Here is a 235,642-nt window from a genome sequence, read left to right as displayed (position 1 = left end):
GTTGCACACCGGCTCGCCTCTCCCGGGAGGTACTGCATCTCGGCCCCGCAAACCTCGCACCGAATGTCCCAGCGGGGCGCTGGAAGCTGGTTACCCACCCGGAAATGCTTTCTGCCCTCCAGGGCCAAAACAAGCGGCAATGGACTTAAAATCCAGCCCAGTGTATTTACACAACCTGAGGGATTTTTGGTTTGGAATGTGCTTAATTTATTTTACTCAACACCCTGCCCCCCCCACCCCCACACATCTCAATCAGATGGATTAAGAAAATATATCGGTCCCATCCAAACGTACAGTAAATGCAGTTAGCCAGTTGCATCTTAAAGTGCAAATTTGCGTAAAAGAAAGACTAGCATTCTGATGTAAATTGTTAACTCTGTTTCTCTTCACAGATGCTGCCTGACTTGCTGAGTATTTCCAGCATTTCCTGTTTTTATTTCAGATTTCCAGCATCCACAGGACTTGCATTTATATAGCGCCTTTCACAACCACTAGACGTCCCAAAGTGCTGTACAGCCAATTAAGTACTTTGAAACCATGGCTACATTTTTTTTTAATGTAAAAAACACAACAGCCAATTGCGCACAGCAAGCTTCCACAAACAGCAATGTAATATAATGATTGGACAATCTGTTTTTGTGATGATGATTGAGGGATAAATATTGGCTAGGATACCGGGGTTAACTCCCCTGCTCCTCTTCGAAATAGTGCTGTGGGATCTTTTATAGCCACCTGAGAGAGCAGACGGGGCCTCAGTTTAACGTCTCATCTGAAAGATAGCAACTCCGACAGTGCAGCACTCCCTCAGCACTGCACTGGGAGTGGAGTGTCAGTCTAGCTTTATGTGCTCAAACTTCAGGAGTGGGACTTGAACCAACGACCTTCTGACTCAGAGGTGAGAGTGCTGCCCACTAAGCCACAGGCTGACATTATAAAAAGCTGTTTGTCTCTCAGGTACATTTCTGTATTTTCAGCTGGTTAGAATATTTTGGAGTATAACTAGCTCGAACATGTCTCAGTCTGGTATTTGACCTCCTCTCCCAGAGGAAAGACTTGCTCCCAATCGACCAGGAGTGACTTTATGATTTATTCAGGCCTTTGAGAACCTCAGGCTAGTGCATGCAAGATTAGAAAGCACATTCTGGGCTACCCCATGTCACCGTGGTGCTTGCCTATGTGATTTCTTCTTTCCTAAAGCACACAGACTCAAGATGGCTCCAACCATTAACTTGCTTTATTGTGTAAACAGCGGTGGCTGCATTACCACAGTAGCCCACTAGGTGGAGCAGTAGTCCACTAGGTGGCGCTATATTACACCCTACAGGGGGCAGGGGGAGCTGTGAGCTCTGGGTGAGAAATAACACCAACCGGAATAACATCTAAAAGTGTCAAACATGAGAATAATGCAGCGGGGAGGGGACAGAGCAACAAGGCCTTCAAAGGGAGAGCAAGGACTGATATGAGAGGTCCTGTGGGGAGGAGGAAGGAAGGGGGACAGTAGGAGTATGTTTGAGTTTGTGTGTATGTATTGGCTCATGCGGCGGAGCCTGGTCTCCAGTCGTCCTGGTTAACCCTTGCCACTGGACCAAGACCGAGCTCCGTTAAGCCCGTGGGGCGGCTGGTGTGCAACGGTCACCCCACGTTAAAAAAATTCACGCTCAGTCATCTTCCACCGTTTAGTGTGGAAGCAAGTCATCCTCGACCCCGAGGGACTGCCTATGATGATGATGACGATGATGATGATAGCCTCTGTGACCTAGGATAAATTTTCAGCATCAGTCATTCCCAAGAAACAGGAAGTAAAGAAGTGCATTTCAAGAACTGAGATAAGAAGTTTCTAGTTTCTAGTCTGTGATCACGCTAGAGAGGCTAGAGAGGGTATTTATGAGGACGTTGCCTGGGCTGGAGAAATTTAGCGATGAGGAAAGATTGGAGAGGCTGATGTTTTCTTTGGAACTGAGGAGGCTGAGGGGAGACCTGATTGAGGTGTATAAAATTATGAGGGGCCTTGATAGAGTGGATAGGATGGACCTGTTTCCCTTAGCAGAGGGGTCAATAACCAGGGGGGCATAGATTTAAAGTAATTGGTAGAAGGATTGGAGGGGAGTTCAGGAGAGCTTTTTTTGCCCAGAGGGTGGTGGGGGTCTGGAACTCACTGCCTGAAAGGGTGGTAGAGGCAGAAACCCTCCCACATTTAAAAAGTACTTGGATACGCACTTGAAGTGCCGTAACCTGCAGGGCTACGGACCGAGAGCTGGAAAGTGGGATTAGGCTGGTTGGCTCTTTGTCGGCCGGCACGGACACAATGGGCCAAATGACCTCCCTCTGTCTCATAAATGTCTGTAGTTCTAAGTTGAATCATTCCTTCGCTCCCTGTTGGGGAACCCTATTCATTTTTTTTCCACTCAAGACTACAGTGCAACTCCCTGACTCCTAGCTCGGTAAATTCACTGCCCAGGTATGGCACTGATCCGTGCATCTCAGGTTTCATTCTAGGACAGAGCTGATTCACTCAGTTTTGTTGGGGCCTTTGGTTGGCCTTGGTCTAACCTCTTCTCTCCCTGACCTGGGAGCCAGGGAGGGGGGAAAACTGCCCAGGGTTCCGAACTCCCTTTTGCTGGCTGAGTGACCCGCCCCGCCCCCTCCTGTAAGGTGCTTATGTCTGGAGGTCAGGTGAGGATAGGATCTGGGCTGGCTGTAACACTGCTATCTCCTTGCCACTGGTCTGCTAACATACCGAAAGGGTAAGTACAGCAGCACTATCTCTGCCAGCACGATCCTGCCCAGTAGGAGTTCGCAATTTCAGGAGAGGAAGGGAGAAAAAAAGAGGGAAGGAAAAGATGGACAGAAGAGAATGAGAGGTAAAAGCATTTAGTCAGTAGAGTGCGAAGGGCTTGCTAATCTAGGGTGACCATACATCCCTACATGTTGCCGACCTACATTGGCTCCCGGTTAAGCAACGCCTCGATTTCAAAATTCTCATCCTTGTTTACAAATCCCTCCATGGCCCTCGCCCCCTCCCTATCTCTGTAATCTCCTCCAGCCCCACAACCCCCCCGAGATGTCTGCGCTCCTCTAATTCTGCCCTCCTGAGCATCCCTGATTATAATCGCTCAACCATTGGTGGCCGTGCCTTCTGTTGCCTGGGCCCCAAGCTCTGGAACACCCTCCCTAAACCCCTCCGCCTCTCTACCTTCTCTTTCCTCCTTCAAGACACTCCTTAAAACCTACCTCACTTGCGCTAATTTCTACTTTGCGGCTCGGAGTCAAATGTTTATCCTGTGAAGCGCCTTGGGACATTTCATGACGTTAAAGGCGCTATATAAATACAAGTTGTCGTTGTTTTCCGGGGGCAGTCTCTGGATGATCTATTGTGTCCATGGACAACCCATCGGAAGAGACCCTCGGTTCACGAAACCCGTCCCCGAATAGACTAGAGCCATATTCATTGGAACATATGTGTATCATACCATTAGACAGAATCACAGGTTCAGGTCAACATACTGAACAGTGTTATTTATAAACAGTGTCTGAAATCGCTTCAATAATGTAACGTCACATCCATGGTAATTATACGCAGATATTTTTGCATTTGTGGTGTATATGTGCAACTGTTAAAATAGAGACAGCTGAAGGATTTTGCCTTGCTACGCTGTGCATCCTACAATTTTCCGCAACCCAAAAGCAAAATGCTGCGGATGCTGTCAATCTGAAATATAAACAGACCATGCTGGAAATGCTCAGCGGGTCAGGCAGCATCTGTGGGCGAGGGAAACAGGGTTAACGTTTCAGGTCGGTGCCCTTTCAGAGTTCTGATGAAGGGCCATCGAACTGAAACGTGTTATGTATGCATCTCAGTGATGTACTGTAGCACTCGACCTGAATGTACCTTCGCCCTGTATATACCGTACCTGTACACCAGAGGGTGCTGCTGCTGGAGACCTAAGGGTCACCCCGTACACTGCAAGTAACTCAGTATAAAAGGGAGCTCACCTCTTGGTGGCCTCACTCCAGGAGCTGCAATAAAGGACTGCAGTCTGTACAGTTCAAGTGCCATATCCCTGCCTCGTGGAGTCTTTAACAGAGTGCCTACATACACAACAAAACGTTAACTCTGTTTCTCTCGCCACAGATGCTGCCTGACCTGCTGAGTGTTTCTGTTTATATAGCTACAATTTTCTGTCCCGGCTACTTTGCTGTTCTCCAACCCTGTGTGTCCCCGGATTCGATTTAATAAATATGATCACCCTGTGTTAATCACTGGTGAAGCTATTTTATTAACCTTCTTATTTCTGCATGTAACAGAAAGCCAGAATAATGCAAAGAACTGTTGGTAAAAGAAATAGGTTCATTGATAGGAAGGAAAAACGTCTCAAGCAAAATAAAATTGCAGGGCTACGGGGAAAGAACATAACATAAGAACTTAAGAATTAGGAGCAGGAGTAGGCTATTCAGTTCCTCGAGCCTGCACTTCAAAAGTACTTCCTTGGCTGTAAAGAGCTTTGGGCCCTGCAGTGGTCGTGAAAGGCGCTATATAAATGCAAGTCTTTCCTTTCCTTTTCTTGGAGATCACAAGTGAACTAGCATCAGCAGAAGCGGGTATATGTTCACCCACCTGCCCCCTCTGCTCTGAAATAATGTGTGGTGTGGTCTTCCTGCCTCCTTCCTAAAAGCACCGACTACTCCTAAGGGCATGTTCCAAGTGGCCATTCTGCAACTTGGAACCTAAACAGTAGGCGTGCAGAAATCAAGCGCAGGCAGCGGAAAGAGCGTGCGGCAAACCAGTCCCACCCTCCCCTTCCCTCAACGACTATCTGCCTCCCCTGTGGCAGGGACGGTGGTTCTCGTATTGGACTGTTCAGCCACCTAAGGACTCGTTAAGAGTGGAAGCAAGTCTTCCTCGATTCCGAGGGACTGCCTACAATGATGATTTCCCGGAGACTGCAACAGGGCCAAGCTCGAGCTTGTCCGCACAAAAGTACTTTCCCGTAAAGTCACTGAATAGCAGTCAGGAGCAGGAAGCTGAAGCCAATTGTAGCACCACAGCTGCTGCCCTGACTCTGTACAGATGAGGGACCTGCTAATCTGGACATCTCAATGTCACAGTGGTGACTTACTGTTCAAGGGCAACTTGTAGGAACCGTGCTGTTAGAAGGACATTAGAATTAGGAGCAGGAGTAGACCATTCAGTCCCTCGATCCTGCTCCGTCATTGAATGAGATCATGGCTGATCTTCTACCTCACCTCCACCTTCCTGCACTGTCCCCATATTCCTTGAGTCTCTTAATATCCAAAAATTTATCGATCTCTGTCTTGATTATTCTCAAAGACTGAGCCTCCACAGCCCTCTGGGGCAGAGAATTCCAAAGATTCACCACCCTCTGAGTGAAGAAATTCTCCTCATCTCAGTCCTAGATGGCCGACCCCTTATCCTGAGACTGTGACCCCTGTTTCTAGACTCCCGAGTCAGGGGAAACATTCTCCCTGCATCTACCCTGTCAAGCCCTGTAAGAATTTTGTACGTTTCAGGGGCAGGGGAGGGGGACTAGCCGAGAGTTGGCATGGGCTCGATGGGCCGAATGGCCTTCTTCCGTGCTGTAACCATTCCATGATTCCATGATATTGTGTAGGTCTGTGAATTAACGAGGGTTGAAGCAGCATTTACCCTTGAGAGTTGAACTGCATGTGACCCTGACCGATCTTTGAGCCTGACCAATATACAGGTTAACACAGAATTACCTTTACAAGGAATTAGCACAGTCATGCGATCAGTGTGTCATAGCTTTTTATTTTGATTTCATTGACATGAGAGATTTTAATTCTGGGAATAGGTTACTTCTCATTACATGCTCCTCCAGAATAGATACAGAGTAAAGCTCTCTCTACACTGTCCCATCAAACACTCCCAGGGTAGGTACAGCATGGGTTCGATACAGAGTAAAGCTCTCTCTACACTGTCCCATCAAACACTCCCAGGGTAGGTACAGCATGGGTTCGATACAGAGTAAAGCTCTCTCTACACTGTCCCATCAAACACTCCCAGGGCAGGTACCGCACGGGTTAGATACAGTGTAAAGCTCCCTCTACATTGTCCCATCAAACACTCCCAGGGCAGGTACAGCACGGGGTTAGATACAAAGTAAAGCTCCCTCTACACTGTCCCATCAAACACTCCCAGGGCAGGTACAGCACGGGTTAGATACAGAGTAAAGCTCCCTCTACACTGTCTCATCAAACACTCCCAGGGCAGGTACAGCACGGGGTTAGATACAGAGTAAAGCTCCCTCTACACTGTCCCATCAAACACTCCCAGGGCAGGTACAGCACGGGGTTAGATACAGAGTAAAGCTCCCTCTACACTGTCCCATCAAACACTCCCAGGGCAGGTACAGCACGGGGTTAGATACAGAGTAAAGCTCCCTCTACACTGTCCCATCAAACACTCACAGGGCAGTTAGATACAGAGTAAAGAAAGACACAGTTATATAGTGCCTTTCACAACCTCAGGACGTTTCAAAGTGCTTTACAGCCAGTGTAGAGGAGTTTTGGAGTGTAGTCACTGTTGTAATGTGGGAAATGCGGCAGCCAATTTGTGCACAGCAAGCTCCCACAAACAGCAATGTGATAATGACCAGATAATTTGTTTTTGTTATGTTGATTTAGGGATAAATATTGGCCCCAGGACACCGGGTATAACTCCCCTGCTCTCCTTCAAAATAGTGCCCTGGGATCTTTTGCCTCCAACTGGGAGGGCAGACGGGGCCTCGATTTAACGTCTCATCCGAAAAACGGCACCTCCGCCAGTGCAGCACTCCCTGAGTCTCAGCCTAAATTTTTGTACTTAAGTTGCTGGAGCGGGACTTGACTCCATAAACTACTGACCCAGAGACATGAGCGCTACCCGCTGAGCCACAGCTGATGTGGCTCCCTCTGTGCTGTGACAACAATGTTTCTGAGCTTCAACCTCCGGAGAGCATCGCTCACTGCAGCAATGGGACATTTTCTCATTTCCCACACCAGTGCCCTCTCTGAATGAGATTAAAAATGTGTGACAAATTAGATGTAGCTTTGTGCTGAGGTCCCATGGCCACTTAAATACTGGACTGAGACTGTCCAAACTCATTCCATGTGGGGCCCTTACTGCCCACGGACAGAGGGCTGGATTTTTGGCTTTTATGTTTTCGGGGCGGTAATGACGGTGGGTGGTCCTGATACCGCCCGGGAACAGTTTGCGCCTCAGTCGGCAAAATTGTTCAGCTGAGCCCTGAGTGTGGGGTGGAGCGCTAAGGGAGGCGTTGTACACCTCTCTCAGGGCGCTCGGCCGGCTGAGCATGGAAAGATCCCAAGCTAAAAAGCCGGCCTGGGAGCGCACTGAGAGAGAGGCCTGGGGGTGGGGGTGTGGGGGGGGGAACACCAAAAACATTCCCAATACACAGCCCACACCACCACTACGTAAATCGCAAAGGAAATAAAAGAAAACCCAATCACACTTACCTGAGGTGGACATTACTGGCCTCACTGTGGCCGCTGCACTACGGATCGGGCGGGAGTCACAAATCGAGCCGGTGTCGTACCCAGGGGGGCGTCGCACACCGGCTCGCCTCTCCCGGGCGGTAATGCTCCGCGCCCCCGCCGACACCGGCCCCGAAAACCCCGGCGGGGCGCTGGGAGCTGGCCGCCCGCCAGGAAGAGCTCACTGCCGCCCCTCCTGGGCGAAAACAGAGGGGGAAAATCCAGCCCTTTCATCCTATCAGGTGGGTTCTAAAGATTAATGGTTACGTGTAAGTAAGACCACTGCAACACTCAGCCCATCGTTAAAGATCTAAAAATTGGATTAATATATTCCTTTGACAAATTAAGAATCTTTATTAAAGGTGCCCCGTGATTTTGAGGAGAAATTCAATGCCATACCTTTTTAGTTACTTATCGTTGTGATGTGACTTGCACTGACACCAGAAGCAGCATAACATTGACACGATCTTTGACTCACCTATTTTCCCACCAAATGTGCTGCTCCAACAGTTTTCCTGCATTTCTTAGTCCCTGACGGAATCATCGCCTCTGCTTCCGAAGGTTGTGTGTTCATGTCCTGCTGCAGAGACTTGAGCACAAAATCCAGGCTGACGCTCCCAGTGCAGTGCTGCACTGTCGGAGGTGCCATCTTTCGAGGCCCCGTCTGCTCTCTCAGGTGGTCGTAAGAGATCCCATGGCATTTAACAGAGGAGCAGAGGAGTTCTCCCTGGTGTCCTGGGGCCACTATCTATCCCTCAATTAACATAACAAAAAACAAATTATCGATTACTTTGCTGTTTGTGGGAGCTTGCTGTGCGCAAATTGGCTGCTGCGTTTCCCACATTACAACAGTGATGGGGAAAATTGCCCACCTATCCTGCTGCCCTAGACTGGCCTGATCAGCCCTCAGTGGACATTGCAATTGTGTAACACAAAATAAAAACGTGAAAAAACTTGGAAGACTGATGAAAGCGACATTCACCGAGATCCAAAGAGAAAATTCAGTCTGGAAGCATTGGGCATAATTGACATTCCAGTGGGCGATAATTGATACACTGGCTCCATCTGCTGGAGATGGTGGGTCAGTGCAGGCGGGGGAGCAGGACTTCTGTTTGACACGGTATTAGTCCACATATTGTAGGGTCAGCTGCCTGGTGTGGTACTATGCCAGACAAACAGAAAAGTTTCAGCAGGTTCAGTCGCTGATCTATAAAGAGTTAGCTAATCTTAATTGTCACTGTGTTCCTGGGCTATTGTGCAAAAAGAAAGACTTGCATTTCTATAGCGCCTTTCACAACCACCGGACGTCGCAAAGCGCTTTACAGCCGATTAAGTCCTTTTTTGAAGTGTAGTCACTGTTGTAATGTGGGAAACACGGCAGCCAATTTGCGCACAGCAAGCTCCCACAAACAGCAATGTGATAATGACCAGATAATCTGTTTTTTTTATTGAGGGATAAATATTGGCCAGGAAACCAGCATTAACTCCCCTGCTCTTTGAAATAGTGCCATGGGATCTTTTACATTTGAGAAAGCAGACAGGGCCTCAGTTTAGCATCTCACCCAAATGAAGATGGCACCTCCAAAAGTACAGCACTCACCCTGCACTGGTGTGTCAGCCTAGATTTATGTGCTCAAGTCTCTGGAGTGGGTCTTGTACCCATAACTTTCTGGCTCAGAGGTGAGGGAGCTGCCCCCATCATCATCATCAAAAGCAGTCCCTCGGAATCGAGGAAGACTTGCTTCCACTCTTAGAATGAATCCTTAGGTGGCTGAACAGTCCAATACGAGAGCCACAGTCCCTGTCACAGGTGGGACAGATAGTCGTTGAGGGAAAGGGAGGGTGGGACAGGTTTCCAACGCACTCCTTCCGCTGCCTGCGCTTGGTTTCTGCACGCTCTCGGCGATGAGACTCGAGGTGCTCAGCGCCCTCCCGGATGCACTTCCTCCACTTAGGGCGGTCTTTGGCCAGGGACTCCCAGGTGTCGGTGGAGATGTTGCACTTTATCAGGAAGGCTTTGAGGGTGTCCTTGTAATGTTTCCTCTGCCCACCTTTGGCTCGTTTAACGTGAAGGAGTTCCGAGTAGAGCGCTTGCTTTAGGAGTCTCGTGTCTGGCATGCGGACAATGTGGCCTGCCCAGCGGAGCTGGTCGAGTGTGGTCAGTGCTTCAATGCTGAGTATGTTGGCCTGGTCGAGGACGCTAACGTTGGTGCGTCTGTCCTCTCAGGGGATTTGTAGGATTTTGCGAAGGCATCGTTGGTGGTATTTCTCCAGCAACTTGTGGTGTCTACTGTACATGGTCCATGTCTCTGAGCCATACAGGAGGGCGGGTATTACTTCAGCCTGCTCCACGATGACATGCAGGCCGTGATCCTTACAGACCCAATCCACGTCCAGACTGGGGTCAAATAGGGCTGCGTCATAGCTCCAACCCTCTTCTCAATCTTCCTCGCTGCCATGCTCCACCTCAGTCAACAAACTCCCTGCTGGAGTGGAACTAAACTACAGAACCAGTGGGAAGCTGTTTAACCTTCACTGCCTCCAGGCCATGTCCAAGATCACCCCAACCTCTGATGTCGAGGGTGCTGTCCACTGAACCATTGGCTGATACAAATATGTGCATCTGCACAGATGTGATTGTATACACTAATACAATGTGTGAGATCATGAGAGAGTGTGCATAAGTGTTTATTCGTCCGTGTGTGTGTGTGTGTATGCCTGTGTGCAAATGTATGTTTGTTCATGTATGAAAATGCATTGTTGTGTTAACGAGTTTGTAGTATGCTCACAGATTTGTAGAGCTGTTGAGTTGGGAGTGGCTTAGCCAGTCACGTGATGTTCACAAGACTCAATAAAACCCCGGCCAGTTGGGTTCAGAGGATCCACGATGGGGCAGGTGGTTGTGAGCCTGGTGGATGAACTGGTAATGTGTAATGTGTAATGTGTAATGTGTAATGTGTAATGTGTAATGTGTAATGTGTAATGTGTAATGTGATTGTTAAACCTTTTGCTAATAAACCAACTAGTTCTTAACAGCAATGTGTTGCTATGAATTCTAAAGCAAAGGACCATGAAACAAATAAATTACAGAGACCAGGGGAAAGCGAGGGACATAGAAAGAGAGTGAGGGAAACAGTCCACAGACAAACATAGATGACAAAATGAGAAAGTATGAGAGTGTGAGTGCCATACAGAGAGAGGGAGAAAAAGAGATGTAGAAAATTGCGAGACAATAGACAGAAATAATTAGAAAGTGTGATGCAAGTAGAGACATGAGAGAGTTATACTTCTTTGTCTATTACACTCGATCAACTAGTACATAGATTGCAGAAATGATACATTTGTGAGTGTCGCACGCCACAGACAGCAGGCTGTGTGAGCTGTGACAATAGATGGCGCCATCTCCCACTCGTTTGTCTGGTCTCATCCATGCCTTTGTTACCTCGAGACCTGGCTATTCCAACGCACTCCTGACCGGCCTCCCACATTCTAACCTCCGCATACTTGAGGTCATCCAAACCTCAGCGCCCGTGTTCTATCTCGCACCAAGTCCCACTCATCCATCACCCCTGTACTCACTACCTCATTGGCTCCCGCCTCGATTTTAAAATTCTCATCCTTGTTTTCAAATCCCTCCGTGGCCTCTCCCCTCCGTATCTCTATAATCTCCTCCAGCCCCACAACACCCCGAGATGTCTGTGCTCCTCTAACTCTGCCCTCTTGAACATCCCTGAAAATAATCGCTCCACCATCGGTGGCCGTGCCTTCTGTTGTCTGGGCCCCAAGCTCTAGAACTCCCTCCCTAAACCTCTCCGCCTCTCTACCTCTCTTTCCTCCTTTAAGACACTCCTTAAAACCTACCTTCTTGACCAAGCTTTTGTTCATCTGCCCTAATATCTCCTTATGTGGCTCAGTGTCAAATTTTGTTTTATAACGCTCCTGTGAGTCGACTTGGGATGTTTTACTATGTTAAAGACGTTATGTAAAAAAGAAACGAAAGGCTTGCATTTATATAGCACCTTTCACGACCACCAGATGTCCCAAAGTGCTTTATAGCCAATGGAGTACTTTCTGAAGTGTAATCACTGTTGTAATGTGGAAAACGTGGCAGCCAATTTGCACACAGCAAGCTCCCACAAACAGCAGTGTGATAATGATCAAATAATCTGTTTTAGCGATGTTGATTGAGGGATAAGTATTGGCCAGGACACTGGATAACTCCCCCGCTCTTCTTCGAAATAGCGCCGTGGGATCTTTTACGTCCACCTGAGAGAGCAGACGGGGCCTCGGTTTAACGTCTCATCCAAAAGATGGCATCTCTGACAGTGCAGCACTCCCTCAGTACTGCCCCTCCGACAGTGCAGCACTCCCTCAGTACTGCCCCTCCGACAGTGCAGCGCTCCCTCAGTACTGCCCCTCCGACAGTGCAGCGCTCCCTCAGTACTGCCCCTCCGACAGTGCAGCGCTCCCTCAGTACTGCCCCTCCGACAGTGCAGCGCTCCCTCAGTACTGCCCCTCCGACAGTGCAGCGCTCCCTCAGTACTGCCCCTCCGACAGTGCAGCGCTCCCTCAGTACTGCCCCTCCAACAGTGCAGCGCTCCCTCAGTACTGCCCCTCCGACAGTGCAGCACTCCCTCAGAACCGCACTGGGAATGTCAGCCTATGTGCTCAGGTTCCTGGAGTGGGATGTGAACCCACAGCCTTCTAACTCAGAGGCAAGGGTAAGCCATAGCTGACATAACTGACACAATATAAATACTCGCTGGTGTTGATATCTGCAATTCGGGTTCAGTGATGTCAGGGTTATAAATGCAGGCACTCAGTAATCTGGGCCACGACCAGTAAATGTGGGCAAAGCAGCCTTCATTGGACACACATTGACCATTACAATTATTCAGCAAATACAAATGAATTCAACTCATGTCAAGAGTTAGCTGTGGATTTCAAACTCATCTTAAATGGTTAGCAGTTGGCTACTCAGTAAGTGAATTTGACTGGAGTCTGCTGTTCTGAGAGTTAATCTCATTCTTCGACAGATTGTGATCATTCATGATTGGACCATTTCCTACCTAAAGGGTAGGGGCTTTAATATGTAAACCATCAGGTAAATGACTTAAAATAAATGAGCAGATTTGAAAGCCCGAGGGAACTAGCCGGTGAGAATTAGCAGACGATGAAAGCAGAAATTTGCAAGCTCGTTCCAAGATAAGGAGAACACAGAAATACGCAGCTCCATCTCATTCACAGGGACTGGGACACCAACTGTGATCAATCCAGTGACTGTGGCATATCAGCTGTGTAGCACATTCACCTCTGAGTCACAAAGATCCCGCGGCACTATTTCAAAGAAGAGCAGGGGAGTTATCCCCGGTGACCTGGCCAATATCCCTCAATCACCATAATAAAAAAACAGATTATCTGGTCATTATCACATTGCTGCGTGTGGGAGCTTGCTGTGCGGAAATTGGCTGCCGCGTTTCCCACATTGCAACAGTGACTGCACTCCAAAAACTACTTTATTGGCTGTAAAGCACGTCCGGTGGTCGTGGAAAATGCTTTATAAATGCAAGTCTTTCTTTCTTTTACCCAGAGACCATGCCAGAATTGATTACTCTTATGTGAAGCGCTTCCTGACATCGGTCCTGAACTTGCCTATTATCCGTTTGCCTGTGTGTCCTTCACCAGCGAACAATAGTGGGTCCATCCAGGTCTCTATGGTTCAGTTCTACACTGGGTAGTGTCGTCATTACTTGATTATTTGTTATTGATTAGCCAACTATCTGTCTTTACATTCATAGAATTGATAGATACCATCAGGAAATTTCCAATCCAATAGGTTAGGGAGGATTAGGGATCACAATGTTAAGTTGTACAAGGCCAGATCTAGGTTAGACGTCAGGAGGTGTTACCTTTCCCAGAGAATAGTGGACCTCTGAAACAGGCTGCCGTCTCGTGTGGTGGACGCTGATTCGCTGAATTCCTTCAGTGAGAACTGGACCTGTTTCTGGCTGGGGAGGAGATCACCTCTTACGGAAAGGTAGGCACTGCAGGGAATTCAGGGCCAGAGTGATCTCCTGGATTCGTTTCCATCGCCTCGATGGGTCGGAGAGGAATTCCCCAGATTTTTCCCCCCAAATTGCCCCAGGCTTTTTCATCTGTTTTTTTGCCTCTCCCAGGAGATCACATGGTTTGGGGTGGGATGGAGTGTGTATTTTGTGACACACAAGGCATCACTTGTGTGGGACGGCTCGATCGACCATGTAATATATTTGCTTCATGGGTAGTTTGCTTAAGAATTTACAGTAACACATTGCTATTAAGAACTAGTTGGTTTATTAGCAGCGGTTTAACAATCACACTACACATTACCAGTTCATCCACCAGGCTCACAGCCACCTGCCTCATCGTGGATTCCCCCGAACCCAACTGGCTGGGGTTTTATTGAGTCTTGTGAACATCACGTGACTGCCTAAGCCACTCCCAATCAACAGCTCTACAACTATTTGAGTAGAAACTTTAAAACAAGTGCCTGGAACAGCTCCACAACTATTTTTGTGAACCTATCAATCAAGTACCCCCTTGTTAAAGGGGCATCAAAACCAGCAAATTAAACAAATTAAACTTTAAACGATCAAATTAAAATTCGGTTGCCGGGGGTGATAATACACTCCAGTCCCTCCAGCGCCCACCTCTCGCGGAAGGCCGCGAGCGTACCAGTGGACACTGCGTGCTCCATCTCCAGGGACACCCTGGCTCAGATGTAACCGCGGAAGAGAGGCAGGCAGTCGGGCTGAATGACCCCCTCGACCGCCCGCTGCCTGGACCAGTTAATGGCCACCTTGGCCATGCCCAGGAGCAGGCCTACGAGGAGGCCTTCCGACCTGCCCGCTCCCCTCCACACAGGGTGCTCAAAGATCAGGGGTGTGGGATTGAAGTGCAGCCAGAATTTGAGGAGCAGCCCCTTCAAATAATGGAACAGGGGCTGCAACCTCGCGCACTCTCAACAGCCCTACAAACCTACATTACATTACATTACCTGTCCGTCATTGTTCGTATGAAACCATCAAGAGGTTGATCTGTCATGGGATGGAGAGATTCGGTTGCTGTTTGTAACTTGTTCCTTCTGGCCGTTAGAGCTCAGCTAAGATTTTGGATGGTGCGATTGTGAGTAGTGTGAAAAAGTGAGATATTGAGTAGATTTGTGAGTTGAGATCTTAGATTGTAACGGAGATGAACTTATGAGTAGATTAAGAAGATGAGATTTTGGATGGTAAGAGCGGTTAGATTCAGATAGATTTGAGAGGGGTGAGATTTCAACTTAGAATTGAAAGGTAAGTTTTGGATAGATTTCAGAGAGCAGGTAGTGTGAGGTTTCAGGTCGATTTGCAAGGTGTCAGGGATGGTCCCAGGATCTGTAACAATGATAGTGAGAGTGATGATATGTGGCTATTGTCTCCAAGGAAATCTGTGGCTATGTGATTGACAGATATAACAGGGCCAAATCACAGACTGACAGCCAATGGACGATGGACCCGAGTGTGAAAACAGGCCTTAGTCCCACCCCCAGGAGTCGGAACAAACATCCCTCCCAACTCCAGTTCAGGGGGGAAACTACCGAGTAAAGCATGTGCATAGTCATCAGGCCCATACCCAGAGACTGAGAGAGAGAGAGAGAGACAGGCAGAGCGAAGTGGAGAAACAGAGAGTGCGATTGAGAAAAGAAAAGAGAGAAAGATAGAGAGAGGCTGAGTGAAGGAGAGAGAGAATGTGAGAGAGACAGTGAAAGAGAGAAAAAAGAAGAGAAGTGAAGGGGAGAGAATGTAAGAGAGAGTGTGAAAGAAAAAGAGAAAAGATAAGAGAGAAAGTCAGAGAGACTGCGAGTGAAAGAGAGAGTGAGAGAGCGAAAGATTGAAAGAGAGAGAGGGAGACAGGATATTAAAGAGAGAGAGAGAGACAGTGAAAGAGAGAGAGAAAGGAAGAGAGAGAGACGAGAGACTAGAGAGAGAGAGAGAGAGAGAGACAGAGTGAAAGAGAGAGAGAGAGAGAGAGAGAGAGAGTGAAAGAGAGAGAGAGACAGGAAGATAAGGAGTGAGAGAAACAGTGAAAGAAAGGAAAAGAGAGAAAGCGAAAGAAGGAAATTTGGAAAGGGAGAAAGCAAAGAGGGCGAGTGGGACGTGAGACAGAAAGTGAGAACGTGAGAGAGAAAGCAAGGGAGAGAGAGAGAGAGAGAGTGAGTTTAAGGATTGCCAAACCAGAAAAGGAACAACTAAAATCCAAAGCTGTGGAAGGATTAAGCACGGGAGTCAGAGACTCGGAGAAAGGTAAGCAGACTATTTCCTGCACTTGCTGAAGTGCCCACCGAAGGGGAGAAGGTCGGTTGAACAGACACACCACACAAAGGGGGTTCTCAGAGAGCACTGTTCTGTTGAGGTGAGGCGGGGATCCAGTTGTTCTGGGTCAATGCTGGTGCTGCCTGCTCTCATTGTGCTTCAGCTCCCTCTCTGCAGGGTCTCAGCAGCACAACTTAGTGACAGATTAGTCAGAATATAACCCATTGGACTTCGCCTTGTGACAGGAGACTGAAGGTAAAGTGGCTTTGTTTCTGTTATTAGATTTTTGTGTTTGGCAATAATCAAAGTCGTGCAAGATCTGATACCAGGCAGGCAGCTCTGTGTAAGCTGGGCTACAACCGGAGTATTGTGAAGAGAAAGTGTCCACTGACTGGGGAATTCAATCTAAATGATCCCATTAATGAGGGAAAGGGGAAGATTCATCTCTACACTACTTATAATAAAATCCTAAACATGATCATGTTGATAGAGGGAATGTGAGGGAGATGGAGAGTGAAAGAAAAACAGAGAGAAAGAGAGTGAAAGAGACATAGAGTAAGAGACAGAGAGAAAAGAGAGGGTGAAAGAGAGAGAGAGACATAGAGTGAGCGACCGAGAGAAAAGAGAGAGTGTGAAAGAGAGAGACAGTGAGAGAGACAGAGAGAAGCGAGAGAGTGAAAGAGAGAGAGACATAGAGTGAGAGAGATCAAGAGAAAAGAGAGTGAAAGAGAGAGAGATAGTGAGAGAGAGAGAAAGTAAGAGAGAGACAGGAGAATATATAGAGAGAGACGGAGTGAAAGTGAGAAAGGAAAAGAGAGAAATCAAAAGAAGGAAATCCGGAAAGGGAGAAAGCAAAGCGGGTGAGTGAGATTAATATCAAACAGAGGAAATTTCTCCTCCCTTAGTGAATGTGATTATTGTTGATAATGGTTAGTTTAAAAGGTTCCATTTATGCTCACTGATAGTGAAAGTGCTGGACTATAGACGATTGTTATATTCACAGCAGACGGTTGTGAGATCCACTGCCCGTCACAGATGCAAGGCAGTGCTGGCACTGGGGTCTCAGTACAATGTAGCGTTGGGTGTGTGAGAACCTTCATTCTGTTTCCAGTTGAACTGTGAGAAACATCGAGAGGTAGAATTCGATTCCATCCTGTCCAACCTGGACTGAGTCCAGAAGGAACATTCTGAGCTGGATAACACTGGGATGAAGAACTGGTGTACTGGGATGGTTAATGTCTGTAACTGGTGGTGCGAGCACCTTGAAGGGATTAACTAGGAGTAAGACCCAAGTGTAATATAGAGTTGCAACTCCTGATGTATAATAAAGGGGTCATGTGATATAGCTACATGATAACTGTTGGAGCCATCTTGTAGACTGTATGTTTGTGATGTGGTAAGGAATATATCATACCAAGTGATTTGGTGCGACATTCATTTAAGTGAGATTATGTCTATTGTCCAATACACTAAGAAACCCAGTGACAACACTGTGGGGTATAAACAGTAAATCCTGATATTCCTGCAATCAGATAGACTCAGAAAACACCCAGGAACCTTGAAATAAATCCTAAATCCCTAAAGATAGCACATAGGAACAGGATCAGGCCATTGAGCCCCTGTTCCACCATTCAATGAGATAATGGCTGATCTGTGTTCTGTGACCTAACTCCATATACCCGAGTTCTGGAGTCACATATAGGCCAGACCCAGTAAGTACAGCAGATTTCTCCTTAAAGGATGTTCATGAACCAGATGTTTTTTTTTTATGACAATCCCATGGTCACTAGCTTTTTATTCCAGATTTATTTCAATTAACTGAATTAAAATTTCCACCAGCCACAGTGGGATTTGAACCCGCGTCTCTGGATTATTAGTCCAGGCCTCTGGATTACTGGTCCAGTAACAGAACCACAATGCTACCATATGCCAATGTAGATAACAATATAGACCACAGGTGTTCAATGTATACAACAGACCTCCTCTGCATATACAACAAACATACAGTATTCCTAAGTGAGGTGGAACTCCAGAAAAAACATTAAATGTCCAAACTGGGAGAAAACTGGGAAATAAATAATTCCATCGTTCTCTCAATGGACACAGATACTTGAAGGCCTTAGAGAGGGTGCAGAAAAGATTGACAAGAGTGGTTCCAGGGATGAGAGACTTCAGTTACGTGGATGGACTGAGAAGCTGGGATTGTTCTCAGAGTGGAGAAGGTTGAGAGGAGGTTTAATAGAGGTGTTCAAAATCATGAGGGGTCTAGACAGAGTAGAGAGAGAGAAACTGTTCCCATTGGTGGAAGGGTTGGGAACCAGAGGACACAGATTTAAGGCGATTGGCAGAAGAACCAAAGGCGACACGAGGGAAAACGTTTCCCCGCAGCGAGTGGTTAGGATCTGGAATGCGCTGCCTGAGAGGGTGGTGGAGGCAGACTCAATCGTGGCTTTCAAAAGGGAGTTGGATAAGTGCCTGAAGGACAAAGAATGTTCGGGGTTACGGGGAAAGGGCGGAGGGAGTGGGACTGGCTGAGGTGCTCTTACAGAGAGCCGGCACGGGCTCGACGGGCCGAATGGCCTCCTCCCGCGCTGGAACCGTTCCGTGATTCTATGAAAAATATAATGAGATGCATTTATAAGAGAAACAGGAACTATTAACTATTAACTCTGGATTCTCATTCCTAGGCAATTCCGCACGTTAGGAGTTAAAGATGGAGAATTCCGCTGGGCTACTGAATTCCTTGGCACCCCCAGCGCTGATGGTGTTGACATCTACGGCTGAAAGCACCAGAGGTACCGCCACCCTCTGCCAGCAGGCCCCAACCTTCGCGGTGCCAGTCACCATGGACAAAGCCCAGGTTCCTTTTCTAGGCCCTTCCTACACGCTGGCGCCCATGTATCACCAGCCTGACCGGTCCAGTGTAGAGTACCCAGCCCAGCTCCTGCACCTGCACCCGCAGTTCGGCATGCTGGGATACGGCGCCATCCGGTCCTTCCCGCCATTTCAGGAGGTGGAGCGTTTCCGCCCGGCATATCTAGCTTCCAAGAGACTGAAGCACCTTCCGAGCGTGGAGCCTCCTCAGATCAGGTACCTCGCCTCGGACCGGGACTTCAAGAAATACAGGGCTCACATTTCCCCTGGCTCCTCGGCGGCGGGGAAACGCGACACAGCAGGAGGGCAGGGAGCCACGGCCAACTCCGACGTCCTGTGGAAAAACTCTCAGCAGCACAGGAGTAAAAGTAAGGAACAAATATTCATTGTTTTATTTGTGATTCAGTTTTAAGAGAAGTGCGCGCTTAGTTCGGTTGAAGGTGTTTCAGGGGCTAGCGCGGAGAGGTGCCGCGTCCCGTTTGCAATGGGGCTCCGGGGAACTCAGCAGTGAGCAGGGAAATGTTCCATTCAGTACCTCCCAGGGTCCATTTGCGGCCTACCTCTCCATCGCCCTGACGATCCCCACCTCCATTCAAGGCCTTGCCCAACTGTGGCATGTTGACTGAGCTGAGTCTCATGGGCACTCTCTCACTTTTTCGTGCTTTCTAGTGTCAGCTGTGGCTCAGTGGGCAGCACTCTCTCGCCTCTGAGTCAGAAGGTTGTGGGTTCAAGTCTCACTCCAGGGGCTTGAGCACAAAATAAATCCAGGCTGACACTCCCAGTGCAGTGCTGAGGGAGTGCTGCACCATCGGAGGTGCCGTCTTTCAGATAAAGACGTTAAACTGAGGCCCCGTCTGCTCTCTCAGGTGAGCGTAAAAGATCCCATGCCACTATTTCGAAGAAAAGCAGTGGAGCTATCCCTGATGTTCTGGCCAAAATTTATCCCTCAATCAAAAAAAAAAAATTATCTGGTCATTATCACATTGCTGTGTGTGGGAGCTTGCTGTGCGCACATTGGCTGCTGCATTTCCCACATTACAACAGTGACTACACTCCAAAAGTACTTCATTGGCTGTAAACCGTTTTGAGACATAAAGTAACTATATCAATCCAAGTCTTTCTTTCTTATATATATTTACAATGCATTTATATCAATTTATAGCTTTTGTAAAAGGAAATAGTGGGCGTTTTTGGACAGTTTTGTGTTGGTATACGGTCAATCTAGATTTCATATTCAGTTTTCCACATAATCTCAAAGTTTTGAACGGAATACCTAGGACCTTGCGACCATAAACAGGGTTAAGAAATGCGTGCGGAAGTGTCAGAGCCTAGTCCCTGTGTCAGACCCCCAGGCGAGATCCCCATCATTGAAATTCTTTTGTCCGCCCAGATCGGACACAGATTGTGTTAAGTGTGAAATGAGGCCCATTTGTTGTGGGATTTTTCTCATGTAAGCCTGTTGTGTTGTTAATTGGTTGTGAGAGGGGTGACTGGCTGGGTTCCTGTCGCTCAGTGGGCAGCCTCTGTATCTAAGGGCTGCACCCACACACATGATTGGTGTCAGGGGCGGATCTTCCACTGCTAAATGTGACTTGTCTAATTTTCAGACCTCAAAACACCGCCCACCCCCCACCCCCCACTCTGCCACCCATCCACTTTTATTTCTGAAACTCTTCAGTGTGAAGCTAACTTTGCATTTGCAGGCCTCCTGTTTGAAGTCCATGACAATAGAAGGATTAGTGGGATGGTTTAATAAAACCAAGGCATCACTTTTGTATTCAGTTGCAGTATCAGCTTGTCAGTTTGCTTACAGTTATAAGCCTCACAGGAAAGCACTGTTTTATAGTTATTTGAATAACATAAGAACATAATAACAAGGGACAGGAGTAGGCCATACGGCCCATTGAGCCTGTTCCGCCATTCAATAAGATCATGGCTGATCTGATCATGGACTCAGCTCCCCCGCCCCCATAACCCCTTATCTCCTTATCATTTAAGAAATTGTCTATTTCTGTCTTAAATTTATTCAATGTCCCAGCTTCCACAGCTCTCTGAGGCAGCGAATTCTACAGATTTACAACCCTCTGAGAGAAGAAATTTCTCCTCATCTCAGTTTTAAATGGGCGGCCCCTTATTCAAGATCATGCCCTCTAGTTCTAGTCTCCCCTATCGGTGGAAACATCCTCTCTGCATCCACCTCGTCAAGCCCCCTCATAATCTGATACGTTTCGATAAGATCACCTCTCATTCTTCTGAATTCCAATGAGTAGAGTCCCAATCTACTCAACCTTTCCTCATAAATCAATCCCCTCATCCCTGGAATCAACCGAGTGAACCTTCTCTGAACTACCTCCAAAGCAAGTATATCCTTTCGTAAATATGGAAACCAAAACTGTATGCAGTAATCCAGGTGAGGCCTCACCAATACCTTATATAGCTGTAGCAAGACTTCACTGCTTTTATACTCCATCCCTTTGCAATAAAGGCCAAGATACCATTGGCCTTCCTGATCACTTGCTGTACCTGCATACTATCCTTTTGTGTTTCATGCACAAGTACCCCCAGGTCCCGCTGTACTGTGGCACTTTGCAATCTCTCCATTTAAATAATAACTTGCTCTTTGATTTTTTTCTGCCAAAGTGCATGACCTCACACTTTCCAACATTATACTCCATCTGCCAAATTTTTGCCCACTCACTTAGCCTGTCTATGTCCTTTTGCAGATTTTTTGTGTCCTCCTCACACATTGCTTTTCCTCCCATCTTTGTATCGTCAGTAAACTTGGCCACGTTACACTCAGTCCCTTCTTCCAAGTCGGTAATATAGATTGCAAATAGTTGGGGTCCCAGCACTGATCCCTGCGGCACTCCACTCGTTACTGGTTGCCAACCAGAGAATGAACCATTTATCCTGACTCTCTGTTCTCTGTTAGTTAGCCAATCCTCTATCCATGCTAATATATTACTCCCAACCCTGTGAACTTTTATCTTGTGCAGTAACCTTTTATGTGGCACCTTGTCAAATGCCTTCTGAAAGTCCAAATACACCACATCCACTGGTTCCCCTTTATCTACCCTGTTTGTTACATCCTCAAAGAACTCCAGCAAATTTGTCAAACATGACTTCCTCTTCATAAATCCACGGTGACTCTGCCTGACCGAATTTTGCTTTTCCAAATATCCTGCTGCTGCTTCTTTAATAATGGACTCCAACATTTTCCCAACGACAGATGTTAGGCTAACTGGTCTATAGTTTCCTGCTTTTTGTCTGCCTCCTTTTTTAAATAGAATAAGTTGCCTGTTAATGGCAACATTGGGTTTTAAATGGACAATTCAGGTAGTTGCAGGAGCTTAATGGCTTTAGCTCCCTGTTGTTACAGGGGTGGGTGGGCGGGTCTTGAGCCCAAAACTCCAGACTGACATTCCCAGTACAGTGCTGAGGAAGTGCAGCACTGTTGGAGGTGCTGTCTTTCGGATGAGACATTAAACTGAGGCCCCGTCTGCTCTCTCAGGTGGATATAAAAGATCCCTTGGCACTATTTCGAAGAAGAGCAGTGGAGTTATCCCCGGTGTCCTGGGGCCAATTTTTATCCCTCAATCAACATAACAAAAACAGATTATCCAATCCTTATCACATTGCTGTTTGCAGGAGCTTGCAGTGTGCAAATTGGCTGCCGCGTTTCCCACATTACATAGAAACATAGAAACATAGAAAATAGGTGCAGGAGTAGGCCATTCGGCCCTTCGAGCCTGCACCACCATTCAATAAGATCATGGCTGATCATTCACCTCAGTACACCTTTCCTGCTTTCTCTCCATACTCCTTGATCCCTTTAGCCATAGGCCAGATCTAACTCCCTCTTGAATATATCCAACAAACTGGCATCAACAACTCTCACCGGTAGAGAATTCCACAGGTTAACAACTCTCTGAGTGAAGAAGTTTCTCCTCATCTCAGTCTTAAATGGCTTACCCCTTATCCTAAGACTGTAGTTACAACAATGACTACACTCCAAAAATACTTCACCGGCTGTAAAGTTCTTTGAGACGTCCGGTGGCCGTGAAAGGCGCTATATGAATCCAAGTCTTTCTTTACTAATGGTGTTTGCTGTATTGTATATTGATTGAGATCAGATGAAGAACAAGAATCTAACTGGGGTAGAGGAACAAAGGGATCTGGGAGTATAAATACATAAATCACTAAAGGTTGCGATATAGGTCAATAAGGTCATAACAAAAACAAACCAAACACTCGGGTTTATTTCTAGAGGGATAGAATTGAAAAGTAAAGAAGCTATGTTAAAATTGTATCCCCTTGATTAGACCACTTGTTTCCACTTGTGGGGACGAGCTTAACTAGAGGCGATCAATATAAGATAGTCACCCAGAAATCCAATCGGGAATTGTGAAGAAACTTCTTTGCCCAGAGAGGGGTGAGAATGTGGAACTCGCTGCCACAGGGAGTGGTTGAGGTGAATAGTATCGATGTATTTAAGGGGAATTAGATAAACACATGCGGGAGAAGGGAATAGAGGATTATGCTGATAGTTAGATCAGCAGGCCGGTGACACTGCAGGGAGCAGTGCGTGTTGCTGCAGGAGGGCGACGGCTGCGAAGTCAGGTCGCTGACTGCAGTGCGGGCAGGCACAGCAGGAGGGGCAAAGGAGCAAGAGTTTGTAGAGGGAAGTGACCAGGGCCCAGGATAGGCATGAATACGGGGCCCAGAAGAGGCGAGGGCCCAGGGGCAGCACGGGCCCAGCCCACACTGCGATATGTGCGCGCACTAGGTCCGTGAAGCAGAGCTGGTCTCCAGTTGTCCTGGTTAACCCTTGCCACTGGACCAAGACCCAGCTCTGTCAAGCCCGTGTGGTGGCTGGTGTGCAACGGCCACCCCACGTTAAAAAAATCCACCCACAGGCATCTTCCACCCTTCAGGATGTAGTTCGGGATCTGGAATATTAGGTCCTTCGTTGAAACACCTGTGAACTCATCCCTTTTTGGCGTGGAAGCAAGTCATCCTTGCTTCGAGGGACTGCCTATGATGATGAGATGAGGAAGGACAGGAGGAGGCTCGAGTGGAGTATTATCGCCGACATGGACTGGTTGGCCTGAATGGCGTTTTGGTGTTGTATATTCTCTGTAATTCTATGCAGTTTAGAACTGATGCAGTTTGTGTATATTGATGGAGCTTGGTGTATATTTATTGAAATCAGCTCACACTGATGGAGTTTGGCGCATGTTGATGAGGTTCAGTTCACAAAAATGTGGGAGACACATATAAATATCTTGTCATCCCACCTGTAGATCTGGCCTCTAACTCACTGCACTTCTAAACACGCAATGCCATTGAATGTTCCGGCCAGTCAGTCTCACTTGGCCTCATTGCTAGAATCACCTCCCTTAGCGCTCCGCCCCGCACTCAGGGTCCAGCTGATGAATTTTGCTGAGGCGCAAACTGTTCCCGGGCGCAAACTTTACTGCCCCGCTGCCAATACCGTTCCGAAATGAGCAAAGGCGAAAATCAAGCCCAACTTTACTCTTATACTCACTCCTATGTATTTGTGCACAGACTCGAGGGGCAGGGGGGAGGTGGGTGGGGGGGGCGGGGGGAAGGTAGAACGCGACCACCCAGATCTGGTACCTCGGGAGGAGTGATTGCGCCTACAATGAAAGAATTGCACGAGGGGGGGAAAGACACACAATTTGACCTGCCGGAGGTCAGCGTGAGCAGTGGGATTTCTCAGAGCGCCCCTCTGGCCCTCTGGCCACTTTCACATCCTCTTTGTTCTCTCGTTTGTGACTCTTCCTTTTCTCATGGAAATAAAGGGTGAGAGTGAGAGGAGGGGGTGAACCGCAGCAGGGGGGGGTGAGGCGAGCGCATTGTAATGGCCACCTGGTAGCAGGGTGCGCCGGATGATGGGGAGGAGATGAGCTGCTAAAAGTTAAAATGCATGTTGATTATTTTAATGCTCCTGATTGATGTTCTGTGGGCAGCCTCTCTTAAAGCAACAGGGGCCCTTTTGTTCCGAGTTCACAGGCTTCTTTTTAATTTACTCGATACACACAGACTTCCAATCCTTGCACCATTTGTACTGCCAGTTCCCCCAGCACAAAGCAGTTTTAGGATAAATTTGGCTCAATCCTGAGCAGCGAGAAAGAAATCCCCTGTTTAAATCCCGCCTTCACGTCGAAAGGAACTGAAATTCTGGTCATAAAATCAAACAGGAGAATCCCTAATCGACGAAACTACACTCTCAGAAACTGCCCGCTCAAAGCCGTGATATTTTGAGTTGCTCACTAACTATGGAGATCAGGCTTAATATTATTGCTGAAAAGGGAATTTCGTACCTGAAATTCATCTGATTCTTAATTGTCTTACACTATTTAGGGAACAGCAGCAAAGGTTAAAAGTCACAAGCATGCTGTTAGCAAAACCTGTAAGGTATACATTGTCCGCATGCCTGACACAAGACTCCAAAGCAAGTGCTCTACTCGGAACTCCTTTATGGTAACCGAGCCAAAGGTGGGCAGAGGAAACATTTCAACGACACTTTCGAAGTCTCCCTGATAAAGTGCAACATCCCCACTGACACCTGGGAGTCCCTGGCTGGAGACCACCCTAAGTGGAGGAAGAGCATCCGGGAGGGTGTTGAGCACCTCGAGTCTCGTCGCCGAGAGCGTGCAGAAACCAAGCGCAGGCAGCGGAAAGAGCGAGCGGCAAACCAGTCCCACCCTCCCCTTCCCTCGACAACTATCTGTCCCACCTGTGACAGGGACTGTGGTTCTCGTATTGGACTGTTCAGCCACCAAAGAACTCACTTCAGGAGTGGAAACAAATCTTCCTCAATTCCAAGGGACTGCCTATGATGATGATACTTGCATTGGAGGCAGTTCGGAAAAGGTTCACGAGGTTGATTCCTGAACGGAAGGGGTTGTCTTATGAGGAAAGGTTGAGCATGTTGGGCCTATACGCATTGGAGTTTAGAAGAATGAGAGGTGATCTTATTGAAACGTATAAGATTGTGAGGGGGCTGGACAGGGGGGAAGCAGAGAGGCTGTTTCCCGTCGTGGGGGAATCTAGAACTAGGGGGCATAGTCTCAGAATAAGGAGTCGCCCATTTAAGACAGAGATGAGGAGGAATTTCTTCTCTCTGAGGGTGGTGAATCTGTGGAATTCTCCACCTCAGAGAGCTGTGGAGGCTGGGTCATTGAATATATTTAAGGTGGAGATAGACAGATTTTTGAATGATAAGGGAGTCAAGGGTTATGGGGAGCGGGCGGGGAAGTGGAGTTGAGGCCATGATCTTATTGAATGGCGGAGCAGGCTCGAGGGGCAGAATGGCCGACTCCTGCTCCTATTTCTTATGTTCTCTGCGCTCATTTTAATACCCGCACCAACTGATGCAACACATTTCAATGAAAAAAAAGCCATTAGTCCTTATTCCAGAGAAAATCTGACTCTTTCTGCCACTTTAACAGCGCAAAGTATTGCATTTTAAAGGCAGAGTCAATAATTTGCACTAAATCGTTGTTTAATTTTAGTCCCTTGTCTTTCTGGCTCGAATCTTGCTGGTTTGAGATTTCATTTGATAATTCCAAAAAAAAAAGTTTAAATATTTTTCACCCTCCTCTCCTGAAGCGCAATCTCTTGCTCAGGGGGACGGTCCAAAGATACCAACAGCCCTCTCGTATCCCATCCACAGGCCGTACGAACCTCAGACAGTGAGTGCCAGCAGGCTATTCCACAGAGGGGGGGCATCACCACCAAGCTGGATCATGTCTTGACCTGATATCCCTGTACACTGTCCAGCAGAGTCACTGGTAGTACAGCTGATTTCTCAGGACACGGAGATCCATTGGACTAACCCATCTACTGCCTGGCTGAGATCAGATTCCTCAGTTTTGGATGGTGTGGTTTTATGCTCGACCAGACAGCGTCCTTACTACCTGAAATATTGGCACGTATGTACACAAAGGACCACTATCAGAGGCACCGTCTTTCAGATGAGACGATGAACCGAGGCCCCGTCTGCCCTCTCAGGTGGATGTAAAAGATCCCATGGCACTATTCCGAAGAAGAGCAGGGGAGTTATCCCCGGTGTCCTGGGGCCAATATTTATCCCTCCATCAACATCACGAAAAAACAGATTATCTGGTCATTATCACATTGATGTTTGTGGGAGCTTGCTGTGCGCAAAATTGGCTGCCGCGTTTCCCTACATTACAACAGTGACTACACCCCAAAAAGTACTTCGTTGGCTGCAAAATGCTTTGAAATGGCCGGTGGTTGTGAAAGGCGCTATATAAATGCAAGTCTTTTACTTTGTATTCCTTCATTGTGAGAGCTGGTGAGGGCCAACAGGTGAGGGCCAACAGGTGAGGGCCAACAGGTGAGGATGGGCAATCACAACAGAGGATGCTGGAAAGACTCAGCGGGTCAGGCAGCAGCTGTGGAGAGAGAAACAGGGTTAGGGTTTCAGGTCGATGACCCTTTCGTCAGAACTGGTGAGGGTGGGCATGTTGGTGGAGATTTAATGTCTTTGCTGGGAGACCAACACGGCCAGCGGGACTAAGGAGAAAGTGGGAAGAGTAAGGGCTGTACTGGTGGCTGGCCATGTGCTGCCTGGTTTATGGAGAACGTTAATTGAAGGCCAATAGGGCAGGACAGTTGGATAGTAGGAGAGCCCCTCCCTATCTCTGTAATCTCCTCCAGCCCCACAACCCCCCGAGATGTCTGCGCTCCTCTAATTCTGCCCTCTTGAGCATCCCTGATTATAATCGCTCCACCATCGGTGGCCGTGCCTTCTGCTGCCTGGGCCCCAAGCTCTGGAACTCCCTCCCTAAACCTCTGCCACTCTTTTAAAACGCTCCTTAAAATCTCCCTCTTTGACCAAGCTTTTGGTCACCTGCCGTAATTCTTCTTATGTAGCTCGGTGTCAAATTTATTTGTTTTGTCTTAAAACACTCCTGTGAAGCGCCTTGGAACGTTTGACTACGTTAAAGACGCTGTATAACTACAAATTGTTGTTCTGGCTCAGTGATGGCAATTGGGCTTGATCACTTTAAAGATTGAAGGACGGCAGTGGAATGGTTAATCCGTGTGTGGGGTAGGACACATCACGATGTGATTAATCCCAGGGCATATATAGTACAGGTTTAACATGTCTCTAAGCAGAAGTCAATGATCTGTGACTAATTAAGACCATTCAAAAGCAAACATACAATTGAAAAAGGTTCTGGTGGCCTATTGAAGGCAATCCTTTCAAATGGTGGTTATTGTGATGCAAGCAGCTGTCCTTCTGAAGCCCTTCGAAATCCCTTTCTCTTCTGTGGAGATTCCAGTGGCTGACACCAGATGGGTTGATCGATTTCACAAACGCACAGTCACACACATCCAATGAAACAGATATTTGTGGTGTGGGGGAGTGTAGAAGTTTTGGGATTTGTGTCTTTTTACACCAGGTCCAGCTGTTGTCAAATCAATCCTTTGTGAACATTATTTCAAATTTGACTTCAGCGAAATTTAACAAGTGCAGACAATAAACGGCATTGCCACGGAAACAGCCAAAGACAGTGGGCTAGAAATTCGCCTTCGTCGGCAGCGCAAAGCTGGGCGGTATCGGACAGGCCGCTCATTATACGCACAGCGCTGCCCGTTATACTCACGGCGAGGGACGTTCTACTCACGGCGAGGGACGTTCTACTCACGGCGAGGGACGTTATACTCACAGCGCTGCCCGTTATACGCACAGCGCTGCCCGTTATACTCACAGCGAGGGACGTTATACTCACGGCGAGGGACGTTATACTCACGGCGAGGGACATTATACTCACGGCAAGGGACGTTATACTCACGGCGAGGGACGTTATACTCACGGCGAGGGACGTTATACTCACGGTGAGGGTGGTTATACTCACGGCGAGGGACCTTATACTCATGGTGAGGGTGGTTATACTCACGCCGATGGAGTTATACTCACGGCGAGGGACGTTATACTCACGGCGAGGGACGTTATACTCACGGCGAGGGACGTTATACTCACGGCGAGGGACATTATACTCACGGCGAGGGACGTTATACTCACGGCGAGGGACGTTATACTCACGGCGAGGGACGTTATACTCACGGCGATGGATGTTATACTCACGGCGAGGGACGTTATACTCACGGCGAGGGACGTTATACTCACGGCGAGGGACATTATACTCACGGAGAGGGACGTTATACTCACGGCGAGGGACGTTATACTCACGGCGAGGGTCTTTATACTCACGGCGAGGGACGTTATACTCACGGCGAGGGACGTTATACTCACGGCGAGGGACGCTATACTCACGGCGAGGGACGTTATACTCACGGCGAGGGACGTTATACTCACGGCGAGGGACGTTATACTCACGGCGAGGGACGTTATACTCACGGCGAGGGACGCTATACTCACGGCGAGGGACGTTATACTCACGGCGAGGGACGTTATACTCACGGCGAGGGACGTTATATTCACGGCGAGGGACGCTATACTCACGGCGAGGGACGTTATACTCACGGCGAGGGACGCTATACTCACGGCGAGGGACGCTATACTCACGGCGATGGACATTATATTCACAGCGATGGACGTTATACTCACGGCGAGGGACGCTATACTCACGGCGATGGACGTTATACTCACGGCGAGGGACGTTACATTCACAGCGATGGACGTTATACTCACGGCGATGGACGTTATACTCACGGCGAGGGACGTTATATTCACGGCGATGGACGTTATACTCACGGCGAGGGACATTATACTCACGGCGATGGACGTTATACTCACGGCGAGGGACGTTATACTCACGGCGATGGACGTTATACTCACGGCGATGGACATTATACTCACGGCGAGGGACGTTATACTCACGGCGAGGGACGTTATACTCACGGCGAGGGACGTTATACTCACGGCGAGGGACGTTATACTCACGGCGAGGGACGTTATACTCACGGCGAGGGACGTTGTACTCACGGCGAGGGACGTTGTACTCACGGCGAGGGACGTTATACTCACGGCGAGGGATGTTATACTCACGGCGAGGGATGTTATACTCACGGCGAGGGACGTTATACTCACGGCGAGGGATGTTATACTCACGGCGAGGGAAGTTATACTCACGGCGAGGGATGTTATACTCACGGCGAGGGACACTCACGGCGAGGGACGTTATACTCACGGCGAGGGACGTTATACTCACGGCGAGGGACGTTATACTCACGGCGAGGGACACTCACGGCGAGGGACGTTATACTCACGGCGAGGGACGTTATACTCACGGCGAGGGATGTTATACTCACGGCGAGGGATGTTATACTCACGGCGAGGGACGTTGTACTCACGGCGAGGGACGTTATACTCACGGCGAGGGACGTTATACTCACGGCGAGGGACGTTATACTCACGGCGAGGGACGTTATACTCACGGTGAGGGACGTTATACTCACGGCGAGGGACGTTATACTCACGGCGATGGACGTTATACTCACGGCGAGGGACGTTATACTCACGGCGAGGGATGTTATACTCACGGCGAGGGACGTTATACTCACGGCGAGGGACGTTATATTCACGGCGAGGGACGCTATACTCACGGCGAGGGACGTTATACTCACGGCGAGGGACGTTATACTCACGGTGAGGGTGGTTATACTCACGGCGAGGGACCTTATACTCATGGTGAGGGTGGTTATACTCACGCCGATGGAGTTATACTCACGGCGAGGGACGTTATACTCACGGCGAGGGACGTTATACTCACGGCGAGGGACATTATACTCACGGCGAGGGACGTTATACTCACGGCGAGGGACGCTATACTCACGGCGAGGGACGTTATACTCACGGCGATGGATGTTATACTCACGGCGAGGGACGTTATACTCACGGCGAGGGACGTTATACTCACGGCGAGGGACGTTATACTCACGGCGAGGGACGCTATACTCACGGCGATGGATGTTATACTCACGGCGAGGGACGTTATACTCACGGCGAGGGACGCTATACTCACGGCGAGGGACGTTATACTCACGGCGAGGGACGTTATACTCACGGCGAGGGACGTTATACTCACGGCGAGGGACGTTATATTCACGGCGAGGGACGCTATACTCACGGCGAGGGACGTTATACTCACGGCGAGGGACGTTATACTCACGGCGAGGGACGTTATATTCACGGCGAGGGACGCTATACTCACGGCGAGGGACGTTATACTCACGGCGAGGGACGTTATACTCACGGCGAGGGACGTTATACTCACGGCGAGGGACGTTATATTCACGGCGAGGGACGCTATACTCACGGCGAGGGACGTTATACTCACGGCGAGGGACGTTATACTCACGGCGAGGGACGTTATATTCACGGCGAGGGACGCTATACTCACGGCGAGGGACGCTATACTCACGGCGATGGACATTATATTCACAGCGATGGACGTTATACTCACGGCGAGGGACGCTATACTCACGGCGAGGGACGTTATATTCACGGCGATGGACGTTATACTCACGGCGAGGGACATTATACTCACGGCGATGGACGTTATACTCACGGCGAGGGACGTTATATTCACGGCGATGGACGTTATACTCACGGCGAGGGACGTTATACTCACGGCGAGGGACGTTATACTCACGGCGAGGGACGTTGTACTCACGGCGAGGGACGTTATACTCACGGCGAGGGATGTTATACTCACGGCGAGGGATGTTATACTCACGGCGAGGGATGTTATACTCACGGCGAGGGACGTTATACTCACGGCGAGGGATGTTATACTCACGGCGAGGGAAGTTATACTCACGGCGAGGGATGTTATACTCACGGCGAGGGACACTCACGGCGAGGGACGTTATACTCACGGCGAGGGACGTTATACTCACGGCGAGGGACGTTATACTCACGGCGAGGGACACTCACGGCGAGGGACGTTATACTCACGGCGAGGGACGTTATACTCACGGCGAGGGACGTTATACTCACGGCGAGGGATGTTATACTCACGGCGAGGGATGTTATACTCACGGCGAGGGACGTTGTACTCACGGCGAGGGACGTTGTACTCACGGCGAGGGACGTTATACTCACGGCGAGGGACGTTATACTCACGGCGAGGGACGTTATATTCACGGCGAGGGACGCTATACTCACGGTGAGGGACGTTATACTCACGGCGAGGGACGTTATACTCACGGCGAGGGACGTTATATTCACGGCGAGGGATGTTATACTCACGGCGAGGGACGTTATACTCACGGCGAGGGACGTTATACTCACGGCGAGGGACGTTATACTCACGGCGAGGGACGTTATACTCACGGCGAGGGAAGTTATACTCACGGCGAGGGTTGTTATACTCACGGCGAGGGACGTTATACTCACGGCGATGGACGTTATACTCACGGCGATGGACGTTATACTCACGGCGAGGGACGTTATACTCACGGCGAGGGACGTTATACTCACGGCGAGGGACGTTATACTCACGGCGAGGGACGTTATACTCACGGCGAGGGACGTTATACTCACGGCGAGGGACGTTATACTCACGGCGAGGGACGTTATACTCACGGCGAGGGACGTTATACTCACGGCGAGGGACGTTATACTCACGGCGAGGGACGTTATACTCACGGCGAGGGATGTTATACTCACGGCGAGGGACGTTATACTCACGGCGAGGGATGTTATACTCACGGCGAGGGAAGTTATACTCACGGCGAGGGACGTTATACTCACGGCGATGGACGTTATACTCACGGCGAGGGACGTTATACTCACGGCGAGGGATGTTATACTCACGGCGAGGGATGTTATACTCACGGCGAGGGACGTTATACTCACGGCGAGGGATGTTATACTCACGGCGAGGGAAGTTATACTCACGGCGAGGGATGTTATACTCACGGCGAGGGACGTTATACTCACGGCGAGGGACACTCACGGCGAGGGACGTTATACTCACGGCGAGGGACGTTATACTCACGGCGAGGGACGTTGTACTCACGGCGAGGGACGTTGTACTCACGGCGAGGGACGTTATACTCACGGCGAGGGAAGTTATACTCACGGCGAGGGACGTTATACTCACGGCGAGGGACGTTATACTCACGGCGAGGGACACTCACGGCGAGGGACGTTATACTCACGGCGAGGGACGTTATACTCACGGCGAGGGACGTTATACTCACGGCGAGGGACGTTATACTCACGGCGAGGGACGTTGTACTCACGGCGAGGGACGTTGTACTCACGGCGAGGGACGTTGTACTCACGGCGAGGGAAGTTATACTCACGGCGAGGGACGTTATACTCACGGCGAGGGAAGTTATACTCACGGCGAGGGAAGTTATACTCACGGCGAGGGACACGGCGAGGGACGTTCTACTCACGGCAAGGGACGTTATACTCACGGCGAGGGAAGTTATACTCACGGCGAGGGACGTTATACTCACGGCGAGGGACGTTATACTCACGGCGAGGGAAGTTATACTCACGGCGAGGGACGTTATACTCACGGCGAGGGAAGTTATACTCACGGCGAGGGACGTTATACTCACGGCGAGGGACGTTATACTCACGGCGATGGACGTTATACTCACGGCGATGGACATTATACTCACGGCGAGGGACGTTATACTCACGGCGAGGGACGTTCTACTCACGGCGAGGGACGTTATACTCACGGCGAGGGACGTTATACTCACGGCGAGGGACGTTATACTCACGGCGATGGACATTATACTCACAGCGAGGGACGTTATACTCACGGCGATGGACATTATACTCACAGCGAGGGACGTTATACTCACGGCGAGGGACGTTATACTCACGGCGAGGGACATTATACTCACGGCGAGGGACGTTATACTCACGGCGAGGGACGTTATACTCACGGCGAGGGACGTTATACTCACGGCGAGGGACGTTATACTCACGGCGAGGGACGTTATACTCACGGCGAGGGAAGTTATACTCACGGCGAGGGACGTTATACTCACGGCGAGGGACGTTATACCCACGGCGAGGGACGTTATACTCACGGCGAGGGACGTTATACTCACGGCGAGGGACACTCACGGCGAGGGACGTTATACTCACGGCGAGGGACGTTATACTCACGGCGAGGGACGTTATACTCACGGCGAGGGACACTCACGGCGAGGGACGTTATACTCACGGCGAGGGACGTTCTACTCACGGCGAGGGACGTTCTACTCACGGCGAGGGACGTTATACTCACGGCGAGGGACGTTATACTCACGGCGAGGGACGTTATACTCACGGCGAGGGACGTTATACTCACGGCGAGGGACGTTATACTCACGGCGAGGGACGTTGTACTCACGGCGAGGGACGTTGTACTCACGGCGAGGGACGTTATACTCACGGCGAGGGACGTTATACTCACGGCGAGGGACGTTATACTCACAGCGAGGGACGTTCTACTCACGGCGATGGACATTATACTCACGGCGAGGGACGTTATACTCACGGCGAGGGAAGTTATACTCACGGCGATGGACATTATACTCACGGCGAGGGACGTTATACTCACGGCGAGGGACGTTATACTCACAGCGAGGGACGTTATACTCACGGCGAGGGACGTTATACTCACGGCGAGGGACGTTATACTCACGGCGAGGGAAGTTATACTCACGGCGAGGGACGTTATACTCACGGCGAGGGACGTTATACCCACGGCGAGGGACGTTATACTCACGGCGAGGGACGTTATACTCACGGCGAGGGACGTTATACTCACGGCGAGGGACACTCACGGCGAGGGACGTTATACTCACGGCGAGGGACGTTATACTCACGGCGAGGGACACTCACGGCGAGGGACGTTATACTCACGGCGATGGACGTTATACTCACGGCGAGGGACGTTCTACTCACGGCGAGGGACGTTATACTCACGGCGAGGGACGTTATACTCACGGCGAGGGACGTTATACTCACGGCGAGGGACGTTATACTCACGGCGAGGGACGTTATACTCACGGCGATGGACGTTATATTCACGGCGAGGGACGTTATACAAACGGCGAGGGACGTTATACTCACGGCGATGGACGTTATATTCACGGCGAGGGAAGTTATACTCACGGCGAGGGACACTCACGGCGAGGGACGTTATACTCACGGCGAGGGACGTTATATTCACGGCGAGGGACGTTATACTCACGGCGAGGGACGTTATACTCACGGCGAGGGACGTTATACTCACGGCGATGGACGTTATACTCACGGCGAGGGATCTTATACTCACGGCGAGGGACGTTATACTCACGGCGAGGGACGTTATACTCACGGCGAGGGACGTTATACTCACGGCGATGGACGTTATATTCACGGCGAGGGACGTTATACTCACGGCGATGGACGTTATATTCACGGCGAGGGAAGTTATACTCACGGCGAGGGACACTCACGGCGAGGGACGTTATACTCACGGCGAGGGACGTTATATTCACGGCGAGGGACGTTATACTCACGGCGAGGGACGTTATACTCACGGCGAGGGACGTTATACTCACGGCGAGGGACGTTATACTCACGGCGAGGGATGTTATACTCACGGCGATGGACGTTATACTCACGGCGAGGGACGTTATACTCACGGCGAGGGACGTTATACTCACGGCGATGGACGTTATATTCACGGCGAGGGACGTTATACTCACGGCGATGGACGTTATATTCACGGCGAGGGACGTTATACTCACGGCGAGGGACGTTATACTCACGGCGAGGGACCTTATACTCACAGCGAGGGACGTTATACTCACGGCGAGGGACATTATACTCACGGCGAGGGACGTTATACTCACGGCGATGGACGTTATATTCACGGCGAGGGACGTTATACTCACGGCGAGGGACGTTATACTCATGGCGAGGGACACTCACGGCGAGGGACGTTATATTCACGGCGAGGGACGTTATACTCACAGCGAGGGACGTTATACTCACGGCGAGGGACGTTATATTCACGGCGATGGACGTTATACTCACGGCGAGGGACGTTATACTCACGGCGATGGACGTTATACTCACGGCGAGGGACGTTATACTCACGGTGAGGGACGTTATACTCACGGCGAGGGTTGTTATACTCACGGCGAGGGACGTTATACTCACGGCGATGGACGTTATACTCACGGCGAGGGACGTTATACTCACGGCGAGGGAAGTTATACTCACGGCGAGGGACGTTATACTCACGGCGAGGGACGTTATACTCACGGCGAGGGACGTTATACTCACGGCGAGGGAAGTTATACTCACAGCGAGGGACGTTATACTCACGGCGAGGGACGTTATACTCACGGCGAGGGAAGTTATACTCACGGCGAGGGACGTTATACTCACGGCGAGGGACGTTATAATCACGGCGAGGGACGTTATACTCACGGCGAGGGACGTTATACTCACGGCGATGGACGTTATACTCACGGCGAGGGACGTTATACTCACGGCGAGGGACGTTATACTCACGGCGAGGGACGTTATACTCACGGCGAGGGACGTTATACTCACGGCGAGGGACGTTATACTCACGGCGATGGACGTTATACTCACGGCGAGGGACGTTATACTCACGGCGAGGGAAGTTATACTCACGGCGAGGGAAGTTATATTCACGGCGAGGGAAGTTATACTCACGGCGAGGGACGTTATACTCACGGCGAGGGACGTTATACTCACAGCGAGGGAAGTTATACTCACGGCGAGGGAAGTTATACTCACGGCGAGGGACGTTATACTCACGGCGATGGACGTTATACTCACGGCGAGGGACGTTATACTCACGGCGATGGACGTTATACTCACGGCGATGGACGTTATACTCACGGCGAGGGACGTTATACTCACGGCGAGGGACGTTATACTCACAGCGATGGACGTTATACTCACGGCGAGGGACGTTATACTCACGGAGAGGGACGTTATACTCACGGCGATGGACGTTATACTCACGGCGAGGGACGTTATACTCACGGCGAGGGACGTTATACTCACGGCGAGGGATGTTATACTCACGGCGAGGGACGGTATACTCACGGCGAGGGACGTTATACTCACGGAGAGGGACGTTATACTCACGGCGATGGACGTTATACTCACGGCGAGGGACGTTATACTCACGGCGAGGGACGTTATACTCACGGCGAGGGACGTTATACTCACGGCGAGGGTGGTTATACTCACGGCGAGGGACGTTATACTCACGGCGAGGGACGTTATACTCACGGCGAGGGACGTTATACTCACAGCGATGGACGTTATACTCACGGCGAGGGACGTTATACTCACAGCGATGGACGTTATACTCACGGAGAGGGACGTTATACTCACGGCGATGGACGTTATACTCACGGCGAGGGACGTTATACTCACGGCGAGGGACGTTATACTCACGGCGAGGGATGTTATACTCACGGTGAGGGACGTTATACTCACGGCGAGGGACGTTATACTCACGGCGAGGGACGTTATACTCACGGCGAGGGACGTTATACTCACGGCGAGGGATGTTATACTCACGGCAAGGGACGTTATACTCACGGCGAGGGATGTTATACTCACGGCGAGGGACGTTATACTCACGGCGAGGGACGTTATACTCACGGCGAGGGACGTTATACTCACGGCGAGGGACGTTATACTCACGGCGAGGGATGTTATACTCACGGCGAGGGTTGTTATACTCACGGCGAGGGACATACTCACGGTGAGGGACATTATACTCACGGCAAGGGACGTTATACTCACGGCAAGGGACGTTATACTCACGGCGAGGGACGTTATACTCACGGCGAGGGACATACTCACGGTGAGGGACATTATACTCACGGCGAGGGACGTTATACTCACAGTGAGGGACGTTATACTCACGGCGAGGGACATTATACTCACGGCGAGGGACATTGAGGGACGTTATACTCACAGCGAGGGACGTTATACTCACGGCGAGGGACATTATACTCACGGCGATGGACGTTATACTCACGGCGAGGGACGTTATACTCACGGCGAGGGACGTTATACTCACGGCGAGGGACATTGAGGGACGTTATACTCACAGCGAGGGACGTTATACTCACGGCGAGGGACATTATACTCACGGCGAGGGACGTTATACTCACGGCGAGGGACGTTATACTCACGGCGAGGGACGTTATATTCACGGCGAGGGACATTGAGGGACGTTATACTCACGGCGATGGACGTTATACTCACGGCGAGGGACGTTATACTCACGGCGAGGGACGTTATACTCACGGCGAGGGACGTTATATTCACGGCGAGGGACGTTATACTCACGGCGAGGGACGTTATACTCACGGCGAGGGACTTTATACTCACAGCGAGGGACGTTATACTCACGGCGAGGGACGTTATACTCACGGCGAGGGACGTTATACTCACGGCGAGGGACGTTATACTCACGGCGAGGGAAGTTATACTCACGGCGAGGGACATTATACTCACGGCGAGGGACATTATACTCACGGCGAGGGACATTATACTCACAGCGAGGGACGTTATACTCACGGCGAGGGACGTTATACTCACGGCGAGGGACATACTCACGGTGAGGGACGTTATACTCACGGCGAGGGACATTGAGGGACGTTATACTCACAGCGAGGGACGTTATACTCACGGCGAGGGACGTTATACTCACGGCGAGGGACGTTATATTCACGGCGATGGACGTTATATTCACAGTGCGGGACGTTAGACGTTTCAATAAGATCTCCTCTCATTTTTCTAAACTCCAATGAGTATAGGCCCAACCTGCTCAACCTTTCTGCCGGCATGTGGGCACTGATTGCAGCATGGATGTTACTTCTGTACAGGGAGGGATGGAAAAGCAGAGCTGTGTCACCCCTGACGGCCCTCTCACACCTCCTAGTGCTTGATTGTCGAGCAGCAATGCTAATGCCCTCAGAGTATGTTGCCTATTGTATCTACCCCCTCTGCCCAGGAAGGTTTACAGTGTAAGGGGAGGCAAAAGAGGAATCCAAAAAAAATAGAAAACACCTGTGAAAATGGACACCCTGATGCACAGCTGATAAAGACACTGTGTGGTGAACAACAAGGAAGCTAACTGAATCAGCTGGGGCTCGTGGGCAGCACTCTCACCTCTGCGTCAGAAGGTTGTGGGTTCAACTCCCACTCCAGAGACCTGAAGACATAAATCCAGGCTGACACTTCAGTGCAGTGCTGAGGTAGTGCTCCACTGTCAGAGGTGTTGTCTTTTGGATGAGACATTAAACCAAGGCCCCGTCTGCTCTCACAGGTGGTTGTAAAAGATCCCATTTCACTATTTTGACGAAGAGCAGGGGAGTTCTCCCCGGTGTCCTGGGGCCAATATTTAACCCTCAATTAACATAACAAAAAAACAGATTGTCAGGTCTTTATCACATTGCTGTGTGTGGGAGTTTGCTGTGCACAAATTGGCTGCCACATTTCCCACATTACAACAGTGACCACACTCCAAAAGCACTTCATTGGCTGTAAAGTGCTTTGAGACGTCCGGTGGTCGTGAAAGGCGCTATATAAATGCAAGTCCTGTCTTTAATATCTCCTTATGTGGCTCGGTGTCAAATTTTATTTTATAATGTTCCTATGAAATGCCTTGGCTGTTTTACTATGTTAAAGGCGCTATACAAATATAGGTTGTTGTTGTTCTGGTATGTAAAGATGTAGCAGCAAAGGGACAAAGAGTCAACACTGGATGAAAAGTTGAGTGACTGCGATAAGAGGGTAAAATCAGTCATGGTCACCCAGACATGCACTAATGCTCCAAACACGGATATCCGCTGCTGGGCCATCCTGCTCGGCCTGGGGTAACCTAGGGCTGATTTATCCAATCCCAGGAGTGGACCCACAGGCAGATACTCGGGCTCGCTTGCCCCGTGCCACAGTGGCTGGGAGCGAACATCATTGGCGCACGTTGCGGAGCGGACCGGACAAGTGGTCAAACAGGAATTGCAATCTTTAGAACACAAGAAAATACCAAATAGGAGCAGAAGTAGGCAATTCGGTCCTTCAATAAGATCAACTCCACCTTCCTGCACTATCCTCATATCCCTTAAATACCTAAGCATCATAGAAACATAGAAACATAGAAAATAGATGCAGGAGTAGGCCATTCGGCCCTTCGAGCCTGCACCGCCATTCAATAAGATCATGGCTGATCATTCCCTCAGTACCCCATTTGTCTTATAATACTCTGTGAAATTCCTTGGGACGCTTTACACATCAAAGGCGTTCTATAAATACAAGTTTTTGTTGTTGCCGATTCCCTTGATTTGACCTTTCATGGTATTACATATAATATACAGCACAGAAACAGGCCATTCGGCCCAAGTGACCCTTGTCGGGGTTTAAACTTCACACGACACTCCTCCCATCCTATCAACATATCCTCCTATTCCTCTACAGTGAGGAGTTCCACAGTCACTGGTTGCCTTCTAGTGCCCGTCCAAAGGTGTGAGGGTATGGAGTAATTGTTGGCAGCCTATTCAACCATGGGGGCATCACAGTTGAAGAAATGTCCCTTTGCAGAATTGGTCTTAGCTGCTGGGGTGAGTGGACAGTGATCATTAGCAGGAGCCAAGAGCACTGAGGTTAACTGCAGTCTCCCCAACTACAGCCAGGCTGGGATCAGCTGACAACCCCCACAGTAAGCAGCTGGAATGTGCAACCATCCAAAACTCTATCTATCAGTCTTGAATATACTCAATGACTGAGCCTCCACAGCCCTCTGGGGTAGAGAATTCCAAAGATTCATCACCCTCTGAGTGAAGAAATTTCTCCTCATCTCAGTCCTAAATGGCCGACCCCTTATTCTGAGACTGTGATCCCTGGTTCTAGATTCTCCAGCCCGGGGGAAAACATCCTCCCTGCATCTACTCTGTTAATCCTTTAATAATTTTACATGTTTCGATGAAATCACCTCTCATTCTTCTAAATGCTAGAGAATATAGGTATATAAAAAGAAAAAGAGTGGCTAAAGTAAATGTTGGTCCCTTAGAGGACGAGACCGGGGAATTAGTAATGGGGAACATGGAGATGGCAGAAACTCTAAACAAGTATTTTGTATCAGTTTTTACGGTAGAGGACACTAACAATATTCCAACAGTGGATAGTCAAGGGGCTATAGGGGGGAGGAACTTAACACAATCACAATCACTAAGGAGGTGGTGCTCAGTAAGATAATGGGACTAAAGGCAGATAAATCCCCTGGACCTGATGGCTTGCGTCCTAGGGTCTTAAGAAAAGTAGCGGCAGGGATTGTGGGTGCACTGGCTGTAATTTACCAAAATTCCCTGGATTCTGGGGAGGTCTCAGCAGATTGGAAAACTGCAAATGTAACGCACCTATTCAAAAAAGGAGGCAGACAAAAAGCAGGAAACTATAGACCAGTTAGCCTAACATCTGTCGTTGGGAAAATGTTGGAGTCCATTATTAAAGACGCAGTAACAGAACATTTGGAAAAGCAAAATTCGGTCAGACAGAGTCAGCATGGATTTATGAAGGGGAAGTCATGTTTGACAAATTTGCTGGAATTCTTTGAGGATGTAACGAACAGGGTAGATAAAGGGGAACCAGTGGATGTGGTGTATTTGGTCTTCCAGAAGGCATTTGTCAAGGTGCCACACAAAAGGTTACTGCACAAGTTAAAAGTTCACGGGGTTGGGGGTATTATATTAGCATGGCTAGGAGATTGGCTGACAAACAGCAAACAGAGAGTCGGGATAAATGGTTCATTCTCTGGTTGGCAATCAGTAACGAGTGGAGTGCCGCAGGGATCAGTGCTGGGACCCCAACTATTTACAATCTACATTAACGACTTAGGAGAGGGGACTGGGGGAACATAGCCAAGTATACTGACGATACAAAGATGGGAGGAAGGGTAATGTGTGAGGAGGACATAAAGAGGCTGCAGGAGGATATAGACAGGCTAAGTGAGTGGGCAAGAATTTGGCAGATGGAGTATAATGTTGGAAAGTGTGAGGTCATGCACTTTGGCAGAAAAAAATCAAAGAGCAAGTTATTATTTAAATGGAGAAAGATTGCAAAGTGCTGCAGTACAGCGGGATCTGGGGGTACTTGTGCATGAAACACAAAAGGATAGTATGCAGGTACAGCAAGTGATCAGGAAGGCCAATGGAAACTTGGCCTTTATTTCAAAGGGGATGGAGTATAAAAGCAAGGTCGTCTTGCTACAGTTATACAGGGTATTCCACACCTGGAATACTGCGTGCAGTTTTGGTTTCCATATTTACGAAAGGATATACTTGCCGTGGAGGCAGTTCAGAGAAGGTTCACTCGGTTGATCCCGGGGATGAGGGGGTTGACTTATGAGGAAAGGTTGAGTAGGTTGGGCCTCTACTCATTGGAATTGAGAAGAATGAGAGGTGATCTTATAGAAACGTATAAGATTATGAGGGAGCTTGACAATGTGGATGCAGAGAGGATGTTTCCACTGATGGGGGAGACTAGAACTAGGGGGCATGGTCTTAGAATAAGGGGCCGCCCATTTAGAATTGAGATGAGGAGAAATGTCTTCTCATCAGAGGGTTGTGGATCTGTGGAATTCACTGCCTCAGAGAGCTGTGGAAGCTGGGACATTGAATAAATTTAAGACAGAAATAGACAGTTTCTTAAACGATAAGGGGATAAGGTTATGGGGAGTGGGCGGGGAAGTGGACCTGAGTCCATGATCAGATCAGCCATGATCTTATTAAATGGCGGAGCAGGCTCGAGGGGCCTTATGGCCTACTCCTGCTCCTATTTCTTATGTTCTTATGTTCTTATAATATAGGCCTAGTCTACTCACAGGGAAACAAGCATGTTGTGAGGATGATGGTAACACCATGTGATGGTAGCGTAAGGGTTAAAAAGAAGCTTTGTGCAGATGGGGAAGTTAATAGCAAATAAATATTCAGTACTGATTCCCGAGCCACAATGTTAGCGGAACTGTTTGCGGTTTCTGACACCCCCTGATGTTTAATGGTGTGACCGCCCCCCCACTTTTCCCACTCTCCCGGTCTGTGTGGGTCATCATGTGGATCATGACCTGTTAATCACTCAGGATTCTCTTTTCCCAGGAGTTTTGGGGGAGGAGGGGGTGCTGGCGACTGAGCTGAATGACAGTTTATAACAGGACTGTTTGTGTGAACAGATGCCCCCTCCCACCTCCCAATAGGCTAACAGACAGTCACAGGCCGCAGATTTCCCAGCTCTCAATGGCCCCTGCCTCCAAATAATAATTGGATTGTGGATCCGGTGGGGTCATAAGCAATGTTTGCAGAAGCAAATGAAAATAAATCAGACTGCAGAGCACAGTGTCGACACAGGAGTAATGCACAGGCATAACACTGTGTGCACTGATCTGTCACAGCACGAACTGGCACTGCACAGCTCAAGGAACTTGTAGCAAGCAGGCAACATCTCAGAGGCGTCTTTTTTTTGATTCCTTGTCATTTTCCAAACATTGTATAAATCATTATCGAAGAAAGACTTGAATTTATATAGCGCCTTTCACGACCACCGGACGTCTCAAAGCGCTTTACAGCCGAAGAAGTACTTTTTTGGAGTGTAGTCACTGTTGTAATGTGGGTAACGCGGCAGCCAATCTGTGCACAGCATGTTCCCTCAAACAGCAATGTGATAATGATCAGATAATCTGTTTTTTTGTTATGTTATTTGAGGGATAACTATTGGCCGGGGACACCGGGGATAACTGCCCTGCTCCTCTTCGAAATAGTGCCATCGGATCTTTTACATCCACCTGAGGGAGCAGACGGGGCCTCGGTTTAACGTTTCATCTGAAAGACGGCCCCTCCGACAGTGCAGCACTCCCTCAGCACTGCACGGGGAGTGTCAGCCTAGATTTGTGTGCTCAAGTTCCTGGAGTGGGACTTGAACCCACAACCTTCTGACTCAGGGACAAGGGTGCTACCCACACAAAGTGAGAGATGTCAGTGAGGGGGAACGGATGTGCTGACTTTGGCCCGCCACAGCTCGAGTTATAGCTCGAGTTAGATTCATGCTCCCTCTCCTCTGCTTGGAGAAGTACCACCCCCACCTAGCATGGTGCCCTTTCCATTTCCCACAGCAGCTGGCCTTGTGATGTTACAGAATGTGCGTTTAGATGACCAGGGGTGGGCAGCCTCTTCGGGACACTCTCAAATCATTCAGCCATCATCCACAACCTGCTACTTACGGTGACACTGGGGAGATACGATAAATGGAACTGGGGTTGTGACGTGCCAGACACAAGGCGCTCATGCCTCTCCTGAAAGGACAGGTTGGCCTGCACTCAGGATGAGCTGAACTGGGAAAACACAGTGTAATGTATGCCCCAGTGAGTATGCTCACAGGTTGGTGGAGCTGTTGAGTTGGGAGTGGCTTAGCCAGTCGCGTGATGTTCACAAGACTCAATAAAACCCCAGCCAGTTGAGTTCGGGAGATCCACGATGAGGCAGGTGGTTGTGAGCCTGGTGGATGAACCGGTAATGTGTAGTGTGATTGTTAAACCTTTGCGAATAAACTAACTAGTTCTTAATAGCAATGTGTTGCTATGAATTCTTAAGCAAAGAACCCATGAAGCAAATACATTGCACCCGGGAAACGGGCCAGTTAAAGGCAGTGGGTGGCACAGTGCGTCTCCGGAACTTGGGTTTGAATCCTGCCAGACTGTGGCATAAGAGTCCCTCTTGTATTCCCGTGAGTTTCGATGGTTGAGGGGTGGTCCAATCAAGGTGTTTGAAATGATAACGCGATTCGACACAGAGAAACTATTTCCTTTGCTGAGAGAATCCAGAACAAGAGGGCATAACCTTAACATTAGAGCTAGGCCTTTTAGGAATGAAATCAGGAAGCACATTTTTATTCAAAGGGTAGTGGAAATCTGGAACTCCCCCCCCCCCTCCCCCCAGCTCCCCCCCCCAGCTCCCCTCCCCCACCCACTCTCACTCCCTGTGTATGCTGAGGAACAATTAACATTTTCAAGACTGAGATCGAAAGATTTTTCTGGGGTAAGGGTATTAAGGGATAGGGAACAAAGGCTGATAAATGGATTTGAGGTACAGATCAGTCATGATCTGATGGAATGGCAGAACAGGCTCAAAGGGCTGGCTGGCTGCTTCCTGCTTCTATTTTGCAGTGTTCCTCTCCCAGGGTGGTGGTTTCTGTTGGGCACTGCTGTGTAATACCCGTGGAACGGTAGTTCTGACACAGTGGCACAAAAGATTGCTCTTTGGGTCGGTCTTCTTCCACTTATCCTGTTTCTCTACGGTCACTGCATGTGAGGACGATAGATAATAGATGGTGGGCAGTGAGTGATGGGTAGTGGGTGATGAATCGTGGATGATTGATGATGGATAGGGGGTGATGGGTGATGGATGCTGGGTGCTGATACAAAAGAAAGATTTGCATTTATATAGCACCTTTCAGAAGAACATAATCACATAAAAGATAGGAGCAGGAGTAGGCCATACGGCCCCTCGAGCCTGCTCCGCCATTCAGTAACATCATGATCTGATCATGGACTCGACTCCACTTCCCTGGCTGTTCCCCATAACCCTTGACTCCCCTATAGTTCAAGAATCTGTCTATCTCAGCCTTGATTATATTCAATGACTCAGCTTCCACAGCTCTCTGGGGTAGAGAATTCCAAAGATTCACCACCCTCTGAGAGAAGAAATTCCTCCTCATCTCCATTTTAAATGGGCGACCCCTTATTCTCAAACTATGCCCCCTTGTTCTAGATTCCCCCATGAGGGGAAACATCCTCTCAGCATCTACCCTGTCAAGCTCCCTCAGAATCAATGTTCCAATAAGACCACCTCATTCATCTAAACTCCAATGAGTACAGGCCCAGCCTGCTCAACCTTTCCTCGTAAGACAACCCCTTCATCTCAGGAATCAACCTCGTGAACTTTCTCTGAATTGCCTCCAATGTAAGTGTATCCCTCCCTAAATACGGAGACCAAAACTGTACACAGTACTCCAGATGTGGTCTCACCAATACCCTGTACAGTTGTAGCAGGACTTCTCTGCTTTTATACTCTGTCCCCCTTGCAATAAAGGCCAACATTCCATTTGCCTTCCTAATTACTTGCTGTACCCGCATACTAACTTTTTGTGTTTCATGTACAAGGACACCCAGATCTCTTTGTACAGCAGCATTCTGTAGTCTTTCTCCATTTAAAATCATATTTTGCTTTTCTATTCTTCCTACCAACCTCATAACCTCAGGACGTCCCAAAGCGCTTTACAGCCAATCAACTACTTTTGAAATGTAGTCACTGTTGTAATGGGTGGTGATGATGGATGGTAGCTGGCAGGTGGCAGTGGTAAATTGGCAGCAGATAATAGGCAATGGGTGGCGGCAATGGCAATGGGTGACAGTTGGTGGGCAGTGGGTGATGGGTGGCAGGCATTTCGTGTTGGTGTGTGGCTGGAGCCATAGTGATGAAGGTAGGTGGCTCTGTTTCAGCTAGTTTTTTCTAGTGCTTGCCTGATCTATTGGAAAGGCATCCAATTTGTGGCAGTATTATAGAAGCAGGAACAGGGATAGGGGCAGGAGTGGAAGTAGGGACAGAGGTAGAGGTAGGGACAGAAGGAGTCACATGGACAGTGGCATTTAACCCCTGATAATCTGGCACTATAGAATGTGCCAAAAAGGCCTGACGAAGGAAGTATCTTTCACTGCCCTCTGGGGGTTGTGGAGATGAGTATACCAGGATTGGGTACAGCTGTGCCTGTCTTGGGTGAATAGCCTGGACTCAAACATGGTCAGTTGGGTCAGGGTACTGGAGGGCAGTCAGTGCCTGTGGAACTGCACCTCAACAAGATTCAGGAAAAGCGATGAGGAGAATTGGAGTGAAAGAGGAAAGAGTTGGCTATCCAGTCAATTGTTTGGTTCAACTGATGAAGGGCTTATTTTTAAATTCATTCATGCGATAAAGGACATTAGTGAACTAGCTGGGTTTATGCCAACAATCCAGTAGTTTTCATGGTCACCATTACTGGCACTAGCTTTTTATTCCAGATTTATTTAATTAACTAAATTTAAATTCCCCAGCTCCCCTGGATCATTAGTTCAGGCTTCGGTATGGCTAGTCCAGTACCATAACCATTATGCTACCATACCCACTTCTGACCCATTGAGATCTCACCTTTCCAGATTCACAAACTTCATTCTTCAATTACAACAACAACTTGCATTTATATAGCGCCTTTAATGTAGTAAAACGCCCCAAGCCACTTACAGCTTTAACATGGAACAGGCAGATGGGGCCTCAGTCTAGCATCTCATTCAAAGGAACGTGCAGCACTCCCTCAGCACTGCACTGGAGGGTCAGCATGGGTTATACACTCAACCTTCTGACTTAGCTGAGCCAAACAGACACTTTCCAAAGTAGATGATGTGATTAGTGTAATATATTTAGCTCCACCCAGTGGACTACTGCGGCATTGCAGCCAGTGCTGTTTACTAGAATAAACCTGACAGGCTTCCTGAAGTTGGGCAGGGTTTGTAGGCCTGCATTTGATGGCTGTGTGTGTGTTTGTCTTGTAGATGTTAAGGTCATACACGACTGTTCTATGTTTCTGCGATGCCCACTGTGTCAGGAGGAGTTAAAACGAGGAGACCTTCACCAACACCTGCAGCAGGAATTGGAGCGATTATCTGTACTCAACACCAGGTCTGTGTCAGTGGGTATTTTTATTCTGCTGCTCTGTCCGTTCCTTCTTTCCCTTCTGCCTCTCACAGCTCCGGAAACCCAAACCCAAGAATCCTCAGTCCCACCTAGCCACCTTCTCACCGTTCCCCTCAGTCCCACCTGGCCACCTTTTCACCGTTCCCCTCAATCCCACCTACCCACCTTCTCACCATATCCTCAGTCCCACCTAGCCACCTTCTCACCGTTCCCCTCAGTCCCACCTAGCCACCTTCTCACCATAACCCCTCAGTCCCACCTAGCCACCTTCTCACCGTTCCCCTCAGTCGCACCTACCCACCTTCTCACCATAACCCCTCAGTCCCACCTACCCACCTTCTCACCATATCCTCAGTCCCACCTACCCACCTTCTCACCATAACCCCTCAGCCCCACATACCCACCTTCTCACCATAACCCCTCAGTCCCACCTACCCACATTAACAACAGACGAGCATAAGTATTACGAGCAGGAGTCGGCCATTCGGCCCCTCGAGCCTGCTCCGCCATTCAATAAGATCATGGCTGATCATCGACCTCAACTCCACTTTCCCACCCGACCCTCAAATCCCTTGACTCTGCTAGACTCCAAAAGTCTACCTATCTCAGCCTTGAATATATTCAGAGACTCAGCATCCACAGCCCTCTGGGGCAGAGAATTCCAAAAAATTCACAACCTTCTGAGTGAAGAAATTCCTCCTCATCTCTGTCGTAAATGGCCGACCCCTTATCCTGAGACTGTGACCCCTGGTTCTAGACACTCCAGCCCGGGGGGGGAAACAACCTCTCAGCATCTACCCTGTCAATGCCCCTCAGAATCTTGTATGTTTCAATAAGATCACCTCCCATTCTTCTAAACTCCAGAGAGTATCGGCCCAATCTACACAATCTCTCATCATAAGCCAACCCTCTCATCCCAGGGAATCAATCTGGTGAACCTCCGTGGCACCACCTCCAAGGCAAAGATATCCTTCCTTAAGTACGGAGTGTGGTCTGACCAAAGCCCTGTACAGCGGCAGCAAGACATCATTACTCTTGTACTCTGGTATTTATGTGGTTTATCAGACAACTCATCCCTTGGAGGGGGGGGGGGGGGGGCTAATTCTCCAATTTATCCCTGAAATCCAGTGTATTATATATCCTTACCTCACTCACACTTCGAATATTGATAACTTGGGGCTTGTTTCTTTCAGCTGTGAGGAGGACAGTGCATCACTGCAACCAGCGCAGGTAATATTCAGCTCACCTCTCCCTCTCTCTGTTCCCTTCCTGAAATAATGGAGCCCACAGTATTAATTATGATATCACTGAGCTCCACTTTATACTGTTGGCATCAATGCCAACGTCAAAAGTCCCAGGCCAGGGACAGTATAGTAACAACAACAACAACTTGCATTTATATAGTGCCTTTAACGTAGTGAAACGTCCCACGGCGCTTCGCAGGAGTATTATGAGACAAAAAATTGACACCGAGCCGCATAAAGAGAAATTCGGGCAGGAAAGAGGGAGGTTTTAAGGAGCGTCTTAAAGGAGAAAAGATAGGTAGAGAGGTTAAGGGAGGGAGTTCCAGAGCTTGGGGCCTAGGCAACAGAAGGCACGGCCACCGATGGTGGAACGATGATATCATGGATGCTCAAGAGGGCAGAAATAGAGGAGTGCAGGTATCTTGTGGTAGGAGGGGGATGTTGTGGGGCTGGAGGAGATTACAGGGATAGGGAGGGATTTGAAAAGAAGGATGAGAATTTTGAAATTGAGGCGTTGCTTAACCGGGAGCCAATGTAGGTCAGCGAGCACAGGGGGTGATGGGTGAGTGGGACTTGGTGCGAGTTAGGACACGAGCAACCGAGTTAGAGGCAGGATAAAGTTCATCTGTATTCTGACTCTTGCTCTGCTCATGGTCGAGAGCAGCAAGCTTCTGTGCAGGGAACAGCGGGCACAGTCCCCTGAACTACTGCTCCGCCTACCAGCATCTACTGTCATTCCAGGGACTGACAGTCCTGCCCTAAATGGGCCTGAAGTGGTACCGAGTTTTGCACTGATCATGTGGACCAGGCACCAGATTACAGGCCAACGGCAAACTACTGTGGATGCTGTGAATCTGAAATAAAAACAGATGATGCTGAAATCACACAGCAAGTCCGGCAGCATCTGTGGACAGAGCTAACGTTTCAGGTCGGTGACCTTTCATCAGAACTGGAAGAAGTTGGGGATGCAACAGGTTTTAAACAAGTACAGAGGCAAGGAAAGGAAAGCACAAAAGGGAAGGTCTGAGATAGGGTGGATAGACCTCATTATAGGTCGCCTGGAATGAGGCCGGCCAGAGTTTGGTAGCATAGTGGTTATGTTACTGGACTAATGATCCAGAGACTTGAGCGCAAATCCCACATTGACAGCTGGGGAATATAAATTCAATTAAATAAATAAATCTGGAATAAAAAGCTAGAATGAAACTATCGGATTGTCGTAAAAACCCATCGGGTTCACTAATGTCCTTCAAGGAAGGAAATCTGCAGCCCTTACCCGGTCTGGCCGGTATGTGACTCCAGACCCACAGCAATGTGGTTCCCTCTGAAATGGCCCAGCAAATCAAGGGCAATTAAGGATGGGCAATAAATGCTGGTCTTGCCAATGACGCCCACATCCCCTGAATGAACAAATTTTTAAAAAAATTCACTGGAGTAACAAACTAAAGAGACGAAAAAATTTAACCCTCTGGTAATGTCAGGATTATTTAGTTCCAGGGGAACATTTCGAGGTCAACCTCCTTGTCCCCCCCAACCATAAGCTCCATATATTTATCCCTGGGGTTGGCGTCTTTTCCCAAGTACAAAATTGGACAGAGGGATAAGGTTGCGGCAGGAGGTTTAGACAGAGCCGAGAACATTAGATAGGGACAGGCGAGGGTAGATCGGCACTGGGTTATTCTAATGTCTGGCCATCCCGCAGGGAATGACATTGGAAGGGAGAGCATCTCCGAACCTGTGGCTGTGCAGTCTGTGAGTGTCCATCAGTTCAAATTAATGTACGGAAAGACCAGGTACCACCCAGCGCACCGATTTCTCAAATGAAAAAAAGGGACTTGCATTTCTATAGCGCCTTTCATGATGACCGGACGTCTCAAAGCGTTTCACAGCCAATGAAGTACCTTTTGGAGTGTAGTCAATGTTGTAATGTGGGAAACGCAGCAGCCAATTTGCGCACAGCAAGCTCCCACAAACAGCAATGTAATAATAACCAGATAATCTGTTTTTGTTATGTTGGTTGAGGGATAAATATTAGCCAGGACACCGGGGATAACTCCCCTGCTCGTCTTCGAAATAGTGCCGTGGGATCTTTTATACATCCACCTGAGAGCAGACGGGGGCCTCGGTTTAACGTCTCATCCGAAAGACGGCACCTCCGGCAGTGCAGCGCTCCCTCAGTACTGCACTGGGAGCGGCAGCCTAGATTTATATGCTGAAGTCTCTGGAGGCAGTCCCTTTGAGTGCTCTCCCCACTGGGAGCACTTGATGGTGGAAACACCTTTTCTGATTCCAAAACTGGGGCAGTCTGAGCTCTCTGATTATCCTACACACGACGTCGCTGGGTCAAAATCCTGGCACTCCCTACCTAACGGCACTGTGGGAGTACCTTCACCACATGTACTGCAGCGGTTCAAGCGGTCCATCCAGGACAAAGCAGCCCGCTTAATTGGCACCCCATCCACCACCTTAAACACTCACTCCCTCCACCACCGGCGCACCGTGGCTGCAGTGTGTACCATCTACAAATTGCATTGTAGCAACTCGCCAAGGCTTCTTCGGCAGCACCTCCTAAACCCGCGACCTCTACCACCTAGAAGGACAAGGGCAGCAGGGGCATGGGAGCACCACCACCTCCAAGTTCCCCTCCGAGTTACACACCATCCTGACTTGGAAATATATTGCCGTTCCTTCATCGTCACTGTGTCAAAATCCTTCCCTAACACCACACGGACTGCAGCGGTTCAAGAAGGCGGCTCACCACCACCTTCTCAAGGGCAGTTAAGGATTGGCAATAAATGCCGGCCTTGCCAGCAATGTCTACATCCCGTGACTAAATTAAAAATAAAACACTGAAATGTTGAGGCCAAAGCCAAGAACCCCATTGAGTGTCTCCATTGTTTGGCTGTATTAATGCATCTTATCTTTCTTCAGTCTCCTTCCATTAAGGAAGAAATGGAATCTCCCAGTGGGTCCCCACTGTCCACGGACGATGGCCATCATTCTGAAAGACAACAGGTGAGGCCTGCTGGGAAATGGAGCTGTGATAAAGGAGAGGGCACATTGTCCAATGGCTATTGATGTAAGCTTGCGCCTATACTCCCTGGAGTTTAGAAGAATGAGAGGTGATCTCATTGAAACATACAAGATTCTGAGGGGGATTGGCAGGGTAGATGCTGAGGGGATGTTTCCCCTGGTTGGGGATTCGAGAACTAGGGGCCATAGTCTCAGGATAAGGGGTTGGCCAGGACTGAGATGAGAAGGAATTTCTTCATTCGGAGGGTGATGAATTTTTGGAATTTTCTGCCCCATATGGCTGTGAATGCTGAATTGTTGAGTTTTTCAAGGCTGAAATTGATAGATTTTTGGACGCTAAGAGAATCAAGGGATATGGGGATAGTGCAGGAAAGTGGAGTTGAGGTAGAAGATCAGCCATGATCTCATTGAATGGCAGAGCAGGCTCGAGGGGCCATATGGCCTACTCCTGCTTTATTTCTTATGTTTTTATGACCCTCTCTGTCTTACTGCAGAATGCCAACTCCATATTGTTAATGACGCCCCAAGAAACAAACTGACAACAATGGTTGGTACATTTCACCCTAATAAAGACAGGGTTTTCACCACACAGCTTTCAAAGGCAGCGCTTAAGGTAATGTCAGTCACCTCAGAGCCCTTGGTACAGGGAAGGGAAAAAATAAACAATGTTTAACACCTTTCTATCAAAAACCTTTATTTAAAATAGTGTTGCCCATATAACTGTTGTATCTCCAGGTTACAGCAAGGTAAGTTAGAGGGGTGGGTATAGAACTGCCACTCAGAATAACCAATCACCATTCCAATTTCTGTTTCTCCGCAGACTTTCCAGCAAATTAAAGTCAACAGAGAGGGTCGTCTGAATGGTGAGTCTTTAAACTGAGGAACAAGGTTAAAGGTCAAAACCCGGGCAGCAGGCATGTGTATATGTTTGTGTGTCAATATGTATACGTGGGTGTGGTTGCGTCTATGTGTGCAGGCATGTGTGTGTATGTATGTTTCCATGTGTATGCTTGCATGTGTGTATGTGTGCGTGTGTGTATGCATGTTTGCATGGGGGTACGTATGTGTGCGTGTGTGTATGCGAGTATGTATGTTTGTGTGTGTGCCTATGCGTTTTTGTGTGTGTATACGTGGTTGCACGTGTGTATGCATGCTTGCGTGTGTGTATGTTTGTTTGTGTGTGTATGTATGTTTGCGTGCGTATGTATGTTTGCATGTGTATGTATGTTTGCGTGTGTGTATGTGTTTGTGTGTGTATGCATGTTTGTGTGTGTATGTGTGTTTGCGTGTGTGTATGTATGTTTGCGTGTATATGTATGTTTGCGTGTGTGTTTGTGTGTGTGTATGTGTGTTTGCGCGTGTGTATATGTATGTTTGCGTGTGTGTATGTATGTTAGCGTGTATGTATGTGTTTGCGTGTGTGTATAGAAACGTAGAAACATAGAAAATAGGTGCAGGAGTAGGCCATTCGGCCCTTCGAGCCTGCACCGCCATTCAATGAGTTCATGGCTGAACATGCAACTTCAGTACCCCATTCCTGCTTTCTCGCCATACCCCCTTGATCTCCCTAGTAGTAAGGACTACATCTAACTCCTTTTTGAATATATTTAGTGAATTGGCCTCAACAGCTTTCTGTGGTAGAGAATTCCACAGGTTCATCACTCTCTGGGTGAAGAAGTTTCTCCTCATTTCGGTCCTAAATGGGTTACCCCTTATCCTTAGACTGTGACCCCTGGTTCTGGACTTCCCCAACATTGGGAACATTCTTCCTGCATCTAACCTTTCTAAACCCATCAGAATTTTAAACATTTCTATGAGATCCCCTCTCATTCTTCTGAACTCCAGTGAATACAAGCCCAGTTGATCCAGTCTTTCTTGATATGTCAGTCCAGCCATCCCGGGAATCAGTCTGGTGAACCTTCGCTGCACTCCCTCAATAGCAAGAATGTCCTTCCTCAAGTTAGGAGACCAAAACTGTGCACAATACTCCAGGTGTGGCCTCACCAAGGCCCTGTACAACTGTAGTAACACCTCCCTGCCCCTGTACTCAAATCCCCTTGCTATGAAGGCCAACATGCCATTTGCTTTCTTAACCACCTGCTGTACCTGCATGCCAATCTTCAATGACTGATGTACCATGACACCCAGGTCTCGTTGCACCTCCCCTTTTCCTAATCTGTCACCATTCAGATAATAGTCTGTCTCTCTGTTTTTACCACCAAAGTGGATAACCTCACATTTATTCACATTATACTTCATGTGCCATGCATTTGCCCACTCACCTAACCTATCCAAGTCGCTCTGCAGCCTCATAGCATCCTCCTCGCAGCTCACACTGCCACCCAACTTAGTGTCATCCGCAAATTTGAAGATACTGCATTTAATCCCCTCGTCTAAATCATTAATGTACAATGTAAACAGCACATTAATGTATGTTTGCGTGTGTGTATGTATGTTTGCGTGTGTGTATGTGTGTTTGCGTGTGTGTATGTATGTTTGCGTGTGAGTATGTGTGTTTGCGTGTGTGTATGTATGTTTGCACGGGTGTATTTGTGCCATACTTCCACCTTCCAGGTAGAGGAGGGTTGTCTCCCCCGAAAGGGTGCAGGACTCTCATGAAAAAAGGATAATACAGCACTGTGGAACCATTCCCGATTACCATATGAATATTCTGCCCCTACTCCCGGCTGAACCACTGAGCCCAGCACCTAACCACTGGGCGGGTACAGAGGCGGAGTGTGTCACTCAAACCTCTGCCGCTCCACACTCCACTCCTGACTGTTAATGTTCCCCCATCAGCCTGCCGATTGACAGTTTTAATACAGCTTAGCCTGTTACATCATAATGTGAAACAACTACAGGAACTGCACCTCGCAGAAAAAGCATTGACAATGTGGTTCGTGAAGTCGACTCCAAAATATACGAAACCAGATGGTCGGCTAGTCAAGAGTCAGGTTTCGCTGTCATTACACCCACTCTGTGCCTAATCCTGACAGCAAAGGGTGAGTTTGTGTTTGATAGCATTAAATGATACGGTGCTGTGCAATTACTGGCGTGCTTTATAATAGATGGATGCAGTGTTATCCAACATCCAGTCTTGTCAGTGTCAGGAGGCAAGACCAAATCCCACTACCGCTGACCCATCACTGACAGCTCTCCCACACACCCGACTGCCAAATCATTAGGGCCCCTGAGCTTTCAATGGCTAAATTTAAATAATTTCAGCACTGGAACCCTATTAAATCCAGGTCCAGATGCACAGGGGACCAGGTGTTCTAGCACAAATTCATCCTGAAATTGGAACTGGCTGCTGTCAAACTGACAGCAATGGCTGTGGGATAACATCCTAGGTCAGTCTATTATAAAGAAAGAAAGACTTACATTATACAGCGCCTTTCGTGACCTCAGGACGTCCCAAAGCGCTTTACAGCCAATGAAGTACTTTTGAAGTTAAGAAACGCAGCAGCCAATTTGCACACAGCAAGCTCCCACAAACAGCAATGTGATAATGACCAGATAATCTGTTTTAGTGATAAATATTGGCCAGGATATCAGGGAAAACTCTGCTGCTCTTTTATTGAAATAGTGCTATGGGATCTTTTACATCCACTTGAGACAGTGGACAGGACCTCAGGTGAATGTCTCATCCGAAAGGCGGCACCTCCGACAGTGTGGCGCTCCCTCAGTACCGCACTGGGAATGTCAGCCTAGGTTTTTGTGCTCAAGTCCCTGGAGTGGGACTTGAACCCACAACCTTCTGACTCAGAGGCAAGAGTGCTGCCCACTGAGCCACAGCATAAGGCCTGCCCTGTGTCTTTAAGGATTATCCAGCACTCACAAAGAGGCAAGCTGGATCACTTCTTATTGCTTTCGAAAACTCCATCTCTCTGACCTCTGCAAAACGATGGAATCTAATTAGCTGCCACCTAAATTTGTTTTTCAACATTCAGCGTAAAGGCTTTGTAGAACCAGAGTGACTCCAGCTTGCCTTCCAATTTCAGAAGAAATATTGGGCCATTAGTTTCAAATAACAGAATGGAAATTGGTGCTGTCCTTGTTCTGACCCAGACTCAAGTTATCAGATTATTGTAATGAATGTCTGGGAGGTAAAAGTCATGCAAAACAATCCAGGAATCTTCACACTGACAAGTAGTATTGTTGGATAACACTATCTACTATAAAACATGCCAGCACTAATTTGCAAAGCACCGTATCATTTAAACAATATCACATGATGCCTGGATATGTTGTAAGGGGAGATGTACACTCTTTTGCATCTATGGTTTCAGCCATGGTTCAGTGGGCAGCTCTCTCGCTTCTGGGTTCAAAGGTTGTGGGTTCAAATCTCACTCCAGGGACTTGAGTGCAAAATCTAGGCTGACACTCCCAGGGCAGTACTGAGGGAGCGCCGCACTGTCGGAGGTGTCGTCTTTTGGATGAGACATTAAACCGAGGCTCCGTCTGCTCTCTCAGGTGGATGTAAAAGATCCCATGGCACTATTCACCGAAGAGCAGGGGAGTTCTCCCCGGTGTCCTGGGGCCAATATTTATCCCTCAATCAACATAACAAAAACAGATTATCTGGTCATTATCACATTGCTGTTTGTGGGAGCTTGCTGTGCGCAAGTCGGTTGCCGCGCTTCCTACATTACAACAGTGACTACACGCCAAAAGTACTTCATTGGCTGTAAAGTGCTTTGGAACATCATGACGTCACGAAAGCTGCTGTATAAATGAAACTTTCTTTTTATGACTGGACAGATTTAAAGGGGAATTGTAAATGGACCCATAAAACTAAAACTTATAAATAGAAGGACCTACATTCACTGGCATCTCTCAGTTTCCCTAGGACCCTGTGTTTACAATCCCTTGAAGCAACTGGTCAGAAGCAGATATTTGAGTCAGCCTCGCCCTCTCCAGTGATGTCATGAACGAGGGACGGAAGGGGTGGGCTCCCACTCAAGATGGCTGTTCTGACCAACGGTTTTAGAATCCAGAGAAATGTCCTCCCTGGTGCATTGAATTCAAAATCCTCACTTTCATTTGCCAGTCACCTCATGGCTGGACCCCACCCTACCTCTGCATCCTCCTCCAGCCCGACATCCCAACTTGCTTCCTTTACCTCACTCACTGTCGCCTCCTCCCTCTGAGCCGCCATGAATGACAGAGCGTGTAGCCCCTGCTCTCTGGATTCTCTCGTTAAACGTGTGTGCCTTACTGCTACTTTTTCCACAGTTAAAAACCTCCTCCAACAAAGCTGCCCCTTCGTCCATGCCTCTGCTCACCTCCATCTTCCTCCTCTCGACTCTGGCTGGGTGTTCCTCCTCCCCCCTAGATGATATAACTGCGAGCTGCTGTTGACAGAGAGACATCAGTAAATATAACGGCGTGTTCAATGGCTGGGATTATGTTGTAGTTCAGGCCAGGGCATGGGCCCATTAACCTCTACTGCCATTGTCTCGCGCTATCATCTGATATCGTGTATTCTTTATCTTCCAGCCAGGGCAAAGAGGTGTAAGCGGATCAGACCTACAGATGAAGACCAGGTACCAGATTGACCTTCTGGAGGGAGGAAGGAGGGCAGAGGATACTTTTAGCACGCACAGAAACATGAGGCCCAATTTTAACCTCTTGCGCCTGAGGAGAACGAGGTGTGAGGTGGGGAGTTAAAATCAAAGCAGTGCCCTGCTCACTGGACCCATGTCCTCTTCGTGGCATGCACCATTTTAACAGGCGTGTTTTGGCCAGCACGCAAGGCCCTCACACCAGGCAGGCAGGGGCCCTCATTAAAATGTAGCGCCTGTGGTCCGATAATGTAATTCGGGTTGCAGCTTGATTTTAACCCCGGGCTGCATGGGCAGGTACAGTGCCAGCCATGCCCGGGGAAGATGCCCCAAACGGACCCAGGGCCAGAAGAGTAAAAGAAAGACATGCATTTATATAGCGCCTTTCACGACCACCGGACATCTCAAAGTGCTTTACAGCCAATGAAGTACTTTTTTTGGAGTGTAGTCACTGCTGTAATGTGGGAAAGGCAGCAGCCAATTTGTGCACAGCAAGCTCCCACAAACAGCAATGTGATAATGATCCAGATAATCTATTGGATGAGGGATAAATATTGGCTCCAGGACACCGGGGATAACTCCCCTGCTCTTCTTCAAAATAGGGCCATGGGATCTTTTACATCCACCTGAGAGAGCAGACAGGGCCTCGGTTTAACATCTCATCTGAAGGATGGCACCTCCGACAGTGCAACACTCCCTCAGTTCTGCACTGGGAGTGTCAGCCTAGATTTTAGTGTTTAGGTCTCTGGAGTGGGAATTGAACTCACAACCTTCTGACTCAGAAGCAAGAGTGCTACCCACTGAGCCACAGCTGACACTTTGAAGAAAATGAGCTTCAACATTTTTTCTTATGGTTTCCTCGAACTAGGAGCAGGATTAGGCCATATGGCCCTTCGAGCCTGCTCCGCATTCAATTAAGATCATGGCTGATCTTTCAATCTCAACTCCACTTTCCTGCCCGATCCCCATATCCCTTGATTCTCCTAGAGTCCAAAAATCTATCGATCTCAGAGAGGCAGGAATGCTCCTCGCGGCCCCACAAGGGGACCGTGGGCCATTCTGGCCCTGGCTTTCCACTTCCTCCTCCCACCGTGTTCGAGTTCAGAGCACCCGTGTCACTCTTACCTGATCGCTCGGGTCCTCACTGTATAGTAATGGTGTGATATAATACTCTCACATTAAAGTAATCAGATAATAATAATCTTATGTTAAAGTAACCACATTCTCTTTTGCAATCACTTCAAGTACAATTAAATAATTTATCTTGCTAATCTGCACAACACAGGATTATCCCACATATCTCCCGTTGCCAGATGTTGGGCTGCGTGATTTCATGATTCCTGCTTCTTTTCCATTAGCCTTTCCATTTCTTTCCACCTGGCTAGCTTGTTTACTTGGAGAGCAATGAGCCCTGCCACAGCTCAGCGTGACTTCACTCTCGTTCTCTCCTGTCATGCAGATTGATGGCCCCTTTTCTAAGGACCCCAGGTTCCCGGATAGGGAGGAAGAAAGCCCGAGTGCAAATCACTATGTGGAATATGCGTGGCACAGTCTGGGCAGAAGCAACACACAGCAGTTACTTGGACTGAGAGGTAGGTGGCAGTACCGAGCTCAGGTTAAGTTGCCTGGTGGGGAAATGCATCACGTGCTTTAGTAAGAAAGAATTGCATTCATATAGCGCCTTGCACACCCACAAGTGCTTTACAGCCAATGAAGTACTTTTCAAAGTGCAGTCACTGTTGTAATGTAGGAAACGCATGAGCCAATTTGTGCACAGTAAGCTCCCACAAACAGCAGTGTGATAATGACCAGATAATCTGGTTTTCTTATGTTGATTGTGGGATAAATATTGGCCCCAGGACACCGGGGAGAACTCCCCTGCTCTTCTTCAAAATAGTGCCGTGGGATCTTTTACCTCCGCCTGAGAGAGCAGACGTCTCATCCGAAAGATGGCACCTCCGACAGTGCAGCACTCCCCCAGCACTGCACTGGAGTGTCAGCCTGGATTTTTGTGCTCAAGTCTCTGGAGTGGGACTTGAACCTAGAATCCAGGTGGGGAGGTTTAGAGAAGGAATTCCAGAGCTTAGGGTTCGGGCAGCTGAAGGCACAGCCACCAATGTTGGAGTGATGAAAATAGGAGATGCACAAAAGTCCAGAATTAGAGGAGCACTGATATCTTGGAGATTGTAGGGCTGGAGGAGGTTACAGAGATAGGAAGGGGCAAGGCCATGGAGGGATTTGAAAATGAGGATGACAATGTACCCAGGTCATGTCCAATGTACCCAGGTCATGTCCAATGTACTCAGGCCATGCCCAATGTACTCAGGTCATGTCCAATGTACTCAGGTCATGTCCAATGTACCCAGGTCATGTCCAATGTACCCAGGTCATGTCCAATGTACTCAGGCCATGCCCAATGTACTCAGGTCATGTCCAATGTACTCAGGTCATGTCCAATGTACCCAGGTCATGTCCAATGTACCCAGGTCATGTCCAATGTACTCAGGTCATGTCCAATGTACCCAGGTCATGTCCAATGTACCCAGGTCATGTCCAATGTACTCAGGCCATGTCCAATGTACTCAGGTCATGTCCAATGTACCCAGGTCATGCCCAATGTACTCAGGTCATGTCCAATGTACCCAGGTTATGTCCAATATATCCAGGTTATGTCCAATGTACTCAGGTCATGTCCAATGTACTCAGGCCATGCCCAATGTACTCAGGCCATGCCCAATGTACTCAGGTCATGCCCAATGTACTCAGGTCATGTCCAATGTACTCAGGTCATGTCCAATGTACCCAGGTCATGCCCAATGTACCCAGGTCATGCCCAATGTACTCAGGTCATGCCCAATGCACCCAGGTCATTCCCAATGTACTCAGGTTATGTCCAATGTACCCAGGTCATGCCCAATGTACTCAGGTCATGTCCAATGTACCCAGGTCATGCCCAATGTACCTAGATCATGTCCAATGTAACCAGGTTATGCCCAATGTACCCAGGTCATGTCAAATGTACCCAGGCCATGCCCAATGTACCCAGGCCATGCCCAATGTACCCAGGTCATGCCCAATGTAACCAGGTTATGCCCAATGTACCCAGGTCATGTCCAATGTACCCAGGTCATGCCCAATGTACCCAGGTCATGCCCAATGTACTCAGGTCATGTCCAATATACCCAGGTCGTGTCCAATGTACCCAGGTCATGCCCAATATACCTAGATCATCTCCAATGTACCCAGATCATGCCCAATGTACCCAGGTCATGTCCAATGTACCCAGGGCATGTCCAATGTACCCAGGTTATGTCCAATGTACTCAGGTCATGTTCAATGTACCCAGGTCATGCCCAATGTACCCAGGTCATACCCAATATACTCAGGTTATGTTCAATGTACCCAGGTCATGCCCAACGTACTCAGGTTATGTCCAATGTACCCAGGTCATGCCCAATGTACTCAGGTCATGTCCAATATACCCAGGTCATGTTCAATGTACCCAGGTCATGCCCAATATACCTAGATCATCTCCAATGTACCCAGATCATGCCCAATGTACCCAGGTCATGTCCAATGTACCCAGGGCATGTCCAATGTACCCAGGTTATGTCCAATGTACTCAGGTCATGTTCAATGTACCCAGGTCATGCCCAATGTACCCAGGTCATACCCAATATACTCAGGTTATGTTCAATGTACCCAGGTCATGCCCAATGTACCCAGGTCATGTCCAATGTACCCAGGGCATGTCCAATGTACCCAGGTTATGTCCAATGTACTCAGGTCATGTTCAATGTACCCAGGTCATGCCCAATGTACCCAGGTCATACCCAATATACTCAGGTTATGTTCAATGTACCCAGGTCATGCCCAACGTACTCAAGTTATGTCCAATGTACCCAGGTCATGCCCAATGTACTCAGGTCATGTCCAATATACCCAGGTCATGTTCAATGTACCCAGGTCATGCCCAATGTGCCTAGATCATCTCCAATGTACCCAGATTATGCCCAATGTATCCAGGTCATGTCCAATGTACCCAGGGCATGCCCAATGTACCTAGATCATGTCCAATGTACCTAGATCATGTCCAATGTACCCAGGTCATGTCCAATGTACCCAGGTCATGCCCAATGTACCTAGATCATGCCAAATGTACCTAGATCATGCCCAATGTACCCAGATCATGTCCAATGTACCCAGGTCATGCCCAATGTACCCAGATCATGCCCAATTTACCCAGATCATGCCCAATGTACCCAGGTCATGTCCAATGTACCTAGATCATGTCTAATGTACCCAGATCATGCCCAATGTACCCAGATCATGCCCAATGTACCCAGGTCATGCCCAATGCACCCAGGTCATGCCCAATGTACCCAGGTCATGTCCAATGTACCAGGTCATGCCCAATGTACCTAGTTCATGCTAAATGTACCCAGATCATGCCCAATGTACCTAGGTCATGTCCAATGTACCTAGGTCATGTCCAATGTACCCAGGTCATGCCCAATGTACACAGGTCATGTCCAATGTACACAGGTCATGTCCAATGTACCCAGGTTATGTCCAATGTACAAAGGTCATGCCCAATGTACCCAGGTCATGCCCAATGTACCTAGATCATGCCCAATGTACCCAGGTCATGTCCAATGTACCCAGGTCATGTCCAATGTACCCAGGTCATACCCAATGTACCCAGGTCATGCCCAATGTACCTAGATCATGCCCAATGTACACAGATCATGTCCAATGTACCCAGATGATGCCCAATGTCCCAGATGATGCCCAATGTACCCAGGTCATGTCCAATGTACCCAGGTCATGCCCAATGTACACAGGTCATGGCCAATGTACCCAGGCCATGCCCAATGTACCTAGATCATGCCCAATGTACCCAGGTTATGCCCAATATACCTAGATCATGCCCAATGTAACCAGGTTATGCCCAATGTACCCATATCATGCCCAATTTACCTAGATCATGCCCAATGTACCCCGGTCATGTCCAATGTACCCAGGTCATGCCCAATGTACCTAGATCATGCCCAATGTACCCAGATCATGCCCAATGTACCCAGGTCATGCCCAATGTACCCAGGTCATGTCCAATGTACCAGGTCATGTCCAATGTACCCAGGTCATGTCCAATGTACCCAGGTCATGCCCAATGTACCTAGATCATGCCAAATGTACCTAGATCATGCCCAATGTACCCAGATCATGTCCAATGTACCTAGGTCATGTCCAATGTACCCAGGTCATGCCCAATGTACCCAGGTCATGCCCAATGTACACAGGTCATGTCCAATGTACACAGGTCATGTCCAATGTATCCAGGTTATGTCCAATGTACCCAGATCATGTCCAATGTACACAGGTTATGTCCAATGTACCCAGGTCATGCCCAATGTACCAAGTTCATGCCCAATGTACCTAGATCATGCCCAATGTACCCAGGTCATGTCCAATGTACCCAGGTCATACCCAAGGACCCAGGTCATGCCCAATGTACCTAGATCATGCCCAATGTACCTAGATCATGCCCAATGTACCTAGATCATGCCCAATGTACCCAGATCATGCCCAATGTACCCAGATCATGTCCAATGTACCCAGATGATGCCCAATGTCCCCAGATGATGCCCAATGTACCTAGGTCATGTCCAATGTACCCAGGTCATGCCCAATGTACACAGATTATGCCCAATGTACCCAGGTCATGTACAATGTACCCAGGTCATGCCCAATGTACCCAAGTCATGTCCAGTGTACCCAGGTCATGTCCAATGTACCCAGGTTATGCCCAATGTACCCAGGTCATGCCCAATGTACCCAGGTCATGTCCAATGTACCCAGGTCATGTCCAATGTACCCAGGTCATGTCCAATGTACCCAGGTCATGCCCAATATACTCAGGTTATGTGCAATGTACCCAGGTCATGCCCAATGTACTCAGGTTATGTCCAATGTACCCAGGTCATGCCCAATGTACTCAGGTCATGTCCAATATACCCAGGTCATGTCCAATGTACCCAGGTCATGCCCAATGTACCCAGGTCATGCCCAATGTACCTAGATCATCTCCAATGTACCCAGATCATGCCCAATGTACCCAGGTCATGTCCAATGTACCCAGGGCATGCCCAATGTACCTAGATCATGTCCAATGTACCCAGGTCATGTCCAATGTACCCAGGTCATGTCCAATGTACCCAGGTCATGCCCAATTTACCCAGATCATGCCCAATGTACCCAGGTCATGTCTAATGTACCCAGATCATGCCCAATGTACCCAGATCATGCACAATGTACCCAGGTCATGCCCAATGTACCCAGGTCATGTCCAATGTACCAGGTCATGTCCAATGTACCCAGGTCATGTCCAATGTACCCAGGTCATGCCCAATGTACCTAGAGCATGCCAAATGTACCTAGATCATGCCCAATGTACCCAGATCATGTCCAATGTACCCAGGTCATGCCCAATGTACCCAGGTCATGCCCAATGTACCTAGAGCATGCCAAATGTACCTAGATCATGCCCAATGTACCCAGATCATGTCCAATGTACCCAGGTCATGCCCAATGTACCCAGATCATGCCCAATTTACCCAGATCATGCCCAATGTACCCAGGTCATGTCCAATGTACCTAGATCATGCCCAATGTACCCAGATCATGCCCAATGTACCCAGGTCTTGCCCAATGTACCCAGGTCTTGCCCAATGTACCCAGGTCATGCCCAATGTATCCAGGTCATGTCCAATGTACCAGGTCATGACCAATGTACCCAGGTCATGCCCAATGTACCTAGATCATGCCAAATGTACCTAGATCATGCCCAATGTACCCAGATCATGTCCAATGTACCTAGGTCATGTCCAATGTACCCAGGTCATGTCCAATGTACCCAGGTCATGCCCAGTGTACCCAGGTCATGTCCAATGTACCCAGGTTATGTCCAATGTACCCAGGTTATGTCCAATGTACCCAGGTCATGCCCAATGTACCTAGATCATGCCAAATGTACCTAGATCATGCCCAATGTACCCAGATCATGTCCAATGTACCCAGGTCATGCCCAATGTACCCAGATCATGCCCAATTTACCCAGATCATGCCCAATGTACCCAGGTCATGTCCAATGTACCTAGATCATGTCTAATGTACCCAGATCATGTCCAGTGTACCCAGGTCATGTCCAATGTACCCAGGTTATGCCCAATGTACCCAGGTCATGTCCAATGTACCCAGGTCATGCCCAATGTACCCAGGTCATGTCCAATGTACCCAGGTCATGTCCAATGTACCCAGGTCATGCCCAATGTACCCAGGTCATACCCAATATACTCAGGTTATGTGCAATGTACCCAGGTCATGCCCAATGTACTCAGGTTATGTCCAATGTACCCAGGTCATGCCCAATGTACTCAGGTCATGTCCAATATACCCAGGTCATGTCCAATGTACCCAGGTCATGCCCAATGTACCCAGGTCATGCCCAATGTACCTAGATCATCTCCAATGTACCCAGATCATGCCCAATGTACCCAGGTCATGTCCAATGTACCCAGGGCATGCCCAATGTACCTAGATCATGTCCAATGTACCCAGGTCATGTCCAATGTACCCAGGTCATGTCCAATGTACCCAGGTCATGCCCAATTTACCCAGATCATGCCCAATGTACCCAGGTCATGTCTAATGTACCCAGATCATGCCCAATGTACCCAGATCATGCCCAATGTACCCAGGTCATGCCCAATGTACCCAGGTCATGTCCAATGTACCCAGGTCATGTCCAATGTACCCAGGTCATGCCCAATGTACCTAGAGCATGCCAAATGTACCTAGATCATGCCCAATGTACCCAGATCATGTCCAATGTACCCAGGTCATGCCCAATGTACCCAGGTCATGCCCAATGTACCTAGAGCATGCCAAATGTACCTAGATCATGCCCAATGTACCCAGATCATGTCCAATGTACCCAGGTCATGCCCAATGTACCCAGATCATGCCCAATTTACCCAGATCATGCCCAATGTACCCAGGTCATGTCCAATGTACCTAGATCATGCCCAATGTACCCAGATCATGCCCAATGTACCCAGGTCTTGCCCAATGTACCCAGGTCATGCCCAATGTATCCAGGTCATGTCCAATGTACCAGGTCATGACCAATGTACCCAGGTCATGCCCAATGTACCTAGATCATGCCAAATGTACCTAGATCATGTCCAATGTACCCAGATCATGTCCAATGTACCTAGGTCATGTCCAATGTACCCAGGTCATGTCCAATGTACCCAGGTCATGCCCAATGTACCCAGGTCATGCCCAATGTACCCAGGTCATGTCCAATGTACCCAGGTTATGTCCAATGTACCCAGGTTATGTCCAATGTACTCAGGTCATGTCCAATGTACCCAGGTCATGCCCAATGTACCTAGATCATGCCAAATGTACCTAGATCATGTCCAATGTACCCAGATCATGTCCAATGTACCCAGGTCATGCCCAATGTACCCAGATCATGCCCAATTTACCCAGATCATGCCCAATGTACCCAGGTCATGTCCAATGTACCTAGATCATGTCTAATGTACCCAGATCATGCCCAATGTACCCAGATCATGCCCAATGTACCCAGGTCATGCCCAATGTACCCAGGTCATGCCCAATGTACCCAGGTCATGTCCAATGTACCAGGTCATGCCCAATGTACCTAGTTCATGCTAAATGTACCCAGATCATGCCCAATGTACCCAGATCATGTCCAATGTACCCAGGTCATGTCCAATGTACCCAGGTCATGCCCAATGTACACAGGTCATGTCCAATGTACACAGGTCATGTCCAATGTACCCAGGTTATGTCCAATGTACAAAGGTCATGCCCAATGTACCCAGGTCATGCCCAATGTACCTAGATCATGCCCAATGTACCCAGGTCATGTCCAATGTACCCAGGTCATACCCAATGTACCCAGGTCATGCCCAATGTACCCAGATCATGTCCAATGTACCCAGGTCATGTCCAATGTACCCAGGTTATGCCCAATGTACCCAGGTCATGCCCAATGTATCCAGGTCATGTCCAATGTACCAGGTCATGACCAATGTACCCAGGTCATGCCCAATGTACCTAGATCATGCCAAATGTACCTAGATCATGTCCAATATACCCAGATCATGTCCAATGTACCTAGGTCATGTCCAATGTACCCAGGTCATGCCCAATGTACCCAGGTCATGTCCAATGTACCCAGGTCATGTCCAATGTACCCAGGTTATGCCCAATGTACCCAGGTTATGCCCAATGTACCCAGGTCATGTCCAATGTACCCAGGTCATGTCCAATGTACCCAGGTTATGCCCAATGTACCCAGGTCATGTCCAATGTACCCAGGTCATGTCCAATGTACTCAAATTATGCCCAATGTACCCAAGTTACGTCCAACGTATGTATTGACTTTCCTGGTATAGGTTCTCCTCCAAGTCACACACCGTTCTGTCTTGGACACATATTGCTGTGCCCTCGTTGTTGCTGGGTCAGTGACTTTTAATTCTCTCCGTTGCCTGTTCTCATTGCTACAAGCTTGTTGTTGACCATTGGCTGGGCTCTGTTTGACCTTTCACGTTTGTCTAACTCGCTCTGTCCTGCTCAGAGGGACAATGGCACTCGTGATGTATTATCACATGGTTTGTCATATGGTTTAGTGTGAGCATGCTCAGTTCGCTTTGGCCTAGTAAAGCGGGCACATGGACTAGCAACTCGTGTGTCTGTCCTTCAGTTCTTCTGCCCACCAATATTACATTTTTGCCGACGAGGATGGGATCCCCAAAGCCATTTTAGGGATCATGGAAGGACTCAGAGTGCAACCTTCGAGTGGGAAAGTTTACGGTGAATATATGGCACCGGAACTGAATTTTTTGGATGCTTTACTGTTGCTGCTGCTGCAGAATCGTCTGTACTTTGCCTTCGCTTGCCTGTGTCCATAGCAACAGCGGAGTTGATTCTCACAAGTACATGGATAGCGTGCTGAGTCACTGTTTGACGGGATCGGGACAATCATGGCCGCGCCTACAGGCTTCATCGGACACCTGGGCTTGTATGATCTGTGATGGCTCCGAACAAGAACTGTGATCACATGACCTTGCCACATGACCTTTTATTGTTAATACGCCAGTAGTTGTTATTACATATGTAGTCCACCAGGTGGCGCTCTATTACATGACCCTGCTCATGAACCAATCAGTTCTTATATTGAGTGGAAGGAAATGTTTTTAAGGACATTATTGAGACCGAAGGTGCTTTTGAGAAGGTTCAAGCTCAAAATAAAATAACTTGTGAACGGAAGAAAGCAATTTTTCTAACGGAGGCCGGGCCACATGTCTACGGAACATTGACCAATCATGTGATAATATATTACAGTGCTTACCATCCTTTTATCAACATGATTAACCCTGCATCATCACGGCACTATTCAAACTGCCATAAGTTCTGTCAAAATATGCAAACTTTGCAATGTTGCTGACGCTCCAATAAATAACCAGTTCTCACATTTGCTGTATTAATCACAGGATCCAGTTCTTGCACCACTCAGAGTCTGACAAGTAGAGATAGCGATGGTGATCTGGATACTGATGGGGACGAGCAGCCAGCTTTCACGAAATTTAAGTATCCTTCACACTGGTTCTTCGAGCCAATTCTGGGCCTAATGGCATATCATACAGCAAGGCAGTAATAGTCCAGGCTGGTGTCGTCTCTCAGTCTTGGCCGGGCAGCAGATCGCAGTGTCTCTGTCGCAGACCGTTGAGAGTAATTCTGCAAAGATTGTAGTATCAAGTTAAATTCAAAGATGCATTAGTATTAGACTCAGTTTAAGAAGTTCTATGTAAGAATAAATCTGCGGAGAATTCGGAGAGACTTGACTGGTGATGCAAGTATCTTCAATTATCTACAGATGACAGTCTAGGAAACGCTTCGAAGAAGCTGACGTCTCTCCCCAGAAAGCTGAGTGCTGAAGAGTGCCCCTGATTAGAAGCATGTGAAAACAAGCAGTTGCGCAGGCTTTGAAACGTCATTTGAAGCAACAGAGAGCATTCACTGCAGGTTCATTCAGCGGCTGCCTGGAGTGGGGAAATACAAACATGTAGAAGGGCTGAAGAAATTGGGGCAGTATTCATGAGGACTGAGGAGATTAAAAGGTGAGCAGATAGAGGTGATTAAAGTTATGAAGGCGAGGGTAGGTGTGGGGGTCGGCAGCGTAGGTAGGAACAGTTTCTTTCCAATGATTGTTGGGTCTAGAACGAGGGGGGCATGGATATAAGATTAACGCGATTTAGGGCAGGAAACTCAGGAGTTTCTGACGCAGAGGCTGTGGAATGTACTACCAGAGTCAGTGAGTGAAGCGGAGATCATGTCAACATTTTAAGAATAGGTCCGATAAGCGCTTTAAGGAAAAGAGAATAAAGGGACATGGGAGCAGGGTGGGCATATGGGATTAGGACTAAAACACAAGAAAATAAGAATTAGGAGCAGGAGCAGGCCATATGGCCCCTCGAGCCTGCTCCGCCATTCAATGAGATTGTGGCTGACCTTTGACTTCAACTCCAGGACAACTTCTCCTGTGGAGGATGAACACCAACATGGACTGGTTGGGCTGAACAGCCCATTTCCATGTTGTAATTTCTATAAGAACGTAAGAATAAGGAACTGAAGTGGGCCATTTGGCCCCTCGAGCCTGCTCCGTCATTTAATAAGATCATGGCTGATCTTCTACCTCAACCCCACTTTCCTGCACTATCCCTATATCCCTTGGTTCCTTTAGTAGCCAAAAATTTATCGATCTCAGCCTTGAATATGCTCAATGACACAGCCTCCACAGCCCTCTGGGGCAGAGAATTCCAATGATTCACCACCCTCTGAGTGAAGAAGTTTCTCCTCATCTCAGTCCTAAATGGCCGACCCCTTATTCTGAGACTGTGACCCCTGGTTCTAGACTCCCCAGCCAGGGGGAAACATCCTCCCTGCATCTACCCTGTCAAGCCCTGGAAGAATTTTATAAGTTTCAATGAGATTACCTCTGATTCTTCTCAATGCGAGAGAATATAGGCCTAGTCTACTCAATCTCTCCTCATAGGACAATCTATACAATTCTATGTAACTTCTCCCTTTTCATTCCCACCCATTCTCCCCCTGCCCTCAGCCCCACTCCTGCCAGCCCGATGCTGCTGGGCGATGTAATCCGGCTCCTGCATACTGTTGTCGGCAACGCCTAGAACGGTTCCAACACGGGAGGAGGCCATTCGGCCCGTCGAGCCCGTGCCGGCTCTCTGCAAGAACACTTCAGCCAGTCCCACTCCCCTGCCCTTTCCCCGTAACCCTGCACATTCTTTGTCCTTCAGTCACTTATCTAACTCCCTTTTGAAAGCCACGATTGAGTCTGCCTCCACCACCCTCTCAGGCAGCGCATTCCAGATCCTAACCACTCGCTGCGGGAAAAACGTTTTCCTTCATGTCGCCTTTGGATCTTTTGCCAATCGCCTTAAATCTGTGTGTCCTCTGGTTCTCCACCCTTCCGCCAATGGGATCAGTTTCTCTCTATCTACTCTGTCCAGACCCCTCATGATCTTGAACACCTCTATCAAATCTCCTCTCAACCTTCTCTGCTCCAAGGAGAACAACCCCGGCCTCTCCAGTCTATCGGCCTTTTCTCACCAGAGTTCCGATGCACAATGTGCAGTGGTTGAGATTCCTTTCATTAGCAGCAGCACTTTGGTAGGGGCAGCACTGATGGCTGGCATGAGCGATCACGTCCAATGCTTTACCTAATACTAGTTGTATCAACACCTCGTGTGTTCTGGAATTGGTAGAATCCAACACACGGCACAAAGCAACACATCCATATTCAGCCATTGTAAGAGCCCCACGTTTTTGAGCAGAATATGTTGTGAGATCTTGTGTTGTAGTCACCAAGTCTTCAACACAAAAGCAAAATACTGCGGATGCTGGAATCTGAAATAAAAACAGAAAATGCTGGAAATCTCAGCGGGTCAGGCTGCATCTGCGGAGAGAGAAACACAGAATTAATGTTTCGGGTCTGTGACCCTTCGTCAGAACTGGAAAAGTTTGAGATGTAACAGATTCTTAAGGAAGTGCAGGGGCAGTGAAAGGGGGGAGGGGAGGGAAGAACAAAAGGGAAGGTCTGTGATAGGGTGGAAGGCAGGAGAGATTTGAGAGACAAAAGGGATGATGGACAAAAATGAGATGGTAAATATTGTGTATGTAGGCACTCTGTTAATGACTCCACGAGGCAGGGGTATGGTATTTGAACTGTACAGACTGCAGTCCTTTATTGCAGCTCCTAGAGTGAGGACACCAAGAGGTGAGCTCCCTTTTATACTGGGTTACCTGCAGTGTACAGGTGACCCTTAGGTCTCCAGCAGCAGCACCCTCTGTTGTACAGGGAAGGTGTGTACAGGGTGAAGGTACATTCAGTGTTACAGTACATCATAACATTATAAGCATGCATACATAACAGTAATGGCACAAGTTAGGAAACAAAAGATGAGTCTAGATAGGGTGTGAATGGAGTGTGTCTTCAATCTGTTTAATTGCAGCCAGGTTCCCAGGTAGGTCCCAGACGTTTCCTTGACCAGACCATTGTGCAGGTGCTCAACACTCGAGAGCCTGGATGGCCAACCACAGCAGCCGATGGGAACACCGGAGAAACAGTTGGACAGTGTGGTGATGAGGCAAGTTCAACTCATGTAGGGATAGAAATAAACTGCGTAAAGATAGTGAATTCGTTAGTGTGGTGACCTCTGGTCTTTTGCAACGGAATTTGAATCCAGTTAACTGATAGTAAAGTATTCTGGTGGCTCCCGCAAGTGTCTGTGCTGTGGGCTGTGGATGGTTTCTCTAAAAGGTCTGATGGACTTCTCTCTTGCTCATGCGGTATTTCTCAGATGGACCGTTTTTTAATGTTGGGTTGAGGGCTAGTCAACCAACAGGAGAAATCCTATCAGCAGGAAAGAGGTTCCATTACCCGCGGCTGGATTTTCATGTTGGAGGTATTTTCAGGCGGCTGGGCGATACATTTTGCATCAGGAAACAGTTTGCGTCTGCAGCCACAAATTTCAGCAGGTGGGCCCCGAGAGTGGGGCGGAGCGCTATGGGAGGCGTTCCACACTTCTCTCAGGGCGCTAGGCCGGGTGGCCAACTGAAAATCCTGAGCTAAACAGTCGGCCTCGGAGCGCCCGAAGAGAGGCCCCTCTGCAAAAAAGAAAATCGGCACAGAAAACATTCCCAATATTTTACTGACCCCAAGTAAAGATAAGTAGCAAAAAGCAAAGCAAAAAAAAACTAATTGCGCTTACCTCGCGCAGTCATTCATTCCCTCACCCCGGCCAGGAACAGCCCTGCATGCCAGCTTTCCCTCGCAGTCTCAACAGGGGGCGCTATGGGTCCCGCTCCAACCGGAAATCACACCGCTGTCGTAACCGGGGCATTGCACACCAGCGCGACACGCAAAGCCTCCACAAAACCAGCAGCAAATTTCCCAGCAGGGCGCTGGAGGCTGGCCGCCCTGGCGGGACATATTACCGGCCCTCTGGGGCGCTAACAGTCGAAACCAAAACCTACTTCCAGCCCCGAGAGATGCAGCTAACAAAATACAACCCACCTTTGTCTGGTGCACTTAGTGACTGCGACTCACAGCAGTCAGTGCTGGAGGTCCCCGATCCCACTGGCCATAAAGGAATTCACGTAAAGAAGTTAAAATATTAATTCCGCCAACATTAGCTCTGTGAGAATGGAGCACGGTAGAGACCATGAGACTGACCTCAATAACCCTTGATTATCTCTGGGTCATTAAACTTACTGCTGGGGCTGATGGTCGATGAACACTACATCTCTGGTATGTAAATAGAGAATGCAGGAAACACTCAGCAGGTCAGGCAGCATCTGTGCAGAGAGAAACAGAGTTAACGTTTCAGGTTGATGACCCTTCTTCAGAACATCTGTCTGCGTCTATGGGTCAAAGAAAAGAAAGACTTGCATTTATATAGCGCCTTCCACCACCTCAGGACGTCCCAAAGCACTTTACAGCCAATGAAGTACATTCTGGAGTGTAGTCACTGTTGCAGTGCAGGAAACACGGCAGCCAAATTAGCGCACAGCAAGCTCCCACACACTGCAATGTGATAATGACCAGATTATCTGTTTTAGTGATGTTGATTGAGGGCTAAATATTGGCCAGGACACCGGGGATATCGCCCCTGCTCTTCTTTGAAATAGTGCCGCGAGATCTTTTACGTCCACCTGAGAGAGCAGATGGGGCCTTTGTTTCACGTCTCATCCGACAGTGCGGCGCTCCCTCAGCATTGCACTGGAGTGTCAGCCGAGGTTTTTGTGATCAAGTCTCTGGAGTGAGACTCTGAATAGGTAGTCACGTTAATTGTGGGGGGGGCGGGGGAAGAGGGTCCTGTTGTACTTTCGGGCTTGGTACTCATGTGGTCCGATACCATGGTCTTCCTGCGCAGGCGAGAACTTTAGCTCACTGAAGCCCAACTGGTCCTGTAGCACAGGTTGGCCCCAGTCGGTGCGAATACAGAGATGGTCTTGGGGTGCAGTGGGCTTCAGGATGGGTTTCACTCTAGCCACATTTGAACAAATTTCTGGTTTAACCTGTTCCACCCCCTACAGAACGATAAACACGGATGAGGAACAAGGAGTAACATCGGAAATCTTAAAAGCGCGAATCAGCGAGCTGATGCAGAAGCTGCAATGGAAGGAGACATACAGGTGTCACGTGTGTATGGTAAGGACCAGTGCGGGTGTTGCTAAATACTTTGGTTCCAATGTGCCTCCCACCTCTTCCGAAGGTGCTGACTCCGAATGATTTTTCCCTCTTCCTAGGCTGATGACACTGAGGCTAAATTGCAACGACATAAGAAACATAAGAAATAGGAGCAGGAGTCGGCCATTCGGCCCCTCGAGCCTGCTCCACCATTCAATAAGATCATGGCTGATCTGATCTTGGCCTCAACTCCACTACCCGCCCGCTCCCCATAACCCTTCACTCCCTAATCATTCAACAATCTGTCTAATTCCACCTTAACTATATTCAGTGGCCCAGCCTCCGCAGCTCTCTGGGATAGAGAATGTCACAGATTCATGGGAAGAAATTCCTCTTCATTTCCGTTTTAAATGGGCGGCCCCTTATTCTGAAACTATGTTCCCTAGTTCTAGATTCCCCCACGAGGGGAAACATCCTCTCTGCATCTACCCTGTCCAGCCCCCTCAGAATCTTATATGTTTCAAAAAGATCGCCTCTCATTCTTCGAAACTGCAATGAGTATAGGCCCAACCTGCTCAACCTTTCTTCTGAAGACAACTCCTTCATCTCAGGAATCAAACCGAGTGAACTTTCTCTGAACTGTCTCCTATGCAAGTGTATCCCTCCTTAAACAAGGAGACCAAAACTGTCCACAGTACTCCAGGTGTGGTTTCCCCAACGTTGTAGCAGGACCCCAGCTGCCGATCTGATGGGTTCGGTTGAGTCAGCGCAGACCGGAGCTCTTGGCTGGATCTGCGCTCCGGGGCACAAATTAGTCCGGTGAATAAACGGGAACTTCTGCTGGAAAGGTCTTTGAGAGAGGGCAGGGTCTAGCTCAGCGGTGGTGCCTTCCACAGTCGAAGAGCTGAAGGTCATTGTTAAGGCTCACAGATGAAGAATGGACTTTTGGGTGAGGTAGTGTGGGGGTGAGGATACCTGGAGGCTTTAAACCAGATCCTAAAGGGGTCTTTACCAAACATTAATGAAGCAAAGGTGTTCCACATAAGAAGTAGGAGCAGGAGTTGGCCATTCGGCCCCTCGAGCCTGCTCCGCCATTCAATAAGATCATGGCTGATCTGATCTTGGCCTCAACTCCACTTCCCTGCCCGCTCCCCATAACCCTTGACTACCTTATCGTTCAAAAATCTGTGTCGCTCGTTTAATAGCAGGGCAGGAGTTACCTGTACGGGGATGGGCTGGTGGGGGGGGGGCGGGTGTTTAAGTATAACACTTCTGATTATGCCTTCAGAGGAGGCGAGAGGAAGTGAGGACACCTGAGCCTTTAACCCAGATCCTGCAGGAGGTTTCAGGGGAAAAATGAATCTTTGGTGATAATTTGTTTATTTGAAAGGATTACAATAGTGAGACTCACCCTTTGAAGTATAGCAAGCTGGAACAGGCAGTGCTGGCTGCTCAACATGCAGTTTCTCCGTTCTGTTCGCAAGCTGATTCAACCAGTTTCGAGGAGTTGACCGTGTCAACTGCACGGATTCAGCTGCGAAAGAAATGGAAGGTTGCATCATTTTTTTCTCGTTCCTGCCTCCAATTATCTATGGTGCAACTCCCTCGCCTCGAGGCTCGGCCACTCCTTCTGCCAAGGGAGCAGGTAAGCGGACCCGCAAGACTTATCCACCATCGCCGCTGCCGACATCAGATCAGCGGGAGGCCTGGCTGAGATCGTGTCGTCACCCAATCAGTTCCCAACCCCTCCCCAAGGCAACAGCGCTTCTGAGCACAGATCCAACGTGGGTGGTGACTTTCACCTTCTCGCCCAGTAAAACTCAAACCTGCATTGTTTTATCACTTTTCCAGAGGAACAAGGGCGCAGAGGGGGCTCTGAAGGTGCAGGAGTAGGCCATTCGGACCTTCGAGCCTGCACTGCCATTCAATAAGATCATGGCTGATCATTCCCTCAGTACCCCTTTCCTGCTTTCTCTCCATACCCCTTGATCCCTTTAGCTGTAAGGACCATATCTAACTCCCTCTTGAATATATCCAATGAACTGGCATCAACAACGCTCTGCGGTAGAGAATTCCACAGGTTAACAACTCTCTGAGTGAAGAGGTTTCTCCTTATCTCAGTCCTAAATGGCTTACCCCTTATCCTTAGACTGTGTCCCCTGGTTCTGGACTTCCCCAGCATCGGGAACATTCTTCCTTCATCTAACCTGTCCAGTCCCGTCAGAATTTTATACGTTTCTATGAGATCCCCTCTCATCCTTCTAAACTCCAGTGAATATAGTCTCTCCTCATATGTCAGTCTTGCCATCCCGGGAATCAGTCTGGTGAACCTTCGCTGCACTCTCTCAATAGCAAGAATGTCCTTCCTCAGATTAGGAGACCAAAACTAAACACAATATTCCAGGTGAGGCCTCACCAAGGCCCTGTACAACTACAGTAAGATCTCCCTGCTCCTATACTCAAATTCCCTAGCTATGAAGGCCAACATACCATTTGCCTTCTTCACCGCCTGCTGTACTTGCATGCTAACTTTCAATGACTTATGTACCATGATACCCAGATCTCGTTCTACCTCCCCTTTTCCTAATCTGCCGCCATTCAGATAATATTCTGCCTTCGTATTTTTGCCACCAAAGTGGATAACCTCACATTTATCTACATTATACTGCATCTGCCATGCATTTTCCCACTCACTTAACCTGTCCAAGTCACCTTGCTACCTCTTAGCATCCTCCTCACAGCTCACATCCCCCATCACTATAAATACTCACCCAATGACCTCCCCATCATTGATTTCAACTGATCATTAAAGGTGGCAAAAAGGTAGGAGTGATGGTATGGCAATGAGATACAGATCAGCCACGTTCTAATTGAATGGCGGAACAGGCTCGAGGGGCTGAATGGCCTCCTCCTGTTCCTATGGAATAAGGAAAAACCATTAGACCTGGCTATTTAGAATCTCTGCTGTCAGGGATTCTTCCCCATTTAGTTTCTTTCTCTGAGCGAGGTGAGCACTCTACGTCTCTTCAAACTATTTCCCAAGACCTTTTTTTTTTACAATGTTTGGGTTAGAAACTAGAATGCACTGTGAGCCGGTCAGGCAGGCAGTGAAAATACAAGATTAGTCAGTCTTCCACAATTGCTTCCTGAAATAGTATCAATCGTTAGCGAGGTGATCTATAGTGAGGGAGGGACCGGTGAGGTCCGGAGATCGGAAGCGGAGAGAAGCGGAGGTTGGAAGCGGCATGCAGCGGAGGGAGAGACGGACGAGGAGCAGAGGGAGGGACCGGTGAGGTCCGGAGATCGGAAGCGGAGAGAAGCGGAGATTGGAAGCGGCATGCAGCGGAGGGAGAGACGGACGAGGAGCAGGTCAGGACCAGCGAGGAGCGGAAGTCGGGACGGGTGAGGTCCGGAGGTCGGGATCGGCGAGGTCCGGAGGTCGGAAGCGGAGAGGAGAGGACGGACGAGGCACGGAGGAGCAGAGAGGTCGGACACCAGAGGCGGGGCAGCGTGGACAAGACCAAGGGAAGGCGCAGCATGGGCCAATAGCGAGGCTGAGAAGTCACATTGCGTACTATAGATTCCACGTAGAGAGAGATCCTGTGCGAAGGAGGCAGGAAGGAGGACAGTAGGAGTATGTTTGAGTTTGTGTATGTGTATGTATTGGCACATGCGGCAGAGCCTGGTCTCCAGTCGTCTCGGATCCCCTTGTCACTGGACCAAGACCTTACTCCGTCAAGCCCGTGTGGCAGCTGGTGTGCAATGGCCACCCCACGTTAAAAGAATTCATTCACAGGCATCTTCTACCATTTAAAATTAGTTCATCAGTCACTTGAGCACTCATTTTAAGTGTGGAAGCAAGTCATCCTCGACCCTGAGGGACTGCCTATGATGATGTTGATGATGGGCTGCTCCATTGTCTGAAGAGTTGCGAATGGCACTGAACACTTTGCGGGCATCGGTGAACATCCCCCCTAATGACCTTATGATGGAGAGAAAGGTCATTGATGAAGCAGCTGAAGATGGTTGGGGCCTGGGACACTATCCTGAGGAACTCCTGCAGCGATGTGCTGAAGCTGTGATGATTGACCTCCAACCACCACAACCATCTTACTCTGTGCTAGGTATGACTCCAGCCAGTGGAGAGTTTTCCCCCTGACTCCGATTTACTTCAGTTTTACTGGGGCTCCTTGATGCCACACTCGGGGAAATGCTACCTAAAGTGATGGACCATGGCTGGTCTTCAGGGTCACCATCACATTGCTCTCTATGTACAGGACTCTGGGTGTGTAGTCCCTGCCACACTGAGCTGATGGGCAGGATACAGAAGGGTTCCCTGTCTCTATATCACAGATACTAGAACCTTCATTCAAACAAAAGCAAAATACTGCGGATGCTGGAATCTGAAATAAATCTGGAAATTGTATTCGGGAAATTGATAGGATTGAAGGCCGATAAATCCCCGGGGCCTGATCGTCTGCATCCCAGAGTACTTAAGGAAGGAGCCCTAGAAATAGTGGATGCATTGGTGATCAATTTCCAACAGTCTATCGACTCTGGATCGGTTCCTATGGACTGAAGGATAGCTAATGTAACACCACTTTTTAAGAAAGGAGGGAGAGAGAAAACGGCTAATTATAGACCGGTTAGCCTGACATCAGTGGTGGGGAAAATGTTGGAATCAATTATTAAAGATGAATTAGCAGCACATTTGGAAAGCAGTGATGGGATCGGTTCAAGTCAGCATGGATTTATGAAAGGGAAATCCTGCTTGACAAATCTTCTAGAATTTTTTGAGGATGTAACTAGTAGAGTGGACAAGGGAGAACCAGTGGATGTGGTGTATTTGGACTTTCAAAAGGCTTTTGACAAAGTCCCACACAAGAGATTGGTGTGCAAGATTGAAGCATATGGTATTGGGGGTAATGTACTGATGTGGATAGAGAATTGGTTGGCAGACAGGAAGCAGAGAGTCGGGATCAACGGGTCCTTTTCAGAATGGCAGGCAGTGACTAGTGGGGTGCCGCAGGGCTCAGTGCTGGGACCCCAGCTATTTACAATATACATTAATGATTTGGATGAGGGAATTGAGTGTAATATCTCCAAGTTTGCAGATGACACTAAGCTGGGTGGCGGTGTGAGCTGTGAGGAAGATGCTAAAAGGCTTCAGGGTGACTTGGACAGATGGGCAAATGCATGGCAGATGCAGTATAATGTGGATAAATGTGAGCTTATCCACTTTGATGGCAAAAACACGAAGGCAGAATATTATCTGAATGGTGGCAGTTTAGGAAACGGAGAGGTGCAACAAGACCTGGGTGTCATGGTACATCAGTCATTGAAAGTTGGATGCAGGTACAGCAGGCGGTGAAGAAGGCAAATGGTATGTTGGCCTTCATAGCTAGGGGATTTGAGTATAGGAGCAGGGAGGTCTTACTGCAGTTGTACAGGGCCTTGGTGAGGCCTCACCTGGAATATTGTGTTCAGTTTTGATCTCCTAATTTGAGGAAGGACATTCCTGCTATTGAGGGAGTGCAGCGAAGGTTCACCAAACTGATTCCCGGGATGGCAGCACTGACATATGAGGAGAGACTGGATCGACTGGGCCTGTATTCATTCGAGTTTCGAAGGATGAGTGGGGATCTCATGGAAACATATAAAATTCTGACAGGACGGGACAAGTTAGATGCGGGAAGAATGTTCCCGATGTTGGGGAAGTCCAGAACCAGGGGACATAGTCTAAGGATAAGGGGTAAGCCATTTAGGACCGAGATGAGGAGAAACTTCTTCACTCAGAGAGTTGTTAACCTGTGGAATTCCCTGCCGCAGAGAGTTGTTGAGGCCAGTTCATTGGATATATTCAAGAGGGAGTTAGATATGGCCCTTACGGCTAAAGTGATCAAGGGGTATGGAGAGAAAGCAGGAAAGTGTTTGCTGAGGTGAATGATCATCATGATCTTATTAAATGTGGTGCAGGCTCAAAGGGCTGAATGGCCTACTCCTGCACCTATTTTCTATGTTTCTAAAGAACAGAAAATACTGGAAATCTCAGCGGGTCGGGCAGCATCTGTGGAGAGAGAAACAGAGTTAACGTTTCAGGTCGGTGACCCTTTGTCAGAACTGGTGAAGGTTCGAAAAGAATAGATTCTTAAGGAGCACTGAAAGGGGGAAGGAAGGAAAGAACAAAAGGAAAGGTCAGTGATAGGGTGGAAGGCAGGAGATTTTGGGACACAAAAGGGAAGATGGGCCGAATGTAAATGGTAATGGCAGAAGTCAGAAAAAGGTTAGTCTAAATCGGGTGTGAATGGCTGAATGACGGACACATTCATTGCCTTTTTGGTGGTTAACCTCAAATATAAGTTGCTTTGCTTCGCCTTCAGTAAAAGAATGAGATGGGTAGTTCCAGAAAATTAACGCACGCTTTTTCCATGTCTAATTTTCTCTCTCCCTCTCTCTAGGGATCATACTCACTGCCTTTGGCATCAATCCAGTGTTGGCACATCCACTGTGAGGAATGTTGGCTCCGCACTCTGGTAATGACGTGGACACACCCTAGATACACATTGAAAGCATACTTTTTCCAGTTGCTTAACCACTTCCTCAATGAAAAGACTTTCATTCACGCAATGTTTTTGATGATATCGCTCTTCACAAATGTCTCTGCTGGAGATGGTAATTCTTGTTGGGGGCGGGGTTGGGGGGGGGGGGTGGGTGGGCAATTTCAGGGACACCCTTTTTGCTGCCTTACCCAAAGTGGCCATTCTTCATTTGTGAGCCTCCATCATTGTGGTCAACCGGCTATTCAACTGCGGAGGGCATCGTCACCAAACCTCAATACCATTCCCAGCAGGGGCCTGTGGACAGAGGCCAGTGTACTGTATGCACCTATGAGTATGCTCACAGGTTTGTAGAGCCGTTGCGTTGTGAGTGGCTTAGCCAGTCACGTGATGTTCACAAGACTCAATAAAACCCCAGCCAGCTGGGTTCGGGGGATCCGCGATGAGGCAGGTGGTTGTGAGCTTAGTGGATGAACTTTTGCCAATAAACCAACTGGTTCTTAATAGCAATGTGTTGCTATGAATTCTTAAGCAAAGAACCCATGAAGCAAACACATTACATTTAGGAACATAAAATGGCTGATTTCCCATTTCTCATCTCAGGGGACTCAGGCTAATTATTGGACTTCATCTGTGTCCTGGCCAATATTTATTCCTCACAAAAACAGATTATCTGGTCAATATCACATTGCTGTTTGTGGGAGCGTGCTGTGTGTTTCCCCCATTACAACAGTGGCTACTATCCAAAAGTACTTCATTGTCCAGTGGTCATGAAAGAACATAAGAAACGGGAGCAGTAGTAGGTCACCTGACTCCTCGAGCCTGCTCTGCTATTTAATACGATCATGGCTGATCTGATTATGGACTCAGCTCCACTTCCCCGCCCGCTCCCCATAACCCTTTATTCCCATATCGCTCAAAAATCTGTCTATCTCCATATGCCCAGCCTCCACAGCTCTCTGGGGCAGAGAAGTCCATAGATTTAAAACCCTGAGAGAACAAATTCCTCCTCATCTCAGTTTTAAATGGGCGGCCCCTTATTCTGATACTGAGTCCCCTAGTTTTAGTTTCCCCTATGAGTGGAAATATCCTCTCTGCATCTACCTTGTCCAGCCCCCTCATTATCTTATACATTTCGATAAGATCACCTGAACTCCAGTGAGGAAAGGCCCAACCTACTCAACCTATCTTCATAAGTTAAGCCCCCTCATCTCCGGAATCAACCTAATGAACCTTCTCGAAGCAGCCTCCAAAGCTAGTATATCCTTCCTTTAAAATGGAGACCAAAACTGCACGCAGTACTCCAGGTGTGGGCCTCACCAATACCCTGTACAGTTGTAGCAGGACTTCTCTGCTTTTATACTCTACCCCCCCTTGCAATAAAGGCCAACATTCCATTTGCCTTTCTGATTACTTGCTGTACCTGCATTGCTAACGTTTTGTGTTTCATGCACAAGGATCCCCCAGGTCCCACTGTACTGCAGCATTTTGCAATGTTTCTCCATTTAAATTATAATTTGCTTTCCTATTTTTTCTGCCAAAGTGGATAACCTCACATTTTCCCACAAAGGCGCTATATAAATGCAAGTCTTTCTAATCTTCCCTTTTACTGCAGGGTTGGTACCCCTTCCCCTCGGGTTGGTCATCCTTTTTGCCTAGTATGAGGACGCTGTTGGTTGAATGCCAGGGTTCCAGGGGCACTGCCCCAGATTATGCGTCCGACATCGTGCCGATATAACTGCTACATTCTGAAAACAGCCCACAAAAAGTGTGTGAAATTTGCAAAAAATACCTTAATTCTGTTCTTTGCTTATTACAGGGATCAAAGAAGCTGTGTCCACAGTGCAACACCATCACGTCACCGGGCGATCTGCGGCGCATCTACCTGTAAACGACCACGCACTCCGGAGAGAAGCAAACCCCTGACCCACAGGGGTGGTTCCAGGGCCCACTGAGCAGACCTCCTCTCTGTTCTACAGGACCGCCTTAAGTGTGTAATACTTGAAATAATTAGGGGTAACTAATGAATAGATATATGAAGAATTTGAAGCTTTTCTGTAAGGAACAGAGTCACAGTTTGAGGTGTAGATCCTCCAAGGAATAGAAGGGTGCCCAGCTGAAAGGTTGACTTAAGAACTGAAGAAATAGGAGCAAGAGTTGCCTCTACAGCCCCTTGAGCCTGCTCTGCCATTCAATAAGATCATGGCTGACCTTTGACCTCAACTCCACTTTCCCGCCCGATCCCCATAGCTATCGACTCCCCTCGAGTCCAACAATCTCAGCCTTGAATGTACTCAACGCCTCCCCATTCCCAGCCCTTTTATTCCTTTATTCCCTTCAAGATTCACAACCCTTGGACTGAAGAAATTCCTCCTCATCTCAAGTCTTAAAAGACTTATCCTGAGGCTATGCCCCCTGCTAGAGACCCGGTGTGACGCACACCAAAGCCCTGCCCACTGCTCTTGTGGAAGGTCTGAGCGAGAATTATTCATACAGCCTGCTTTAGAAAACAACAACAACTTGTATTTATATAGCGCCTTTCACGTAGTGAAACATCCCAAGGGGCTTCACAGGAGTATTATGAGAAAAATAAATTGACACCGAGCCGCATAAGGAGAAATTATGGCAGGTGACCAAAAGCTTGGTCAAAGAGGTATGTCGTAAGGAGCGTCTTGAAGGAGGATAGAGAGGCGGAGAGGTTTAGGGAGGGAGTTCCAGAGCTTGGGGCCCGGGCAACAGAAGGCACGGCGATTATATGTTTGAGCGATTATAATCAGGGATGCTCAAGAGGGCAGAATTTGAGGAGCGCAGACATCTCGGGGGGGGGGGTTGTGGGGCTGGAGGAGATTACAGAGCTAGGGAGCAGCGAGGGCCATGGAGGGATTTGAAAACAAGGATGAGAATTTTGAAACCGAGGTGTTGCTTAATCTTACATAGACTATACAGCACGGAAACAGGCCATTCGGCCCATCTGGTCCATGCCGATGGTTATGCTCCACACGAGTCTCCTATTCCCCCCCCACCCCCTTTCATCTCACCCTAACCTTCCATTCCTTCATGTGTGGATCTGGTTCCCCCTTGAATGCACCTACGCTATTCGCCTCAACTGCTCCTTATGGTAGCGAGTTCCACATAATGGGGTCAGGGCATAATGTGCACCCCATCACTGACTGCTAATTTATTGCAAAATAATCTAGAAGCAGAATAATCAGTCGGAAGCAATGGCTACTCAGTTTCCCCTGGCCTCCAAAATGCGGTGATGTTGAGTGAGGTCAGGTACTGACGGACTGACACGGCAATGCAGCTCCTCCCTCTCTTTCCAATACCATAAAAGCACCTACTACCGTTACCACTGCCGGCTGTTCACTGCAATGTATTTGCTTCATGGGTTCTTTGCTTAAGAATTCATAGCAACACATTGCTATTAAGAACTAGACGGTTTATTAGCAAAGGTTTAACAATCACACTACACATTATCAGTTCATCCACCAGGCTCACAACCACCTGCCTCATCGTGGACCCCCCGAACCCAACTGGCTGGGGTTTTATTGAGTCTTGTGAACATCACGTGACTGGCTAAGCCACTCCCAACTCAACAGCTCTACAACTCTTTTGTTGCAAACAATAATCAAGTGCCCCCTTGTTTTTTTGAGGGCACCAAAAACACAAATTAACAATTGAACATAAAGGGAACCTTTGTCAAATCAATTAAATTAAATCAAATTAAAATTCTGTTCCCGGTTGACATGATGCACTCCAGTCCCTCCGGCGCCCGCCTCTCGCGGAAGGCCGCGAGCGTACCGGTGGACACCGCGTGCTCCCATCTCCAGGGACACCCTGGCTCGGATGTAACCGCGGAAGAGAGGCAGGCAGTCGGGCTGAGCGACCGCCCGCTGCCTGGACCGGCTGATGGCCCCCTTGGCCGTGCCCAGGAGCAGTCCTACGAGGAGGCCCTCCGACCTGGCCCGCTCCCCTCCGCACCAGGTGCCCAAAGATCAGGAGTGTGGGACTGAAGTGCAACCAGAATTTGAAGAGCAGCCCCTTCAAATAGAATAGGGGCTGCAACCTCACACACTCAACATAGACATGGAACACGGACTCCTCCAGAATGAGCAGCTCTATAACCCTTTGAGCATCCTCATAGGTGCATAGATTACATACATAAACACTGCTCTCAGGGCACTGTCCTCGTCAGCTCTGGGATCTGAACACATGTCAGGCAGACAAGATGAATGCAGCTCAGGCAGTGCCGTGCAGTGTCCTCCGTTAAAATCCACACCATGGCCCCTTCAGCATGTGTTTTCAGTTGAATATCATTGATCTGTGTCTGTTCCACAAATACATACAATCATCGGATCTATGGCACAGAAACAGGCCATTCGGCCCAACCAGTCCGTGCCGGCGTTTATGCTCCACTCGAGCCTCCTCCCGTCTTTCCTCATCTAAATCTATCGGCGTAACCCTCTATTCCCTTCTCCCTCATACGCTTGTCCAGCCTCCCCTTAAATGCATCGATACTATTCACCTCAACCCCTCCCTGTGGCAGCGAGTTCCACATTCTCACACTCTCTGGGTAAAGAAATTTCTTCTGAATTCCCTTTTGGATTGCTTGGTGACGATGATATATTGATGGCCTCTCGTTATGCTCTTCCCCACAAGTGGAAACACTCTCTCTGTATCCACTCCATCAAAACCTTTCATCATTTTAAAGACCTCTATTAGGTCACCCCTCAGCCTTCTCTTTTCAAGAGAAAAAAGACCCAGCCTGTTCATCCTGTCCTGATATGTACACCCTCGCATTTCTGGTATCAGCCTTGTAAATCTTCTCTACACCCTCTCCAGTGTCTCTATAACTTTTTTTATAATATGGCGACCAGAACTGCACGCAGTAATCCAAGTGTGGTCTAATGAAGGTTCGATACAAGTTTAGCATAATGTCTCTACTCTTCAATTCTATCTGTCAGGCACCTGTGCAGCAAGATCCAGGTGTCAGCTGAACTAGTGATTCAAATGGATCTGACTCAACATTCCTGGGTTAGGGAGGGGGGAAAATTGGTCCAGCATTCCTGAGTTCGGGAGAGGGGAAAAGAAAACCGGTTTGGTTTCCGACACCAATTCTCACTAAAAGAACATGTGAGGACACCAGGAGGGGACAGGCCTAAGCTTGGCTATGATGCCCACCACAGTCAAATAGCGTGCTAGTGTTTACTGCTCAGGCTCAGGTATGACTCGGGAGAGATAGTGGAAGGTAGCTGCCACCTGTAGACTGGAGCCCAGCGAGGAAACCAACATATTCAATGCATTGGACATTCAAGGAGAAAACTTGGAGAAAAGAAAAAGACTTGCATTTATATAGCGCCTTTCACAACCATCAGACCTCCCAAAGCGTTTCCAGCCAATAAAATACTTTTTGAAGTGTATTCGCTGTCGTAATGTAGGTAAAAGGAGGGGTAAGAAAGAAGACTTCTGTTAATTTACAAGCGTTGCTATAGTTACTGCTCCTTTAATGACTGAATGGTGACTTGCCCCAGACTATCGCCCGAATCCAGCAAATATCTTCGAACTGCCCAGTTACAATAAAGCCTGATCTTGTTTTAAACATGTGAGATTGTTTCTGTGTTTTTCCACTCTTAAAGGAATGCAGGGCAGGGGGGAGAGGGGAGGGGGGCACTGATAGACATAACCAAAGAAAGAAAGAAAGAAAGACTTACATTTATATAGCGCCTTTCACGTCCACTGGACATCCCAAAGTGCTTTACAGCTGTAATGTATGCACCTGTGAGTATGCTCACAGGCTTATAGAGCTGTTGTTGGGGCCGAAATAGCTCAGTTGGGAGAACGTTAGACTGAAGATCTAAAGGTTCCTTGTTCAATCCCGGGTTTCAGCAATTTCTGGTTATACCTACGGCCATACTAGTCTGAAAAAGCCTGATCTTGTCTGATCTCAGATCGAAGCAGAGTAAGGCCTGGTTAGTACTTGGAAGGGAGACCAACTGGGAATAGCAGGTGGTAGCAAAATAGTTGTAGAGTTGTTGCCCATCAGCTGGTCCAGGCAGCGGGCGGTCGAGTGGGTCGTTCAGCCCGACTGCCTGCCTCTCTTCCGCGGTTACATCCGAGCCAGGGTGTCCCTGGAGATGGAGCACGCGGTGTCCACCGGTACGCTCGTGGCCTTCCGCGAAAGGTGGGCGCCGGAGGGACTGGAGTGCATCATCACCCCCGGCAACCAAATTTTAAATTGAACCATGTCCAAAGTTTACTTTGTTTAAGTTTGTCGGTTTGAGTGCCTCCCTCCACTTTTTAGACAGGGAGCACTTGTATAATTTGTGTTTTTAGTGCCCCCAAAAACAAACAAAAAAAAACATGGGGGCACTTGTTTGAAAGTGTTTGGAGTGTCCCCCCCCACCCCTTTAACCAGGAGGCACTTAACTAAATTACACAACTAAAAATAGTTGTAGAGCTGTTGCTTTGGGAGTGGCTTAGCCAGTTGCGTGATGTTCACAAGACTCAATAAAACCCCAGCCAGTTGGGTTCAGGGGATCCACGATGAGGTAGGTGATTGTGAGACTGGTGGATGAACTGGTAATGTGTAGTGTGATGGTTAAACCTTTGCTAATAAACCAACTGGTTCTTAATAGAAATGTGTTGCTGTGAATTCTTAAGCAAAGAACTCACGAAGCAATTACATTACAACAGCCAATGAAGTACTTTTGGAGTGTAGCCACTGTTGTAATGTAGGGCCACCTGAGGAAAAGAGTGTTTGAAGATCAGGCCCTCAAAACTGCCACCAAGTTCATGGTCTACAGGGCTGTAGTGATACCCGCCCTCCTGTATGGCTCAGAGACATGGACCATGTACTGTAGACACCTGAAGTTGCTGGAGAAATATCACCAACGATATCTCCGCAAGATCCTACAAATCCCCTGGGAGGGCAGACACACCAACATTAGTGTCCTCGACCAGGCCAACCTCCCCAGCATTGAAGCACTGACCACACAGGCCACATAGTTCGCATGCCAGACACGAGATTCCCAAAGCAAGCGCTCTACTCGGAACTCCTTCACGGCAAACAAGCCAAAGGTGGGCAGCGGAAACGTTACAAGGACATCCTCAAAGCCTCCCCGATAAAGTGCAACATCCCCAGTGACACCTGGGAGTCCCTGGCCAAAGGCTGCCCTAAGTGGATGAAGTGCATCCGGGAGGGCACTGAGCACCTCACGTCTCATCGGCGAGAGCATGCAGAAATCAAGCGCAGGCAGCGGAAGGAGCGTGCGGCAAACCAGTCCCACCCACCCTTCCCCTCAACGACTATCTGTCCCACCTGTGACGGAGACTGTGGTTCTTGTATTGGACTGTTCAGTTACCTAAGAACTCATGTTAAGAGTGGAAGCAAGTCTTCCTTGATTCCGAGGGACTGCCTAGGATGATGTAGGAAACGCGGCAGCCAATTTTGCGCACAGCAAGCTCCCACAAACAGCAATGTGACAATGACCAGATAATCTGTATTTACTGACGTTGGTCGAGGGATAAATATTGGCCAGGACACCGGGGAGAACTCCCCTTCTCTTCTTCGCCATAGTGAAATGTGTGGGACAGGGACAAGGGCTGACCAATGCTCCCTATAAACAGCGTGGTCATTCAGCTCTCTGCCAGGACTGGCTTTTCCACCTTAAAGTTCGCGCGACTGTGAACGGGCCGCGCAGCCCCTTAAAGGGGACACGGACCCCCCAAAAATAAATGACGGGGTATATTATTGCCAACTCTCCCGCTTCGGACGGGATTCTCCGGAAGTTGCCGTTTCGTGTCCCGAGGGCCTGCTGCAGGCAATGCGGGAGAAACGACTTCACATTCCCCTTTTGCTCCTGCATACTCTCATTCCTCGGACTGCCCCCAGCGATGCCTGCGGGAAGATATCAATGGACTGGTCAGGTGAGCGGAACAGTGGCAAATGGAATTCAATCCGGAGAAGTGTGAGGTAATGCATTTGAGGAGGGCTAACAAGGCAAGGGAATACACATTAAATGTTAGGACACTGAGAAGTGTAGAGGAACAGAGGGACCTTGGAGTGAATGTCCACAGATCCCTGAAGGACAGGTAGATAAAATGGTTAAGAAGGCATACGGAATACTTGCTTTTATTAGCCGAGGCATAGAATACAAGAGCAGGGAGGTTACTGTATAAAACACTAGTTATGCCACAGCTGGAGTACTGCGTGCAGTTCTGGTCACCACATTCCAGGAAAGATGTGATTGCACGAGAGAGGGTTCAGAGGAGATTTACGAGGATGTTGCCTGGAATGGAGAATTTTAGCTATGAGGAAAGATCAGATAGGCTGGGTTTGTTTTCTTTGGAACAGAGGAGGCTGAGGGGAGCCCTTATTGAGATGTATAAAATTATGAGGGGCGTAGATAGAGTGGATAGGACGGACCTATTTCCCTTAGCAGCGGGGTCATAGATTTAAAGTAATTGGTAGGAGATTTAAAGGGGATTTGAGGAGAATTTCTCACCCAGAGGGGGGGTGGGGGTCTGGAACTCACTGATTGAAGGGGTGGAGGAGGCAGAAACACTCATCACATTTAAAAAGTACTTGGATGTGCAGAGCTCCAGAGCTGGAAGGTGGGATTCGGCTGGATAGCTCTTTGTCGGCAGGCGCGGACACGATGGGCCACATGGCCTCCTGTGCTGCAAATTTCTGTGATTGTATGATTCTATGCAGTCAAAGTACCTTCGGCAAAACACTGCGGATGCTGGAAATCTGAACCATAAACAGAAAATGCTGGAAATATTCAACAGGTCAGACTGCACCTGAGGAGAGAGAAACAGAGTTAATGTTTCGGGTCTGTGACCTTTCGTCAGAACTGGAGTTATACCTTGCCTGGTATTGTAAAGAAAGAAAGGCTTGCATTTATATAGCGCCTTTCACGACCAGCGGACGTCGCAAAGCGCTTTACAGCCAATGAAGTATTTTTGAAGCATAGTTACTGTTGTAATGTAGGAAACGGGGCAGCCAATTTGAGCTAAACAAGTTCCCACAAACAGCAATGTGATAATGACCAGATAATCTGTTTTGATTGAGGAATAAATATTGGCCCAGGACACCGGGGATAATGCCCCTACTCTTCTTTGAAATAATGCCATGGGATCTTTTACATCCACCTGAGAGAGCAGACGGGGCCCCGGTTTAACGTTTCATCCGAAAGACAGCACCTCTGACAGTGCAGCGGAGCGCCAGGAACTGTCCCTCAGTGAGAGACCCTGCCTTCAGCAAAGGAGGATCTGGACAGAGGCTGTGAAAGCATGGTTATATCTTCTACGGTGTGATGTTAGGAGGTTTAAGTATTTTTCAGATTACAGGCTGCCCTATCCTATTAGCTCTGTCTGGGGGTTACAATGGCAGTGACTGCCGACTGCCAGCAGGTGGCAGGGCTGCACAGTCCATGAAAACAGAGTTTCATGTTAAACAGTTGCATTCAGGGAAGGAGAGGGAGGAAGGTGTAGAGCAGGAAGGAGAGAGGAGAGAGGGAAGAGAGAGAGAGGGGGGAGGGAAGGGAGGGGGAGGGAGAAGGAGCAGAGTAGGAGGGAGGGGAAAGAGGGAGGGAGAGGGAAGGAGGGGAGAGAGAAAGAGGAGGGAGGGGAGAGAGAAAGAGGAGGGAGGGGAGAGAGAAAGAGGAGGGAGGGGAGAGAGAAAGAGGAGGGAGGGGAGAGAGAAAGAGGAGGGAGGGGAGTGAGAGCGGGGGGGGGGGGAGGGGAGGGAGAGGTAGAGGGAGGGAGGGGAGAGGGAGAGAGAAAGAGAGGAGGGAGAGAGAGAGAGAAGAGGGCACAGTGCCAGAAATAAAAGCATTTGTTCACCTGGAGATTTTCTTGCATGGAGCATTTCTCCCCAGATGTAAGTATATTGTTTTTACCATTTACATGTAAGGTAGTGTAATCATGTTGCTTCAAGAGATGGATGTATTCTGCAATGTATTTCCAGCATTGTCCTCTGTGGAGTGTTACTGAAACAGAGGCAACAAGATCCATTTTTCCACATGGAGCATATGGAGCGGAGTTCATGGTTGAAGCCACTTCTGTTATCCCTCTGGGGAAACGGGTGGGTGAGAGGACAGCGAAACAAACCGTACTTGCAAACTACCACCCCATCTTCAATCTCCCTTTCCTCTCCAAAGTTCTGTCGTGGCCTTCCAAAATCCATGCCCAACTTTCCCGGAACTCCATGTTTAAATCCCTCCAATCCGGTTTCCACTCCTGCCACAGTCCCAAAACGGCTCTCATCAAAGTCACAAATGGCATCCTTTGTGAGTGTGACAAAGGTAAACCATCCCTCCTTGTCCTTCTGGACCTGTCTGCAGCCTCTGACACGGTTGTCCACTCCATCCTCCTCCAACGCCTCTCCACCGTCGTCCAGCTTGGTGGGACTGCACTAGCCTGGTTTCGTTGCTATCTTTCCAGCCGTAACCATAGAATCACCCACAACAGCTTCTCTTCCCGATCCGCATCGTTACCTCTGGTGTCCCCCCCGCTCCCTCCCCCCCCCCTATTTCACGTCTACATGCTGCCCCTCGGCGACATCATCTAGCGACACAAGGTGAGTTTTCACAGGTACGCTGGTGACACCCAGCTCTGCCTCCACCGCCTCTCTTGACCCCTCCACCGTCTCTATACTCTCGGACTGCTTGTCTGACATCCAGCACTGGCTGAGTACAAATTTCCTTCAATTAAATATTGGGCAGACTGAAGCCATTGTCTTTGGTCCCCGCCACAAACTCCATTCCCTTTCCACTGATTCAATCTCTCTCCCCAACAGCTGTCTAAGGCTGACCAAGTCTGTTCTCAACCGTGGTGTCATATTTGATCAGGAATTGATCTTCCTACCTCATAACCGTTCTATCACTAAGACCATCTATTTCCACCTTCGCAACATCATCCGTCTCCGCCCTTGCCTCAACTTATCTGCTGCTGAAACTATTCCAACACACTCCTGGCCGGCCTCCTTAGTGTTCTGCCCTCCATAAACTTGAGATCATCCAAAGACCTGCTCACCAATCACCCCTTGTGCTCACTGCCCCATGTCCTAACTCACACCAAGTCCCGCTCACCCATCACCCCCTGTGCTCGCTGCCCCGTGTCCTAACTCACACCAAGTCCCGCTCACCCATCACCCCCTGTGCTCGCTGCCCCATGTCCTAACTCACACCAAGTCCCGCTCACCCATCACCCCCTGTGCTCGCTGCCCCGTGTCCTAACTCGCACCAAGTCCCGCTCACCCATCACCCCCTGTGCTCGCTGCCCCGTGTCCTAACTCGCACCAAGTCCCGCTCACCCATCACCCCCTGTGCTCGCTGCCCCGTGTCCTAACTCACACCAAGTCCTGCTCACCCATCACCCCCTGTGCTCACTGCCCCATGTCCTAACTCACACCAAGTCCCGCTCACCCATCACCCCCTGTGCTCGCTGCCCCGTGTCCTAATTCGCACCAAGTCCCGCTCACCCATCACCCCCTGTGCTCGCTGCCCCGTGTCCTAATTCGCACCAAGTCCCGCTCACCCATCACCCCTTGTGCTCACTGCCCCGTGGCCTAACTCGCACCGAGTCCCGCTCACCCATCACTCCCTGTGCTCGCTGCCCCGTGTCCTAACTCGCACCGAGTCCCGCTCACCCATCACCCCCTGTGCTCGCTGCCCCATGTCCTAATTCGCACAAAGTCCCGCTCACCCATTACCCCTTGTGCTCGCTGCCCCGTGTCCTAACTCGCACCGAGTCCCGCTCACCCATCACTCCCTGTGCTCGCTGACCCACACTGACTCCCGGTTAAGCAACGCCTCGATTTTAAAATGCTCATCCTCGTTTTCAAATTCCTCCTTGGCTCTCGCTCCTCCCTATCTCTGTAATCTCCTCCAGCCCCACAACCCCCCCCCCCCCCCCCCCCGAGATCTCTACACTCCGCCTATTCTGGCCTTTTGAACATCCCCAATGCTCCATCATTGGCGGTCGTGCCAGATATACATTGTATATGTAAAGATTTACAGGAGATTCTAAATGCTTTTTATATAAAGCGGATTATTGGGGAGTTCTGTACATAGTATAGACTTAAATGTACCAGTGAAGAACAGTCAATTAACGAGACCCTTTATAAAGGAACTATCAATACCTCCTTCAGGACCAAAACCTTTACTAACGCTCCCATGGATACCTGGATAATCATTGACCAGGGTTAAATTGAGCGATGCTGCAATGACTGTACTTTCTCTGAAGGTGGAAGGCTCATACGGAAGGACAGCTCCAAGCTGAAAATAATAAGTGAAAACAGGAAGGTGATGCCAAGGTTGGCTTTAAAAAATCTGTAGCTGGGCGGCAGAGAAGACCAAGGAGGTAAGGGGATCTTACAGAGAAGATGAGATGGGGAGGGATCATACGGAGAAGATGAGGAGGGGAAGGATGTTACGGATGTGAAGTCCTGTGTGTGTTAAAGCCAATGATGCACAATTCAGTGAGACGGAGGGAACATAGGAATTGCTCGACGAAACAAGACCGAGATCCACCTAGTTATGGGTACGGTAGCATATAACTCGTAATCCAGAGACCTGGACTAATCCAGAGTCGTGAGTTCAAATCCCACCAGGGCGGCTGGGGAACCTAAATTCACTTAGTTAAATAAATCTGGACTAAAAAAGCTAGTATCAGTGTTGGATGAAACGACCGGTTTGTTGTAAAAACCCATCTGGTTCACTAATGTCCTTCAGGGAAAGAAATCTTACCCAGTCTGGCCTACGTGTGACTCCAGACCCACAGCAATGTGGTTGACTCTTAACTGCCCTCTGAAATGGCCCAGCGAGACACTCTGTTGTCTCAGGGGCAATTAGGGATGGGCAATAAATGCTGGCCTTGCCAGCGATGCCCACATCCCGTCAACAAATAAAAAAATAAGTTCGCCTTCTAACATCCCGGTAGTCACATGGTATAATGATGATGGAGTAATTGACCAATCACAGCAATCAATCTTTATCAATGAGTCTCGAACTGACCCAGACATGAGGCGAGGAAAACCTTCAGTGGTGGAGAGCTTGGGGAACCAGAGGCCCAAAGTCACATGTCCTTCCCGAGCATGTTCCACTCACCACACGTCACGTCTCCAATTACTCGTATACTCCATCCCAAAGAGGAATGTTGTGTAGGATGGCATGTTGACAACAAGTTAATCAATGAATTTGAATCAATTAGTTAAATATATCTCCCCTCGCTCCAGTCTGAACAAAATCCAGCCCACCCATGGAGGGCCCCAGTCAGACAGCGAAACAATCGCAAATCCAGACGGCACTTCAGTATCACACCTCATTCAATCGTTGAACATCTTCAAGGCTGGGCTCGAGGAGAATCAAGGGATATGGGGATCGGGCGGGAAAGTGGAGTTTGAAGATCAGCCACAATCTCATTCCTAATTCTTCTGATCTTATGACCAAGGGCAGTCAGCCCGACTCAGCCATACAATGTTCAGTAATAGGGGCTAACCATTATTCTGCACCCCAGCCGCCCCCTGCTCCCGCTGATCTCCAGCTGGGGAGGAGAGGGAGTCGTTTTTGACAGAAACAAAGAACAAGGCAGTGGCTCAAAGAGTGACAGCATGAATAATTGGGGCTGGGCTCAAGCACAGGATGGCAGCAAAATTCAGATTTAATGTCTCAGCACAGTACACATACTGTTCATTACTAATGAATATATTAACAGGGACAGATTGAGGGAATGGATTCATATTCACTGGCCATACCGTTCTGGGTTGCTCCCTCATGTCCGAGGCATAGAATACAAGAGCAGGGAGTTATGCTTGAACTATATGCAACACTAGTTAGGCCACAGCTAGAGTACTGCGTGCAGTTCTGGTCACCGCATTACAGGAAGGATGTGATTATACTGGAGAGGGTACAGAGGAGATTTATGAGGATGTTGCCAGGACTGGAAAACTTTGGCGATGAGGAAAGATTGGATAGGTTGGGGTTGTTTTCCTTGGAACAGAGTGGAGATTTAATTGAGGCGCATAAAATTATGACTGGCCTAGATAGAGTGGATAGGAAGGAGCTATTGCCCTTAGCAGAGCGGTTAATAACCAGGGGGCATAGATTGAAAGTAATTAGAGGGGAGATGAGGAAACATTTCCTCACCCAGAGGGGGGTGGGGTCTGGAACTCACGGCCTGAAAGGGTGGTAGAGGCAGAAACCCTCACCACATTTAAAAAGTACCTGGATGTGCACCTGAAGTGCTGTATTTTACAGGGCTACAGACCCCGAGCTGGAAAGTGGGATAAGACTGGATAGCTCTTGGTCGGCCGGCGTGGACCCGATGGGCTGAATGGCCTCCTTCCGTGTTGTAATTTTTCTATGATTCTATTTCTATATCCTGCTTTAAGAGTCCTTTATTAATAAGTTAATAAATTCATAATGAACCCCGAGGTACTGTTGACTCACTGCTATACAATCCATTCTGTTATACGGTATCAATGGGCACTGCCAATACCGTGACAGCTTCTACAACATGTCTCATGGCTCAACACTATTTTTTTAAATACATTTCTGAACGAGTTGAGCCGGAGGCAGTGTTTAAAGGGCTGCTGTAATCGTGCCGCCCTGTGCAATGCTCATATTTCCGAAATCAACACCTGGAAACTCCCTGATCTGGGCCGGCTCGCCGGGGCAGGGCAGGCCATTCCTCACGGAACAGATGGCAAGGGGACACGGGAAGGGTCAGGAAGTGGCACCAAGTCCGGCAAGCTCACCATCACCCTCTTCTGGTTGCTATCTATCCCTCTATCCCGCTATGCATTCCCTCTGTCACTCAGGGTCAGGGTCCCTCTGTCTCTCAGGGTCAGGGTCCCTCTGTCACTCAGGGTCAGGGTCACTGTCACTCAGGGTCCCTCTGTCACTCAGGGTCAGGGTCCCTCTGTCACTCAGGGTCTCTCTGTCACTCAGGGTCCCTGTCACTCAGGGTCCCTCTGTCACTCAGGGTCCCTGTCACTCAGGATCCCTGTCACTCAGGGTCCCTCTGTCACTCAGGGTCTCTGTCACTCAGGGTCCCTCTGTCACTCAGGGTCTCTGTCACTCAGGGTCCCTCTGTCACTCAGGGTCCCTGTCACTCAGGGTCCCTCTGTCACTCAGGGTCCCTGTCACTCAGGGTCCCTCTGTCACTCAGGGTCCCTCTGTCACTCAGGGTCCCTGTCACTCAGGATCCCTGTCACTCAGGCACTTTTATGCCATCTGATTGGTTTCCCATTCCCTTCTGAAGGGACTGCCTCTTGCCAATGGCTTAGTAGGTAAGCTCCCTCGGTCCTAGGATCCAAAAGTTGTGGGTCCAAGTCCCACTCCATGGCACAAAAATCTTTACTGACACTCCAGTGCAGTGCTGAGGGAGTGTTGCACTGTCGGAGGTGCCGTCTTTCAGATGAGAAGTTAAACCGAGGCTCCGTCTGCTCTCTCAGGTGGACATAAAAAATCCCATGGCACTATTTTGTAGAAGAGCAGGGGAGTTCTCCCCGGTGTCCTGGGGCCAATATTTATCCCTCAATCAACATAACAAAAACAGATTATCTGGTCATTATCACATTGCTGTGTGTGGGAGCTGGCTGTGAGCAAATTGGCTGCCGTGTTTCCCACAGTGACTACACTCCAAAAGTACTTAATTGGCTGTAAAGCGCTTTGAGACATCCGGTGGTCGTGAAAGGCGCTATATAAATGCAAGTGTTTTTTCTTTCTTTAGAAATGTACAAGGCATTAAAGGGGCTGTGGAATTTCGCAAAGCGATTCTGTGCTGCCTCCTGCCTCTCACGTCGTGGCCTGTCGGTCATTTCCTCTGCGGCTTATATAACAGTTGAGGTGTCACAGTCCCATTAACTGGAGCGCACTGCACAGTAACTCGCTGACGGTGAGTGACTGCGGGAACCTGTACAAACCTGTTCCTGCAGCGTGCAGCTATAATGGGGCTCAGGGAATTGTGTAAGCGGAGTGAGAGAATGCAGTGTGGGCTGTCGCCACTTTGATGTGTCCCGTGCTGGTGATCTGAAGGCTGGATGAAAAGCACCGCATGTCTCCCCTGGGGAACAGTAGGAGCCATTGCTCTTTTATGTCCGTGAGAGATTTTTTTTTTTGCAGACGTTAGATCTTACGAAAAGAAAGAAGAAAGACTTGCATTTATATGGCGCCTTTCACGACCACCAGACGCATTACAGCCAAGGAAGTACTTTTGGAGTGTAGTCACTGTTGTAATGTGGGAAACTTGGCAGCCAGTTTGTGCACAGCAAGCTCCCACACACAGCAATGTGATAATGACCCAGATAATCTGTTTTTGTTATGTTGATTGAGGGATAAATATTGGCCCCAGGACACCGGGGATAACTCCACCTGCTCTTCTTTGAAATAATGCCATGGGATCTTTTACATCTACCTGACAGAGCAGACAGGGCCTCGGTTTAACGTCTCATCCGAAAGACAGGTGCAGCACTGGGAGTGTCAGCCTAGATTTTTGTGCTCAAGTCTCTGGAGTGGGACTTGAACCCACAACCTTCTGACTCAGAGGCGAGGGTGCTGCCCACTGAGCCACCATCCACAGCCTCCTCAAAGGCAATCAGCCATGTGCAATAAATACCGGCCTTGCCCGTGACCCCCAAATCCCGAGCTCCACCTCACTCAGTGACCCAGCCCTGACCCAGTCAATCTTTCAAGTTTGGGCTCTTGTGCATATTCGGTAGTTTCCTCCGGCACTGGCCAGGAGGTGGGCGGGTGGGTGAAGACCGACTATCTCAGGCCTCAGCTGCCGGTTGCAGTGTCGCGTGCCCAGCCCATTCATCGGGACATCGGAATAGGAAGGAGCCATTGAGCCCCTCGAGCCTGCTCCGCCATTCAATGAGATCATGGCTGATCTGCGACATAACTCCATATACCCGCCTTTGTCCCATATCCCTTAATACCTTCGGTTAACAGAAAGCTGTCCATCTCTGAATTAAAATGAACAATTGATCTAGAGTCAATTGCCGTTTGCGGAAGAGAGTTCCAAACCTCTACCGCCCTTTGTGTGTAGAAGTGTTTCCTAATTTTACTCCTGAAAGGTCTGGCTCTAATTTTTAGACTGTTCCCCCCCGTCATAGACTCCCCAACCAGCGGGAACAGGTTCTCTCTGTCTACCCGATCTGTTCCCCTTAAAACTTTGATCAGATCACCCCTTAACCTTCTAAATTCTAATACAACCTTAATTTGTGTAATCTCTCCTCATAGCTTAGCACATTCGATAGGACATAAACATTTTTTAGGAACAGGTCTATTGGGCCCTGTTTGATTGAGTGTAACCCCACTTATCCAGAATCTTATAAAATACCTCAACCCCATCTCTCCAAAATCTTGTAATTGATAACTTAACTCAGTTGGTAGCACTCCTGTCTCTATGTCAGATTCGAGTCCCACTCCAGCATGTAATCTAGGCCGAGACCCCAACACTGTGCTGAGTGCTGCACTGTTGGATAAGATAAGCTGTTGAATTGAAGCCCTGTGATCCTGTTCAGCTGGATGTTAAAGAACTGACGGTATTAGTCACAAGCGTTACAAGGACACCCTCAAAGCCTCCCTGGTAAAGTGCGACATCACCACTGACACCCGGGAGACCCTGGGCGAGGACCGCCCGAGGTGGAGAAAGTGCATCCGGGAGGGCGCTGAGTTCTTTGAGTCTCAACGCAAAGAGCGTGAAGAGGTCAAATGCAGGCAGCGGAAGGAGCGCGCGGCAAACCAGCCCCACCCACCCCTTCCCTCGACAAATGTCTATCCCACCTGTGACAGGGTCTGTGGCTCTCGTATTGTACTGTTCAGCCACCCAGAGAACTCACTTTGCGAGTGGAAGCAAGTCTTCCTCGATTCCGAGGGACTGCCTATGATGATGATGATGATGATGATGGTGGTGTTAGTCAAAGAGCAGAGAGTTCTCCCGGTGTCCTGGTCAATATTTATCCCTCGACCAACACCATTCACCTCATTGTTGTTTGTAGGACCTGGCTGTGGACAACATAGCTGTTATGTTCACCAACACAGCAATGGTGACTGCACTTCAAAAGTAATCCATTACATACAAAGGACTTTGGGATGTTCTGAGAGATGTGATAGGCCGCTATTTAATGTTTCCTTTAATTGTTTCTGGATCCATTTGTACTTCAATGTCCTTCCTTGGTACTCCTTATTCCACAGCTCCATTAACCTTGTGTCTCCCTGACCTCCTGCTTGACTCCTAACCAACGTTCCTGCTAAGCTGCAGTCTAGAGGTCCTGCCATGGCCGCTCACCGGTTTTTCAATGCAAGGAGTCGCGCAGCACGAAAATCTGATCTGCGCAGCCCATAAAGGGAGCGCGCACCAAAAAATACATACCAGGGAGCTTTAATGCCTCACGTTTACCTCGAGTTTCCTGGGATTTGAACACCCTTCACCACAATCGGTTCTGTAATCCACGTCCTATATTACATCAGTGACTATACTTCTAAACTACTTCATTGGCTGTAAAGTGTTTTGGGACGTCCTGAGGTTGTGAAAGGCGCTATATAAATGTAAGTAACTTTTTTTTTCTTTCTTTCTTTCTTTCTTTCTTTCTTTCTTTCTTTCTTTCTTTCTTTCTTTCTTTCTTTCTTTCTTTCTTTCTTTATTTCTTTTTCTCTCTCTCTCTCAGGGGCTGAGGAAGGGGAAGGAGGAGGGGGTGGATGCGGGGTGGGGGTGGAGTGGGGGAGGGGTAGATATGGAGTTGGGGGGAGGGGGGTGGGGAGGGGTTTAGGTTCTTTGGCCTTCCAGTATGTCTGACTGATTCTAATGGATATTCTGCCTTGTGTATCATTGTTTGGCACCTCCCCTCCTCTCCCATCTCTCTCTCCCTTCTTCTCCTATCTTTCTCTCTCTCTCTCTCCCTTCCGCTCCCTCAATTAGGCTCAGGAGTTTGATGAAAATTAACTTTTACATATCAGTCAACTGATTTCAAGCAGTGGCCTATGCTACAAAAATCCGCCAGACAGATCCATTGGGCAAAAGGGTAGGTGTTAATACTGAAAATCAACTAAAATAAAAATGAAACTAACTGGAATCTTTCTTCCTTCACCAACATTCAGACAGCCATTCATTTTGCAAGGTAAGCCTTTCTGTCCTATTCTTGCTTTCTCGTCTCTCTCAGAGACATGAATCATGGAGATTCAACAGTTCCATTTGTCCTCAGCACATCACAAGATCAACAGGGAATGAAAAATGCCAAGCTCTAAATTTCCCTTGTCACATGCCTAGTCCTAGCTTAGGAACAGAGGAACAGGAGGAGGCCATTCAGCCCCTCGAGCCTGTTCCGCTATTCACTTAGATCGTGGCTGATCTGTATCTTAACTCCATCTACCGGCCTTGGTTCCTTATCCCTTAACACCCTTTTGCCGAACAAAAATTTGTCACCCTCAGTTTTGAAATTTTCAACTGACCCCTGGCCTCAACAGCTTTTTGGAGGAGAGAGTTCCCGATTTCCACGACCCTTTGTGTGAAGAAACGTTTCCTGACATCGGCCCTGGGTGGCCTCATTTTAAGGTCATGCCCCCTTGCTCTGAGCTCAGCCACCAGAGGAAATCGTTTCTCTCATCTACCCCATCAAATCCTTTAATAATCTTAAACACCTCAATTAGATCACCTAACCTTACTGCCACAGCCACGCTAATTATATCTCTCACGTCCTGGAAGTAAAGCTGGTGTGGATTGTGCCACTTGTCAGACCCCAAGAACATGTCACAGAGGGTGTCAGCTGTGGTTCAGTGGGTCACACTTGTTGCTTCTGAGCCAGAGGTTGTGGCTTCAAGTCCCCACGGCAGAAACTTCAATACAAAATGCAGGCTGATGGGCCAGTGCAGTGCTGAGGGAGTGCTGCGTTGTCAGAGGTGACATCTTTTGGATGAGACGTTAAACCTGCTCTCTCATATTTAAGAAGGAGATAGATAGATTTCTAGACACAAAAGGCATTGTTTGCCATCATCATAGGCAGTCCCTCGGAATGGAGGAAGACTTGCTTCCACTCCCAAAGTGAGTCCTTTGGTGGCTGAACAGTCCAACACGAGAGCCACAGACCCTGTCACAGGTGGGACAGACATTCGTCAGGGGAAGGGGGGTGGGTGGGACTGATTTTCCGCACGCTCCTTCCGCTGCCTGCGCCTGACCTCTTCACACTCGCAGCGTTGAGATTCGAAGAGCTCAGCGCCCTCCCGGATGCACTTTCTCCACCTCGGGTGGTCTTCGGCCAGGGTCTCCCAGTGATGATGTCACACTTCACCAGGGAGGCTTTGAGGGTGTCCTTGTACCGTTTTGCTGCCCACCTTTGGCTCGTTTGCTGTGAAGGAGCTCCGAGTAGAGCACTTGCTTTGGGAGTCTCTTGTCTGGCATGCGAACTATGTGGCCTGCCCAGCGAAGCTGATCGAGTGTGGTCAGTGCTTCAATGCTGGGGATGTTAGCCTGAGTGAGGACGCTGGTGTTGGTGCGTCTGTCCTCCCAGGGGATTTGCAGGATCTTGCGGAGACATCGTTGGTGATATTTCTCCAGCGACTTGAGGTGTCTTCTGTACATCGTCCATGCCTCTGATCCATACAGGAGGGCGGGTATTACTACAGCCCTGTAGACCATGCCTGTGAAGAGACACTTGGTCACTCAACCAGAAAACACCAGGACTGATTTGATGAAAATGATCAGGAGATCCAAGAACTAATAGATCGTAAGCGCAAAGCATTTCTGAGCCTCAAGCAACAACCCAACTCGGGAGCTGCAAAACAACGTTACAGACAGCTCAAGGCTCAGGTCCAACAAAAAACCCGGGACCTAAAGAATAGGTGGTGGATGGAGAAAGCACAGGAGATACAACAACTGGCCGACAGCCATGATGTGCGAGGAGTCTTCATTGCAGTCAAGGCCACCGACTGTCCCAAGGCCCCACCCAACTCCTGGCCAAGAATGGGGAAACACTCATCAAGGACACCGGGGCTGTCAGGGCCCGCTGGAAGGAGCACTTTGAAGATCTCCTCAATCGAGACTCTGCCTTTGACTCGAGTGTTCTCGACTCCATCCTGCAGCATCGACCTGCCACCACCTCAGTGAGACCCCAACACTGCACGAGTTAGGCAAAGCCATAAAACAGCTCAAGAATAACAAGGCTATGGGTGCAGATGGAATTCCTGCTGAAAAGACATTAAGGGGCATGGGGTATGGGGAAAAAGTGGGAATATGGAGTTGAGCTAGAGGATCAGCCATGATCATATTGAATGGCGGTGCAGACTCGAAGGGCCGAATGGCCTACTACTGCTCCTATTTTCTATGTTTCTATGTTTCAGATGGACCTAAAAATCCCAGGCCACTATTTTGAAGAAGACCAGGGGAATTCTTCCCAGTATCCTCACTAATATTTATCCCTTTATTATTGCTGTTTGTGGGAGCTTGCTGTGCGCAAATTGGCTGCTGCGTTTCCCACATTACAACAGTGACTCCACTTCAAAAAAAGTACTTCATTGGTTGTGAAGCGCTTTTGCGATGTCCTAAGGTTGACGAAGGCGCTATATAAATGCAAGTCCTTTCATTTTTGTTTCACACCGTTCAGCGCACTGCCAGCTGTGATCTCCTCTCCACTTCTGCTCAAGGTGCTGACTGTTTCTGGATTATGGCCCCTCCATTTTCCCGTGTAGCTCTGCGCTGGGTGACGAGGGAGGAGGGGGTGGGATTGTTGGTTGGACTGCAGCATTCTAACACTATATCACCTCTTCTGCTGTAACAGAGAGAGAGAGAGGGAGAGAGACGTTATGTAAGCCAATGTGAGCTGCATTTTGCCTGTTTCTGTTAGTGCGTGGTCCCTTTAAATCTCCGCGCATGCCCGGTATTTACACGGGAGAGATCTTGAGCGGCCTGCCTGGGACCGTTCCCATCACTGCCTCCAGGAAGGAACATTGATGTGTGCTATCGACTTTTGAGAACTCTCTAGGAGCACCGCTTTAAGAAATTGTATAAAACAACAACAACTTGAATTTATATAGCTCATTTAACGTAGTGAAACGTCCCAAGATACTTCACAGGAGTATTATACGAATAAAAATTTGACACTGAGCTGCACAAGTAGAAATTCGGGCAGGTGACCAAAAGCTCGGTCAGAGAGGTAGGTTTTAAGGAGCGTCTTGAAGGAGGAAAGTGAGGCGGAGAGGTTTAGGGAAGGGGTTCCAGAGCTTGGGGCCCAGGCAACAGAAGGCACGGCCACCGATGGTGGAGCGATTATAATCAGGGATGGTCAAGAGGGCAGAATTAGAGGAGCGCAGACATCTCGGGGGAGTGGGGGGGGGGGGGGTTGGTTGTGGGGCTGGAGCAGATTACAGAGATAGGGAGGGGCGATGCCATGGAGGGATATGAAAACAAGGATGCGAATTTTGAAATCGAGGCGTTGCTTAACCAGGAACATCTCGAAGGAGGAAGGAGAGGCAGAGAGGTTTAGGCAGGGACAACCAAAGCTTGGGGCCCAGGCAACAGGAGGCACGGTCACCATCTACCCCATCAAATCCTTTAATAATCTTAAACACCTCAATTAGATCACCTAACCTTACTGCCACAACCACGCTAATTAAATCTCTCACGTTCTGGAAGTAAAGTTGGTGTGGATCGTGCACCTTGTCAGACCCCAAGAACACGTTACAGAGGGTGTCAGCTGTGGTTCGCACTTGTTGCTTCTGAGTCAGAGGCTGTGGCTTCAAGTCCCCACGGCAGAAACTTCAATAAAAAATGCATGCTGATGGGCCAGTGCAGTGCTGAGGGAGTGCTGCGTGGTCAGAGGTGCCATCTTTTGGATGAGCCATTAAACCTGCTCTCTCATATTTACGAAGGAGACAGATAGATTTCTAGACACAAAAGGCATTAAGGGGTATGGGGAAAAAGCGAGAATATGGAGTTGAGCTAGAGGATCAGCCATGATCATATTGAATGGCGGTGCAGACTCGAAGGGCCGAATGGCCTACTACTGCTGCTTTTTTCTATGTTTCTATGTTTCAGGTGGACCTAAAAATCCCAGGCCACTATTTTGAAGAAGACCAGGGGAATTCTTTCCAGTATCCTCACCAATATTTATCCCTTTATTATTGCTGTTTGTGGGAGCTTGCTGTGCGCAAATTGGCTGCTGCGTTTCCTACATTGCAACAGTGATGCCACTTCAAAAAAAGTACTTCATTGGTTGTGAAGCGCTTTGAGATGTCCTGAGGTTGACGAAGGCGCTAGAGAAATGTAAGTCCTTTCATTTTTGTTTCACACCGTTCAGCGCACTGCCAGCTGTGATCTCCTCTCCACTTCTGCTCAAGGTGCTGACTGTTTCTGGATTATGGCCCCTCCATTTTCCCGTGTAGCTCTGCGCTGGGTGACGAGGGAGGAGGGGGTGGGGTTGTTGGTTGGACTGCAGCATTCTAACAGGGCTGTAGTAATACCCGCCCTCCTATATGGGTCAGAGACATGGATGACTTACAGAAGACACATCAAGTCGCTGGAGATATATCACCAATGATGTCTCCGCAAGACCCTGAAATCTCCTGGGAGGACAGACGCACCAGCATCAGTGTCCTCGCCCAGGCCAACATCCCCAGTAGTGAAGCACTGACCACACTCGATCATCTTCATTGGGCAGGCCACTTAGTTCGCAAGCCAGACACGAGACTCCCTAAACAACTGCTATATGCAGAGCTCCTTCATGGCAAATGAGTCAAAGGTGGGCAGCAGAAACGGTACAAGGACACCCTCAAAGCCTCCCTGGCGAAGTGTGACATCCCCACCGACACCTGTGAGACCCTGGCCAAAGATCGTCCTAAGTGGAGGAAGTCCATCCGGGAGGGCGCTGAGCTCTTCGAATCTCAACGCTGCGAGCGTGAAGAGATCAGGTGCAGGCAGCGGAAGGAGCGTGCGGTAAATCAGTCCCACCCCCCGCCTTCCCCCGACAAATATTTGTCCCACCTGTGACAGGGTCTGTGGCTCTCGTGTTGGACTGTTCAGCCACCAAAGAACTCACTTCAGGACTGGAAGCAAGTCTTCCTCGATTTCGAGGGACTGCCTATGATGAACATCATATCAGCTCTTCTACTGCTGGATCAGAGAGAGAGAGAGCCAATGTGAGCTGCGTTTTGCCTGTTTCTGTTAGTGCGTGGTCCCTTTAAATCTCCGCGCATGCGCGGTATTTACACAGGAGAGGTCTTGAGCGGCCTACCCGGGACCGTTCCCATCACTGCCTCCAGGAAGGAACATTGATGTGTGCTATCGACTTTTGAGAGCTCTCTCGGAGCACAGCTTTAAGAAATTGTATAAAACAATAAAAACAATTTGTATTTATATAGCACCTTTAACGTAGAGAAACGTCCCAAGATGCTTCACAGGGGTATCATACGATCAAAAATTTGACACCGAGCCACATATGTAGAAATTAGTGCAGGTGACCAAAAGCTTGGTCAGAAAGCTAAGTTTTAAGGAGTGTCTTGAAGGAGGAAAGAGAGGCGGAGAGGTTTAGGAAGGGAGTTCCAGAGCTTGGGGCCCAGGCAGCTGAAGGCACGGCCACCGATGGTTGAGCGATTATAATCAGGGATGCTCAAGAGGGCAGAATTAGAGGAGTGCAGACATCTCCGGGGGGTTGTGAGGCTGGAGGAGATTACAGAGATAGGGAGGGGCGAGGGCCATGGAGGGATCTGAAAACAAGGAGGAGAATTCTGAAATCGAGGCATTGCTTAACCGGAAGCCAATGTAGGTCAGCGAGCACAGGGAGTGATGGGTGAGCGGGATTTGGTGCGAGTTAGATCACGGGGCAGCCGAGTTTTAGATCACCTCTAGTTTACGTAGGGTAGAACATGGGAGGCCAGCCAGGAGTGCGTTGGAATAGTCAAGTCTAGAGGTAACAAAGACAAACGTCAGAATGATCAAGACAAGGCGGTATAGCTTTAAGAAATCTTTAAAGGCAATTCTGGCCAATCGGGGGCGACCCCCAGCCTGGAAGGATAAACGGTGGGGAAATGCTTCAGTTGGGAAAAGGTTGGAGTGGAAGAAACGGATCGGGAGACTGTGTAGGCTGGAACATAATCTCTATTATTGTTTTTGATCATTTTGGCACTCAAAGACACAACCGCCGGGGATGATGAAACCACGCTTGTTTTGAATATTAAGCTGCCTGCCTAATAGACCATGGGCCTGCTGCAGCAAGTTGCCCTCCTTCTCCCCTGATTGGCAGTCCCTTGCTTGGTTAGAACTCACCCTCCCCATTCCCACTGCCAAATGACTGTTCTTCATACGTGAGCCCAGCCAGCGGGGGCTATTCAACCACAAGGGGAGGGTGGGGGGGGAGGGGGCGGGGGTTAGTGCATCGCAAGCTGAGCCTGCTCCTGGTCCTCGCCCAATGACCGCACAGGGCCAAGGGTACTGAGGCCAACAGTATAGCCTCTTTCCCCGGGCACCTGAGCTGTGATCAGCACAGACCAGGGATTGAAGCTGTGCTAGACTTGGAGGTGCATTCATAAGAACATAAGAAATAGGAGCAGGAGCAGGTCATTCGTAGGTCCCTTGCAGTCAGAATCAGGCGAATTTATAATGGGGAACAAAGAACTGGCAGAACAATTGAACAAATACTTTGGTTCTGTCTTCACGGAGGAAGGCACAAATAACCTTCCGGAAATACTAAGGAACCGAGGGTCTAGTGAGAAGGAGGAACTGAAGGAAATCCTTATTAGTCAGGAACTTGTATTAGGGAAATTGATGGGATTAAAGGCCGATAAATCCCTAGGGCCTGATAATCTGATTCCCAGAGTACTTAAGGAAGTGGCCCTAGAAATAGTGGATGCATTGGTGATCATTTTCCAACAGTCTATCGACTCTGGATTAGTTCCCATGGACTGGAGGGTAGCTAATGTAACACCACTTTTTAAAAAAGGAGGGAGAGAGAAAACGGGCAATTATAGACCGGTTAGCCTGACATCAGTAGTGGGGAAAATGTTGAAATCAATTATTAAAGATGCAATAGCAGCGCATTTGGAAAGTAGTGACAGGATCGGTCCAAGTCAGCATGGATTTATGAAAAGGAAATCATGCTTGACAAATCTTCTAGAATATTTTGAGGATGTAACGAGTAGAGTGGACAAGGGAGAACCAGTGGATGTGGTGTATTTGGACTTTCAAAAGGCTTTTGATAAGGTCCCACACAAGAGATTGGTGTGCAAAATAAAATCACATGGTATTGGGGGTAAAGTACTGACGTGGATAGAGAACTGGTTGGCAGACAGGAAGCAGAGAGTCGGGATAAACGGGTCCTTTTCAGAATGGCAGGCAGTGACTAGTGGGGTGCCTCAGGGCTCAGTGCTGGGACCCCAGCTATTTACAATATACATCAATGATTTAGATGAAGGAATTGAGAGTAATATCTCCAAGTTTGCAGATGACACTAAGCTGGGTGACGGTGTGAGCTGTGAGGAGGATGCTAAGAGGCTACAGGGTGACTTTGACAGGTTAGGTGAGTGGGCAAATGCATGGCAGATGCAGTATAATGTGGATAAATGTGAGGTTATCCACTTTGGTTTCAAAAATATGAAGGCAGAATATTATCTGAATGGTGGCAGATTAGGAAAAGGGTAGGTGCAACGAGACCTGGGTGTCATGGTACATCAGTCATTGAAGGTTGGCATGCAGGTACAGCAGGCGGTGAAGAAGGCAAATGGCATGTTGGCCTTCATAGCTAGGGGATTTGAGTATAGGAGCAGGGCGGTCTTACTGCAGTTGTACAGAGCCTTGGTGAGGCCTCACCTGGAATATTGTGTTCAGATTTGGTCTCCTAATCTGAGTAAGAATGTTCTTGCTATTGAGGGAGTGCAGCGAAGGTTCATCAGACTGATTCCCGGGATGGCAGGACTGACATATGAGAATAGACTGGATCGACTGGGCCTGTATTCACTGGAGTTTAGAAGAATGAGAGGGGATCTCATAGAAACATATAAAATTCTGATGGGACTGGACAGGTTAGATGCGGGAAGAATGTTCCCGATGTTGGGGAAGTCCAGAACCAGGCGTCACAGTCTAAAGATAAGAGGTAAGCCATTTAGGACCGAGATGAGGAGAAACTTCTTCACTCAGAGAGTTGTTAACCTGTGGAATTCTCTACCACAGAGAGTTATTGCTGCCAGTTTGTTGGATATATTCAAGAGGGAGTTGGATAGATATGGCCCTTATGGCTAAAGGGATCAAGGGGTATGGAGAGAAAGCAGGAAAGGGGTACTGAGGTGAATGATCAGCCATGATCTTATTGAATGGTGGTGCAGGCTTGAAGGGCCGAATAGCCTACTCCTGCACCTATTTTCTATGTTTCTATGTTTCAATAAGATCATGGCTGATCTGATCTTGGACTCAGCTCCACTTCCCTGCCCACTCCCCATAACCCTTCACTCCCTTATCATTCAAATATCCGTCCATCTCCACCTTAAATAGATTCAAGGATTCAGGCTCCAAAGGTCTCTGGGGTAGAGAATTCCAAAGATTCACGACCCCCTGAAGGAAGAAATTCCTCCTCATCTCCATTTTAAAAGTGCGGCCCTTTATTTTGAAACTGTGCCCCCTAGTTCTAGATTCCCCACGAGGGGAAACATCCTCTCTGCATTTACCTCGTTGAGCCCCCTCAGAATCTTATACATTTCAATAAGATCACCTCCCTCCCCCCCCCTCCCCCGGCCACTAGGCCACCCAGATACTTCACAGACACATGTTATCCAAATGCAGGGTTCTTTCATTCGTGTCTTATTTACCTGAGCTTTTCCCAACGGCAGTCTCTATAGTTGTCCCATGCAGTTTCCCATAGCCTGATTGGAAGGACGGGCTGGATCACATTACAACACTATCTTAGCCTGTTTTAGCGGAAAGGAAGATGTGCACCCACGTCACATGACAACCGCACTGTGGTTCGTTCAGCACAAAACACCCAGCGGTTTTTTAAACTCTCTTCTTGTATGTTATAATGACGTATAATTATATGGAATCTAAATTGCTCGAACATCTCTGTGTGCTATTGTGATTATAGTGTGTGTGTGTGTGTGTGTGCTGTGCGCGGTCTGTCGCTCAGTGCTGGAGGAGGTGAGAGAACAGCTTCACTTAAAACTTAAAATGTCTTAAAGCCAGTATATCCTTTCCCAGTTGGCTGCCAGTGACTTCGTGGTCTGACACAGGAGAGGCCGATCTCAGCGACGAGAATTAAAGCAGACGTGAATATTAATAAGCGGTTGTGCAGGGATCCATTTATGAATGACCAGGTCGTGGGGCTGAAACTGAGCTCCCGAATAAGGCCCGTTATCGCCAGTTACCACCCGGTGAGGGGGCGGAGTCGAGCGGCCGCCAATTTCTGGTTGAATGGCCGCCGCGAGCTAAATTCAGCCGGGGTTTTTTTCTGGTGGTCCCCACTCCCACCCTGCCATCGCCGAGGGGCCGCGAGTGCATCATCCACGCGCGCACCGCCGGGACCCCCCCTCCTCCCGCCAAATTCAGCCCGAAAAATCTTATTGCCGCTGGGCGCTGCCCCCCGACTGCTTTCTCTGTCAGTGCACCTCGCATTCGGTCTGCGAGCCCCGGCTGTACGGCGGCCATTAAAGGCGAGGGCCCAATGCCGCGGCCGGCATTGAATTTTTTTTTTGCCGGCCGACTTCCATGTCGGCCGGGCTATTGTGCCCCCCCCCCCCTCTGCCGGATTCGGCCGGGACCGCCAACAGCCGCTTGACACCCCCCTCTTGTGTACCGGGTCACTGGCCTGGCCGAAACCCTCCCTGGTGGCCCAGTGAGCGATCCTAAATAATCGGCGACTCTCTCCCCTGTAACGGCGGCGAGAGGCGCGGTGATGCAGACGCGCAATGATGTCACCGCTGCCCCGCCGCTGAGTGACAGCGGCCGAGGATCCGACCCCCTCCCCCCCTCCACCTCCACCCCTCACTGCCATTATGACCCACTTCCTGGCCGCTTCCAAACAAAAGACAAAGAGCTGAATTTTGCGAAAGAGGGGACCTCTTCCGAAATGGTGACAAAAACTCTTAAAAAACAGAAGGTGCACCAGCTTTTCAGCGGTGGAACTGAATTTTGGCCTGTCTGTTTTTTCATAGAATCTTTGAAATTTACAGCACGAAAGGAGGCCATTTCGGCCCATCGTGTCCGAGCCGGCCAACAAAGAGCTGTCCGGCCTAATCCCACTTTCCAGCTCTCGGTCCGTAGCCCTGTAGGTTACGGCACTTTAAATGTGGTGAGGGTTTCTGCCTCTACCACCCTTTCAGGCAGTGAGTTCCAGACCCCCACCACCCTCTGAGTGAAGAAATTTCCCCTCAAATCCCCTCCACACCTCCCCCAATTACTTTAAATCCGTGCCTGCTGGTTGGTGATCCCTCTGCTAAGGGAAATAGGTCCTTCCCATCCACTCTATCCAGACCCTTCATAATTTTATACACCTCAATAAGATGGCAGGGAGTGAGGGATGAGATATCACAACACTGACTGCGCTTCAAAAAAGTACTTCACTGACTGTAAAATGCTTTGGGACATCCGGTGGCTGTGAAAAGTCCTATATGAGTGCAAATCTTTCTTTTTATGAGTGTCAGACAGAGCCTTTAACAGCCTCAGAAAAGGCAGATGGGGTCCGAGTTTAATGCCTCCCTCAGTACGACACTTGATGCTCAGCTGAGGTTTGTGTGTTTAAGGCCTGTGTTTAAGGCTTTGAACCAACAACCTCCTGACTCAGAGGGGAGGGTGTGACTGGTGGAGTCAAGCTATGTACTGGAGGGGTGCGGTGCTCTTTAATGCTCAGAGAGTGTGCACCCTCCGGCCTATTGCTGAAAGAACTTGCATTCCTACAGCCTTTCATGACCTTGGTTTGTCCCAAAGTGCCTTACAGCCAATCATATAGAATCACAGAACGGTTCCAGCACGGGAGGAGGCCATTCGGCCCGTCGAGCCCGTGCCGGCTCTCGGCAAGAGCACTTCAGCCAGTCCCACTCCCCCGCCCTTTCCCCGTAACCCTGCACATTCTTTGTCCTTCAGACACTTATCCAACTCCCTTTTGAAAGCCACAATTGAGTCTGCCTCCACTCAAGTATTTTTGAAATGAAGTCACTGTTATAATGTTGGAAATGCGGCAGCCAATTTGCGCAAAGCACAAACAGTGATGTGGTAACGACCAGATAATCTGTTTTAATGATATTGAGTCAGGGCACCGGGGGATAACTCCCCTGCTCTTCTTCAAAACAGTGCCGTAGGATCATTTACATGACCTGAGAGTGTTGTGTATCTGTAAAGCATGCACTCCCATGTTCCGCCACCAGGGAGCGCATCCCCTGAAGTCCCAAGGGATCCCAGCATCCCTTGGGAGCACTGTATATAAGCCGGCCCCTAAGGCCTGTTCCTCACTCTGGAGTGTCTTAATAAAGACTGAGGTCACTGTTACTTTAACCTCCCTGTGTGCAGCCTCACCTGTGTTAGGAACACAATAACTGGTGACGAGTATACGAATCCATCGCAAAGATGCAGCAAACTGTGGGCATCCTGGAGAAATTCTCGGAGAGTGAGGACTGGGAAACCTATGTCGAATGGCTAGACCAGTACTTTGTAGCCAACGAGCTGGACGGAGAAGGAAGCGCTGCAAAAAGGAGAGCGGTCCTCCTCACGGTCTGCGGGGCACCGACCGACAGACTCATGAAGAATCTTCTGGCTCCGGTGAAACCCACAGATAAGTCGTATGAGGAGCTGTGTACACTGGTTCGGGAGCATCTTAACCTGAGGGAGAGCGTTCTGATGGCAAGGTACCGGTTCTACACGTGCCAGCGATCTGAAGATCAGGAAGTAGCGAGCTACGTTGCTGAGCTAAGGCAACTTACAAAACAATGTGAGTTTGATGGCTACCTGGAGCAATTTTTTTTTTTTTAATTCGTAGCCAATCTTTCCAATTCTTTGTCAAATCACAAACGCCAGAGGTCACCTTGCACACATCAAGGATCACTCTGCGCCAATGCTCTTAGCCAAAAGGCCTAGAGCCACTGCACCGTTCCTGGAAGTACTGCAATACCAGGTTCGTGCCATGGAGGTGGATGGGTCAGGCCCCCCACACACCTCCGTGGAGGTGGATGGGTCAACACAGATAAGTCGTATGAGGAGCTGTGTACACTGGTTCGGGAGCATCTTAACCCGAGGGAGAGCGTGCTGATGGCGAGGTATCGGTTCTACACGTGCCAGCGATCTGAAGGTCAGGAAGTGGCAAGCTATGTTGCCGAGCTAAGGCGACTTGCAGGACAATGTGAGTTTGATGGCTACCTGGAGCAAATGCTCAGAGACTTTTTTGTACTGGGCATTGGCCACGAGACCATCCTACGAAAATTTTTGACTGTAGAGACACCAACCCTCAGTAAGGTCATTGCGATAGCACAGGCGTTTATGTCCACCAGTGATAACACCAAACAAATCTCTCAGCGCACAAGTGCTAGCAATGTTCATAAATTAACTGGAACTGTGTTTGCAAGCAGAAATGTACAGGACAGAAACCACGAGTCTGCAACTGCCAGCAGGCCTCAGGTGACCCAGATGACTCAGAGTCCGCAACAAAGGATAAATGCAAGGCAATTCACACCTTGTTGGCGTTATGGAGGCTTCCATTCAGCCTATTCATGCCGCTTCAAAGGGTATGTTTGCAAGAGCTGTGGAACAATGGGGCACCTCCACGAGCTGCAAGCTCTGCAAAACCTGCTAACTACCACGCGGCAGAGGAAGATCGGTCCATGGTGGATCAAAGCAATTTCAAGCCTCAGAGAGAGGAGGCAGATGTTGAAGTACACGGGGTGCACACATTTTCGACGAAATGTCCACCTATAATGCTAAATGTAAAATTGAATGGCTTACCCGTGGCCATGGAACTGGACACTGGCGCTAGCCAATCCATCATGAGTAAAAATATGTTTGAGAGAATGTGGTGCAACAAGGCACTCAGACCAGCCCTGAACCCCATCCACACGAAACTGAGAACGTACACCAAAGAGCTTATAACTGTCCTGGGCAACGCCATGGTCAAGGTCACCTATGAGAACACGGTGCATGAACTGCCACTCTGGATTGTCCCGGGCGATGGCCCCAAACTGCGTGGAAGGAGCTGGCTGGGCAAAATCCGCTGGAACTGGGATGACATCCGAGCGCTATCACATGTCGATGAGGCCTCATGTACCCAGGTTCTTAACAAATTTCCTTCCCTTTTTGAGCCAGGCATTGGAAACTTTTCCGGGGCGAAGGTGTGGATCCACTTGGTCCCAGAGGCACGACCCATTCACCACAAGGCACGAGCGGTACCTCACATGATGAGGGAGAGACTGGAAATCAAGCTGGACAGGCTGCAACCCAAGGGCATCATCTCCTTAGTGGAATTCAGTGAGTGGGCCAGCCCGATTGTTCCAGTACTCAAAAGTGATGGCACGGTCAGGATTTGGGGCGATTATAAAGTAACTATTAATCGTTTCTTGCTACAGGACCAATACCCGCTACCTAAGGCAGACGACCTATTTGCGACGCTGGCAGGAGGCAAGACGTTCACCAAGCTCGACCTGACTTCGGCCTACATGACGCAGGAGCTGGAGGAGTCTTCGAAGGGTCTCACCTGCATCAACATGCACAAGGGACTGTTCATCTACAACAGATGCCCGTTTGGAATTCGGTCGGCTGCAGCGATCTTCTAGAGAAACATGGAGAGCCTACTCAAGTCGGTACCATGCACGGTGGTTTTTCAGGACGACATATTGGTCACGGGTCGGGACACCGTCGAGCACCTACAAAACCTGGAGGAGGTCCTCCAGCGACTGGATCGCGTAGGGCTGCGGCTGAAGAGGTCGAAATGCGTCTTCATGGCAACAGAAGTGGAGTTTTTGGGGAGAAAGATTGCAGAGGGTGGCATTCGGCCCACAGATGCCAAGACAGAGGCTATCAGGAACGTGCCCAGGCCACAGAACGTCACGGAGCTGCGGTCGTTCCTGGGACTCCTCAACTATTTTGGTAACTTCCTACCGGGGTTAAGCACCCTCTTAGAGCCCCTACATGTGTTATTGCGTAAAGGTGAGAACTGGGTATGGGGAAAAAAAACAAGTAATTGCTTTTGAGAAAGCCAGAAACATTTTTTGCTCCAACAAGCTTCTTGTATTGTATAACCTGCGTAAAAGACTTGTATTAGCATGTGATGCGTCGTCGTACGGAGTCGGGTGTGTATTACAACAAGCTAACGTTGCGGGAAAGTTGCAACCTGTCGCCTATGCCTCCAGGAGCTTGTCTAAGGCCGAGAGGTCCTACAGCATGATTGAGAAAGAGGCATTAGTGTGTGTGTTCGGGGTGAAGAAAATGCATCAGTACCTGTTTGGCCTCAAATTTGAGCTGGGAACCGATCACAAGCCCCTCATATCCCTGTTCGCTGAAAACAAGGGGATAAATATTAATGGCTCAGCCCGCATACAAAGGTGGGCACTCGCGCTATCAGCATATAACTATACCATCCGCCACAGGCTAGGCACCGAGAACTGTGCGAATGCTCTCAGTCAGCTACCATTGCCCACTACGGGGGTGGAAATGGCGCAGCCTGCAAACTTGTTGATGTTGGCGCAGCCCGCAGACTTGCTGATGGTCATGGAAGCGTTTGAAAATGATAAATCACCTGTCACGGCCCGCCAGATTAGGACTTGGACCAGCCAAGATCCTCTGCTGTCCCTAGTAAAAAAACTGTGTACTGCATGGGAGCTGGGCCAGCGTCCCCGTTGAAATGCAAGAGCTAATCAAGCCGTTCCAGCGGCAAAAGGACGAGCTGTCCATTCAGGCAGACTGCCTGTTGTTGGGTAACCGCGTAGTGCTACCCAAAAAGGGCAGAGAGACGTTCATCTCGGATCTCTACAGTACACACCCGGGTATAGTAATGATGAAAGCGATAGCCAGATCCCACGTGTGGTGGCCCGGTATCGACTCTGACTTAGAGTCCTGTGTACGGCAATGCAGCGTGTGTGCTCAGTTGAGCAACGCGCCCAGAGAGGCACCACTAAGTTTGTAGTCCTGGCCCTCCAGACCATGGTCGAGGATCCATGTCGACTATGCGAGCCCGTTGCTCAGTAAAATGTTCCTGGTGATGGTGGATGCTTTTTCAAAATGGATTGAATGTGAAATAATGTCGGGAAGCACCGCCACCATTGAAAGTCTGAGGGCCATGTTTGCCACCCACGTCCTGCCTGACATACTGGTCAGTGACAACGGGCCATGTTTCACCAGTGCCGAATTTAAAGAATTCATGACCCGCAATGGGATCAAATATGTCACCTCGGCCCCATTTAAACCAGCCTCCAATGGGCAGGCAGGCAGTACAAACAATCAAACAGAATCTTAAGCGAGTTACAGAAGGCTCACTCCAAACCCGCCTGTCCCAAGTACTGCTCAGCTACCGCACGAGACCCCACTCGTTCACAGGGGTGCCCCCGGCTGAGCTACTCATGAAAAGGACACTTAAAACCAGACTCTCGCTGGTTCACCCCAACCCGTATGATCAGGTAGAGAGCAGGCGGCAGCAACAAAATGTAAACGATGGTCGCGCCACTGTGTCACGGGAAATTGATCTGAATGACCCTGTGTATGTGCTAAACTATGGACATGGTCCCAAGTGGATTGCGGGCACGGTGATAGTTAAAGGAGGGAGTAGGGTGTCTGTAGTCAAACTAGACAATGGTCAAATTTGCAGAAAGCACCTGGACCAAACGAGGCTGCGGTTCACAGACTGCCCTGAACAACCCACAGCAGACACCACCCAAAGGATCAACAACACCACCCCGGACCAGGAAATCGAACCCATCATGCCCAACAGCCCAGCAAGGCCAGGCTCACCTAGCAACCCTGCAGGGCCAACAACACGCCAGCCCAGCGAGGGCACAGCCAACACACCAGAACAGACATTTGTACCGAGGCGGTCCACCAGGGAAAGAAAGGCTCCCAACTTTGACTTTGGGAAGGGAGTGATGTTGTGTATCTGTAAAGCATGCACTCCCATGTTCCGCCACCAGGGAGTGCATCCCCTGAAGTCCCAAGGGATCCCAGCATCCATTGGGAGCACTGTATATAAGCCGGCCCCTAAAGCCTGTTCCTCACTCTGGAGTGTCTTAATAAAGACTGAGGTCACTGTTACCTTAACCTCCCTGTATTCAGTCTCATCTATGTTAGGAACACAATAGAGAGGGCAGACAGCGCCCCGGTTTAACAGCTCAGCGGAAAGACATCACCTCCGACAGTGCAACATTCACTCAGCTTTAACACTGGAACAGTTGATAAACTCCCCACCGGAGTGTAACTAAACTACAGAACCAGTGGGAACCTGTTCAACCTTCGCGTTGGGGGCGGGGGGGGGAGAAACGTTTGTAAATAAAGTTTAATGGGTAAAAATAATACCTCACATGGTCGCCAAGTCCGACGAGATGAATCTTTGCTCTGATGGCTGTTACAGGTTCCTCACCATCTCAACATCCTTAGTGTTGAACTCGAGACTCGCACAGTCTGTGACTCTAGCTGTTTCCCAAAACCAACCTTCCTCCTGCCTCTCCCTGCCAAAAATAAGGATTAACGTGTCTTCTTTTGTATTAATTCAGACCGTGGTCTTTTCCTGCATGATGCCACTTTATTCCTCCATTTTAAATAAAGCTACAAAAAAACTAATTGCACATATCCGCCCCATCACCAAGACCACTTATCTCCGTAACATCGCCCGTCTCCGCTTCTGCCTCAACTCATTTGCTGCTGAAACCCTCATCCGTGCCTTTGTTACCTCTAGACTTGACTATTCCGATGCCCTCCTGGCCGGCCTCTCATCTTCCACGCTCCATAAACTTGAGCTCATCCAAAACTCGGCTACCCTTATCCTAACTCACACCAAGTTCTGTCCATTCATGCAGCACCCCCTGTGCTCGCTGACCTCATTGGCTCCTGGTGCGATTTCAAAGTTCTCCTTTATTTCAAATCCCTCCCCTTCGCTGTAACCTCATCCAGTCCTACAGCCCTCCGAGATCTCCACGCTACTCCAATTCTATCTCTTGCGCAACCCCCAATTTTCAGCGCTCCACCATTGCTTTCAGCTGCCAAGGCCCTTAAATCTGGAATTCCCTCTCTAAACCTCTCCGCCTCTTTACCCATCTCTGCTCCTTTAAGACGCTCCTTAAAACCCACCTCTTTGACCGAGCTTTTCTTCACTTGTCCTAATATTTCCTTACGTGGCTCGGTGTCAATATTTTGTCTGATAACGCTCCTGTGAAGCTCACTGAGATGTTTTGCTATGTGATAGATTGTTTAGTCAATCTAGCCCAAGCTTGCCCAAATTGCAAAAATTGGCTTAATTTTTCAGCCCCAAGGCATTTTGATGACGTCTGCAGGTATGACTGACTGAAAACAGGAGATTGTTTTAACTGGCTCAGTCTTAGTTCCAGCTCTGGTTTCCCAGGGTAACCAATAGGCTCCATCACTGCCCAAGGCCCAGCTCCAGCTCGCTGTTATTTCACAGCAGTACAGTGACCAGTACTAACTAGCACATTTTCTTTAGAGAGATTGCAAGGAAAGAATATAAGCAACAAAATAATTTCGCCACTGGGTATAAGGAGAGCAAAAAAACCCAAATCCAATTTTGAACCCTTTAAAGGGCGGTAAAAGGAAAGAAGAAAGATTTACATTTATATAGCACCTTTCATGACCACCGACGTTCCAAAGCAATTTACAGACGACAAAGTACTTTTTTGAAGTGTAGTCACTGTTGTAATTTAAGAATTATGGCAACCAGTTTGCACACAGCAAGCTCCCACAAACAACAATGTGCTCATAACCAGATAATCTGTTTTAGATGTTGATTGAGGGATAAATATTGGCCAGCACACTGGGGATAATTCCCCTGCTCTTCTTCACAATAGTGCCCTGGGATCTTTTACACCCACTTGAGAGGACAGACAGAGCCTCGGTTTAACATCTCATCTGAAAGATGGAACCTCTGAAGTGCGGCGCTCCCTCAGTACTGCCCCTCCGACAGTGCAGCACTCCCTCAGTACTGCCCCTCCGACAGTGCAGCACTCCCTCAGTACTGCCCCTCCGACAGTGCGGCGCTCCCTCAGCACTGCCCCTCCGACAGTGCGGCGTTCCCTCAGTACTGCCCCTCCGACAGTGCGGCGTTCCCTCAGTACTGCCCCTCCGACAGTGCGGCGTTCCCTCAGTACTGCCCCTCCGACAGTGCGGCGTTCCCTCAGTACTGCCCCTCCGACAGTGCGGCGCTCCCTCAGCACTGCACTGAAGTGTCAGCCTAGATTGTTGTGCTGAAGTATCTGGAGTGGGACTTGAACCCACAACCTTCCGACTCAGGGGCGAGGGTGCTGCCCACTAAGCCACTGTTTGACACCACAAAAAAGGTGTTCTAAAGATTTAACGTTTGTGCCAGTTTTATTACGCAAAGGACATTCTATTCATTGGAAATTAACATTATGTGCATAACTCCACTAATTGTGGTTTGATTTTTTTCTGAAGCTGTATATTTTGATTACCTTTGCTTGTTGGCAGTGGGGTTGTTGTTATCCTAGGATTAGCGTGGAGACATATTGTCTGGGTATTCAACCGTCCCTTGTCACTTCCAACCTCCAGGATGCTTGAATGTAACTTGGAGGCATGTACCTCCGCCAGGGGAGAGTGCCGAGGCTCATTGCCGCCGTGCCAAATTTGTCGGCAGTTCACCGAGTTCAAGCAGAATCGGTCCTTGTACGTTCTATGCCCCTCCTCTCACCCCCCCCACCCTCCTTTGCGTGAGTTCAGCTAAAATATGGTATTAATTGCTGACAGCAAGAACTCGCAACCTGTTTCATCTGGTGCCCCAGGCTGGGGTGTTCCCTCTCTGGAGCTGGTGTGTCTACATTACAGGACAGGTAGCTTCGCCAGGCCTCCGCCTGACTCACGGGGACAGTGTCGAAAAGGAGAGGCACTTGCAAAGACAATTTCACAAATATACACGCCCAATTTCCCTTAAAGTCTGTTTTGTGTCAACAGAACATCGAAGGGAAAACTAGGCAATTGGCTTCTTGCAGCTCAATACATATGCAAACAAACCACTACTCTCCTACCCGCCCCCCCCCCCAACCCTCCTCCTCCCGAGGCTCCCCCTCCCCTCGTGACCAGCACCCGCTGGTTAAGAAGTTTAAGGGAGGTCAAGGGGGTTAAGGGGACCTCGAGAAGGTCAAGGGGAGATCAACAATAATAACTTGTATTTATATAGTGCCTTTCACGACCACCGGACATCTCAAAGCGCTTTCCAGCCAATGAAGTACTTTTTGGAGTGTGGTCACTGTTGTAATGTGGGAAACGCGGCAGCCAATTTGCGCACAGCAAGCTCCCACACACTGCAATGTGATCATGACCAGACAATCTGTTTTTTTTTGTTTATGTTGATTGAGGGATAAATATTGGCCCCTGGACACCCGGGATAACTCCCCTGCTCTTCTTCGAAATAGTCCCGTGGAATATTTTATATCCACCTGAGGTCAGACGGAGCCTCGGTTTAACGTCTCATCCGCAAGAGGGATGTCTTTTAACGTAGTAAAATGTCCCAAAACGCTTCACAGGAGTGTTATAAGACAAAACAATTACATTTGACACTGAGCCACATAAGAAGAAATTAGCGCAGGTAACCAAAAGCCTGGTCAAAGAGGTTTTAAGGAGCGTCTTAAAGGAGGAAAAAGAGGTAGAGAGGCAGAGAGGTTTAGGCCTGGATTTCCAAGCTTGGGGCCCAGGCAACTGAAGGCACGGCCACCAATGGTTGAGCGATTATAATCAGGAATGCTCAGGAGGGCAGAATTAGAGGAGCGCAGACATCTCGGGGCGTTGTGGGGCTGGAGGAGATTACAGAGATAAGGAGGGGCAAGGCCATGGAGGGATTTGTAAACAAGGATGAGAATTTTGAAATCGAGGCGTTGCATAACCAGGAGCCAATGTAGGTCAGCGAGCACAGGGTTGATGGGTGAGCAGGACTCGGTGCGAGTTAGGACACGGGGCAGCGAGCACAGGGGGTGATGGGTGAGTGGGACTCGGTGCGAGTTAGGACACGGGCAGTGAGCACAGGGGGTGATGGGTGAGCGGGACTTGGTGCGAGTTAGGACTCGGGCTGCCTAGTTTATGTAGTGTAGAATGTGGGAGGCCAGCCAGGAGTGCGTTGGAATAGTCAAGTCTAGAGGTAACAAAGGCAACTAGAGGTATCAAGAAGATCAAGATGGGATTGAGAAGGCCAAGGGGAGATTTAATAGAGGTGTTGAAATTTATATAGGGTTTTGATAGAATAAATGAGAACTGTTTGTCGTGGCAGAAGGGTCAGTAATGTAAGTGGCTTACCTTAGGTGTTTTTGACGCACCCCCACATTACAATAGTTCTAGACCTGGGAAGAATGAGAGGGGATCTCATAGAAACATAAAATTCTGACAGGTTTGGATGCAGGAAGAATGTTCCCGATGTTGGGGAAGTCCAGAACCAGGGGTCACAGTCTAAGGATAAGGGGTAAGCCATTTAGGACTGAGATGAGGAGAAACTTTTTCACTCAGAGAGTTGTGAACCCGTGTAATTCCCTACCGCAGAGAATTGTTGATGCCAGTTCATTGGATATATTCAAGAGGGAGTTAGATATGGTCCTTATGGCTAAAGGGATCAAGGGGTATGGAGAGAAAGCAGGAAAGGGGTACTGAGGGAATGATCAGCCATGATCTTATTGAATGGTGGTGCAGGCTCGAAGAGCCGAATGGCCTACTCCTATTTTCTATGTTTCGATGACAATACTTTATTAAAGCTATCTTAACACAGAAAAAACAGAAGTAAATACAGTGACAATGTAGTACAATCCAATACCTTGGCGTGTCTAAACTGCCCCTATCGCCAAGTGCCCAATGTCTAAACCCTTTGCTCGGATCCACAGTGTACCCCCGAATCTGTACCGACCGGCTGGGCGTACCCCTATGGTCCTTGCAGCAAAACCTCCCCACTAAAACCCTTCTAAGGCTTGGTTGGGAGAACACACGACACCTTCTCACACAGTGGCTGTAATTTTAAAGCTGCGTGGGCAGGGATGATGCTCACCGATTCGTTGGCTGACTCGCTGCTTCTCCTGGTGAAAACATGCCTCTTCTGGTTCCCTACTGGTCTCTTCTCTCCGTCCCAGACAGAGTGCGCGGCCCTTGTGGAGGTGAAGCACACGAGAGCAAGAGAGAGATATGTGGCCACACGGCCACCTTTTATATCCAAAAATTGTTTGCCCTTTCAGGCCTAATAAAGTTTGTCCTTGTTTCGAGGCTTCCTGTTTGTGTGGCTTCTGGATATTCCATTGATGGCTGGTTGATGGGGCTTAATGGCTTTCTATTATTCTGGTTTCCCGCCCCTCGGGGTTATCGCATCCAGGTAATGGCTTGATCACTGACCCCTTCATATCTGATCTATCTTTGACAAGTTCACATTGCTTAACAATGGACCCTCTTTGCCCAGTGCCTGTGATGAGTTGCCTTCTCCTGGCCATTGTAACTTTGTCCCAGACCACCCCTGCCCATCAGACGTGGATTTCAAGTACAACATGGAAAAGTACCTGGGCCCCTCCCACAGAAGGCTTCCAGCTTTTTTTCCTGCAGTGAGAAACATTAAAACGCAATGTCCAGATAATGTCCAACAATCCTTGGGGAGACGATGCCTACAGTAACCAAAGGACGCAGATTATGATCATTTTTTATGATCTGTTATGATCTGTAAGGGCAGTGGAAGCAGTTTCAATCGTAACATTCAAAAAGGAATTGGATAAATGCTTGAAAAGGAAACATTTACAGAGCTACGGGGAAAGATCAGGGGGGGGGGAAGTGGGACTAGTTGGATAACTCTTTCAAAGTGGCGACACAGATAGGCGGGCTGAATAGCAGTATGATTTCAATGATTGGTGCTGGGGTGCGATTCCATGCATCTCATTCACCTCCATCACCTCAGTCTTTCATGTGTGACCCTAGACAGTGAGTGTTGCCTGGCTGGTCCCATTCACCCACCCCTGACCTCCCCCCCCCCCACACACACACACACACAACTTCCCCTGGGGGGCGGGGGGGTGTCACTGGACAATGATCAGGAGCAGGTAGCACCTCCTCTCCCAGCAACTGATTGTCTCCCTCCTCGACCAGCAGTGCTGATGCCAAATGCAGTAATTCCACAGCTGTCCCGGCTAAGGTCAGCTCACTCAGTGGGGAACAGTGTTGGAAACTAGGACTATCCTAGTGTGTAGGGGGGAAGGGGCGGCTCTCAACCATCATCCGCCCGTTTCGTACCTGAAAATGAGAAGGGCAAGAATGCCCCAATGCCCGAGGCCTGCCAATGTACTTTTCAGGTGGGCCTGTCAACAGTTAATCAGTATGCCAGCCTATGATTGCGGGACAAAGCCCTGGTTGGACCATACCTGGAGCACTGTGAGCAGTTCTGGGCAGCACACCTTCAGATGCCGAAATCGGCCTCGGAGGGAGTGCAGGGTAGGTTTACCAGAATGATACCCGGACTCCAAGAGTTAAGTTACGAGGAGAGATTACACAAACTAGGGTTGTACTCCCCGGAATTTAGAAGATTAATGGGCAATCCGATCGAAATTTTCAAGACATTAAGGGGAATCGATCGGGTAGATAGAGAGAAAATATTTCCGTTGCTTGGGGAGTCTAGGACTAGGGGGCATAGTCTAAAAATTAAAGCCAGACCTTTCAGGAGTGAAATTAGGAAACACTTCTACACACACACGGTGGTAGAGGTTTGGGACTCTCTTCCACAATCGGCAATTGATGCTGGGTCAATTGTTAATTTTAAATCTGAGTTTGATAGCTTTTTGTTAACCAAAGGTATTAAGGGATAAGGGGCAGGGTATATGGAGTTAGGTTGCAGATCAGTCTTGATCTCATTGAATGGCGGAACAGGCTTGAGGGGCTGAATGGCTCCTACTCCTGTTACTATGTTCCCTAAGTATGCAAATTGGGGTTCTACGCTTTCAGTTACAAATGGGCAGATTTCATGAACTTGTACCAGGGGGTGGGCAGGGAGCTCTATCGACTGTTCATTCAAATCCCACAAGTTTATCAGCCACATTTTGATTCCAGCATGTAATTTGAAATTAGTTTACTGAATTTTATGCATATAAATGTGAGGGATATCAGTGCTGGGAAACAGAGCTGGAGTGAGAATCTCAGTGCTGGGGATTAAAAAAAAATTCATTCATGGGATGTGAGCGTTGCTGGCAAGGCCGGCATTTATTGCCCATCCCTACTTGCCCCTCGAGAAGGTGGTGGTGAGCCGCCTTCTTGAACCGCTGCAGTCCGTGTGGTGAAGGTGCTCCCACAGTGCTGTTAGGGAGGGAGTTCCAGGATTTTGACCCAGCGACGATATATTTCCAAGTCAGGATGGTGTGTGACTTGGAGGGGAACGTGGAGGTGGTGGTGCTCCCATGCACCTGCTGCTCTTGTCCTTCTGGATGGTAGAGGCCACCGGTTTGGGAGGTGCTTTCGAAGAAGCCTTGGCGAGTTGCTGCAGTGCATCTTGTAAATGGTACAGACTGCAGCCACAGTGCGCCGGTGGTGGAGGGAGTGAATGTTTAAGGTGGTGTATGGGGTGCCAATCAAGCGAGCTGCTTTGTCCTGGATGGTGTCGAACTTCTTGTGTTGTTTGAGCTGCACTCATCCAGGCAAGTGGAGAGTATTCCATCACACTCCTGACTTGTGCCTTGTAGATGGTGGGGGATTCAGCGATGGTAATGCCGTTGAATAGAACCCGAGTGAGGATATCGGTGCTTACCTCTAGAAACTGGTCGAGACTGTACCAGCAGAGAGAGGAAATGTTCATCCTATCAGTGTGGGCTGCATTTAAACTCAGGGTTCATTGGGAACATTGTTATGTATGCAACACCTTGTAACTATCATTCTACCGCCACCAGAGGGCGCATCGGTTGGAGTTGCAAGGGATCCCAGCATCCCTTGGGATCACTGCATAAAAACTGGCCTCCCATGCTGTGCCAGCACTCTGGAGTCAGAATAAAGAGACTAAGGTCACACTTACTCAAGTCTACAGTACTCAGTCACATTGCTTTATTTCAGACATAACAAACATGGCCTGGGTCTCACCCACTGTGCCAACTCAGTAACTGCTGATTCCACTGTCGATTGGCACAAGGCCAGTCCATCCTTTACCAAATGATCACAATTGGCTCACTGATCTGTGGGGCACCCAATCCGCTTGACAAGTTGAGGAAATAAGGCTGCTCACCCTTTCATGGAGCTTGTTTGCGATTGGCTGTGACATTTGTCGCGATCACAAAAGCCCATGCACTCCAACAGTACCTTGCTGTGTGAAACATTGCCAGACAGTCTGACGTTGTGATGAGTAGCAATGCAAACTCTGATCTTTCTTTCTGACTAACATTCATTCGTTCCCAACCTTTCATGCTTTTACACACACACATGTACTTTCTACAAATATTGTTATTGTGTCAACATGCCACTCTGATCTATTTTAATGTAATTAGATTCAAAGTAGAAAACAAACAATATCCCTGACAGGGTTGCCTTCGAGCTATTCAGTCTATCAGTTCAGTCTTGTGCCCTCCTGTTGAAAGCAGGCCGCTTCCACGTTTTATATTCCCTCTCGAGCATCTCTCCCCATTTCCCACTTCAGAGGGAGGGTAGGCAAACTACACATCGGTCTCCCTACCATGCTCATTGTCATCATCATCATCGTAGGCAGTCCCTCGGAATCGAGGAAGACTTGCTTCCACTCTAAAAGTGAGTTCTCAGGTGACTGAACAGTCCAATGCAGGAATTACAGTCTCTGTCACAGGTGGGACAGACAGTGGTTGAAGGAAGGGGAGGGTGGGACTGGATTGCCGCACGCTCCTTCCGCTGCCTGCGTTTGGTTTCTGCATGCTCTCGGCGACGAGACTCGAGGTGCTCAGTGCCCTCCTGGATGCACTTCCTCCACTTAGAGTGGTCTTTGGCCAGGGACTCCCAGGTGTCGGTGGGGATATTGCATTTTATCAAGGAGGCTTTGAGGGTGTCCTTGTTCCTCTGCCCACCTTGGGCTCACTTGCCGTGTAGGAGTTCCGAGTAAAGCGCTTGCTTTGGGAGTCTTGTGTCAGGCATGCGAACAATGCGGCCCGCCCAATGGAGCTGGTCGAGGGTGGTCAGTGCTTCGATGCTGGGGCTGTTGGCCTGGTCGAGGACGCTAGCGTTGTTGCGTCTGTCCTCCCAGGGTCTTGCGGAGACATCGTTGGTGGTACTTCTCCAGCGATTTGAGGTGTCTACTGTATATGGTCCACGTCTCTGAGCCATACAGGAGGGCGGGTATCTCTGCAGCCCTGTAGACCATGACAGATTTGAGGGCCTGATCTTCGAACACTCTTTTCCTCAGGCAACCGAAAGCTGCGCTGGCGCACTGGAGGCGGTGTTGAATCTCGTTGTCGATGTCTGCCCTTGTTGATGATAGGTTCCCGTGGTATGGAAAGTGGTCCACGTTGTCCAGGGCCGCGCCGTGGATATTGAAGACAAGGGGCGGTGCTGTGTGGCGGGGCCAGGTTGGTGGAGGATGTTTAGTGTAAGGCCCATGCTTTCATATACCTCGGTGAAGGTGTTGACTATGACTTGGAGTTCAGTCTCTGAAAATACGCAGACGCAGGCGTCGTCTGTGTACTGTAGCTCAACGACAGAGGATGGGACGGTCTTGGATCCGGCATGGAGACGACAAAGGTTGAACAGGTTCCCACTTCTGTAGTTTAGTTCCACTCCAGCGGGAGAGGTGGAGCATGGCAGCGAGGAAGATCGAGAGGAGGGTTGGCGGGATGACGCATGCCCTGTTGACCCCGGTCCGGACGTGGATTGGGTCTGTGATGGATCTGTAAGTGGTTTCCCTTAGGTGTCTTCGACGCACCCCCTCGGTACACTAGTTCTAGATCTGGGAGTGATTACTGTACTGAACAGATGAATGAGTCACGGACAAATACCTCGGTCTCAACCGTCAATGCTTTATTAAAGCTACCTCAACACAGCAAAGCTACAAGTAAATGCAGTGACGATGCAGTACAGTCCAATACCTGGCATGTCTAAGCCGCCCAATCTGCTCGGATCCACAGTGTACCCCCGAATCTGTACCGACCAGCTGGGCGTACCCCTATAGTCCTTGCAGCAAAACCTCCCCACTAAAACCCTTCTAAGGCTTGGTTGGGAGAACACACGACACCTCCTCACACCGTGGCTGTGATCTTAAAGATGCGTGGGCAGGAATGATGCTCACCGATTCATTGGCTTACTCGCTGCTTCTCCTGGTGAAAACATGTCTCTTCTGGTTCTGTACTGTCTATAGCATCCAAGTCCCAGTCTCAAGATTAGCTTCGCAGTTGAATAGCGAGGCTCTGGTTGCTCGTTGGTGGTTTCTTCTCTCTGTCCCAACCGGAGGGCTCGGTCCTTGTAGAGGTGAAGCAAGCGAGAGCAAAAGAGAGAGAGAGCTTTTATATCCAAAGTCTGTTTGCTTCTTCTGGCCAAATAAAGTTTTTCCTTGTTTCGAGGCTTCTGTCTGAGTGGCCCATGTGTATACCAGTGATGGCCAGTGATGGGTTTTTGCTTCCAACCGGTCTGGGGCTTAATGGCTTTCTTTTGTTCTGGTAGCCTGCCTCTCGGGGTTATCTCATCCAGGTAATGACTTGATCATCATCATCATCATAGGCAGTCTCTTGGAATCGAGGAAGACTTCCTTCCACTCCCAAAGTGAGTTCTTTGGTGGCTAGACAGTCCAATACGAGAGCCACAGACCCTGTTGCAGGTGGGACAGACATTCGTCGAGGGAAGGGATGGGTGGGGCTGGTTTGCCGTGCACTCCTTCCGCTGCCTGCTCTTGATCACCGACCAGTTTACATCTGATCTATCTCTGATGAGTTCACATTGCTTAACAATGGACGCTCCACCTTTGCCCATTACCTGCGATGAGTTGCCTTCTCCTGGCCATTGTAACTTGTCCCAGACCACCCCCACCCATCAGATGTGGATTTTGTGTACAAGTTGGAAAAATACCTGGGCCCCTCCCACAACAGGCTGCCCGCTCTTTCTGCAGTGAGAAATCTTAAAACGCAAAGTCCAGAAAATGCCCAACAATCCTAATGATGCTTACAGATCCCTTGGTCAGGATCACGGCTTGCATGTCGTCACGGAGCAGGTGGAGGATGGTGACAAACTTTTGGGGGCATGCCGAAACGCTCCATAGTCCCTCGCGGTTGACGATGTCAAAGGCCTTTGTAAGGTCAAAGAAGGCCATGTACAAGGGTCGGTGCTGTTCCCTGCATTTTTCTTGCCACTGTCGCACCATAAAAATCATGTCCGTTGTACCACGTAGAGGATGAAACCTGCACTATGACCCCAGGAGGAGCTCCTCAACCACGGGGAGAAGACGGTTGAGGAGGATTCGAGCGACAACTTTCCCAGTGACTGAAAACAGGGAGATTCCTCTGTAGTTGCCGCAGTCGGACTTGCCCTCTTTTTTAAAGATGGTCACGATCACTGCCTCTCTGAGATCTCTGAGGCATGCTCTCCTCCTTCCAGAGTGGGGTTTTGCCAACGCTGGTTGGAGATATTCCAGGAGGACTGAAAATTTACCAATAAAAGTGTGCCGTTTCATTCTATCAGATTTTAGTTTTATTGTTGGAGGTTTTAAGAAATTAAAAATTAAAATGAAAAATTTTGGTTTAACTTTCTGTTTCTTTTAATCTCTCTCCCTTAATCCCATCTTTCTTTCCCTCTCTTTATTTCACTTTCTATACATGATTTTGCATTGAATTAAATATTCCAGCATGCACTTCGGGTTTGGACACTGCGGGCCGGATTTTACGGTCCTTTGCGCTCCGTTTTTCGCCCCGGAGCGTCGGCACTGGCAGCGGCGAGGTCTTCTGGGCGGGCGGTCGGCCTCCAGCGCCCCGCGGGGGTTTTCGAGGCCGATTTTGTGGCGGCACGGAGCAGCACCGCCCGGAAGAACCGCGCTAAAGTGCAACGCCCCTGGTTGCGACACCGGAGCGTTTTTTGACTCCCGTCCGACCCGTACATCCCGCAGCGCGCCCCGCAGTGACGGCCTGGGAAATCGGGGCGGTCCAACCTATACCGACAGCGGAGAGGTAAATAATGCCGTCCTAAGCTAAGTGTGATTGTTTGTTCTTTTAATGTTTTTTGCGATTTATGATGTGGTGGCATGAGCTAAGTATTGGGAATGTTTTTGTGGCTTTTGTTTAGTTTTGTTTTCTCCACAGGCATCACTTGGCATGCTCCTGGTCCAGCTCTTTAGCTGGGGATTTTTCGATGCTAGCGCCCTGAGAGAGGTGTGTCACGCCTCCCTTAGCGCTCCGCCCCATACTCAGGGCCCAGCTGCCCAATTTTGCGGACTGAGGCGCAAACTGTTCCCGGGCGCCATTACAGCCCCGAAATCATCAAAGCCAAAAATCTGACCCCGCGTGTGTGAGTGAGGATTCTTCAAACTGATTGGTCGAGGAGACACCTTGCTGCTTGCCCTTTTCACATAGGCCCCAGATTCCTGTGCGGTTTCGATGACCGTAAGTTGCTGTTCAAAAGCCCACGAAAAGTCTGTGGGAAGCTGTAAGTGTAAGCCTTGGTGAGACCACACCTGGAATATTGTGTGCAGTTTTAGTCTCCTAATCTGAGGAAGGACGTGCTTGCTATTGAGGGAGTGCAGCGAAGGTTCACCAGAATGATTCCCGGGATGGCAGGACTGACATATGAGGAAAGACTGGATCGGCTAGGCTTATACTCACTGGAATTTAGAAGAATGAGAGGGGATCTCATAGAAACTTATAAAATTCTGACGGGATTGGACAGGTTAGATGCAGGAAGAATGTTCCCGATGTTGGGGAAGTCCAGAACCAGGGGGTCACAGCCTAAGGATAAGGGGTAAGCCATTTAGGACCGAGATGAGGAGAAACTTTTTCAGACAGAGATTTGTGAACCTGTGGAATTCTCTGCCACAGAAAGTTGTTGAGTCCAGTTCGTTGGACATATTCAAAAGGGAGTTAGATGTGGCCCTTATGACTAAAGGGATCAGGGGGTATGGAGAGAAGGCAGGAATGGGGTACTGAGGTTGCATGATCAGCCATGATGATATTGAATGGTGGTGCAGGCTCGAAGGGCCGAATGGCCTGCTCCTGCACCTATTTTCTATGTTTCTATGTTTCAATGAATGGTAAGCACCATTCGTGTGCCGCTGACTGCAAAATCCCGGCCAATGTATTGTATTGTGTTTTATATTACATTGCGCTCTATTGATGACACTGCATTGTATAAGACAATGGAACAAGATAAGGTTACTCAGCGTGTTGAGTTGCTATCTTGATGGGGAAGGTGTAATTATACTGTGGCAGGTTTACATAGGATGTTTTCATTAGAAATGTGGGCATTGGAATTTATAATATTAAAACAAGGACAGAGCATCTGACTTTGAAATGAGGGCTGGATTATGTCTGCACACCCTAGTCCAAATATCTTGCAAGCTCTAACACTGCTTCACCTGAAGGTCACACTTGGTAGTCCAACATTGGTAGTCACAGTGCCCACTGTTACAGTTATCTCTATAACTGTCGGTCCCCGTTCTCGAAAGATATTGATCTGGTTTAAAGGTGCTAATTGACCCAGAATTAATTACTTCCTTTGGGAGTTTGTAGATTGTATCATTGTGTCCTCAGGTTCTGTGAAGTGGAATCATCGCTGTGATCCCGTCAGTTGGACAACCTAACATCGAAACATAGAAACTAGGTGCAGGAGTAGGCCATTCGGCCCTTCTAGCCTGCACCGCCATTCAATGAGTTCATGGCTGAACATTCAACTTCAGTACCCCATTCCTGCTTTCTCGCCATACCCCTTGATCCCCCTAGTAGTAAGGACCTCATCTAACTCCTTTTTGAATATATTTAGTGAATTGGCCTCAACAACTTTCTGTGGTAGAGAATTCCACAGGTTCACCACTTTCTGGGTGAAGAAGTTCCTCCGCATCTCGGTCCTAAATGGCTTACCCCTTATCCTTAGACTGTGACCTCTGGTTCTGGACTTCCCCAACATTGGGAACATTCTTCCTGCATCTAACCTGTCTAACCCCGTCAGAATTTTAAATGTTTCTATGAGGTCCCCTCTCATTCTTCTGAACTCCAGTGAATACAAGCCCAGTTGATCCAGTCTTTCTTGATAGGTCAGTCCCGCCATCCCGGGAATCAGTCTGGTGAACCTTCGCTGCACTCCCTCAATAGCAAGAATGTCCTTCCTCAGGTTAGGAGACCAAAACTGTACACAATACTCCAGGTGTGGCCTCACCAATGCTCTGTACAACTGTAGCAACACCTCCCTGCCCCTGTACTCAAATCCCCTTGCTATGAAGGCCAACATGCCATTTGCTTTCTTAACCGCCTGCTGCACCTGCATGCCAACCTTCAATGACTGAAGGTCTCTTTGCACCTCCCCTTTTCCTAATCTGTCACCATTCAGATAATAGTCTGTCTCTCTGTTTTTACCACCAAAGTGGATAACCTCACATTTATCCACATTATACTTCATCTGCCATGCATTTGCCCACTCACCTAACCTATCCAAGTCGCTCTGCAGCCTCATAGCATCCTCCTCGCAGCTCACACTGCCACCCAACTTAGTGTCATCCGCAAATTTGGAGATACTACATTTAATCCCCTCATCTAAATCATTAATGTACAGTGTAAACAGCTGGGGCCCCAGCACAGAACCTTGCGGTACCCCACTAGTCACTGCCTGCCATTCTGAAAAGTACCCATTTACTCCTACTCTTTGCTTCCTGTCTGACAACCAGTTCTCAGTCCATGTCAGCACACTACCCCCAATCCCATGTGCTCTAACTTTGCACATCAATCTCTTGTGTGGGGCCTTGTCGAACGCCTTCTGAAAGTCCAAATATACCACATCAACTGGTTCTCCTTTGTCCACTCTACTGGAAACATCCTCAAAAAATTCCAGAAGATTTGTCAAGCATGATTTCCCTTTCACAAATCCATGCTGACTTGGACCTATCATGTCACCTCTTTCCAAATGCACTGCTATGACATCCTTAATAATTGATTCCATCATTTTACCCACTACCGATGTCAGGCTGACCGGTCTATAATTCCCTGTTTTCTCTCTCCCTCCTTTTTTAAAAAGTGGGGTTACATTGGCTACCCTCCATTCTAAAGGAACTGATCCCGATTCAATGGAATGTTGGAAAATGACTGTCAATGCATCCACTATTTCCAAGGCCAGCTCCTTAAGTACTCTGGGATGCAGTCCATCAGGCCCTGGGGATTTATCGGCCTTCAATCCCATCAATTTCCCCAACACAATTTCCTGGCTAATAAGGATTTCCCTCAGTTCCTCCTCCTTACTAGACCCTCTGACCCCTTTTATAACCGGAAGGTTGTTTGTGTCCTCCTTCGTGAATACCGAACCAAAGTACTTGTTCAATTGGTACTTGTTCAACGTAGGCTTACTTATGGCACAGGATTCCTTTAAGCTCAGTGGGCCTCTGAGTCAGAAGGTCGTGGGTTCAAGTCGCACTCCAGAGACTTGAGCACAAAATCTAGACTGACACTCCCAGTGTGGTGCTGAGGGAGCGCTGCACTGTTGGAGGTGCCGTCTTTCAGATGAGATGTTAAACCGAGGCCGCATCTACTCTCTCAAGTCGACGTAAAAGATCCCACTGCGCTATTCAAAGAAGAGCAGGGGAGTTCTCCCCGGTGTCTTGGCCAATACCACTAAAAAACAGCTGATCTGGTCATTATCACATTGCAGTTTGTGGGACCTTGCTGTGCGCAAGCTGGCTGCTGTGTTACAACAATGGCTACACTTGGGGAAAAAAAACGTCATGGACTCTAAAAGTGCTATGTGAGATCGTGTAAAGTGCAGCATAAATGCAAGTTCTTTCTAATATTAAGCAGAGGCGTTATTATTTTGAAGCATGCCCTTGCTAAATGTGCTGCTATTTCTTATAACCACACGTCAAATTCTGGCTAATGAGTTGTGTGGTTGCCAGCAGGACTCTGTGTGGGTCGGATGGAGTGTCTGTTGAACCGTTTGATGCGTTATCAGGGGGGTGGAGTGTGTGTGTGCACACGGCTCATTTAGTAGCAGGCACACCCATTCCAAATACACTCTGTGTGCCAGAAGCTGGGGACGGTGTCTAATCTACAGGAAGCATATTACAACGAGCAGCACAATTAGGCCATTAGCAGCCCTTATCCTGTCACCAGCATTGGGTCCCACGGGAGATCATCCATCCAATACCAGGCTGGAAGCCTCCAGACTTTTTAACTTCCACGCTGAAAGGTGGGCGCGTATTATCTGGGGATCTCGAAGAAGCAATTCCCTGTTTCCATTCCTTCGGAGGAGAGGTGGGTGGAAGGGGAGGGAGTGGGGGGGGAGAAGATGAGTTCAGTGTTCACCATGAAAGAATCAGTGCTAGCAAAAGCGCACTCAGTCTCACCATCGTGCAGAGGTCATTATTTGGGGGAACAGGAGGAGTCATTTCAAAGCATGGAGTGGCAGAAGAAGGTGAACAATACAAACACGGCAAAGAAATATTGTGGTGAACAATTCCCTTTCAACCTCCCCCATCAAACATTCCCAGGGCAGGTACAGCACGGGTTAGATACAGAGTAAAGCTCTCTCTACACTGCCCCATCAAACACTCCCAGGGCAGGTACAGCACGGGGTTAGATACAGAGTAAAGCTCCCTCTACACTGCCCCATCAAACACTCCCAGGGCAGGTACAGCACGGGGTTAGATACAGAGTAAAGCTCCCTCTACACTGTCCCATCAAACACTCCCAGGGTCGGTACAACACGGGGTTAGATACAGAGTAAAGCTCCCTCTACACTGTCCCATCAAACACTCCCAGGGTCGGTACAACACGGGGTTAGATACAGAGTAAAGCTCCCTCTTCACTGTCCCATCAAACACTCCCAGGGCCGGTATTGCTTTGGTTAGATGTGGAGTAAAATACTTTGCCCGAACAACTTGCTTCAATCCCAAAGCATGCTTGACATCACATCAGGGCGCCGAGAGCATGCAGAAAATACAGACAGCGGGAGGAGCGTGCGGCAAACCAGACTCCCCCCACCCTTTCCTTCAACCACTGTCTGTCCCACCTGTGACAGAGACTGTAATTCCTGTATTGGACTGTACAGTCACCTGAGAACTCACTTTTAGAGTGGAAGCAGGTCTTCCTTGATTTCGAGGGACTGCCTATGATGATGATAGGGATGATTCCATTTTATACTGTCTGATTCACATCTTTGGTACAGTGCCAACCTTGTGGAAAGATTAGTGCAATTTTGTGTTGTCGCTCACATTGATTAGGAACTGGATGGAGACAATCCAAACCACTGCCACCTCAGATCCTCACAGGCAGAGACTTTCATCGTAGGGTTTTAATGGAAGGAGCTGAGCACATTGCAGATGCTCTAACTATAATCTTCCAAAGTTCTCGCGATTTCGGAACTGTTCCTTTAGATTGGAAAGCTGTACCTGGCACTCCATTATTTAAGAATGGCTAGAGGAGGAACTCAGGGAACTATAGACTAGTTATCGTAGCATTGCTAGAGTCTATAATTGGGTGACTGAACACCTCGAAAAAATGTTATTGGGGGAGCCAGCATGGGTTTGTGAAAGGTAGGTTGATAAGCTCATAATAAAGGATGAAACTGAGTACTGTGTACAATGAGCAAGTGTGACCTTAGCTCCTTTAATGAGACTCTAGAGTGCAGGTACATTGTGGGTGGCCTGCTTATATACCGTGCTCCCAAGGTAGGCCCTCTGGTGGTGGTGTAATACAGCTTGCAAGGTGTTAAATACATAACATAGATCATGCCCGACAAACCTGATTGAATTTTTTGAGGAGGTGACAAAAGTAGTGGGCTAGCAGAGGCATTTGATAAAGTCCCACATAAAAGACCGTTAACTATGGTAGAAGCCCACGGAATTGAGGGCGAATTATTAACCTGGTTAGGAAATTGGCTGAGCGGCAGGGGACAAGTAGTAAAGATAATGGGTAGGTACTCAAATTGGCAGGATGTGATTAGTGGTGTGCCACAGGGATCTGTGTTGGGACCTCAACTATTCACTGTATTTATTAACGACTTGCATGATGGCATAGAAAGTCATATATCCAAATTTGCTGATGACGCCAAGATAGGTGCCATTGTAGGCAGTGTAGATGGAAGCATAATATTACAAAGGGATATCGACAATTAAGTGAATGGGCAGAATTGTGGCAAATGGATTTCAATGTAGGCAAATGTGAGGTCATCCACTTTGGACCTAAAAAGGATAGAGCAGGATACTTTCTAAATGGTGAAAAGCTAAAATCAGTGGAGGCCCAAAGAGACTTGGGTGTCCCGGTACATAGATCATTAAAATGTCAGGAACAGGCACAGAAAATAATCAAAAAAGGCTAATGGGATGCTGGCCTTTATATCGAGAGGACTAGAATACAAGGGGATAGAAGTTATGCTGCAGCTGTACAAAAACCTGGTTGGACCACACCTGGAGCACTGTGAGCAGGTCTGGGCCCTACACCTGAGGGAGGATATATTGACCTTGGAGGGAGTGCAGGGTAGGTTTACCAGAGTGATACCTGGACTCTGAGGGTTAAGTTACGAGGAGAGATTACACAAATTAGGGTTATATTCCCTATAATTTAGAAGGTTAAGGGATGACCTGATCAAAATCTTCAGGATATTAAGGAGAACAAATAGGGTAGATAGAGAGAAAGTATTCCTGTTGGTTGGGGAGTCTAGGATGAGGGAGTATAGTCAGAAAAATTTAAATTAGGAAACACTTCCACACACAAAGGGCAGTAGAAGTTTGGAACTCTGTTCTGCAAACGGCAATTGATGCTGGATCAATTGTTAATTTTAAATCTGAGATTGATAGATTTTAGTTAACCAAAGGTATTAAGCAATATGGGCCAAAGACAGGTATATGGAGTTAGAAACATAGAAACATAGAAAATAGGTTCAGGAGTAGGCCATTCGGCCCTTCGAGCCTGCACCACCATTCAATTGATCATTCCCTCAGTACCCCTTTCCTGCTTCCTCTCCATACCCCTTGATCCCTTTAGCCGTAAGGGCCATATCTAACTCCCTCTTGAATATATCCAATGAATTGGCATCAACAACTTTCTGCGGTAGGTAATTCCACAGGTTAACAACTCTCTGAGTGAAGAAATTTCTCCTCATCTCAGTCCTAAATGGATTAGCCCTTATCCTTAGACTATGTCCCCTGGTTCTGGACTTCCCCACCATCGGGAACATTCTTCCTTCATCTAACCTGTCCAGTCCCGTCAGAATCTTGTAAGTTTCTATGAGATCCCCTCTCATTCTTCTAAATTCCAGTGTATAAAGGCCCAGTTAATCCAATCTCTCCTCATACGTCAGTCCCGCCATCTCGGGAATCAGTCTGGTGAACCTTCGCTGCACTCCCTCAATAGGAAGTACGTCCTTCTTCAGATTACGAGACCAAAATTGAACACAATATTCCAGGTGAGGCCTCACCAAGGCCCTGTACAACTGCAGTAAGACCTCCCTGCTCCTATACTCAAATCCCCTAGATATGAAGGCCAGCATACCATTTGTCTTCTTCACCGCCTGCTGTACCTGCATGCCAACTTTCAATGACTGATGAACCATGACCCCCGTTGCACCTCCCCTTTCCTAATCTGCCGCCATTCAGATAATATTCTGCCTTCGTGTTTTTGCCCCCAAAGTGGATAACCTCACATTTATCCACATTATACTGTATCTGCCATGCATTTGCCCATTCACCTAACCTGTCCAAGTCACCCTGCAGCCTTTTAGCATCCTCCTCACAGCTCACACCGCCACACAGTTTAGTGTCATCTGCAAACTTGGAGATATTACACTCAATTCCTTCATCTAAATCATTAATATATATTGTAAATAGCTGGGGTCCCAGCACTGAGCCCTGCGGCACCCCACTAGTCACTGCCTGCCATTCTGAAAAGGACCCGTTTATCCCGACTCTCTGCTTCCTGTCTGCCAACTAGTTCTCTATCCACGTCAATACATTACCCCAAATACCATGTGCTTTGATTTTGCACACCAATCTCTTGTGTGGGACCTTGTCAAAAGCCTTTTGAAAGTCCAAATACACCACATCCACTGGTTCTCCCTTGTCCAGTCTACTTTCATAAATCCATGTTGACTTGGACCGATCCTGTCACTGCTTTCCAAATGCGCTGCTATTTCATCTTTAATAATTGATTCCAACATTTTCTGCACTACTGATGTCAGACTAACCGGTCTATAATTCCCCGTTTTCTCTCTCCCTCCTTTTTTAAACAGTGGTGTTACATTAGCTACCCTCCAGTTCATAGGAACTGATCCAGAGTTGATAGAATGTTGGAAAATGATCATCAATGCATCCACTATTTCTATGGCCACTTCCTTAAGTACTCTGGGATGCAGACTATCAGGCCCCGGGGATTTATCGGCCTTCAAACCCATCAATTTCCCTAACACAATTTCACGCTTTATAAGGATAGCCCTCAGTTCCTCCTTCTCACTAGACCCTCGGTCCCCTCGTATTTCCGGAATTTATTTGTGTCTTCCTTTATGAAAACAGAACCAAAGTATTTGTTCAATTGGTCCGCCATTTCTTTGTTCCCCATTATAACTTCACCTGAATTTGACTGCAAGGACCCTACGTTTGTTTTCACTAATCTTTTTCTCTTCACATATCTATAGAAGCCTTTGCAGTCAGTTTTTATGTTCCCAGCAAGCTTCCTCTCATACTCTATTTTCCCCCTCCTTATTAAACCCTTTGTCCTCCTCTGCTGTATTACAAAATTCTCCCAGTCCTCAGGTTTGCTGCTTTTTCTGGCCAATTTATATGCTTCTTCCTTGGATTTAACACTATCCTTAATTTCTCTTGTTAGCCACGGTTGAGCCACCTTCCCCGTTTTATTTTTACTCCAGACAGGGATGTACAATTGTTGAAGTTCATCCATGTGATCTTTAAATGTTTGCTATTGCCTATCCACCATCAACCCTTTAAGTATCACTCGCCAGTCTATTCTAGCCAATTCACATCTCATACCATCGAAGTTACCTTTCCCCAAGTTCAGGACCCTAGTCTCTGAATTAACCATGTCACTCTCCACCTTAATAAAGAATTTTACCATATTATGGTCACTCTTCCCCAAGGGGCCTCGCACAACAAGATTGTTAATTAGTCCTTTCTCATTACACATCACCCAGTCTAGGATGGCCAGCCCTCTAGTTAGTTCCTCAACATATTGATCCAGAAAACCATCCCTAAAATGCACCAGGAAATCCTCCTCCACCGCATTGCTACCAGTTTGGTTAGCCCAGTCAATATGTAGATTAAAGTTGCCCATGATAACTGCTATATACTTTATTGCGCGCATCCCTAATTTCTTGTTTGATGCTGTCCCCATCCTCATTACTACTGTTTGGTGGTCTGTACACAACTCCCACTAGCGTTTTCTGCCCTTTGGTATTCCGTAGCTCATCCAAGCTAATATCCTTCCTTACTATTGCATTAATTTCCTCTTTAACCAGCAACACCACCCCACCTCCTTTTCCTTTCTGTCTATCCTTCCTAATTGTTGAATACACCTGGATGTTGAGTTCCCAGCCTTGGTCACCCTGGTGCCATGTCTTCATGATGCCAATCACATCATATCCATTAACTGCTATCTGCGCATTTAATTCGTCCACCTTATTCCGAATACTCCTTGCATTGAGGCACAGAGCCTTCAGGTTTGTCTTTTTAACACCCTTTGCCCCTTTAGGATTTTGCTGTAATGTGGCCCTTTTTGCTTTTTGCCTTAGGTTTCTCTGCCCTCCATTTTTACTTTTCTTCTTTCCATCTTTTGCTTCTGCCCCCATTCCACTCCCCTCTGTCTCCCTGCATAGGTTCCCATCCCCCTGCCATATTAGTTTAACTCCTCCCCAACAGCACTAGCAAACACTCCTCCTCGGACATTGGTTCTGGTCCTGCCCAGGTGCAAACCATCCGGTTTGTACTGGTCCCACCTCCCCCAGAACTGGTTCCAATGTCCCAGGAATTTGAATCCCTCCCTTCTGCACCACTCCTCAATCCACGTATTCATCTGAGCTATCCTGCGATTCCTACTCTGACTAGCACGTGGCACTGGTAGCAATCCTGAGATTACTACTTTAGAGGTCCTACTTTTTAATTTAGCACTTTAATTTAGTTAGGTCAGCCTTGATCTCATCGAATGGCGGAACAGGCTTGAGAGGTTCAATGGCCTACTCCTGTTCCTATGTTCCTAATTCCAGGCTGTGGAAACCCAGGCACAGAAGTGAAGGGGATAGGACACCAGTTTCCCCTCCCATATTACTCTCTTTATATTATATATGTCACAGTCTTGGGACACTCAGTCCTGTTACACACACAGTCAGTGCTGGGACACTCAATCCTGTTACACACACAGTCAGTGCTGGGACACTCAGTCCTGTTACACACACAGTCAGTGCTGGAACTGTCAGTTCTGTTACACACACAGTCAGTGCTGTGACACTCAGTCCTGTTACACACACAGTCAGTGCTGGGTCTGTCAGTCCTGTTACACACACAGTCAGTGCTGGGACACTCAGTCCTGTTACACACACAGTCAGTGCTGGGACTGTCAGTCCTGTTACACACACAGTCAGTGCTGTGACACTCAGTCCCGTTACACACACAGTCAGTGCTGGGACTGTCAGTCCTGTTACACACACAGTCAGTGCTGTGACACTCAATCCTGTTACACACACAGTCAGTGCTGGGACTGTCAGTCCTGTTACACACACAGTGCTGGGACACTCAGTCCTGTTACACACACAGTCAGTGCTGGGACACTCAGTCCTGTTACACACACAGTCAGTGCTGGGACACTCAGTCCTGTTACACACACAGTCAGTGCTGGGACACTCAGTCCTGTTACACACACAGTCAGTGCTGTGACACTCAGTCCTGTTACACACACAGTCAGTGCTGGGACTGTCAGTCCTGTTACACACACAGTCAGTGCTGTGACACTCAGTCCTGTTACACACACAGTCAGTGCTGGGACACTCAGTCCTGTTACACACACAGTCAGTGCTGGGACACTCAGTCCTGTTACACACACAGTCAGTGCTGGGACACTCAGTCCTGTTACACACACAGTCAGTGCTGGGACACTCAGTCCTGTTAAACACACAGTCAGTGCTGGGACACTCAGTCCTGTTACACACACAGTCAGAACGGCCATTTATATTAGATATCAGACAGGGGGTTCACAAGTCAGTGTCAGAGGGGGAGGAGTGGAGTTAATCTCAATTTTATTAAAATCATTCTGTTGAGCGACTGCTCTAAAAGAAAAAAGGAAAGACTTGCATTTATATAGCCCCTTTCATAACCTAAGGACATCCCAAAGCGCTTTACAGCCAATGAAGTAATTTTGGAGTGTAGTCACTGTTGTAATTTAGGAAACGCGGCAGCCAACCTGCGCACAGCAAGCTCCCACACACAGCAATCTGATAATGACCAGATAATCTGTTTTTGTGATGTTGATTGAGGGATAAATATTGTCCACCAGGACACCTGATATAACTCCCCTGCTCTTCTTCAAAATAGTGCCATGGGATCTCTTGCGTCCACCCGAGAGGGCAGAAGGGGCCTCGGTTTAACGTCTCATCCGAAAGACGGCACCTCTGACAGTGCAGCGCTCCCTCAGCACTGCACTGGGAGCGTCAGCCAAGATTTATGGGCTCAAGTCCCTGGAGTGGGACTTGAACCCACAACCATTCTGACTCAGAGGTGAGGGTGCTCCCCACTGAGCCACGGCTGACACTCTGGGGGAGCCGATTCCTTGCGGAGAGTGAAAGTCTGTTTTCCCTACAGTAAGTAATGGTGCGTTCATAAAGCGCTGGCTGCTGGAAGCTCTGCTCAGCGAAAAATTCCCCGAGAAAGGGTAACAAAGCCCCTTTAAGACAGGTGGTAGTTCAAACCAGGAGTGTTGCCCCCCCCACGCCCCCCCTCCCCCAGCCGCAAGCCCCGTTGCACTCTCCCTAATCGAGTCACTCATTGACCCATGACTTTCGGTTGCGATAAAAAGCTCGAGCTACCTCCCCCTCATGCCAGGTGACCTGACCACAGCTGCATGTTTCTCCCCTGATTAACCAGCTTGGGACAAACAAGTCGGTTCGCCAGGAGCCTGTGTGCCAGGACAGTCCCCGCGATCTCTCGCAAACACCAGGCCACAGGCAGCCTCATTGGTGGCCTGCACCGCTGTGAGCCGTTTGAACTATCTCTCCAGCCCCTGCCAGCTTCTGTCAGCCCAGCCCTGGTGCATCGCGAGATAAACTCCGCTGCCTCTTAATCTGCAAGAGCCATCACATTCCTAGAAACCCAGCAGCCAGGCCTTTCTGAAAACTGTTTGTTTCTGCTTCACACCGGCTTTCAAATACTTCACCAGGAGAAAGAAGCCATGCTCCAGGGAGCCGTGTTTGGTGTGGTAGCTAAGTAGGCAACTGATTTCTCACAATTACTTGGGGGGGGCTGTGGGAGGGGATCTTTTTCAGTCAGAAACTCAACATCGTGTCGGAGACTCTAAATCGAGCTACTTGTGGCTCAGTGGGCACCACTCTCGCCTCTGAATCTAGAAGGTTGTGGCTCCATAGTCCCACTCCAGAGGCTTGAGCACAAAATCCAGTCTGACACTCCAGTGCAGTACTGAGGGAGTACTGCACTGTCGGAGGGGCACTACTGAGGGAGTACTGCACTGTCGGAGGGGCAGTACTGAGGGAACGCCGCACTGTAAGAGGGGCAGTACTGAGGGAGTGCTGCACTGTCGGAGGGGCACTACTGAGGTAGTGCTGCACTGTCGAAGGGGCAGTACTGAGGGAACGCCGCACTGTAAGAGGGGCAGTACTGAGGGAGTGCTGCACTGTCGGAGGGGCAGTACTGAGGTAGTGCTGCACTGTCGGAGGGGCACTACTGAGGTAGTGCTGCACTGTCGGAGGGGCACTACTGAGGTAGTGCTGCACTGTCGGAGGGGCACTACTGAGGTAGTGCTGCACTGTCGGAGGGGCAGTACTGAGGGAGTGCTGCACTGTCGGAGGGGCAGTACTGAGGGAGTGCTGCACTGTCGGAGGGGCACTACTGAGGGAGTGCTGCACTGTCGGAGGGGCACTACTGAGGTAGTGCTGCACTGTCGGAGGGGCAGTACTGAGGGAACGCCGCACTGTAAGAGGGGCAGTACTGAGGGAACGCCGCACTGTAAGAGGGGCAGTACTGAGGGAGTGCTGCACTGTTGCAGGGGCAGTACTGAGGGAGTGCTGCACTGTTGCAGGGGCAGTACTGAGGGAGTGCTGCACTGTCGGAGGGGCAGTACTGAGGGAACGCCGCACTGTCAGAGGGGCAGTACTGAGGGAACGCTGCACTGTTGGAGGGACAGTACTGAGGGAGCACCACACTATCGGAGGGGCAGTACTGAGGGAGTGCTGCAATGTCGGAGGGGCAGTACTGAGGGAATGCTGCACTGTCGGAGGTGTCGTCTTTTGGATGAGACGTTAAACCGAGGCCTCGTCGACTCTCTCAGCTGGATGTAAAAGATCCCGTGGCACTATTTCAAAGAAGAGCAGGGGAGTTATCCCCAGTGTTCATGTCAATATTTATCCCTCATAACAGAAACAGATTATCTGGGTCATTATCACATTGCTGTTTGTGGGAGCTTGCTGTGCACAAAATTGGTTGCCGTGTTTCCCACATTACAACAGTGACTCCAAAAGTACTTCATTGGCTGTAAAGCGCTTTGAGACGTCTGCCCTGTCACAGCCCTCAGTACGTCCAAAAGCACTTCACAGACGATTTTGAAGTGTAGTCACTGTGGGAAATGCGGCAGCAAATTTGCGCACAGCAAGCTCCCACAAACAGCGATGAGATAATGACCAGATCGTCGGTTTTAGGTGTTGGCTGAGGGATAGACGATGATTGGGACTCCGAGAGAACTGCCCTGCTCTTCTTGGAATAGTGCCGTGGGATCTTTTACGTCGGCTGAAAAAGGTAGACAGGGCCTTGGTTTAGAGTCTATGAGCATCATCATCATAGGCAGTCCCTCGAAACGAAGATGAATTGCTTCCACGCCAAAAAAAGGATGAGTTCACGGGTGTTTCAATGAAGGACCCAAACTACATTCTCAAGGGTCGAAGGTGCCTGTGCTTGATTTTTTTAACGTGGGGTGGCCGTTGCACACCAGCCACCACACGGGCTTGACAGAGCTAGGTCTTGGTCCAGTGACAAGGGTTACCCAACACAACTGGAGACCAGCTCTGCTGCACTGACCTAGTGTGCACACGTATTGCAGTGTGGGCTGGCCCGTGCTGCCCCTGGGCCCCTGGCTCCGAACTCGCGCCACCCCCCGGGCCCCGATCATGTCCCTCCACTGTCTCTCGCCGCTCCTTTGTCCTGACCTCGCTGCTCCTGCTGTAAGACAGCGCCTCCAACAGTGCGGCACTCCCTCAATACCGCACTGGAGTGTCAGCCTGGATATTTGTGCTCAGGTCTCTGGGGTGAGGCATGAACCCAGTGCCTTCTGACTCAGAGGTGAGAGTGCTGCCCACTGAGCCACAGCTGAACAGTCAGGATCGATGGGCCGAATGGCCCCCTTTTGCGCTGTGCTGTTCTATGTCATTGAAGGTAGACATGCAAGTACAGCAGGCAGTAAAGAAAGCAAATGGCATGGTGGCCTTCACAGCAAGAGGAATTGAGTATCGGAGGAGGGAGGTCGTACTGCAGTTGTATAGGGCCTTGGTGAGGCCACACCTGGAATATTATGTTCAGTTTTGGTCTCCTAATCTGAGGAAGGACATTCTTGCTATTGAGGGAGTGCAGCGAAGGTTCACCAGACTGATTCCCGGGATGGCAGGACTGACATATGAGGAGAGACTGGATTGACTGGGCTTATATTCACTGGAATTTAGAAGAATGAGAGGCGATCTCATAGAAACATATAAAATTCTGATGGGTTTGAACAGGTTAGATGCGGGAAGAATGTTCCCGATGTTGAGGAAGTCTAGAACCAGGGGTCACAGTCTAAGGATAAGGGGTAAGCCATTTAGGACCGAGATGAGGACAAACTTTTTCACTCAGAGAGTTGTGAACCTGTGAAATTCTCTACCACAGAAAGTTGTTGAGCCCAGTTCGTTAGATATATTCAAAAGGGAGTTAGATGTGACCCTTACGGCTAAAGGGATCAAGGGGTATGGAAAGAAAGCAGGAATGGGCTACTGAAGTTGCATGATCAGCCATGATTAAATTGAATGAAGGGCCGAATGGTCTACTCCTGCACCTATTTTCTATGTTTCTATGTTTCTATGATGATTCAATGACACTCCTCAGACCGTTGATTGATGGCTGTGGAGCAAACCAAACTGAGGAGAACAAGGTTTAACCTGCTTGATGCCGGAATCAGAAAATCTCACTGAAGATTTTAAACAGATAGCACCTGAATAGGAACGCGTGTTGTAAAGGTTTCCCACCGTTATGTCCAAGGGGAATCAGGCAGAACACACCTCATGATGTTCATGCGAATAAAGTGCCACAGGACTCGCCTTCCACCACAAATATTTGTCAAACATTCTTTCACGAAGGCAGAGACCTTTAACATGGGCGTCGGTCACCCAGTGGTCTCCTATTACAAAGCCAACTTGATCCCAACACTCCTGTAATGTATGCATGTGTCAGTATGCTCACAAGTTGGTAGAGCTGTTGAGTTGGGAGTGGCTTAGCCAGTCACGTGATGTTCACAAGACTCAATAAAACCCCAGCCAGTTGGGTTCGGGGGATCCGCGATGAGGCAGGCGGTTGTGAGCCTGGTGGATGAACTGGTAATGTGTAATGTGATTGTTAAACCTTTGCTGATAAACGAACTAGTTCTTAATAGCAATGTGTCGCTATGAATTCTTAAGCAAGAATCCCATGAAGCAAATAAATTACAATTTCCAACATCTAAACCTGCCCATCTCGACGCAGTGCACCAACATGCCCTGAATTCGCTTCCTGCCTCAGGCAAGTACTTTAATGAATTAATCAAATAAGGAATGAAAGTGCTCCTTCCATTTTATAATAAAGCATTAGGTTGATTCTTTAAAAAGCTTGTAATCTTCACCTTCCACAGTTAGCAGCCAAGAAGGAGCCCTGTGTCGCAAAGCTCTGATGTCAGCCGTGGCTCAGTGGGCAGCACCCTCGCCTACTGAGTCCGAAGGTTGTAGGTTCAAGTCCCACTCGAGGGACTTGAGTACAAAAAAAATGTAGGCTGACACTCCCAGTGCAGTGCTGAGGGAGTGCTGCACTGTTGGAGGTGCCGTCTTTCAGATGAGACATTAAACCGAGGCCCCGTATGCTCTCTCAGGTGGACATGAAAGATTCCATGGCACTATTCTGAAGTAGAGCAGAGGTGTTATCCCTGGTGTCCTGGGCCAATATTTAGGCACAGGGCAGTCCCGTGCAATTGGTTTTTAAGTCGGTTCACGGACTCCCAGGCCGCCTGCAATTTCTGCGATCGGGAGGAGTCCGTGTACCACATATATGTTGAGTGTGTGAGGTTGCAGCCCCTCCTCCAATATTTGAAGGGGCTGCTCCTCAAATTCTGACCGCTCTTCAGTCCCACGCTCCTGATCTTTGGGCATCCTGTGCGGAGGGGAGCGGGCAGGTTGGAAGGCCTCCTTGTAGGACTGCTCCTGGGCATGGCCAAGGGGGCCATCAGCTGGTCCAGGCAGCGGGCGGTCGAGGGGGTGGTTCAGCCCGACTGCCTGCCTCTCTTCCGCAGGTACATTTGAGCCAGGGGTGTCCCTGGAAATGGAGCACGCGGTGTCCACCGGTACGCTCGCGACCTTCCGCGAGATGTGGGCGCCGGAGGGACTGGAGTGCATCATCACATCCAGCAACCAAATTTTAATTTGATTTAAGTTGATGGTTTGTTTATTTGTCGGTTCATTTGTTTATTTGTCGGTTTTAGTGCCCCTTTAATAAGGGGGCATTTAATTTACATATCAACTAAAAATAGTGTAGAGCTGTTGAGTTGGGAGTGGCTTAGCCAGTCACCTGAGGTTCACAAGACTCAATAAAACCCCAGCCAGTTGGGTTCAGGGGATCCACGATGAGGCAGGTGGTTGTGAGCCTGGTGGATGAACTGGTAATGTGTAATGTGATTGTTAAACCTTTGCTAATAAACCAACTAGTTCTTAATAGCAATGTGTTGCTATGAATTCTTCAGCAAAGAACCCATGAAGCAAATACATTACAACTTCCAACATCTAAACCTGCCCATCTCGGCGCAATGCACCAACATGTCCTGAATTCGCTTCCTGCCTCTGGCGAGTACTTTAATGAATTAATCAAATAAGGAATGAAAGTGCTCCTCCATTTTATAATAAAGTATTAGGTTGATTCTTTTAAAAAGCTTGTAATCTTCACCTCCCACAGATAGCAACCAGGAAGGAGTCCTGTGTCGCAAGGCCCTGATGTCAGCTGTGGCTCAGTGGTCGGCACCCTCGCCTACTGAGTCAGGAGGTTGTAGGGTCAAGTCCCACTCCAGAGACTTGAGCACAAAAAAATCTAGGCTGACACTCCAGTGCAGTGCTGTGGGAGTGCTGCACTGTTCGAGGTGCCGTCTTTCAGATAAGACGTTAAACCGAGGCCCCGTCTGCCCTCTTAGGTGGACATACAAGATCCCAAGGCACTATTTCGAAGAAGAGCAGAGGAGTTATCCCTGGTGTCCTGGCCAATATTCAACCCTCAATCAATATAACAAAAGATCAGATTATCTGGTCATTATTACATTGCTATGTGTGGGAGCTTGCTGTGGGCAAATTGGCTGCCGCGTTTCCTACATTACAACAGTGACCACACTTCAAAAGTACCTCATCAGCTGTAAAGCGCTTTGAGACGTCCGGTGGTCATGAAAGATGCTATATAAATGTAAGTCTTTCCTTCTTTGATGTCACTGCAGAGGAACAGATTCATGGATTGCAAGGTTGGCCCAGAAGATTGAGTTGATCTACAAGTCACCTGACTGGGTATGGAGTACCCAGCGGGTGACCTGGTTTCCTGGAGTTGGGCATCTCAAGGCGAGATTGAATAGACTGGGCCCATAGTCTCTGGAGTTTAGAAGAATGACAGGTGATCTCATTGAAACACATAAAATACTTAGGGGGATTGACAGGATGGATGCTGAGAGGATGGTTCCCCCGGGCTGGAGTCTCTAGAACCAGGGGGCACAGTCTCAGGATAAGGAGTTGGCCTTTTAAAACTGAGATGAGGAGAAATTTCTTCACTCAGAAGGTTGTGAATCTTTGGAATTCTCCACCCCAGAGGGCCATCAATGCTGAGTCGTCGAATATATTTAAGGCTGAGGTCGATAGATTTTGGACTCTAGTGGAATCAAGGGATATGGTGCTTGGGCAGGAAAGTGGAGTTGAGGTCGAAGATCAGCTATGATCTTATTGAATGGCAGAGCAGACTGAGGGGCTGTGTGATCTACTCCTGCTCCTAATTGCTTTCCTGATTCAATATGGGGCTGAACTTTTCAAGAAGAAATATTCAGTTGGACTTCCGTTCCCTTTTGAGGTATCTCTCAGGAGTGTGATGGAGTGTGTTTGATAATCTGGCTACAAGATGAAACACTGTTCCAGATCACTAACATGCAAATTACAGCCTTTCTGTCAAAATTCTGACATGATAGTTCGTCCAAGAATTCTCCACCCTGCCTCACAGCAAATGAAATCTGGCACAAAAGCCAGAAATAGATTCTGGAATAGGCCATGTGCACAAACTGGAAGGTTGGACAATCTGGCACATTATATGCAACTGTCAATACAACAATCTGCCCAACGTCAATATAATACCCGGCCCAATATCAATACAACACTCTGCCCAACATTAATAAAATACACTGCCTAACAGTCAACTCCCGAGTCCATATCGTTTATCTAAATGGTGAACAACTGTGATTCCATTGCTGGTCGTTGTGGAACACCATTTACCACCATTTTCCAATCTAAGTAACTATTTTAACCCCCTACTCTCTGTTTTCTAGCCATCTTGCTATCCACTCTGCTATTTGACCTCTGACTCCACATGTTCTGACCCTAGTCATCAGTCTACTATGCCGTACCTTATCAAAGGCCATTTAAAAATCCAAATACTGCATTACCCTTATCTAACATTTGAGTTACTTCTTCACGGAATTCAATAATGTTGGTCAAGCATAACTTTGCCTGTTGGAAACCATGCTGACTACTTTATTATATTTTCAATTTCTAGGTGTTTTTCTATTACATCTTTGAGGAAGGAAAGAGGTGACATGATAGGTCCAAGTCAGCATGGATTTGTGAAAAGGAAATCATGCTTGACAAACCTTCTGGAATTTTTTGAGGATGTTTCCAGTAGAGTGGATAAGGGAGAACCAGTTGATGTGGTGTATTGGACTTTCAGAAGGCTTTCGACAAGGTCCCACACAAGAGATTAATGTGCAAAGTTAAAGCACATGGGATTGGGGGTAGTGTGCTGACGTGGATTGAGAACTGGTTGGCAGACAGGAAGCAAAGAGTAGGAGTAAATGGGTACTTTTCAGAATGGCAGGCAGTGACTAGTGGGATACCGCAAGATTCTGTGCTGGGGCCCCAGCTGTTTACATTGTACATTAATGATTTAGACGAGGGGATTAAATGTAGTATCGCCAAATTTGCGGATGACACTAAGTTGGGTGGCAGTGTGAGCTGCGAGGAGGATGCTATGAGGCTGCAGAGTGACTTGGATAGGTTAGGTGAGTGGGCAAATGCATGGCAGATGAAGTATAATGTGGATAAATGTGAGGTTATCCACTTTGGTGGTAAAAACAGAGAGGCAGACTATTATCTGAATGGTGACAGATTAGGAAAAGGGGAGGTGCAACGAGACCTGGGTGTCATGGTACATCAGTCATTGAAGGTTGGCATGCAAGTACAGCAGGCAGTTAAGAAAGCAAATGGCGTGTTGGTCTTCATAGCGAGGGGATTTGAGTACAGGGGCAGGGAGGTATTACTACAGTTGTACAGGGCCTTGGAGTATTGTGTACAGTTTTGGTCTCCTAACTTGAGGAAGGACATTCTTGCTATTGAGGGAGTGCAGCGAAGGTTCACCAGACTGATTCCCGGGATGGCGGGACTGACATATCAAGAAAGACTGGATCAACTGGGCTTGTATTCACTGGAGTTCAGAAGAATGAGAGGGGAATAGAAACGTTTAAAATTCTGACGGGTTTAGACAGGTTAGATGCAGGAAGAATGTTCCCAATGTTGGGGAAGTCCAGAACCAGGGGTCACAGTCTAAGGATAAGGGGAAAGCCATTTAGGACCGAGATGAGGAGAAACTTCTTCACCCAGAGAGTGGTGAACCTGTGGAATTCTCTACCACAGAAAGTTGTTGAGGCTAATTCACTAAATATATTCAAAAAGGAGTTAGATGAAGTCCTTACTACTTGGGGGATCCAGGGGTATGGCGAGAAAGCAGGAATGGGGTACTGAAGTTGCATGTTCAGCCATGAACTCATTGAATGGCGGTGCAGGCTCGAAGGGCCGAATGGCCTACTCCTGCACCTATGTTTCTATTATCTTTCCTACCACCTACGTTAAACTAATTGGAATATAGTTCCCTGGACTTGTTCCGTCTCCCTTTTTAAATATAGCAATCACAAGGGAATCCGCCAGTCCTCTGGCACTTTTCCCTTGTCTAATGAATGTTTATATACTGAATCATGCCTCTGCTATCTCTTCAATAACTTCTTTTAATATGTGCGGATGCAATCCATCCAGACCAGTGGTTTTATTCTCTCTAAGTTTAATTAGTTTATCAATTATCTCCCCCATTCTTACCTGTATATATTTTTTGTTCTCTTCTTCTAATGTCATGTTCACTATGTTAGTCTCCCTAGTAAATTCCGAGGCAAAATAATGATTTAATATTTCTGCCATTTCGCTGTCATTATCTGTGAGTTTATTGTGTGTAACCCTTAGTGGTCCTATCCCTAGCCTGTTTTTTCTTTTGTTATTGATGCATCTGTAGAATACTTTAATGTTTCTTTTTATATTCCTTGATAATTTAGTTTCTCTTTGCCTTCCTAATTGTTTTTTGACTTCTTTCCTAACCTTTTCATATTCCCTTTTTTGTCATCCTTTCCTTTGTTGCCTATGTACTTAGTGTATGCCTTTTTCTTCAGTTCCGATGTTGTCCTTATTTCTTTATTAATCCATGGTGTGTCATTATTGGGTAGTTTGTTTTTGCATTTTAGTCAGAAATATTTCTCCTGATCTTTATTGATCACCATTTTGAATGTTTCCCACTGCTGCTCTATTTCATTGTCAGTAATTTTTTCCAGTTTATTGTCCCTAATTCCAATTTCATCCCATTAAAATCAGCTTTTTTTTCCAATTTATTACTTTGGTCTTTGTCTTACTTATGTCCATCTCAATCTTTATTTTAAATCTTATTATGTTGTGATCGCTATTGCCTATGTTCCCCTATGCTTACTTCTCTTATCTGTTCTGATTCATTTCCCATTACTAGATCCAGCAGCGCTCCCTCTCTTGTTGGGCTTTTCACATACTGGGTAAGAAAGGAGTCCTGGAGCTATTGTAATATCTCCTTTCCCTGTCCCCTTTTGCTACCTCCTGTCAGTTTATTTGGGGATAGCTAAAATCCCCCATGATTATTATTTTATGTCCTTTTACTCATTTCACATATTTGTTTACAGATTGTTACCCGCATTACAACAGTGACTACACTCCAATAGTACTTCATTGGCTGTAAAGCGCTTTGAGATGTCCGGTGGTCGTGAAAGGTGCTATATAAATGCAAATCTTTCTTTTCTTTTATTGTTTCCTCCACTTCCTTTCCACTCTTAGGTGGTGTATAGTTTAGCATATTAGTGTGACCCATCCCTTCCTGTCTTTTATTTCAATCCATATGGATTCCCTTTCTAACCTTCTGCTAGTTATGTCTCTTTTCTCTCCTGGCATTATATTATCTCTAATTAGTACAGCTAACCCACCCCCTGCTTCCTTCTCTATTCTTTCTGATGATATTATAACCTGCAATATTTCATCGCCAGTCCTGTTCTTTGCTAACTGGAGGGTACAGATTTAAAATCTTCACCAAACGAATAGTGGGAGCAGATAGGAGCACTATTTTTTAATGCAGAGGGTCGTTAGCAGATGGAATGTGCTGAAACTCAGCTAATCTGGGCAATTACAGTTACTTTAACATCCAAGGTAGGAAACATTTCTCGGGTGTGAAACTGCCACTTTTTATAACCCTGTTAGTGCCTCCAGGGACTGTTTTCGCCTGGGGGAGGGGGGCGCTATTGCCACCCAGGAAATGACCCGGGAGGTTGTGGAGACGCCCCGCGGTTAGTGCCTTGGGCTGCCACGCCGCCACCGATGTCGTCATCGCCACGCGTGGCGACCCCGCGGTATGGATTATGAAAGCCAAGAGGGATGATGAGCCGATATAAAACTTTACAGCCTGAGTTAGAGTAGTGTGTACGGTGTTGAACTCCACATTATAGGAAGGATATTGAGGCTGCAGCGCTCATTCATGATAGTGCTGCCTAGTGAGTGAAATACAAAAATACAGAAAGAGACTTTGTGATATATTCACAGAGCACAGCACACACAGCTCCTAACATGGCAGGCAGCTCTTTCGGAAGCCTCCGGAATCTGCCTCGTTCTGCTTAATTATTAACTCTGCAGTTGCAGTACACAATACGTCCACATCCACAGTGTGGCGCTACAAACATTACAAGCTTACCGACATTACACTTCTCCCTCCTTAATGAAGAAGTTATTATAACAAACATCATACATAACTTTCATGTTATACATAACACAGGATATAAACTTATTTTTTTTCCCTATTTACAAATTTAACTTTACCACTTGTTTTCTGTTTTGAAGAGGATACCTTCGCTCTCAAACAGTACCTTACAAACATGGTGTTGAATCTAAACTCCTTCAAGGCTCATCCTGAGGAATGTTTTTCTCCACGGAATTTCCTTGATTTTCATTTGAACTCACTCTAACTTCAGGCTCTTTGTTTTCCTGACTTGGACTCACGCTTTCATTCTGATTCTCTCCTGGATTTGTTTCCAGTACATTGGATTTCGGATTTGCTACTGGTGTATCAAAACTATCTGATGAGTCAGAAATAATTGAATTATTCCCACCTTCAACTCCTTCCATGTCTGTAGGTAAAATATGATCAATATGAGCAAACCTAACCTGTCCATTATCAAGCATCTTTACCAAATATGTGCGAGGACCACATATCTTCACCACTCTTCCTGGTAACCACTTTAACCATTTATGGTGATGGTTCTTCACTCTCACCTTCTGGTTTAATTTCACACTTCTCTCTTTTACTCTACCTCTATCATGATTCTCTTTCTGTCTTAATTGTGTCTCTTCTACGGACTGTGCCAAATTTGGTTTTAACAACGAGAATCTGGTACGTGGCTGTCGTTTGAGAAACAACTCTGCTGGTGTTCTACCAGTAGTTGTATGAGGAGTATTACGATATGTAATCAAAAAATTAGCCAAATTTGTGATCCAATGACAACTGTCGTTTCCTTGGATTTGGATCTAACATTTGTTTTATGAGGGCACGTTTTACAATTTGTACAGTGCGCTCTGCTGCACCATTCGAAGCAGGGTGGTATGGTGGAACCTTGGTATGTTTCACACCATTTTTGCTCGTGAATTGTGCAAATTCTTCTGAGCGAAATTGTGGTCCATTATCCGAAACAATCTCTTCAGTGAGGCCAAATGAAGAAAATAATTTTCACAAAATGTCCAATGTTTTACTTGTTGTTATTTTCCACATTGGAAACACCTCAACCCACTTTGAATGGCTATCAATCACAATGAACAATTGTTGTCCTTCCAACTTAACAAAATCAATATTTGCCACACCCTGGGAGGCCATTTCCTTGGCTGTAATGGTACTGGTGGTGGTTGCTTGCTTACCGATTGACATGTCGTACACTGACTCACGATGTATTCTATATCTTTATCAAGACCTGGTCACCATAAGTAACTGTGTGCAAAACTCTTGGTCAAGCACATTCCCAGGTGCTGGTCATGGAGGTCTCCTAATAATTTGGACCTGAATTTATTTTGTATAACCACTCTTGCACCCCCACATGATACAATCTTTATCGATTGATAATTCATTCCTAGGAATGAAGAATGAATGTGTATCTTTGTCTGTTACCTGGTTTGGCCATCCATTTGCAATATAATCATACACCTTTGACATCACTGGGTCACATTTGGTTGCTCTATCAATCTCTTCAGCTGTGACTGGCAGTTCATCAATGTATGAAAAATAAAACACTTCTTCCCTATCAGGTGTAACTTGTGATGGGGATCTAGACATTGCATCAGCATTACTGTGATCAGCTGATCGCCTGTATTCAATATTATATGTATATGCTGACAAAATCAAAGCCCATCTCTGCATTCGGGCTGCAGCTAATGTTGGAACTGGGGACTTTGGAGGGAGGTTTGCTGTTAGGGGCTTATGGTCCGTAACGATGGTAAACTTACAACCATACAAGTATTTGTGAAACTTCTTGACCCCAAAAATTAATGCCAAAGCTTCCCTTTCAATTTGCGCATAATTACTCTCACTGGCACTGTGAGTGCGTGAAGCAAAAGCAATTGGTCTCTCCTCCCCACTACGTGATACATAAGAGATCTCTACCCCAACTCTATACGGAGAGGCATCACATGCTAGCTTAATCTCCTTAGATATGTCATAGTGAACTAACATGGTGCTCTCTACCAATTTGCTTTTACACTCCTTGAATGCTGTATCGCATTCTTTTGACCACTTCCAATGGACCTGTTTTTTCCAAAAGTTCATTCAGTGGATGTAATACTGTAGCCAAATTTGGTAGGAACTTCCCATAATAGTTCAAAAGACCCAAGAATGAACGAAGTTCAGTGACATTCCTGGGAGTGGGTGCATTTCTAATTGCATCCAATTTTTCCATGGTTGGATGTAAACCATCTTTGACTACTCTGTACCCTAAGTACTCCACTGAGTTTTTAAATAACTCACACTTACGAGCAGACACTTGTACTCTGTGCTTCTCTAGCCATTTGAGGACTTCATTCAATATTTTAACATGAATTTGCCTATTTGGTGCTGAAATTAGTATGTCATCCAAATAACATACTACCCCTTCAATACTTTGCAAAATCTGGTTCATCACCCCTTGGAATATGGCAGGGATGGAAGACACTCCAAACGGTAGCCTATTAAATTGATATAGGCCTAGATGAGTATTTATAGTCAAACATGACTTGGACTCCTCATCTAGTTCAAGCTGTAAGTAAGCATTCATAAGACCAGTTTTGAGAAGATCTGACCACCTGTCAGTGTTGTGAACAAAGCTTCTATATTTAGCAATGTATTGGGGACATTACCCTCTAGAACCTGGTTTACGGTTATTTTATAACACCACACAATCTTACCTTACCATCGGACTTAGGTACAACAACAATGGGTGTAGCCCAATTACATTGATCTATCTTAAAAATAATGTTCTCAGTCTCTAGTCTTTTGAGTTCTTGCTCAACTTTCTCCTTGAGTGCATATGGTACGGAACGTGGCTTGTAGTAAACCGATCTAGCGTCCATTGTACCCTGACACTCGCCTTGAAGCCTTGGATCGGACAGCCCGTTTCGCAGAACACCTTCGGATACTTCTTGATAACCTCATCCATTGATGCAAATCTCGCTTCCACACAGAAAATCTTACTCCAATCCAGCTTCAGTGAGCTCAACCAATTTCTTCCTAGTAAGGCAGACTTGTCTCCTTTCACTACTATTAGAGGCAAGTTCTGAAATTGATCTTTATATTTCACCGGTACGGTGATACGACTTACCACAGGAATTTTCTCTCCCGAGTAGCCTCGCAGCTCTATCTTGGATTTCTCCAGTTGGAAATCACGCAATTTTTTGCGATATAGTGACTCCGATACTACACTCATGGATGCACCCGTGTCAATTTCCATTGGTATCTTGAATCCCGCAGCATCTATGTGGATTTTGATGCTTTCTGAATCGCTGTCCGTTAACCTCGTGCTCCTGATGACGTGTAACTCTAACATCTCCTCGTCCTGTTGTTGTTCTTCCATGCTATGTAATCTCTTGGGATTTCTACTCATAGCTTTGAGTGCTGGACTCATAGCTTTGAAAGCTGGTTTACCCTTCAGTCGGCATACCTTTGCAAGATGCCCAGTCCTCCTGCAGAAGAAACACTCTGCCTTCACGTATCGACAACTTTGAGCAATGTGTTGTCCCAGGCACCTATAGCACGAATTCGACTCTCTGTTAGAATTTCCAATTTCTGAGACTTTGGGCCCCCACCATCTTTTACTTTGAACCTTCAGGTGATTTACCTCGGTTGACTGGCGACCGTAATTATTATTTAATTCTCGGGAATATTGTTTGGCCATGCTCATCGACCTCGCTGTCTGACAAGCAATCTCAAAAGTCAAGTCATCCGTCATCAATAACTTCCTTCTGATCGCATCATTTTTCACCCCACAAACAAAACGATCCCGTAAAGCTCGGTTTTGAAAGTTTCCAAAATTACAGTGCATCGATAGCTTTTTTAATGCTACGATGTAATCACTGCTACTTTCATCAGCCTTTTGATTCCAAATCCTGAAACGATAGCTTTCAGCAATTTCTAATGGTTTGGGGTTATAGTGCTGCTCCAACTTCGTTAAAATCTCTTTAAACGTTGTGTCCTTTGGTTCGTCAGGCACAAGCAGATTTACAAGGGTTTCGTACAATGCCGGATCCACCTCCGATAAGAAGATCGCTTTCTTACATAACAACACAGCCCGGTTCTGGACTGCATTGTCTGGAACTTCGATTATGTTATTTGCAGTGAAATACATTTCTAGCCGATCCATATACGATTTAAAACATTCCGGTCGTGTCTATATTCCCCCAAATGTCCGATTACACCTGCCATTTTAATCTCTAGTTATTCACACCATGTGCTGTATTTTATCTCGGATTTTGTAGCTTTGTTCCAAAGACAGAAGCTTCCAAAGTCTCTCTGTCGGCTGGCTGAATCCTTCACCAACAAAATTTAAGCAATAAATCATCCGAAATATCCCATCTCATCGCCAAATGTGATATCTTCACAGAGCACAGCACACACAGCTCCTAACATGGCAGGCAGCTCTCTCAGAAGCCTCTGGAATCTGCCTGGTTCTGTTTAATTATTAACTCTGCAGTTGCAGTACACAATATGTCCACATCCACAGTGTGGAGCTACAAACATTACAAGCTTACAGACATTACGGATTTGAAAAATTGGGACATTTTTCATGAGCACAACGGGGAGATATGATGGAAGTGTTTCAAATTATGAAAGGATGGGACAGGGCAGATAAAAGCAGAGAGTTTTCAGTAGTTGAGGGGCCAAGAAAGTGGGGCCTTAAACACAAAATTAAATGTTAAGAGATTTGGAACAGAGGTTCCCCTCTCCTCCCGCAGGTCCCTCTCTCCTCCTGAAGGTCCCTCTCTCCTCCTGAAGATCCCGCTCTCCTCCTGAAGATCCCGCTCTCCTCCTGAAGGTCCCGTTCTCCTCCCGCAGGTCCCTCTCTCCTCCTGAAGGTCCCGTTCTCCTCCCGCAGGTCCCTCTCTCCTCCTGAAAGTCCCTCTCCTGAAGGTCCCTCTCTCCACCTGAAGATCCCGCTCTCCTCCTGAAGGTCCCGCTCTCCTCCTGCAGGTCCCCCTCTCCTCCAAGTTTGCCTTGACGATGTCCTCTTCCGAGCCTTGGGGATGAATTTAATATGTAAATATGGAATATGAAAATGTCACTTCATATTTGCATCAGGTTTTTTTGGATGATGTAAAGGCATTCCACTGTATTACGATATTTCCAAATTTCATAGAATTGCTAATCATTAATAAGTCTTGCATTGAGACAACGTCTTAAACAATCTCAGGATGTTCCAAAGTGCTTTACCGCTAATTAAGTACTTTTGAAGTGTAGTCACTGTTGTAATGGAAGAAACACGGTGGCTGATTTGCTCACCGCATGTTGACATCAACAGCAATGACCAGATCATTTGGTTTTTTTGTGGTGTTGGTTGAGAGATAAATATTGGCATGCACGCACTGCTCTTCTTTGAAAGAGCGCTGTGGGATTTTTTTAATGTCTGCCCGAGAGAGCAGACGGGGCCTCGGTTTAACGTCTCATCCGAAAGATGGCACCTCCGGAGATGAGCAACAAAGATCCCACGGTACGATTCGAAGAGCAGAGAAGTTATCCCGGTGTCCTGGCCAATATTTATCCCTCAACCAACATCACCAAAAAACAGCTTCTCTGGTTGTTTCTTGCTGTGTGTAAATCTTATCACACTTACCTGTGTCAGCCATGGCTTGGTGGGTAGCACATTCACCTCTGAGTCAGAAGGTTGTGAGTTCAAGTCCCACTCCAGGGATACATTTTCATCATCATAGGCAGTCCCTCAAATCGAGGATGACTTGCTTCCACGTTAAAAAGTTCACAGGTGTTTCAATGAAGGACTTAAACATTCCAGATTCCGAACCAAATCTTGAAGGGTGGAAGATGCCTGTGCGTGGATTTTTTTAACGTGGGGTGGCCGTTGCACACCAGCCACCACACGGGCTTGACAGAACACGGTCTTCGTCCAGTGGCAAGGATTAACCAAGATGACTGAAGACCAGCTCTGCTACACATAAATCTAGGCTGACACTCCCAATGGAGTGCTGCACTGTCGGAGGTGGTGTCTTAGAAACATAGAAAATAGGTGCAGGAGTAGGCCATTCGGCCCTTCAAGCCTGCACCACCATTCAATAAGATCATGGCTGATCCTTCACCTCAGTACCCCTTTCCTGCTTTCCCTCCATACCCCTTGATCTCTTTTGCCATAAGGGCCACATCTAACTCCCTCTTGAATATATCCAACGAACTGGCCTCAACAACTCTCTGCGGTAGGGAATTCCACAGGTTAACAACTCTCTGAGTGAAGAAGTTTCTCCTCAACTCAGTCCTAAATGGCTTACCCCTTATCCTTAGACTATGTCCCCTGGTTCTGGAACATTCTTCCTGCATCTAACATGTCTAGTCCCATCAGAATTTTATATGTTTCTATGAGATCCCCTCTCATCCTTCTAAACTCCAGTGAATAAAGGCCCAGTCGATCCAGTCTCTCCTCATATGTCAGATCAGCCATCCTGTGAATCAGTCTGATGAACCTTCGCTGCACTCCTTCAATAGCAAGAACGTCCTTCCTCAGATTAGGAGACCAAAACTGAACACAATATTCCAGGTGAGGCCTCACCAAGGCCCTGTACAACTGCAGTAAGACCTCCCTGCTCCTATACTCAAAACCCCTAGCAATGAAGGCCAACATACCATTTGCCTTCGTCACCGCCTGCTGTACCTGCATGCCAAATTTCAATGACTGATGTACCATGACACCCAGGTCTCGTTGCACCTCCCCTTTTCCTAATCTGCCGCCATCCAGATAATATTCTGCCTTCGTGTTTTTGCCCCCAAAATGGATAACCTCACATTTATCCACATTATACTGCATCTGCCATGCATTTGCCCACTCACCTAACCTGTCCAAGTCACCCTGCAGCCTTTTAGCGCCCTCCTCACAGCTCACACCGCCACCCAGTTTAGTGTCATCTGCAAACTTGGAGATATTACACTCAATTCCTTCATCTAAATCTTTAATGTATATTGTAAATAGCTGGGGTTCCAGCACTGAGCCCTGCGGCACCCCACTAGTCACTGCCTGCCACTCTGAGAAGGACCCATTTATCCCGACTCTCTGCTTCCTGTCTGCCAACCAGTTCTCTATCCATGTCAGTACATTACCCCCAATACCATGTGCTTTAATTTTGCACACCAATCTCTTGTGTGGGACCTTGTCAAAAGCCTTTTGAAAGTCCAAATATACCACATCCACTGGTTCTCCCTTGTCCACTCTACTAGTTACATCTTCAAAAAATTCCAGAAGATTTGTCAAGCATGATTTCCCTTTCATAAACCCATGTTGACTTGGACCGATCCTGTCACTGCTTTCCAAATGCGCTGCTATTTCATCTTTGTGTGTTTTTGTGACGTCGCAATGAATATTCAGGTGGTCGTGAAAGGCGCTATATAAATGCAAGTCTTTCTTTCAGTTTAATGACCACCACTGCATTGTGTGAAGACTGCAGGTGAGGACGAGGTCAGGTCGGGCAATGATGCCTCCCAAGAGCGAATTGCCTACCAGCACCCGCGAGATGATGATAGATTGAGCAGACTTGTTCTTTACTCGTTGAAGTTCAGAAGGATGAGGGGTGATCTTATAGAAACATTTAAAATAATGAAAGGGATAGACAAGATAGAGGCAGAGAGGTTGTTTCCACTGGTCGGGGAGACTAGAACTAGGGGGCACAGCCTCAAAATACGGGGGAGCCAATTTAAAACCGAGTTGAGAAGGAATTTCTTTTCCCAGAGGGTTGTGAATCTGTGGAATTCTCTGCCCAAGGAAGCAGTTGAGGCTAGCTCATTGGATGTATTCAAATCACAGATAGATAGATTTTTAACCAATAAGGGAATTAAGGGTTACGGGGAGCGGGTGGGTAAGTGGAGCTGAGTCCACGGCCAGATCAGCCATGATCTTGTTGAATGGCGGAGCAGGCTCGAGGGGCTAGATGGCCTACTGCTGTTCCTAATTCTTATGTTCTTATGGGACACTGAGTGTGATATCGGGGGGGGGCCTAGCCAGCAGGAGGAGGAGGGGGTGGGGGAGGAAATAAAGGCGGAGCGGGGGGTGGGGGTTGGGGCAGTTCTGGCTGGCTGCAGCCTGCTTCCTCGTTGCTGGTACAGATGCAGTTGTGCCGGAACTCAGGGAAGCCCTTGGCCAGGACACGTGAGAGAGCAGGCTCTGGGCGGTGCAAGTGACAAGGCAGGTCAGTCGCTTCCTGCACTCACTCCCCATCAGACTTGTCGGGGCAGTGTCAGGGTGTGTGAGTGAGTGAGTGAGTGAGTGAGTGTGTGTGTGTTTGCACAGTTCATATAAGCCTGGGGCCCATTCATTGTAAGCAAATAACTCGATTACAGAACCAGCCCTGGGCGAGGGGAGCTATCAATATTCGCAATCCCTCCCGGTTTGCTTCAGTCCAAATGAAAAAAATAATTTGTTTTGGTGTTCATTTTTTTTCCCAACAACAACAACTTATATTTACATAGAGCCTTTGTTGTAGTGAAACGTTCCAAGGCGCTTCACAGGAACGTTATCAGACAAAACATTTGACCCCGAGCTGCACAAGGAGAAATTAACGCAGGTCAAAGCTTAGTCAAAAGCTTGGAGAGAAAGCAGGAAAGGGGTACTGAGGTGGAATGATCAGCCATGATCTTATTGAATGGTGGTGCAGGCTCGTAGGGCCAAATGGCCTGCTCCTGAACCTAATTTCTATGTTTCTATGTTAATAATTGATTCCAACATTTTCCCCACTACTGATGTCAGGCTAACCGGTCTATAAATACCCATTTTCTCTCTCCCTCCTTTTTTAAAAAGTGCTGTTACATTAGCTACCCTCCAGTCCATAGGAACTGATCCAGACTCTATAGACTGTTGGAAAATGATCACCAATGCACCCACTATTTCTAGGGCCACTTCCTTAAGCACTCTGGGATGCAGACTATCAGGGCCCGGGGATTTATCGGCCTTCAATCCCATCAATTTCCCAAACACAATTTTCCACCTAATAAGGATATCCTTCAGTTCCTCCTTCTCACTAGACCCTCGATCCCCTAGTACTTCCGGAAGGTTATTTGTGTCTTCTTTCGTGAAGACAGAACCCCCAAAGTATTTTGATGAGACATTAAACCGAGGCCCCGTCTGCTCTCTCAGGTGGATGTAAAAGATCCCACGGCACTATTTCGAAGAAGAGCAGGGGAGTTCTCCCCGGTGTCCTGGCCAACATCACCAAAACAGATTATCTGGTCATTATCACATTGTTGTTCGTGGGAGCTTGCTGTGCACAAAATTGGATGCTGTGTTTCCCACATTACAACAGTGACAACACTTCAAAAAGTACTTCATTGGCTGTAAAGCACTTTGGGAAGTCTGATGGCCTGGTGGCCGTGAAAGGTGATATAAAAATGCAAGTCTTTCTTTATAGATAACAGAAGTGACCACACTTCATTGGCTTTGGATTGGGACATTCCGAGGTATGAAAGGCTCGATATAAATGCAAGTTCTTTTTCTTTCTTTCTATTCACCAATTTTTCCACTCCTCTCCTGGAGCCACTGATTCGTGCTGGGATTCCCGCTTAGCCTGTCCATTTGACTGGGTGGGCGCAACCAGTTAAAGGGCCTGCGCACAAAAGAAAAATGAGAGGGAACATTGATGAGCAGGCCTCCAATTCTACTCCCAAGTGGCCATTGTTCATGTGCAAGGCCAAACGGTGAGTGTCAGCGGGAAATCCAGTTGTGGTAAGGCCTGCTCCTGCTTTTCACTTATTCGTTCACGGGATGTGGGCGTCGCCGGCAAGGCCGGCATTTATTGCCCATCCTTAGTTGCCCTGGAGAAGGTGGTGGTGAGCCACCTTCCTGAACCGCAGCAGTCCGTGTGGTGAAGGTGCTCCCACAGTGCTGACTTTGTTGTAACGGTTTGGTGCAACTAAGCGGCTCTTAGTTGATGTCCACACACGTGCTTATTCTAATGCGCGCGGTCATTACACAGCAATGGAGCAGGAACCCTGGCTGATTTCTCCTCCCTGAGGCTACTTACATAAGAACATAAGAAATAGAAGCAGGAGTAGGCCATTCGGCCCCTCGAGCCTGCTCCGCCTTTCAATAAGGTCATGGCTGATCTGATCCTGGCCTCAACTCCACTTCCCTGCCTGCTCCCCATAACCCTTGACTCCCTTATGATTCAAAAATCTATCTATCTCTACCTTAAATACATTCAATGACACAGCCTCCACAGCTCTCTGGGGGTAGAGAATTCGAAAGATTCACCACCCACTGAGAGAAGAAATTCCTCCTCATCTCCGTTTTAGAAACATAGAAACATAGAAAATAGGTGCAGGAGCAGGCCATTCAGCCCTTCTAGCCTGCACCGCCATTCAACGAGTTCATGGCTGAACATGAAACTTCAGTACCCACTTCCTGCTTTCACGCCATACCCCTTGATCCCCCGAGTAGTAAGGACTTCATCTAACTCCCTTTTGAATATATTTAGTGAATTGGCCTCAACTACTTCCTGTGGTAGAGAATTCCACAGGTTCACCACTCTCTGGGTGAAGAAGTTTCTCCTTATCTCGGTCCTAAATGGCTTACCCCTTATCCTTAGACTGTGACCCCTGGTTCTGGACTTCCCCAACATTGGGAACATTCTTCCTGCATCCAACCTGTCCAAACCCGTCAGAATTTTAAACGTTTCTATGAGGTCCCCTCTCACTCTTCTGAACTCCAGTGAATACAAGCCCAGTTGATCCAGTCTTTCTTGATAGGTCAGTCCCACCATCCCGGGAATCAGTCTGGTGAATCTTCGCTGCACTCCCTCAATAGCAAGTATGTCCTTCCTCAAGTTAGGAGACCAAAACTGTACACAATACTCCAGGTGTGGCCTCACCAAGGCCCTGTACAACTGTAGCAACACCTCCCTGCCCCTGTACTCAAATCCCCTCGCTATGAAGGCCAACATGCCATTTGCTTTCTTAACCGCCTGCTGTACCTGCATGCCAACCTTCAATGACTGATGTACCATGACACCCAGGTCTCGTTGCACCTTCCCTTTTCCTAATCTGTCACCATTCAGATAATAGTCTGTCTCTCTGTTTTTACCACCAAAGTGGATAACCTCACATTTATCCACATTATACTTCATCTGCCACGCATTTGCCCACTCACCTAACCTATCCAAGTCACTCTGTAGCCTCATAGCATCCTCCTCGCAGCTCACACTGCCACCCAACTTAGTGTCATCCGCAAATTTGGAGATACTACATTTAATCCCCTCGTCTAAATCATTAATGTACAATGTAAACAGCTGGGGCCCCAGCACAGAACCCTGCGGTACCCCACTAGTCACTGCCTGCCATTCTGAAAAGTACCCATTTACTCCTACTCTTTGCTTCCTGTCTGACAACCAGTTCTCAATCCACGTCAGCACACTACCCCCAATCCCATGTGCTTTAACTTTGCACATTAATCTCCTGTGTGGGACCTTGTCGAAAGCCTTCTGAAAGTCCAAATATACCACATCAACTGGTACTCCTTTGTCCACTTTATTGGAAACATCCTCAAAAAATTCCAGAAGATTTGTCAAGCATGATCTCCCTTTCACAAATTCATGCTGACTTGGACCTATCATGTCACCATTTTCCAAATGCGCTGCTATGACATCCTTAATAATTGATTCCATCATTTTACCCACTACTGAGGTCAGGCTGACCGGTCTATAATTCCCTGTTTTCTCTCTCCCTCCTTTTTTAAAAAGTGGGGTTACATTGGCTACCCTCCACTCGATAGGAACTGATCCAGAGTCAATGGAATGTTGGAAAATGACTGTCAATGCATCCGCTATTTCCAAGTTTTAAATGTGTGACACCTTATTCTGAAACTATGCCCCATAGTTCTAGATTCTCCCACGAGGGGAAACATCCTCTCTGCATCTACCCTGTCAAGCCCCCTGTTATGTATGCAATGAAGTTTCAAACTGAGTACTGTTTAACTAAGCAAGGTACAAACTTGCTTCTGCTTTATTTTGGTCCAAAGTGCCTGACTCACAAAATGGCTGGCCTTTTATACCAGAGCAGCATCATGTGCGTGCTGCTCAGTGGCCTCCAACAATGACACCATCTGGTGGCCACAAACAGCATTTACATACATGACACCCCCAGAATCTTATACGTTTCAATAAGATCACCTCTCATTCTTCTAAACTCCAATGAGTATAGGCCCAACCTGCTCAACTTTTCTTCATAAGACAACAACCCCTTCATCTCAGAAATCAACTGCGTGAACCTTCTCTGAACTGCTTCCAATGCAAGCATATCTGTCCTTAAATAAGGAGACCAAAACTGTCCGCAGTACATAGAAACATAGAAACATAGAAAATAGGTGCAGGAATAGGCCATTCGGCCCTTCTAGCCTGCACTGCCATTCAATGAGTTTCTGGCTGAACATGCAACTTCAGTACCCCATTCCTGCTTTCTCGCCATACCCCTTGATCCCCCTAATAGTAAGGACTTCATCTAACTCCTTTTTGAATATATTTAGTGAATTGGCCTCAACAACTTTCTGTGGTAGAGAATTCCACAGGTTCACCACTCTCTGGGTGAAGAAGTTTCTCCTCATCTCGGTCCTAAATGGCTTACCCCTTATCCTTAGACTGTGACCCCTGGTTCTGGACTTCCCCAACATTGGGAACATTCTTCCTGCATCTAACCTGTCTAAACCCATCAGAATTTTAAACATTTGTGTGAGATCCCCTCTCATTCTTCTGAACTCCAGTGAAAACAAGCCCAGTTGAGCCAATCTTTCTTGATAGGTCAGTCCCGCCATCCCGGGAATCAGTCTGGTGAACCTTCGCTGCACTCCCTCAAAAGCAAGAATGTCCTTCCTCAAGTTAGGAGACCAAAACTGTACACAATACCCCAGGTGTGGCCTCACCAAGGCCCTGTACAACTGTAGCAACATCTCACTGCCCTGTACTCAAATCCCCTCGCTATGAAGGCCAACATGCCATTTGCTTTCTTAACCGCCTGCTGTACCTGCATGCCAACCTTCAATGACTGATGTACCATGACACCCGGGTCTCGTTGCACCTCCCCTTTTCCTAATCTGTCACCATTCAGATAATAGTCCGTCTCTCTGTTTTTACCACCAAAGTGGATAACCTCACATTTATCCACATTATACTTCATCTGCCATGCATTTGCCCACTCACCTAACCTATCCAAGTCGCTTTGCAGCCTCATAGCATCCTCCTCGCAGCTCACACTGCCACCCAACTTAGTGTCATCCGCAAATTTGGAGATACTACATTTAATCCCCTCGTCTAAATCATTAATGTACAGTGTAAACAGCTGGGGCCCCAGCACAGAACCTTGCGGTACCCCACTAGTCACTGCCTGCCATTCTGAAAAGTATCCATTTACTCCTACTCTTTGCTTCCTTTCTGACAACCAGTTCTCAATCCATGTCAGCACACTACCCCCAATCCCATGTGCTTTAACTTTGCACATTAATCTCTTCTGTGGGACCTTGTCGAAAGCCTTCTGAAAGTCCAAATATACCACATCAACTGGTTCTCCCTTGTCCACTCTACTGGAAACATCCTCAAAAAATTCCAGAAGATTTGTCAAGCATGATTTCCCTTTCACAAATCCATGCTGACTTGGACCTATCATGTCACCTCTTTCCAAATGCGCTGCTATGACATGCTTAATAATTGATTCCATCATTTTACCCACTACCGATGTCAGGCTGACTGGTCTATAATTCCCTGTTTTCTCTCTCCCTCCTTTTTTAAAAAGTGGGGTTACATTGGCTACCCTCCACTCGATAGGAACTGATCCAGAGTCAATGGAATGTTGGAAAATGACTGTCAATGCATCTGCTATTTCCAAGGCCACCTCCTCAAGTACTCTTTGATGCAGTCCATCAGGCCCTGGGGATTTATCGGCCTTCAATCCCATCAATTTCCCCAACACAATTTCCCGACTAATAAGGATTTCTCTCAGTTCCTCCTCCTTACTGGACCCTCTGACCCCTTTTATATCCGGAAGGTTGTTTGTGTCCTCCTTAGTGAATACCGAACCAAAGTACTTGTTCAATTGGTCCGCCATTTTTTTGTTCCCCGTTATGACCTCCCCTGATTCTGACTGCAGGGGACTTACGTTTGTCTTTACTAACCTTTTTCTCTTTACATATCTATAGAAACTTTTGCAATCCGTCTTAATGTTCCCTGCAAGCTTCTTCTCGTACTCCATTTTCCCTGCCCTAATCAAACCCTTTGTCCTCCTCTGCTGAGTTCTAAATTTCTCCCAGTCCCCGGGTTCGCTGCTATTTCTGGCCAATTTGTATGCCACTTCCTTGGCTTTAATACTATCCCTGATTTCCCTTGATAGCCACGGTTGAGCCACCTTCCCTTTTTTATTTTTACGCCAGACAGGAATGTACAATTGTTGTAGTTCATCCATGCGGTCTCTAAATGTCTGCCATTGCCCATCCACAGTCAACCCCTTAAGTATCATTCGCCAATCTATCCTAGCCAATTCACGCCTCATACCTTCAAAGTTAGCCTTCTTTAATTTCTGGACCATGGTCTCTGAATTAACTGTTTCATTCTCCATCCTAATGCAGAATTCCACCATATTATGGTCACTCTTCCCCAAGGGGCCTCGCACAACGAGATTGCTAATTAATCCTCTCTCATTACACAACACCCAGTCTAAGATGGCCTCCCCCTAGTTAGTTCCTCGACATATTGGTCTAGAAAACCATCCCTTATGCACTCCAGGAAATCCTCCTCCACCGTATTGCTTCCAGTTTGGTTAGCCCAATCTATGTGCATATTAAAGTCACCCATTATAACTGCTGCACCTTTATTGCATGCACCCCTAATTTCCTGTTGATGCCCTCCCCAGCATCACTAGTACTGTTTGGAGGTCTGTACACAACTCCCACTAACGTTTTTTGCCCTTTGGTGTTCTGCAGCTCTACCCATATAGATTCCACATCATCCAAGCTAATGTCCTTCCTAACTATTGCATTAATCTCCTCCTTAACCAGCAAAGCTACCCCACCTCCTTTTTCTTTTATTCTATCCTTCCTGAATGTTGAATACCCCTGGCTGTTGAGTTCCCAGCCCTGATCATCCTGGAGCCACGTCTCTGTAATCCCAATCACATCATATTTGTTAACATCTATTTGCACAGTTAATTCATCCATCTTATTACGGATACTCCTTGCATTAAGACACAAAGCCTTCAGGCTTGTTTTTTTAACACCCTTTGTCCTTTTAGAATTTTGCTGTACAGTGGCCCTTTTTGTTCTTTGCCTTGGGTTTCTCTGCCCTCCACTTTTACTCATCTCCTTTCTGTCCTTTGCTTTTGTCTCCTTTTTGTTTCCCTCTGTCTCCCTGCATTGGTTCTCATCCCCCTGCCATATTAGTTTAACTCCTCCCCAACAGCACTAGCAAACACTCCCCCTAGGACATTGGTTCCGGTCTTGCCCAGGTGCAGACCGTCCGGTTTGTACTGGTCCCACCTCCCCCAGAACCGGTTCCAATGCCCCAGGAATTTGAATCCCTCCCTGCTGCACCACTGCTCAAGCCACGTATTCATCTGCACTATCCTGCGATTCCTATTCTGACTAGCACGTGGCACTGGTAGCAATCCCGAGATTACTACTTTTGAGGTCCTACCTTTTAATTTAGCTCCTAGCTCCTTAAATTCGTTTCGTAGGACCTCATCCCTTTTTTTACCTATGTCGTTGGTACCAATGTGCACCACTACAACTGGCTATTCTCCCTCCCTTTTTTGAATGTCCTGCACCCCTGGAGACATCCTTGACCCTTGCACCAGGGAGGCAACATACCATCCTGGAGTCTCGGTTGCGGCCGCAGAAACGCCTATCTTATTCCCCTTACAATTGAATCCCCTATCACTATCGCTCTCCCACTCTTTTTCCTGCCCTCCTCTGCAACAGAGCCAGCCACGATGCCATGAACTTGGCTGCTGCTGCCCTCCCCTGATGAGTCATCCCCCCCAACAGTACTCAAAGCAGTGTATCTGTTTTGCAGGGGGATGACCACAGGGGGCCCCTGCACTACCTTCCTTGCACTGCTCTTCCTGCTGGTCTTCCATTCCCTATCTGGCTGTGGACCCTTTAACTCCAGGTGTGGTCTCACCAGAGCGCTATACAGTTGTTGCAGGACTTCCCTACTCCACCTCCCTTGCAATAAAGGCCAAAATTCCATGTAGGTACTGGTAGCACCTGGACCAAGATTGATCAACCACGGATCAATAAAGGGGAGCTGAGCCTGGGATCGGTGTGATTCAGTAACACACAGGTCTAACCCCTAACATCATAATCCCACCGTCTCACCTCTTGCCAAAAAGTTGTCAACGCCATAATTATGAACAGACTGTTTTTGCCTCTGGCAGTGCTGGGTTGAATGAGTCCAAAAAATAAAAGTCTATCCACAGATCAGCCCCTGAGGCATCGCGCCCACAGCCTAACGGGATTTAATTGGTTTGGGGTTGGAGTTTTGCAAATGTCATAAATAGTTGCTGCACAGTATTGTGCTCATCCCCCTAATGACAGCGTGTCAAACCGCTGCCCTATAATTACTCAGTGAAGCTGAGCTAAAGGACTTTTCATAAGCGCATAAGAATTCGGGGCAGGAGTAGACCCTACGGCCCCTCGAGCCTGCTCCGCCATTCAATGAGATCATGGCTGATCATCGACCTCAACTCCCCTTTCCTGCCCGATCTCCATATTCCTTGATTCCCCAAAACTCCAAAAATCTATCTATCTCTCTCAGCCTTGAATATATTCAGAGACTCAGCATCCACAGCCCTCTGGGGCAGAGAATTCCAAAGATTCACATCCCTCTGAGTGAAGAAATTCCTCCTCATCTCCGTCTTAAATGGCCGACCCCTTATTCTGAGACTGTGCCCCCTGGTTCTAGACACTCCAGCCAGGGGGAAACATCCTCTCAGCGTCTACCCTGTCAACGCCCCTCAGAATCTTGTATGTTTTAATGAGATCACCTCTCATTCTTCTAAACTCCAGAGAGTATAGGCCCAGTCTACTCAATCTCACCTCATAGGACAACCCTCTCATCCCAGGAATCAATCTAGTGAACCTCCGTTGAACCGCCTCCAAGGCAAGGATATCCTTCCTTAGATAAGGAGACCGAAACTGAGCACAGTACTCCAGGTGTGGTTTCACCAAGGCTCTGTACAATTGTAGCAGGCCTTCCACTGGAGAACATGCAATGGCAGTCTTCATGTTTGGGCAGAAATCATTGCACTCTTGTCTTCCTGATTTACATAGCGTTCACAGCACAGAAACAGGCCGTTTGGCCCAGCTGGTCTGTGCTCCACACAAGCCTCCTTCACCTTTCATCTCACCTTCTCAACATATCTCTCTATTACTTTCTATCTCTTGTACCTATCTAGCTTCTATATCATCTATAGACCTCCACCACTCCATGTGGTAATGCATTTTAACCATTATTTAGGTTATGAAGTTTCTCCTGAATTGCCTCTACTTATGTTCTCTAGTTTTGGATTCCCTCACAAGGGGGCATAGTTTCAGAATAAGGAGTCGGCCATTTAAAATGTAGATGAGGAGGAATTTCTTCTCTCAAAGGGCCGTGAATCTGTGGAGATAGACAGATTTTTGAATGATAAGGGAGTCAAGGGTTATGGGGAGCGGGCAGGGAAGTGGAGTTGAGACCAAGATCAGTTCCACCATGATCTTATTGAATGGCGGAGCAGGCTCGAGGGGCCGAATGCCCAACTTTTGCTCCTATTTCTTATGCTCTAAGTGGAAACATCTTCTCTACGTCTAGCTAATCAAATACCTTCATAATCTTAAAGGCCACTGAGCAGGTCACTCCATGCCGTATTTTTTTCCAGAGAATACAGCAGCAGCCTGTACAGTCTTTCCTGGTAGTTGTGTCCCCTCAGTCCCGGTATCAGCCTTGTAAATCTATTTTGCACCTTGTCCAGTGATTTAGGCCCATCACATGGTTTATTCACCCCCCCCTCCCCCCGCCCCTGCCAATGGTTTAAGGGGTAATGGGACAGCCCCATGTGATACTAAGCCTTACGCACCAGAGGTTCAATTCCTAATCCGTGCTGAGTCCACAGGTCTGGCTGGGCCAGTAGTAGGGACTGTTGCAATTTAAAAACAGATTCATTTGTGGAATATGGGTGTCACTAGCCAGGCTAGTATTTATTGCCCATCCCTCATTGCCCTTGAGAAGGTTAGTTGGTCTACCTCCCAAACCCACGACCTTTACTACCTAGAAGGACAAGGGCAGCAGGCGCATGGGGACACCATCACCTCCACGTTCCCCTCCAAATTACACACCATCCTGACTTGGAAATATATCGGCCGTTCCTTCATCGTCGCTGGGTCACAATCCTGGAACTCCCTCCCGAACAGCACTGTGGGAGCACCTTCACCACACGGACTGCAGCGGTTCAAGAAGGCGGCTCACCACCACCTTCTCAAGGGGCAATTAAGGATGGGCAATAAATGCCGGCCTTGCCAGCGATGCTCACATCCCATGAATGAATAAAAATAAATGTTGTGACAGTGCTGTTAGGGAGAGAGTTCCAGGGTTTGGACCCAGCGACGATGAAGGAACGGTGATATATTTCCAAGTAACTGGGAGGGGAACTTAGAGGTGGGGGTGTTCTGATGCGCTTGCTGCCCTTGTCCTTCTAATTGGCGGAGGTCGGGGGTTTGGGAGGTGCTGCCGAAGAAGCCTTGGCGAGTTACTGCAGTGCATCTTGTGGATGGTACCTTCTGAGTGATGGAGGTCGCGTGTTTTGGATGTGCTGTGGTAAAAGCCTTTAGCGAGTTGCTGCAGTGCGTCCTGTGGCTAGTGCACACTGCAGCTGCAGTGCGCCGGCGGTGGAGGGAGTGGATGTTCAAGGTATTAATTGGCGTTAGAGCCTAGGGGACGGCAGAAGGAAAAAAATCAGCCTGATTGTGACCCAGTGCCCCGAGCGTGTGGTGGTTGCGTGACGCTGGGCTGTGATACCCTCCATGGGCGAACATCCTGCCGACACTTCGTCTAAGTTCAGGCATGAAGAACAGCCATTTATTTAGGGTATGGAAGAGCTATTGATGACCCTGGAACTGAACCCCAGCAAGACTCACTCCAAGGGAGAGAAGTTAGACCAAAGATGTTGGAGTGTTCGGCCTGCTTCAGCTGTTGAAAGCAGCGATCGCGGACACACTGGAACCCCTATCGCCAGATCAACTCTCTATTTCTTCATTGAATGTCGTGCACATTGAGTGACTGCATTCCAGTCCTGGAGAATGAAACATTTTTGCCTCAGTGTCGGGCACCCCTCAAGCCAACAGTAGGCACCTCAAAGCACTGGAAGGTTGTGGGTTTGAGTCCCACTGCAGAGACTTGAGCACAATATCTAGGCTGACACTCCAGTGCAGTGCAAATCCATTGGCAGGATCGGCACACCGATATTAGCGTTCTTTCTCAGGCCAACATTCCCAGCATCGAGGTACTAACCACGCTTGACCAGCTCCGCTGGACGGGCCACATTGTCCACATGCCCGATGCTAGACTCCTGAAACAAACACTCTACTCTGAGCTCCATCATGGCAGGCGAGTCCCAGGAGGGCAGAGAAAACGCTTCAAAGCCTCCTTGAAAAAATGTAACATCCCCACTGACTCTTGGGGAATCCCCGGCCCAAGACTGCCCAAAGTGGAGGAGAAGCATCTGGGAGGGCGCCGAACACCTCGAGCCTCTTCGCCGGGAGCACGCGGAGGCCGAGTACAAACAGCGGAAGGAGCGCACGGCATACCCAAGCACCCCACCCACCCATCCCGCCAACCACCGTCTGCCCCACCTGTGACCGAGACTGTCGGTCCCACATCGGACTCATCAGTCACCTGAGAACTCATGTTAGTGTGGAAGCAAGTCATCCTCGACTCCGAGGGTCTGCCTAAGAAGAAGTGTAGTTTGAAGTTGATGCACAGCAAGGCTTCCTTCACCCTTTGGCAACAAGGTGCCTTTAACAGCAACTTTCATTGCCGACTGTGTCGAAATTGGCACTTTCACTTTCATCAGCTATACAGTACCAGGCGGGAATGAATCATTCCGCTTTAACTGCTGGGTACTGTACACGTACAGGAGGTGACACTGACTCACACACGGGAGTAAATCATTCACTATTACCCTCGGCGGACTATAGGGGGGAATTGGGTTGCCCTGTGTGTGTGTCAGCTGTGGCTTTGCCTGAAAGCTGAGTGCTTTGAAGTGTTGCTGCTCAATGGCACTCTCTGTTGATTGGGCATTCGTATGCTAATTGTCCAATTGCAGAAACTCGTCTTTCCAGTTTGGCTGGGTCTGGCCTTTTGGCTCGGGCCAAGGACCAATTGTAGAGAAGAAGAAATCTGCATGTCGACCGACCAACGGGCGAACCAGGAGGTCCGCCAAGGTGCTGGACTGGCACCACAAAAGATTGACAGCTCCGGCCAAAACACAAGCCGAAAGGAGGAATCTGCAAACCGGATGGGGGCCAACCGAGCGGCGAACCAGGGTGTCCGAAACACCATCCGAGTGACTGCAAAGAAAGTGGAAGGACAGACGACAATGCACCGAGACAACTTCGTGAAGAAAATTCTGCTTGAAACCTGCGGCATGAAAATCGCAGGTGTCTTCGCCTTGCAGGACATCCCGAAGAGAGGTTACTTTGATGTAACCTTTAGAAATATCACCCAATGCCTGAAATTCTTGAAGGGATTGAAGGAGGCGAGTGAACCACTGCGGTCAATGCTGACTTGGGAGCCACTGTTCACCCTCCCGTTGCAGAGGAAGCGCACTATCACAGTGCACATGTACAATCCCCACATCCCGGTCATTGATGTGCTGACATTCCTCACCAGGTATGTCGAAGGGGCAGGAAACAGCAGCGACCCGAAGGACTTCCACGGGATTTGGACCAGCAAGCACCAGATCCAGGTCACCTTGAAAGTGGACGCCAGCGGAACCATCCTGCAACCCCCCCCCTCTCCAGCTTCGCCATCGGAGGAAGTCGGGGCTCCATGGTGTACACCGGACAACCCAACGTGTGCCGCACCTGCGGGAAAGCAGGCCACGTGGCGGCAAGCTGCAAAGCAACTATTTGCCGCAACTGCAAGGAAGGAAGGACACCAGACAAAGGATTGCAAAGAGAGCAAGTGCTGCAACCTTTGTGGTCAGGCTGGACATCTGTACAAGGCCTGCCCCAAGCGCAATTTCAGCTATGCGCAGGCGGCAAAGAACATGGTGACATGTGAGGAGAAAGCTGAGGAGTGCAACGCCCCAGAGGAGACCTACACCTCCCTCCCCTTCAAGATACCGTGCGAACAAACCTCCGCCTGGAAGCGTCGAAGGGACAGATGCACCCCAGCTCCAGAACGCCGAGTGTGACGACACCACAGGGGATGCACACAAGGAACAACCAACACCAGGCGAGGGCAGTCCAGTTGACATGGAGGACCCCCCGTCAACACTGCTGGTGTCCCCTGGTCGAAGCATCCCTAAGGCAGAGGACAACCCATATCTCAGCCAAGGTGCAGTAGAAGAGTTTAAAGTTAACCTATGTATACGGGAACAGGCCACAGGGCCAAAGGACTGTGTGTTCGAAATGTAATGTTTGGATTGTAATCACCAATTTAAAAATGGGTTTAAAGATTGCATCCATTAACGTGCGTAGCATTAAGTCGACTACGCGATGTGTTTCCACCTTGGGGTACTTCGCCAGGTGTATCTGCGCGGTGCTCCGTCTGCAGGGCTGCTGAAGGCGGCGCACAGCTTGGCGTCTTTTACCGCGTCCATCAGGAGTTTGGACGTGGTGTCCAGTTTGCCGTCGGCTCTGCTGGACCGTCCAGCCGCATCAATGATGCAGTTGAAATCACCGCCCAGAACGACCGGTCTGGATGTCGCCAGCAGCAGTGGGAGCTGCTGGAGGAGGGCCAGCCTCTCGCTTCTGAGAGGCGAGGCATACACGTTAATTAGTCTTAGAGGAACATTTTTATACAACACATCTGTTACGAGGAGGCGGCCGCCCACCACCTCCTTAACTTCGGTGATGGTGAAGTGGCCTCCCCGCAGCAGAATGCCCAGGCCGGAGGAATGGAAATCGTTGCCTCCTGACTAGACGGGTCCGTCCGTTCCAGAATAGACTTCCTGTTTGTGTCCCACACGATCAAGGTCAGATCCACTGACGTCACACCGGTGTTCGTCTCTGACCACTGCCTCCTACTGGCCGACTGCCTCCCACAGGAAGACCAGAAAGTTGGCAGGGGGATATGGAAGCTCAACGTGAAACTGTTGACCCCGGAAAACGTTGAGGAACTCAAGAGGGATTACAAAGGTTGGAGAACCGTAAAACCCCTCTGCGATTCCCCGATGCACTGGTGGGAAACAATCAAGACAAACATCAAGAGGTTCTTCATCCTCAAAGGTGTTCAGGAGGCAAGAGGGAGACAGAGGGAATTGTCCCAACTCCAGAAGAGTATGCAAAACCTGCTCCTGCTGCAGTCGATGGGGGTCGATGTTGCGGAGGAACTCGAAGAGGTGAAGGGCCAGCAAGCCTCGCTCTTTGCCTCAGAGTCCTCCAAAATCATCTTCCGCTCCAGAGTCCGCTCCGTCGAGCAGGATGAGACGTGTTCGCGTTTCTTCTTCCAAGGGATGTGGGGATTGTACACGTGCACTGTGATCACCAGCCTAAAGGAAGAAGATGGTTCTGTGACATCTTCGCAGCCCAACATGCTGAGGATCAGCAAATCCTTCTATGCCGGTCTGTATGATGTCAAGCCCACAGACCGAACGGCCTCCCAGTCTTTCCTGTTGTCTATCTCAGAGGTCTTAGACGACAGCGAGCGGGAGAGTCTGGACCACCCGCTAACTCTGGATGAGCTGACAAAGACCGTCCGATCCCTCGCGAAGAGTAGAACTCCCAGAAGCGACGGCTTACCGGTCGAGTTGTATTCGGCTCTGTGGGACTGGATGGGCCCAGACCTGCTGGAAGGTATTCTGGTATGCTTCTGGCTGGCAGTATGTCAGAATCAATGAGGAAAGGCATCATCACCCTCATCTACAAGCAGAAGGGGGAGAGGGAGGAAATCAAAAACTGGCGGCCCATTTCGCTGCTCAATGTGGACTACAAGATCCTGTCAAAGGTCATCGCCAACAGGGTCAAGTCTGCTCTGGAGCTGGTGATCCACCCGGACCAGACCTGCGCTGTCCCCGGAAGGAAGATCTCTGATAGCCTGGCGCTACTCAGAGATACGATCGCCTATGTGCGGGACAGGGGGGTGGACACCTGTTTAATCAGCTTGGACCAGGAGAAGGCCTTTGACAGGATATCGCACACGTGCCTGATGGACGTGCTCTCCAAGGTGGGGTTTGGGGAGGATATCTGCAATTGGATCCAACTGCTCTACACAGACATCAGAGGCACAGTTCTAATCAACGGGTGGGAAACTGAAAGCTTTCCGATCAGGTCTGGAGTCAGGCAAGGTTGTCCTCTCTCCTCTGTCTTTTTGTGTGCTGTATCGAGCCCTTTGCCGAGTCCATCAGGAAGGATGCAGGCATTAGAGGGGTGACGATCCCAGTGGAGGCGCTCAGGTCAAGACCTCCCTGTACATGGACGACGTCACCGTCTTTTGCTCGGATCCGCAGTCGGTCCACAGATTGCTCACAATCTGCGACCAGTTTGAAATGGCCTCGGGAGCAAAGGTCAATCGCAGCAAGAGCGAGGTCATGTTCTTTGGCAACTGGGCCGACCGATCCTTTATTCCCTTCACCGTTAAGCCAGATTACCTGAAGGTGTTGGGAATATGGTTCGGAGCGGACGGGGCGTGCGCCAAAAACTGGGAAGAGCGTATCGCCAAAGTGAAACAAAAACTGGGATGGTGGAAGCTGTGCTCCCTCTCCATGGCAGGGAAGAACCTGGTCATCAGGAGTGAGGTGCTCTCGGGGTTGCTGCACGTGGCACAGGTCTGGCCCATCTCTCGCTCCTGTGCCGCGGCAGTCACCCGAGCCGTCTTCTACTTTGTCTGGAGGTCCAAAATGGACCGTGTCCGCAGAGACACAATGTACAAATCTCTGGACAGTGGAGGAAAGGACGTTCCGAACGTGGCCCTCATCCTGATGGCCACCTTTGTGTGCGGCTGCATCAAACTGTGCACAGCCCCCCAGTACGCAAACACCAAGTGTCACTACGTGCTGAGGTTCTACCTGTCCCCGGTGTTGCGAAGGATGGGTCTGGCCACGCTGTCGCGAAACGCCCCCACCAGTTGCACCATGCCTGTCCACCTGTTCTTCGTGGAAAAGTTTATCAGGAAAAACCTCTTTGACCACAAGGCCATAAAGCAGTGGTCGGCACGTAAGGTCCTGGACGCCCTAAGAAAGAAGGAGAGGGTGGACCCTGTGGATGGTTTCCCGAGAAGACTGTCGAACTCGTCTGGCAGAACATCTCATTGCCAGAGCTTTCACACAAGCACCAAGACGTAGCTGGGTTGGTGGTGAGAAGGGCCCTACCCGTCAGATCCTTCATGCACAGCCGGGGTTTCAGAGACACATCACTTTGCCCCTGAGTTGGCTGTGGTGCGGACGAGACTGTCATCTATCTCCTTTAGGACTGCCCCTTTGCAAGGCAGGTCTGGAAGGAGATGCAGTGGTTGCTGTCGAGGTTCATCCGAAGCAGCTCCATAACACAGGACTCTGTGCTCTACAGGCTGTTCCCAGGGACACACACCGAGACAGACATCACCTGCTGCTGGAGGGCCATCAACTCGGTCAAAGACGCATCCAGGCTAATCAACATTTAGGAAGGTTAGGCAGAGAGGAAAAGGAGGCGGGGTGGCGTTGCTGGTTAAAGAGGAAATTAATGCAATAGTAAGGAGGGACATTCGCCTGGATGATGTGGAATCTGTATGGGTGGCGCTGCGGAATTCTAAAGGGCAGAAAAGGCTGGTGGGAGTTGCGTACAGACCACCAAACAGTAGTAGTGAGGTTGGGGACAGCATCAAACAAGAAATAAGGGATGTGTGCAATAAAGGTACAGCAGTTATCATGGGCGACTTTAATCTACATATTGATTGGGCTAACCAAACTGGTAGCAATGCGGTGGAGGAGGATTTCCTGGAGTATATTAAGGATGGTTTTCTAGACCAATATGTCGAGGAACCAACTAGAGAGCTGGCCATCCTAGACTGAGTTTTGTGTAATGAGAAGGGACTAATTAGCAATCTTGTAATGCGAGGCCCCTTGGGGAAGAGTGACCATAATATGGTAGAATTCTTTATTAAGATGGAGAGTGACACAGTTCATTCTGAAACTAGGGTCCTGAACTTAAGGAAAGGTAACTTCGACGGTATGAGGCGTGAATTGGCTAGAATAGACTGGCAAAGGATACTTAAAAGATTGACGGTGGATAAGCAATGGCAAACATTCAAAGATCACATGGATGAACTTCAGCAATTGTACATCCCTGTCTGGAGTAAAAATAAAACGGGGAAGGTGGCTCAACCGTGGCTAACAAGGGAAATTAAGGATAGTGTTAAAGCCAAGGAAGAGGCATATAATTTGGCTAGAAAAAGCAGCAAACCTGAGGACTGAGAGAAATTTAGAATTCAACAGAGGAAGACTAAGGGTTTAATTAAGAGGGGGAAAATAGAGTACGAGAGGAAGCTTGCCGGGAACATAAAAACTGACTGTAAAAGCTTCTATAAATATGTGAAGAGAAAAAGATTAGTGAAGACAAACATAGGTCCCTTGCAGTCGGATTCAGGTGAATTTATAATGGGAACAAAGAAATGGCAGACCAATTGAACAAATACTTCAGTTCTGTCTTCACGAATGTACTAGGGGACAGTGGGTCTAGTGAGAAGGAGGAACTGAAGGATATCCTTATTCGTCAGGAAATTGTGTTAGGGAAATTGATGAGATTGAAGGCCAATAAATCCACGGGGCCTGATAGTGTGCATCCCAGAGTACTTAAGGAAGTGGCCCTAGAAATAGTGGATGCATTGGTGATCATTTTCCAACAGTCTATCGACTCTGGATCAGTTCCTATGGACTGGAGGGTAGCTAATGTAACACCACTTTTTAAAAAAGGAGGGAGAGAGAAAACAGGTAATTATAGACCGGTTAGCCTGACATCAGTAGTGGGGAAAATGTTGGAATCAATCATTAAAGAAGAAATAGCAGCGCATTTGGAAAGCAGTAACAGGATCAGTCCAAGTCAGCATGGATTTATGAAAGGGAAATCATGCTTGACGAATCTTCTGGAATTTTTTGAGGATGTAACTAGCAGAGTGGACAAGGGAGAACCAGTGGTATATTTGGACTTTCAAAAGGCTTTTGACAAGGTCCCGCACAAGAGATTGGTGAGCAAAATCAAAGCGCATGGTATTGGGGGTAATGTACTGACGTGGATAGAGAACTGGTTGGCAGACAGGAAGCAGAGAGTCGGGATAAATGGGTCCTTTTCAGAATGGCAGGCAGTGACTAGTGGAGTGCCGCAGGGCTCAGTGCTGGGATCCCAGCTCTTTACAATATACATTAACGATTTAGATTAAGGAATTGAGTGTAATATCACCAAGTTTGCGGATGACATTAAACTGGGTGGCGGTGTGAGCTGTGAGGAGGACGCTAAGAGGTTGCAGGGTGACTTGGACAGGTTAGGTGAGTGGGCAAATGCATGGCAGATGCGATGCAGTATAATGTGGATAAATGTGAAGTTATCCATTTTGGGGGCAAAAACACGAAGGCAGAATATTATCTGAATAGTGGCAGATTAGGAAAAGGGGAGGTGCAACGAGACCTGGGTGTCATGGTTCATCAGTCACTGAAAGTGGGCATGCAGGTACAGAAATTGGTGAAGAAGGCAAATGGTATGTTGGCCTTCATAGCTAGGGGATTTGAGTATAGGAGCAGGGAGGTCTTACTGCAGTTGCACAGGGCCTTAGTGAGGCCTCACCTGGAATATTGTGTTCAGTTTTGGTCTCCTAATCCGAGGAAGGACGTTCTTGCTATTGAGGGAGTGCAGCGAAGGTTCACCAGACTGATTCCAGGGATGGCTGGACTGTCATATGAGGAGAGATTGGATCAACTGGGCCTTTATTCGTTGGAGTTTAGAAGAATGAGAGAGGATCTCATAGAAACGTATAAGATTCTGATGGGACTGGACAGGTTAGATGCGGGAAGAATGCTCCCGATGTTGGGGAAGTCCAGAACCAGGGGACATAGTCTTAGGATAAGGGGTAGGCCATTTAGGACTGAGATGAGAAGAAACTTCTTCACTCAGAGAGTTGTTAACCTGTGGAATTCCCTGCCGCATAGAGTTGTTGATGCCAGTTCATTGGATATATTCAAGAGGGAGTTAGATATGGCCCTTATGGCTAAGGGGATCAAGGGGTATGGAGGGAAAGCAGGAAAGGTGTACTGAGGGAATGATCAGCCATGATCTTATTGAATGGCGGTGCAGGCTCAAAAGGCCGAATGGCCTACTCCTGCACCTATTTTCTATGTGTCTATGCTTGGTCTTGCCGAAACTTGCTGGTCTTCCAGAGCAAGGAGAAGTCCACGTCTGCGTGTTGCAGACTGGCGCAATCCAAGATCCAGGGGTACGTGCTGAGGGACGCACTTAACATTGGTGCAGTCACCGCAAAGGCACGGTGGGGAAGGGCCACAGTTTAAAGCCCTTCCGTCATGGTAAACCCAGGGGCTGGAATCAGTATAAAACTCCCCTCGGGCTGTACTTGTAAACCTTTTGTATACATAGAGCACCACGATCTGAAAAAACCTATGCAGTGCCATGTATAATGCAAGTTCTGTTTAGTAATGTATGTTGCAAAGAAATGTAACTGTACCCTTACCCATTCCGTGTACTGTATTGTGCGACATGTGACGTAATTTGATGACTGCATTACAATGTATCCTGGATTGTACCTCGAAATGTAAAGCAAGCAAGTGTATTGAACGGAACTGCCGTTAGCATCGTATGGAATTGCTGACTGCATCCAAATGTACTGAACTGCCTTCCAATGTATTGTGCAAATTTTTATATGAATAAAGTATATTTTGAAATTTTAAAAAAAGTGTGTGTCAGCTGTGGTTCAGTGGGCAGCACACTCTCCTCTGAGTTAGAAGGTTGTGGGTTCAAATCCCATTTCAGAGACTTGAGCACAATATCTAGGCTGACGCTCCCAGTGCAGTGCTGAGGGAGTGCGGCACTGTCAGAGGTGCCGTCTTTCAGTTGAGACGTTAAACCGAGACCCTGTCTGCTCTCTCAGGCGGATGTAAAAGATCCCGTGACACTATTTTGAAGAAGAGCAGGGGAGTTATCCCCGGTGTCCTGGGGCCAATATTTATCCCTCAATCAACATCACAAGAAACGATTATCTGGTTATCACCACATTGCTGTTTATGGGAGCTTGCTGTGCACAAATTGGCTGCCTCGTTTCCTACATTGCAGCAAGAGACGACACATGAGAAGTAATCCATTGGCTGGAAAGCGCTTTGGGATGTCTAGCGGTTGTGAAAAGCACTGTATTAATGCAAGTCTTTCTTTTCCTTTACAATTCAAACATTAGCTCCAGCCCGTAACTTATGAGCGTAACATTTCTGTTGACTAAATGTGTGGATGACACAGATTAGCAAACATGGCAGAGAAGGTTCGTGTCTCAGAGTTGACAAAGATGTTTCTTTGAAGAATTCAATCTTTCTCGGAACATCCTTGCTGTATATATGTAGATGTAAAAATAAACAAAATCGAGAGAAACTCCAAGCTTTGGCCAAAAACTTTTACTGTGCTCAGCTGCAGACTTTTTGACGACTCAAAGCAGTCTCCAGAATTGCCCTACATTCTCTGCCCTCCCCACAAGGCAACAGCAGTTCCTGGAGCAACACAGCCAGGGAGAATGTCTTCCCAGCTTTCCGCAATGCTGTCTGCAGCCAGTTTAACCCATTAACTCGCCCGCCCGCCCCCCTCCCGCACGGCATTGCTGACTCATGATTTTTAACCACCGCTCTCTTTCCCGCTTCCCTCCAGCAAATTGTTCACTTCAGCCCCCCCCCCCCCCCTTTCACAGGACAGGGGGGCTTCCCCTCTCCGACAAAGGGCCTGCACAGTGACGACTTGCAATTATAAGAACCCGTCGGTATCGGTCGGGCCACTTGCAGGGTCGGGTAAATGCAATTCGCGGGTGAGGAGCTGACAGAAGGAAGGAGCTGATAAAGAAGGCTGAAAAGAAGTCTTTAGTCAGTTAGTTGAAGCGGGAGCGAGGGGGTACGTGAGCTGGTTTGGGGAGGGTGGTCCGGAGGATAGCTGGCTAAAAGATGGGCCACTAATGCAGGAATGAAAAAGACGAGTAACATTACACCCAGAACTCTAAGCTGCCTTTTCAGGTCCATATCGATCGACTGTGGCTTCCAGCATTTTAAGTCTACAGTCTTTATCAGCAGTTCGAGTCTGCTGTCCACTAACTGGACACCTTGTGCTAAAATTAGATAAATAAATAACTTCAATTTGTACAGCTCCTTTCACCACCTCAACACGTCCCAATGAAGTGTAATTGCTGGTGTAATGGAGGGAATACCACATCTTGCATTTAATGTAGCTTCTTTAATGTAGTAAAACGTCCCCAGCCCCTTCACAGGAGCGCAAGACACGAGAGAGGCGGGTGGGTGTGGGGGGGGGGGGGTTTCGATGGAGCCCCTGCCAGTGACGCCGCTGATTGGCGAGGGGGCCTGGGCAAGGGCTGCTTCTGTCCGATCTGCCTCCGCGGACTGGGCATGTTGCTATCACTCCCTCCCTTCCCCCGCCGCCCCCCCCCCCCCCGCACCCACGTCGCCTCAGAAATTCCGTCTGTTGGCTCATGATGTACCCAGGCCCCGACCTGCGTGAGAACACCAGCGGCAGGGACGTAACAGGAGCGGAGGTGCGTGGCGGCCAGGAAGCAGCGTGGAGGCGTGCCGTTTCAGGGAGCAGCGCGAGCTGCGATGGCAGCGAAAAGAGATGTCAGCAAGGTCCAGGTCGGTGATTGGAGCACGGGCAGACACAGCAGGAGCGGTGAGAGACTGTGGAGGGACATGATCGGGGGCCCAGGAGAGGCGAGGGTCCAGGGGCAGCACGGGCCCAGCCCACACTGTGCGATATGTGTGCGCACTGGGTCCGTGCAGCAGAGCAGGTCTCCAGTCGTCCTGGTTAACCCTTGCCACTGGACCAAGACCTAGCTCTGTCAAGCCCGTGTGGTGGCTGGTGTGCAACGGCCACCCCACGTTAAAACAATCCACGCACAGGCATCTTCCACCCTTCAGGATGTAGTTCGGGATCTGGAATATTAGGTCCTTCATTGAAACACCTGTGAACTCATCCCTTTTTGGCGTGGAAGCAAGTCACCCTCGATATGAGGGACCGTCTATGATGATGATCAAAAACAAAATTTGACCCCGGGCCAGATGAGATGTTAGGGCAGGCTTGGCCTAGGTTTTAAGGAGCATCTTAAAGGAGGAGAGAGAGGTACAGAGGCGGAGAGGTTTAGGGAGGAAATTCCAAAGCTTGGGGCCCAGGCAACAGAAGGCACGGCCGCCAATGGTGGAGCGATGAAAATCGGGGATTCATGGCAGCCAATTTGCACACAGCAAGGTCCCACAAACAGCAATGCGATAATGACCAGATCATCTGCTTATTAGGTGTTGATTGAGGGGGAAATATTAGGAGTTAGATCTAGTCCTTACTACTAGGAGGATCAAGGGGTATGGAGAGAAAGCAGGAATGGGGTACTGAAGTTGCATGTTCAGCCATGAACTCATTGAATGGTGGTGCAGGCTCGAAGGGCCGAATGGCCTACTCCTGCACCTATTTTCTATGTTTCTATGTTTCTATTGGCCAGGACACGAGGGAGAACTCCCCTACTCTTCTTCGAATAGTGCCGTGGGATCATTTACATCCAGCTGAGAGGGCAGAAGGGGCCTCGGTCTAACATCTTGTCCGAAAGATGGCTAAATAAAAAGGCAAGTGGGTAGATTTTGAGATTGTACGCGGACAGAAGGGGCGATAGCGAACCGACAGCCCGAGTTACATCTCTCCCGATAGAGTTCAATGGAAATAAAAAGCAGGAGAGATGAAAAATGGGCTTCGTCTCAGGAAGACCTCGGAGTCGAGGACGACTTGCTTCCACACTACTAGGAGTTCTCAGGTGACTGAGGAGACTAATGTGGGACCTACAGTCTCTGTCACAGGTGGGGCAGACGGTGGTTGGAGGGACGGGTGGGTGGGGGGCTTGGGTTGCCGTGTGCTCCTTCCGCTGTTTGTGCTTGGCTTCCGCATGCTCCCGACGAGGAGACTCGAGTTGCTCGGCGCCCTCCCGGATGCTCCTCTTCCACTTTGAGCGGTCTTGGGCCGGGGATTCCCAAGCGTCGGCGGGGAATGTTACATTTTTTCAAAGAGGCTTGCCTGCCATGACGGAGCTTGGAGTAGAGTGCTTGCTTCGGAAGTCTAGGTTCGGGCATGCGGACAACGCGAAACGGGCCGGAGGTTCCCCATCATCCATTTCACACCAACGTACAAAGTCAAAATCTATCCCGAGGTGCTTAGGAAATGCATCGAGAAACAGACGTTCTGAAAAGCTGCTTTAATCATTTTGTTCACATCCTGACCTGAGCTTTTGACGCCTGTGCAGGTGTGTCGTCCACATGCAAGGGAGGAGTTTCAGTAACCAGCATCGCTGAACTGACCTGCCAACTAGTCCAATCCTTACCCATACTCCACACTCCATAGTAGGGTCTCTCTCTTAGGCAGTCCCTCATATCGAGGATGGCCTGCTTCCACACCAAAAAAAAGGGATGAGTTCACAGGCGTTTCAATGAAGGACCCAATATTCCAGGTCCGGAACTGCATGTTGGAGGGGTAATTTGCTTACACAATTAACCACTAACAGATCCATTTAAGATTTCAGGAGGGATTTCGTTAGTAGTAGCTTATCCAAGACCCTGCTGCCCCCATATCCTACCCCGCACCGAGCCCCGCTCACCTCTCACCTCTGACCTTGCTGATCTACATTAGCCCACCGTTTGAAACACGCGGTGGCTGGCTTGCATGCGCCGCTGAGTCTCTGTGGCTTTCCGCCACCCACGCGTTTCAAATCGGGATTGTTTTGGACGGAGCCCCTGATTACTCCCGCCAGTCAGCTTCCCCAGGAAGCCAGCAATGTTTCCACCTCCTACTGCCTGCCTCCTCAAGCACATTCCAAAATTAGGACTTGGGTTTGCACAGGAAGTGAAAAAATAACCTCGGTATATAAAGCTGGAAGCACAGAGAGAGACTGCGGTCACAATCTGTGTGCGCTTGACCACAGAACTGAACCAAGGCGGAATGAAAGTCAGAAATCCTTTACTGGCATATTTATATATATATATATATTTATAAAAGGAACAGAAAGACTTGGATTTATATAGCTCCTTTCACAACCACCGGATGCCTCAAAGCGTTTCACAGCCAATGAAGTATTTTCGGAGTGCAGTCACTGTTGCACTGTGGGAAACGCAGCAGCCAATTAGCGCACAGCAAGCTCCCACACACAGCATTGTGATAATGACCGGATAAACTGTTTTAATGTTGATTGAGGGATAAATATTGGCCCAGGACACCGGGGATACCTCCCCTGCTCATCTTCGAAATTGTGCCATGGGATCTTTTACGTCCACCTGAGAGGGCAGACGGGGGCCTCGGTTTAACGTCTCATCCGAAAGACGGCAGCTCCGACAGTGCAGCGCTCCTTCAGCCCTGCACTGGGAGTGTCAGCTTAGATTTTGTCGGGGGGGTGGTGGAGGGGGGGGGGGGGGGCAAGGGAGGAGGATCAGTACACAGTATCCTTTTTTCCTAATTCCCCACTTCCCACACCTTCCTCCTTGGGAAACCGAGATGATTCAGACCCTCCAAACATGGCCTTAATATTGAATGTTGGTTGGCTCCTGTCAAAAACCCCTCCCCACTTCCTCAGGTCAATGGTTCTGGCCTCCGTCAGATATAGAGAATCATAGAATCTTATAGCGCAGAGGGAGGCCATTGGGTCCATCATACCTATGCCTGTGGTAGAGCTATCCGATTAGTCCCACTCTCCTGCTCTTTCCCCATAGCCCTGCTGGTTCGTTCCCTCTTCAAGTATTTATCCAAAGCCCTTTTGCAAGTTCCTATTGAATCTGCTTCCGCCGCCCTTTCAGGCAGGAATACCAGTAATAAGGCAGTCGATATGCAAAAGCTTGCCCTGTAGGTATATCATAGAGTTGAAAGCGGATTTGAATGAGGGTTGGCTTATAGTCAGCATATTGTGGGGTAGCAGCACTTCTCCTTCACGTCTCCCCAGAGTTACCATGTCAATACCGACAATGGAACTCAGGTAACGCCTTTTCTATTCAGCAACCGCGACATCTAAACCCTGGGATGTAGGCGTACCACGCCTCACATCTACTGGACGGAGAGTATTCCAATAAACAGCCGCCGATTATTCATCGAAACGTCACCTCACGTGAAGAGAGCAGAGAACCAAGCTATGTTATTTTTTTATTGTTGACGGGATGTGGGCGTCGCCATCCCTAATTGGTGGCGAGCTGCCAGTGGTGAAGGTCATCATTAGCATAGGCGGTCCTGCGTATTGAGGGTGACCTGCTTCCACGCCAAAAAAGGGATGAGTTCACAGGTGTTTCAATGAAGGACCTAATATTCCTGGTCCCGAACGACATGTTGAAGGGTGGAAGATGCCTGTGCGTGGATTTTTGTGGTGGCCGTTGCACACCAGCCACCACACGGGCTCGACAGAGCTAGGTCTTGGTCCAGTGGCAAGGGTTAACCAAGACGCTCCCACAGTGAGTAGCGGTTTGGTACAACTGAGTGGCTCGCTGGGCCATTTCAGAGGGGCAGTTAAGTGCCAACCACATTGCTGTGGGTCTGGAGTCACATGTAGGCCCAGACCGGGTAAGGGCGGCAGATTTCCTTCCCTAAAGAACGTTAGAGAACCAGTTGGTCACCATTACTAGCTTTCAAGTTCCTCCAGCCGCCGTGGTGTGGTTTGAACTCATGTCTCCAGATCTTTAGTCCAGGCCTCTGGATTACTCGTACCACTAACATAACCACTATGTTACCCACACGAACGTTGACCAACCAGTCGCACACCAGCTTATCCCCAATCTTCTCCTTTCCTCTTTGCTGAAGCAGCTACTTTTCTAGGTACCATTGCACAAGCAATCTATGGCACTTGGTGCTTTGGCCAGGAGTCCATTACTCGTGTGTGAGCCCAGAAAGCGTGTCGACAGGATGTGGGAAACACTAGCACCAGGCCCAATCCTGTCCTCAGTTGATGTCCTTTCCCCAACTTTGGTACAGGTGTCCATTATTCATTGTATCTTACCTACAAGAGAGAACCTAAACGAGACGGAGAAAGAGAAAGCTATGAGGAAAGATTGGATAGGCTGGGATAGTTATCCTTGGAACAGAGGAGGATGAGGGGAGACTGTTGTGTTGTGTATATTACCCTGTACACTTAATGTACAGTTACATGAGACCATTGAATGTATCTTCACACTGTATACGATATGCCTGTACCATCAGAGGGTGCAAATGGTGGAGACCTAGAGGTCACCTACACACTGCTGGTAACCAAGTATAAAAGAGAGCTCACCTTACTGTACCCTTATTCAGGAGCTGCAATAAATGGACTAAGGTCACAACAGTTCAAGTGCAATACCTTACCTCGTGGAGTCATTACTAGAGTGCTTACAGACACAATAGAGACCTTATTGAAGTGTATAAAATTATGAGGGACCTAGATAGATAGAGTGGATACGATGGACCTATTTCCCTTAGCAGAGAGGTCACCAACAAGGGGGTCTTGGAGATAAAGTAATTGGGGGGAGGTTTAGAGGGGATTTGAAGGGAAATGTTTTCACCCAGAGGGGGGGTGAGGGTCTGGAACACCACCTTTAAAAAGTACCTGGATGTGCACTTGAAGTGCTGGAACCTACAGGGCTACGGACCGAGAGTTGGAAAGTGGGTTTAGGCTGGGTAGCTCTTTGTCGGCCGGCACGGATACGATGGGCCGAATGGCCTCTTTCCGTGCTGTAAACTTCTACAATTCTATGAAAGCATAAGAGACTGAACAAGAAAGAAAGCAAGTGAGCTATAAAGAAGGTACATAAAGGGATGAAAGAAGAGGAGAAGGAAAGGGGCCTAAATTAAGGGGATTTCCAGAATGTTGGGGTCCTTCTGTCAATGGATGGCAGAGATGGGGGAATTCATCCTATGGAAGATATTGAATGGAGAAGGGGTGAGTGTGTGGATCGATTGAGTAGAGAAGGAGTGAGTGTGTGAATATATTGAATGAAGAACATCAACAACTTGCATTTATATAGCGCCTTTAACATAGAAACGACCCAAGGTGCTTCACAGGAGCGTTATCAAACAAAATTTGACACTGAGCCACTTAAGGAGATGTTCAGACAGATGACCAAAAGCTTGGTCAAAGAGGTAGGATTATGGGAGCGACATAAAGAAGGAGAGAGAGGTAGAGAGGTGGAGAGGTTTAGGAAGGAAATTCCAGAGCTTTGGGCCCAGGGAGCTGAAGACACGGCCAGTAATGCTGGAGTGATGAAAATCGGGGACACACAAGAGACCAGAATTGGAGGAGCGCAGAGATCTCGGAGGGTGGTGGGGCTGGAAGAGGTTACAGAGAAGGGATGTGGGTGTGGATATATCGAATGGAGGAGGGGTGTTTAGATGTATAGAATGGAGCAGGGTTGCTATACAACAGTTATAATGTGCCAATCTTTGCCAGGAGGGACTGACCGGCTGATGAGGTAGAGCACTTTCCCCGGGCAGGATTCAGAGAGTTTTATCATCACCTGATGTGTGCAAACTGCCCTGGGATTGTTCAATGCTGCCATTGGATACAAAGAAGCATGTAGTAAGAATTAAATAAAGACTCGCATTTCTATAGCACCTTTTACGACCACCGGACATCCCAAAATACTTTACAGTGTATAAAGTACTTTTTTCCTTTTTTTGAAGTGTAGTCACTGTTGTAACGTGGAAAACACGGCAGCCAATTTGCGCACAGCAAGCTCCCACAAATAGCACTGTGATAAATGACCAGATAATCTGTTGGTTGAGGGATAAATATTGGCCCAGGACACCAGGGAGGACTCTCCTGCTTTTCTTTGAAATAGTGGCATGGTATCTTTTACGTTCACCTCAGTTTAACGTCTCATCCACAAGACGGTACCTCCGACAATGCAACATTCCCTCAGTACTGCTCTGGAGTGCCGGCCTAGATTTTTTTGTGCTCAAGTCTCTGGAGTGGGACTTGAACCCACAACCTTCTGACTTGGAGGGCAAGAGTGCTACCGACAGAGCCACGGTTGACACTCACACGCATTGTAAGGAAGGCGAACACACTGTTGAGTGTAGTGAACGCAGGAATCCTCACCCCATATCGAGCTCCCAATCTCAAGGAACCCTCACCAGACAGTTCAGAGAAGGTTCACTCGGTTGATTCCTGAGATGAAGGGCTTGTCTTATGAAGAAAGGTTGAGCAGGTTGGGCCGATACTCATTGGAGTTTAGAAGAATGAGAGGTGATCTTATTGAGATTCTGAGGGGGTTTGACAGGGTAGATGCAGAGAGGATGTTTCCCCTTGTGGGGGAATCTAGAACTAGAGGGCATAGTTTCAGAATAAGGGGTCGGCCATTTAAGTCAGAGATGAAGAGGAATTTCTTCTCTCAGAGGGTCGTGAATCTTTGGAATTCTCTGCCCCAGAGAGCTGTGGAGGCTGGGTCATTGAATATATTTAAGATGGTGATAGACAGATTTTTGAACGGTAAGGGAGTCAAGGGTTATGGGGAGCGGGCAGGGAAGTGGAGTTGAGGCCAAGATTAGATTAGCCATGATCTTATTGAATGGAGGAGCAGGCTCGAGGGGCCGAATGGCCGACTCCTGCTCCTACTTCTTTATGTTCTTATGTTTTTACTCAAGTGGCTATTCTTCATGTGTGCGTTGGGACAGTTGATTGTTCGTGGGCTATTGCTCCATGTGGGCTATCATAGGTATAATGTATTTGCTTCATGGGTTCTTTGCTTAAGAATTCATAGCAACACATTGCTATTAAGGACTAGTTGGTTTATTAACAAAGGTTTAACAATCACACTACACATTACCGGTTCATCCACTAGGCTCACAACTGCATACCTCATCGTGGATGACCTAGACCCAACTGACTGGGGTTTTATTGACTGGCTAAGCCAATCAAAGTGCAACAGCTCTACAAACATACTCACAGGTGCATATATTACAATAGGGAAGGAATCCCAATCTTATTCACACCTGAAGCCCACGTGTGTGCACTAGGGAGCGGTCAGGGGCCCAAACCCTGGCTGCATTTTCTCCTCCTGAGCGTGCACACAATGTCGCCAGCCATCGTGTCCCTAGTACCATCCAACTGGGATCAGCTAATGCAGTGTAAGTAGGATCAAACCTTCACCTGCCCATTTGTATGACTCCGAATCATTATGTAGAGCATCAAACCAGTGCACAAAGGAATGTTGTGACTGAGTTACCCAGTACACTGAGAATGAGGGCACACCTTCCTCAGTTGTTCTATATAACATCAGAGGGACGAGTTCATGGAATGACTTGGCTCAATTTCTGCTCTTTGTAATTTGCTGCCAGGTCTGACTGAATAAAGCCTGAAATGCTGCTGCCTTGTCGAATGGTACAGGGGAATAGCACATACGTTCAGGAACAGCTGTGCACACTATAGGTGACATACAACAACCTGTGCATGCATCATGTCCTCCACATACAGCGGTAGAAACTCGGGGGCGCCCATTTCTAGGCGGGCATGGGGGCATTGGGAACGATCCCTCTGCCTGAATGGTGAGGCCGAAGGCTTCATTTCCATCCATCTGCCGCGGTGCGAAGATCTCACCGGAAGGGAAACGTGATCGAAGGTCAGGCCACTACCAGCATCACAGGGAACCTCAGGTAAGTGAAGACCTGATCAGGGATCAGAGGCCGTGGGGTTCAAAGGCCGGGGTCAGAGGCTGGTGGGATTGGGGGTTCAAAGGCCGTGGGGGTCAAAGGCTGGGGTCAGAGGCCGAGGGGATTCGGGATTGGGGGTTCAGAGGTCGTGGGGGTTAAAGGTCGGGATCAGAGGCCGGTGGGGTTGGGGGTTCAGAGGCCGTGGGGTCAAAGGCCTGGGTCAGAGACCGGTGGGTTTGGAGTTGGGGGTTCAGATGCTGGGGTCAGAGGCCGGGGAGCTCCAGGGTCAGTGGGGGGGGGGGTTAGGAGGCCGGGGGGGTGTCAGAGGCCGGCTGGGAAATGTTGGCAGCCGCCATTCATTAAATGTGTGATCGGGAGAAGCAGGCAGTCCCTAACCCGAATTGCCCTGAGTGCAGCCAGTTGATATTTTGCCCATCCTCAGACCTTTAGTGACCAGTGGGGTTTATCTCTCCACTGGCACTCAGTCCCAGGTGGACAGGGGTTGGGGGCGGGGGGAAGCGTGGGCTCAGGCCTTGGGTACTGGGTCAGCTTGGTTGCTGATGATCATAATAGGTAGTCCCTCACAATCGAGGAAGACTTGCTTCCACTCTAAAAATGTGTCCTTAGGTGGTTCAAGAATACCAAGTGTGAGATATCAGGCATGTCATTTGGTTGCCACCTTAATCCCAGTGATCCCATTTATCTCCCACTCTTCTCCCAGCAAGGAAGTTCATCACTGGTTGGTCATTGGACAACAGACAAATATCCTCTCTATGTGGGAAAAATATAGAACCTATGAGATCCTAATGAGCAGCACATCTTACCATAAAAGTGAATGTGTATTCTTGGCTTCACATAAATTTATAGGTCGTTTTATGCAGGATTTTAACATGGCAAAGACTAAGCATTTCGGCATTCGTGCTTTTTGTGATGCATTCTAAATTCTCGCCACTATCAAGATCTTATTTTATTTTAACTTTATTTCATGCATTCAGGGTTTTCTATCTTCCCTCCATATTTGCATTTTCCCTATTGACTCACTTTATTTCTTTTTGAATTGGTTGCTTTCCATTTATTCACTAACAAGTTAACAGTCAAATTTTATCAATTCCTAAAAATGAAATCTCCTTTCAGGCATTCCGAGAATTATATTGTTACAATAATGTTCAAGGATTATAATTCCCCTCCCTCCCCCCCCCTCCCCATGCCAATATTCAAAACAAAACAATTTTCAGACAAAGCTGACCAGAGCCATCATCAGGCCTCACCTGCATCATCATCATCATAAGCAGTCTCTCAGAATCGAGGAAGACTTGCTTCCACTCTTAAAATGAATCGTTAGGAGAGCCACAGTCCCTGTCACAGGTGGGACAGATAGTCGTTGAGGGAAAGGGTGGGTGGGACAGGTTTGCCGCACACTTGGTTTCTGCACGCTCTCGGCGATGAGACTCGAGGTGCTCAGCGCCCTCCCGGATGCTCTTCCTCCACTTCGGGTGGTCTTTGGCCAGGGACTCCCAGGTGTCGGTAGGGATGTTGCACTTTATCAGGGAGGCTTTGAGGGTGTCCCTGTAACGTTTTCTCTGCCAACCTTTGGCTTGTTTGTTGTGAAGGAGTTCCAAGTAGAGCGCTTGCTTTGGGAGTCTCATGTCTGGCATGCGAACAATGTGGCCTGCCCAGCGGAGCTGATCGAGTGTGGTCAGTGCTTCAATGCTAGGCATGTTGGCCTGGTCGAGGACGCTAACGTTGGTGCGTCTGTCCTCCCAGGGGATTTGTAGGATCTTGCGGAGACATCGTTGGTGGTATTTCTCCAGCGACTTGAGGTGTCTACTGTACATGGTCCATGTCTCTGAGCCATACAGGAGGGCGAGTATCAACTACAGCCCTGTAGACCATGAGCTTGGTGCCAGATTTGAGGGCCTGGCCTTCAAACACTCTTTTCCTTAGGCGGCCGAAGGCTGCACTGGCGCACTGGAGGCGGTGTTGAATCTTGTCGTCAATCTCTGCTCTTGTTGAAAACCTTTAATGATTCGGGTGATGAATCTTCCACATTATAAGGCACAGACTTAACCGGAAAAATTGGATGCTTACAACAGCTTGTGGGCAGCTGGTTTAAATTTTCCAACGTTCCCTTAGCCCAGTCAAAGTGTGAGTTAGGATACGGGCAGCAGAGCTTTGGCTGAGCTTTCAGTGAGGAACCGTGCCCTGTAGTGTGGTGCTGAGTCACAAAGGGCAGGTAAGTCACATGATCGGGGGCCGCGGTATGTGCGGACATATAAAGTATTTACAGCACAGAAACAGGTCACTCGGCCCAACGGGTTAGGCAGATGTGTCTCAGGGGCCCCGGGCTAAAGGAGGGCACACTCCTGCTCCTGCTCCTCATCGCTATCTAGTGATCCCTGCAGGAAGCCATGTGCAGGGATGTGGGGCGGAGATAAGATCGGCCTCAGCTGCTCAGGCCCTCTGGTTTACTGCTTTTGCGGAATAATGTACAGGATTGCGAAAACATAATCCTGAAACAATCCCTGGGCATTGCTTGTAATAACATTGGAATAAAAAGAAATACTTGCATTTATATAGCGCCTTTCGCGACCTCAGGACGTTCCACAACGCTATACAGTCAGTGACGTATTTTGGAGTGTAGTCACTGTTGTAATGTAGGAAACGCAGCAGTCACATTACACAGCAAGCTCCCACAAACGGCAACAAAATAAACAAGCGGATCAGCTGTTTTAGGTGTTGGTTGAGGAATAAATATTGGCCGGGACACTGGGGAGAAATACTGCCGCGGAATTTTTTACGTCCACCTAAGAGGGCAGAGGGGGTCTCGGTTTACCGATTCAGTGGCCTTAGGTGAGATGATTTAATAGAGGTGTTCAAAATTATATAGGGTTTTGATAGAGTAGATAGGCAGAAAATGTTTCCACCTGCAGGAGGATCAGTAACCAGAGGACACAGATTTATATTGGCAAAAGAACCAGGGGGAGGTGCAAGGAGACAACAGCAAAATACCGCAGATCCTGGAATCTGAAATAAAAACAGAAAATGCAGTAAATGCTCAGCAGGTCAGGCAGCATCTGTGGAGAGAAACAAAGTTAACGTTTCAGGTCGATGGCATAAGAACATAAGAAATAGGAGCAGGAGTAGGCCATCTGGTTCTTCGAGCCTGCTCCGCCATTTAATACGATCATGGCTGATCTGATCATGGACTCAGCTACACTTCCCTGCCTGCTCCCCATAACCCCTTATCCCCTTATCGTTTAAGAAACTGTCAATTTCTGTCTTAAATTTATTCAATGTCCCAGCTTCCACAGCTCTCTGAGGCAGCGAATTGCACAGATTTACAACCCTCTGAGAGAAGAAATTTCTCCTCATCTCAGTTTTAAATGGGCGGCCCCTTATTCTAAGATTATGCCCTCTAGTTCTAGTCTCCCCCATCAGTGGAAACATTCTCTCTGCATCCACCTTGTCGAGCCCCCTCATAATCTTATACGTTTCGATAAGATCACCTCTCATTCTTCTGAATCTCCTTCATCAGAACTGGAACAAGTTCGAGATGTAACCGGTTTTTAAGCGAGTGTAGGGAGCAGGAAGAGGGGGGCAGGGGAGGACAGAACAAAAGGGAAGATCTGTGATAGGGTGGAAGGCAGGAGAGATTAGAGAGACAAAGGGGATGATGGTGCGAGGCGAGAGGAGATGGAAATGGGACAAGTTAAGAAACAAAAGATGAGTCTAGATAGGGTGTAAATGGAGACGGCAGAATTATCAACAGCTCCCGAGGGAAAGAGAAAAACGAAAACTGAGGTGCTGTTCCTCGAGCTTACGTTGAGCATCATTGGAACAGTATCAGGGGCCGAGGACGGAGAGATCAGAGTGGGAGTGGAGCGGAGAATTAAAGTGACAGGCGACCAGAATCTCGGAGTCACGCTTACGGACTGAACGGAGGTGTTCCGCAAAGCGGAGCTAAAGGGAGATTTTGTTTTAATGCTACGAATTTTATGCACTGCCGGAAAGGCTGGTGGAAGCAGGTTCAACAGTAACACTCAAAAGGGAATTAGATGCTTGAAAAGGAAAAAAAATGCAGGAGTATGAGGAAAGAGCGGGGCTATTGGGATAGTTCTTTCAAAGAGCCAGCACAGGCACAATGGGCCGAATAGCCTCCCCTCTGTGCTGCATGATTCTATGTAGCGACAAAAAGTTAGGTCACCTTTAAAATACAAACGTCTTAGATTGTCAAATAAACCTGTTCTAAATCCTGGACACTATAAAGTGCTGGTAGGGCTTTCTATGTAAAGTTGGGAGGGGCTTTTAAAAGTGAGAAACTCTTTTAAAGTTGAACGCTCTTGTCAATTTCATAATATGCAACTCACAGGCACCGCTCTTTGGTGGCAGAAACGTTGTGCGTGCCATTAATATTAAACAGGTGTATGCAGATAAAGTCACGTGTATGAATATTAAACAGGGCCAAGGACCGCCCCCGCCCCTCGCACACACAAGCTGGAAAAGCAGCCAACCTGTCGCTGAGAAACTTTTCGGATCGGGAGGTGAGTGAGAGAGCAGGGGAGTGCATCTTACAGAGTGACCCTGACTCAGCCTGCTCACTCCCCCCCCCCCCTCCCCCCCACCTCTTCCTCCTGGGACAGTGACAGGCTGTCAACATCCCCAACACCCCCACCCCCGGACCAGCCATGGCTTTAGCAGACACCGTTCTACCTTCAATCAGCTCCTTTGCCAATCCCAGCAACTTTCAGGCGAAACAGGACGAAATCATCAAGGTAAAATAAAAACTCATTGAGCGAAATGTGCCACTGCAATAGTTTACCTGGGTGGGTGGGAGAGTTGGAGCAGAGATGATATTGGGTGGGGGCGGCGATTACTAATGTCTCATTGGCACTATTCTATTTCCGTGAATAAAGTATGGGAGCACTCGGATATTGTGGCGCTTTTTCAATATATCACTAATTATGAATCGTGAGTGACAGCACGGTTTGCAGCACGGTTCATTTGCTGACTTTCATGGTAGAGCAGCCGATTTCGGCGTTGGAGGCTGCAGTTCGGGGTGAAATAGCAATTTTGCACCGATACTAATGCCCAGCATTGAACGCAAGGCTCTGCGGGTGCAAATTGGGCTCTTCAGTGTTCCTGGGCAGCATTGGACTATAGGAGATCAGATTGTGTGTGACACACCCACACACTCCACCAGGTTATAATGTGATTTCTTTCTGTTTATAAATAATAGCAGAGAGGGGGGGGGAGACTAACTTTTTTAGTAGGTGGGTGAGCAGATGAATGGCATTTAATTATTCTGAATATTTGTCCTTTGGACATGGTGAATTTATTGGTTGTGCATGTAACTGGTAGAAGCGATCAAATCTTCGGTGGTAAGAGTTGGTGTGAGGGGTTTGGAATGAACAGGTGTGGGTTCGGTGGTGAGTAGTCCTGAGGATTGAAGGGTTTGCCTGGGTTCACTGGGGGTTGGGTGATGGCCGGGGGTGGGGTACAGGGCTGCCCCATCAGACCATCACAGAGCGACAGTCCATACCTTTGGGAGAGGAGAGGAAGGGAACAGGAAACCTGGAGGAAAAAAAGGTGTGTGTGTGTGTGTGTGTGATTGGTACACAGATCTTCTGAAAGCTGTCAAGTGGATTCATTGCATCAGCATGTCCGTGCTGAGATCAAGATCTTTTTTTTTGTTTTAGAATCATTTAAATTGAGATTTGGGTAGAGATCGCAAAGAGAGAAAGCATTGCTTTTATATAGCAAATCGGCACATTGCAAAACTTCTTCCGGAGAGTGCCAACTTACGTTACGTAAGCAATGCAAGCTGCCATTCTGTGCCCACGAATTTCCCGTTTAATCTGAGGGAGGAATGCTGTCATCGGACAGAAAAATATCTAAAAGCAGCTTGCATCAGGAATTTTGAATTAAACTTGGAAGGAATCTGGGATGTTATTTAAAGTAGGCGGAAAGTATTTATTATAAAGAGCTTACCTTTATCAGGACTTGAAATTGGGATTGCATAATTGGAGAGGGCACCTTTTTTTTGGTTGAATAGTTGCCCTTGTATCTTTAATATTCATCCCTACCTTCCAACAGGCAGCTGGGTTCTCGGTTTAATCTCCCATCCGAAAGACAGCAGCTGTGGCAATGCAGCACTCCCTCAGTACTGCACTGGGAGTGGGTTGAAGAAGTCACTTTGCAATGTTGCTTCAGTGTGGTGAATCTTGGTCTTCTGAGACAGCTAGGCTCCTGACATGAGGGTCTGGCAAAGCTAGCAGTAATCCCATGGGAGTATTCCAACATTCACTGGTGTTGGTCACCAGAAGGATATGGGTTCGAAATAGGAGACAACAGCCCTGACACGATTTACATGCAATAAGGATCTACATTTATATAGCATCTTTCACAACCTCAGGATGTCCCAAAACGCTTTATAGCTAATTAAGTATTTTTGAAGTGTGTAATGTAAGAAATGTAGCAGCCAATTTGCGCACAGCAAGCTCCCACAAGCAGCAATATAATGACCAGATAATCTGGTTTAGTGGTGTTCGTTGAAGGATAAGTATTTGGCAGGACACTGGGCTAACTTTCTTTGAACCAGTGTCATGGGATCTTTTACATTTGCCTGAGAGGGCAGGTGGGGCCTCGGTTTAACCTTTCATCTGAAAGACGGCACCTCTGACACTGCAGCGCTCCCTCAGTACTGCATTGGAGTGTCAGCCTGGATTATGAGCTCATCCTGTGCCCTGGAACTTCGAACGGAGAAACTTTTGATTCAGAGGCAAGAGTGTTGCCAACGGAGCCACTGGTCTACAATAACTTGCGCCTTTTATGTAGTAAAATGTCCCAAGGTGTTTTATAGGAGTGTCATCAGACAGAAAAATATCTAAAAGCGGCTTACATCAGGAAGTTTGAATTAAACTTGGAAGGAAACTGAGATGGTGTTTAAAGTAGGCGGAAGGTATTTCTTTATTATAAAGAATTTACCTTTATCAGGACTTGAAATTGGGATTGCATAATTGGAGAGGGTATCAGATGTCCCAGCGGTTCTCGGTAAGAAAGAAAGACTTGCATTTTTTAGCGCCTTTCGCAACCATCGGATGTCACAAAGTGCTTTGCAGCCGATGAAATACGTTTTGAAGTGTGTAATGTGGGAAACACGGCAGCCAATTTGCGCACAGCAAGCTCCCACAAACAGCAATGTGATAACTAGCAGATAATCTGTTTTAATGATGCTGATTGAGGGATAAATATTGGCCCAAGGACACCGGGGAGAACTCCCCTGCTTTTTGAATAGTGCCATCGAATCTTTTACTTGAGAGGACAAGTCCCTGAAGAAAATAAGTGTGCAGGGTTGCGGGGAAAGGGCGGGGGAGTGGGACTAGCTTGAAGTGCTCTTGCAGAGTGCCGGCATGGGCTCGATGGGCTGAATGGCCTCTTCCCGTGCTGGAACTGTTCAATGAGAAACCGAGGGCCGTCCGCGCTAACGCGCTGAAAGACGGAAATAATCCACCCAGCCACCCCTCCCCAAACAGCCAGCAAAGAATTCCTTCGCCAGGATTTCAAATGGTGATGGGGAATTTAATCTAGGAGTAACTGTGGAGTGATTGGTTTGCGAGTCTAAATTCTCTCAACGTTCAGACACACAAGCTCAGAGGAAACCCTTTAGCCCCTGAGAAAAGATCAGAATTCAAACAACGAATGCAGCTTCAGTGACGTGCTTTTGCAGCTAGAGAAAGGACTGGGGGAGAAATCGAATCAGTATCCACGTCCCAGGGACTATCGAAAGAAGCACTGGAATTGCCGAGGAGCTCTGCGCTTAAAGAATCGAGCGGCTGTTTGGAGTTTGTGTCGGGGAAGGGTCTCGACGGGGCACTTTAGGGAGGAAGTAGTTATTGTCACACACCCCCCTCCTCTCCCAAACCCTGTGCTCGCTGACCTACATTGGCTCCTGATCCGGCATCGCCTCGATTTTCAAATTCTCATCCTCCTCGTGTTTAGATCCCTCCATGGCCTCACCTCTCCATAACCTCCTCCAGCCCCACAATCCCCCGAGATATCTGCGCTCCTCCAGTTGTGGGTCTTGCGTCACCCTGATTTTAATCGCTTCACCATTGGCCGCCGTGCCTTCAGCTGCCTGGGCCCCAAGTTCTGAAATCCCTTCCCGAAACCTCTCTATCTCTCTCGCCTCCTCCTTTTTAAGAGGCTCCTTAAATCCTACCGCTTTTGACCAAGCTGTCCTTGTATCTCTTTATGTGGCTCGGCGTACCACGGGATGTTTTGACTATGTTAAAGGCGCTATATAAATGCAAGTTGTTCGGTTTGATTAGCAATAATAACAAGTTACCTACAACTGCAAATGCAGGTCTGTGAGCACCTGTAAAAGACATGGTTAATATGTCGTGCATCTTGTCAGCCACTGGTCTGACAAAGGGTTTACATCTAAAGCCCAAACTATCTTTCTTCAGATGCGAACAAGGCCCCTGTGAATTTCCTGCATTTCCCAAGCATGTTTTTGCATCAAATTTCACTGTAGAATGTTTAGAATTATTTTTAAGGTTACTGAGGGCAGTTATCCCTCTCAGAGAACCACGACCCAGCTCAGAATCAATTTACTAATGTTTTTTCTTTTACTTGGGTTGTTCATCGAGAATCACATTTATTTAATACTAATCATAGGATACTAGCCGACTGCTAGTGAGTTACAAGGGAGTCACTCAACAAACAGCAACTTACAATGAAAATAACTTGCAATTATACAGTGCCTTTAGTGTAGCAGGACGTCCCAAGTCGCTTCGCAGGAGCATTAGCAAATAAAATTTGACACTGAGCCACATAAGAGGAAGGGGACCAAAGATATTATTTTTAAGGAGCGTCTTAAAGGAGGAGAGGTAGAGAGGCGGAGAGGTTGAGGGAGAGAATTCCAGAGCTTGGGGCCCAGGCAACTGAAGGCACGGCCGCCAATAGTGTTGAAGTCTCAAATTCATGGGTATCTGCACGATTCAGAGATCAAAGCGCTCCCTGTCACGCACTCGTGGCCAATATTATTTAATATACTGGCAGCTCTCCCCTGGCATTGCTTGTGGCAACTCAAATGATGTGCTGTTTTATAATGACAGGAGCATGCAGCACGCAATGTATATGGTGTTGCTGTGCTTATGATGACTTGTCCTCTGAACAACGGCAACTTTTATTTATGTAGCGCCTTTAATGTAGTAAAACGTCTCCAGGCACTTCACAGCAGTGTTATAAGACAAAACAGATATATTTGCTGCAGAGCCACAGAAGAAGAAATTATGGCAGATAAGCAAAAGCTTGGTCAAAGAGGTAGGTTTTAAGGAGCGCCTTAAGGCGGAGAGGTTTAGGGAGGGAGTTCCAGAGCTTGGGGCCCAGGCAGCTGAAGGCACGGCCACCGATGGTTGAGCGATTATAATCGGGGATGCTCAGGAGGGTAGAATTAGAGGAGCGCAGACATCTCCGGGGGTGGGGGGGGCGGGAGGGGCGAGGCCATGGAGGGATTTGTAAACCAGGATGAGCATTTTGAAATCGAGGCGTTGCTTAACCGGGAGCCAATGTAGGTCAGCGAGCACAGTGGGTGGTGGGTGAGCGGGATTTGGTACGAGTTTGGTGCAGAGTTTTGGATGACCTCAAGTTTAAGTAGGGTAGAACGTGGGAGGCCAGCCAGGAGTGCGTTGGAGTAGTCCAGTCTGGAGGTAACAAAGGCATGGATGAGGGCTGTTGTTGTTGTTATCCTGTGAAGGCCACATTGCTTCTGTAGCAAGACATCTCGAGGTCAGTTGGAGCTTAATTGCTGTTGGGTGAGAGGTTTTCAGTTGCGCAGGTGCTAGCAGATTTCTGGGACGAGGTAGGAAGAAACGAGCAAAAAAATAGCTGTCTCTCTCTGTCTCTCTCCTTTTTATTCTTAGAAATGAGATAACTGATGCAAAACTTTATATCGTTTTTTAATTTCCTGATTCAGAATGTTGGAGGTGCTATCTTAAACCGAGGCTATGTCTGCTCTCTCAGCTGGATGTAAAAAAAATCCCGCGGCACTATTTCGAAGAAGAGCAGGGGATTTCTCCCCGGTGTCCTGGGGCCAAAATTTATCCCTCAATCAACATCATTAAACAGATGGTCAGGTCATTATCACATTGCTGTTTGTGGGAGCTTGCGGTGCGCAAATTGGCTGCCGTGTTTCCCACATTACAGCAATGATTACATTTCAAAATGTACTTCATTGGCTGTGAAGCGCTTTGGGGTCGTCCTGAGGTTATATATATTGTGTGCTGGTATCAGCAGTGATCGAGGCAGTGTGACACTGGTGCTGGTGTAGTACCAGAAAGAAATGCTGCTAGTATTTCAACAACATATGTTCTGATTTTGTTAACGCTAGACTTGACTACTCCAACGCACTCCTGGCTGGCCTCCTACATTCTACCCTACGTAAACTTGAGGTCATCCAAAACTCTGCTGCCCTAACTCACACCAAGTCCCAATCACCCATCACCCCCTGTGCTCGCTGACCTACATTGGCTCCCAATTAAGCAACGCCTCGATTTCAAAATTCTCATCCTTGTTTACAAATCCCTCCATGGCCCTCGCCCCTCCCTTTCTCTGTAATCTCACAACCCCACGAGATAATTGCGTTCCTCAAATTCTGCCCTCTTGAGCATCCCTGATTATAATTGCTCAAACATCGGTGGCTGTGCCTTCCTTCAGCTACCTGGGCCCCAAGCTCTGAAACTCCCTCTCTAAACCCCTCTGCCTTTCTACCTCTCTTTCCTCCTTTAAGACTCTCGTTGTTGTTGTTGTTGTTGTTGTTGTTGAATTGGATATATATGGACGTTCCTTCCTCATTGCTATGGCAGTGCCCTGTAATTCCCTGCCACACACTATCATGGAAACCGCAACACCGTACGGACTACAGAGATTCAAGGAGAAAGCCCACAGACACTTTCTCAGGGCAACTAGAAATGGGACAACAGAATTGGAGGAGCGGTGAGATCTCGGGGGGTTATAGGGCTGGAGGAGGTGACCGAGAGGGAGCGAGGCACATTCAGCAAAACAACCAGCACAGTTAATCAACCATCTTCCATTAAATTGAGCTCAGAATTTAAAAGGGAAGAGAGTGAAGCAAGCGAATTAGCACAGATCCCAGCCCCCACACCTCCCCCCCCCACCCCCCGCCCCAATCTCAGAAATCAAATATCATCTTTCACTAAGAATAAATAGGAATGAAATATTTCATTGTCATCCAAGGTGAAGCTCTCTCACTGTGAATTGGCACCACATGAAATTATATGTGGCACAGACAAATGAGGCAGGAGATCCAGAATAAAGCAGAGCTGACCACAGTAGGATAATCCATTGGAGGAAGAATAATCACCAATTGCTGCTTCAAGTGAAATATTTAATTGTTATTGAAGATAAGGGAGTCAAGGGTTATGGGAGTGGGCAGCGAAGTGGAGTTGAGGCCAAGATCAGATCAGCCGTGATCTTATTAAATGGCGGAGCAGGCTCGAGGGGCCGAATGGGCGATTCCTGCTCCTAATTCTTATCTTGTGTAAGATGAATCTTTCTCGCTACGAATTGACCATACAAAAAAATTCAACCATGTTTTGTCATGGTTACAGTTTCACTAAAGTACTACTGATGCAGTACATGGCTGCCAATGTCACACTGCACTCTACTCCTCCTGCCCATTAACTGACCATCCGATAAAGGAACGACACTTGTTTCTTCATTCTCTCTGCTCATTCCAACCCCCCCCCCCCCCCCACACTCAGGTTTAAAATGAAAAGGAGAGAACACTTCACCAACCATAACACCCAATGCACTGGGGTAGATTTTCAACGTGCAAATGAAAGATCGGCGAGTTTCTATATACAGGCAGCTGATCCGCAGCACTGGATTAACACACATACAGCAAGTGTAAAATCTACCACAATATCTTCTATATATTGTACACAGAAGCGTTATATTTCTTTCACTCACTGTATATTCTATATATTGTACACAGGAGCATTATATCTCTATAACTGTATATTCTATATATTATACACAGGAGCGTTATATCTCTATAACACACTATATATTCTATATATTGTACACAGGAGCATTATATCTCGAACACACTGTATATTCTATATATTGTACACGGGAGCGTTGTATCTCTAACACACTGTATATTCTATATATTGTACACGGGAGCGTTATATCTCTATAACACACTGTATATTCTATATATTGTACACGGGAGCGTTATAGCTCTAACACACTGTATATTCTATATACTGTACACAGGAGCGTTATATCTCTAACACACTGTATATTCTATATATTGTACACGGGAGCGTTATATCTCTATAACACACTGTATATTCTATATATTGTACACGGGAGCGTTATAGCTCTAACACACTGTATATTCTATATACTGTACACGGGAGCGTTATATCTCGAACACACTTTATATTCTATATATTGTACACAGGAGCGTTATATCTCTAACACACTATATTCTATATATTGTACACTGGAGCGTTATATCTCTATAACACACTGTATATTCTATATATTGTACACGGGAGCGTTATAGCTCTAACACACTGTATATTCTATATATTGTACACGGGAGCGTTATAGCTTTAACACACTGTATATTGGTATATTGGATGCATTGGTTGTCACCTTCCACAATTCCATAGATTCTAGAACAGTTCCCGCAGATTGGAAGGTAGCTAATGTAATCCCGCTGTTTAAGAAAGGAGGGAGAGAAAACGAACAACTACAGACCAGTTAGCCTGACATCAGCAATAGCAAAAATGCTAGGACATGGTAACAGGGCACTTAGAAAATAACAATAGAATTGGGCAGAGTCAACACGGATTTATGAAAGGGAAATTATGTTTGACCAATCTGTTAGAGTTTTTTGAGGTTGTAACTGGCAGAATAGATAACGGGAACCAGTGGATGTGATGTATTTGGATTTTCAAAAGGCATTCGATAAGGTGCCACACAAGAGGTTATTGAACAAAATTAGGGCTCGTGGGATTGGGGGTAATATACTAGCATGGATTGAGGATTGGTTAACGGACAGAAAACAGAGAGTAGGAATAAACGGGTCATTTTGGGGTTGGCAGGCTGTAACTGGTGGGGTGCCACAAGGATCGGTGCTTGGGCCCCAGCTAGTCACAATCTATATCAATGATTTGGATGAGGGGACCAAATGTAATATATCCAAGTTTGCTGATGATACAAAGCTAGGTGGGAATGTAAGTTGTGAGGAGGATGCAAAGAGACTTCAAGGGGATATAGACAGCCTAAGTGAGTGGGTAAGAACATGGCAAACGGAATATAATGTGGAGAAATGTGAAGTTATCCACTCTGGTAGGAAAAATAGAAAAACAGAGCATTTTTTAAATGGTGAGGGATTGTGAAATGTTGGTGTTCAGGGGGACCTGGGTGTCCTTGTACACAAATCACAAAGTTAATATGCAGGTACAGCAAGCAATTAAGAAAGCAAATGGTATGTTGGCCTTTATTACAAGAGGATTTGAGTATGAATAAGGACGTCTTACTGCAATTATACAGGGCCCTGGTGAGACCACACCTGGAGTATTGTGTACAGTTTTTGTCTCCTAACCCAAGGAAGGATATACTTGCCATTGAGGGAGTGCGACGAAGGTTCTGATTCTCTGGATGGGGGGGGAATGTCCTTTGAGGAGCGATAGTGTTTAGGAGAGGTGATCGCATTGAAACACAACATTCTTTCTTACAGGGCTTGACCGGGAGGGTGTTTCCCCCGGGCTGGGGAGTCGAGAACCAGCGGTCACAGTCTCAGGATAAGGGGTGAGCCATTTAGGACGAAGATGTGGAGAAACGTCTTCACTGAGAGGATGGTGAATCACTGGAATTCTCTACCCTTCTCTTTGAGTATATTCAAGACAGAGATCGGTAGATTTTTGGATATTAAGGGAATCAAGGGATATGGGGACAGTGCAGGAAAGTGGAGTTGCGGTTGGAGGTCAGCCTTGATCTCATTGAATGGCGGAACAGGCTTGAGGGGCCGAATGGCCAACTCCTGCTCCTACTTCTTAACTTCTTATGTTATATATATATATATTGTACACTGGAGTGTTACATCTCTGTATCACACTGTATATTCTATATATTGTACACCGGAGTGTTATATCTCTAACACACTGTATATTCTATATATTGTACACCGGAGTGTTATATCTCTAACACACTGTATATTCTATATATTGTACACCGGAGTGTTATATCTCTAACACACTGTATATTCTATATATTGTACACCGGAGTGTTATATCTCTAACACACTGTATATTCTATATATTGTACACCGGAGTGTTATATCTCTAACACACTGTATATTCTATATATTGTACACCGGAGTGTTATATCTCTAACACACTGTATATTCTATATATTGTACACCGGAGTGTTATATCTCTAACACACTGTATATTCTATATATTGTACACCGAGTGTTATATCTCTAACACACTGTATATTCTATATATTGTACGCCGGAGTGTTATGTACCGGTAAGTGTACCCATTAAGGCCGTGCGGCTGTGCAGCGGTCTCGAGCTCCTGCTCGGGGCCCTCACCGGCTTTTCAGTTGGAATAACCGCCCGTGCGCGACGATCTAATTGGCCCACGTAGACTCTTAAAGGGGCCGAGCAGCCAAAAAATAATCACAGCGGACATTGGTCTCGGTAACATGTAGTGTATTCCAGCTATTGTGCACAGAAGTGCTTTATCCCTAGTTAGTTTCTCACTATTTTTACTATAAGCATATTATTTCATAGGTGTGGCTGTGTATTTATATACATTGGTTCAAATATACAATGTGTTACCGTATATGGGCAGGTGTACATTTGTGTTGGGTTTTATATATCATAATAATGTATACCTGCTGGTCACTCATGGAGCAGCATGGATGGTTAGAGGCCAGACTGTGCCAGCTTCTCAGATGCATGCACGTGGCAGAAAGCAAAGGACCAAAGGGGGAGGGGAGGGGAGCAGCATGAAATACAGCAAACCACACCTGTCCCACGTAGGAAGCTCCAGGAGAAATCACTTTGCTGCCACATCTATTGGACAGGTACAGTTATCATCATCAACGGCAGACCCTCGAAGCGAGGATGACTTGCTTCCACGCCAAAAAAGGGATGAGTTCACAGGTGTTTCAATGAAGGACCTAATATTCCCGATCCCGAACTACATCCTGAAGGGTGGAAGATGCCTGTGCGTGGGTTTTTTTAACGTGGGGTGACCGTTGCACACCAGCCACCACACGGGCTCGACAGAGCTAGGTCTTGGTCCAGTGGCAAGGGTTAACAAAGACGACTGGAGACCAGCTCTGCTGCATGGACCCAGTGTGGGCTGGCCCATGCTGTCCCTGGGCCTCTGGCCCCGAACTCACGCCTCTCCCGGGCCCCCGATCACGTCCCTCTACAATCTCTCGCCGCTCCTTCGCCCCGACCTCGCCGCTCCTGCTGTACCTGCCCCACGCTCCAATCACCGACCTGGACCTTGATGACGTCACTCTTTGCTGCCGTCGCCCTCCTGCCCCAGCTCGCGCTGTACCTTGCCGTGGTACACCGCCACACTGCTCATGATTGCCGCTCGCGGCTCCTTGTATGGCCCCGACCTGCCGCTGGTGGTACAGTAAAAGCACGCTGGCTCCCTGCCTCTCAGGCACCCGTTCCCTCTCACTTGCGTTATCTCGGCGGTGGCAGAGGCTGTGACACAAACTCTTGCGAAAGGGCGCTCATTGGAGTGGAGATAATCTCTCTGCATCGAAGTCTGTGGGAAATTATGTGCGGATGCAAAACCCAGGATAAGGTGTTGGCCATTTAAGGCAGAGATGAGGAGGACCAGTTACTGTCAGAACTCTTTTGTGAGGAAACGAAAACATTAAATCGTGGCCCCCCGATCTGGGGGATGCACCAAACATTTACAAGGCTCTTTTTTTTTTAAAGTTTTTTTTTGGGCACTAAAATCATATTTTTTCTCCAAGTGCCCCCGATAAAAGGGGAGGGGGACACTAAAAACACTGGCAATTAAAAGAAATTAAACTTTAAAACATACAATCAAATTAAAATTTGGTTGCACTCCGGTGCCCACCTCTCGCGGAAGGCCGCGAGCATACACAGTTACTGTCAGATATCTAAACAGTGGCACCCAGCTGCTGCATTACCTTTCACTGGTACGGTAACTGACTCTAAAACATCATGACTGGAGACGTAAGAACATAAGAATTAGGAGCAGGAGTCGGCCACACAGCTCCTCGAGCCTGCTCCGCCATTCAATGAGATCATGGCTGATCTTCTACCTCAACTCCACTTTCCTGCCCGATCCCCATATCCCTTGAAATAAAAACAGAAAATACTCGGCAGGTCAGGGCAGCATCTGTGGAGAGAAAAACAGAGTTAACGTTTCGAGTCGATGACCCTTCGTCAGAACTGGAAAACGTTAGAGATGTGACCGGTTTTTAAGCGAGTGTAGGGGCAGGGAAAGGGGGGAGGGGGGAGGAAAGAACAAAAGGGAAGGTCTGTGGAAGGCAGGAGAGATTAGAGAGACGAAAGGGACGATGGTGCGAGGCAAAAGGAGATGGTAATGGGACAAGTTAAGAAACAAAAGATGAGTCTAGATAGGGTGGGAGCCATAACCCTTGATTCGCTTAGTGTCCAAAAAAATCCATCGATCTCCGTTCTGAATGTAAACGATTCAGCATCCACAGCCATCGGGGGTAGAGATTCCAAAGATTCACAACCCTCCGAGTGAAGAAATCCCTCCTCACCTTTGTCCAAAATGGCCGAACCCTTATCCTGGGTTTTATACCCTCGCACAAAGTCCCACAGACTTCGATGCAGTGAGATCATCTCCACTGCAATGAATGCCCTTTCGCACCGTTTGTGTCACAGCCCCTGCCTCCGCCTACACAACGTAAATGAGACAGAATGGGTGCCAGCGGGTCAGGGAGCCCGGGTGCCAGCGGGTCAGGGAGCCCGGGTGCCAGCAGGTCAGGGAGCCCGGGTGCCAGCGGGTCAGGGAGCCCGGGTGCCAGTGGGTCAGGGAGCCCGGGTGTCGGGCAATGTTGGCCCTAATTACGCGCCATCCTTTCCAACAGTAGCAGCTGGTGAGTGGCCCGTGCTGGCCCTCCTGATTGGTGCACGGGGAAACAGCAATGACAACAACAACTTGAGTTTACATAGCGCTTATAACGTAGTGAAACGTCCCAAGGCGCCTCTCGGGAGTATTATGCGATTAAAAATTTGACACCGAGCCACATAAGTAGAAATTCGGGCAGGCGACTAAAAGCTTGGTCAAAGAGGTAGGTTTTAAGAAGCGGCTTGAAGGAGGAAAGAGAGGTGAAGAGGTTTAGGGAGGGAGTTCCAGAGCTTGGGGCCCAGGCAACAGAAGGCCCGGTCGCCAATGGTTGAGCGATTTATAATCAGGGATGCTCAGGAGGGCAGAATTAGAGGAGCGCAGACATCTCAGGGGTTGTGGGGCTGGAGGAGATTACAGAGCAAGGGAGGGTCAAGGCCATGGAGGGATTTGAAAATAAAGGTAAGAATTTTGAAATCGAGATGTTGCTTAACCGGGAGCCAATGTCGGTCAGCTAGCACAGGGGATGGTGGGTGAGCGGGACTCGGTGCGAGTTAGGACACGGGGCAGCGAGCACAGGGGGGTGATGGGTGAGTGGGGCCTGGTGCGAGTTAGGACACGGGGCAGCGAGCACAGGGGGTGATGGGTGAGCAGGGCTTGGTGCGAGTTAGGACACGGGGCAGCGAGCACAGGGGGTGATGGATGAGCGGGACTCGGTGCGAGTTAGGACATGGGGCAGCGAGCACAGGGGGGTGATGGGTGAGCAGGGCTTGGTGCGAGTTAGGACACGGGGCAGCGAGCACAGGGGGTGATGGGTGAGCGGGACTCGGTGCGAGTTAGGACATGGGGCAGCGAGCACAGGGGGGTGATGGGTGAGCGGGGCCTGGTGCGAGTTAGGACACGGGGCAGCGAGCACAGGGGGTGATGGGTGAGCGGGACTCGGTGCGAGTTAGGACACAGGGCAGCGAGCACAGGGGGTGATGGGTGAGCGGGACTCGGTGCGAGTTAGGACACGGGGCAGCGAGCACAGGGGGTGATGGATGAGCGGGATTCGGTGCGAGTTAGGACACGGGGCAGCGAGCACAGGGGGTGATGGGTGAGCGGGACTCGGTGCGAGTTAGGACACGGGGCAGCGAGCACCGGGGGTGATGGATGAGTGGGACTCGGTGCGAGTTAGGACACGGGGCAGCGAGCACAGGGGGTGATGGCTGAGCGGGGCCTGGTGCGAGTTAGGACACGGGGCAGCGAGCACAGGGGGGTGATGGGTGAGCGGGACTCGGTGCGAGTTAGGACACGGGGCAGCGAGCACAGGGGGGTGATGGGTGAGCCTCCAGAAGCATAGCTTGGCAGCCCAGGCAAGTGGATGGAGCCTGGTGTCAGAACCTCCATTTTAGTGAGTGAGCCCCCTCCTTCGTTCCCGACCTGGGCCCCGAGAGGGAAATGTTTGGGGCATGAGGTTGAGAGTCAGCACTCGGGTGGCACTGACCCTGTGGAACATCCAGGGGAAAACCACGCTGGAAGCACATGGCAGTCTCTGTGGAGCAACACAGGAGAGTCCGGCTGCCCTTTAATTCTTCAGACCCTTCCTCAGGACTGCAGCTGATTGAACCATCAACTGACTGACTTGTGTTTCTTCTTAGCGCATTTATATAGCGCCTTTCACCATCTCCGGACGTCCCAAAGCGCTTTACAGCCAATGAAGTACATTTTTAAAAGTATAGTCGCTGTTGTAATTTTGGAAACGCGGCAGCTAATCTGCGCACAGCAAGCTCCCACAGACAGCAATGTGATAACGGCCAGATAATCTGGTTTAGTAATGTTGGTTTGGGGATATATTTTGGCCAGGACACCGGGGATAACTCCCCTGCTCTTATTCGAAATAGTGCCATGGGATCTTTTGCGTCCACCTGAGAGAGCAGACGGGGCCTCGGTTTGACGTCTCATCTGAAAGACGGCACCTCCGACAGTGCAGCGCTCCCTCAGCACTACACTGGGAGTGTCAGCCTAGAGTTATGTGCTCAAGTCCCTGGAGTGGGACTTGAACCCGCAACCTTCTGACTCCAAGGCGAGAGTGCTGCCCACTGAGCCACGGCTGACCAAAGATGCTGCCTGACCTGTTGAGTATTTCCAGCTCTCTCTGGTTTTAGTTTCACGTGTCCAAAATCGGTGATACTTTTCTTTTTTCTGCACCTGCAGTTGTGCGGCCAGTCCATGAGTCCAGGGGAATTGGGCACACATGGCAGGCAAGTGATTACCTTATATAATGGGGTGCGAGGGAGAGCTAGAGACATGTCATGGCTCCTCGCTGCACATATTACCCCTTCTGCATCCTGTTTCTAACGAATGTCTGTAAACAACATGTGCGGTGGGCTGACATCCCTAAATTTATGAATACAATGCTGTCTAACCTGTTGGGTAGAAGTGGAGTTCGGTAGTTTGAGTCATCACTGAAACTTCCCTGTACACAGAGAGCTTCAGCGCCTAATGTAGTGCTGACTGCAGTCACAGAGTAATGCCTAGAAACATAGAAAATAGGTGCAGGAGTAGGCCATTCGGCCCTTCGAGCCTGCACCACCATTCAATAAGATCATGGCTGATCATTCCTTCAGTACCCCTTTCCTGCTTTCTCTCCATACCCCTTGATCCCTTTAGCCGTAAGGGCCATATCTAACTCCCTCTTGAATATATCCAATGAACTGGCATCAACAACTCTCTGCGGCAGGGAATTCCACAGGTTAACAACTCTCTGAGTGAAGAAGTTTCTCCTCATCTCAGTCCTAAACAGCCTGCCCCTTATCCTAAAACTGTGTCCCCTGGTTCTGGATTTCCCCAACATCGGGAACATTCTTCCCGCATCTAGCCTGTCTAGTCCAGTCAGAACCTTATATGTTTCTATGAGATCCCCTCTCATCCTTCTAAACTCCAGTGTATAAAGGCCCAGTTGATTCAGTCTCTCCTCATATGTCAGTCTAGCCATCCCTGGAATCAGTCTGGTGAACCTTCGCTGCATTCCCTCAATAGCAAGAACGTCCTTCCTCACATTAGGAGACCAAAACTGTATACAATATTCCAGGTGGGGCCTCACCAAGGCCCTGAACAACTGCAGCAAGACCTCCCTGCTCCTATACTCAAATCCCCTAGCTATGAAGGCCAACATACCATTTGCCTTCTTCACCGCCTGCTGTACCTGCATGCCCACTTTCAATGACTGATGAACCATGACACCCAGGTCTCGCTGCACCTCCACTTTTCCGAATCTGCCGCCATTCAGATAATATTCTGCCTTCCTGTTTTTGCCCCCAAAGTGGATAACGACACATTTATTCACATTATACTGCATCTGCTATGTATTTGCCCACTCGCCTAACCTGTCCAAGTCACCCTGCAGCCTCTTAGCATCCTCCTCACACAGCTCACACCACCACCCAGTTTAGTGTCATATGCAAATTTGGAGATATTACACTCAATTCCTTCATCTAAATCATTAATGTATATTGTAAAGAGCTGGGGTCCCAGCACTGAGCCCTGCGGCACTCCACTAGTCACTGCCTGCCATTCTGAAAAGGACCCGTTAATCCCAACTCTCTGCTTCCTGTCTGCCAACCAGTTCTCTATCCACGTCAGTACATTACCCCCAATACCATGTGCTTTGATTTTGCACACCAATCTCCTGTGTGGGACCTTGTCAAAAGCCTTTTGAAAGTCCAAATACGCCACATCCACTGGTTCTCCCTTGTCCACTCTACTAGTTACATCCTCAAAAAATTCCAGAAGATTTGTCAAGCCTACTTTCAGAATATCCCCCAGTTCCAGGATCCCTCAATCCCCACTGCACAGAGAGCAACCACACAATCAACTGGGGGTATACAATTAAGTAACATGTTAATTAAACACAATTAGCAAACTCATTAATTAAGACACTTAATTAACTGATTAATTAGATACAATTAGCGAATGCATTATTTAAACACAATTAATTAACAGTGTCAGCTGTGGTGCATCGGTAGCACTCCTTATAAGAACATAAGAAATAGGAGCAGGAGTCGGCCATTCGGCCCCTCGAGCCTGCTCCGCCATTCAATAAGATCATGGCTGATCTGATCATGGACTCAGCTCCACTTCCCTGCCCGCTCCCCATAATCATTTACTCCCTTATCGCTCAAAAATCTGTCTACGCCTTAAATATATTCAATGACCCAGCCTCCACAGCTCTCTGGGGCAGAGAATTCCATAAATTTACAACCCTCAGAGAAGAAATTCCTCCTCATCTCAGCTTTAAATGGGCGGCCCCTTATTCTGAGACTATGTCCCCTAGTTTTAGTTTCCCCTATGAGTGGAAACATTCTCTCTGCATCCATCTTGTCGAGCCCCCTCATTATCTTATATGTTTCGATAAGATCACCCCTCATTCTTCTGAACTCCAATGAGTATAGGCCCAACTTACTCAACCTATCTTCATAAGTCAACCCCTTCATCTCCAGAATCAACCTAGTGAACCTTCTCTGAACAGCCTCCAATGCAAGTATATCCTTCCTTAAATATGGAGACCAAAACTGTACGCAGTACTCTAGGTGTCTCGGAGTCAGAAGGTCATAATCTAGGCTGACATTGCCAGTGCTGCACTTTTGGATGAGACGTTAAACCGAGGCCCCGTCTGCCCTCTTGGGACGTAAAAGATCCCACAGCACTATTTCGAAGAAGAGCAGGGAGTTCTCCCCGGCGTCCTGGGCCAATATTATTCGAACCCACATCACTAAAACAGATTATCTTGTTATTATCACGTTGCGGTTTGTGGGAGCTTGCTGTGCTCAAATTGGCTGCCGCGTTTCCTACATTTATAACAGCGACTACGCTCCAAAATAAATACTTCATTGGCTGAAAAGCGCTTTGAGATGTCCAGTGGTCGTGAAAATAGCTATATAAATCCAAGTTTTCTTTTTGCTATAATGTAGCAAAACGTCACAGGAGAGTTATAAAAACCAAATTTGACATCAAGCCAATGAATGAGACATTAGGACAGGTGACCAAAAGCTTGGTCAAAGAGGGAGGTTTTACAGGAGGAGAGCGAGGTAGGGAGGCAGAGAGGTTTAGGGACGCCAGTGGAAATTTCATTTTAAACTAAATCATGCAAACTTAATTTCCCACATTGCGACAGTGACTATACTCCAAAAGTACTTCATTGGCTGTAAAGCGCTTTGAGACGTCTGGTGGTCGTGAAAGGCGCTATATAAATGCAAGTCTTTTAATGTTGCTTTCCTTAGGTACTGTCCCAAACTTCAGACTTTGGTCCATATTTTCCAGTTTTTTGTTTTCTAGATTTTGTCAATGAAACAATTTTTGGAAGGCAGGAGGGGGTTTATAACACTGGCGGATATCCGTGTCAGCCCAGGGTAGACATCTTTGACCAATGGCGCGCCGTGTGGGCCGCAAGTGGCTGACGCCAGCGACTCGGGGGGCACCTGTTAATAAGATGGCGGCCCGCCTGTCGGGCCGCTGAATGAACTGCGGAACGAAGCGAAATCGCGAAGGAGCTCACCAATCCTTCAGACAAAATTGTCCCCAAACCGTAGCTCCTCGCTAACGATTCCCTCTGCCGGATCCTTTCATGGCCTCAGGATGTCAAAAAACACTTTGCAGCCAATGAAGTACTTTCAGAGTGTAGTCACTGTTGTATTGTGGGAAATGCGACAGCCAATTTGCTCTCAGCAAGCTCCCACACACAGCAATGTGATAAAGACCAGATAATCTGCTTTTAGTGATGTTGGCACAGATAAGATAAATATTGGGCCCAGGACACCGGGGAAAGTCCTCCTGCCCCGCCATCAAAACAATGCCATGGTATCTTTTACATCCAACTAAGAGAGCAGACTCAGTTTTATGACTCATCTGAAAGACTGCACCTTCAACAGTGCGGCGCTCCCTCAGTACTGCACTGAGAGTGTCAGCTTAGATTTTAAAAATATTTTATTTGGTCATGGAATGTGGGCATCGCTGGCAAGGCCGGCATTTATTGCCCATCCCTAATTGCCCTTGAGAAGGTGGTGGTGAGCCACTTCCTTAAACCGCTGCAGTCCCGTGTGGTGAAGGTGCTCCCACAGTGCTGTTAGGGAGGGAGTTCCAGGATTTTGACCCAGCGACGATGAAGGAACGGCCGATATATTTCCAAGTCAGGATGGTGTGTGTGACTTGGAGGGGAGCTTGGAGGTGGTGGCGTTCCCATGCGCCTGCTGCCCTTGTCCTTCTAGGGCGTAGAGGTCGCGGGTTTGGGAGGTGCTGCCGAAGAAGCCTTGGCGAGTTGCTGCAGTGCATCTTGTAGATGGTGCACACTGCAGCCAGGGGGCGCCGGTGGTGGAGGGAGTGAATGTTGAAGGTGGTGGATGGGGGTCCAATCAAGCGGGCTGCTTTGTCCTGGATGGTGTCGAGTTTATCGAGTATTGTTGGAGCTGCAGCCATCCAGGCAAGTGGCAAGTGTTCCATCACACCCCTGACTTGTGCCCTGTAGATGGTGGAAAGGCTTTGGGGAGTCAGGAGGTGAGACACTCGCCGCAGAATACCCAGCCTCTGACCCGCTCTTGTTGCCACAGTATTTATGTGGCTGGTCCAGTTAAGCTTCTGGTCCATGGTGACCCCCCCCCCCCCCAGGATGTTGACGGAGGGGGATTCGGTGATGGTAATGCCGTTGAATGTCAAGGGATGGTAGTTAGACTCTCGCTTGTTGGAGATGGCACTTGTGGGGCGCGATTGTGTGCTGAAGAGCTGGTGCTTCAACTCCCTCCCTTCTGACTCGTCGCGGTACCGTTGGGCCATGGCTGATGGATGGTGCCTAACCCGAGCTGTTTTCCCTTCCTTCCAACCTTCATGGTGGGGGGGCGGACAAGGGTCCCCGAGGGAAATAACAGGGCCCTTCCATTCTGAGACCAGCTAAGCCAGTGCGTGTGGCATCTGTCCAAGACATTTGCAACGGTAGAGATGCAGATTGCCCCCACCGCCAACAGAGCTAATCCTTCCCTCGGGCACAACCTCCTTTTCCATATTGACTTAAAGTATGAGCTGACCTGATAGTGCCAAGACTCAGAGTACACGCATGATCCAGAGACAAGTCTGAACACAGACTGGAATCTGTATGCTGATATTGCAGCACACCTGCAGCACATGCGAAGAAGCTTGCACAATGACACATTAAGCTACAGAATAAACCCGCATATCTTGATTTATAGGCTAATTGAGCAGTAAAATGATTCATTTTTAAGCTCAGGAGTTTGTCGAGGTTTCTGAATAAATATATCTGGAGCGGAATGGCACTCTGTGGTGGTGTGGGAAACACTTCACAACTCCATAGAAACCCACACCAGGATTGGGTGTAATGGTTAAAGGTCTTTCTCAATGCAGAAGGCCTGTAAACAACAGCTTGCATTTATATAGCACCTTTAACGTGGCAAGCGCCCCAAGGCGCTTCACAGGAGCATTTTATCAAATGAAATTCGACACAGCCTCATAAGGAAACATTAAGACAAATATTCAAAAGCTTGGTCAAAGAGGCACGTTTTAAGGAGCGTCTTGAAGGAGGAAAGAGAGGTGGAAATGTCTAGGGAGCGAATTCCAGAGCTTGGGGCCCAGGCAACAGAAGGCACGGCCGCCGATGGTGGAGCGATTGAAGTCAGGGATGAGCAAGAGGCCAGAATTCGAGGAATGCAGAGATCGCGGAGGTTTGTAGAGCTGGGGGAGTTTATAGAGATAGAAAGGGGCTGAGGCCATGGAGGGATTTGAAAACCAGGATGAGCGTTTTAAACCGGGAGCCAGTGTAGGTCAGCGAGCACAGGGGGTGAAGGGCGGGCGGGACTTGGTGCGAGTTAGGACACGGGGCAGCAGAGTTGTAGATGAGCTCAAGTTTACGGAGGGTAGAATGTGGGAGGGCAGTGCGTTGGAATAGTCCCGTCGAGAGGGTTTTCAGTAGCAGCTGAGCTGAGGCAGGGGTGGAGACGGGCGATGTTGTGGAGGTGGAAATAGGCGGTTTTATGATGGTGCGGCTATGTGTTCGGAAGCTTATCTCGTGATCAAATATGTAAAGGGAGAATTCGCGTTTCTACGCACAGCTCAGCCTGCATCCCGGGCGGTGAAGGGCTCTGATAGGCAGTGGCAATGCACAGCAAGATCTCACCAGCGGCAGCCAGACAAGTGAGCCGTTAACGTGTTTCTTGGTTGCGGGCGGAATGTTGGCCTGGACGCCCCAGGAGAATCCCCTGCCTCTTCTTCATGCGAGATGGGACGATCTGGAAAGTCCCCAAGCCTGGCCTCGTCGAACAGGCGGACAAGGTCTCGGTTTCAAGAGTCCCCTCTGAAGATTGGCACCCCAGGGCCTCTCGCTTTGGCTGCATTTGATGGGCACGCTGGTGAACTCCAGCCCCGGGACTGTGCTTGTGCGGTGCTGGTAATTCCCGATAAATCCCGTGTTTCCTCTCGCTCACCAAGTATAGACGGGAAGAGTAAAGTCAGCACGAGCCCACGGTCAGGTGGAAGGGAAGAAAGAAAAAGACTTGTATTTATATAGCGCCTGTCACATCCTTTGGACCTCCCAAAATGCTGTACAGCCAATGAAGCACATTTCGGAGTGTAGTCACTGTTGTAATATAGGAATACCAGCAGCCGATTTGTGCACAGCAAGCTCCCACAGACAGCAATGTGATCATGACCAGATAATTTTTTTTTAAGTGATGATGTCGGTTGAGGGATAAATATTGGCCCCAGGTCACCGGGGATAACTCCCCTGCTCTTCTTTGAAATAGTGTCACGGGATCTTTTATGTTAGGGCCTCGGTTTAACGTCTCATCCGAACGACGGCACTTCTGACAGTGCGGCGCTCCCTCAGCACTGCCCCTCCGACAGTGCGGCGCTCCCTCAGCACTGCCCCTCCGACAGTGCGGCGCTCCCTCAGCACTGCCCCTCCGACAGTGCGGCGCTCCCTCAGCACTGCCCCTCCGACAGTGCGGCGCTCCCTCAGCACTGCCCCTCCGACAGTGCGGCGCTCCCTCAGCACTGCCCCTCCGACAGTGCGGCGCTCCCTCAGCACTGCCCCTCCGACAGTGCGGCGCTCCCTCAGCACTGCCCCTCCGACAGTGCGGCGCTCCCTCAGCACTGCCTCTCCGACAGTGTGGCGCTCCCTCAGCACTGCACTGGAGTGTCAGCCTAGATTAATAAGAAAAGAAAGACTTGCATTTATATAGCGCCTTTCATGACCACCGGACGTCCCAAAGCACTTTACAGCCAATTAAGTACTGTTGGAGTGTCGTCACTGTTGTAATGTGGGAAACGCAGCAGCTAATTTGCGCACAGCAAGCTCCCACAAACAGCAATGTGATAATGACCAGATAATCTGTTTTCCATGCTAATTGAGGGCTAAATATTGGCCACAATACCTGGGATAACTCCCCTGCTCTACTTCAAAGTGTTGCCGTGGGTTCTTTTATGTGCACCTGAGAGAGCAGACCTCGGTTTAACCTCTCATCCGAAAGACTGTATCTCTGACAGTGCAGCACACCCTCAGCACTGGGAGTGTCAGCCAGCGATCCCTTTTCAACTCCGGGCTGCCTAGAGATATACAAGTCCCACGCAGCGAGCTCCAAAGCCGCGAATGCGCGGTCGTTGAATTGGGCTGCGATGCCCCTTAAAGGGCCCCCCCCCCCCCAAAAAAAATGATGGGAAGCATTGGGGTCAGCATGGATTTTGATTTGAACCCATGACCTTCTGACTCGGATATGAAGGCTGTGAAGTGAAAGTCTGAGAAATGGGGCGAGAGAGAGGAGAGGAGTCAATTGTACGAATGTTTCCCTGTGGGGCCCACGCAGCTAATCGCTATTACTCATTGTTGTTAGTGCAGGGCGGTGCCTCAAACAGCTGTGTAGCTCACAGCGAGGGACTGGTGGCTCCACTGAAATTGGTTGGACACCAGAGCTGGTGTTTGCAGCTTATCCAAATGCTGCGCTTTGAGTTGACTTTATTTGAATATATAGGTCTGATAAGGGCCTTCTCAGCCTTGGCTGCTGTCTGTATAAAGCAATGGAACAGGATATGCGCTTGAGCTAATAATAGTTTACAACAGGGAACAAAGTTTGCAAAAGGGAAGATAGGAATCAAAGTGGATCTCGTGGGTGACTCACACTGAAACAAGTTTTCTTGGCACGGTAATGTGTGACACAATTGCTTTCGAAAGGAGAAAAATGATTTAAAATACATTTAACTTTCTTTAAATTGACCCACAATCTACCAGTGCCAACTAATCAGTTGCCTGAGATCTCAGTCGAGCACAAGTCTTTCAGCGGCACAGCTTAAGAAGCATGTTGGGGCCAACCCACATTTGGAGGGTTGGGTTGGTGTGAGTTAAGGAACTTCGAGTGGTAAGTCGAGGGCTGGATACAAGAAAGAAAGTGGGAAAAGCTTGCATTTACATAGTGCCTTTCGCAACATCAGGACGTCCCAAAGCGCTCCACAGCCAGTGAAGTACTTTACGAAATGTGTCCACTGTTGTGCACGTCGGAAAAACAGCAGCCAATTTGCGCACAGCAAGCTCCCACCAATAGCAATGAGACAAATGTCCAGATAAACTGCTTCAGAGAAGCTGGTTGCTGAGGGATAAGTAATGGCCAGGACACCCCTGCTGTTCTTGAAAACTGTGCCGATGGGATATTTTACATCCAGCTGGAGATGGCAATTCTCAGTTTTAACGTCTTGTCCGAAATGGCGGCCCCTCCGACAGTGCGGCACTCCCTCAGCACTGCCCTGGAGTGTCAATCCTGGATTATGAGCTCAAGTCTCTGGAGTGGGACTTGATACGCATTGGAGTTTGGAAGAATGAGGGGTGATCTTGTTGAAACATATAAGATTCTGAGGGGGCTCGACAGGGTGGATGCAGAGTGGATGATTCCCCTCGTGGAGGAATCTAGAACTAGGGGGCGTAGTTTCAGAATAAGGCGTCGTCCATTTAAAACAGAGATGAGGAGAAATTTCTTTTCTGAGGGTTGTATATCTGTGGAAGTCTCTGCCCTAGAGAGCTGTGGAGGCTGGGTCATTGAATATATTTAAGGTGGAGATAGATATATTTTTGAACATTAATGGAGTCAAGGGTTATGGGGATCGGGCAGCGAAGTGGAGCTGAGCCCATGATCAGATCAGCCACCATCTTATTGAATGGCGGAGCAGGCTCGAGGGGCCGAACGGCCGACTCCTGTTCCTATTTCTTAAGTGCTTATAAACCCACGAGCTTCTGACTCCAAGGCGAGAGTGCTACCCACTGACCCACAAGGGGCTTCTTAAAAGGAGGAGAGAGAGGCGGAGAGGTTTAGGGAGGGGAGTTCCAGAGCTTGGGGCCCAGGCGGCTGAAGGCACGGCTAACCAGAAGTGTGGCAAAGGAAATCGGGGGATGGGCAAGGCCAGAATTGGAGGAGCACCGAGTTGTTGGAGGGTTACAGAGATAGCGAGGGGCCAGGTCATGGAGGGATTTGAACGCAAGGATGAGAATTTTAAAATGGAGGTGTTGCTGAACTGGGAGCCGATGTAAGTCAGCGAGCACAGGGGGGGAGGGGGCGGGGCAGGGGGATTCATGGGTGAACTGGACTTGGTGCAAGTTGGGACAACTTGAGTGTGGTATATTCTCTACGACATCACAAACACACCCTTACAAGATGGTGCTTAACACAGGAACTTGTCAGGTGACCTGTCACCTGATGCCTTTATTGTATTTACAGCGATGGCTGTATTGCGAAGGGGATGGAGTATAAAAGCAGGGAAGTCTTGCTACAGCTGTCCAGGGTATTGGTGAGGCCACACCTGGAATACTGCGTGCAGTTTTGGTTTCCATATTTACGAAAGGATATACTTGCTTTGGAGGCAGTTCAGAGAAGGGTCACTCGGTTGATTCCGGGGATGAGGGGGTTGACTTATGAGGAAAGGTTGAGGTAGGTTGGGCCTCTACTCATTGGAATTCAGAAGAATGGGAGGTGACCTTATCGAAACGTATAAGATAATGAGGGGGCTTGACAAGGTGGATGCAGAGAGGATGTTTCCACTGATGGGGGGAGACTAGAACTAGAGGGCATGATCTTAGAATAAGGGGCCGCCCATTTAAAACAGTGATGAGGAGAAATTTCTTCTCTGAGGGTTGCAAATCTGTGGAATTCGCTGCCTCAGAGAGCTGTGGAAGCCGCCACATTGAATACATTTAAGACAGAAATAGACAGTTTCTTAAACGATAAGGGAATAAGGGGTTGTGGGGAGCGGGCAGGGAAGTGGATCGGATCAGCCATGATCTTATTGAATGGCGGAGCAGGCTCGAGGGGCCTTGTGGCCCACTCCTGCTCCTATTTCTTATGTTCTTAATACCACAGTAGTCCACTAGGCGGAGCTCTATGTTACATTGAGGAAGGCCCGAATACACCGTGTCTGATTTTTTTTTTTTTTGTTTGTTTTTGTTTTGCAGTGGTGGGAGGTCGACGACAGTTCAGCCACAAAGCTGAACGCCATGATCAACAAGGGTTCGATGCAGGAAGCGGCCATCCCTCTCCTCGCTCCTGACCAGATCAAGCGGGAAGACGACGACTTTGGTTCCTACTTGGACCTGGACTTCCTGCTGTCGGACCTGTCCAGCGCGGAGCCCGGTCCCGGGGCGCTGCCGGCCGGGCCGGAGAGCTGCAGCGGCAAGTTTAAGCGGGAGCCCCAAAATGCCGGGGGCTGGCGCGGCCCGGAAGCCCCGGCCACCAGCCTGGTCGCTGAACTCTTGTCCTCCGACGTGCAAACCAGCCAACTGGGAGCCGTTGGTCAGGCCGCTTGCGCTGACCCCCGCAGCAAGACCTACACCAATTTAGGGGCAGCGGACCACGCGGCTTCAGTCGGCCTGCTGGAGAAGCTGGTCGACCCTTCGCAAGTGCCGGCCGGGAACACTCGAGGCTTTCCGAAGCCGGGCAACGTCTCGGCTTCCTCCGCTGCCGGCCCGCTGGCGGACGAGAAGCCCATCTTGCTACCGAGGAGCCACCTGCAAACCCCCCTCGGCCGGCAGTTCTACCCCCCCCCAACGCCGGTGCAGCCAGCCCCTGGCGACGCCGGGCCCCAGCCACGGAGCCAGCAGATGCACCAGCTCCAGGTGCCCCCGCACTACCGCTACCACCACCACCAGCTCCAGCCGCAGGAGCCCCTCAATTACCACGTGCTCTCCAGGTTCCCGTCCTACTACCCACACCAGCTGCCCCGCCAGTACCAGGGCCAGGTACACTTCTACGCGTCCAGCCTCAAGGCCAGCCACTTGGCCCACGGCACGGTGCTGCCTCCCCCCACCTCACCGCTGCTGGGCCTGGTCCCGCCGAGCCCGGCGCCCGAGGAGGCCAAGCTCAAGCGGAGTAGGAAGAACTGGGTGCGCAAACGCACGGCCACCCACACCTGCGACTACCCCGGCTGCGGAAAAGTCTACACCAAGAGTTCCCACCTCAAGGCCCACCAGCGCACTCACACAGGTAACGGCGCGCGCCGGGTGGGGGGGGGGGTCAGGTTGACAAAAGTCTGGGTGTCCGGTTCCGCTCATTTCGGGCCGGTAATGGCGGCGGTAAAGTCAGTCTGTAAAATTCATCAGCTGGGGCCCTGAGTGTGGGGCGGGGCCACTCTCTCGGGGAGCTAGGCCGGCTGAGCATGGATAGATCCCGAGCTAAACAGCCGGTCTCGGAGCGCTTGGAAAGGCCCTCGGAGGGGGGTGGGGGGGGAACCTGGGAAAAAAACCCCCACCAAAAACGTTCTCGATACACAGCCCACGCCACCACAACTTAAATCGCCCAAAAAAAAAATCAAAGAAGAAGCGGTCACACTTGCCCGAGGTGGACATTACTGACCTCGCTGCGGCCACGACCGCTCGGACCGCCCGCTTTCACAGGCGGTCCCACCAGGGGGCGCTGTGGAGCCCGACGGGTCAGACGGGAGTCACAAATCGAGCCGGTGTCGCACCCAGGGGCGTCGCACCCAGGGGCGTCGCACACCCGCTCGCCTCTCCCGGACGGTAACGCTCCGCGCCCCCGCCGAAACCGGCCCCAAAAACTCTGGCGAGACGCTGGAAGCTGCCCGCCCGCCGGGAAGAGCTCACCCGTCGCCAGAGGCAGCAACTAGCCGAATATCCCGCCCATTTAATGAAGTTGCTTTCACTCAAACAATGATCACGTCTTTCAGAGTCAACCCGCAGTACTTTGAAGTTAGACAAAGTTATGCAAAGTTGGCACAAAGCGAACTCTCACAAGAAGCGAATGACCGGTTAGTCTGTTTTTGGTTTTGTTGTTGAGGGAGGATTGTGGCCCATAAACTTCAGCTCGTCCAAAACACTGCTACCCATGTCCCAACTCGCACCGAGTCCCGTTCACACATCACCCCTCTGTTGCCCGCTGATCGACATTGGCTCCCGTCCGACAATGTCTCGGTTTTAAAATTCTCATCCTTGTTTTCAAATCCCTCTGTGGACGTCCCCACCTCTCCCCTCCCACCCCCACCCCCCCCAATCTCTGTAACCTCCTCCATCCCCTCCCAACCCTCCGGAATCTCCGCGCTCTTCCAATTCTGGCCTCTTGCGCATCCCTGCTTCCATTGACCCACCATTGCCAGCCATGCCTTCAGCTGCCTCGGGCCTAAGCTCTCTTCCTAAACCTCTCCGCCTCTCTACCTCGCCCTCCTCCTTTTAAGGCATTCCTTAAACCCGACGGTAATGTAGGCGGGCACCTGTGAGTGTGGAGCCGGTGAGGTTGTTCCATGGTGTAACAGTGAGCACTCTGGGCTTTGAATCCAGTGATCTGAGTTTAAATCTTGGTGGAACCTGAATTCTTTTTCCGCCGGTACGCTCGCGGCCTTCCGCGAGAGGTGGGCGCCGGAGGGACTGGAGTGCATCATCACCCCCGACAACCAAATTTTAATTTGATTTGACATGTTTTAAAATTTAATTTGTTTTAATGCCGGGTTTTAGTGTCCCCCTAGTCAGGGGGCACTTGTATAATTTGCCTCTCTGTGCCCGAAAAAAACCCCACAAAAAAAATCCCACAATTTAAAAAAAAAAAAAGGGCTCTTGAAAAATGTTTGGAGTGTCTCCCCCCTTTAACAAGGGGTCACTTGAGTTAATGTTTGTTTTGTTTTGCAACAAAAGAATTGTCGAGCTGGTGACACTCTCCACTTTGCCATTCTCATCTGCCATCCGGACATGCCATGGCGTACCACCTTGCCGTCCGGAGGAGGCGGGGGTCCCCGATGGAGGGCACTCTACGCGGGAGTCCTCCCACTATTTATCGGGGACTTGGCCTGGAGGGTGGTGCACGGAACAGTTCCGTGCAACAAATTCTTAAGTCGGTTCACGGGCTCCCAGGCCGCCTGCAATTTCTGCGGTCTGGAGGAGTCCGTGTTCCATTTTTTTTTCACTGTGAGGCTGCAGCCCCTCTTCCAATATCTGAAGGGGCTGCTCCTCAAATTCTGGTTGTACTTCAGTCCCACACTCTTGATCTTTAGGCACCCTGTGCGGAGCGGAGTGGGCAGGTCGGAAGGCCTCCTCGTAGGACTGCTCCTGGGCACGGCCAAGGGGGCCATCAGCCGGTCCAGGCAGCGGGCGGTCGAGGGGGTCGTTCAGCCCGACTGCCTGCCTCTCTCCCGCGGTTACATCCGAGCCAGGGTGTCCCTGGAGATGGAGCACGCAGTGTCCACCGGTACATTCGTGGAGGTGGGCGCCGGAGGGACTGGAGTGCATCATCACCCCCGGCAACCGAATTTTAATTTGATTTAAGGTTTAAATTGGTAATTTGTGGGTGCTAGTGCCCGTGCCAAAAGGGGGTACTTGATTTTACGTTCTCACCAAAATAGTTGTAGAGCTGTTGAGTTGGGAGTGGCTTCGCCAGTCACATGATGTTCACAAGACTCAATAAAACCCCGGCCAGTTGGGTTTGGGGGATCCACGATGAGGCAGGTGGTTGTGAGCCTGGTGGATGAACTGGTAATGTGTCGTGTGATTGTTAAACCTTTGCTATTAAGTACTAGTTGGTTTATTAGCAATGTGTTGCTATGAATTCTTAAACAAAGAACCCATGAAGCAAATACATTACAATGTCCTCTTTGATCATTTGTTTGATCATCTGGCCTGATAGCTCCCTTTGTGGCTCGGCACCAAATTATATTTGATAACACTTCTGTGAAGCGCCCTGGGATGTTTTACTACGTTAAAGAAGCTATATAAATGGGAGAGCTCCCTACCCTGCTGCACACGGTGCTGTGGAATCGTTGACGTCCATCTAAAACATGAGAACACACTGACGGTAGACTCCGTTTAAAGGAGATGCGTTTTGCCCACGTGATGGGAAGCGTGATTTTGCTTATATACAACCCCGCCTTACCGCGGGATGCAGGACCCACATATACACGGGGCATCCTGATCATATCACGCCTTTCAGTACCTCAGGACGTCCCAAAACCCTTTACAGCCAATGAAGAACTTTTGGAGTGTAGTCATTGTTGTAATGTGGGAAAATCCGCTGCCAATTTGCGCACAGCAAGCTCCCACAAACAGCAATGATATAATGACCAGATAATCTATGATGTTGGCTGAGGGATAAATATTGGCCCCAGGACACCGGGGAGAACTCCCCTGCTCTTCTTTGAAATCGTGCCGTGGGATCTTTTACATCCACCTGAGAGAGCAGATGGGGTCTCATCTGAAAGACGGCACCTCCGACAGTGCGGCGCTCCCTCAGCACTGCACTGGGAGTGTCAGCCCAGATTAAAAAGAAAAGAAAGTCCCACTCTAGGAACTTGAGCACAAAGATTTATCCCCGGTGTCCTGGGGCCAATACTTATCCCTCAGTCAACATCACTAAAAACAGATTATCTGGGTCATTATCACATTGCTGTTTGTGGGAGCTTGCTGTGTGCTAATTGGCTGCCGCGTTTCCCACATTACAACAGTGACTACACTCCAAAAGTACTTTATTGGCTGTAAAGCGCTTTGGGACGTCCGGTGGTTGTGAAAGGCGCTATATAAATGCAAATCTTTTTCCCGCGGCATGAGCACTAAATGGTTCAAGTCTCACCATTGGCACCAGCCTATCGGATGACCTCTGGATTTTCGTGCCCTCGTTCAGTGAAGGCGTCAGGTTGTCCTAAGCGGCCGATGCAACAACTCTGACCTCTCGTTGTCATAGCAACCCATGTGTGGTAAACATGGGAACAGGAGGAGCCCATTGAGCCCATCGGGCCTGTTCCGCAATTCAATGAGATGTGCGTCCTAACTCCATATACCCGCCTTTGCCCCATATCCCTTCATAACCTTCGGTTAAAAAAAGTCAATGATCTCTGATTTAAAATTAACAATTGACCCAGCATCACGTATGTCTCCGGGACAGAGTTTGCAAACTTCTACCATCATCATCATCATCATCATAGGCAGTCCCTCGGAATCGAGGAAGACTTGCTTCCACTCTTAAATTGAGTCCTTAGGTGGCTGAACAGTCCAATACGAGAACCACAGTCTCTGTCACAGGTGGGGCAGATAGTGGTTGAGGGAAGGGGTGGGTGGGACTGGTTTGCCGCACGCTCCTTCCGCTGCCTGCGCTTGATTTCTGCATGCTCTCGGCGACGATACTCGAGGTGCTCAGTGCCCTCCCGGATGCACTTCCTTCATTTAGAGTGGTCTTTGGCCCAGGGACTCCCAGGTGTCAGTGGGGATGTCGCACTTTATCAGGGAGGCTTTGAGGGTGTCCCTTGTAACGTTTCCTCTGCCCACCTTTGGCTCGTTTGCCGTGAAGGAGTTCCGAGTAGAGCGCTTGCTTTGGGAGTCTCGTGTCAGGCATGCGGACAATGTGGCCCGCCCAAGGGATCTGATCGAGTGTGGTCAGTGCTTCGATGCTGGGGATGTTGGCCTGGTCGAGGACGCTAACGTTGGTGCGTCGGTCCTCCCAGGGGACTTGCAAGATCTTGCGGAGACATCGTTGGTGGTGTTTCTCCAGCGACTTGAGGGGGCTACTGTACCTGGTCCATGTCTCTACCACCCTTTGTGTGTATCACTAGTTGTGCGTTTCTCGTTGCAGGTGAGAAGCCGTATCACTGTACCTGGGAAGGCTGTGGCTGGAAGTTTGCCCGCTCCGACGAACTGACCCGTCACTACCGCAAGCACACGGGTCATCGCCCCTTCCAGTGCCAGATGTGTGAGCGGGCGTTCTCCAGATCCGACCACCTGGCTCTTCACATGAAGAGGCACATGTGAGAATCCTCACGCACCCCCCCCTCCCCCCACACACCCCCAGGCCTGGACTCGCTGCGTGTGGACAACCTCCCAGGCCCTCTGAACCTCCGCCCCACCGAGACCGCGGTGGCCCCCGCCCAGAGGAGAGGAGAGGAGAGGGGGACGTTCTGGTGTCGAGTTGGTTCAATCCGGTGTATACCCGGCACCAAAGGAACGGTGCTGTGCGGGAAAACTCGATGTACGCAAGACATTCCTTTTTTATATTAAGCAAAATTCCCGCCATGCTTTTTAGTTATGTGATAGGAGGGCACCCGCATGCCTCAGGGTGGCAGAAGTGCCCACTGAAGACCTGGTGCCACTTGAGCATCCCTGGCTGTCATCTTGTAGACTCTTCCCAGGATGCCGGTGACCGTGGCAACCATTTCTTGCCCGCCGCCATTGCTGGAGGACAGATCACTGGCCAGCGTTGGAGAGGCCCGGGCTACAAACACTCCCAGAACAAGGCACCTCTCGGCAAATGACACCTTGGCCCAGTGCTGCCCGTTGAGTGGGCCTTCGAGCACAGTTCCTGTTCTATTGACGGTGCGTCGACGTTGCAACTGGGGGAAACAAGGGGGTCTGGGAGCACGGTTCAGTGACTGTCGGGGGTGAGTGATGACTCCTCCTCCCAGAAGCCCCCGGGATCCTTCGACTCTTCGCTTACGCACTCTTCTACTGAACTCATTCTACCCACCATCTGCGATTCAGTGCCCGGCGACAGAGCCGGGACTTTTGTGTCCGCGATATGGCAAAGCAGCAATGTGCGCTAACCTCTTGCAAGGAATGTGGGTGGCTGAACACAAACATTAAATGGAGCTCATCTCAGTAAATGGAGCTCACGGCACACTGCGCACACACACACACACACATAGATACACACACACACATAGATACACACACACACACAGATACACACATACACACATATATATACACACACACACACATAGATACACACATAGATACACACATACACACACAGATACAATACACACACACACACACACACATAGATACACACATACACACATATATACACACACACACACACATATATACACACACACACACACATAGATACACACTCACACACACACATAGATACACACACACACACATAGATACAGACACATAGATACACACATATATACACACACACACACACATAGATACACACACACACATAGATACACACACACACATAGATACACATACACACACACACACACACAGATACACACACACACACATAGATACACACATACATACACACACAGATACACACATACACACACACACACACACAGATACACACACACACACATAGACACACACAGATACACACACACACACACACATATATACATACACACACACACATATACATATACCGTATATACTCGCGTATCATGCGACTTTTGAAGACCTAAATTGTAACCTAAATTTGGGGGATCGCATGATATGCGAGATACAAAATTTGCGGGTGTGAAGTGCTGGCCAAGATTAGGCTGTTAGGCTGTTAAGCAGACCGTATCCACGCTGAATCTCAGCATGCTCCAACAATCCTCTATGTAAAGACATTTCTCTTGGTTTCTCCTCTCACTCTCCATGATGGTTGTAAATCGAATATCCCTGGTTGATATTCGTTCCTCGATACTCATGACCAAATCATTAGTTTATGTGGAAAACAAGCCGAGTTCCTGCAGCACACCACTAACTACATCCTCCCAATGCAAAAAAAAATCCATTTGACTCCTGCTGAAATTCTTCTCTTCAGGGGCAGAGAGATTCGTGGAGGTCGGGGGGGAGAGAGATTCGTGGAGGTGGGGGGGGAGAGAGAGTCGCGGGGGGGGGGGGGGGGAGAGAGAGTCGGGGGGGGGGGAGAGAGAGTCGCGGGGGGGGGGGGGGGAGAGAGAGTCGCGGAGGTCGGGGGGGGAGAGAGAGTCGCGGAGGCCGGGGGGGGGGGGGGGGAAAGAGAGAGTCGCGGGGGGGGGAGAGAGAGTCGCGGAGGTCGGGGGGGGGAGAGAGAGTCGCGGAGGCCGGGGGGGGGGGGGGGGGGGAAGAGAGAGTCGCGGAGGCCGGGGGGGGGGGAGGGGAGAGAAAGTCGCGGGGGGGGGGAGAGAGAGTTGCGTGGGGGGGGGGGGGAAGAGAGAGTCGCGGGGGGGGGAGAGAGAGTCGCGGAGGTCGGGGGGGGGAGAGAGAGTCGCGGAGGCCGGGGGGGGGGGGGGGAGAGAAAGTCGCGGAGGCCGGGGGGGGGGGAGGGGAGAGAAAGTCGCCGGGGGGGGGGAGAGAGAGTTGCGTGGGGGGGGGGGGGGGGGGAGAGAGAGTCGCGGTGGTCGGGGGGGGGGGAGAGCACGGAGAGAGAGTACGGGGAGAGAGCAGAATCCACTTGATGTTTCATGTTAAGGTCTGTATTCGATCTCAAAAAAGTGACTCGCATGATACATGAGATATACGGTAAAATCATGTTTTGGGGACGAAAATTTAGGGGTCGCATGATACGCGAGTTTATACGGTATATATATATATATATCACACACACACACATAGATACACACACACACATACACACACACATAGATACACACACACACATACTCACACATAGATACACACACATAGATACACACACATAGATACACACATAGATACACATACTCACACATACTCACACATAGATACACATACACACACACACACACACACATACACACAGATACACATACACACACACACACACACATACACACCAGGGAGATCTAAGGGTGAACCCCAGTCCGTGTCGAATTTTGCTCGCAACACTGCTTGGGGAACATAGTTGTCCTCTGTACTGGTTTTAAGAAATAGGAGCAGGAGTCGTCCATATGGCCCCTCGAGCCTGCTCCGACATTCAATAAGATGTTGGCTGATCTTCGACTTTCCCGTTTAATTCCCCTTGAGTCTAACAATCTATCTCTCTCAGCCTTGAATATACTCAAAGACTGAGCCCCCACAGCCCTCTGGGGCAGAGAATTCCAAAGATTCACCACCCTCTGAGTGAAGAAATTCCTCCTCATCTCAGTCCCAAATGACCGACCCTTTATCCTGAGACTGTGACCCCTGGTTCTAGATATTCCAGCCCGGGGGAAACATCCTCCCTGCATCTACCCTGTCAATTCCCCTCTGAATCTTGTATGTTTCAATGAGATTACCGCTCATTCTTCTAAACTCCAGAGAGTATAAGTCCAGAGGTTTTGTTGGGGAAGCCAGCCAGTGGATTCCCCACTATAACCGGTGTCCCCCTCAGGAACCGTGCAGTATGGAGCCCAGGCAGAGGCAGTCTCTCTGTTGATTGGCAGAATTATCCAACAACAATATCAGTTAGGGTATCCAACAATCCCATCCTCGCCGCCAATCTGTGAATATCTTTGGACACCACTACACAAGCACACGCACTACAACATGGCTCCTCAACCGAGCTCTGTCACATGACCTTACCACGTGACCTGTTATTGTTATTACATCAGTAATCCACTAGGTGGAGCTCGATTACAAGGTGGAGCTTGGCAGTGGCGATGCCCGTGACTGAACATCCTGCCAGTGCTCGCTGTGCCCCACCCCTGCACCCTCATCGTCCAGTGCCATTACCTGTGAGGCCCCTCAACCCCCAGCACGGGTCTCTCGCCTCAGGAGCCTGTTGTGCCCTGAGTAGGCCGGACTGGGCTGACCGGCTGTTTTAACTTTAACAGGCCTCCCCACTACATGGCTAAGGGAAAACCAACGAGGCAGGGGGGGGGGTCATGCAAAGGGCCACGCATCTGCTCTCTGTGCATCGAGCTCTCCAAGAAAGTGTGTGTGTTGTGCCACCTTCTGCCCATATTCCCTGATCACACCCTCCCACCACCTCCCCCATATTCCCCAATCCCACCTACCCGCATTCTCCCCTTATCCTCCAACCCCATTTTCCCACCTTCTAACCCCCAACCCTCCGTCCCTTCACTCACCAGAAATGCACCCAATCCCCTCTTGATCCCACTTGTATTCTCCACATCACTCTCCTTCCCTGGTGATTCGCTCCACAACTCAACAATCCGTTGGGTGAAATACTTGGGTCTGATTTCCTTTCCCGCTCCCGGTTGCTAGTGAGCCATCCGTTGGGATTTCACCTCTTTGCCGTTGTGAACAATGGGCCTGGATCAGCCTACAGCTCACTGTAAATAGCACCAGCTTCCAGCTCCAGTACTGAGAAATCGATGTAAATAGGTTTAAACGGAGCAACGGATTCTTGTCCTCCTTCGGGCGTGAGTGGAGGAGGATTATTTAGTATTTTTGCCCTGGTGGTTCCGCTGAAATAAAATGTACGGATTTAATCCTTTTGCACTGTCCTTCAAGTGGGTGAATTAAAATTTTTTCTCACAATCCTGTTCTACAAGTCTCTCAACAAAGCAAGCCTTCATGTAAAGAAACACACTGTACTATTTCCTCCCGGTGGCTAATATATCCGTTCATCCTTTGTGACAGTGATCTCACTCAGCGCTAGGCGACAGACACACCTGGTCAGTGGACACTGCAGGCAGGAGAAGCAAATTTGACGTCTATTGCCTGAAGATGTGTCAGCTGTGGCTCAGTGGGCAGCGCCCTCGCCTCTGAGTCAGAAGGTTGTGGGTTCAAGACCCGCTCCAGGCTGATACTCCAGTGCAGTGCTGAGGGAGCGCTGCACTGTCGGAGGTGCCGTCTTTCGGATGAGACGTTAAACCGAGGCCCCGTCTGCCCTCCCAGGTGGACGTAAAAGATCCCAGGGCACTATTATGAGGAAGAGCAGGGGAGTTCTCCCCGGTGTCCTGGGGCCAATATTTATCCCTCAATCAACACAAAAAAAAACATTATCCGGTCATTATCACATTGCTGTGTGTGGGAGCTTGCTGTGCGCAAATTAGCTGCTGCGTTTCCCTCATTACAACGGTGACTACACTTCAAAAGTACTTCGTTGGCTGTAAAGCGCTTTTGAGACGTCCGGTGGTCGTGAAAGGCGCTATATAAATGCAAGTCTTTCTGTAAGCATTGCAGTTTTACAAATGATGCTGGCAAGCACGGATAGTGTGGCGTTATATAATGTTGCGGGATGATATTGCTAATGTTTGCAGTGGGGCCTTCATCTTAACATTGAGGGCCATTTTAGCCCAACTCGCTCAGCAGGAACCTGGCATCCCTTGCTCTTATCTGTCCGAAGACCACCAAGATTGTAACGTTCACGATTTTAACCTGCTCTCCTGAGCGGGCAGCAGGGACAGGCTCCTTCTTTACATAGGCATGTCGCAGCGCTATGACATCATTGAGACCCGACTGTATGGACGCATATATTTGTACTGCCAAAATGGCCGCCATGCTCCACCCTTTGTTTCTGATTAGTCCAGATGCCTGCCTGTCAAAAAAAAGTGCAGTACAAATAGTAACATCGTCATTTTAATGGCCGCGACTGCTGCCAACGAACAGGAAATAGTTGCACATGTCTAGTTCCAGTGTTTTTATTTTGGAAAGACAGCGAGGTTAAGAACATAAGAAATAGGAGCAGGAGAAGGCCATTCGGCCCCTCGAGCCTGCTCCGCCATTTAATACGATCATGGCTGATCTGATCATGGACTCGGGTCCACTTCCCCGCCCGCTCCCCTTAACCCTCAACTCCGCTATCGTTCAAAAATCTGTCTATCTCCACCTTAAATATATTCAATGACCCAGCCCCCACAGCTCTCTGGGGCAGAGAATTCCACAGATTCACCACCCTCAGAGAAGAAATTCCTCCTCATCTCCGTCTTAAATGGGCGACCCCTTATTCTGAGACTATGCCCCCCCCCCCCCCTACCTAGTTCTATATTCCCCTACGAGAGGAAACATCCTCTCTGCATCTACCTTGTCCAGCCCCCTCAGAATCTTACACGTTTCAATAAGATCACCTCTCATTCCTTCTAAACTCCAATGAGTATCGGCCCAACCTGCTCAACCTTTCTTCATAGACAACCCCTTCATCTCAGGAATCAACCTCGTGAATCTTCTCTGAACTGCCTCCAATGCAAGTATCCTTCTTGGGCAGTTCCTCGAAGCAAGGATGACTTGCTTCCACATCAAAAAGGGATGAGTTCCCAGGTGTTTCAATGAGGGACCTAATATTCCAGATCCCGAACTACATGTTGAAGGGTGGAAGATGTCTGTGGGTGGATTGTTTTAACGTGGGGTGGCCGTTGCACACCAGCCACCTCACGGGCTTGACAGAGCTCGGTCTTGGTCCAGTGACAAGGGTTAACCAGGACTAACTGGAGACCAGCTCTGCTGCACGGACCCAGTGCGCGCACATATCGCAGTGTGGGCTGGGCCCGTGCTGCCCCTGGGCCCTCGCCTCTTCTGGGCCCCGAACTTGCTGCCTCTCCTGCTGTACCTGCCCACGCTCCAATCAGCGACCTTGATTTTGGTGACGTCCAATCCAATCGCCCTTCTCCAAGTCGTCCCCCTCCTGTATATCCCTCCTTAAATAAGGAGACCAAAACTGAAGTTGAGTATGCACCCTGCTTAGATAATAGGAAAGATCTTTTATTAAAAAAAAACAGAGAAACATATAAAACTTGACATATATAACTGGAATGCTGATGGGAAAATTATGTGCATTTTTAATTTAATTTGCATTACTTTACAATAAAATTATTTCTAACAACAGGGAAAAACGAAGCTATAAGACACCTTTAAATAACGAGGATGTTTATTGAGCCAATCCAACAGGAATGCCTCAATATTCGTTTCTCTGTATTTCTTAACTGCGTTTATTCTCCACGGAACCACAAACCTGAACGATAAAGGTGGAAGATATTGTAAATAATAAATGGATTTTAATCATCGGAAGCAAATAAGAGTTGGCATTTACGCAGACCTCCGTGTTGTGAACATTATTTGTTAAGTTTGGGACCTTCCGGTAGCTTCTGATTCGTTGGTAGGAGTCACTCCGAATTTTAACTCTGGCCTGAGCGAGGAATCCACCTGGAGTTAAAATCGGGGCCACGTTCTCCACCCCCAACACTGTTGTCCATGTCGGAATATATCCGTGCAGTCCCACGTCATCCAGCCTTTACCTGAAGTGTTTAAAGGATTCGATAAATACAGAGAAAATACTTCCTCTGAAGGGGGGTGAGGGTGGGAATCAATCTTGAGGAGACATCATAAGAACATAAGAAATAGGAGCAGGAGTAGGCCATACAGCCCCTCGATACGATCATGGCTGAGCTGATCATGGACTCAGCTCCACTTCCCTGCCCCCTCCCCATAACCCCTTATCCCCTTATCGTTCAAAAAACTGTCTATTTCTGTCTTAAATGTATTCAATGTCCCAGCTTCCACAGCTCTCTGAGGCAGCAAATTCCACAGATTCACAACCTTCTGAGAGAAGAAATTCCTCCTCATCTCAGTTTTAAATGGGCGGCCCCTTATTCTAAGATCATGCCCCCTAGTTCTAGTCTCCCCCATCAGTGGAAACATCCTCTCTGCATCCACCTTGTCAAGCCCCCTCATAATCTTACACGTTTCGATAAGATCACCTCTCATTCTTCTGAATTCCAATGAGTAGAGGCCCAACCTACTCAACCTTTCCTCATAAGTCAACCCCTCATCCCCGGAATCAACCTAGTGAACCTTCTCTGAACTGCCTCCAAAGCAAGTATATCCTGCATGTAGTACTCCAGGTGTGGCCTCACCAATACCCTGTATAACTGTAACAAGACTTCCCTGCTTTTATACTCCACCCCCTTTGCAATAAAGGCCAAGATTCCATTGGCCTTCCTGATCACTTGCTGTACCTGCATACTAACCTTTTGTGTTTCATGCACAAGTACCCCCAGGTCCCGCTGTACTGCGGCACTTTGCAATCTTTCTCCATTTAAATAATAACTTGCTCTTTGAGTTTTTTCTGCCAAAGTGCATGACCTCACACTTTCCAACTTTATACTCCATCTGCCAAATTAGAGCTAGGCCACTTAGGAGAGAAATCTGGAACTCTCTCCCCCAACAGCCTGTGGATGCTCAATTGGAGCTGATGAGGCCCCGATCAATCTTTTGTCGGGTGAACTGGAGCAAAGGTAGAAGGGTTTTTTTTTGTTCCGGGATGTGGGCGTCGTTGGCAAGGCCGGCATTTATTGCCCATCCCCTAATTGCCCCTTGAGAAGGTGGTGGTGGTGAGCTGCCTTCTTGAACCGCTGCAGTCCGTGTGGTGAAGGTGCTCCCACAGTGCTGTTAGGGAGGGAGTTCCAGGATTGTGACCCAGCGACGATGAAGGAACGGCCGATATATTTCCAAGTCAGGATGGTGTGTGACTTGGAGGTGGTGGTGTTCCCATGCACCTGCTGCCCTTGTCCTTCTAGGTGGTAGAGGTCGCGGGTTTGGGAGGTGCTGCCGAAGAAGCCTTGGTGAGTTGCTGCAGTGCATTTTGTAGATGGTGCACACTGCAGCCAGGGGGCGCCGGTGGTGGAGGGAGTGAAAGCTATTTAAATGTAAGTTATTGCTGTCAATGGTGCTGAGGTACAGATCAGCCATGATCTAATTGGATGGCGGAGCAGGCTTGAGGGGCTGAATGGCCTTTCTCCTGTTCCTATATTCACTAGGCTGCACAGGTACTGGTGGAGAGCTTGACACAGAAAGTTGACAGACATTCAACTGGGGGGGGCATCACTTTACTGCCCCATCTTGTCCTACCCTGACCTTACGGACTGCCAGCAGCGGTCACTGGATAGGGTTCAGGAGCCTTGGTGACCTCTTCAGCCATTGGGCGAGGCAGACTTGGCTGTGATGGTCCCCATGGAAGACTAGCAGGCCGATACTCACTGTCTACTCTCACACCCGAGGAATGGCTCCTCCAGTGAAGGAACAGAATGTGGAACCCGTGCCCCAGCGAGAGTTCGCTTCTTCAGGAGAGGAATGGAGGGGGGAATTATATACTGTCAGAAATGATAATCTGTATGGATATTTGTAAAATAAAAGAAATAAGCTGTGAGACTCCTTTTAAATATGGATAAACAGACATTCTTTAAAAAAAAACTATTTATTTATTTTCAAATTCATTCAAGGGATGTGAGCGTCACTGGCAAGGCGGCATTTATTGCCCATCCCCTAATTGCCCCGTGAGAAGGTGGTGGTGAGCCGCCTTCTTGAACCGCTGCAGTCCGTGTGGTGAAGGTGCTCCCACAGTGCTGTTAGGGAGGGAGTTCCAGGATTGTGACCCAGCGACGATGAAGGAACGGCCGATATATTTCCAAGTCAGGATGGTGTGTGACTGGGAGGGGAACGTGGAGGTGGTGGTGTTCCCATGGGCCTGCTGCCCTCGTCCCTCTAGGTGGTAGAGGTCGCGGGTTTGGGAGGTGCTGCCGAAGAAGCCTTGGCGAGTTGCTGCAGTGCATCTTGTAGACGGTGCACACTGCAGCCAGGGGGCGCCGGTGGTGGAGGGAGTTTACGGTCAGGATGGGGTGTGACTCGGAGGGGAGCTTGGTGGTTTCAGATGTTCAGAGTGCGAGCGTTGCCCTTTTTTCATTGAGGTAATGCTTTGATCGATCACATATCCGCTCTGTCACCAACACCATCTGTTTCCACCTCCATAACATCGCCCCTCTCCGCCTCGGCCTCAGCTCATCCACTGCTGAAGCCCTCATCCATATCTGGACTTTGACTATTCCAACGCACTCCCGGCTGGCCTCCCACATTCTACCCTACGTAACCTTGTGCTGATCCAAACCTCTGTTGCATGTATCCCGCCCCAGTTCCCGTTCACCCATCACCCTGTGCTCACTGGCCTACGTTGGCTGCCCGTCCCCCGATGGCTCAAATTTCAAATTCTTCTCCTTGGTTCCAAATCCCTCCATTGCCCACCCCTTGTCCAGCCCTAAAACTCTGCTCGATCTCTGCCTTCCTCCAATTCAGGCTTGGGCTGATAAGTGACAAGTAACATTCGCGCCACACCAGCGCCAGGCAGTGACCATCTCCAACAAGCGAGAGTCTAACCACCGCCCCTTGACATTCAACGGCATTACCATCGTCCAATCCCCTCCGTCAACATCCCGGGGGTCACTATTGACCAGAAACTTAACTGGACCAGCCGCATAAATACTGTGGCAACAAGAGCGGGTCAGAGGCTGGGTATTCTGCGGCAAGTGTCTCACCTCCTGACTCCCCAAAGCCTTTCCACCATCTACAAGGCACAAGTCAGGAGTGTGATGGAATACTCTCCACTTGCCTGGATGGGTGCAGCTCCAACAACACTCGAGAAGCTCGACACCATCCAGGACAAAGCAGCCGCTTGATCGGCACGCTACCCACCACCTTCAACATTCACTCCCTCCACCACCGGCGCCCCCTGGCTGCAGTGTGCACCATCTACAAGATGCACTGCAGCAACTCGCCAAGGCTTCTTCGGCAGCACCTCCCAAACCCGCGACCTCTACCCTCTGGAAAGGACAAGGGCAGCAGGCCCATGGGAACACCACCACCTCCACGTTCCCCTCCCAGTCACACACCATCCTGACTGGGAAATATATCGGCCGTTCCTTCATCGTCGCTGGGTCAAAATCGGCACCTCCGACAGTGCGGGGTTCCCTCAGCACTGCACTGGAGTGTCAGCTGAGGTTTTCGTGCTCAAGTCGCTGGAGTGGGATTTGAACCCACAACCTTCTGACTCGGAGGCGAGTATGAGGCAAGGCTGGCACTGTGTGGTCTCAGGACCTTCCAAATCCATCACCACTGAGCCCCGGCTCACTGTTGCCGAAAGGTTTACATGGAAACAATTGAGGAAGTGAATCCAGATTAAACAACTGACCGAGTTTCAGCAGGACTTGGCTGGAATTACCTGTGGTCATTTGCGTACTGCTGCCCTCTTGTGGCCTAATAAGGAATGGACTGAATTGGCACGGCAGTGGAAAAGCCTTTCAAAAGGAAAGACTTGCACTTATATGGCGCCTTTCTCGAGCACCAGACCTCTCACCAATGAAGTACTTTCGGAGTGTGGTCACTGTTGTAATGTGGGAAACGCAGCAGCCAATTTGCGCACAGCAAGCTCCCACAAACAGCAATGTGATAATGACCAGATAATCTGTGTTTTGTTATGTTGATTGAGGGATAAATATTGGCCAGGTCAAGACTGAGATCGCTAAATAATTGTTTGGTAAGGCTATTAAGGGATTATGGAGTAAAGGCGGGTAAATAAACTGAAGGTACAGATCGGCCATGATCTAATTGAATAGCAGAACAGCCTCGAGGGGCTGAATGGCTTCCTCCTGTTCCTATAATCTCCGCGGTTACGTGGAACTTGCTTCCCACTCCACTCCCGCAGGCACTGTCTCGCTGGGTTCCAGTTGCACAGGCACCAACAGCCCTGCAGTAACCCCCGGAGTGCCCATCGTTTACCGGCCGAGGTAGGAGGTGTCGGCCAGGCCGCTGAGCCGGACACCAGGGACAGGAACCTAATCCCACCCTCATCCGTCACGGAGCACAGTGAGCAGGAGCCGGCACTCTACCTGACTCTTCCCACCGGCTGGGATGGGAAAACTCAAGGACAGACTGGGAATGGAATCTATGTCATCATCATCATCATCATCATCATCATCATAGGCAGTCGCTCGGAATCGAGGAAGATTTGCTTCCACTCTAAAAATGAGTCCTTAGGTGGCTGAACAGTCCAATACAGAGAGCCACAGTCCCTGTCACAGGTGGGGCAGATAGTCATTGAAGGAAGGGAGGGTGGGACTGGTTTGCCGCAAGCTCCTTCCGCTTCCTGCGCTTGGTTTCTGCGTGCTCTCGGCGACGAGACTCGAGGTGCTCAGCGCCCTCCCGGATGCACTTCCTCCACTGAGGGCGGTCTGGTCTTTGTCCAGGGACTCCCAGGTGTCGGTGGGGATGTTGCACTTTATCAGGGAGGCTTTGAGGGTGGTCCCTTGCAACTTTTCCGCTGCCCACCTTTGGCTCGTTTGCCGTGGAGGAGTTCCGAGTGGAGCGCTTGCTTTGGGAGTCTCGTGTCGGGCATGCGGACAATGTGGCCTGCCCAGCGGAGCTGGTCGAGTGTGGTCGGTGCTTCGATGCTGGGGATGTTGGCCTGGTCGAGGACGCTAACGGTGGTGCGCCTGTCCTCCCAGGGGATTTGCAGGATCTTGCGGAGACATCGCTGGTGGTATTTCTCCAGTGACTTGAGGTGTCTCCTGTATCTGGTCCATGTCTCTGAGCCATACAGGAGGGCGGGTATCACTACAGCCCTGTAGACCATGTAGACTAGGCTCATACAGCAGAGCCTGGTCTCCAGTCGTCTTGGAACCCCTTGCCACTGGACCAAGACTGTGCTCTGCTCAGCCCGCGTGGTAGCCAGTGTGCAACAGCCACCCCACGTTAAGAGAACTCGCGCACAGGCATCAGACCGACAAAAGCGCTCAGCCCCAACAGGCAACAACAGCAGCATGCATCTATATAGCTGG

General features: G+C 48.8%; 1 protein-coding gene and 1 non-coding gene across 4 annotated transcripts; both read left to right on the top strand.

Moving 5' to 3' along the window:
• The first annotated feature begins 85,543 nt into the window (after positions 1-85,543).
• Positions 85,544-85,616, top strand: trnaf-gaa (transfer RNA phenylalanine (anticodon GAA)). The gene has a single exon. It is a non-coding gene; the product is annotated as a tRNA-Phe (tRNA).
• Positions 85,617-91,978: 6,362 nt separating this feature from the next.
• Positions 91,979-224,781, top strand: LOC139237804 (Krueppel-like factor 1). 3 transcript variants are annotated; one of them, XM_070867022.1, is made up of 4 exons: positions 192,488-192,544; positions 201,550-201,620; positions 217,383-218,409; positions 222,988-224,781. In XM_070867022.1, exons 3-4 carry the CDS (start codon positions 217,425-217,427, stop codon positions 223,161-223,163), a joined length of 1,161 nt encoding a protein of 386 aa, XP_070723123.1. In that variant the 5' UTR covers positions 192,488-192,544; positions 201,550-201,620; positions 217,383-217,424; the 3' UTR covers positions 223,164-224,781. The 3 variants fall into 3 exon arrangements, with proteins under 3 accessions (XP_070723124.1, XP_070723122.1, XP_070723123.1); XM_070867023.1 differs by lacking the exons at positions 192,488-192,544; positions 201,550-201,620 and adding an exon at positions 91,979-92,094; XM_070867021.1 differs by lacking the exon at positions 201,550-201,620 and having other exon boundaries at positions 192,251-192,544.
• Positions 224,782-235,642: the final 10,861 nt, after the last annotated feature.

Source organism: Pristiophorus japonicus, chromosome 24 (assembly GCF_044704955.1).
Source record: "Pristiophorus japonicus isolate sPriJap1 chromosome 24, sPriJap1.hap1, whole genome shotgun sequence".
Lineage (NCBI taxonomy): Eukaryota > Metazoa > Chordata > Chondrichthyes > Pristiophoridae > Pristiophorus > Pristiophorus japonicus.
The sequence above is the reverse complement of the archived record's forward strand: the minus strand, read 5'-3'. Positions and strand labels throughout refer to the sequence as shown.

Excerpts from the sequence above, each read along its gene's own strand:
- LOC139237804 (XM_070867021.1), top strand. The coding sequence starts at position 192,458 with ATGGCTTTAGCAGACACCGTTCTACCTTCAATCAGCTCCTTTGCCAAT. Across the intron at positions 192,545-217,382 it reads AACAGGACGAAATCATCAAG|TGGTGGGAGGTCGACGACAG; the intron begins GTAAAATAAAAA and ends TTTGTTTTGCAG. Across the intron at positions 218,410-222,987 it reads CCACCAGCGCACTCACACAG|GTGAGAAGCCGTATCACTGT; the intron begins GTAACGGCGCGC and ends TTCTCGTTGCAG.